The sequence below is a fragment of the Labeo rohita genome, chromosome 12, assembly GCF_022985175.1.
Source record: "Labeo rohita strain BAU-BD-2019 chromosome 12, IGBB_LRoh.1.0, whole genome shotgun sequence".
Taxonomy (NCBI): Eukaryota; Metazoa; Chordata; class Actinopteri; order Cypriniformes; family Cyprinidae; genus Labeo; species Labeo rohita.
The window spans coordinates 11,495,151-11,772,667 of NC_066880.1; the positions used below are offsets into that span (position 1 = coordinate 11,495,151).

Below are 277,517 nucleotides of genomic sequence, written 5' to 3' on the forward strand. Positions count from 1 at the left end.
AAGTTGAAATTTACGGGTTAGGATTTCGGACAGCCACCTCCCAATTGAAAGTACCCACTAAATCACGATTTTCTATATATTAAAGCTTACTGATATCTTAAATATTATTGTGGGTTTCAATAGATAATAGAAGGATCTTACGAAACATATAAGATTTGAATACTTAGATTTTCAAATGTGGTTGTTGGACAGCATTCTGCAGAATGGCCCATATTCACCACTGCTTGCGTGGATTCAGTAGGATTGTATTATTTAGGATTACTTAAGTCGTTTCTTGGAAGACGTTATTCTAAGAAGAGAAAGTCTCTGTTAAAGATCACTGCTGAGAAAACGATACATTAGAGATGTAATTTGGGATTTTTCAAATGAGACGGAACTATATCTGCTATGCTACTACCTCTGATAGCCAGATAAAACATTCCCTAATCTAAGTTAATATTTACTATTGTTGCACATTTTTAACAATTTGCGAGCGAAGCTATTATGCTAAATCAATCATTCACAAACAGAGCAGCCTTTTTCTCTCTAGATAAAGGAAAATTGTAGTTCATTGGCATTCTTAGGATGACCTCTGGTTAGACTCAACGTTGATTCCTGTTTCAGTTGTCTGCATGAAGCCACAATATTACAGCTTTCGGCCTGACATTACAGGGCTAGCTTCAAGCACACATCACTGCACAACAGTTTGTGTTTTGTATCCGAGGCAACTTGCTGAGTTAATGCTGGGTTGCAGAGAGAGCAGTAAATTGTTTTTTGCTTTCATGATGGCTTACTGTGTTATGAGTTATAATGACTTTTATGAGTGTCCATTTCGGAGACTGACAGGGAAAGATTGGGTGAGAAATGTGTTCGAGGGTGTGTGTGTGTATGGTTGTTTAAAGTAGAGAGGTTGTTTTACAACTGACAACTGTTTGGTTAATGGGAGACGGAGCGGAAGGAGTATGTGTGTGTGTGTATATAAGTCTATTTGTGTGCACATGGAGTCTGGCCATTGGTAATGTTCATCTCTGACAGTGACAGGTGCCAGAAAAATCCTCTTCGCTATTTTAGTAAGGACTGCCTGAACTTCTCTGACTCCAAAGAATCTCATTAGGACTTACCACACACATACACACCAAATAAAAATAAATTCTAAATATACATCTTACTCTTCAAAATGAGGATGACCTGACCTCAACAGGTAAACCAAACTTCCTCTTCCTGTTGCTATAACATACTCCGTTGAATCTCTTTAAGCAATAATCCAGATTAAACACATGTAAAGTAGTACACTCCTGAATTAAAATTTCCTGATTTTACTCACTCCCATGTCATCCAAGATGTTCATGTCTTTCTTTCTTCAGTCGAAAAGAAATGAAGGTTTCTGAGGAAAACATCCAGTTTTTTCTCCATATAGCAGACGTCTATGGGGATCAAGACATATGAAAGTCCAAATTGCAGTTTCAAAGGGCTCTACACGATCCCAGCCAAGGAATAAGGGTCTTATCTAGGAAAATGATTGGTCATTTTCTAAAAAACAAATTAATTTGTATACTTTTTAACCAAAAATGCTCATCTTGCACTAGCCCTGCAATGCGCGTCTATGACTTCACGCATTATGTAATCACGTTCACATGGTTAGTTCTTCGTCTGTGAACTTTGGTTCAAAAAGGTAAGATAGGGCGAAAAACTCCATCTCATTTTCTCCTCCAACTTCAAAATCGTCCGACATTGTTGTTTCACCTTTTTTTGTAAGGGGTGTTTGACTTTCTTTGCATGTTTGCTTTGTAAACACTGGGCTGGTACTTCCACCTACGTCATGTGTGACCTCCCCAATGTGACTAAAAGTATATAAATTTGTATTTTTTAGAAAATGATAATTTAATAAAATGATAAATGATAAATGTTCACTTGGCTGGGAACGTGTAGAGCCCTTTGAAGCTGCATTGAAACTACAACTAGGACCTCCAACCTTCTGATCCCCATTGAAGTCCACTATATGGAGAAAAATCCTGGAATGTTTTCCTCAAACGCCTTCATTTTTTCGACTGAAGAAAGAAAGACATGAACATCTTGGATTACAGTCTGTTGCTTTGAGGTCAACCCGTGACATCATCTTCCTGGCTGTGACAATGCTATCCTAAAATGACATGTTCAGACACGTAACCCTTGACCCCAAGGGGCATCTGCCACTCCTCATTAATGCAAACCCACAGCTGCGGAGCGACTGGCACACACACAAGCACACATGTTCACAGACAGACTGGCGGTCTCTGCAGAGGTGTGCGAAGACCCCTCCTCTGCCGTCTTATCCTCCCAATGGGGATCAGCAGAGCTATTTCCAGCATTGCAGCGCTTTAACAGCTCCCGGAGACTATGCCTGAAATAGCACACACAGGCTCTCTGACTGACACAGCATTCACACACAGAGCGAGAGAAGAGGGAGGAAGAATGTGCAGAAAGACAGGGTGAGACATGGACAGGAATATAAAGTGATCACCGTAGAGAAGAAGGGGAGCGGAGCCGGAGATGTTGACTGCACATGCTCACTCTAGCGATCTAAGTGAGCCTGCTTAGAGTGAACAAATGAAACTAATAGAGCAGAGCAAGGCTCATTAGCTTACAACCGAGCTGTAGAGCACTGCGTCTTCTCTTGCCAGAGTTCAGGTATTGGCAGGTCACCCCAGCAAAAGCACTCATGCCAGGTATCCACACAGAAAGTAACATCAGATCTTATGCAACAGTCTGAATCCTGATTTCTAGGAATGGAGCTGACTGACTAAAAACACGGGAGATCCATTAGATTATGGATTCCCTGTAAGTGAACTACAAGTGACCGGTCTGTTTAACCTGAGCCCTCGTGGTGACCTCTTCTGTGTTCAAGAAAAACACTGCTAGTAAAGATTAATAGTCTTACTCGTTCTATATTTGACAATCAAGGAATTGCTGAGGATTAATATACATTAATATCCATGAATGTGTGCAGTTTTTGTAACGGTACTGCTGAATGATTTCAATATTCATACGGTACTCACATGCTACTCAAAGTAAAGTGGGGTCCAAAAGTTAGATACCATACATTCATGAAAAATTACTTAGCATAACAATTTGAATTGAACAATCAACAAGAATTTCAGAATCAACAAGAATATTTTATTTGTGTGTAGATTTGTATTACATGCATGAAAATGCATATATGTATGTTATGAAACAAACATTTAACACTGAGTAAAAAGTTAAATGTAATAAATAATATATTGTGACCCTGGACCACAAAACCAGTCAAAAGGGTAATTTTTTGCTGAATAAATAAGCTTTCCATTGATGTATGGATATGACTTGTTTTGGATGTATTTGTTAGGATAGGATATACAACTATTTTAAAAAATCTGGAATCTGAGGGTGCAAAAAAATCAAAATACTGAGAAAATTGCTTTTAAAGTTGTCCAAATGAAGTCTTTAGCAATGCATATTACTAATCAAAAATTAAGTTTTGAAATATTTATGGTAGGAAATTTACAAAATATCTTCATGTAACATAATCTTTACTTAATATCCTAATAATTTTTGGCATTTAAGAAAAAAATGACAATTTTGACCCATACAATGTATTTTTGGCTATTGCTACAAATATACCCGTGCTGCTTAAGACTGGTTTTGTGGTCCAGGGTTACTAATAATAAAATTTGACCCTTGGGGGGCATAACAATTTGAGTGGAAAGTTAAACTGAACAACCAACCCGAATTTCAGAACTTATTTGGTTTGTCTATCCTGTATTTTAATGGCAGGAGCAAGATGTTCTCCAGCATGATTTCAGATTGATCGAATGAGGATCTTGAGTTTCAAAGCAAGAACATCTGACCGTCTGTACAGAGTCACATTACCAATTTCACTAATTTGATTATTTGATTAGTGACCTAGAAAGAGTGCAGTATCAGAATCTAAAGTATTTCATATTCATTTTACATCAAAGAATTTTTTTATGTACTTATTCAGGTTTTATGCTTTTTTAAACTTTAAACCCCAATGGCTCTGGCCATTTTTCCATTTTTCATTCACTCTGTGCTTGTAAAGTAAATCTTGTGATGTTCCTAGACTTGCATACAAACAGCATACATATCTGATTAAAGCTACCTGATCTCATGATGAAAACATACCTGTGGGAACTTTTTCGCAAGATGCAAAATATGTACCAATAAGTACATACCACTGCAGTTTCCAACTGAAATGAATACTAAAGGCATCAATACTAAAGGCTCAGCCATCACAAAAATTAAATGCGGAATTCTTGAGTACAAATCCTGTGAAAAACATAACTCACAATGAAAGAGCTGAAAGATGAAAGACTGAAAAACGAGCTAAAACGGCATGCTTGCGATTGCATTCAGATCAGGTTGGGTTAAAGAGTTTCAAATTGAGAAATCAAAATGACCATCTTTTGACATGTAAGAGGACACTGTAGAATAAAAACATCCTATTAGTCTACAAACAGCTTATATTGAAGCTTATCTGCCAAAACAACAGGTTTTATAATGTGCCACTTTTTTTAACGTAACAATGTGGCTAAAAACACAGCCTGCAGAAGAAGATCAACACCTGCTTCTACATCACTGCCTGTTTAGCCTCACCCACCGATTCTTGCATGTAGTGTAAATAACAAGAGAGACAATCACAGGTCTACACGGAAACCAAATGATAAATGCCTCCGAAGACAACAAGACGCTGTGCGGTGCCAAGTTGTGGAAAAGCACATATTCTGCATGACCATATTCTACATCCCTAATCCTACCCAATATCTAAACTTAACAACTACCTTACTAACTATTAATAAGCGGCAAATTAAAAGTTTACTGAGGCAAAAGTTGTAGTTAAAGGTTTATTAAAGGAGAAGTCCACATCCAGAACAAAAATTAATAGATAATGTACTCACCCCCTTGTCATCCAAGATGTTCATGTCTTTCTTTCTTCAGCCATAAACAAGTTATGTTTTTTGAGGGAAACATTTCAGGATTTTTCTCCATATAATGGACTGGTATGGTGCCCCTATTTTGAGTTAGGGTATGTCGAAAAACTCCAATCATATTTTCTCCCTCAACTTCAAAAATCATTTTAAAATAATCCTACATCACAGCAGAAGTACCGACCCCGTCTTTGCAAAGCGAACATGCAAAGAAAGTCAAACACCCTTAACAAAAAAGATAAAACAGCGATATAAGATGATTTTGAAGTTGAGGGAGAACATGAGATGGGAATTTTTCAACAAACCCTAACTGTCATGAACCGTAAAAAAACAGTTCAGGCAGAGCAAGACAAGATGAGCGTTTGACATTAAAAAGTATATAAAATGTAGTATTTTTTAAAAATAATCGATCGTTTCGCTAGATAAGACCTTTCTTGGCTGGGATCGTTTACAACTGCATTTGGGATCATTTGAAGCCGTATTTAAACTGCATTTTGGAAGTTCAAACTTGGGGCACCACACCAGTCCATTATATGGAGAAAAATCTTGAAATGTTTCCCTTAAAAAAACATAATTTCTTTACAGATGAAGAAAGAAAGACATGAACATCTTGGATGATAAAATAAAGTGTCACCTGTAACTGTTTTTATAATTTAGTCACTATTCCCTTGTCAGTTGTTAAACAAAGCAACATTCAGTATAGATCGTTTGATATGTACTAAGTATTTAAGCGTTTTTGATGAGGGAGGTCAAAACAAGACGTTTGCTGATATAAGAATCTTGTTAACAATATAAGTGGATCTCAGAGAACAGTACAAAATGATAAAAAGGCAGTTCATGACCTCTTCTTTAGGACTTAGCGTCTGCACTGCCATTTTGTGACTGAGAAAATCTGATCTGTTTGTTCAGACGGTCTCATCAATATCCAGTGTCTCTGCATTGGTTGCTATAGTAATGATGTAAGTCTCTGCTCATATGCCCATCATGACATCTCACTGCGGGGCTGAACTCACAAGGCACTTGAGACAATGTAAGAGACATTATTTTGTTTCCAAATCACAGATTTGTTACAAATATATATAATGAAATTACTGCCCAGATTGCAAATTTTTTTCACACTGATTTAAAACTAAATGTTAATATGTAGTGACTAAAAGAAATTAAAACAATAAAGAAATCTCATGTATAATCATTCATCTCAGTGATGACAGGGCACTGTCATTTATGACCTTGTTTCAGGTGACTAATGTGGCGTCAGCGATTAGTGACTAATGCGGAGCTACAGGTGGAGTGAATTGCTCAGGTGAGATTAAAGAAAACCCGGAGAGACCTCGGATTCTGAGGGCTGTTTAAAGGATTGCTGGGAACAGAAGCTTACGGACACACTGACTTACAGACACAAGACCCCTCATACAATGTTTTTATACAGCCAGACGCAGACACCTGATATTATGGTTGCTATGGCAATGACATTCAAGCGGCTGAAGACACCGTTATCTATCAACAGGTCCTTAATGTTTCACATATTGAAGTGCTGCGCATTAATCAAGAATGCAGAAACTGGCCGTTTTTCTTCTTTGAGTGCTGTCTTACATGTAAACAAAGGCACGCTGAGCGATTGAGCTCTTGCTGAGGCTTCCAGAAGGAAATGAGTTGTCTGCTCTTTGTGACTGGCAAAATGCCACCACATAAACCTTATATTCTCTTATGCAACCTGAGGGTCAATCCATATGGAGCACAAAGAATGAAAATAAGCTTTCAGGGAGACAGCCAAAAACACTTCAACTATATAAAGAAGGTCAGAACTTCATGTACAACCACGGCAGACGTAAATAAAAATGTGTGATATACTTCCTGCCAAAGCTGTCCGCCTATATCATTTCAAGAAGGACTCACCAAGCAAATTCAGTCAGATTTTCCACAATTCCTGCCAGATGATGTCGGTAAAACAGGTATGAACACAGAAGACCACAGAAGACTGGACAAAGAGTGAGTGGACCATTTAATTAAATTACCTTGGGGGCGTGATACAACTTTAGACTAACTTTGGTTTCATTCATGAGGTAATGAAGTTCTGGGTTGCTCACAGGCCATCTGCTTTATCAGAGCCAGCTTTGTTCATCTATCCTTTGGTCACATTTTTGACTTCCTCAACAACAACATAACATAACATGCTAAAGTTGACTTTGGTGCTACTATATTCATCCATCATTGAATGAACATGTCAGAAGTTTTGCAAACAGATCTTAACAGCCACTGTGTAGTAAATAGAGCTTACCTTTGCATGTGAAACATTTTATATGGAAGTGCTTGGATTGCACCCGGAGAACTTCTCCCTTGCATGGCTCTCCACATTTATAGCACTGGATGACCAGTTTTCCTGGTGGATGGTGCGGATCCTGAGGATGGGCCACTGTCAAGAAAATCAGAGACATGGATTAGCAAAGACATCCGTTTTGGAAGTAGCCTACGCTGTTACACAGATAAATAGGATAGGATGATCTCATTAATGAGATTCAAACCCACAACAACACATTTAACAGTTGACATTAGCAAGTGTATAAACAATTGGTCCTTAGCTAACTAAAAGACAATAAACCTACTACAACCTGTAGCTGTACAACATTACCCTTCTTAAAAAAACCTAATAGAAACATCACAGAAATTCTAACTATAAATACCATTACAAACATTACAAACCAAAAAATGGTTTTCTGTAGTGTGTAATGTGGGACATATTCCATTAGGATTTAGTGGTTTTAACAAACCACCAACAGAAGGCGACCAGAAGAAACTGACATGGTACATTATAGTTTCCATTAAAACCAATAGTAGTCATATTATAACCAGTTAAACCATTACAAATTTTGTGGTGGCGGGTGGTCACCCTAGCAATACATGTGTGGCAGTGCTGATCTTTGTTATGTTTCCAACTAATTTTTGACTAAGCAAACGGCACGGTTATATAAATCTGAAACCTTAATTGTTTTTTTAATTGGCTGCACTGTTCCTGCATTTAAGCACTGCTGCTATTTCCATAGTTCATTAAAAAGCAATAAATATGCATGTTGATGCACAAACTAATAAACAAGAGGCTGAACCTTAACTAGCCTTCATTACGTAATGCTTGTAACTGGCTAGAAAGTGTTTCAACGGGCCAATGTCCGCACTTCGGGTGCTATCACACAGTGTGTGGGTGTGAGAGGAGTGTTAGTAGGTGTTTGGAGGCTTTTTTTGGAGTAATCAGCAGGTCATCACAGCCACATGGAGAGGTGCTCACACTCGCTCGCACGAGTCGTGTTGTTTACAAATTTGTACTGCTCATCAGAAGTGTCATTTAGAGTCAGTACAGTTGCATAACGAAGGTCATGAGTCATTTGTGCTTTGCTGTTTACTAACTTTTAACATGTTAGCCTGCAGACACAACCGCATACAGAATATTCATTTTTGGGTGCGCTATTCCTTTAAAACCCAAACATCCCTATAAACAGATATTAAAACTCAAGTACACTCTTCAGTTGTTTATAATCTTGATAATTACATGCCCTGAAGGAGAGCAGACGTTGCACAGACAGAAATAATGAATGAGCCGTGTGCTGAGGCTCTTCAATCAGTTTCTCTCAGTATCGGTGTTTGCATGCTGTGTTTCACTTAAGGCCTCATTGTGCCATATTTGTTCAAGGTCATCAGGCAAAGACGGCGTCCACTCAGAGCTGCTGTCCTAAACCTGGCGGCAGTCAAAAGCTAAAGTTAATTCGAACAAAAAGAGCTTTGAACCTTTCAGAGTGGCGTCTCATTAGCGTGACTATGAATCTTTCCTTTTACTCAAGCTATCCTTCCTCCTTTTGACATTTACTCCCACTCTTAAATCACAGGAACCTGTACTCTTCTTCTCTCTCTCGCTCCAGAATGACACTTCTTCACTTTATATCTCTCGGCCTATTGGAGAGTTAACGCATGCCTCTCTAATCTAATCGTTGGACACTTGAAAGGCTTGCGCAAGATTAACATAAAGAATCTCCCTCCCACCATCCCTCGCTGCTCCTTATCAGGCCATGTGGTTACATAATATTGCCACACAAAAGCGTCTCCACTATGTAAACCACTCTGAGGGGCTGTTCAAATACTACATATCTCCTAATTGTATGCTGAAATGTATTTCTCTTCCTATCATATAGGCCTCATGACTTAAACTCCTATTAAATGAATTAAAAACCTGTTTTTAATAACTATTATTTTATACACATATAAAAAAAAAACACAAATGAATCACAAAACCAGTCTTAAGTAGAAACATTGTATGAGTCAAAATGATTGATTTTTCTTTTATGCCAAAAATCATTAGGATATTCAGTAAAGATCATGTTTCATGAAGATATTTTGTACATTTTCCAACGTAAATATATCAAAATGTAATTTTTGATTAGTAATATGCATTGCTAAGAACTTCGTTTAGACAACTTCAAAGGCGATTTTCTCAATATTTAGATTTTTTTGCACCCTCAGATTCCAAATTTTCAAATGGCTGTATTTTGAATTCGAACAGAAATTATTCACAGTTCACTGAGGTCATCAGTTGTGAACTATGATCTATTCACTGACTGACTGAGTCTGATTACGACTACTAAATTAACCACTAAATTATGAGGAAATCTGCAATAAAGGAATCAAAAAGAATCAACTGATCATGAATTGGACATCAAGGCTTGTGCTATGTTCGTTCGTTCACAAGAAACGCTGCCACTCAATCTAAAGCCATGGTCACGCAAGATTTTCAGTGCACAAAGTGTGAGGTCATGACGAATCAGTCTTCTATTGGTCATACATCTTCATGTAATACAAATTTGCATCAGACCTGAATGCGGCGTAATTCACATGTGCTTGCGTTTACTGTCTTCTGCATTTGCATGTGTATGAATGGGAGTCGGTGGAACTAAAAGTGTAGTTTGACTGCCCCATAAATCACAAAAAGAATCAGTCACAAGCACTGTTGGTTATTGCGCAATAAACTATGGAAGATCAATTCCACTACCACTTCTTACCTCACAATTCTAACTTTTTTCCTTCCAATTCAGATTTTTTTTAAACTTGCAATGTCAGAATTAAATATATCTGAGTTTACATCTCGCTTTTTTTAATAGAATTGTACATTTCCATAGCACAATTCTATTTTTCATTAGTTTTTTTGTTTTTTTTGTCATAAACAAGCAAAACACCACCACACACTTTAACAATCTGCATATGACAATCTGTTGAAAGCATATTTCAAATCTTAACACACACAAAAAAATCCCCTCATTTTAAAGGATTAGTTCACATCCAGAAAAAAAATCCTGATAATTTACTCACCCCCATGTCATCCAACATGTTCATGTCTAAGGTTTTTAGGAAAACATTTCAGGATTTTTCTCAATATAATGTACTTCAATGGGGATCAGTGGGTTGAAGGTTGAAATAGCAGTTTCAGTGCAGCTTTGAGGGGCTCTACATGAAGCCGAAGAATAAGGGTCTTATCTAGCAAAACGAATGGTCATTTTCTAAAAAAAAAAAAATTATTTACTTTTTAACCACAAATGCTCATCTTGCACTAGCTCTGCGATGCACGTCCACAACTTTATGCGTTATGTAATCACGTTGGAAAGGTCATGCGTGGTTAGTTCTTCATCTGTGTACTCCAGTTCAAAAAGGTAGGGTAGGAAAAACAAATTTTCTCATTGCTTTACCATTTTATGCAAAGGGCGCATGACTTTCTTTGCATGTTCACTTTGTAAACACTGGGTTGGTACTTCTGCTCTGTCACGCCTAAACTTTCCAACGTGACTACATAATGCATGAAGTCAAGCTAGTGCAAGATGATCATTTGTGATTAAAATGTATCTAAATATTTACCTTTTTTAGAGAATGACCAATCGTTTCCCTTATTCCTCGGCTGGGATCGTGTAGAGCCATTTGAAGCTGCACGGAAACTGCAATTTGGAACTTCAACCCTCAGATTGCCACTGCAGTCCACTATTTGGAGCAAAATTCTGAAATGTTATCCTCAAAAACTTACAAACATAACCTTTTCGACTGAAGAAAGAAAGACATGAACATCTTTGATGACGGTGGGTAAGAAAATGATCAGGAAATTTTTATTCTGGAAGTAAACAAATCCTTTAATTGCAGTGTGGAAGCTCTCATATGTGCTATGAAGTATAAAAAAGGGACATCATGGTTTATTTTTTCTCTGCTGCAGTTGTCGTGGATGACAGGAATTTCCCCTTTGTCTGGACGAGGTGGTTTGCGAGCCACTAATCAGTACTGATAAGATTCTGGCAGGGTTTTGTGCTCAAGAATGTTCCTACCGGCCCTTGAAACTGAAGCACAGGATTTAGTCTCAAACTAGCCCCCCCCACCTCCTCCTCCACCCGAGACAGCTGTTGCTATAGCAACCAGCTCTACCAGGGGCGGCAACAGTACGACATCGGGAGCTCACACGGTGGAACCCCAGAGTGAAGCTGCAATGTCGACAGACAGCAGAAAGCCAAGAATGAACTGTTTCGTGTTTCAATCATGCAGATGGGCAAAACGAGGAGAGTTTCCTGACATATGCTGAAACTAATACAACAGCTCACACTGTAGCTATATTAGGCAGACTCACAAAAGGCAGATTTGGACACTGCTACAGTATGTGTTCTCCGCATTCAGCCAAAGGCAGAGCATGCTACCTCTACTCTGTCACGCTCGACGCAGATGTGAGGGAATGTGGGCAGGTGGTGAAGAACAGCGCAGCTAAATATTGAAGCTTTCTGAACCACAAACTATGAGCCTTATTCATGCAACATGTGCAAGACATATTTATATGGAAATTGTCTATAAAAGATCCTTGGGATGTTGCAGAGCTTGTTATAGCTCTAATATGAAACAAAATCTCACCGTCAAACCACCCACAAAAACAAATAAAAACTGACCTTTGGTGATTTAATATGCTATCTGTCCATTAACACACATGAACACATTTAAAAAGATTATGATGGTGTTAAGTAGAGTTTAACACTGAATTATTGCTAGCTGTGAAACTGGAAAGGGTTATTCAATCCTAAGGCAAAAGTGTCTTTTGAGTTGAACCGGCGTTCTGACTCAGAATGAGTGTGCGTGTTTGTGTGAACCGAGTGAGTCAATGTTTTACTCCTCACCACTGCCTCCAGCAGCCATTTTTTAGACTACACACACAATTCCTCCTCAACTCAGACCATGACGTTCTGAACATCGTTTTGTCTCAGAGATTGTTTCACCTCTGCTAATTTTAGTAGAGTTTAACCTCACGACAACCGCCGTACTAATCTCAGCATTAGCTCACCTCTCAACTCAATACTTGACCCCTGCTAACCTTTTGCACTCTGGCCAAGTACAAACGACCGGTCAATCCACACGTGTCAGGGTTGGATACTAAAGAGAGCTTGTTTTAGACACAGATGTGGCCACAGGTAATGCGTTCAGGGTATACTCATTACTCATAATCATTTTGTCTTGGTTTGATATTCTATTTGTATTGTGATGAGCATCTGGCTCCCTTCCAGTCGTCGTCACGCCGGCCCTCACATTGTTGGCCCACGTCCAGACTCGCAAATAGGGTCCGTGGCCAAGAGGAGGAGCGAGAAAACGGAACAATGTTGGCAGCACCTGATAAATATTGTCTCTCATGACCAACGCCATAAATTTAGATGACATCAGATACAAAACAAATATCCAAATGCATGTGCATTACATTCTTCAGGGCTTAGAAATACACAATATAGTCGGTTTGTTTGTACAGAAGTGTATGAAATTAAGGTTTCTGAGGAAAACATTCCAGGAATTTTCTCCATATAATGGACTTCAGTGGAGATCAATGGGTTGAAGGTACAAACTGAAGTTTTAATGCAGCTTCAAAGGGCTCTACACGATCCCATTTTGACAGCAAATTTTGATTTAGTTTTAGTCTTAGTCTTTTGACTAAAGTGCCATTTAGTTGTATTCATATTGTAGTCATCTGAATTGTTTTAGTTTTAGTCGACTAAATCTACAGTATATTTAGGCGGCTAAAATCTAATGGGTTTAGTTAGTGTAATGCATTTATTAAGCATTTCTCTAAAATTAACATAGGTTTGATATTAAGTTTTTATCAAGATAGACACAGATTTAACTGTTGTGACATGCAACATGCCTTCATATTAAAATTAAATGAAACTACTTCTCATAAAGAAACAGGAACATGGTCTTCTGTGTTTATATGCATAATTTATAACAACTTGTTTACCACATTCTTCATTCTTCATATTTATTTATATATATCACTTTAGGGCAGTGAGCAATTTTCGGTCTTTCTTTTGTTGCTTGAATGTCACACACAATGGCAACTAAATTAGGCTCCTGTCCCTTTAAAACCAAAGGCACAGATGCAATGTACTGACACACAAGTGATATTCTCCCAAGTATTTACATTCAGCTAAGACGTAACCGAGTGTGTTTACGTGAATACTCCTTAAAAACGGACAATTCGCCATAATTTTGTGTGTATTTCTCCATTCACGCGACGCAAAAGAGTGCTCATGTGCTGTGTGAGAGGCACTGCTTTGGTGTGTGCGCTGAGGAAACCGGACCGAATTGAGTTCTCTTTTGCGTCGTCAAATTTATCTATATGTCTGCTCTTCTCTTACTCCAAAAGACGTGCAGCAAATGTATGCCAGCTTTTGTCCCACCGGATAGATCAATAGGATACAATACAGTTCAAAATGTAACGTTATGCATCCAACATCCTAACCACACAACAGATTCGTTCTGAATCAATCTATTACCAAATCTGGTCCCTCCCTAACATTTTTGTTTCATTTTTATTTGTTGACGAAAATGTCAGTTGATTTTTGTCATTTAAAACAAGTTTTTGTTTCATTATCGACAGCAAGTCAGCTGTCTAGGCTTTCGGATGCAGCACCTGTTTTTAACCACAAATGCTCATCTTGCACTAGTTTTGCGATGCACATGCGCATCTTCACACATTGCCTAATCATGCTGGAAAAGTCTCACGCGGTTAGTTCTTCATCGTGTACTTCAGTTAAAACAGGTAGAGTAGGGCGAAAAACTTAATCTTATTTTCTCCTCCAACTTAAAAATCATCCAAGATCGTTGTTTAACCTTTTTTTGCACATTCGCTTTGTAAACACTGGGTTGGTACTTCGCCTACATCATGCGTGCGTGATTACATAATGCGTGAGGTCGAGCTAGTGAAAGATGAGCATTTGGTTAAAAAAAGTATATAAAAATGATCAATCGTTTCGTTAGATAAGACCCTTATTCCTAATCTGGAATCATGTAGGTCCCTATGAAACTGCAGTTTGGACCTTCAACTCGTTGGCCACCAATCAAGTCCACTATGTGAAGAAATATCCTGGAATGTTTTCCTCAGAAACCCTAATTTCTTTTCGCCTGAAGAAAGAAAGACATGAAGATCTTGGATGACATGGGGGTGAGTAAATTATCAGGAAATTTTCATTCTGGAAGTGAGCTTCTCCTTTAATAAAAGTGAAATAAGCAGTGCTCTCTAGTGCAATATTATCAGTACAATTCATCATATTTCGGCTGTGGAAACCTTTCGCTGATAAAGATCAATATATAGCCTAATATATAATCTCACAGTTTCTGTCAGCAATGTGTCACATACTGGAGCTTTGGGATACTGTAGTGGGAATCAGTCCCTACAGATTGAATTTACACATTTTACCTGAAATAAAATCAGCAAAATAAAATCTACAGCAGACTTATACATTTATATATGTGATTCAACATTGCACAATTGCTGGTGTACAGTGCAGTCTTTTTATTGCTAAATCACAACAACATTATATAACTCTCTGCTGTTTGTCTCATTTTAGAGATAACTATGGGGTCTCAGGTTAAGGCAGGCGTGCCCAACCCTGTTCCTGGAGATCTACCTTCCTGCAGAGTTTAGTTCCAACCCTGATCAAACACATAGATACAGTTGGAGCTGAACTCTGCAGGAAGGTATATCTCCAGGAACAGGGTTGAGCACCCCTGGGTTAAGATATTATTATTAGTATTAAAGCATAAATACATAAAACTCACCAGCTGAGCAAAGGACACGTACCATTGTGCAAATGTGATAGCATATCTACACCACAGCCTATGAGGCCTCTGAGTTCAGCGAGTGATGTAAGGTACCCTCAGGTGTAATAGCCAAAGGATAATGACATATACAGTACGTACGCTTATTAGTCTCTGTATCTGACTTCTTGCTATCTGCTTTAAAAGTGGCTGACAGATTTCTAACATTCCCTTTCAAAGAGTGCTGTCATTCTGATCTTTTCCTGACATTAAAAGGCCATTAAAATACACATCAGACCAGCTAGAGAAGTAATGGATCATACTAAAACAAAAGGAAATGACTGACATTTTGGTCTGATGTTAGCTGTGCTATATCTTCTGTATTGATATCATGAGCTTAAATTAAAATCAGAAACTTTTACGTTGAATATTTCTGTTGCATAACAGAAAATAAAGTCAATTCTTGGTGACTGTTGAGTATTTTCCATTAATAACGGATATAAATGATCCAACTGGTAATTTATGCCACTGGTAATGGCACTCAAACTCCAAACTGTAGCTATACACTGCTTAATCATCCGGATTCAGTTATATTTACTTAATGAAAAGTGTGTGTTTGTCATTGTGGTTAACATACATCAAGCCCTAGGTAGGTCTTTTTTCAATCAATGGTTGTGTTATTTACTCTAGAATTTAATATTTCTTCTTAAAAGCCTGTTTAAAGAGCATTTTTAACATTTCTGCTGAGATCAGTGTTATGTGGGCAAAAAATAGACTCAGGACTGAAATTCTATGTATTTATGCATACCATGTGAATACTAGGCCTATAAGCCTTTCATAGGGGTAGGGATAAATATGTGCAGTCAAAAACAGTCTCTAGAGACAATGTCTTTGGCTAACTATCATTATCCTAAAATATTCTGTCCTAAAATATAGGACTACAAAAATAGTACAGTATATGTATTCTTCTGACACAGAACAATACATTTTTAGATCAACAGTCCTATTTACAATCATGTGGAGCTCTCTGTGACCATTTATGGAAAGGTTATCAGAGTTGCCTTTGACGTGAGTCCAACTGAGCATTCCCATTTAACTGATAGCACAGAGGGTATTCAAGCAAATGTTGAGTGGAGTTTGGATGTGTGTTTGTGTGTATGTTTGAATGTCAGACTTACACACTTTCCAGCTGAATGCATGGAGGAAATGAACAATCTGTAAATCTGGCACAGTGGGGAATGAGATCGCACTTGGCCAATGATACAGTAGAATAATGTTTGAAAAAATGTAATGGGATGTCATAAAATAGTTATTACTATACATTAAATTCAAAGCTCTTCCTTCAGTTTTCTGGTAAACAAAGATTGTTTAACTTGGATGTTCTGCTATTAAAATAATGTATCATTAATATATTAATTATTAATTTAATTAATCAATTAATATTAAACAATATTAGTACAATTTGTATTGTTTTTTAATGAAGTTTCTCATGCTAACCAAGGCTGTTTATTTGATAAAAAATACAGAAAATAAAAACAGTAATATTGTGAAATATTATTACTATTTTAAATGACTGTTTTATATTTTAATGTACTTTAAAATATAATTTATTCCTCTGGTGCAAAGCTAAATTTTCAGCATCAGTACTCCAGTCATCAGTGATCCTTTAGAAATATTTTTTATATGCTGATTTATTATATGTTGGAAGCTGCTTAATTTTTTTTGGAATCTGTAACATATTTTCAGGATTCTTTGATGATTAAAACGTTAATAACAGCATTTATTCAAAAGTTTTTTCTTACAATATACATTTTTGCTGTCACTTTTTATCAATTTAACATATCCTAAAAAATTATTAAAAAAAGAGAGAGAGAAAAAATGTACTGACCCCAAAATTTTAAACAGTACTGTATATTGTTACAAAACATTCCTATTTTGAATAAATGCTATTTTTTTTTTTAACTTTATAATCCCTAAAGAGTTCTGATTAAATTAAAATAAAATTGATAAAATTGATAAAATTGATAAAATTGATCATATTAAAATGATTTCCAAAGGATCATGCGACACTGAAGTCCGGAGTAATGATGCTGAAAATTCAGCTTTCCGTCACAGGAATAAATTATATTTTAAAATATATTAAAATAGAAAACTGTTATTTCAAATTGCAATATTATTTCACAATATTACAGTTTTTTCTGTATTTTTAATCAAATAAATGTAGCCTTGATGAGCATAAAAAGGTCTTTAAAAACATTTGGGTATATTCGGGTATAATGTAAATGCCATGAGAATTGGAAACTGTAGACTATGTCTATTAACAGACAATATCTATAATTTCAATGCGTGCATAATGTAATAAAAAATAAAAATAATACATATAATACAACCTAATACAAAAATACATACAAAAATAATGTATTTGATTTTAAATTAATATAGATAATATTTACAATTATATATAGCTTATATTTACTACTATTGATTTTTATAATTTAAATAATATAAACGTAATATTTAAAATATTGTAGAAATGTCTATATGCTTTGTCTGTGTGTTCGCTTGTGGCAGCAAGCCTGTATGTTAATGCAGAAACTCTATATATGTATTAATGAACATATTATATGAAATCCCTGTATAAAAGCTCTGACTTACACGTGTTTGTGTGTAAATACAGGTGTGTGAGGTGCGTTTGCAGTGTATAGTGTGCTGTGATTCACACGGGGTACGGCCTCAGCAACAGACCAGTCATCGCCCAGTTGCCATGGCTACAGCGATAGGCTAAATGCATTATTGAGTTCATTCTCTCTTAGTCTCTCTCTTCCCATGTCTCTTTTCCTCGCTCCCCCTCCCTCATTCTGCGCAGACCACTATTAGCTTTTACCAAAGCATGATCTACTTTTCAAAACACATGCACATCGCTGCAACGAAACATCCTTCTAGTCGTGACAAGGGCTTTCTTCGGGAAACAACCCTTTTTGCTGAGAAATCCCAAACAGGAACGCACTGTGCACTGCCTGCATTCTGTTAATAATTCAATAGCCCGCTAAATTCCTACATAGTATTACACAACAACTGTGCTGGAAACTGTGCCATCCGAAGCTCCCTTTGTTGAATAACAATCAGTTTTCCGTCCTATTTTGAGTGTTTTTCACTGTATTGTTTTAATCAGGCGGTGTGGTCCTGAGGCCTGAGTAAACATGATAATGAAGCGTTTAAGATTCACCAGATGTTCCTGCTATAATGCGGCTTCCATCATCAGATAACATGAAACTTCTGAAGTTACTGCCACTTAATAAAGCAAAGAAGTCCTAGCACAAACCAGTCAGACAGCTGCATATTCACACACAACAAATGTTTTTTAAATGCTAATATGTGTCAAATATGTACTAGACTGCACAAATGCTGATAAATAAACACAAGTGTCTATAAACTGGTCTTCTGGATGATAATAAACACACGTTATGTTTGCAGCCAACATTCTGAGCAGTGATTTAGAGGCAAAGTAATCGTCGACTAACCCAAGACAAACACACACACAGACTACAATCCATAATTAGCTTTATATTAACTGCAAGCTTGACTTAAAAACACAAAAACTCAAGTACAGCCTATATAGTGGTTAACCAACATGAGCTTTTTAACGCCTGGTGTCAACACAAGTATCTAGAGAGCAGGGTGACTCATATTTGACATAATGTTGATATAATTAACAAAACTTATTGGTAGCAAACATTGCATTATTGCTATTTTTCAGAATAATTAAAATATCTAAAAAGAGAAAATGCACACAATTTATTGCTTTACACTTAAATTATGCAATATATAATCACAATTAATCAAAAAGTGAGTGCTGTCAAGCGATTAATCGTGATTAATCGCATTCAAAATAAAAGTTTTTGTTAATATATGAGTGAATTTTAAATATATCTTGTGTAATTTAAATATAAAACAATAAACTGTGTGCGTTTTCTGTTTTCAGATATTTTAGTTAATTTCTAGTATATATTGTGTAAAATAGCCATAATGCGTTATTTGCTACCAGTAAGTTTTGTTAATTATATCGGCATTATGTCGGATATGAGCCATTTTGCTCTCTAGACACCTGTGTTGGCATCAGGCATTAAAAAGCTATAAAAATGGTTATGTAAAACTCAAGTGTTTTAGTGTTGTTAATCGATTAATCGTGATTAATCGCATCCAAAATAAAACTTTTTGTCAATATATACACATATGTGTGTACTGTGTATATTTATTATGTATATGTAAATACACACACATACAGTATATATTTTGAAAATATTTACGTTTTTCATATTCATATACATTATATATACATATATTACATATATATACACATACATACAACATTTTTATTAAATATATACATGCATGTGTGTGTATTTATATATTTGTAAAAATATACACAGTGCACACACATATATTATGTAAACAAAAACTTTTATTTTGGATGCGATTAATAGCGTTTAATCGTTTGACAGCACTATAAAAAATGGCAACACATGTACCTAGAGAGCAAGTTTTTATAATTAACAAAACTTAATGGTAGCAAACAACACATACTAGAAATTAACTAAAATGTTTAAAAACCGAAAAAGTGTTTTACACTGAAATTACACAATATATACTGAAAATTAATTAGGCTAAATTAGGGCTATAAAACGATGTATATTATTTATACATAAATACACACACATACTTATGTACATATTTATTTTTATATAATTGATAATATATATAATATATATATATATATATATATATATATATATATATATAAAATATTTTAATATATAAACAATATGTATTTCTTAAATGTATACATGTATGTGTGTGTACTTATATATGCATAAAAAATATACACAGTGCACACACATATATTATGTAAACAAAACTTTTATTTTGGATGTGATTAATCACGATTAATCGTTTGACAGCACTAAAATACTTGAGTTTTAAGTAAGCATTTTATAGTTTTTTAATGCCTGATGCCAACACAGATATCTAGAGAACAAGGTGGCTCATATCCAACATAACGGTGATATAATTAACAAAACTTGATGGTAGCAAACAATGCATTATGGCTATTATATACAATAATTAACTAAAATATTTGAAAACAGAAAATGCACTTTTTTTGTGTTTTACAATTAAATTACACAATATATAATCAAAACTAATTGTAAAAAATATGATTTTTAAGTGTTAAAAGGTGCATTATCCATTGTTTTACTATTAGTTTATACAAAATATCCTCAAAAGTATTAGGAGTAAGCATGCACTACCTATTGAATTTTACATTTATTTAGCAAAATTAAAAATAATTGTAAAAAATGACAACAGAAAATGCACACTATCCATTGAGTTTTACTTATTTCACACATTATCAATAGAAATGCACACTATCAATTGACAAGTGTCTGATTTCCAAACTAATATTACGTAGAATATTACTTTCGTTGAGATATCAGTCAAGCAGTTATCCATACTCTCAAAACAGCTTAATGACTACCGATTAATTGCCCTGTCCAATATATCCGTTCATCTCTAGTCCCACTCTGTTCCTTTCTGCAGTATCTCATTCATTTTCACACACCGCAATCCTTCTAAAGCACCGAACTGTCCTCCCTACATCCAACACGCACGCAAATCTCCCACATGCTGGCCTGGTTTTCTCCCTCTGCATGAGCTCTCTCTCCTGGTCCCCACCCAGTGCTGTGCAATGCCATGCTACCTTTCTCCTTCACCATGACCATTGGCTCCTCAGTGTCTGCTGGGGCTCTGATGAGGAGGATCAGAGGGAGAGAGCTGCTTCTTCCTGCCTGCTTTCTTCCTTGGGTTCTCCTGCTTTATTCCCCCACTGAATCCAAACGTGAGGAGACGACGGAAGATAGAGCGAGAGAGAGAGGAAGAGAGAGAGAGGGAGAGAGAGAGCAAGGCAACGGCAAGATGACAGCAGAGGAACGGACAGAAAGAGCTTGCACTCTCAAACTAAGCAGCCGCTCAGCAACTGCTGGCTTGGTCTTCGTTTTTCGAGCAGCCCCCTCCCTCCTCTCCTCATACACGCGCATACCGTGTGTGTGTGTGCTTGTGGACTCTGCCCTGGCTCTTCTGAAATAACCAGGTTGCAGCTGCCGTGTGTGACAAATGCAGATTCCACAAGCGTAATCCCTCCCAGTTCAAGACACCACCTTAAATTCTTCAAACAGAGATGGAGGCGATGGACGACAGGCACATGTGACTCAGTTTAATATACTGCACATTTCTATCCGTTCCTGTTCTCTCTCTCTCACACAAACACACATATATATTGTCTCCCTCCCATTGTTCATCACATGCTCTGATTAGCTGTGTTTACTTCAGTGAAGTGCTGACTGCTGCTTTTACAACTCAAACCTGATGTATTGGCTTGTAAATAACTCACTTTCATTAGGATAAAACAGGAAAACTGTGACGTGGCATGTGAAATCAAACAGAGTGCTGGCCTTTGAGGGATCAGCTAGTCTCTCTCCGGACTATCCACGCGTCATGGCTGTAGATTATAGGATTACTAGGTTGACAATTGAATTGGGGAGTTTATTGAGAGGCGTTATTAATATTCACACTGGTGCAGTGGCGTCACTAGGGGCAATGTATACTGAGAGAATGGGGCTGCTCTGACGAATTACCCAGAAGTCTTCATGCTCGCAGAAATGTATTTAGGTCCATATTTTGTATGAGACTAAGATGCACTGTTCTAAAGTTTGGGGTCAGTAAGTATTTCTTGAAAATCTTATATGCTCATCAAGACTGCATTTATTTGATCAGAAAACACAATATAAACAGTAAAACTGTGAAATATTAGTGTGATTTAATCATGCATGAATTTTTAGCAGCCATTACTTTCACCTTCAGTGCCACATGATTTTTCAGAAATCATTCCAATATACTCTTATATGCTGAAGTTAAAATGGTTGGGGCTGCTATATATTTTTCATTGAAAATGGGATGCATTTTTCAGGATTCTTTGAGAAGTATAAGGTTCAAAAGTACAGCTTCTCTTTTAATCAGTTATAGTACCAGCTGTGGTCTCTCCTTAAAACTTTGCATGCTGGTTTAGAATCATTTGTCACGTGTTCACCAGGTTTTGTGAAGTTTTGAGTTTTCTTTGAGGCTTTATAGGATTTTGGGTAAATTTGGACAGGTCGCTTCTCTAAACGACTACGTTACAGCTTCCCAATGGGTAAATGTCAACATTTTTTTGATAATTATTGACCTAAAGAGTCCAGAGAAATGCACTGCAGTGTTTTTTTCCAGATTGAGCGAAAAACCCAGAACTAGTTGGCAAAAGCAGGTTTTTTACATTTTCTCAGTCTTTTTTTTTTTTTTTTTTTGACGATTTGACAATTTAATTGAGAGCAATGGGCGATTTCTTTCAAATTTAGCAGCAGACCTTTGGGGCTGTGAGTTAAACAGGCCCACCATGTTTTGTTCTGATCGGCCTCCATTAACCTTGTCTAATAGGTACTCAAACCTCAACGGCCAATGACGGCCATGTTTTGTTTTAGATACACAAGTGTCCTTACAGACACTTTGGCACTTTGGAGACCGTGCACAGCGATTTTCATGTTGATAGGACAAATGGTTGCATAGGTATAGCCATTTTTATGTTTTTTTTCCTACTTATAGTGCCACCAAGTAGCCAAGCTCCACAATTTTTCTCCTGTGACCTCAGATTGAGCTCTTACGTAAGTGATCTGAGTTTGGCGGAGATGTCATATTCCATTCAGGAGTTATAGGCATTTTATTAAAAGTGGCCCCGTCCCTTTCAAATGTTTTGCGATGGTAAGTCGAAACCTCTTTTGATAATTATTGATATTCACTCTCCAGAGAATCTTGCTGCACTGGTTTGGTTCCGATCAGACGAAAATCCTAGTACTAGTTTGCAAAAGTAGGATTTCAAAAAATCCAAAATACCCAAAAAAATTTCACAGGCTGAAGATCGAATCTAAAGGAAATGTTTTGTCCAGCGTGAGCCAAGGATTCGAACAACATAAGACAATTGAGCCTACGACTGACGGTTTAGAAGTTTGAGCGATTTCGTACTTTTGATCACTGTTGCGCCCCCCGTCAGGCCAATTGGGGTGAGCCTTGGTGACATTGTCGGCAGTGTGAGTACTACCATCCCTCCAAGTTACAAGTCTCTACGACTTGTGGTTTGGTCTGCACAATCAGTTTTACATGGAAAATGCTGATCCTTGGTCATCCTAACAATTACAATAGGGTTTCAGTGCTACACGCTTGAAGCCCTAAAAAATTAGGTGTTTTTATGTAATTTTATATATTTAGGACATATGATTCTACAAAATCATGTAAAATTAGCCATTATTTTATATAATACATAAATCAAGATGTGGTGGAAATCACATTTGTCGCTTTGGAAAATTATGGTTCAGATAAAAATACAATAACATGGACATTGTTAGAGACAAACTAGTCAACAGAGCCGAAAGTGTCCATAGCCTAAGAAGCAGCCGTATATGGGTTGATATGGTTAAAGGAGATTAGTTGAATTTTAAATAAGGGGAGGATGTGTGAGAGAGAGACAGAGGGTGTCAGCATTAGAAGGCCACAGACAGCAGGTGTTGGAATAAATAGAAGAACTTGAAGTCTGTATCATTAGAAAGAAGAAAACAGCTGAATCTTTTGTCAACAAGCAAGAGCAAGGAGAAGGAACTGAGCCAAAGCAACAAGAACACAACTAGACCACAGTCATTACTCTCCATTTATATGTGCAAAACCACAAAATGCTATAACGACTACTTTGAAAATGTGTTAATGCTTGTTTCAGAATAACCAACAACATTTCTTATATCTCTGACATTTTAAAACACAAGACAGAAACATCAACCACTATAATGTTCTGAGGGGTTTTAGTGTGTTTTTATGTGGGTGCTAGCATGTTCATCTCAAGTGATTTTTCCAAACATTTTGTCCAAAAAACACAAACCCAAACCCTTATAATGTCTGGAGCACAGTATTGCTATGGAAAAGCAGCACATGTGGAACAGTGGAATAACAGTATGATACCTTTGGCTTCAGGGTATCTCTGGCTTCCCCTTCATGGGGGGCTACACAATGGGGATCCAGACTTGCCTTGGCTGAAAATGATTGATTGGTTGAGTGGAGCCATAATTACTGTATGCACTGGTTGCCTTCTATGAGCTGGCATTCTCTGAGCATAAACGGCCAACATTAACAGTCAGGCTTACGCATCCATGAGTTTCTGCAGATTAGAAATCCCTCTTCAATTTTGCATATGTTTTCAGGTCAATTCTCAAAATATACAGAAGATATTCCCTTACATAAAGCAGCGTAACATCCAGTAAGACCACATACATCATCTACTGGAAATCACTCCATTACACAAGCTTACAAAGAACATACAAGAAAGGATTTACATATGTTCTAGAAAACATATATAAATACACAATATGAAAATATGTGTACTAAGACACACATTATGTCCAAAGATGGTATAAATAAATATTTCTGTTTGTTACTCCAGGATGCAATGACAAACCCACTGAAACTACATTATGAAACAATTACCATACCAGTATATGGGATTTTACAGGGTATATGGATGAGTGATTATAAAAAATAGTGACCACAGCAGACTAATGGGAAGATTTGTCAGGAATGTGTCCACCATTTCAGCCATAATCCTGCCAGCGGGACAGTGCTATGATCCAGCTCAGACGTTAGATTAGCCTCACATCCCACTGCCTTATAAACACAAATACCAGCATCTCTGTTTATCTTCTCAATTATTTTGTAATACGTTACATTTTTGGCTCTACGCTATCAGAAAAAGTCCTGGTCCCTACACATATCACTTGGTCACCATGTCTTGGAACTGCTTCTCTGCTAAATTCCAAAATATTCCTTCAATAAAAATATACCACAAAGGCTCCTTTTGGAAATATCTGAACTAATTTGACTGGGAGAATTGTCTTTTAAGATTTCTTCTAAATATCTGCCGTTGAGGTCAAAAGTTTACACCCCCCTTTCAGAATGTGCAAAATGTTAATTATTTTAACAAAATAAGAGGAATCATACAAAATGCATGTTATTGTTTATTTAATACTGACCTGAATAAGATACTTCATATAAAAGATACATATAGTACACAAGAGAAAATAATAATTGAATTTATAAAAATGACCCCGTTCAAAAGTTTACATACACTTGATTCTTAATACTATGTTGTTACCTGAATCATCAACAGCTCTGTTTTTTTGTTTAGTGATAATTGTTGAGTCCCTTGTTTGTCCTGAACAATTAAACTGCCTGCTGTTCTTCAGAAAAACCTTCAGGTCCTACAATTTCTTTTTAGAATTTTTATGTATTTGAACCCTTACCAACAATGACTGTATGATTTTGACATCCATCTTTTCACACTGAGGACAACTGAGGGACTCATACGCAATTATTACAGAAGGTACAGAACGCTCACTGACGCCCCAGAAGGGAAAACGATGCAGAGTAGGGGGGGTGAAAACTTTTGAACAGAATGGATATGTGTACAGTTTTCTTATTTTGACTAAATATCATATTTTTTCATTTAGTACTGCCCTTCAGAGGCTACAGAAGACTTGTTTCCCAGAAGTTTTCACCCCTGGCTCTTGATGCATGGTATTGCAGATTCTGAAAGGGGGATGTAAACTTTTGACCTCAACTGCAAATGTCTTTAAAACAAAATTATTTTACTAAAAATAAAAAGTATTATAAAAATATGACTACTTTTTTAAGCTTTACCATCTTTTTTCTCATTAAAATTATTTTTATACTGTACAGTAACACAGGCAGTCACATAATCAAAATATTTTCTATGATAGCAAGTAAGTGTCAAGCATGAGTCTAGCATCCTACTCTCTATCCTCCCTTACCGGGTCCCATGTCAGGAGGTGCCATTTTCTCCAGGATAACATACTCATTAGGGTTAAGAAAGGGCAGCTGCTCCATCATGGACTGTTTGGGAATGAGATACAGCACCTCAGCCACGTTCCCATCTTCAATAATAGACATTCTCCGAACTGAGTTCTTGCGCTTCACGCGGTCCAGCACCACAGAGTCGTCGCTGCGGCTGGAGCCGCACAGTTTGCCAAAGCTGTTAAGATTGGGTAAGTTGGGCATGGCAAGACCCACTACAACCACTTATCCACTACGGCAGTCTACAGAATGAAACGTAAAAATCACCCGGTCACTCAATAGTGAGTTGTGTTACAGTTGAACCCCAGGTACGAGATTAAACGTCCAGATCGCAGGGGTTTATTTGTGTTGTTGGTGAAGCAGCACTGAGCCCCTGCTGTGAGCTCCTTCCTGGTTTACTTAAGCAGATTACGTCCAATGTATTTTTAGTGATTATCTTTAGTGGAATGGAAAAAGAGCACCTGCATGGGACAGTCCGAGTCATGACTTTATGATCAGATACAATGCGGATGAAAGTCACTGTATTAAAAACAGATGCATCCCGGGCCTAATTCTCTGTGACTGGATGCATGTTCTAGAAGATTATGTTATACATTGAATGGTATTGCAGTTGTATATACCGGTTTAAATCGTATTTACATCAAATCATGTGACTGGCTTTTACTGAGTCTCTTACGTAATACAAGGCAAGACATCAACATCCTTATAGTGGATATACTAGGAAATAAAACATACAGAAAAATTTACCCGCTTGCAAATAGACATTTCTGATTAAAATAAAGATCATCTCTAACCAATTAATCGCTTCTATCCAAGCTTGTAAATCCACGCCGAACAAGCGTCCGCATTTAAACTGGCACATCACCAAAGCTGCTAAAGGGGACATTGTCTGTGGTACTTTTAGAATCATAAACCCTGCTTCCGTGTCTCATACGTACCGAGACGCTAATATCACTTGCCAATTTGCAAGGCCATAAAGAGGTATCTCCACAGTTACTGTCAGAGATATGATAGCTGTTATATAAAAATGTCAATTTTCATTGAGGTCGTTACAATGGTCATTTGTTCAAATGATCACATCAGCAGAAAGTGTGCGATGCTTGTTTGTTCGATAAACTAAGTTTATGACTGCTATCTATCTCTCAAACACAACAAAGAAACACTTAAAACAGTTACACACAATTTAAAGAGATAGCTCACTCAAAAATGAAAATTCTCTTATTTTTTAAAACATAATATAATTTTGGAAGAAATAAGAACAGAATAAGAATTAGAGGGATGTTTGGGGAGTCTGACCCCAAATTTGTGTGTTTTAGTCTCTGTTAGCTTTGAGGTCATTTGTATGTTAGTACATACTTGTTTATGTTCAGCCTTTGTCTTTGAAGGAGAAGTCCTTCAAAAATGTACAGGTAATGTACTCACCCCCTTGTAATCCAAGATGTTCATGTCTTTGTTTCTTCAGTCGTAAAGAAATTATTAAAAGCATTTCAGCATATTTCTTCATATAATGGACTGGTATGGTGCCCTGAGTTTGAACTTCCAAAATGCAGTTTAAATGCGGCTTCAAACGATCCCAAATGTGGTTGTAAACGATCCCAGCCAAGGAAGAAGGGTCTTATCTAGTGAAACGATCGGTTATTTTAATAAAAAAAAAATACAATTTAAATACTTTTTAATCTCAAACGCTCATCTGGTCTTTCTCTCCCTGAACTCTGTGTATTGTGGCTTAAGACAGTTAGGGTATGTTGAAAAACTCCAATCGTATTTTCTCCCTCATCTTTAAAAATCATTTCAAAATCGTCCTACAACACTGCGGAAGTACTGACCCAGTCTTTGCAAAGTGAACATGCAAAGAAGATCAAACACCCTTAACAAAAAAGGGTAAAACAGCGATATAGGACAATTTTGAAGTTGAGGGAGAACATGAGATGGAAGTTTTTCGAAATACCTAACTGTCATGAACCGGAAAAAACAGTCCAGGCACAGTAAGACAAGATGAGTGTTTGACATTAAAAAGTATATAAAAATTGTATTATGTTTATAAAAATAACTGATTGTTTTGCTAGATAAGACCCTTCTTCCTCAGCTGGGATTGTTTACAACCGCATTCGGGATCGTTTGAAACTGCATTTAAACTGCATTTTGGAAGTTCAAACTTGGGGCACCATAGAAGTCCACCATATGGAGAAAAATGCTGAAATGTTTTCCTCAAAAAACATAATTTCTTTACAACTGAAGAAAGAAAGACATGAACATCTTGGATGACAAGGGGGTGAGTACATTATCTGTAAATCTTTGTTCTGGAAGTGGACTTCTCCTTTAAGAGATGCAAGGCAAAAATATTTATATTGCACTATACAGATTTTTTTTAATCAAATACTCTCAATGACAAGCATGTTATACTAGAGAGTATGTTATTAAATATATTAAAAGTACCATTCATACACACACATTAATGTCAACGCATCAATACAACAGCAACACCGTGCCGCTGACTGAGTCATTCATATTAAGAGTCATTCATATTCACATGAACAGCTACTCAAAGTGTTTTTTCAAGCACATGAATATGTTTGTCACAGACACAAAAATTATCATAGATGTACTACACTAAAAGATTAACAGTCATATCCACACAAAAACAATGTCACAGTGTGCTATTCCAGCATCCAAATATGTTTCACACATATTTTGTCTTACATGCTGTAAAAAATCTTGGGGAACATTCAGGATTTTTAAAACATGCATACAAAATATGTATTTAAAAAGGGGATGAGCTTTTTGATGTGTTCCAACTTCCTCAAACTTCCTGTTTGAATAATATATACAAATAATTTTTTGTCACAAGAATATGGTTTAGTATTTAAAAATTCTTTAGAATACTTCTTGAAAAAGAAAAGTTCTTAAAGGAATAGTTCACACAAAAATGAAAATTACTCCATGGTTAACTTCCTAGGTGTACATGACTTTCTTCTTTCAGACAAATACAATTGGAGTTATATTAAAGATGTCCTGGCTCTTCCAAGCTTTATAATGCCAGTAAATGGCTGTTGAGATTTTGAAGTTCGATAAAGTGCATCCATCCATCATAAAAGTACTTCACACAGCTCCATGGGGTTTATAAAGGCTCCTGAAGTGAACTGATGCTTTTGGGTAAAAAAAAAATCTATATTTAAGTTTATAAAGCTTTTTTTCTAGCTTCTGTTAACTGTCGTAAAGATTGGCGTTCCAGCGGATAAAGTAGGGCGTAGGTGTGGGGTAAGAGAAGTGACGAACGCGGAAGTGCAGAGGAGAGAGCAAAACAAAACATTTGTAAAGGATTTGTAAAGAAAAAGATGTTCAAGAATTTTACTAGTACTGGTACTTTAAGAATGCATTTTGATAAGACTGTTATGATCTGGTCGGTGAGCTGCGGACTGCTCACCACCAGACGTCGCTCTCGCCTTTTTGTCACGCACGGACTGTCACACTACACCCCGGACTACACTCCCCATCAGCCATTGCACTTCACCCCCGTCCAATCAGAGACAGTATAAATACCCCGGTCTTCCTGTCACTCCTCGCCGAGTATTGAATTGTTACTATCGTTCATACAAAGCGTTTCCCCTTGCCATTCTGTGTTTTGTTTTCTTGTTGTTTAAACTCTCGCCTGTCTTCACGGATTACTCTCTGCCTAGCCCTTCTCTGATTTCGTTCGCCGCTGTATTGACCCTTGCCTGGATTTAGGATTACTCTTGTCTCGTCGTCCATACACCTGCCTGCCGTTGTCTGACCCTGCCTGCCTGACCATGTCTATGTCCAATCCCGTTAATAAAAGTATGCAAATGGATCCGCTCGTCTCTCGTCTCCCTCTCCACGTTACAGAATACTCGGCCACAAAAGGATCCAGCAACTTTTCATCCGGACATTCATCAGGTATGGACTTAGATAGCATCCTCTTCAGAATCAGACAAGGACCACAGACACTTGAACAATACATATGTGAATTTCTGGCTGTATCAAATCACTCCTCCCTCCCGGACTGTGTCTTATGTGAGATCTTTTGTGATGGCGTAAATGAGCCTTTAAAGGCTAGGCTGAGACGCAAGGGACCGCGCTCATCTCTAGCTGCATTTATGGACTTTGGATTGTTGTGTGTGGGCTCGTCGTTTACTGTGGGGGTCGCGGAGGAGGAACACGACAACACGGTAACGGCGGCCGCTCACCCCGCTCACAGAATGGCGGCCGCGCCGAAGCGCGACGCCACAGACACACTGGCCGCCTGGCTCGTTCGTGAAATGGCGGCCACACTAGAGCACGCTCGTGCTATGACGGCGACTACGGATAGCGCTCCGGAGCGCGTCTATGCTATGACGCCGACAGCAGAACCCGTGCGCAAGATGGCGGCCGCGCGCCGTGCGCGCTCACAAAATGGCGGCGAAAACAGAGCTTCGTCACATCACAGCTGCCGTACCAGAGCAATATGAGGTTACAGCTGCATTTCCTGCGTCAAGTCAAGTCAGAGCTGCTCTTCCTAAGGCAAGTCAAGTTAAAACGGTGTTTTCTGTGTCAAGTCAAGTCAGAACTGTGGTTCCTGTGTTAGATCAAATTACATCTGTCGCTTCTGTCTCAAGTCAAGGTACAGACATCACTCCTGAGCCAAGCACTGTCAAAATGGCTGCCGCGCCAGAGCCAGCACTGCACAAGATGGCTGCCACGCCAGAGCCAGCACTGCACAAGATGGCTGCCACGCCAGAGCCAGCACTGCACAAGATGGCTGCCACACCAGAGCCACTGCACAAGATGGCTGCCACGTCAGAGCCACAGCACAAGATGGCTGCCACGTCAGAGCCTGCTAACGCATCGCCAGCCAAGCCAGTGCCAGCTAACGCCACGTCAGCCAAGCCACAGCCTGCTCAGGCCATCTCAGTCAAGCCACAGCCTCTTCACGTCGTGTTTCCTGCCCCGGAGTCTGCACCTATCATGGCCGCCCTTCCTGAAGTGGTTCCTGAGTTAAGCAAGGTCACAGCCGTGGTTCTTGAGTCAAGTCACGTCCCGCCTGACATCCCAAGATCACTGCCTATCATGATGGCCCACGTGCTGGACTCACCCCTAATGGCTGTATGGGCAGCAAAAGTGGCAGCTACTCCTGATTCCAGTCAAGTCGCAGCTGCGTTTCCTAAGTCAAGTAAAGTCACAGCTGCCACCCCGAGCCAAGCAAGACTACAGCTACTTTTCCTGTGTCAAGTCAGGCTGCAGAACCTAGTCAAGCTGCTGAACCAAGTCGAGCTGCATCTGCAGCTTCGGAGTCCGGCCAAGCTTCAGAGTCCGGCCAAGCATCAGAATCCGGTCAAGCTTCAGAGTCAAGCCAAGTCACAGCTGTGTTCCACGCGCGCCAAGCCAAGATACAGCTGTTGTTCTTCATGAGTCAAACAAGGACACAGCTGTTCCCCACGAGTCAAGCCAAGACACAGATGTTGTTCCCGAATCAAGCCAAGCTACAGCAGACCTTCATGAGCCAGGTCAAGTTGCTACAGTTATTCCCAAGCCAAGTCAATCCTTAGCTGACCTCCATAAGCCAAGTCGAGTCACAGTCGCTCCTTCAGGTCCAAGTCACGTCTGGCCAGAGCCTCCTCACGTCTCCTCTGAACTCCCAGAGCTCACGCTCCCAAGTCACAAGTCCAGTAATGTCACAGCCGTCGTCCCTGCGCCTAGCAAGGTCACAGGTGGTCTCCAAAAGTCCAGCCAAATCACAGTTGGTCACCACCAACCAAGTCAACCCACTACTGAACTTCACGAGCCCAGTCACGACTCGTCTGTCCATCCAGGACCAAGTCACGTCTCGTCTGACCACCCAGAGTCCCGCCATGCATCACCTGACGGTCCAGAGCTAAGTCACGCCCCGTTCGACATCCCTGGGTCGCGGCCTTTCATGATGGCCAGCGTACTGGGTCCACCCCCAGTGCTAGTAAGGGCAGCTAACATCTCGGCGGCTTCAGCGTCTCCTAGACCAACTGTTAGTGAGGTTCTGCCCCCAGCTGCTGCTCTTCCTGTCATGGCGGTCGCCATTTGGTGTGTGTGGGCTGCACACTGCGCTCCTGAGGTCACGCCTGTTCCCAAGCCTGCGCCAGAGCTCCCTTCTGATCACAAGCCTGCGCCAGAGCTCCCGTCTGATCACAAGCCTGCGCCAGACCACAAGCCTGCTCCAGAGGTCCCGTCTAGTTTCAAGTCTGTTCCCGATGCCTCGTCTGACCACGAGACCGACCCAGAGGCCTCACCAGTTGGAGAAGCCGCGCCAATGCCTCCTGAGGTGTCAGCTTCGGCTGTAGGTCCTCCTAGGGAGGCGGCGTTCTGCCTCAAACTCTCTGCTTCTCCTCTCATTCTGTCTGCCTCCTCTGTCACTGTTCTCCCCAGGTCCCAGTCCATGACGCAGCCTCCTGCTCCGCCCGGAGGACTGCGGTGCCTCCTGCTCCGCCCTGGAGGGCGCTGGCGCCGCCTGCTCTGCCTTCGGCTCCGCCCTGGAGGGGTCTAGCGCCGCCTGCTCTGCCTCCGGCTCCGCCCTGGAGGGCTCTAGCCCCGCCTGCTCAGCCTCCGGCTCCGCCCTGGAGGGCTCCACCGGCTCTGTCCTGGAGGGCTCTTGCATTGCCTGCTCTGCCTCCGGCTCCGCCCTGGAGGGCTCCACCGGCTCTGTCCTGGAGGGCTCTTGCATTGCCTGCTCTGCCTCCGGCTCCGCCCTGGAGGGCTCTAGCGTCGCCTGCTCTGCCTCCGGCTCCGCCCTGGAGGGCTCTAGCGTCGCCTGCTCTGCCTCCGGCTCCGCCCTGGAGGGCTCTAGCGTCGCCTGCTCCGCCTCCGGCTCTGTCCTGGAGGGCTCTTGCATTGCCTGCTCCGCCTCCGGCTCCGCCCTGGAGGGCTCCTGCCCTGCCGGTCCTGCCTCAATCACCGGGTCCCCCGCAGGGACCTGGCCTTCCGGCCCTTGCTCTGTCTAACCCCTGCCCCACCGCTCCCCTGGACTATGGTTTGTTTGGAGCGTCTGGAAGCCGCTCTTTGGGGGGCTATGTTATGATCTGGTCGGTGAGCTGCGGACTGCTCACCACCAGACGTCGCTCTCGCCTTTTTGTCACGCACGGACTGTCACACTACACCCCGGACTACACTCCCCATCAGCCATTGCACTTCACCCCCGTCCAATCAGAGACAGTATAAATACCCCGGTCTTCCTGTCACTCCTCGCCGAGTATTGAATTGTTACTATCGTTCATACAAAGCGTTTCCCCTTGCCATTCTGTGTTTTGTTTTCTTGTTGTTTAAACTCTCGCCTGTCTTCACGGATTACTCTCTGCCTAGCCCTTCTCTGATTTCGTTCGCCGCTGTATTGACCCTTGCCTGGATTTAGGATTACTCTTGTCTCGTCGTCCATACACCTGCCTGCCGTTGTCTGACCCTGCCTGCCTGACCATGTCTATGTCCAATCCCGTTAATAAAAGTATGCAAATGGATCCGCTCGTCTCTCGTCTCCCTCTCCACGTTACAAAGACCCATAATTCCTGAGTAAAAACACAGACGCGGGATCCAGTCATAAAAATGGAATTTACTGTATAACTGGTTCAGTAGTAGTATTGAGATATTTTCAGGTAACTTGAAGTCAAAACTGGATTTCTTTTGCTGTAAACAAAACTTGGTTCTTGCGAGACTAGCATATTGTCACTGGAGCTTATGCAACGCCTACGTCATCTGCTGAAAGGTCACTGTCTTCTGAATGTGTGTACAACAGCGTAAGTTCATAAAGTTTTAAATATGGATATTTTACACAAACGTTTTCACTTCAGAAGACCTTTATTATTTATGGATGCATTTTATTGAACTTCAAGATCTTAGCACCCATTCACTGCCATTATAAAGCCTGGATGTGCCAGGACATTTTTTAATATAACTCTGACTGTATTTGTCTGAAAGAAGAAAGTCATATACACTTAAGGGGGGAGTAAATCATTGGGTAATTTTCATTTTGGGGTGAACTGTCCCTTTAACATTGTTTGATTGTTTGGAAAAGGGAATTTCTGGCTTCTGTAGCAAATCTAGACAGGTGGGGCTGGGGGAGGTGGAGGGTTTTAGAAAAACTTTGATGGTGCACTGCAAGACCAGCTTATAGTGAACGCTGAACTAGAATATTTTAATGATGAGCAAGCAATCTCATCGGCTGCAAATCCAGCAGAGGCCAATCAGCTTATGCCATGTAAAAATGATGCGACTGCTAGCAGATTGCAGATTGAACTAGATATATGACTCACACACTAGAATGATTTCACTCAGTTACATTAATCTGCACTCTGGATAAAAAAGTAACATCACTGAGCTTCACAACGTCTTTGGTCTTCATGTTATACGTTACTTCATTTCCATTTCTGAGACAGCTCATTTTTCACTTAGGGCTTTTCATCTAAATCTCCTCACCTGTGTGTGTCCTTGTGCATTAAGATAATGACTTTGACATTACAGATGCATACAGCTCACCAGTGCCTTGTATGATCCACGTGGAGGTTATGTGAGCAAGGAGACAATGTAATATATAATGACTGTTAATGACAGAGTACAACAAAGTGCCAAGGCCACCTATGTCTCCATCCAGAGGGGTTTACGAGGGAGTCGCATATGCATAATCACCACTTTAGCCTCAGGGAGATGACTATAGTCTACCTACTGTGGGCCAAAAAGCATTTGTCAGCTGTGCTACAGCACACTTACAAAGACACATGAGCACAGAAACAATCTGCAAAGTGTGTGTTGGGGCACTTAAAAAGTGCAGTGTGTAATTTCTGCGGGACTAGCAGCAATGATTATCTCAGAAAGTTCTGGAGCAAATGTAGAAATGTCTAGACCCATCCACACACTCCAGTTCTGTCTCATATTCACACTATTAAGCTCCACACGGGCTATTTCAGGATAAGGATACTGTCATGATTTGATTGATGGCTTAAAGCACATAGACAAAACAATTTAAAGCACTTAAAGCTAAAATCCATCGTGAAGCCCATTTAGGAAAGCAAAACCTAAAATATTAGTAGTGCACCAAACAAGCTAAATTAAATTTCCATTATTTGAGTATACGAATCCCTTCGTGTTAGAAGCGCTCAAATGCTTGAAATGCCTTACATGACAGAGCAGAGAGGCAGATTAAGGCCTGCTGACATTTCGCAATGTTGTCATTCAGGCTCTGGCTGTGCTAAAACACCACAGAGTATCCATTACCTCTATCACACCCTTCACAGTCCCCAACATGAAGGTTAAACCAATACACAGCCATTAGACAAATGTGGGCGAGAGGTGAAGAAATGAATGTTAAACTGTATTTGCATATTTCTTTTTCCTTCATTCTTAGGTATTTTTATAGGCTTTTTGCTTTCAGTCTACTCTACATATATTTATATATAAAAGCTTAAAACGTATTGGCCATGTTTCATGACATTTCTAACTATTTACTACAACTTGGAGTTCTATTTTGGATGCCCAGAGGGCAATAGAGAGCATACAGGTAGACGGAGGAAGAAAAAGGCAATGGGATTTTGTCATGCGTCAATATTCAAACCTGCTTCCCCATGAGCACAGTGGCTATCAACCGTACCCACTGTGCCCTAGCTGAGACTAGTTTTGCATTTTAAATGCAGATATATTAATAAGTGCTCTGTTAGAGTGACTGATTTAGTGAACAAATATTCAGAGGGCCAAAGAGCACCATCTACTGTCCAACACCTTTGAATTACACTGATAAACAGCAACGTGAGGTGGGTTAGACGAGAATAAAGCAGCAAAGTAGTCAAGCATACTGTCAACAGCTAGGAACAGCATTCTGGATTCTCCGACAGTTTATAAAAGCACTGCTGCACACATACAGTTGAGGTCAAAAGTTTACATACACCTTGCAGAATCTGTAAAATGTTAATTATTTTACCTGAATATCACTGAAATATCACCAAATATTACTTGTCCTGAATCAGATATTTTACATAAAAAAGGTTTACATATAGTCCACAAGATAAAATAGTTGAATTTATAAAAATGACCCTGTTCAAAAGTTTACATACACTTGATTTTTAATACCGTTTTTTTTTTTTTGGTGATAGTTGTTCATAAGTCCCTTGTTTGTTCTGAACATGGACATTGGTCCCACAAATTCTTAGTTTTTTCAGGGTTTTTTTGTGTGTATTTGAACCTTTTTCAGCAATGACTGTATGATTTCAAGATCCATCTATTCACACTGAGGGACTCATATGCAACTATTACAGAAGGTTCAAATGCTCACTGATGCTTCAGAAAGAGAAACGATGCATTAAGAGCTGGGGGTGAAAACTTTTGACCAGAATGAAGATGTGTACATTTTTTTTATTTTGTCTAAATATCATATTACTGCCCTTCAGAAGCTACAGAAGATACTTACATGTTTCTCAGAAGACAAAAGTTGAATATACACTAATCTTCAAATTCAAAAAGTTTTCACCCCCCGGCTCTTAATGCATTGTGTTTCCTTCTGGAGCATCAGTGAGCGTTTGAACCTTCTGCAATAGCTGCATATGAGTCCCTCAGTTGCCCTCGGTGTGAAAAGACGGATCTCAACATCATACAGTCATTGTCGGAAAGGGTTTAAATACACAAAAATGCGGAAAAAAAAACAAATAATTGATGAAAAGGCTTTTTCTGAACAACAGCAGGCAGTTTAACTGTTCAGGACAAACAAGGGAACAAAAAAAGGTAACAACACAGTATTAAGAATCAAGTGCATGTAAACTTTTGAACAGGGTCATTTTTATAAATTCAGCTATTGTTTTCTCTTGTGGACTTTATGTAAATGTCTTTAATGTGAAATATCTTATTCAGGTCAGTACTAAATAAAAAATAACATGCATTTTGTATGATCCCTCTTTTGGTTAAATAATTAACATTTTGCAGATTCTGCAAGGTGTATGTAAACTTTTGACCTCAACTGTATATCATGTTCAGTCGCTCTTGTGTGATGTAAAAATTTTTTTACACATATGTTCTGATCCAGGCAAGGTCAACACAATCAAGCAGCTAATCTGCACAGAGAAGCGCTCAGGGGCTTGTCCACACACTTGGAAGCTGAACCTCTTTAATAATGCTACCGGGCTTTCCATCCATCTTGACATTCTTACACTTGACCAGTTGAGTTGTTGCAGAAAGGATATGCATGTGCCATCCATGGACTGGCAAAGCTCACGATCGGACATAGTACTGGATCTGCTCCGGCTCCCTTTGGAGGAAGGTTATTAAACCAGCCATGCATGGGTTAATAACCATCCTCCAAAACATCAAACAATACTCCCTTTCATCGCCATTCAGGCCCACGTCTCCTTGCATAACATTTCTCCATGTGGCGTATAGAATTTCTCATGGCAAGAGTGAATCACTTCATAGATGAATGCAGGCAATGTAAAGAGCATCATGATGAGGAATGCTGACATTATATAACATCCGTCCACAATGCGTTAAGATTTCAGTGTCTCTTCATTTTGAGACTCAAGCACTGTCATCAAAATCATTGGGTGCACAAGTGTTTCACTACATGACTATTTCAATGGCTGTATGTAAATACATTGATATGGTAGAGTAAGAAAGAGGAAGATGCCACCCTTAAAGGTTTAGTTCATCCAATTCTGTCAGTAATTACTCACCCTCATTTTGTTACAAACCTGCAAGACTTTTGATCATCTTCAGAACACAAATTAAGATATTTTTGATTAAATCTGAGAGCTTTCTGACCCTGCATAGACGGCCCAGAAATGTAGTAAGAACATCATTAAAATACTCCATGTGACATCAGCGGTTCCCTAATAAAATATATTATTAGGGTACATTTTACAAGAAAGTACTATGTGAGTTTTTATACTTCAAAATGTTGTTTAATTACATGTGTTACTTGCCATTTCTTTCTAATTATTTATCAAATATACTTACAATTTCTGAATGGTAATTGTTTCTGAACTTTGTTCAGTATTTTTATTTCACTTCCAAAAAAAACAATATTTTGTACTCAACAAAAAACATTAATATGTCCACAAATACAAACTTCATTAACAAATAGACACAAAATGTGACCCTGGATCACAAAACCAGTCATGAGGGTAAAATTTTTTGAAATTGAGATTTATACATAATCTGAAAGCTGAGTTAATAAATTCCCATTGATGTATGGTTTAAGATAAGACAATATCTAATATTTAGGACAATATTACAACCATTTGAAAATCTGAAATCAAAACGTTGTCCAAAAAAAGTTCTTAGCAATGCATATTACTAATCAAAAACTAGGTTTTGATATATATATATGGTAGGAAATTTCCAAAATATCTTCATGGAACATGATCTTTACTTAATATCCTAATGATTTTTGCCATAAAAGAAAATAATTTTGACCCATAAACTGCTTTGACTGACTAAATCTTACAAATGTTGATATTCAGATAAAATGACAAATTTAAAAAAAGGTGGGCATCTAACCCCATTTGACCCTACATATGCAAGTTATTGTAGGTTATTGTACAATATGAAACAGGAGATCCCTGCTCTATTTTTTATATCCACCAAAGGATTCTTAGTGTAAAAGAGTCTGCAACCCAGGTCAGCATTAAAAAATGTACAGAAAGTAACGGTCAGTGAAACTAACTGTGTTGCTCCCCCTAGCTGCACGACTGAAAAGTGCAACTAAATAACTTGTTACACATGAAACCCAGGGCCAAAAATACAGCAAATCTAATCCAATCAAACACAGTCCACTGCACACAATGGCAATTACCAGCTCAAGATCCACTTCACAGTATGAAGTATAAGCATGCACACCATAAGTGACATTCACATGCTAACAGTGCAGTTTTCATAAGGTAAACCAAATGTTGGAAGTATCATAAACATTTATAAGCCAATAATAAACAGCTTGTCTTATAATTTGAAACATTCTTGTTTATGTAATGCATAATAAAAAAAAAAAAATCAAATATCACTGTGCTTTGTGTCTCAAAGAAAGTCGAAGGCTCAAAATCCTTTGAGTACAACATCTGTTTTTTTCTGGCTGTGTGACCCTAATTCAACATCCCTGAAGGAATTTCACTCCAAAAGAATTGCGTTAGCTATTAAAACCATGAGTGCAAGACACAGACATATTCATCTTTGTTGAGAAATCTAGAACAAGGTGCTTTTTACGACATGGAACGGGATGTGTTTCTTCCGCATCCCTGCTTTGTTTCTCACACATGGGCTTGCAAACAGATGCATGCTCTCCAGGAGCAATAAAGGTGAAGCGGTATGTTCGGCTCCACCCATTGCCTGTCAAAATACTGAAGTGGCTCATCGTGAACTGCCCACAAAGTAGGCATGCGCCACATCTGTTTCAGTGTTCAAAATGTAAAAATACACACTCCCATAAACCCACAGAGAGAGACTGTGAGAAAGAGGAAGAAAAAGAGAGTCTTATCAGCCTTGCGCTAAATTGTTACACTTGAGAGAATATTGTAACAACAAAACCTCCTTCTTTTAGTCTTCAACAACTTCTCTGTCAGTGCTCACTGGACTCACTTGAAGAGGAAATGTTGGGGAAATTCTTTCACAATGTCGTAATCCTTTCCATAGTTTTTTTATTTTTCCCCTCTGTATTTTACGTGAGACTGGTTCGAGTTATATTCCTGGCGTTTGTGGTCTACCGTGCAAACAGACCGGCCCACGGTATCAGAGGTTGCTCGGAAACATCATGGGGGTGTTTATTTGTTGGGATGACTTTCAAACCTTTAGCCAACATTAGAAACAAACCTTAAGAGCCCTCTCAGCACTTAAGAGAGTCCCATTACAGACCCACAAGCACCAGAGCAAATAGCACCAAAGTCTCTGGAGAGAACAAGGTGCAAGCAAGCAAGACAAAAACAAATCTAACACCACGTCCTAACCAGGTGCCATACCACAAGCAACAAGCACTGCACGTGGAAAGGCTGCACAACACAGCCAATCTGAACATATCTGATGATTAATGTTACAATATATGGAGGAGGATTATGGACTAGTGAGATTTCTCTGGCAAGGCTTACCTGCAGGATCAGAAATAACTTTTCCAGTAAGGGGCAATATATTTTTTTACATTTGTAAGAAAATTTTTATAAATATCTTATTATTCTAAAATCCATACGGCATCTTTATAATGTCAAATACTTAAATTTACTCAAAATTTAAAAAAAAAATTAATTTTACTCACAACAGCCGCAATACATTGTTTATGTGCAGGGGCATTTTTTGCCCCTCTGTCTTAAATGTATGGGGCATTTTTGTCACAAGTCCTTGTTAATTTCCAACTCTGCTTCCCAGCATAACACAGGAATAGAATTAAGTGATTGGTGAATGGAGGGTCAATCCAATAATTTAAAGATTAATTGTAACTGTAAATTGATAAATCACTTATAAATACACTTAAATGTGACCCTGGACCACAAAACCTTAAGTCTTAAATTTGTAGCAATAGCCAAAAATACATTGTATTGGTCAAAATTATAGAGAAATCATTAGGATATCAAGTAAAGATCATGTTCCATGAAGATATTTTGTAAATTTCCTACTGTAAATATATCAAAACTTAATTTTTGATTAGTAATATGCATTGCTAAGAACTTAATTTGGACAATTTTATAGTCGATTTTCTCAATATTTTAATTTTTTAAAAAAACAGATTCCAGATTTTCAAATAGTTGTATTTCAGCCAAATATTGCCCCATACGTCAATGGAAAGCTTATTTATTTAGCTTTCAGCTGATGTATAAATCTCAACTTAAAAAATTGACCCTTATGACTGGTTTTGTGGTCCAGCGTCACAAATGAATAAACAGATATATTAAAACCAATTTAATTAAATTATAATTAAAACAGATTAATAAATCTGTTAAGGCCAATTGCTGTTTTCTTTACAAAAATGCCATTTAAAAAATTAAATTGCATTTTTAAAGATATTAAACTTATTACTTTATTAAATACGTCTATTTATTTGTCAATTTGAAAAGTGATTTATTCATTTATATTTTAATCTTTGATTTAATACATTGATAATTGATTTCTTCTTTTTAGTCCTAAATGGCTGTTAAAACGCCTTCCCTATTTGACTGTTGCAGCTGGTTAGGACAAAATTTATGGAAAAAAAATAGCTTTTATCGCCTGCCACTTTATTGCTTTGTGTCCCGTTAGGAGAACGCTGTATAAAAGCATCTAATTGTATCTGAAATGCATCTTAACACTAAAGCATTAAAAGCTTTGAGTGGGTTCATAACTCAAAAATCTATTTGCTGATGCACCATTTAGTACGTCGCTGAAAAAGCAGTGTTTATAAAATAAGTGACCGCAAAATATTGTGTGCAGTGACTGGATTTACTGTAAGAAGAGTGTGACAGGAGAGAGAAAGCTGTCTCAGGGTCTAATCACACAAAGAGATTGCATGTTAGCAGCAGCTCTAAAATGATGTCAGGTAGCCACTGGCGATGGCCTTGTCGCCTACACAGCACTATTCATTCGCCGTTGTGCATGTAACCGTACTGTATCTCAGCTCTAAAATAGCATATATATATATATATATATATGCAGTTTTTATAAATTATAAAAAATAATCAGGAGGATGAAGGATCAAAAAGAGAGTTAAAATGGTCATGAAAACTAAAATATGATTAAAAAAAAAATCTTATAAATATTAAAATATGACCCCTTTAAAAAGCCCTGACAGTGTCATGTCAGTGTGCATCATTCAGGCAGGCCTGATCACTCACTGAGCTGGAGGGGGGCTTTAAAATAACACATTTAGACACTGCAAGCAAACTAAAATGCCTTGACAAATACACTAAATATCTAAAATTTGGCTTCGAGAGATTCCCCTGAGCATCAGTTGTGGTATCAAAAGGTCAGTTTCTATATCCCGTGGGTTGACACAATGCTTGGTAAACATGAGAGCCCTGTTAGAAACACACAGGGCACTGGCTAGGGAACCAAACGGATGCTACCGTTTCTGCTCCCGAGCCACGGTCTGGAGAGCTGTTATTAATGCAACTGTGCCCTGCTAAGATGTAATTAATGTGATTGCTTCTGGTCCTACTGCAGGTGGTCTTCTTGGATGCAGCAATTAAGCCCTTATACTGCTGTGACCTTGTAGATGACCCACAAACCCACTTGCCACGAAAACTACAAATATTACTTCCACAATATGGCTCAAAGGACTGAAAGACCTTTCCATTCTAATCAGATTCTGACTTTAGTTTATGCTAAGTGGATGTCTGTGCATCAATATTCTTAAGTAGATCAATCAGCACTACAGGATTATTATGGTGATGTACTGAAACATTAAGTCTGAGTATATATAATGGCGGTCTCCCTTAGCCAAATCAATCTTTTTGAAGGAAAGCACAACTGTCATAGTTCCACACCGAAATAAACTGTCACAAGTGTTTCACAGACACATTCTTTTATGGAAAATATTGCTTAAAGGGATAGTTCACCCAAAAATGAAAATTCTGTCATGTTCACTCTCATGCCGTTCCAAACCTGTAAGACCTTTGTTCATCTTTGGAACACAAATTAAGATATTTTTGATAAAATCCTAGAGCTTTGTGATCCTGCACAGACAGCAACACAACTACCATGTTTAAGTCCCAGAATGCCCAAAAAGTACACTGTAGCTTCATAAAACTAAGGTTGAACCACTGATGTCACATGAACTATTTTATCAATGTCCTTACTACCTTTCTAAGCCTTGAACGTGGTAGTTGTGTTGCTGTCTATGGGGTTAGAACGACATTATGGTTAGTAATAAATTACAGAATTTAAATTTTTTGGTGAACTATACTGTTATCAGTTATTACTGTTTCCACCACAATAATCTGTTACAATTGTCCTTACAGATGATTTGTATTATAAGTAGGCCTATGGCTTAAATTATTAGTTATTTCTTGCAAATAAGGCATTTCTTCTTTCAACTCTGAGAAGCATTTGCCTCAATTATGGTTTGCATACTTTGTGTTTTTTAATCATGTTACTGCATAATTTACACTGTTTTTACACTTTACTGCATAATCTAATCCTTGTTTAATATTGACTCAACAAACATTTAATGCAAATATCCACTTAATCTTATTTGGCAATTTCTTTACGATAGAAAAGCTACAGCCAATATAATTTCTTAAATATGTGGACATCAAAACGTGTAAACTCAGAGTGAAGGTTTGAGCTTTTATTTTGAAATCGCGACGGACAGTTAACAGATTGAGAAGATGATGTTACGTTATCCTGTGTTTGTGTAGGTTTATAAATGATTTACCTTACAAATCTGATGAAATAGTGCACGTTGCGTTCCCAGATGAATGTTATAATAAACCCAAACTCACAACAACATGCAGAGATGGGGTTTGAGATGCTCCATACATGTAAATGATAACAGATTGTATAGCAGCTTTTAACTTACTGTGAATGGAGCCGTTCTGACACGGACGTACATACGTACATAATTATTAAACCTACATGCACATGTTTACTTAATTGAATTGCAGCATTTGTGAATTCTTAACAGTATTATGCTTTATTATGATTTTTATTATGAACGCGCCACTTCTGGTATTTTGCCGATTACTGGACAGTGTCGACAGGGACAAAAAGCAATCAAGGATTTTTTTAAATCGAATACTTGAATAGAATCAAGGAATCGTTGTAGCCCTAGGTTGCATTGTCAAAATTCACTTCAACCCATGTAAGAACTATACACAAACTATTTATGACTGTATTACCCACAGCAAAATACCAACAGTGTTCACGCAAATCTCTAGTTAATTTCTAAAGCTGGTCTCAGTTAGCAACAGTAACCAAAAAGAAGGAGTTTTGCAAAGGGACAGTTTTTCCCTGAAGATTAAAAAAAGAGCAAAAACTCTCCTAAGAAAAAAAGAAGGAAAATGAGAGTAAGCTGCTTTCTGATGTAATAAACAATGTAAAAACAGATGGTCTGAAAGTGCAATAAATTGGATGATTGTGCAATTTAAAATGAGGCCAAAGGGGCAGATTCACATGCTCACATTGATTTTCCCTTGACTGCTTTTGCTTTAATACTGAGCTAATAACACTTTCTGTTACTGAAACATATACCTAAATCTAACCATGAAACCTCACAAAACATTTCATGTTTTGTTATTTTATTTAGGTTATTTTAGATTTTAATGTCTTTCTGGGGACTCCACAATGTAAGCAAAATCACACACACACACACACACAAAGTAACAATGTCAGTTTCTTTATATTTTCAGAAGGTCACTGTAAGAGTCAAGTAGACATGGGATCAAATGCACTCTGGATTTTGTGATTAAGGATTTTACTACAGTGTACAGCATAATGATCCTTTGTTTTGAGAGGGATCTCTAGGTTTACTTTTAGCCACATCTTTTACAATAACACAGGAAATAATTGGGACAAAAGTCGGCCAGTAGCCAGTAATATCAGCAGCCCTTTCCCCCACTGGTCTATAACAGACTTCTGTCCACAAAGTGAGATAAACTAAAGAAAAGCAAACGGGCTTTGACATGAACCAGGCATCAGGAGAACATGGCCTAAAACATTTTGGCAAATGCACAGTAAAATAAATTCCCCATTGAAGCTGAGCATTTATTCTGTAGGCTCTCTAGTGAGCGTGGAGCTGAGCGCAGATGAAGCATTCATCAGGATGACGATTTTTTTTAGCGCAGAAGCACAGAATCAGCAGCCCACAGGGAATATGAAGCTCAGGAGTGTGTGGTCAGCTGGAATCAGAATGATGGGCTCCATCTGGAGCTCACACACCTGCAAGGTATATATATATATATATATATATATATATATATATACATACATGTATGTGTGTACACTGTTTTTCATTTCCACTGAAATGTAAGGATGGTTTTGCATAACAATTTGGAATGTAATCTGTATTTTCTGTATTAAACATGTTAAATATTAAAGTATGTTGAAGCATTTTAGATGATGAATCCACTGCTTATAAAAATATGTATCATTTGTATGTATCTGACACAGAATGAAATGGAATGTAAAACATGCAAGTTACCCTGTATGACCTTTTAAATTTCCACGAAATATTTTGTGCTCTTTCCCCATAGAATTATTTATAAAACTGCTGTTTTCTCTGGGTAGAGTACATTGAGATGTCTGTCCCCACTGTTAAATGAGGCCTGGACTCATTCAAACTGAGGTTATCTTACAGTACAGGGTGGAGTAAAACAAAACCCACTGAACAGAACACATGGAAATGTTTCTAACTCTCATTCCTCTGGCTCCTGCCCAGCTCCTGCCCAGCTCCTGCCATTGTTTCGCGGGGAGCCGATCCACTGATGTGACTTCATTCAGGATCTCCATGAAACTTCTAAACAATATGCACCTCACCAACCCTCAGAAGTAGAGCGTGGGACATAGTAAGAAAGAGGAAAAAGTACGAGTCATACATGGGTTCAAAGAGTTTGAGCTGATGACATAACCCAACACTGCAGTTCAAGTCCTGCCACTGGTTCTTCCATCATCCCTTCCCCCTCTCCACTTGACCAGCTCATCCAAAGAGAGGTGACATCCTAGTTATAGGAATGTAATGGGTCCGAGCTCAGCCGGCTGAGGGCGGCTTGTGAACAGAGAGAGGCAGAGGGGCAGCTTCCTGGTGGGATCAAGCTTAATTAAGCTTGGAACAACAACTAAAGCCCTGTGGCTTTCATGAGGCTGAAACCCCAGCAATCAGCAAGCATGCTCTACTTCCCCTGGTCATCCTAACGGTGGCAGGTCTGTAGTGCAGACCACCACCAAGTCCACACAAAGAAACAGAGCAAAGTTAGTGTTTTGCACAGTTTAAAGACTGTGTCCGACATTCTTCAAGGCTTCTTAAAGAACTAGTTTTTAAATGTTTACATTTGGCCTTTTTTGCGCATTTTAGACAGACTGTGAGTCTGTGCCATTAGTGAGCCATTAGTTTCTGCAGATTACATCATTGTGCAGTAGGTGGTGACAAATGACTGTCTTGAATCAAGCGAGTCGTTGAATCATTTACTCAACTGTTTTATTCAAAACCACTAACAGTGTTGCCAAGTTTGCGGTTTTCTGCAAAATCGGGATGCTGCGGGTTGTTTTTCATGGCCGCAGGTTTTTAAGCTGTTTCAACTTAAAAAAGTACATGTTCGTGCTGCTTTAAAATGTTAAGCTTAGTCAACACGAAATGTTAAGTTGTACTACATGAAAACGTGGATTTTGAGTTTAGTAAACTTAAGGAAGCACGAACACCTTTTTTTTTACAGTGCAGTAACGTGATATTTAGCCAACTGAATGCGAATTTTACCAGGGAAACCCTGCCAAAAAACATGTATTTTACCCCTGGAATGCCTAGGGAACAATCTCGAAATGCAACTGACCCTTCGAAAAACCCACCCTCCTTAGTTCCGACAAACAATGCCGCTCTCACACTACACATCATGTTCTAACGCAGTGAAAAATACATCGCGGAGCAAAGAGGAAACTGATAACACGCCGACAGACAAGACAGAGCAGCTTACTTCTGGTATGAAACAAGGTCTCAGGTTTAAATTGTCATTTTTTTAAGAAATTCAAACAATAAATACCATCTTTTCTTCTTTACTTGAAGCAGGAAAAAAGCGTGAACAACAGAACATATTTTATATTTCAACCACGGAAAAATGCCAATACACAATGTTTCAAGTCCACTGAAGTTAATCTACTCTCCTTTCTGATTGGTCAGATCGCCTGTCAATCAAGCTGTTTGCGAAGGGTCAATTGGGCAAAATTTTTGGTTAGTTTTAAGTAGCAACTGAAAACCTGGCAACCTTGACTGCTTTTATGATTCATCTTCGAATTCATTTACACAACCTTGATTGATTCAAGAACAAAACAAGTGTCTGGCTTTGAGGCCAAGCTTGATAAGACTGTCAGTGGCTATACATTTATGATGACACAAAGTTTGTTTATGTACGCATTTATCTTATGAGTTTTGGATGTTTACGTTAACTTACAAAGATGGAGATCTGAGGGTCATTCTTGAGATTTGGTAACAATTCAACTTGGAAAATACTTATTACCACATAACTACAAATGATTCATTTTCTAAATACCCCACATAATTAGGCACAGGTCAAACCTAAAAAAAAAATAATATTCTCCCACCTAATAATAAACCTTTTATTATTTTCAGGTTTTTTTTTTTTCAGATTTAGATACCTTTGTTCTCAACCCCACAATGGAACAAAAATGGGATTGGTTTACACAGAACTTGTTATTAAAAAAAAATCACAATTTTTACATGACTGAAGCTTAAATTACATCTATCGTCTCTTTATTTTTGTTAAAAAAAAGTTTAATTCAAAAGTTTAACTAAAACCACAATTTTAATGTTTAAGTCCTTAAATTATAGAGTCTAAATTATAATGGGCGTAGAAATGTTAATGCGACGGGGTTGAGTTCAGACTGAGGCACATAACGTTAAAGTCTGTTTTTTATAAAATATGTTTTAGGTCTTTTTAAATATATATATTTTACAAGAAAGGAACACAAATAAATGCTTACATTATTGCCAAAAATCACAGACACTATGCACATTTTGTTAATAATTTTCTAATTTTCTCAGTGAAGTGCCTCAGGGACATGACAAAATCCTTGGTTTAGGATAGATATTCGATTTTTATTTTAAAAAATTAAAATGCAATCATTATTTTTATTCATTATAATGGGCATTCCAAAGTATTGTGGAAGACCACCAATTTAGAAACACTTCAGACAAAGACAGGGGACTGAAATATTCCCGAATTTCAGGAACGACCCATGACTTGCCATTATATTAACTTTAGTCAGTGTTGTTGTGTTTACAGGTTCAATATTCAAAGCTCATGTGAAAACAAGCGGACTCACATCAGTAACTAAATTATAAAGGTGTGACTTGAATGCAGCGTTAACACAACAGTTTGAGAGTCACACCTGTTACGACTGTCAATCCCAAACTTTTACTCTATAAATGTAACATGGAGGGAGGAGAAGACTACTAAATCACTCACACAAGAGATTCGTTCCAATATATTGATTAATTCAGGAACGAAACGCACCATACCCGTGTTGCTCATATCAGCATTAATGGTTGATCCTGCTTTTATTCTATTTTAAAATATAAATGATTTAATCATAACCGCTCTTAACAGACTTCGTATAAACAGTGCCATTACTTCATATCCCAAATTCAGTAAATTCAAAGATAGTTATTTGCCAGATCCTGTTATTTCGCTTAATTGACTGTGTTGAAACTATGTGCAGGAGTGATTCATACTATTTAACCAACAAATGCAACTCTGACTAAACCTAATTGACTAAGCAGGATATAAAGAAAGCGTAGCAGTGAGCTGGACAGCAGGAATTATGATGTGTCATTCTGCTGAATTAAAGTGATTGTGCTTCCGTGTCTCTAAAGCAAAGTCAATGTCAAACATTGCAGCAAAACTCCAAGCACTCTGGCCTCCATCCTGCTCACCCCATCAACAGACAAGTCTCAGACTCTGACAGCCACTTAAAGCAATGATAAGAGACATATCTTACAGGGGCTTGGATGACCTGAATTGGGACAGTGATAAGTAGAGCACACCTCGTTTACAACCCTCAGTCTAATCAGTCTTGAAATATCTCACAAGAAGTTAGAATTTAGTCATTTAGAATTATTTTCTTGTGTTTTAACACATTAGATGGCAGAATTTGAATTTTTGGGGGATCTGTACCTCATCAGTTTTCCATCTCTTAAAAACCGCCAATTTCAGAAGGTGGAAGTGACAGAGCTGTCACAAATTCATCTTGCTAGTGGAACATATGTGAGGGCTGTTGGGAAAGAAAACAGTGGTATCATTGCTCTGATTAAAGCACAAACAAAAGCAAATCTTGAGAGGTTTCTGCTCGCTGGATGTTGTTAGAGGCGGTTTACTTTTCCGATTCTCACACTGATTTCAGCTGACAGCTTTAACTGGGCTTCCCTAGGGGCAGACAATGATCTTGGGTCCGAGAAATGGAGATACAGAGAGAAAGAGGGAATGCACCACAAACAGATCAGTGAACAATGGGAGGATATTGGAAATCATATCAAGAGGATGTGCCAGGAAGTGTTTAATCGTTTGTTCTTTTGAATATAGGAGAACGGAGCTAGTTGTCACAATTTTTGCTTTACTCCTATTCATTTTAAAAAATCCATACCTTAAAATGTGGCTACAAAAATGTAATTGTTTATTTCCACCATTACAGGTACAGTCCATTTAACACACATTAACCTTTTTGTGACAACATGCCCCAATAGCAGAGCATGTTTTCACAGTATATACAGTGAAATCAAAAGTTTACATACATCTTGCAGAATCTGCAAAATGTTAAATATTTTACCAAAAATAAGAGGGATCATACAAAATGCATGTTATTTTTTATTTAGCACTGACCTAAACAAGATATTTCACATAAAAGACGTCTACATATAGTCCACAAGACAAAATAGTAGTTGAATTTATAAAAATGATCCCGGTCAAATGTTTACATATACTTAATTCTTAAGACTGTGTTGTTACCTGAATGTTCAATAGCTGTGTTATTTTTTTGTTTAGTTGCTCGTGAGCCCCTTATTTGTATTGAACAGTTAAAGATCTGTCTTTTCACACTGAGAACAACTGAGGGACTCATATGCAACTATTACAGAAGGTACAAAAGCTCACTGATGCTCCAAAAGGAAAAACTACGCATTAAGAGCCAGGGGGTGTAAACTTTTGAACACAATTAAGATGTGTAATTTTTTCTTATTTTGCTTAAATATCATATTTTTTTTTTATTTAGTACTGCCCTTCAGAAGCTACAGAAGATAGTTACATGTTTTCCAGAAGACAAAATAAGTGAAATTTACCCTGATCTTCAAATTCCAAAAATTTTCACCCCCAGCTCTAAATGCATTGTGTTTCCTTCTGGAACATCAGTGAGAGTTTGAACCTTCTGTAATAGTTGCATATGAGTCCCACAGTTGTCCTCAGTGTGAAAAGATGGATCTTATAATAATATAGTCACTGTTGGAAAGGGCTCAAAAACACAAAAATGCTGAAAAACCTGGAGGATTTTTCTGAAGGACAGTGGACAGTTTAACTGTTCAGGACAAACAAGGGACAAGGGGAAAAAACACAGCTGTAGATAATTCATGTAACAACACAGTATTAAGAATCAAGTGTATGTGAACTTTTAAACTTTTTGAACTATTATCTTGTGGTCTATATGTAAATGTCTTTTATGTGAAATATCTGATTCAGGTTAGTACTTAATAAAAAAATAACATGCATTTTGTAAGAACCCTCTTATTTTGGTAAAATAATTCACATTTTGCAGATTCTGTATTGTAAGGTGGAACGATAGAACCTGCCATTAAATAGCTTTTGCATGCTGTTTTGTGAATTGTTTCATCATGCATAGCCTTTTTGACAACCTCCCTGTGTGACAGACTGCCCCATTTACCCCTACTTAGATGCTTTAGATGCATTCTTTCACTCTGTCAAACTTATTCCATAGATTTACAAACGCTTGGTGTTGCAATTGCACTCTAGTGACCTCAAAGATTAAAATAAAATGACTGGACACCTGGGAAAATTCTTGCTGATCTTAAATGCAAAGTTTAAAGTGACCTCTATTACTCCAGGCTACTCAGGGTTGTATAGGGACACGGCAAGAAAAACATAAACTCGAACTTAAAAGTATTAGACAGCGCTGTGTATGGGACTTCACCAAAATGTAACGGTCTGAAAGCAAACTCAAAACCAAAGTTAAACACACTTCCAGCCAAAAAGTCAGAAGCAGGAATTTTATGACCAAAAACCTCCAGGGTATAACTATTCTGCATCTATGTTGGTTTAAGTTGCACTTTTTCTCATTTAGATTTAATTTAAAAAGAAGGCTGCACCATTTGAAGAAAAACACCATTCTTGAGAACTAACTATAAAAAAATGACATAAACCCTGTAATGCTGGCATTCATCCACTCAAGCCTCTCTATAGAAATAGAGATAGAAAAGCAAGTCTCAGACTGAAGTCACAAAAGCTAAATCAATAATGCTGCAACACTTTTCAAGAATAATTTCTTAGATCCACAAGTTTTTGAACACATGCTGTAATTATAGCCTGGTCAGGGCTTATGTCTGTGGCTCATGGTAGCAGTAGCCCGAATCTTTAAATAGACTCAGCCCCACAAATCAACTGCAGCGGTTGCGGTGTGTCTGTAATTGAAGTCCAGAAACCATTTGAACTGTCAAAGCAAGAATAATAAGAAGAAACATTCAGTGGGCGTATACACAGCATCATCTCGCGTGACGCTAATATGAAAGGAAGAGCATCCAACAGTGAAAGGACAAATGCAAATAATACACTAGTTTAGTAATAGGCTTTGTTTCTTCTCCGTGTCCTTTCTTTAAGTCAGAAAAGGAGGTAATTGCTTTATTTAACCCTTCAGTTGCCTTCAGATCATTTTTTTAAGCCTGCAAAGAATATACAACAAATATCACATTGCTTTATAAACTGGAACCAGATCTTGTCAAGAATACCTGAAAAAATTGTGAGATATTATGCAATGTCAAAAAGGGAAATTATCAAAAAGCATTTTCCTTTTACACAAATTGTGTTAATCCACCAATAATTTAAACAATTAACAAATTAAAATTATTTTATAATACACCTCAGAAGCAGAAAAAAATTATTTTCTTTAAGCGGATCTAATCAGGTGTAGTTTAGGACAAAAGGGGGTTAATAATTCATTACTATACATTAAAACTATACATTAAGAGCCAGGGGGTGTAAACTTTCGAACACAATTAAGATGTGTAATTTTTTCTTATTTTGCCTAAATATCTTTTTTTTTTTTTTCATTTAGTACTGCCCTTCAGAAGCTACAGAAGATACTTACATATTTCCCAGAAGACAAAATAAGTGAAATTTACCCTGATCTTTAAATTCCAAAAATTTTCACCCCCAGCTCTAAATGCACTGTGCTTCCTTCTGGAACATCAGTGAGAGTTTGAACCTTCTGTAATAGTTGCATATGAGTCCCTCAGTTGTCCTAAGTGTGAAAAGATGGATCTTATAATAATATAGTCACTGTTGGAAAGGTCTCAAATACACAAAAATGCTGAAAAAAGGGAAATTATCAAAAAGCATTTTTGTTTTACACAAATTGTGTTAATCCACCAATAATTTAAACAATTAACAAATTAAAATTATTTTATAATACACCTCAGAAGCAGAAAAAAAGCTTGGTTTCTTTAAGCGGATCTAATCAGGTGTAGTTTAGGACAAAAGGGGGTTAATAATTCATTACCAAACATTAAATGTTTAATGCTGACGCATGCAATAAATCAATGTGAATATGAATCAAAGTTTGATGATTAATTAAATGTATATCAACACATGATCTTAATCTTTATAATACAGCTTAATAGTGTTTGTAATAATATATTTTTACATTATGTTGCATGCATTATTAGATTAACTCACATGCAGTTGTCAGATTTGATGTATGCAAAAACAAGTTTCAGCACAGGTGTAGAGACATGGGTCTCAAGCCTCTCAAGTTTAAAGGTAGCTTCATTTTTAGCAGGATGAAACACGTGTCACATTCACTGACCTCTTTTGAGTACGTATGAGTAAGACACTTGTCCTCACAAATTAGGAAATGCCTTTTTAAAACTACATAAAGCTGGTTACCTCTTGTTGACATGATGCGGTATGATAAACTGTGGATTCTCCTCCTGAAATGATGATGGTTGTGGTCGGCAATGTGCCTTTCAATCCAAAATACAGTTCCCCGACTTTAGATAAGCAGAAAGTGTGCGAGCTCTATGTCCATGAGCAGCGGAGCAGCTCTGGCGCTCGGCATCAGTGATCACTACTAAGCGCTGGAGAATAACGGGAACCAGAGGCTTACACAATGGGCGTGTCCTGCATGACAGACTGACTGCTACGGTATGTGGCTACAGTTACCACTGAACCGGTTATATTTTGACAAGCCACTCCTGCTTTAATAGTATCCGCTGTTTTTCTGAATAGTAACTTCTGATTTCTAACAGATAGTGAAGTTTTTATATTTTACCTTTTAGATAATTTCTATTCGAAAATTAAAATCACTGTGATCTGCCCAGCGTATAAATGTATAAAAGATCGCACTTAGTTAAAATTTACCATTTTAAAATGTCCCAAATTGCATTAATAAACACAATAATAATAATGTTATAATAACAATAAAAAACATCCCTAGTATACACGATAGTAGTCTAATTGCATTCTTAATGCTACTATAATAATACTTATTCATAATAGCCTACTTATTCTCATTTGTCTAAATTCTATAATATATTCATATGCAAAAATATAACAAAGAAACACCCGACACACTGGTTTTGTTTATCCTACTGTATGTCTAAATACTTTTTCAGTAATAGCGGGTAAATGTCGCCATCGTGTGGATTCATATTTTACTATGAACTTCAAAAATATAATCTTCGACGTATTTGAATAAGTGTATCATTTAATAAGGGCTGCCGACTTTTAAGTTCAGCTTGGAGTGAGATTTTTTATATATTTGTATATACTGTACATATAAGGGGATACAAATCCTTTGTTGAATGCCTTTTTATCAACATTTTAAACGTGGGTTAAATTCAGTATTTGCTTGCATTCATTGTGTGTACCTATATGAGTATAATTTAAAAAAGGATGCAAGTTGTTAACTTGTTTAATTTCACATTTTAAAGTCTAGTGTTTAATCATGTCTAAATATTCATTCAAATAAAAACATAAAAATAAGTAAGCAGGTTTGACCTGCAATATTCTAGATGCATGTATATTTAGTAAATAGCCATACAGGTACCTATTGGGTAAACCATGGCATCACAGAATGACTCATTTTCCTCTTTCAGTTGGAATTTAAAACCGTTTTCTCTATTTTAACCTTAAATACTACACTAATTGTAATATAAATAAAAAAATGTTAAGTCCATATTTGAACGGACCATAATTATCACACAAATAGTATTTAGTACCAACAGATTTCCTCAAAATATTAAACAAATATATAATATAGAATATAGAATATAGAACTATAATATAGAATATTTATTTAACTGAAAAAAAAAAAAAAAAAAAAAAAAAAATAGTTAGGCTGAATGGTCACATTATAAGAAAGGAATACCTAAGGGTTAAATACAAGAAAACCATACTAATGTTGCTTCTCCATCACTCTCCAGAATAAAATTATACTGTAAATGTCATCGACGTAATAATGAATGCATAATATGCTGTAATGTTTACCAAAAAATGCTGCAAATACCTGTATAGTGAAGCTGTCGTCTATACTACTTAAACCCATTCAAATGTGAAGCCATGAACCACGTGACCGCGTGGCGGCGACGCCGGCGAGTTCAAGGCTTGTCGCAACACTTTTTCACTTTTTTAACTGAAACGCTACATTTTAAGATTCATGTCCCATTAAGTGCGCCAAAACGGCATTTATAGTTTGAATTTAATATTAAAATGTACAAAATTTGAAAGCTGAGACTTTCATATCGCAATAATATTTTAATGATACATAATCCTGGTAAGATTTTATTTTATACGACATAGTAAAATACGAAGGAGGAAAATGTTTTTAATAAAGCAGCAAATTATATTATAAACAAGGTCCAGTTTTTCTGTGCAAGCACCGCATGCGATGTAATATAAAATAAAAGTTGTCCGCCACAGCTGATCAAGAGTCAGCTTTCCCATTTCAGTTATAGTTACAATTTGGGAAACTGATCCTAGACCTGCATTTGCGAGTTTTATCCTGGAGCAGTCAATTATAGTCAGACAGTAAATTTAAGTGATATAATTCCCATCTGAAATCATAAATAAATATAGAAATAGAATATTCCCCGCGATTGCAAATTGAAAGACTGCAATATCAAATATTACAATTCCAATTGAGGGTGATCTTATGTCTGTTTCGAAGGCGCTTACTAGAACCATTTTACCCAAACGCGATCGGTCACTCTTAAAAGAACTACAAATACCTATATACGACTGACGTCATCATCTCGCGCCGTGATATCAACAAGCATGGCTGTACAGAACAGTTCACTATCCAAACTGCAGTCTTTGAATGGTATATTTGCCATTTATAAGAAACAGGGTCCCACCTCCGCAGATGTGTTAAACACACTGAAGAAGGCGCTTTTAAAAGGTAGGCGCCTTTTTAGTTTTGTTTTTTAAGGGCGTCTTAATTCATCCTTTGCAGTTGATGTCAGTCCTACATTGGGCGATGTGATAATCACTCATAAAATAATTATCAGAGTATTTTGTATTGTTTAACGAGTTTGCCCTTACACAGAGGCAGGGGTTGCAAATCCCAATCCTCGCAAAAGGAAGAAGCAAGCTTTAAAAATTGGCCATGGCGGCACCCTGGACAGCAATGCTTCTGGTGTACTTGGTAAATATAAATCAATTATCTTCTTCTATTGTGAAACACTGTACAAACTGAAATTTAAACAAAGAGCACTGATGTGGTCTTGCCAGCAATTTTCAATTACATGTTTTCTGACATTTAAAAATGCAAATGAGGCATTATGTAATTAAATGCACAGTATAAATGCACAATGTTTTCATCAGTTTTAGAACAGAAATTCAAACTGAATAATTGGATAAAGACAGATTTTTGTTTAATTTTGTTGACAGAGTTTTTTTTTAAATCACTATTATACAAATGTCACCATATTTAATTATAAACATTCTTTTTAATAATATGAATTTAATAAAAACATTTTGCTTCCATAACAAGGCATTAAAAACAATGGTTTTGCTTGTCTTCTTTGCTTTTTTGTGTTCTTTGCTTGTCTTCTTGCCTTAAGTAGAATATGTGACCTTGGACCATAAAATCAGTCACAGGTCATTTTTTTAAAACCGAAAAGCTGAAATTGAAAAGATTTCCATTGATGTATAGTTTGTTAGGATGGGACAATATTTGGCTGAGATACATCTGTTTGAAAATCTGGAATCTGAGGGTGCAAAAAAAAAATTCAAAATATTGAGAAAATCTTTAAAGTTATTAGCAATGAATATTGCTAATCAAAAATAAAGTTTTTATATATTTATAGTTGGAAATTAACACGATATATTCATGGAACATGATCCTTACTTAATATCCAAATGATTTTTGGCATAAAAGAAAATTTTTTAATTTTGACCCATACTATTGTTGGCTATTGCTACAAATATACCCGTGCTACTTATGACTGGTTTTGTGGTCCAGGGTCACATATAATACAATACATAAATGCAATATATAAAACAGAATGTGAAAGAATATGATATTATATGAAATGTGTAAAAAAAATGTAATGTTTCGCAGTGGTTGGAATTGGTGAAGGAACAAAGATGCTCACTACAATGCTTGCAGGATCAAAGGTAAGTATTTTCTGGATCACATCTTATTTGTGGTCTTTCTACATTTGTCATTTGAATGTTTTATTACTGTAACATTCAATTCTATGGTCTTTTTCATAGAAATACAGAGCTGTTGGAGAGTTAGGCAAAGCAACTGATACTCTTGACGCCACAGGAAATGTTGTTGAAGAGAAGAGCTATGGTGCGAATCATGGTTTTGTGGCTACACTTGTGATGAGGGAGTGGATATCTCACATACGTCAGTATATAAAGATTGCTTGTTTTTCCCAGATCACATCACAAAAGAGGCTTTTGAGGAGAAGCTGAAGCAGTTTACGGGTGAAATTATGCAGGTTCCACCTTTGTAAGTCAATGCGTTCTGCTTGATATACAATACAGTTCTCACAGAAGTCTAAAGGGATTATGTTTCTTGATGTCATAGACATTCTGATGTTTGCGTTTAAAGATATTCAGCACTGAAGAAGGATGGCCAGCGCATGTCTGTCCTGCTCAAGCAAGGCCATGAGGTTGAGGCTAAACCTGCACGTCCAGTCACAGTGTACAGCCTTTCCTTACAAGACTTCAATCCTCCGCATTTCACCCTAGGTTTGTCTTTAATATGGCATATTTGGAAAGACATAAGATACAGTGCCTTGCAAAAGTATTCATACCCCTTCATTTTTGTCACATTTTATGTTGCTGCCTTATGTTAAAGGAGAAGTCCACTTCCAAAATAAAGATTCACATATAATGTACTCACCCCTTGTCATCCAAGATGTTCATGTCTTTCTTTATTCAGTCATAAAGAAATTATGTTTTTTGAGGAAATCATTTCTGCAGTTTTCTCCATATAATGGACTGCTATAGTGCCCCAATTTTGAACTTCCAAAATGCAGTTTAAATGCTGCTTCAGACGATCCCAAATGCGGTTGTAAATGATCCCAGCCGAGGAAGAACGGTCTTATCTAGCGAAATGATTGGTTATTTTAATTAAAAAATACAATTTAAATACTTTTTAATCTTAAACGCTCATCTTACCTTTCTCCACCCTGAACGCTGTGTATTCTGACTCAAGACAGTTAGGGTAAGTCGAAAAACTCCAATCGTATTTTCTCCCTCAACTTCAAAAATTATTTCAAAATCATCCTATATCGCTGCAGAAGTACCGACCCAGTCTTTGCAAAGTGAACATGCAAAGAAGATCAAACACCCTTAACAAAAATGGTAAAACAGTGATATAGGACGATTTCGAAGTTGAGGGCGAACATGAGATGGGAGTTTTTTGACCTACCCTAACTGTCACGAACCAGAACAAAAACGGTCCAAGCAGAGTAAGACAAGACGTGCGTTTGGCATTAAAAAGTATTGTAAATTGTATTCTTTTTATTAAAATAACCGATCTTTACGCTAGATAAGACCCTTCTTTCTCAGCTGGGATAGTTTACAACAGCATTTGGGATCATTTGAAGCCACATTTCAAAATCGGGGCACCATATCAGCCCCATTATATGGAGAAAAATGCTGAAATGTTTTCCTCAAAAAACATAATTTCTTTACGACTGAAGAAAGAAAGACATCTTGAACATCTTGGATGACAAGGGGGTGAGTAAATTATTTGTAAATTGTTGTTCTGGAAGTGGAGTTCTCCTTTAAACTGCTTTAAATAGCTTTTTTCCCACATCATTCTACACTCCATACACCATAATGGCAAAGCAAAAAACAGGTTTTTAACATTTTTGCAATTGTATTAAAAATATAAAACTGAAATGATTCTGTTGCATAAGTATTCATACCTTAATCTGGGACGGTTAAAATTTAGCTCAGGAGCATTCATATTGCTTGTAGATGTTATTACACTTCAAGTGATGTTAACCTGTGGCAAATTCAATTGAACGGGCATGATTGGAAATGCACACGTCTTAATAAAAGGTCTAACAGCTGAAAATGCATATCAGAGCAAAAACCAAGTGCTGAGGTTAAAAGAATTGCCTGTAGAGCTCAGAGACAGGATTGCATCAAGCCACACATCTGGGGAAGAGTTCAGAAAAAATTCTGCTGCATGTAATGCTAAATTTCTTCAAATCTGTTTCAACAAATTTTCTTTTTGGGGTGCACTAGGTTAGAAAACTTTTTTTTTTTTTTTTTTTTCCCAAAAAATCTTAATGTCAGGCTAAACAGCTTTGGTTCATCTTGTTCATTACATTAAATTCATTTTTTTGCATTTACAGATGTTGAGTGTGGAGGTGGGTTTTATGTCAGAAGCTTGGTTGATGATCTTGCAAAAGGTAGCACTCTAAAGACTTTTGTTGTAATACTACCCTCAAACATTACCATTTAATTTACTTGACATAATAATTTGATTTTCACCACTGTACCACCACAGCTCTATCATCCTGTGCTCACATCAAGGAACTTACTAGGACCAAACAGGGTCAGTTCACACTGGAAGAGCACGTATTGAAGGAGGATCGCTGGACATTGACAGACATCTCACAGGCTCTGCAGCCCTGCCCAAAGCCATCACGGCAAGAGAAGAATGACAAGAAAGCAAAATCAAAGCATAACACCCAACCTGAAAGTGAGGGTGACGATGGAGATCAAAATGATTAAAGGTGATGAAAGAACCCAACTCGTACACCAATTACATTCTTAGTGAGAGAACTGTTGGAAATTGCCTGGTCCACTCTGATTTGATTTGGCTTCTGTTACTTATTCATGTGTATTTATCTTCATGGCCAAGTGAGGATAAAACAGGTGGTATTGGTATGTTCAAGCTGATAGAATTTACTACAGTGTGCAAAACAAATTCAGTTATCATGTTGTTTCAGTTTAGTAACCACTTGACTGTAGTTCGTATGGTGCCAAGAGAAATAAAATATCACTGTTTTGATTATAGATTTTGTTAAGTTGAAGCTGCACTGTTATTGAAGTGATTAAACAACATTTGGCACTGTCATTTTTAAGCTATGTAAGCCCAAGTGTGCCATAGGTAGATGGCATTTTCTTTCTTTGTATTTTTTTTTTACACATTGACAAGCTATTAAAGTTTATTATGGATTAATAATGCACCTGAATTCACTTAATGAAAAAAGAAAAATATACTTGAAAATAAAGTTATTTTGGTTTGTTAATGAATGCCTGTGTCTTTAAAATTTCTTTGCTCCATGTCCAGTAAATGAATGAAGCAGAATTTTCAGCAGTCATTACTGCAGTCTTTGGTGTCACATAATCCTTCAGAAATTATTCTAATATGTGACACTGGACCACAAAAATATTCATAAGTAGCACGGGTATATTTGTAGCAATAGCCAACAATACAGTCGAAATTATTGATTTTTCTTTTATGCCAAAAATCATTAGGATATTAAGTAAAGATCATGTTCCATGAAGATATTTTGTACATTTTCCTACCATAAATATAGCAAAACTTAATTTTTGATTAGTAATATGCACTGCTAAGAACTTTAGAGTTCTACTACTTTAAAGGTGATTTTCTCAATATTTTGATTTTTTTTTTTTTATTTGCATCCTCAGATTTCAGATTTTCAAATAGCTATATATATATATCGGCCAAATATTGTCCTTTCCTAACAAACCATACATACATTATTTATTTATTCAGATGATGTATAAATCGCAATTTAAAAAGATTGACTCTTATGACTGGTTTTGTGGTCCAGGGTCACACATGCCAGTTTGGTGCTGAAAAAAAAAACATTTCTTACTATTATTATTGCTGAAATTGTTTGTGCTGATTAATATTTTTGTCCAAACTCTGATACAATTTTTTTCTTCATTTTCATTTTTCAAGATTTTTTGATGAATAGAAAGTTTAAAGGAACAGCATTTTTCAAAAAAGAATCTTTTTGTGATTTTGATTAATTTAATGCATCCTTGCTGAATAAAAGTATTAATTTCTAGTATGAATTAAAATATTTTTTAAGAGAAAATGTGTCTTCCTGACTGCTAACACAAACATTTAAAAAATATACACATAAGCCAAACCTAAACACATTACAAAAATATGTAATTGAAAAGCAGATTTCAAATAACACAGAAAAACACACAATTACACACAAAGATTTATCTAAAGAAGTATGATCATAGTCAAATTGAAATTAGCTTTTTAGACTGTTTTTATTAGTGTACTCAGATACTAATCCCTCTTAGTCAGGAATTTAAGTTCATATTCAACTCCTCTGCTCCCAGATTCTGTGTCCACCCATACTTTAATAGCATTAAGATCAAAGAACAAAATCATGTGAAATATATACCCCACCTCCTTGGTGACTTAGTATTTAGAGAGAAGAGGCAGTGCAGATCTCTGAATTGGCACGGATAAATTGCTAATATCTTTTTTCACTTTCAGCTCACAGTTAAATTTTTTACTACAGTATAGCAAGAGTAGCTGTTATTCACACCACTTCAAGTGCTCTAACTATGCAGTTATACTATATTATTAAATGTTTACCGGCTGGGGGCACTATGGTGCTTTTGCTTCTTGAAGGATTTATGGCATGCCTGAAGTGCAAAGGAATGAATAGTAACTCACCTGTGATTTACACACAACAATATATGCTTATCTTGCAGGTCAATGCTGTTGTATTACTGGACAGTCATGCCACATGTGCTTTCTGACAGGCTGGGACATGCATGTGCAGTAACTGTGGTGCTCAGTGTTGCCTGAGGCTTTGATTCTTTCATTCCTGAAGGTCTGAGGAGAAAGTGTCATGTTCCCTAGTGGGCCATGAAAGAATGTAGCTCCAAGTAAGGCAGGAATGTTCATAGACTGGAATATGTGGAGCACACACTGTATGAATTAACAATAACAATAAGTTTATTGTATAAGTGTTAATTGTCATTCTTTTAACTTCAAGTTTGCTCTTTAGCATGGACACCCATGTATTTTAAACAAACAGCTCTGTTCCTAAAGTCAGCGTTATAATGCAGCGGTGTTATCCATCTGTTTATTGCCTGACTGAATGGGGCTGTTGTGATGGGAATGATCTAAAAAAGGGAAGTCTGTTAGGTGTGCGAATCATAACAAAGCCTTATAATTGTCCATGTGGAATATTAAATTCCCAACTGAATTGAGTGTTTTATTATGTCCTGTTTAACAACTGGCAGATTTACTCTCGTGTATATATATATGTTATACATTTTATGGTCTAAAAGAGACCCACCCTAGCATTTGCTCTGTACTATGAATCAAACTGGGTATTGTACTTTGTCACTTTGTTTTTGTTATTCAGCAAGGATGTATTGAATGAGTCAAATATGACAGCAATACTTTTACATTGTTAAAAAATACACTATATATAAAAAATACTTTTTTTAAAAAAAAAGGTGCTCTTTTGAATTTTCTATCCATTAAAGAAATCTAAAAGTTAGTGCTGTGCAATGATTAATCATGATTAATCGCATCCAAAATAAAAGTTTATATATATGTATATTATATATATATATGTGTGTGTGTGTATTAATATATATACATAATAAATATACACAGTACACACACATATATTATGTAGACAAAAACCTTTATTTTGGATGCGATTAATCGTGGTTAATCATTGCCTAGCACTACTAAAAATGTAAATTTTAACATAATTTCCACAAAAACTGCAGCACAACAGTTTTTAACTTATAGTAATAAATGTAACATGACCACCAAATCAGAATATGATTTCTGAAAGATCACGTGACACTGAAAACTAGAGTAATACTACTGAAAATTCAATTTTGCGATCTCAGGACTAGATTATTTAAAAATATAAAATAATTAGATAAAAATTAAATAAAGAAAAAATAAATTACATAATTATTAAATAAATTAGTTAAATAAAGAAAAAGCTTTTCTTTCGAACACATAAAAAATCTACCAACTCCAAATGATCTTTGCTTTATATTATTTTTGTTAAGAAAACAACTAAATAAGTGTTTAGTGGATGAAAGTTTGTCACTGATAAAGGCACCTACAGAAGAAAACCTCATACAGTTTAGACTTAATGAAGTTGGCAGCACATTGTATTATTTACTGAAATGCACCTCAACACTTAGAAAAAGGACAAAGTGTGATGGGAATCTGGGTCATAAAACCTTGATAGTAAGTGAGAATATATATGTGAACCTGGACCAGAAAACCAGTCTTAAATAGAACGGGTATATTTGTAGCAATAGCCAAAAATACATTGTATGGGTCAAAATTATACATTTTTCTTTTATGCCAAAAATCATTAGGATATGAAGTAAAGATCATGTCCATGAAGATATTTTAGACATTTCTTACCATAAATATATCAAACCTTAATTTTTGATTAGTAATACGCTAAGAACTTCATTTGGACAAATTTAAAGGCGATTTTCTCAATATTTAGATTTTTTTTTTTTTGCACCCTCAGATTCTATATTTTCAAAAATGTTATCCTATCCTAACAAACCATTCATCAATGGAAAGCTTATTTATTCAGCTTTCAGATTATGTATATCTGTATATATGTATATACCCTTATGACTTGTTTTGTGGTCCAGGGTCACATATTTACTCTAGTAAACTCAATATAATGTATGGAGCATGCTGGACTGTGCTTTGAAATAGTTACATTGTAGGTAAAATAAATTTTATAATCTTAAATTTAAAAAATGATAACAGTTTAGAAAAGTTGGAAAAGTACTTAGAAAAGTAATCAAATCAGTTACATTAATAAAGTAGATAAAATAGTTACACTACTTATTACATTTTACATAAGATACATAATCTGTAACCTATTACATTTCCAAAGTAACACTGACTACATGTATATTCTACTAAATAAAATAAATAAAAGATATTAATTAACAGCGGTAGGATTTTAAACACTTTCTAAGGATATGACACAAAATGTTTAACAACGCCTCTCAAGTACTGCAATGGACATTCCAGGGACGCACATACTGGACACTGTCTCTTTAAATATGTCCTCTTCCCATTGCGCAGGCGCGGACATCTCTGTGTTGAGTTTGCTCCAACCTGAGGAGCAGCCAGCGCGAGCTGCTCGTACTATTGGAGCTTAAACGGTGGTCGAGGGGGCCAAAATTCACACGGTGAGAGGGTTTCAGCGCACTGGGACGAAGAGGATACACACCTACACTGAGAGCTGACGCTTTCGTTGAGGAGTTTATCACGTTGAGCCTGAAAAACAGCGAAAAAAATATGCGGATAACGGATAGTTCCTCAGGTTTTCCAAATCCCTCAGCGCAACGGACAACAGCAGAAACAACATCCATGTTACTGACTGCTGCGGTCATAAAGGATGCTTTTCACTCGGAAACCTTCTCCGTTTAGCCTTTTTCCCGTGGCGTATGAACGTTAGCCAGGAAAAGCTGAAGGTTTAAAGGCTTTAAAGCACACCAGCAGTGTATTTGGGCAGCCAGCTGAATGTTTACGCTTTAAAATGGCTGCGGACGGGATCAGAATAAGACCGTTGAATAATATGATGCTCTAAAGCTGGAAATATCTCATCACTTGAGTTATGGTAATGCTCTGGGAGGAAAGATTTTTTTCAATGTTATGGGGAATTATTTTCCAGCCCTGTAACTGCAGGAGGTAACGTAGGAAATTCCTGCCCTTGTTCAGAAACACAATGAGGCGAGATAGATGATTTAATATGCTTGTGTTTATGCTCATTTTATCATATCACACTCGGATCCGGAGGTTTTACTTTAAACGACTGCCTACGTTTTGGGAAACTATCGCTGATATTTAAGGAGTATTCATGATCTATAGGTGAACGGATCCCCCCTGCTGTTATAATTGAAACAATCTGGGCACCAGCAAGCAGGGAAGAAAGGCCCTAAGATATTGATACCCAACAACAGCAGCAGTATCATCCCTAAACCATGAATGCTGAGAAGAGGATGCTCAGACCTGAACTCTTTCTGGTCAGACAGAGACTGCAGGGCATGCAGAGATATTTATGGCTGTGTGTGATGTTCTCCCTGGTGCTGATTTCAGACGGCTCTCCATCTAAACCCTGCGAGAAGAGCTGTCTGTCAGGCAGGTGTGTGAACGGATCTTGCGTCTGTGATCGTGGATGGGTTGGGGACCAGTGTCAGCACTGCCAGGGAAGATTCAAGTGAGTATTTAATAAGGCATTTATGAGTATTATGAGGATGTTACAAGTACTTGTTTGTCAGATTTACTCTCGGAACAGTAAGGTACAAAGCGGTCTCTGGTGCGGTAGATAACAGATAAAGATAACCGCCTCAGTGACAGCTTTGTAAGTGATTTCTTTCAATGTTGTTTTATTCAAATCTGAACTTTTGATATTGTGATTCTTAGGAAGACTGGTCCATTGTATGTTCAGTCATCTGTAAAGCATCCTACTGATTGCTGGATTTTCAGATTTGTTTGGGAAATTTGAATAACTTGAAAGGGACTTTTCACATATGTGCACCATCTGGTTAAAACTGATACGAGGGGCATTTATTCAGGACTGCTTCCTGCTCTCAGACTGTGTGGCTAAAAATCTAGATTTCATTTCCACGTTGAAATCTTTCTTAGTATACTCCTGGCAAATCCCACGAGTCCTGGCACAGTTCGGTTGAATTAAAGTTTTGTACCTTTAGCACACAGAAATGAAATTAATGGTGCTTTAATGGGCTTAATGGTTTTAAATCAGAACAGTCGTTTTTTCCATAGAAATATCTACATATCCTTTAATCAAGTTATTTTCCTTAAGATGAATTTCCTGTGAGTGAGTTTGTTTAAAAATAAGAAAATATGTCAAGTGGGCATGAAAACGTTTAATTTTAAATTAAGTTGATTTTCTAAGCCCACTGGCAGAAATGTGTTCTTTTTAAATCATAAACTCACTTTATTTTGATACATTTCACAGACTTCTCACAAGACTTCTTATCTTCTGTCATCTTTCTTCTGATATGAATGTATCTTGATTTAAAAATCTTTTGATATTTTTACTTGGAAAACAAGTAAAACATCACTTTTTGCAGTGTGACCAGAAGTGATTTCCATATTCTAGTGTTTGTAAGAAGAGACATTTAAGCCTTAGGCTTTTTTTTGTAAAATTAATTAAAAAGTAATGAAGAGATGTGCTAGAGGTTATATTTTCAAAACTTCAAAGTGTTGCCAATACAACTCATTGTCTGCCCCTAGACATTTAATTTAAACAACGTATTGACATTGTGTTAGTGTCAGTTTATTCCTGAAATTTTCTTTATTTGTAACCCTGGACCACAAAACCATTTATAAAAGTCATTTATTTTAAATTAAGACGTATATATAATCTGAAAGCTGAATAAATAAGCCTTCCATTGATGTATGGTTTAGATAGGATAATATCTGGCCGAGATATAACTATATGAAAATCTGGAATGGGTGCTAAAATAAAATAAAATAAAATAAATCTAAATATTGAGAAATCGCCTTTAAAGTTGTCCAAATGAAGTTCTTAGCAATGCATATTACTAATCAAAAATTACATTTTGATATATTTTCAGTAGAAAATTTACAAAATATCTTTATGAACATGATTTAATATCCTAATGAATTTTGGTATAAAAGATAAATCGATAATTTTGACCCATACAATGTATTTTTGGCTATTGCCACAAATATACCCCGTGCTACTTAAGATTGGTTTTGTGATCCAGGGTTACATTTGATCTTAAAGTTTAAAAAGGCTTCAGTTTGCCTTCATAAAACCTGTTTTTAACCTTGTACTTCACACACAGTTTATATTTGTATTATTTAAATAATAGTACAGACATGATCTGATGAGAGTGTTTTCAAACATCTACTATACTGTCAATTATTAATTCTGTGCCTTTGTCTTCACAAAGGATGTCAAAGGTACTGTGGGTAGACATGATTTAGTTTTAAACGATCTTAGTTTGACAGCTGTATGATAAATGAAACTCTTGAACAAAGCTCTTGCACTGTTTCTTAAAATAGCATCCCGCTCTCATCGGGTGCTACAAAGATCTCCCTCATCTCTCCATCTTAGACGCAGCCAAGAGGATGCTATTGGCATTTATAAGTGCTGTCACTCAGAGTAAACTTCAGTTTGACACCCAGACCTGTATAACAAAGGTTGAAATCAACAATAGCTGAATGAAAGGAAATGAACTCTGTTGATGTTTTGATGCTCTTGCCTATTGTTGGGCCTTTCATGCCGGTCCAGGTGACCAGGAAGTACTGAGTTATTATCTGAGCATGTCATCACCCATTAGAAGCGCTATAAGATGCATGATCAAACAACAAAGGCTGTCACCCTGACAAAAAGCAGGTTGTTGTTATAAAGACGAGCTAAGTGGATGCATGGTATAGAAATCGTGTCTGGTGTGGTGCTTCATTGTTTCAGCCGTGGCTTGCTTGTGTAGATGCTGTTTATGAGGATGCGGAATTATTAATGACTTGGGTTAGGTTTCAGACTCATAAGCAACAATCACCTTGCATAATGGTGCTCTGTAGATAGAGACCAGTCTGTGTTTGCTCAAAGTTAAAAATATAAGAAGGAAAGAGGCTGAAGGTAATTTTTAATCTTCTAGTCACAGTTTAAGTGACCAGTCTTGTTGATATGAGTCAGTCTTGTTTAAATTATCTCTCTGAATTAAAGTGAAATATTAGCCATGTTTTTGCAATACCAGTTAGCAACTTATTCTTCAGGTAGCTTTGTTTTGATTAGAGATGGGTAAGCTTTCTGTGGCTTTGCTATCTCATGGTTATGCTATCTCATGATGTAACTTCCTTTGTTTACTGAAGTTAACAGCTAAAGTGATAGTTCACCAGAAATGAAAATTCTGTCATTACCATCGTGTCATTCCAAACCTGTAAGATCTTCGTTTATCTTCAAAACACAGATTAAGATATTTTGATTAAATCAAAAGTATTTACTGACTCTCCATTGACAGCAATGCAACTGACATGTTCAAGGCCCAGAAAGGTAGTAAGGACATTGTTAAAATAGTCCATGTGATCAGTGTTTCAACCTTAATTTTATGAAGCTGCAAGAATACTTGTTGTGAGCAAAGAAAATCAAAATAAAGACTCTCATGAACATGTCAGAGACTGAAGAGAAGAAATTGTTGAATGAAGTCATTATTTTTGTTTTCTTAGGTGCGTTACAGTGCATTAGCTAATGTTAACAGATATGCCTTAGAAAAATTAGGGCTTGGTAAAATCAATTTTCTTGATTTTATTTTAATTCTCTTTTTTACGATACAATATAATTTCCTAAATCACAAAAATTGATTAGTCTTGCCTGTTTTTAGATAATGAATGAAACAATGTAGCATGCCTTCCATCCAATAATTCGCAATAAGATTGGTCAGGGCTCTATGCTTACTTTTCTTTTTTACTTCAAGGAGAACTCCACTTTCAGAACAACAGTTTACGAAAAATGTACTCACCCCCTTATCATCCAGGACGCTCATGTCTTTCTGTCTTCAGTCGTGAAGAAATTGTGGTTTTTGAAGAAAACATTTCAGGATTTTTCTCCATATAATGGACTTCATTAGTGCCCCGTTTTTGAACTTCCAAAATGTAGTTTAAATGCAGCTTCAAAGGGCTCTTATCGATCCCAGCTGAGGAAGAAGGGTCTTATCTAGCGAAACGAATGTCATTTTTTTTTTTCAGAAAATAAAAATTTGTTAACTGGAGCGTCCACGACACTGCGTACTATTGAATCACATCGAAAGGTCACAAGGAACGTAGGCGGAACTACAGACCCAGTGTTTAGACTAAGGAAGTGCAAGTAAGTTGAATGCTGTTTACAAACAAAAAGGTACAACGAAGTCAGACGATTCTGAAGTTGTAGGAGAAATTGAGATGGAGTTTATCGCCATACTCTACTTTTTGAGTACACAGACGATGAACAGAACGCTGAACGTGATTCGTAGTGTCGTGGACGCGCATCCCAGAATCTGTGCTACATGAGCTTTTGTGCTTAAAGTATACAAATTTTCATTAAAAAAAAAAAATGAACGTTCGTTTCACTAGATGAGACACTTCTTCCTCAGCTGGGATTGTTTAGAGCCCTTTGATGCTGCATTTTAACTGCATTTTGGAAGTTCGGGAGGTGGCATAGAAGAACACAAAAGTGGCAAGTGGATTTATTTTTGTAGATGAGGCTCAGAGGTGGCATGAGTGCAATCAAATTAATAAATTCATGTTGAGATTAATGTTTTAAATATAAAATATTGAATACAGAAATATTAAATGATTTAAATAACTAAAAAGATACTTTAAAAATGAAATTAAAACTGCCAGTAGGTGGCGGCAAGTCACTGATTTAATTACTGAATCATATCATTCATTTGATTTGTTCGAACGGCTGATTCATTCAGGAATAAAGCAAGTGACTGTCTTTATGAATGGGAAATTGAATCACTGACTCACTAGATTCGTTTAAAAACGCCTGTTCATTCATAAATGAACAACTACTGTGTTTGAATCGAGATGTGCTGTGGCTCAGTCGTGACTTGTTTTAAACTATTTTTGATAACGAAATAGCAAAATCAGGCAATAGTGTTATAGTCAATGTAAGTCACTTAACATTAACAACTTGTTTATGTAACTGTTGTATTAAATCAATATCTCATTTACAAACTCCCTAAAAGCTGTCACTCATTTCGGTCATCGCAATCTCACAAAGTTCCATTATTATCAACAAAGCTTTCTTCACTGCACAATGAATCTCTTATTTACACTCTCTCTACAGTTTGTTTGTGAAAGGATTCGTGAGATATGTCTGTGATACATTACTCAACGTCGCAAAAACCCATAGAAGCCTTTGAAGCTCCCCTCAGCGCAAACACAGATATGCTGATCGGGTCAGTCACGCTGGTTCTGGTGCTGATTATAATTTTTACTGTTCTTCATGTGTGAATGAATCTGTCAATTTTTTATGACAGCCACCATTTAAATGTTTATATTTAAAAAAAAAAAAACAAGTTGGAGTAGAAATATAAGTATGTAATTGCAAAGTTGGTATTAAAACTTTATTATTCTAAAAACATCATTGAGTGTAATTTAAGTGTTTGTATACAAATCAGTTAATTTTAACCCCCAATATTATAATGTAGTACCGCTGACTCTCATGTATATTTTACAGCATTAGTTGAGTTTTTTTTCTTGAGAAAATTTGCCATGTACTCTACCTGATAAATATCCAAAATAATCAATATTGAATTGAATCTAAACTAATTGAAATCATAATCCAATTGAATTGCAAGCTTGTGAATAAAAATCGAATCGAATTGTGAAATTTGTGTCAATACCCAGCCCTAGCATAAGTATTGTTCACTGTTAATTAACTGATGTAGTTAACTATTGATAACAAATGAGTCCTTCATGTAAAGTCTCACCGGTTACTTTTTAATTTCTGTTTCTTTCTTCTTTTTTTAACCTTTTACCCCTCTAGATCGATTGAAACGGTCCTGCTGTGTGACAAATGCATTTTTAAAACTATAAATACTCTATTTAATATCTCCATTAATATAAAATCATGAAAGATTCATGCATAGTAATTATAAAAGAATTAGCACAATCGTCTCAAATGGTTTTAGAACGAGTGTAACATTTCACACCACAGGACTTGTCAGCTCCCCAATTGTGCGTCAACTGCCCTTGTGCAAACATCTATTTGAAAAATGTTGGAAATGTTGTGTGCTCTAGACTGCTGGATAGTTGTTGGCGAACTGATTTGGTATTTGGGTTGAGCCAAATCAGTCGACATGATCTGTGCGCTATTTTTAGTCTGATCTTTATGGATGACTATCTGAAGTGCAATGTAAGTTACATCATCTTCATCAAAAAAGCCTTACAGATGCCTGGCTTAGACCAACCGCAAGGTACACTTAAGTCTTGCGGTCAGATGCTGTCAGTGTTTGGATTTTTTAAGTCTTTTATAAAAAAATTAAAACTCTGGTGAGATTGTTCTGTTAGTGTGGTTCATATGAATTCATATGAGTGATGCCATCTGAACCTTGGAGTGCACTAAACAAGCTGACTCCAGGGCTTCAGACAAAAGTTAGTTAAAGGGTTATTTCACCTAAAAATAAAAATTCTGTCATTAATTACTTATCCTCACTTCATTGCAAACCTGTAAGAGGTCCGTTTTTCTTCAGAACACAAATTAGGATATTTTTGATGAAATCCGAATGCTTTATGACCCTGCATAGACAGCAACGCAACTACCACGTTCAAGGCCCAGAAAAGTAGTAAGGACATTGTTAAAATAATGTGACAGCAGTGGTTTAATTTTATGAATCATTTTTGTGCATGATGAAAACAAAAATAATGACTTTATACAACATTTCCTTCTCCTTCCTGTCAGTCGACATCGAAAACCACAAACTAACCCTTTAAGCTGCTTTAAGAAAAATAAGAGCAATGCATGCTTTTGACTGTTCCTGTGTTTTCTCACATGCTCTTTTCTGAAATGGTTCATTCCAGTAATGAAATCTGTTTTTTGTTATTTCTCTGCCCTCTTGGAACAAAAGTCAAAAAAACATTTTCTGAGTGTGATGATCATACTTGAACCATGCAAACTCTTGAATCCAAGAAGTTAAAGAAAATTGCCTTTCTGCAATTAAAAAAAAAATCCTTTGATTGACATGGAAAGATGTGTTATCAGTGTTGGTACTTAACAGATATGTATATTTAACAGTTAATTGTTTGAAAAAGTCTGACATTTTTGTTCTGACATGTTTTACTGATGCAAAACGATAATCTTTGCTTTTCCAGTCTGTATTTTGGCGCTCAGTGAAATGTTTTCCACTGAGTGAAAAACATTTCAAACATTTCATTTCACATTTCACACACACAACATCAATCTTAACATGTAAATTCAGATTGTCTCCAGTGGCAATCTCAGCAAAAACGTCACTCACAAATTAATATTTTTGATTGCATATGCATCCACTCTGCAGTCTGGAGCCCTGAACTTTAGTGCAGTTCGACTGATGTATGAACACAACACGAGCCAAAGACATCTAAGTGAGCCAAAAACAGTACTTAATGTCACAAGATTGCCTAAAAAGGGCAAAATGTTTAAGCATACATGGTTCCTCTCATTATAGCAGCTGTGTTGCTCATTACAGTTTGATACAGGTGGAACTACAATCTCCTTACAGCAGTAATTCATGGTACTGTTTTAACTCTTTATACATTTTATTAGCTCTTAGTGAGTTATTAGCTGGTAATAATACCACCATATGTACATGCATAGAATGAACGTATTTAGCCCAGCACACAGCAGTTTCAGATTTTCGATACGTTTGGGATATATGTGACTCTGAGACCACAAAACCAGTCTAAAGTAGCACGAGTATATTGTAGCAATAGCCAAAAAATACATTGTATGGGTCAAAATGATAATTTTTTCTTTTATGCCCAAAATCATGAGGATATTAATTAAAGATCATGTTCCATGAAGATATTTTGTAAATTTACTGCTGTAAATATATCAAAACTTAATTTTTGATTAGTAATATGCGTTCCTAAGAACTTAATTTGGACAACTTTAAAGGTGATTTTCTCAACATTTTGATTTTTTTTTTTTTTTTTTTTTTTTACCTTCAGATTCCAGATATTCAAATAGTTGTATCTCGGCCAAATATTGTCCTATCATAACAAACCATACATCAATGGAAAGCTTATTTTATTATTTTATTCAGTTAATAATTTGAAAAAAATGACCCCTGTGACTGGTTTTGTGGTCCAGGGACGCATATATACATCATAAAAACTGTCCAGTCAGGTTGTTCCTGTATCCTTATGCCTTTTGTTTTGTATCTTTAGTTTCTTTAGTTTAGCGTTAAAAATGTCAGTGTGAATGCTAAGTAACCAAGGACTAAATGTGTAAATTTCTTGTGTGGTTCAGACCAAACAACTAATGGCACTTTTCCACTGCATGGGATGGCATGGTTCGTTTTGGTATGGCTCACTTTTGGGGGGTTTTCCAATGTGTACAATACCTGGTACATGGTTCTTTTTTCTGTACCGTTACCAAAATATGACGTACAAACCCTGCTGATCAATGATTGGCCGGAGAGAATCGAACTTTGAACTTGCAACACGAGACACTAGACCTGCTAGATTTAAATCAGCACAGCCAGTGAACGATCGAATGCAACTGTTTTTTTTTCTTAACCAAAAAATGGCTGTTTCATGGTCTGTTGGGGAAGTACCGACGTTTTTCTTGCTGATAGCCAAGGAGCGGATCCAGCAAGAGCTTGATGCAGCGATCTGTATAATCCCGCCCAATCCCACCCTACTAAACTGCAGTGGAAACGCAAACCGTGTCGAGTCGAGTTGTACCACACAGTGGAAAAGCACCATAAAAGAACCAAACTTCAAGTGTAAACACACCCTTAGATTCTGTATAAGATAGTTTCCCTTCATTTTCCCATATTAGCTTTTAAAACTGGCGTCTAGGTTCCAGTTCATAAAGATTACTATTCAGGATCCAGTAAGTGGCAAAATGTAGGACAAGGTGAGTCCACTGGAGGCAACAAATGAAATCTATTTAAAATCTCTTTTGCTTTGGACCAAGCATAGATCCAGTCCTTTGTAATGCAGAAGGCTGAGTCAATGTGAATGCGTCTCTGTTTTCACACTTTACCCAAACCTCCTGGACAAAAACAAAGCGTGTTTGAATCCTATCAAATGGTGCTTCCACTCTAAAACCCCCTTTGTCAGTAAAAATGCTGCAGTGTATATTTCACAGCTGTTTACAGAGTCACTTTCTCAGCTGCTTGTGAATAGATCTTTCTGTTGTACATTCGATCTTGCTCACTCAGTGTAAGGTAAAATATAGCTCCTCAGTGTAACTTTTTATATTTTTATATTTTATATGTATGCTTTTGATCTTGAGGTGACTCAAGTTGTTCCAGACCTGTATGAGTTTTTTTTTTTCTTCCTTTGAGTACAAAAGATTATTTATTTATTTATTTTAAGTAGTAGCCATTGACTTTCATAGTACGGGGAAAAAATGCTATGGAATTCAATGGCTACTATCAACTATGGTTGCCAACATTCTTCAGAATATCTTCTTTTTTGTTTAACAGAAGAAGGAAAAACTGAAATACCTTTAGGGTGAGCAAATATTGACAGAATTTTCATTTTCGGTTGTACAGTGTATAGATGACACCACAACTTTTGAAATAAATGAACAAACCTGAATTGTTCAGCAGTCTTAACCTAGTGTCCTTGCCTCCACATCATACTGGCAACAAAAACAGCTTTCTTGTTACACAACAGCTTAACGAACAAGTGGTGGGAGGCAACACGCCGACCACAGAAAGACAAGGGATGTGAGGACAGGCACGTTCAGGAAGTGATCAACAGATATCGGTAGACTCCTATTCACGTGGCAGGAAGCAGAACTTGAGATAGCTGACGAAGAGGCCCTCTCTAATTGGACTTTGCAAAGTGTCAACATTTGGGCAGTTGCACCTTTCAGACCCCGTTTACCTTCAGCACACAAGTCTTTGTTATTGTAGTACTGCATTGGCTGTTCTGCAGATCTTTATGTAACTCCCTTCCCGTCACTTTCTCTTTCTGAATGCCTGAGGCCAGGCTTTGAGCGAGGCTGAGTGAACCTTGTCCGGTGACGGCTTCAAAGCCGCTGGGATAGGTATTAGTCCTGGCTGTTGGTGGATATATTTTCTGTGGTACTGGGCTATAAAAGATTCATGAAAACCTGGTGAATATTTTAACTGTTGACTCACCTACAGTTCCCTCTCTTGAGTGTGTGCCCGCACAAAGAAACATCCTTCTCGCCAACAACATTCAGCCTGAGGGATGTCCTCCCCGGCACAGGAAGCGGTGCGCCGTGATTACTGTTTTTAACCGCTCTTAAAATCTCAGTGTCTGATTATAGGCATACAGAACACAGAGTGGAGAAATAGCTTGTTAATAGGCTACGATTTAACCAACAACAAGAATGTTAGTGCCAGAGTTTGCATTTGGTTTGCTTTACGTCAGAAATTTTGTTTAGAAGAGATTCTTCGGTTTGAGTGAGGAATGATTCACAGACTGTCAGAATTAATTAGAAGAGAAATAGAGAAAAGTCACAAAGATGACTTTTGTTTGCAGGCTGTTTTCACTTTGCCGTGTGGTGCACAGATGAATATCATTTATAAATGTAGGTTTTATTTAATTACAGAATTTAGATATGTAATAAAATGTTTGGAAATGTCACAGAAAAATTCAGAAAAATATCAGCCTCTTCATAATTTTGTAATGATAGGTGACCACACAAATGATTAAAAACATTTATTATATAAAGAAAGAAAAGTTATAGATATTATATATTTTGTCTAAAGCTAATTAGCTAAAGTAAGGCGTAAATGTGTTCTGATTAAATTATCTTAAGAAAATGTTGATTGTGATTTATACAGTAATGTCTAAATGTTGTACAGTTTTAACACTTATTCAGCAAGGATGCATTAAATTGATCAAAAATATCAGTACACATTATGATTTCAAATAAAAGCTGTTCTTATTGTGTTCAAAGAATAATGGAAAAATGCATCACAGTTTCCTCAAAAATATTAATTGTCTGCTTTCAACATTGATAATATTAAAAAATGTTTCTTGAGTATCAGATCAGCATATTGGACTGATTTCAGAAGGATCATGTGACACTCAGGATTTAAGCTAAATAAATTACATTTTAAAATATTAAAATAGAAAACAATTCTTTTAAATTGTAGTAATATTTTACTGTGTCTTTAAACAAATTAACGCATCCTTGCTAAGCGCATGAGAAATCTTTTAAAAACGTGAAACTTTTAAATGGTATGTTTCTATTATTAAAGGGATAGTTCACCCAAAAATAATTTAAAAAATACCATGCATCGTGGTACTCTTGAATGCGCACCGAAGATGAAAGAAAAAGTTGCAATTTTCATTTTTTTTGTTTTTAAAAAGTATTTGTGTAACTTCATAACATTATGGTTGCAATACTGATGTCACATGGACTATTTTAACAGTGTCCTTACTACCTTTCTGGCTCTTGAACATGGAAGTTGCGTTGCTGTCTTTGCAAAGCTCTTGGATTTCATCAAAAATATCTTAATTTGTGTTCTAAAGATGAATGAAAGTCTTACGGGTTCAGAACGACAGGAGTGTAAGTAATTAATGACAGAATTTTCATTTTTGGGTGAACTATCCCTTTAAGATTAAGTAAAAAGAAACCGTTTTCTGTTTCAAATTATATGTGCAACAGCCTCAGGTTTTTCCAAACTTTTGGAGGGCACTGTGTTGTCCTGATTTACATAACCAAATGAAGCCAAAAATATGGTTTCTAGAAACCTGCTTGTTTTAATCATAATTTTGATGTCATGTGATTTAACACCTTGTTTGGAATATTCACTGTAATGGAAAATTTGCTTGCAGGGCAAAAATTAGCTTTTTAGACAACCGTCCAAGGTAAATGAGAAAATGTACCAGTCAGCTAGATTGTTGATGTTACATAGGAAGTTGCGAAAAGTCTAGCGAGAAATGCATTTGTAGAGCGAGGAAGAGACAGATTTAATTACGCACATTAAAAGACATGAACAGATAAATAAACAGACAGGCAGAGGCACAGTAAGACTCAAGGACATTCTCTTGTGCGCTGTTGTCAAGGACATGAATGAGAATTAATGAGCTGATTCAATTACTGTGCAGAATAACAAAAAAGCAACATGATAAATGGGAAAAGCAAGCATCTCCCATTTTTCCAGGAGACAATAGCAGTTAATGAATCTTTTTCATTTTATTCTGAATATGCTAATTAGAATGTATACAGGATTATTTCAGTAGTCACCATTTTTGCAGGTTGATTTACTCACCCCCTTGTCATCCAAGATGTTCATGTCTTTCTGTCTTCAGTCGTAAAGAAATTATGGTTTTTGAGGAAAGCATTTCAGGATTTTTCTTCATATAATGGACTTCATTTGTGCCCCAATTTTGAACTTCCGAAATGTAGTTTAAATGCAGCTTCAAAAGGCTCTAAACGAACCCAGCCGAGGAAGAAGGGTCTTATCTAGCGAAACGATCAGTCATTTAAAAAATAAATAAATAAAAATTTGTGTACTTTTTAAGCACAAAATCTCGTGTAGCATAGGCTCTGGGATCCGCCTCCACAATGCTATGAATTAGTAATGGGTCGTTCTTGAACGATTGTTTCATTTTGAATGAATCTTCAATGTGACTCGGGAAGAACATCCTATTAGGTTTTGTGCTGGATTAGTTCACCTGTTTCGAGTCTTCGGGTTTTTCGAGTCATTAGTTCATCTTATGGGGCTGTCAGGTGATAAACGAACGATTCAAACCTGAAAACTTGTCAGATAAGACGTGAGGTGAGCTAATCATAGATTAAAGACCCAGGTAAACAATGTATTAATCTTTTCTTATAGCATTACAGTTTTGTCTTGTTTGTAGTGTGATCAGTGTTTGTGTAAGCAGTAGATGTGTTAGGGATATAACACGTAACATTTGAATTATATTTTGCTAAAATGAGAGAAATGACTCAAAAAGATTCATTCATTTTGCTGAACGAGACTCAAAGGTCCGAGTCGGTAAAATGATCTGAACTTCCCATCACTACTACGAATCAAGTGTAAGTTCATGTACGTCTGTGTACTGAGTATGGAGAAAAAGTCCATCTTATATTCTCCTACAACTTGAGAGGAGGACATCGTTGTACCTTTTTGTTTGTAACCAGCGTTTACAAACTTACTTGCACTTTCTTAGTTTTTGCGCGTTCGCTTTGTAAACACTGGGTCTGTAGTTCCACCTACGTTCCGCGTGACCTTTTGACTCAATTCAATAGTACGTAGCATCGTGAACGTGCATCCCAGAGCCTGTGCTACACAAGCTTTTGTGCTTAAAAAGTATAAAAAAGTTTATTTTCCGAAAAACATGACCGATCGTTTCACTAGATAAGAGCCTTCTTCCTTGGCTGGGATCGTTTAGAGCCCTTTGAAGCTGCATTTAAACTACATTTTGGAAGTTCAAAATCGGGGCACCAATGAAGTCCATTATATGGAGAAAAATCCAGAAATGCTTTCCTCAAAAACCATAATTTCTTCACTACTGAAGACAAAAAGACATGAACATCTTGGATGACGAGGGGGTGAGTAAATATTGGTGAATTGTTGTTCTGGAAGTGGAGTTCTCCTTTAAGACGAGTAGGACAGAAGGTCTTAGCAATGTCACTTAGATTGATTTCCTTGTAGAATTCACCCTGAGGAGCGTTTGGCTATGCAAGCAGCAATAATGTGTTCAATTAAAACTGTGTCTGTGAAATATTGAGGTCATTGTTTGTAAGGATGCATCCCTTCAAGTCGGCATCTACAAACAATAGGGCTTGTCTGGGCAAACAATGCCACCAGCTTGGTGTGGTTAATGTGGCTCGCGACACAGACAGTCTCTGAGTGTTCTGTGATGATGCAATACGGATCCAAGCGCTGTCACTCCATGGGCCCGATGGCTCTGTTGCAGTCCGGAGGGAGAGGAAAGTGATTGGTTAGGCCTGTGTCATGAGCACATTTGCAGCAGTGAATCACTGTGGATCTGCTCCCACACAAGCCTGTGTCCATATGGCCATAAGTAACCACAGAAACCAGCTCAATCGTTGCGCCTACTTGTATTGAAACGGCACCTTTTTTAACCATAGCATTGTTCCGCTTGTCCCTCAGGCTCGGTTTGATGTGGTCCTCTGAATGTCGACTCTGATCTTATTTTTCAGGTTGACTGAGCCGTCTGGGTACCTAACAGATGGTCCCATCAACTACAAGTACAAAACCAAGTGCACCTGGCTGATTGAGGGCTAGTAAGTGTTTTTCCATACTCTATTGTCTTTCTCATCAAAGTTTTGTTGTGCCCACACTTTGCTCTTGCATAACCCCTATTTAAATACTCTTCAACAGCCCTTACAAGGGTGTTTTCCTCTGTGTTGGGTTACCAGAAAAGGCTCGGAGGAGCACATTCCGCCTTGCACCCTTTAGACTTGGCAGAAGTGCATCTCTGCTGTAATATGTTCTCATAATGGATTATGCAGCCAGCAACACATTCTTAACCATTATGTCATCACCTTTGTTTTGCAGCCCAAACGCAGTCCTGAGGTTACGATTTAACCATTTTGCGACCGAATGTAGCTGGGACCACATGTACGTCTATGACGGAGACTCGATTTACGCTCCCTTAGTAGCCGTCTTCAGGTGAGAGTGTGTTTTCTAAAAGATGAACGCGGGTTTTGAACTTTACGATGGCAAGGACCCACACAAGCATGATGATCCCCTTTGAAGACCCCCTTCCTAAAATAAAAAATACAGTTATTTTCATGCATAAAGACCTGTTTATACTGTATAATAGAAATATTTCACGAGTTCATGCTTACATATAATTAGCCGGAGTATAGTAATGCATATTTGGCGTGCTGTCCGGGGAAGGGCTCCGAGCTCGGGAATGGCCCGAACCCAGAGAACCCCCCCTAGGTGTAGTGAGAACTCGTGTGAGGAGTGAGGAGATGGGGTGGTGGTGGGATGCTGATAAACCATCAAATGGATAGAGGCAAGTTCAGCTGTACTTAAATTGTAGCGTTGATTAACTTGAGTGAACTCCTCTTGTGGTAATTAGGCTAGGTATCTGACGCGCTCCTCCCGAACCTTGTTAATAAAACATCATTAAGTGTGATATAAAAACAAAACAAAACAAAAATTCTAAATAATTGGATTTCACATTGTTACTGAATTAATGCAAAAGCCAGTAATTAAAATGTTATGTGGAAAGGAATATGTATGGAAAATGTAATGTAGAGTTGAGGTCAAAAGTTTACACCCGCCTTTCAGAATCATTAAAAATGTTAATTATTTTACCAAAATAAAAGGGATCATACAAAATGCATGTTGTTTATTTAGTACCAACCTGAATAAGATATAGTCCACACAAGAAAATAATAGTTGAATTATAAAAGTGACCCGGTTCAAAAGTTTACATTCCCTTGTTACTTAATACTGTGTTGTTACCTGAATGATCCACAGCTGTGTTTTTGTTTAGTGATAGTTGTTCATGAGTCCCTTGTTTGTCCTGAACAGTTAAACTGCCTGCTGTTCTTCAGATAAATCCTTCAGGTACCACAAATTCTTAGGTTTTCCAGCATTTTAGTGTATTTGAGCTCTTTCCAACAATGACTGTATGATTTTGAGATCCATCTTTACACACTGAGGGACTCATATGCAGCTATTAAAGAAGGTTCAAATGCTCACTGATGCTGTAGAAGGAAACACAATGCATTGAGAGCCAGGGGGTGAAAACTTTTTGAATTGAAGATCAGGGTAAATTTACCTTATTTTGTCATCTGGAAACATGTAACTATCTTCTGTAGCCTCTGAAGGGCAGTACTAAATGAAAAAATATGATATTTAGGCAAAATAAGAAAAATGTACACATCTCCATTCTGTTCAAAAGTTTTCACCCCCGACTCTTAATGCATGGTTTGTCCTTCTGGAGCATCAGTGAGTGTTTGAACCTTCTGTAATACTTGCATATGAGTCCCTCAGTTGTCCTCGGTGTGAACAGATGGATCTTAAAATCATACAGTCATTGTTGGAAAGGGTTCAAATACACAAAAATGCTGGAAAACCAAAGAATTTGTGGAACCACAAAGATTTTTCTGAGGAACGGGCACAACTGTTCAGGACGAACAAGGGACTCATAAACAACTATCACTAAACAAAAACAACACAGTATTAAGTTTCAAGGGGATGTAAACTTTTGAACTGGGTCATTTTTATAAATTCAACTATTATTTTCTCTTGTGGACTATTTTTTATTCAGGTCAGTACTAAATAAATAACATGCGTTTTGTATGATCCCTTTTACTTTGGTAAAATAACAGTTTTAATGATTCTGAAAGGGGGATGTAAACTTATGACCTCAACTGTAAAAGTACAGGAAATATACATTTTAAAATATATTAAAATAGAAAATACTTCAATTGTAATAATATTTAACAAGATTACTGTTTTACTGTATTTTCAGTGCAGTGTAGACTTCTTTTAAAAATAAATAAATCTTTGATCACAAAACATTTGAATGTTAGTATATAAACCTGAGGAAAAACATATTTTCATATTTAATTAAGTATTTTGTGTATAAATTATTGCATTTAACCTATTTAATTAATTAAAATCAACTTGTAAACTTTGTAAACTTTTATAAAATCTATTACTTTTTTCCCTTGTGGCCCTCTGAGTGCAGTTTGGCTTGGAGTCACACAGGAAAATTTTACTTTACTGCATGACAAATGGAATTAGCTACTGCTGTTATGGAAGAACAAGAGATCATTTCCTAGCTTTTTTTTTTTTCTATCCCCACAGTGGTCTCATTGTCCCTGAAGTGAAAGGGAACGAGACCGTCCCTGAAGTAGAGACCAACTCAGGCTACGCACTCCTGCACTTTTTTAGCGACGCTGCCTACAACCTGACTGGATTTGAAATCTTCTACTCGTGAGTTGTTGACAATTAACTTCAGCAGTGTTTTCACTAAAAAAAAAGTCCTAATTTTATCTCCTCTGTGCGTGTTTTATTCTCAACATAATTACAAGCTTAGTCCTGTTCATTAAACCCTCGTCCATTTGAGGCTTCTCTATAGAAAGTCCCCCTTGTTTGCTTTTTACAACCTTTTTCTTCATCTCTCCCTCAACAGAATCAACTCATGTCCAAATAACTGCTCCGGCCACGGGAAGTGCACCTCGGGGAACTCTATAGCGAGCCGTGTATATTGCGAATGCGATAAGTACTGGAAGGGTGAGGCCTGTGACATCCCGTACTGCAGGAACAACTGTGGCAGCCCCGATCACGGCTACTGCGACCTCACTGGGGAAAAGCTCTGCGTGTGCAATGACAGCTGGCAAGGTAGTACTCACTTCCGCTCTCATTTCCTCTCCTTTCCTGTATGTTACAGGATGCTTTTGGTTTTGTGTTTCCAGCAGAGCATTGCGTCTCAGGTAAATTTGTTATCATGTGGGTTGTCTCCCCCTGGCGTTGGTTCTGTAATAGTGCATCTGTCGCCTCTGCATCACTGCAGCATCCTCGTCAGACGCTGCTACAGTGTCATAAAATGTCAAAGCACAATTAAGCCTGATGGAGGATTGCCATCAGGATGTCTTGAGGTTAATTTAACAAGCCTTTCTGGCCAGCTAAGCCTTATGTGAGGAGACACAGGAAATGGCAAATAAGATAAAGTGTGAGTGGTCATAATAACAATCATAAGAAGCTGTCCGAATCACCCTGTTTAAGTGATCTGGTCATAAATAGTCAAATATAATGAGGTGGATGACCTTAGATCAGGTTTTAAAGGGATAGTTCACCCAAAAATGAAAATTTTGTTATTGATTACTCTTCTTTGGTTATCTTCATAACACAAATTAAGATGCGTTTGATGAAATCCGAGAGCTTTCTGATCCTCTGTAGACCGCAACGGAACTGGCATGTTCAAGGCCCAGAAAGGTAGTAAGGACATCAATAAAATAATCCATGTGACGCCAGTGGTTTAACCATAATTTTATAAAGCTACAAGAAACTTTTTTGTGCACAATGAAATCTAAAATAACTTTATTCAACAATTTCTTCTCTTTTGAGACAATTCCTCCTTTTCCAAGATGATTCCATCTTATCCGCTCATGAGAATACCACAATGGAAATTCAGATTTAAAAAATTCAGATGTTTAATATTTTTTTAAAGAAGTCTCTTATGTTCATAGAAGCTGCATTTGTTTGATCAAAAATACAGCAAAAACAATAATATTGTCAACATACTGGTATTATTTCTGAAGGATCATGTGGCACTGATAACTGAAGTAATGACTTTTGAAAATTCAGCAGTGCCATCACAGGAATATTTTACATTTTAAAATATGTCCAGTAGAAAACATTTATTTTAAATTGTAATATTATTTCACAATATAGACTTTTAATGTATTTTGGTACAAACAATTGCAGCCTTGTTGAACATGTTCTTTCAGAAACAATAAAAAAAATCTTAATTGTTCCAGGCGTTTGGCCTCCAGTGTAATTTATTTAAAGATTTGAATAATTTCCAACATGTAGTTTATAGAATTTCACCATTGTTTCCCAAAAAAGTAATGATTTGAAGTGTTAAAAAGGTTGTCAGTTCGAACGTGAATCAATTAAGACATTAATATTAGTGTTGTAGTGTGTAATGTAAAACAAAATTATTAGTATAATCAAATATTAATTTATTTTACAGTACAGTTGTACATTTTTATTATATTTTAATTTGTTTTCATATTATGAGCATTAACATACACCAGTGTAAATCTAAAGCAGAATGACACACTATCACAACTAAAAATAAGTTTGAGTCCACTTTAAAAAACAGCTACAAAGTCAAAATAAAACACATTTTTTCTGCTTGCATGTCATGTGACCATTAACCAATATTAGAGGACCATAAATATAAGAATGTGTTGTTAAATTATCGAAATATATTATCTTAATAGGATAGTTTACCCAAAAATTTATGTCATTAGTTACACATCCTCATGTCATTCCAAAACCTTCATTCAACATCGGAAAACAAATTAATATATTTTTTATGAAATCTGAGAGCTTTCTGACCCTGCATAGACAGCAATGCAACTAACATGTTCAAGGCCCAGAAAGGTGGTAAGGACATCATTAAAAAGCCCTCGGATTTCATCAGAAATATCTTAATTTGTAAAAGGTCATACAGGTTTGGAACAACATGAGGGTGAGTAATCAATGACAGACTTTTCATTTTTGGATGAACTATCCCTTTAAAAATCTCAGGGAGTTCTTTGAAATAAATATTTTATGTCAAACAAAAATGGTTGGGAGCCACTGCCTCAGATTATTGAAGAGATTTACCATTCTCTTTCTCTCTCAGGTCCAGACTGCTCACTAACAGTGCCCTCCACGGAGTCTTACTGGATCATGCCCACAGTGAAGCCTTTTGGAGCATCGCTGGGAAGAGCATCCCATAAGGCAGTGGTGCAAGAAAAGGTCATGTGGGTTGTTGGTGGCTACACCTTTAACTACAGCAACTTTCAGATGGTTCTAAAGTAAGTGATAATTCAGTGAGCTGTGTACAGCATAACTAAAAGGCTTATTTGCATATGCGCATATGTGACAGTAATCCAAAAATAAAAATGTAGAACAGCAGGAATAATGCTAATACTAATAATAAATCAGTGTGAGTTGTGGTAGGAGTAGAATTTGATTAATTTGACAGTTTGAGGGTAGAAACTGTGAGTCTAAACGCTCTCTGAGGGAACTCTTTGTGGAGGGACCAGTTCCGACGTGCATTTGACACTTCTGTCAAAACTCGAAATGTAACTTCTTGGGGAAAGTGCTTATTACTAGAATATTGGATAATTTGTGTAATTCTGAAGCCATCTCAGTCGGTTATGGAAATGAGCTGTGAATTGTGCAGGGATGTCAACCTTTTTTTTTTTTTCTTCGCAGTTATAATCTTGAAAGTGGCATCTGGAACACTGTGCCCATCAGTAGCGGACCCATGCCGAGATACGGACACTCCTTGGCTCTATATCGGGTAACATCACAGTTGAAATGTTAAAAAAAAAATTAGCAAGAATATTTTTTATTTGTCTTTAGACCAAATAGCTGTAATCAGTGTCAGAATGAGTGAACAAGGCTATTTAGCTGATTACATGTTCTAGCTTTTGGTCTGTTTATGCAGATACACAGATCTGCTTTGATTATCCAAGCAAGAGTATCTTGCAACAGCATTTATTCCACTCTCTAATCTGCAATAATTAAACTAAAAATTACTTTATCCACAGTTTAGGGATGTAATGAATAGATTGTGGAGATTTCATATTTGCTGAGCTTCAAAGATAATTAAATTCAGTCTGCAAATTTCTTAATTTGATATATGTATTAGATACACTACCATTCAAAAGCTTGTGGTCACTAAGATTTTTTTAATACTTATTAAATTTATTCTTTTATTTATACCTAAATGTTTTGTTTAGCAAGAATGCATTAAATTACTAAAAAATAACTAAATAATGAACACATTTAAAATAATAAATATAACTGCAAGCAACGATTACCGGGGTTTAAGCGCTTTAAGGGATTTAAGCACATATGAACCAAAAAAACTTTTTTTTGCAAATACAGGTAGTTTACCATAAAAATATGTTTTTTAATGTTATGACTATTATAGCGTCAGCTGTGGTCTGATCTCCTTAACTTTGCATGCTTGTTAAGAATCACCTGTCTCATGTGCTCACTAGGGTTCATGAAGTTTTGAGTTTTCCTTTAGGCTTTATAGTATTTTGGGTAAATTTGGAGAGGACCCTTTTCTAAACCCTCTTATAGCTTCCCAAAGGGTGAATTTCAACATTTCTTTCATAATTATGGGGCTAGAGAGTCCAGGGAATTATATTGTAGTGTTGTTTTTACAGATTAAGCGAAAAACCAAGGACTAGTTCACAAAAGTAGGTTTTTTTTTTTTTTTTTTTTTTTTTTTTTTTTTTTACATCATTTCAATCATTTAACAAACGATTTGATTGACAGCAGTGGTTCTAGAGGGAAGGTTGTCCGGAATGAGTTTTATCATGTGTATATGTGAAAAACTGTGCAACGTACATTCATTTACGCCCTTGAAAAATGCGATATTGGCTCCCAGTGGCCGATTTCTTTCAGATTTCTCTCAGACTTTTGGGGCTGTGAGTCGAACAGGCCCACCGAGTTTTATTCTGATCAGTGTTGCCAAGTCTGTGGTTTCCTTGTGAAATTGGGCTATTTTAACACAGTTTTTGATGTCCGTGGGTTGAAGCGACCCCAATAATGTCATATTTAGCCCCTGAAATATGAATTTACTGGGGTAACCCTGACAAAAAAAATGTATTTTATTCCCTGGAAGGTGATGTTCCAATGGCGGCAATGTTTTTTTGAGATATGCAAATGTCCTTGTAGACACTTGTGGCACTTCGGACCAAGACCGTGCGCACCTGTTTTCATGTTAACAGGTCAAATGGTTGTGCAGTTATAGCTATTTTTATGTCCCTCCCACCCCCCCTTATAGTGCCACCAAGTGGCCAAGCTTTTTTTTTTTTTTTTTCCTTCTTATGACCTCAGATTGAACTCTTACATTGGTGTTCTGAGTTTGGCGAAGATATCTCATAGGCATTTTACTAAAAGTGGCCCAGCCCTCTTTGAACGCTTTGGTGCCCTTTTGCGACAGTGAGTCGAAAGTTCAACCCTTTTTTGATAATTATTGATATTCAGTACCCAGAGAATCTTTCTGCACTGGTTTGGTTCCAATCAGGTGGAAAACCTGGAACTAGTTCGCAAAAGTAGGTTTTTCAAAATGAAAATGTTAAAAATACCAAAAAATGTTAAATCTTGTGAAATCTTATTAACGTTTTCGTACATTTGATCGCTGTAGCGCCCCGTCAGGTGATTTGGGGTGAGTCTTGGTCAGGTTGTAGGTGGTGCAAGTACTACCATTCCTCCAAGTTTTTAACTCTGCATGTTTTTGTTTTTTTCAGAATGACATCTACATGTTTGGAGGCAAGTTGGAGATGGGTGCCAGTAACGTAACAGATGAACTGTGGGTGTTTAACATACCCAAAATGACGTGGTCGCAGAAGTCTCCCAGTGTGCCAGCCCACGGCCAGGTCTATGCTGTGGAAGGCCATTCTGCGCATACAGTAGAGCTGGATAACGGTGATGTGGTGATGGTGGTCATCTTTGGCTACTCCTCCATCTACAGCTACATCAGCAATGTTCAGGAGTACAACATCAGTGAGTGACGGAGTAGTGTATTTCATTGGGTTTAAGAAGGACCCAAAAAATGAAGTTGTAGAATGTGTCATTTTAGTGTTTATGTATGTGACACTGGACCAAAAAAACAGTTCTAAGTTGCTACATTTGTAGCAATAGCCAGCAATGCATTATATGGGGCAAAATTATCGAGTTTTCTTCTGTTATGCCAAAAATCATTAGGATATTAAGTAAAGATTAAGTTCCATGAATGAAATTTGTAAATTTCCTACTGTAAATATGTCAAAACATAATTTTTGATTAGTAATATGCATTGCTAAGAACTTCATTTGGACAACTTTAAAGCTGATTTTTTTTTTTTTTTATATAAATCTCAATCAGTCAGGTCACATACATATTATTTATTCATATTTTGAAATCTCTTTTTGCATTAGTTTTAGATTTTTTTTTTTTTCCAAGGCAAACATTATTTTTTTTATTAACGTTAATTTAAAAAAAAAAAAAAAAAATTAAATAATAAAATAGTTTGTTACCAATAACAACAAAAGACAATATCGACCATTTTTGAGAGCACCTTTAAAATAAGTAGATCTGCAGTAGTTGAAATAGATTTGATTTTTAGTTTTACACCAGTGGTCCAGTAGATGGAGCTGTGGTTCTTTCCAAGTAGCTTTGAACAGATCATTTTTCCAGAAGCTCAGTGTCTCAGGCTGAAGATTTTGGATAATCTGTACCTTTTTTAATCCTGTTAAACTCCTGGATCAGGGCATAATCTTTAAGTTCTCAAGTGATCTTACAAATGTACCACAAACCAGATCCCATCGGGATGAGGTAGCTCATTGTTATTCCACTCATTATACTGAAACATGCTTAATCAAGTTAAATTCTCACAGGTTATGGATAGGTAAAGAAAATATTAAACTTAAATTACTTTGTTTCTGTGCACAGGGACAAACACATGGCTGGTGCCAGAGACAAGAGGAGCGATCGCTCAGGGTGGATACGGACACAGCAGCGTGTACGACAGCAGCAGCAAGAGCGTGTATGTCCACGGGGGCTACAAATCTCTTCCAGCAAACAAATACGGCCTGGTGGATGATCTGTACCGCTATGAGGTTCAGACCCGCACATGGTAAGTGCGCACAGACGTATTCAAGAAAACAAAGTAAACTTCAGTTTTGGTACAACTGATGATATTTGTTGTGTGTTGCAGGACAATTCTTAGGGAAAGCGGTTACCCACGTTACCTGCATTCGTCTGTGCTGCTGGGAGGAACACTGCTCATTTTTGGCGGAAATACCCATAATGACACCTCTCTTAGCAATGGAGCCAAGTGCTTCTCTGCTGACTTCCTCGCTTATGACATTGGTTTGTGGTGCTACTTTACTACACAATTGTGACCCTGGACCACAAAACCAGTCATAAGGGTCAATTGATGTTTGATTTGTTAGGGTAGGACAATATTTGGTTGAGAAAATCTGGAATCTGAGGGTGCAAAAAAATTTAAATTTTGAGAAAATCGCCTTTAAAATAGATCTGCGTGGAACATGATCTTTACTTAATATTGTAATGATTTTTGGCATAAAAGAATCAATAATTTTGACCCATACAATGTATTTTTGGCTATTGCTACAAATATGTCCGTGCCACTTGTGAATGGTTTTGTGGTCCAGGGTCACATTTTATATACATCATTAAAAAAGTTTTAGGTTTTTTTTAAATAAAAAAAAAAAAAAAGTTTTTTTTTTTTTTAAATAAAGTTTTCAGCAGCCATTACTGCATTCTTCAGTTATTAGTATTATTAGTGTTCATTGATCAATATAAAGTTCAGCAGTACAGCATTTATTTTAAATTATTTTTTTTTGTAGCAATGTAAAGTAAAAATTTTCACTTTTTTCATCAACTTAATGCATCCTTGCTGAAAAAAACAAACAAACTTTTGTCAGCATTCCCAAATGGAAAACCTGAAAAAATGTAGGAAAAAGAAATTAATACAATCCAAAAATTATGGAAATTCCCTTAGGGAAAATAGTGTTCTAAAGTTGTTCTATACTGTAAAATATTTATTTTGTTAATTGTGGCATAGTGATGTTTGATTAATGAGCAGATTGTTCTTAAAACTTATTTTCAATGAAATGCAAGAAAAGTCATAAAAATTATTTGGTCAGAATTGTTTTCTTTTACATGTAAATTGTTTTTAAAAAGATTATTTTCAGTGAAATGGTTAAAATAAAAACACAAGAAAAAATTAAAATGATTTGGACTTTTTTTCCTACAGCATGTGATGAGTGGAAGGTCCTTCCCAAACCAAACTTGCACAGAGATGTGAATCGCTTTGGACATACAGCCGTAACTAGTAATGGGTGAGAAATCTGAATGATTGCACACACACACACACACACACACACACACTTTTACAAAATGTTGTTGTGCACTCAAATGTCTTCATTATCTTCTCCTTATAGGTCCATGTATGTCTTTGGGGGTTTCTCCAGCGTCCTTCTGAATGACGTACTAATCTACAGGCCACCCAGCTGTGAGGCCTTCCTGGGGCAGGAGCGCTGCGAGGCCGCAGGCCCAGGTGTGCGTTGTGTTTGGAAAGGGGGCCGGTGCATGTCCTGGGAGCCTGGCTTCACTAACAGTGCTACACCTGCTCCATTCTGCCCTGCCAAAGCTGGTAGGTATCTGGAAGAGGCTTAGAGAGTCCCCTGCCACCCTCAGCTAAAACATTTTCCACGATGCCCTAGCCAAGAAATCAGCCCTTCTTGTGTGTGCTGATCTAAGCCCTCGGGTTTGTCTGCTACATTGTGCACTGGCTGTGTTAATGAGAGAGTAATGGAGGGGGCACAAGCTGTCTGAAGCAGACACAGAGGAGAGTTTCCCACAGCCCTCCTTTTGCTCTGCAGGACCGCCAGTCTGTTTGATCTTTTGCCACCTGTCAGAACACAACCAATCACACAAAACCAGCCAAAATGTAGACTTTGAGAGTGAGTGTGCAGACCTCCAGCCAATGGAATATTTGGCTTCATTTTGTTTGAGTTGAAATTCAGACCTGAGGTCTTGAGAGGTGCATGCTGGGATAATCCCTGGCAGCGCTGGCCTTGTTTATGGTACGTGAGTGTTTCAGTGTTTTCTGCACCGCTGTTTGCCGCTGTTGAATCTTAAGTGCCACAGCAAATTAAAAAAAAAAGAGAAAGAGATCCTGCAGTCTGAATGAAATGGTATGAAATAAAAAGACAATGTACTACAAAGTAATGCCAAGACACTGGCAGTACTCAAACACAAACACAAAAAATGTAGTCGGATTCATAAACAAATTACTCTTATGATCCAGTTAATTAAATTAACCTGCACAAAGACTTGATTTGAATCATTCACTGAATAAAGTCAAAATGAAGTAAGTGCTGTTTTATCATCTTCAGCTTGGTGAAACCTAAATCAGTGTCATTACTGAATTGTGTCGTTTTTTTGTAATAAGTGTTTTATTTATAAATATGTATTTAAATATTAATTCAAAACAAACAAACTGTAAATTAAATATTATAAACATTCAAATTTGGAGATGAGATGTAGGTGTGAACCTGGGGTTCTCTTAGTGCAAAAACAAAATTTGTTGGAATCATTTATTTTTTTTTTTTAATTAATATTGTTTTTTTTTTTCTAACAAGGACAAATTAAGATGATCAAATATGACAGTAAATACTTTTACATGGTTACAAAACCATTCTATTTTATATAAATACTGTTTTTCTGAACTTTCTATTCATCAAATGGAGGAATCCAAAAAAAATTTGGTTTTAACAAAAGCATTAATCAGCGCTGTTTTCATCATTGATAATAATAAGAAATGTTTATGAATCATCAAATCAGAATGTTAGAATGATTTCTAAAGGGTTACATAATGCTGAATGCTGTAATTATGACTGCGAAACAAAAAAAACAGGAATAAATCACATTTTAAATACATTATTAAAATATATGAATATAGAAAAGTTGTTTTAAGTTATAATAGTATTTCAAAATATTGCTGGGCCAACTATATTTGATCAAATAACTGTAAATATATATTTTGACAGCACAAATTTGTATATAAATGTGTGTTTGTGTATATATACATATACTTACACACTCACACACATACTATATATGTATTTGTATTGTTGAGTACTATATATCGATTAGTCAAATTGATTAATCGCGATTAATCACATCCGTAATAAAAGTTTGTGTTACATAATATATGTGCATATATTTAAGAAATATTCACACATATTGTATACATTTAAGAAATGTTCACGTGTATATATGTAATCATATTTATATATGATTTGTATTAAATATAAATATATATTACATTTATTTCTTAAATATATACATGTATGTGTGTGTTTTTGTTTATACATACAAATATACACAGCACACGCACATATGTTATGTATTTTGGATGCGATTAATCGATTTGACATGACTAATTTGTATATAAATGTGTGTATGTATATATATATGTATATGTGTGTGTATATATATATATATATATATATATTTGCATTATTGAGTACTGTATCGATTAGTCAAATTGATTAATCACGATTATTCACATCCAAAACAAAAGTTTGTTACATAATATATGTGCATATATTTAAGAAATATTCACACGTATATATGTATTCATATTTATATATGATTTGTATTAAATATAAATATAGCATTTATTTCTTATACACACACACACTCACACACATATTTTATTACAATAAAATTCTTGTGCATGCACTTATTTAACTACACCTTGTCATAAAACGTTCCTTTTAGTAAGTGAGTCTTCAATAACTGCTCTGTCGAGCTCATTTCTATTGCCGCAGTTCATTAGAATGATTCAAACAGATAGATTTGCTGTAGATTCAGCAGCTGTTGTGTGATCTGTGGTGTGTGTGAAAGAGGGCTTTTTAAAACTAGGGAAGGGGAAACAAATGTCTCTCTACTGAAGTAAGCACATAGAGACACTCGTTATTATTGAATAAAGGATTGTCAGAAGAAAGAGAGGTAGAACAGAGGTTTCTTTGATTCTTTACATAAGTCACACTGTTTGAAGTCTTGCGATTAGAAGTAAATGGGGAATAGGTGGTGTTTGAAGTGCTAAATGTTTCTCTTCTACTTTGGTTAAAGGTCTGATATGAGAGTTGGCTGTGGAAGAGCTTAGATGTCTCGCTAGATTAATGTATGCCTCACAACTGTTGGATATTAATGCTAAGAACTGTCATTTTTCTTTGGACTAGACTTTTTTTTTTTGCATCTCTGCCTTACGTTTTTACTTTGTGTCTTTTTCCATCTGTCTCTGCTCTAGCCACAGTGGATGAGAGATGTTACCGCTTCTCAGACTGCACCAGCTGTACCGCCAACACTAATGGATGTCAGTGGTGCGACAGCAAGAAATGCATCTCGGCTCTCAGTAACTGCACTTCTGTAAGTTGGCCTCCAGAGTGCACCGGTGTTACACGAGACAATTCTATGCACTAGTATTCCTGTGTTTGTTGATATCTCATTTAACTTTTTTTTTTACTAGACTGTGAAGAATTTCACCAAATGTCCAATCAGAAATGAGCAGATTTGCAGCAAGATGGCCAACTGCAAGAGCTGCTCCCTTAACCTCAGCTGCCAATGGGATCCTCAACAACAGGAATGCCACACCCTTCCCGGTAAGAACGCCATAGGGTGATAAAGGAGATTTTGTTTTGTGAAAAGAGACTGGCCATAATTAGGCTCGTCAGACAATATTCACACGTTATTCAACAAAATTAACTTTAAAATGTCAAAATATGAGCCCATAATCCATAATAACACTTACTCCAATTAATCCTGATCGTAGATTAATTTTATTCAGTGAGCTTTCCGCAGTGTATATATATATTGGCCAAAAGATATCTTTTACCTTAAAATGTTGTTCAGACAGGAAGGTCACTATTTTTTTGGAACGAAGCCTGTTTGGCAGATTTAAACCCCTGTCTTCCCTCCACTATCTCTGATTTGTAATTTACCTAAAGAGCTTATAGTTGAAGTTTGCATCCCCCTTTCAGAATTATTAAAAAGGTAAATTATTTTACCAAAATAGGGGGGGGGATCATACAGTATGCATATTATTGTTTATTTAGCTCTGACCTGAATACAATATTTCACATAAAAGACATTTACATATAGTCCAAAATAGAAAATAATAGTTGAATTTATAAATATGACCTGGTTCAAAAATTTACATCCCCTTGGTTCTTCATACTGTGTTGTTACCTGAATGATCCACAGCTGTGTTTTTTTTGTTTAGTGATAGTTGTTCATGAGTCTGTTGTTTGTCCTGAACAGTTAAACTGCTCACTGTTCTTCAGAAAAATCTTTCAGGTTCCACAAATTCTTTGGTTTTCCAGCACTTTTGTGTATTTGAACCCTTTCTAACAACTACTGTATGACTTTGAGATCCATCTTTTCACACTGAGGACAACTGAGAGACTCATATGCAACTATTACAGAAGGTTCAAACACTCACTGATGCTCCAGAAGGAAACACGATGCACTAAGAGTCATGGGGTGAAAACTTTTTGAATTTTAAGATCAGGGTAAATGTAACTATAAAAATGTAAAATGTATGTCTTCTGGGAAACATGTAACTGTCTTCTGTAGTCTCTGAAGGGCAGTACTAAATGAAAAAATTTGATATTTAGGCAAAATAATGAAAATGTACACGTCTGCATTTTGTTCAAAAGTTTTCACCCCCGGCTCTTAATGCATGGCTTTTCCTTCTGGAGCATCAGTGAGCGTTTGAACCTTCTGTAATAGTTGCATATGTGTCACTCAGTTGTCCTCAGTGTGAAAAGATGGATTTCAAAATCATACAGTCATTGTTGGAAAGGATGCAAATACACAAAAATGCTGGAAAGCCAAAGAATTTGTGGGACCTGAAAGACTTTTCTCAAGAACAGCAGGCAGTTTAACTGTTCAGGGCAAACAAGGGACTCATGAACAACAATCTGTAAACAAAAAGCACAGCTGTGGATCATCCAGGTAACAACACACTATTAAGAATCAAGGGGATGTAAACTTGAACCGGGTCATTTTTATAAATTCAACAATTATTTTCTCTTGTGGACTATATGTAAACATCTTTTATGTGAAATATCGTATTCAGGTCAGTGCTACACAAACAATAACATGCATTTTGTATGATCCCTCTTATTTTGGTAAAATAATTAACATTTTTAATGATTCTGAAAGGTGGATGCAAACTTTGACCTTAACTGTATTTCATTTCTGTTGTACATGAATTTGTCGGCATATGTGCTCTTTGTAAATTTTGACCTAAAGAAACCTGAGATTCACAACACCTTTTGTCGTCTTTAAATTGTAAATTTGCTAAACGATTCAGTCTGATTGTGCTTGGCATTTTCCACTGTGGAAATTTCTCTAACCGGCCACTTTGCTTGAATTAGCAATTGGTCCTTTTAGAGCTTCGCTCGTTTCTAAAGAGTAATTTTCATTATGTTAAGAGCTCTCCTGCTGTCTCTGAAGAACAGAGATCAAACGAGAAATGGAAGAAATACGAAGCTTGAGTTAAAAGCCCCTAATTCCTCTACATCTCATGACCTCTCTGTAGCCCAGCTGTGTGGAGATGGCTGGAGCAATGTTGGGGAGGCCTGTCTGCAGATCAACTCCAGCAGAGAGAGCTTTGACAATGCTCAGCACTACTGCAAGAACCTGGAAGGAAACATCGCCTCTTTAACCACAGCCAAGCAGGTGGAATTTGTGCTGGAGGAACTGCAGAAGTACCAGCAGCAGAAGGGGAAGGTTTGTATCTAATAATCATGATTGATGCAGCCTAGTCCCTAATTTTGTTCCTGTGACTCATTGCGTTTGTCCTGCAGAAACTTTCCCCGTGGATTGGCCTGAGGAAGATCAACGTGTCATACTGGGGTTGGGAGGACATGTCTCCATTCACTAACACCTCTCTGCAGTGGCTGCCCGGTGAGCCCAATGACTCAGGCTTCTGCGCTTACCTGGAGAGAGCTCAGGTCTCTGGCCTCAGGGCGAATCCCTGCACAGCCAACACAGACGGCCTCATCTGTGAGAAACCAGTCGGTGAGTTTCTGTTTCACTCTTCTATTCCCTTTTATTTTATAGTGGACGCCTGGAAATAAGCCAATACGATACATAAGCATTCCTTTTTAAGTAACGTCTGTTGTGGCAAAATCAAACCGACTCTCACCAAAGTAAGAGACAAACTCAGTCAAATGTCTTTTATAATTTATTCTTTGCAAAGAAGGTCAGACAGTCATACAGAAACACAGGTTACTGCAGAGTGCGACCCAGAAGGGAGGGCTCACTCCAATTTATATCTCTTCCCTAGCCTTCAAGGTTACATCTCCTAACTGGTAACTTTCCACATGTAATAAGAGTCAGACAAATACATTCTGCTACGTCATACTCCCAGGATTCAAATCTTTATATTTAGGGCCCTAACACCCTTCTCTTATGTCATTCTTATAGCAGGTTTAAATAAAGCAGACCCTTACACAATATTCCATAAGCACATAGATGAGTAAAATGAATTTTTCTTTCACACGTCGTATGTTTTTTTTCTCCCTTGCAGTGAGCCCGAACCAGAACGCCCGCCCGTGTAAGACGCCCTGCTCCCTGCGCACCACTTGTGAGAACTGCACCAGCCAGGCCATGGAGTGCATGTGGTGTGGAAGCACCAAACGCTGCGTGGACTCCAATGCTTACGTCATCTCCTTTCCCTATGGCCAGTGTCTGGAGTGGCAGACAGCAGACTGCGTGTGTGAGTGTCTGCATTTACATATAGTGGCCATCACTGCTTATAAAGCTGCACCAGAGAGAATCTGTGGTCCTTTTTCCTTTTTTAGCACTGATTTTGAGGGGGAAAAGGAAGTGAATGTGTTACACAGTCAAATGTGTTAAACAGAGCTGAGAGTACCTCACTACTGTTGGCAGCTAGGGCCGGGGTGTTTTTTTTTTCGATTTTATCGATTCAAATTTAATGTTTTGCCACGATTTTATTTTTTAGAAATCAAGGAATCATGAAATTTTGAATAGCAATATTACCAAACGTTAGAATTAGACGTGATTATTATTACATGATTATCCACTGACGCGTGACACGCTCATATCGCTAGGCGCTTTTTGTGTTGACAAAAATGCGATGCAGGCAGTAGAATAGGAAAAACATGCAAGATGGGAGTGAACTTCTTTTAACTTGAGCGCCGTGTCATGCCGTTTCATACATGAGATGCTGAAAGAGACACGAGTGCAGCAGTCAGACATGTCCATGTTTACGTTAAAAAAAACAGTGGAAAAGCAGCGCGTTTTGAATAAGAACGTGAAGAACTATACTGTTTGTCTGATATTACTTGTTTGCATCATGAAGGCAGGCTGAAAGCTGCTGTTCATTGTTTTTACAAATTATTTATTGTCAATAATAGTCGACTGGTGTTATACCTTCAGTCATTTTGAATTGAATTATCTTGACTTTTGAGATTTTTTTTTTTTTTTTTTTTTTTTTTAAAGCATTTTTCTCATATTATTTCTGAACTTATGGTATGTATAAGACAAGTCTGTACAAGATGTAGTCATAGTTCATGAATCTTTTCTGCAAAGATATTTAATGAAAGGGTCTTGAAAAAAGAAAAAAGATTTTCAGAAACATATTAGGCAACAGCTGTTTTCAAAAATATGTTTTCTTGAGCACCAAATTGGTCAAATAGAATGGTTTCTGAAGAGTCATGTGAAACTGAAGACTAAAGTAATGGCTGCTGAAAATTCATTTTTCCCCTCATGTATGTCATTTAAAATATGGTAAAATAGTAAACTGTTATTTAATAATATTTCACAGTTTTACTGTTTTTTGAGCAACTTAATGCAGCTTTGGTTACCACAAGAGACTTCTTTCAAAAACTTCACAAAAAAGTCTTACTGACCCCAAATATTTGAATTTTTGAATATTTACTCACCCGTGTGTCTTCCAAGATGTTCATGTCTTTCTTACTTGAGTCGAAAAGAAATTGAGGAAAACATTTCAGGATTTTTCTCCATATAGTGGACTTCAATAGGGATCAACAGGTTGAAGGTCTAAATTGCACTTTAATGAAGCTTCAATGGGCTGTACATGATCCCAGCCGAGGAATACGGGTCTTATCTAACGAAACAATTAGTCATTTCCTAAAAATAAATAAAAATGTATATACTTTTTAACCTCAAACGATCGTCTTGCACTAGCTCTTCATCCAAGACTTAACGCATTACACTGCAATTTGGACCTTCAACCCGTTGATCCCTGTTGAAGTCCACTATATGGAAAAAAAAAAAAAGAAAGACATGGACATCTTGGATGACACAGAGGTGAGTAAATTATCAGGAAATTTTAATTCAGGAGTTAACTAATCCTTGAATAAAGTTTAACTGTTACTTTTCTTTATACTTTAGGACTTCAAAATGATTGTACATATAATGGTGAGACATTTTGTTCATGAAATGAAACCTAAATTGCAAGAGCTGTTTTCTTAAGAAACCCCTGAGCCTTGTTTCTTGGAAGGGTTTCAGCGTGAGTATACCCTTTTCGGTGATGAGAAAGTTGCTCTGCGGAGCCTTTCAGAGAAATATAGAACCAATCAGTGCCTGTCAGCGGCCTGGGTTGTGTGGGTTCTTCATCTCTATCAGATCTGTTGTTTCATCCCATTAGCTGAACTGCTTGGCCTCTGATCCGCCTGTAATGTGCAATTAGTGTTTCAATTTGTCTGCCTAAGCATTCGCTCTTCCCTCTTGGCCGTCCAAGAATGGATTCTTACGGCACGCGTCGGCACACTAAGTGATAAAAACTTTAAGGAAACGACATAATTTGGCATAAACGCTCTTCAGGGAATATTAAAAAAGCGGCCTTGACATTTCTCAAATAGCTTAATGTTCCTGCTTTTTCACTTTCCTTGATGTGTAGTTCACATTTACATTTGTTGTGTTTAAAATGCAACTTGTTTGCTGACAATTTAGCTGTGTGCATATCCTGCGTTATGCCATTTTTGTCCTTCAGAGTGAAGGCTGTAAGTGCTCATAATGTCTTATTTCACCCTATCAGACAGTGAGGTAAGCGTACCGGGGACATACGGACACTCTTCGACTGTAGTCTGTTTTTATGACAGGCCTAGACTTACTGATAGAACTTCCATTATGTTCAGTCTGATGGAAAATGAATTAAAAGCTCTCTGCCAGAAGGAGGTGGTACGATTCCGCAAATCTGTCTGGCTCAGGAAACCTTTTTGTCACCAAAATGTATCTCTCTGTCCGAGTGATGGTTACTTAACGTTTCAACTGCTTCGCCATAAGCCTCGGCCTGTGTCAGAGCCATTTTAAAGATCTATTTCTGCTTCATGTTTTTTTTTTCGCCTATGTTTTTCGTCTTTTTCTCTTCAGGGTGGTTTGTCTCTGTCGGAGCATGCCTGGATGAGTTTGAGTCACACTTGTGAAGGTGTGCGTCCTTTGTTTTTTTGTTTTTAGGCGGCAGTGATTTGCACTGGGATGTGGGGAGCTTGTGTGTGTCGACCCCCATATTGTAACAGTCTGATAAATTCGATCTTAAATCTGGCGGCTGCCGCCACGTCTTGGGTGGGCTGAAGGTCATTTGTTTACATTCGGTTTGTACCATGTCCTTGTCGCATTGCTGAAGATCAACTATTTGACTTGTACCTCATTTTTCTGTGTTTTTCTGTCTCTCTCCACAGTTGCCTATTGGGATGGCCACATTAGGTATTATGTAAATAAGTGTTTTGTGTGCTAATGAACATGAAATGGCATTTTAGTTCAGTAATTTCACATATTTATGAGTAAAAATTATGTATTTAATGAAGAAAAAAGCAGGATGGGAGTTTTATGGTTTAAAGGGATAGTTCACTCAAAAACAAACGAAAATGTAATTTACTCACCCTAATGTTTTTTCAAACTTATGACTTTCTTCTGTGGTACATAAGATATTTTGAGAAATGTTAGTGCTTTTCATAGAGTGTTAGTCAAGTAACCAAAACTGTTTGTGGAAGAATAAAGAAAGTCATACAGGTTTTGATTAACTTGAGGGTGAATAAATGTGACCCTGGACCACAAAACCAGTCATAAGTATTTGTATATAACCGTATATATTATTATTAATTTTTTTTTGCCAAAATCATTGGGATATTAACCCTTTAGCTGTCACTCCCATTTTTGAACACAGACATTAAAATGCACTATCCAGACTTGAATTTTTATAATTCATGAATGAAAACATATTGTTATATGATTTTAATGTACATTTTCCGTGGTAATGCAATGTCTGATTTTAAAATGCCTTTCAAAGGATGAATTTTGAGGTTTTTAGTTTTGAACTGAAATATAATTTCTTATGATTTCTAAAACGTGATAGGGAAAAAGTCAATAAAGAAAGTCTTTTGTGACAAAGGTCAGAACTCATGTTATGATGTAGATTTTTTTTTTTTTTTTTAAGTTGCACTTTTGACATATATTAATCTATTACTTTTCCTTCATAATTTGTAACAAAAATATGGTAAAATATCTATATAGGAGTTTTAGATCTTTCCAACAATGTATAGTTTGTCATGATTAGATTAGGATTTATTTGTACTGTGGTGAAGTATCTCAACTTATTTTATAAACTTCCTACTGTTAATATATCAAAACATAATTTTTTATTAGTAATATGCATTGCTAAGAACTGGGTGGACAACTTTAAGGGTGACTTTCTCAATATTTAGAATTTTTTTTGCCCCCTTAGATTCCAGATTTTCAAATAATTGTGTCTTAGCCAAATATTGTGCTATCCTAACAAACCATACGTCAAAGGAAAGCTTATTTATTCCGTTTTCAGATAGTATGTAAATCTCAATTTCATGAGATTTATATACTTTATGACTGGTTTTGTGGTCCAGGGTCACAAATGATAACAGAATTCTGTCATTAGTTACTCACCCTAATGTTGTTCCAAACCTGTGAGACGTTCGTTCATCTTCTGAACACAAATTAAGATGTTTTGGATGAAATCTGAGAGCTTATTTTTGTCATTTTTGTTTTCTTTGTGCACTGAAAGTCTTGTTGTAGCTTTATAAAAGAAAGGTTGAACCACTGATGTCACGTGGACTTTTTTAACAATGTCCTTACTACCTTTCTGGGCCTTGAATGTGGTAGTACTGTTGCTGTCTTTGCAGGGTCAGAAAGCTCTCGGATTTCATTAAAAATATTATTAATATAGTTAATATAATTTGTGTTCCGAAGATGAATGAAAATCTTACTGGTTTGGGACAAACATGAGGGTGAATAAATAATGACAGAATTTTCTTTTTTGGGCGAACTATTCCTTTGGGAATGGCTTGGATTATTCTTTTTGTGACTAGTGGCTGTGGAGGAGGAGTTAAAATTTAAAAGGGCTTTGTGATGTTACTTGAAAAGCCATTTTTTGTATCAGTATTGATCAGTGAGTCATACACAGCAGAAAGGTGGCTACATGGTTCAGTTTTGATTTCGTGTGATTTTAAAAACCAGTGATATCTGTTAGCTGAAGTCTCAGTGACGTCTCTTAATTTGCAGGGTGCCAATAAATTCATGTCTGTGAACACATGGACGTTCACTATTTAAATCAGCAAGGATGTATTTTTATTCCCAGAGTTGTCTCAACCGTTTTTCACGCCTAACCCGTCTAGACATCTCCTCACTCCTAAACAAATGATTTTTATTGCATGCCGAATCAAATCATATGGTGCTGTTGAGGATCTGTCAGCTCCTGCAGTTGAAAATCCATGAACTCCTGCCAGCATAATGACTAGCATTGTGCTTTTTCACTGTTATTGCTGCCATCATGTTGACCCTGAACACACTTTATGTGTAATGCTTGTTGTTGTGAGGACTGAGATCCTAAGAGATGTGATTTGGCTGCCGGGGAGGTGGATCAAACCGAAAGAGGCTGACGCACATGGCTCTGATGTGCTCTTTAGGGAGAGTGAACTTTCTGGTGGTATTTGAGAGCGTATTACGCAGTCAGTGGAGTGATATGCCTCGTGAGAGCTTGAAAGTATCATTTTAAGCGTTTCTTTGTTGTTTCTCATTGTTATTTTTTTAGAATCTGCTCTTATCTCTTTCTTTTCTCTGTCATTGCAGCTCAGAACTGCTCTGGTTTGCGTACGTGCGGTCTGTGTCTGGAGCAGCCTGACTGCGGCTGGTGTGGGGACCCTAGTAACACCGGTCGAGGGCAGTGCATGGAGGGTTCGTATCGCGGACCAATGAAGAGCCCTTCCAGATACAGCCAAGATATGGTGCTGGAGACCGGGCTCTGCCCAAAAGAGCGGGACTTTGAGTGGGCTTTCATCCAGTGCCCTGGTGAGAACCACCCATGTTGAGACAATCACATGCACACTTGACCTTTAAAGAGCAAATTTGCTACACCAGGGGTTTTCAAACTGTGGTCCAGGGACCCCCTGGGGCACAAAGGAGTGCAAGGTGATCTGAAAAAAAAAATACAGTTAATGGGGAAAAAAAACACTATGTGTATTTTTAGGGCTGTCATAGTTAATGTGTATATTTAAAGGGGTAGTTCACCCCAAAAAAAAAAAAAATCTGTCATTAATTACTCACCCTCATGTCGTGCCAAATCCGTAAGACCTTTCATCTTTAGAATACAAATTAAGATATTTTTGATGAAATCAGAGAGCTTTCTGACTCTGCAAAGACACCAACGGAAACCACTTTCAAGACCCAGAAAGGTAGTAAGGTGATTCTAAACAAGCATGCAAAGTTTTAAGGAGATCGGACCTCAGCTAGCACTATAACAGTCATACATATTAAAAACATAATGTTTCCTTGGTAAATTACCTGGTTTTGCCAAAATGCTTTTTTAAATGTACTTAAATGCCTTAAAGCGCCTGCACCCCAGTAATCGCTGCTTGCAGCTATATTTAGTTTTATTTTCCTTGGGCACAAAAAATAAATTCGTAGATTCATAACAAGATATAAGGGTGAGTAATTAATGTCAGAATTTTCATTTTTGGGTGAACTGTCCCTTTAAGAAATTAATGAACTATGTTTAGTGTGACAATATAAACGATAAGTGATGAATTTACTGTTTTAAGACTCATCAGAAGTAGTGAGATTGTGATAATTTTATTGACAGGTGTAGTTTTTAAAAGTAATGAAAAACAAACACATATATGTTTAGTTTTTTGTATACACTACCATTTAAAAATTTGTAAGAATTTTTAAAGAAATTAATACTTTTATTCAGTAGTGATTCAAATTGATCCAAACTGATATATATATATATATATATATATATATATATATATATATATATATATATATATATATATATAATTTTAAATATATATTTTTAATAAAATGTTTATTTTAAATAAATGGCAATAGCTTTTCAATTCATCAAATAACCCTGACAAAAGTATCCTGTTTTTAATTAGTGCTTTAATACAATGACAATATTAAACGTTATTTTGTCGTCTTTACATTATTATATTTGCACAATATAGAAGGGTTTTTAAACATGAAAATATAGAGCTGCTTTCATGTTTTAGGAAAGGGATCCCTCACTATGGGATCATTATATTTAAGGGTTCTTGGCATAAAAAGTTTAAATATCCTTTAGTTTTCAATTCTTTAGTTTATATAACACTGTGAGTCATCTCTGACATCGAAGTTTGGAAAAAAAATCCTAATTGACAACCAACTTTTATTTTCCAGCATGCCAGTGCAATGGCCACAGCACTTGTGTAAACGGCAGCGTTTGCGAGCAGTGTCGTAACCTCACCACTGGCCTTCACTGCGAAACTTGCTTACCCGGATACCACGGAGACCCAACCAATGGCGGAAAGTGCCAAGGTGAGAATATCTGCACCTGCTGCTAACAAGGCATTTTAAGCTTAGTAATGGAGTAAAGAACACACTGGGAAATGAGTGTTGAGGTCATAGAGGTGGTTGCACTGCCAGAGGTAAGGGGTAAGATCACACATGCACTCACATTTTTTCTCTGTTGCCCTGGAGATGTCGGTTTACAGCATTCTAGCTGAAACAGGATATGCTGTCATAGACTATTATGCTCAAGGATTTGAGACTCCCCCACCATGAGTTTAAACACTAAGAGGTAGCGATCACAAAACATGTGCTAGTTTAAACCTTCTAAAAGTGTGGTCCTAAGAGGTCTAATGTTTTATTTGACAGCATATATTTGTATGTAAATGGGTTTGTTGTGTTCCTCAATGTTTTTGTGAAAATTTGCCCAAGGCTGGCTTTACTTTAATACTTGATGGCACGACAGTTCTGAAAGTGCGCCCTGCAAACATGAGCCACTATCATATTTCCCATGTTCTTGAGGAATATGATATTCATGTTTCTTCTTTAAAAAGCAGACCAGCTTACAAAAGATGTTCATATGCATATCAGCATAGACCTTTGATATACGACCTACAGGATGCTGGGATTTAGAGACGGCATAGAATTGGTCTTATACAAGCTGTCATGTATGTTTAGCACGGCGGACAAAAGCCTGTCAGAGCTCGATGATCTGCAGTGATGTTAGTGCCATGTGAAGAGCGTGTGTAGAATTAAAGCTTATTTTAGAAATAATTATAGTCCACTGCTCAAAAAAGGCGGAAATGGATTTCACTGGAGATAAAAGGCTGTGGCACTTAAAGCTAGTGTTTTTGTCAATGGCAAAACTCTCCTGAATGCAGATGAACCTGTTTTAGAACTGGTGATCTTGAAGGGAGTCATACAATAAGAAATGACATTTTCGTCATGCTTTGAAATAAGAGTTAAAGCGATAGGTCATTCAAAATTAAAATTCTGTCATTAAAGGAAAAGTTCAGTTCCAGAACAAAAATGTACAGATAATTTACTCACCCCATTGTCATCCAAGATGTTCATGCCTTTCTGTCTGCAGTCGTAAAGAAATTGTTTTTTGAGGAAATCTCCATATAGTGATTTTATGGTGCCTGTGAGTTTGAACATCCAAAATGCTGTTTCTGTGCAGCTTCAAATGGCTCTAAATGATCCCAGCCAAGGAATAAAAGTCTTATCTTGCGAAGCGATTGGTCATTTTCAAAAAAATGTATTTAATTGTAATTTATATACTTTTTAACCTCAGATTCTCATCTTGTCTAGCTCTGTGATGCACATGCATGGTCTGTGTAATCCGGGTCAGTACAGTTAGGGTATGTCCAAAAACTCCTATCTCATTTCCAAATTTAAAATGGTCCTACATCACTGTTTTAGCTTTTTTTTTGTAAATGCCATTTGACCCTCTTTGCATGTTCACTTTGTAAACACTGGGTCAGTACTTCAGCAGTGATGTAGGATGAATTTGAGGTTGGAGGAGAAAATTAGATGGGACTTTTTCGACATACCCTAAATGTATTGACCCAGATTACACGGACTGCATATGCGCATAGCAGAGCTAGACAAGACAAGCATTTGAGATCAAAAATAGTATATACAGTTTATACGTTTTTATTGTATTTAGAAAATGACAGATTGTTTCGCTAGATAGGACCCTTATTCTTCGGCTGGGATCATTTAGAGCTCTTTGAAGCTGCATTTAAATTGCATTTTAGACGTTTAAACTCAGGGCACCATATCAGTCCATTATATGGAGAAAAATCCTGAAATGTTTTCCTCAAAAAACATGATTTCTTTACGACTGAAGAAAGAAAGACATGAACTTCTTGGATGACAAAGGGGTGAGTAATCTATCTGTTCATTTTTGTTCTGGAAGTCAACTTGCTTGTATATGCAGCATTATTCACACGTTTTTGTTTTTTTTGGAAGAAATTAATACTTTTATGCAACAAGGATGCATTAAAAGTGATCAAAAGTGACAGTAAAGACATTAAAAACATGTCTTTTAACTGTGTTGTAAGGTGTTTTAATCTTTTAATCTCCTTAAAATATCTTACTGTCCCCAAACTTTTGAACAGTAGTCTATATTATAAAATGTGTACAAAATTGTATTTTATATAGTATATACAAAATATATTTGCAAGTAAATAGTAAGATTTAATTTTAATGTTAATCTAAGTGAATATCTTATAGTTTCTGCTAAGCCGTAATTATGTAATAGTTTTATTTTCTAGTGCATGTAGAATGAAGAGAATTTACCATTATGTTTGTTCATTGACCTCTGTGGTTAAGGTTCATAATTTATTATTTTGATTTTCATCATTGATGTTGCCTGAGGTCAGTAACATGATGTTCTCATTTCATGTAATGCAGCCAAAACTCACTTCTGTGTGAACAAAATCTGAGAACAGAGAGGGACCACCTATGAGCTGATCTCACTGTTTTTGTCAGCTTGTTTGGCCTGAAGTGTAGATCCAACAGATGTACTGAAAACTTATGAGACTGAATTGAATTTGAGTCGATTTGTATTTGTATTTATTTGTTTTCTTCAATATTATATGTTGAAACAGAATTGCTCGGTTGTAGCAGTAGATAAAGAGCTCATTCCTTATTGGAATCTACCTATTTTCTTTAACTTGCAGCGTGTGCAGTTTTTATTAATTAAATAATATTTAAGCCGCTGTGTTCATAAAATCAGTCTTGTACTTCTGTGTTTCTTCTCACACAATGTCTTTCTCTCTTTCCTTCCCCCTTCTGTTAATCTTTATCTCGCTCTATATATTTCTCACCCCCCCCATTTTTGTCCGGTTCCCTTTTTCTTTTACAGCCTGTAAATGTAATGGCCATGCCAACGTGTGCCAGGTCCTGACGGGTAAATGCTTTTGCACCACCAAGGGTATCAAAGGCGACCAATGCCAGCTGTAAGTACAATAAATACTTATTTAAGAAATACAGTAATATACTTATTTTGTTTTGTTTTTTTTGTTTTGTTTTATTTTATTTCGTTTTATTTTTAATTGTATTTAATTTTATTTAGTTAATTCTTTTTCATTTCATTTCATTTTATTTTAATTTAATTTAATTTAATTTCTTTTTGTTTCATTTAATTTAATTTAATTTAATTTGTTTTATTTTTTTGTTTTATTTTATTTTATTTTATTTTTATTCAATTTCCTTTTATTTTTTATTTATTTTTTTTTTTAGTTTAATTTAATCTTTATTTTATTTTATTTTAATTTTATTTAATTTTATTTCATTTTATTTCATTTAATTGTATTTAATTTCTTTTCGTCTCATTTTATTTTATTTCATTTCTTTGCATTTTATTTTATTTGATTTAATTTTCTTTTAATTTAATTTAATTTAATTTTGTTATTTAATTTAATTTAATTTAATTTAATTTATTTATTTTTTAATTTTATTTCATTTCATTTCATTTAATTGTATTTAATTTGATTTGATTTAATTTTCTTTTAATTTAATTTAATTTTGTTATTTGATTTAATTTAATTTAATTTTAGTTTATTTTTATTTAATTTCCTTTTATTTTATTTTTATTTAATTTAATTTAATTTCCTTTTATTTTTAGTTTGTTTCGTTTTATTTTATTTTATTTCATTTTTTTTTATTTCATTTCATGCTATTTCATTTCTTTTTGTTCTGTTTAATTACTTTATTTTATTTTATTTTGGTTGTTCCTGGATCTTTCCAAAGTATAGTTAATACCTTCACACCTCTTTAATCATTAAGTCCCCTGCATTCCATTTAGCTTGACTCTGTGTCCTCACAATTTTGGCTAAAGCTGACCTGCAGACGCAGCATATTTTGTCTGCCTGTGTGCACACACGTTAATAGCACTAATGGAGGTGGAAGTGAGGTGTGGGAGTGTGCTGGTGTGTGTTTGTGATTATTAGAGAGACCGTTCCTCTTTGAGAATAATGACACTCAAGTGTTTCACTCACTGCATTGTTATGCGTGCATGCAGAATTTCTAAAGAGTGGGTTGACCAGTTATGCTTATTTAGGAAACGTGGGTGTGAACTGAATTTCCCACTCAGATGCTTCAGTCATGGAAACAGCTTGAAATCTGGGCTGCTGCATTGCATTCAGAGCTACAGCAGAGGATGGTGGCGCCTTTGTTGTGTTCTTTTAGGAGCAGATGCTTTGTTATAGGGTGACGTGTAACTTTGGGATATGAAGAGGTGTGCAGCTCATGGAAGGTCTTGCTTGATCTTTTAACAATGTTTTATGGCAGGAAACAGGAAACTGTGTCCTTTGTCGCTGCAGGTCTCTTTTTACATTGCATTTTTTGGCACCACAGTGCATTTTAATCATAAACATAGCGACAGCTGTACACCGTAGTAAGGTAATGACTCAGGAGGAGAAGACAGGAAGTATTTTGTGCTTATTTTTTCTTTTGCTTTACTGGTTCCATTGTTAATACTATAACTGGATTCTGTTCGGTTTCATTTGGTTTACATTAATGTTGCATGCAAAAATACAGTTTATTGTGTGCTACAGCATCACAATTCAGTTTGCTACATAAAAACATATGCAATGTGTCCAGTGTAGCTCAATTTTCAAATCACTGATTACTATGAACTGGTTCTTTTTAGTGAATCAAAAGTGTGAGAAGTGTAGCTCAGTTTCTGAACAAGTGACTCTTATGAGATTGTTAATTTTACTGAATCAAAAACATTGTGTGCGACCAGTGTAGTCCAATTACAGAAAAGGGTAGGTGACTTTTATGAGCTAAGTCTTATTAGTGAGTCAGAAATATAGATTATCACCAGTGTAATTTGATTCCTGAACAGTTGGCTCTTATGAGTGAGTAGCTGTTTTAGTGAATCAAAAGTTTGACCAGTGTAGTCCAATTCCTGAACAAGTGACTCTTATGAGTTGGATCTTTTTAGTAAATAAAAAACATAGAAAGTCAACAGTGTAGTTTTGAATCCCGAACAAGTGACTTTTATGAGTGAGTAGTTATTTTTAGTGAATCAAAAGAATTTGACCAGTGTAGTCCAATTCCTGAACAAGTGAATCTTTTTAGTAAATCAAAAACATAGAAAGTGAACAGTGTAGTTTTGAATCCTGAACAAGTGACTCTCATGAGTTGGATCTTTTTAGTAAATCAAAAACGTAGAAAATGACCAGTGTAGTTTTGAATCCTGAGCAAGTGACTCTTATGAGTTGGCTCTTTTTACTAAATCAGAAGAGTTTGACCAGTGTACTCCAATTCCTGAACAAGTGACTCATATGAGTTGGGTTGTTTTAGTAAATAAAGCAATGACTCTTATGAGTTGGATCTTTTTAAATCATAAACATACAACATTGACCAGTATAGTTTTGAATCCTGAACAAGTGACTCTTATGAGTGAGTAGTTATTTTTAGTGAATCAAAAGAATTTGACCAGTGTAGTCCAATTCCTGAAGAAGTGACTCTTATGAGTTGGGTCGTTTTAGTAAATAAAGCAAAGTAAACAGTATAGTTTTGAATCCGGAACAAGTGACTCTTATGAGTTGGCTGTCTTTGTGAGCTAAAAGAGTTTGACCAGTGTAGTCCAATTCCTGAACAAGTGACTCTTATGAGTTGGCTCTTTTTAGTGAATAAAACAATGGCTCTTATGAGTTGGATCTTTTTAAATCAAAAACATAAAATATTGGCCAGTGCAGTTTTGAATCCTGAACAAGTGACTCTTATGAGTTGGCTCTTTTTAGTGAATAAAACAATGGCTCTTATGAGTTGGCTCTCTTTGTGAGCTAAAAGAGTTTGACCAGTGTAGTCCAATTCCTGAACAAGTGACTCTTATGAGTTGGCTCTTTTTAGTGAATAAAACAATGGCTCTTATGAGTTGGATCTTTTTAAATCAAAAACATAAAATATTGGCCAGTGCAGTTTTGAATCCTGAACAAGTGACTCTTATGAGTTGGCTCTTTTTAGTGAATAAAACAAGTGACTCTTATGAGTTAGCTCTTTTTAGTGAATCAAAAGAATTTGACCAGTGTAGTCCAATTCCTGAACAAGTGACTCTCATGAGTTGAATCGTTTTACTAAATCGAAAACCTAGAAAGTGATGTAATTTTGAATCCTGAACAAGTGACTCTTATGTGTTGGCTCTTTTTAGTGAATCAAAAGAGGTTGACCAGTGTAGTCCGATTCCTGAACAAGTGACTCTTATGTGTTGGCTCTTTTTAGTAAATCAGAAGAGTTTGACCAGTGTAGTCCAATTCCTGAACAAGTGACTCATATGAGTTGGCTCTTTTTAGTGAATCAAAAGAATTTGACCAGTGTAGTCAAATTCCTGAACAAGTGAATCTTATGAGTTGGGTCGTTTTAGTAAATTAAAAACATAGAAAGTGAACAGTGTAGCTCTGTATCCTTAACAAGTGACTCTTATGAGTTGGCTTTTTTTGTGAACTAAAAGAGTTTGACCAGTATGGTCCAATTCCTGAACAAGTGATTCTTCGGAGTTGGCTCTTTTTGGTGAATAAAACAGTGGCTCTTATGAGTTGGATCTTTTTAAATCAAAAACATAAAAAATTGGCCAGTATAGTTTTGAATCCTGAACAAGTGATTCTTACGAGTTGGCTTTTTTTAGTGAATCCAAAACATAGTGTGATCAGTGTATTCAGATTCCTGAATGAGTGACTCTTAAGAGTTAATAATTCTTTTTAGTAAATCACAAACATAGTGTGTAATCAGTGTAGTTTAATTCCCGAACAAAGCTACTCTTATGATTTCCCTCTCACACATACACTTTTGGTTGTCATTTCATTGTGTGTGTGTGCATACCGGTAGATGCTTGTTTTTAATTGTGTGTAACCCAATCAGGCCAAGCCAGGTCCATTGGTGATGTATTCAAGCGTGTCTTCATCACAAGGACAAATGAGTGCACAGGCAGCAGTCGAGGCGGCCGTTACCGCTTCCTGTTTATTCCTCTCCTTCTCACTCTGTTCTCTCTCTCCGTCATTACTCAGAGCGGACAGATGCCATTACCCATCCAACATAACGAGGTCCGTAATGAAGCACCAGGACCATTTTTGTCACGCACAAATACTATCACGCTCAAAATGGTTGATTAAAGACCTGATGTGCTGCAGTGATCGCTCGCCGACCCCCTTTTAGCGAGCCGACATTGTGAAAGAGCAATTCAAAAGTTTCCTTTCACAGTCCTGAGCGGGACTTCAGAGCATAGAGAACACGTCGCTCTCCTTTGCGATCAGACGGCAGCTCAACGAGAGATATTTGAAAAGATACACATGATTAAAGAAGGAAAATTGATACAATTTGAAGCAAAAGCATGCTTGATTACTGTAGAGTCCATCATCATCATCATGGAGTGTCATGGAGTGTTGTGTGTGTTGTGGCACTCCAGGTGTGACCCAAATGGGGATCAAATTATGGCACTACAGAGAGAGAGTGCATTAAAGCATGCACAGCGTGTAGGTGCGCTCTCGCTGGAGATTAAATTAAGATACTGAGAGTAAGAGTGCATTATGTTTCACCGCCCTCACCGAGTACATTGTGTGTATGTGGGCATGAACGTTAAAAACCTCTCTTTCTGATTTGCAGTGTATGGGTGAGAGAGAATAGTCATTTCTAAAATGTCATCCAGATTAAAGGCTAGGGGACTGATATGCAGAGGTTTTAAAATGCCTGTGGTGCAGTTTGTCCTGTGTCCTCTGTACCGTGGTAAAAGTGTACTCTACCTTGTCCTGTCATATTTATCACCAACTCAGAGGAAAAAAATATGAATGCTTCAGCTCTGTGTGATAAAGATGGATCCTATCTTTGCTAAGGGCAAAGATAGTTACAGTGTGAAACGGAGGTCTGCGAGAACGGTGTGCTTTAGAAGGTGTACTTAAAAGGTAAACATATACTTTTTTATTTGCATTATTTTATTATCACATGGCTGGGTGTTGATCCAATTTAATTTGATTCACAAATCAAAATTGTTCCCAAATAAATAAACAGCTAAATAAGCGGATGATAAGTATGGAAGCCTATTTCAGCCATGTAAATAAAAGCATGCTTTGATAGATCATAATTATAATATAATTATGGCATAAAATTACTAAGTCATACTAATTGTGATAAACATTGGAATTAATATAAAAACATCTGACAGACAAAAAAAACAAAAAAACAACTGACATAAATTAAAATTGTAAGAGCAAAAGTGAGAACAAAAATAAAAATGATGACCAAAAATTTTTACCATAATTCTGAAATAAATAGTAAGATAAAAAGTCATTAACAAAACATTTTGACTTTGTCTTAATTATGGCTTTTATGTGGTAATTATGACACTTTAATGTGCTTAACTTTGATCATAATTATGATTTACTTAGCAAAAAGGACAAACTCTTACCAAAATGGGCGATGTGATACAGATATGAGATATTTGTGAATCGGATTGTTTGTTTTTGCATGTACAGATGAGGTCAAAAGTTTACACCCCCTTCCAGAATCTGCAAAATTGTTAATTATTTTACCAAAATAAGAGGGATCATACAAAATGCATGTTATTTTTTATTAAGTACTGACCTGAATAAGATATTTCACATAAAAGATGTTTAAAAGTTCAAAAGTTTGCACACCCTTGATTCTTAATACTGTATTCTTACCTAAATTATTTAGTGTATTTTTTTTTTTTTGAAAGATCAGGGTAAATTGAACTTATTTTGTCTTGTGAGTATCTTCTGTAGCCTCTGAAGGGCAGTACTAAATGAAAAAAATATAATATTTAGACACAATAAGAAAAATATACACATCTCCATTCTGTTCAGTTTTTACCCCCCCGGCTCTTAATGCATCGTTTTTCTTTCTGAAGCATCAGTGAGCATTTGAATCTTCTGTAATAGTTGCCTATGAGTCCCTCAGTGTGAAAAGATGGATCTCAAAATCATACAGTCATTGTTGGAAAGGGTTCAAATGCACAAAAATGCTGGAATACCAAATAATTTGTGGGACCTGAAGAATTTTTCTGAACAACAGCAGGCAGTTTAACTGGACAAACAAGGGACTCATGAACAACTATAACTAAACAAAAAGAAAGGTAACAACATAGTATTAAGAATCAAGGGGATGTAAACTTTTGAACAGGGTCATTTTTATAAATTCAACCATTATCTTCCCTTGTGCACGATATGTAAACATCTTTTATGTAAAATATCTTTTTCAGGTCAGTACAAAATAAACAATAACATGCATTTGCATTCATCTATGTATGGGGGATGTAAACTTTTGACCTCAACTGTACCTTTTTTATGATTTTGTGCATATTTTATTACATTACATTCAATACAAACCCTAAAGTCACATTTGGCTGTACTGCACAATTTTAATGCATTTGCATACTTACATAAAGTATTTTTCTGGCCGTGATGCATGCGAACCAGGAGCACTGTGTTAGATTAGCACCAGGCATTCTGCATTAACTATAACGTATCTTAATTTGCTTGTTGAAAGTGGCTTTAATGATTAATCGCATTTGCACTTCAGATACGTTCACAGGACAATGGTTTGAATTGAAAGTGAATTCCCTCTGTAGAAACTAAGTGGCGAGATTGTTGTGAGGAGAGGGAGTGAGCGAGTTGTGTTCTCAAATGAATGCAGACTCTAATTGGACCGTCAGTTCCTGGCTCTGAAGAGCAACAGGATGTGTAATCTGCTTAGGCTGGTGGAGAGCTGGGCCGACAGCGCTGTGTTAATTGTTTAGTGTGTTTGAGATTGAGGTAGAGGAAGCTTTGGGCTGTCTCCTGGCACTCTCTAATGAAGCTGAGGAAATAAAGGACTCCGACAACAGAGTAGAATTACATAATCTGCCTTAGTATGGAAGGGGACAAAGATACTGCAGGCAGCACACAAATTCAAAACACTTACACAACAAGGCTGTTTCTGTTGATTTACTAGCATTTTTCTCTTTAGCGGTCAACAAGAAATTAAAATGATTAAAATTGTTCAAAATGGTTGTAATGTATAATTGGTAGCAATATGCAGATTAGGGCTGCCCCTTAATAGTCAACTAACCGTTAGTTGACAAGAGGCTTGATCGACCAAAATTTTATTAGTCGCTTAGTAGCAGAAGAAAAAAAAAATCCAGTCAGTTGTGAAGTCACAGAGTCTGTGACAGACTGATCTTTAACAGCTGGTCTATGTGGTAATATAATACATCAGGCAGGACATCCAGACGCTTGCCTATTATTCATCAACCTCAAATATAGCGTATCATCTAAAATATGTAAGTAGTAGCAACTTTACATGGCTGCGCATTCTAATGTTAACCTAAAAAATGTGTGCTATTGAAATGTTTATGCGCGCTCCCTGCATGACAGATGGAGGGCGCGGGTGCGGTCCCTTGCTCTTAAAATACGCCGGCATTTTTGGTCGTACAGATAAAAGTAATACATCTTTCGAATCTGTAAAGACTCTTCGTTTATTTGTGTGCATTCAGAATAACAACAAAATGTTGTGCTTTTGTAAAATAATTAAAAGCAAACAGGATGCGCTTTCTGCCATCTCTGTCTCTGTGAACTTGAGCACGAAACTCCATGTAAACTTGCCTTACAGACATAAAACAATATATCTATAGAGAGTAAAATGTCTGCTTTTTAAATGAACGTGTTAAAATGGAAAACAGATATTCTCAGATTATGTAATCCATATGAAACGTGCAAACATGCGCATCACTACTGCGGGGATGACGAGTCAGTGTCGCCGACTTCATCTCTTCAGTTGAAAACTAAGAAAGCACTAGTTTGTCAATAAATTATTTAAACTTTAATGCTGTTAATCCTTGCTGTTTTCTTCTGACACATTCATAATTATTATATCTGCCAGTACACTGTGGCAAGCTTTTTTTTTTTGCCTGCGTTTGAGTGGTTATTAGGCTATGTAGGCAATTGAAGGCACATTATTATGATTTATATGGTTTATTAATAAACATGTGACTAATAGTTGACTAATGCTTAATGCTAAAGAACAACGAACAGATTAGTGAAGAAAAAAAATAGGACAAGGACTTGGTTCTATGCTTTGGTTGTTGATTGTTTGAATGATTGGAGAAGTCCTACATACGTCAGCAGGGAGATATCTAGTTGTGACATTTTGATTAAGGTCAAAAAATGTCTTAAACTTGCATGGATGAATTGTTCACACTAAAGGAATAGTTCACTCAGAAATGAAAATTACCACATGATTTACTCACTCTCAAGCACATGTGTATGACTTTGTTCTTTCAGACAAATACAATCAGAGTTATATTAAAAAATGTCCTGGCTCTTCCAAGCTTTATAATGGTTGTGAATGGCTGTTGGGGTTGGGGTTGAGTAGTCCACATTGCTCCATGGAGTTAAAAAAGGCCTTCTAAAGTGAATTGCTGCATTCGTGAAAGAAAAATATCCATATGTGACCCATGCTGGCAAAATGAGTCGGAATGCGCACATTCTAATTTTGAGCTACTGACAGAAAAAAGTGAAAAATGTACATTTTGGTTGAATTTGAGGTTTTCACAAAAATGAGTTCATTAAGCCCTCTTCTACCGATCCTAATGCTCCAAATAGTAATTAAACATCCAAAACCATTGTTTTCTGAGAGGAGTACCCTTTTTTCTGCTCATTTCTGGATGACTGCTGCTTCTTCTCACAACAAGTTGTAGGTCTGTTGTTGCAAAGTGGAGCAATCTAGCTTTGTGAATATTCATATTGAATTTTCAATGACGAGTCCAAAACACTTGCATAAGACACGCTTCTCCGAGAGAGTGTGATCTCCCTATGAAGTACATTATTGAGAAATGTGTCTTGGCAAGATTCACTCATACGTAATCTGTTGTCTTACATGAATGTTTAGTTAATGATTGGGGAAAAATCTGATGTGAAAACATAAAAAGAAAAGACAGAATCACTCGTTCCTCTTGATTAAACTGCTGTTTATTTGCATCTCTGTTCTTATTTGTAATAATAGATCAAATAAGAAATAGCTATATTGTGATTAATAATGTATATTAGTAATTATTATTAAGAAAAGAATTGGAGGAAATATACAACATTGCTTTTCTCAAAATCAACTCTGCTGACACTATCACCTACAAACGGCTGTAGCTCAGTCATTTTTTGTCCGATTCCAACAAGTCATATATTATTTTAGTGGAGAACATGAAAATAAAAATAACTTTTTTGAAATTTTCTTATTGTGACTCATTTTGCCAAGATGTGTCACATATTTAAAACTTTATAAACTGTAATCTCTAGCCTCCACTAACTGTTGTTTGCGTGTTCGTGGAAAAGTAGCATTTCCAGGAACGTACGCTAGCGCGGTGACATGTGGCAGTGCAAAAAAACAAAACACCAACCATGAATTAGAATTACGAAATGAGAGTTTATAAAGAAAATGTCTGAGGATTTTGATTTAAGCCAAGAGGAGACTGTAAACAAAACTTGGTTCTCACGAGACTAGCATTACATCCCAAGTCATCCACTTGGAACGTCGCTCTCTCGTAAACACGTGTACAACAGTAAGCGGAAAATAGAGATGACATTTTATGAAGTTTAAATATGGATATTTATCTCATAAAAACATATCGATTCACTTTGGAAGACCTTTATTAGCGCCCTAGAGTTGTGTGGAGTACGTTTAATGATGGATGGATGTACTTTCTTGGACTTCAAAATCTCAGCAGCCATTCACTTCCATTATAAATCTTGGAAGAGACAGGATTTTTTTTTTTTTTTTAACAAAACTCTGATTCTAATTGTCTGAAAGAATAAAGTCATATATACCCAGGATGGCTCGCTTCAGGGTGAGTAAATCATGGGATAAAATATTTATTTTTGGGTGAACTATTCCTTTAAGAGCTATAAATATAAATGGATAGGGCATGTATCCAACAAACAGATAAAAACTAAAATACCCCTGTTAAAAAAAACGTGAAAATTTAAAAAAGAACTAAAACTCTTTATAGCAAAACATCTTCATTCTTATTTTCTTTTTTCAGTAACAGCCTTTTTGTTTTCTTGTTTTAATGCCCGTTAATTAATTTTTAATGTTTAATAATTATTACGACAGTTGCATGTTCATATTCATGCATCAGACGTTGCATTGTTTCATTGCTAATGTACTTCATCTAATTTTTTTTTTCCCTCTGCAGTTGTGACTCAGAAAACCGTTACCTTGGCAACCCCCTCCGAGGAACCTGTTACTGTGAGTATGCTCTATTTGAGCTCTGACCTTAAAGTAATCCTGTTGTACCTTGAAAATTCATCTGACTCTGCTGACACTTTCAAAGTCAGAGGCTGCCATTTAATGAAATTAAACTCAGGCAGCTTAAGATGCTGGAAAACCTGGACGAAATTGCCACGGGCTGATGCACAACCACACAACAAGATAAAAGCGGTGGATGAGACATTCTGAATTGGCAGAAATCAAAAAGATCTCATGAACATCTCAGAAGATCTGCAGCAAACCATGTTGAAGTCTGATTGAGTGTGCAGGGCTAAAATTCACAGCACTAGGGGGCAGTCTTGTTGTATATCAAAAAACGGCATATTCTCTGGGTATACATCTGTGTTTCTCTTTCACTTTTTTTTGCAATTACTGTCAGCAGTCATCATGGAGCCTGAAAAGGCTAAATGCAGTCAGTAGCATTTAGGACATCAAATTTCACTCCGTTTGCACATCCCGCCAGCATTATCCCCATTGTCATCAATCAGGATTAAATAAAGCCTTCAATTTATCAATCAATTCCCATCCACTCTGCATCCCTCTGCGTCTGTTAGACGAGGCGCATGTGCTCGCAGGCTTCCGGCCCAATTGCTATTTAGATACAGAAAGCTGTATCACCCGCCCGTATTTTCACAAATAGTGTCCTGTAGGGGGAAGTGTTGGAGAGTGGGCCGCAGGCGACATTATAAGACTGGTGAGAGTGTCAAGCCCCGTCAGAGTGAGTAAGTGAATGATTCGAACTAATTAAAGACACGAGCAGAAGTTTGGTGGATGTTGATCCAGTAGGCAGTGTGAGCTTTCTCACACAAGCAAGGTTTGACTTGTGCATTTCCGGAAGCAGCACTGGCAAGTAGCAAGCACGCTCGGTGTGTTCTGTTAGTGTTACTTGACTCACTGCAGATTGGTCCTGCAAAAACAGACTTCTGACCCAGTAAGACTTCATAGTCATGCTAAATTTTCTCAGTTTGCACTCACACCTTACCCGCAGTCCTCCATGTATTCGCAGTATAATTGCAGTGGGCAGTGTCTTCATTGAATGAAAGGAGTTTATTGCTCTGGTTTCTGGAAATTTAATGTTTCCATTTTATCATTACAATGTTCTGTCTTTGTTGATTCAGTAGCTTTAGATTCATTTGTCTTCTTTAGGAGATTTAATCCAATGCACAAGAGAGAAGTTTGTCATTCTTGCTGTCAGAAGCAACCACAAGTGTTTTCTCAATGTTGTTTGTTATCATTACAAATTTTAAAACAATTTTTAAGAGACCTAAGACTCAAGTTTTAAGAGAAATATAAAAACTAAAAAGCACTTTAATAAAAAAAAAAAGTCTATGTACAGTACCAGTCAAAAGTTTTTGAACAGTAAGATTTGATTTTTTTTTTTTTTATTTATTCTACTCACAATCCAAAGTACAGCAAAATTTTTAAATATTCTTACTATTTAAAATAGCTGCTTTCTATTTAAATTTATTTTTAAAAATGTAATTTATTCAAATTTATTTTAAAGCTGAATTTTTTGCATTATTTTGCAAAAAACATTTATAATTATTATGTTGAAAACAGCTGAGTAGAATTGTTTCAGGTTTCTTTGAATAGAAAGTTCAGAAGAACAGCATTTATCTGAAATAGAAATCTTTTGTAACATTATAAATGTCTTTAGCATCAATTTAAAGCATCCTTGCTAAATAAAATTATTAATTTCTATGATTTCTTTCCCCCCCCAAAAAATCACAGGAATGATCACAGGAATAAATTATATTTTATAATATATTCAAATTGAAGCAGTTATTTTAAATAGTAAAAGGAATAATGCAATAAATTGATCAAAAGTGACAGTTAATAAAAGGAAATGGTTCCCAAGCACCAAAGCAGCATATTAGATTTTAAAATTTAAATTTCAAAATATTACTGTTTTACCGTATTTCTGGCCAAAATACGGAAACAACATAAGGGTTGAAATTTGAAACAACATAAGGGTTAGTAAATTATAACAGAAATTTCATTTTTGCTTGGATTATCCCTCTATTTCAGGGGTCACCACAACTTGATCCTGGAGGGCCGGTGTCTTAAGTTTAGCTCCAACTTGCCTCAACACACCTGCCTAGAAGTTTGAAGTATACCTAGTAAGACCTTGATTAGCTGGTTCAGGTGTGTTTAATTAGGGTTGGAGCTAAGCTCTGCAGGACACTGGCCCTCCAGGACTGAGTCTGGTGAACCCTGCTCTAGATATGTGTTTGAGAGAATGAACTCCAGATTGTAGCAACAGTCAGAAAGGAGAATGATCATGTTATTAGTGCACAGAGTCTATGATTAGTTGTGTAAGGTCTTACACAATAGTTGAGAACATGAAACTTTGATGCATGCGGGATGACAAACCTCTGCCTTAAATGTTATATTCCAAGTTTCATTTAATAACTTAAAACTTTTTGGCTGACATTACTCTCAGAACAGCTGTCTGACTTATGAAACTCACTGACATTCACTTTAGAATCACCATTCTGTTTCATCGTTGGAGAAATCCAGCATATATCACCTTAATGGTTGAAGATCAAGCTGGGGGACGATTCAAGTTTTGTCACCTATAGATAGTCGCATCTAAAAAGTGACAGCGTTCCTTCTAGAAGTTGATTTGCAGATCAGCACTATTCAGCGTCTAGCAAAAATATAGGAAATGAGAAACTATGTTGCTTCCATGTCACATCTGAATTGATTAAAAGCTTATAAAGACATCTTTCGAGTTGATGGGGAGTGAAAGAGATGTTTACAATGCCATATTGTGATTCACACAAACAGCTGTTCTCTGGGAGATGCCTGTGGCAGCATTCCGTCATTTAACAGCCCAGGAGTTAAGAAAACAATCCAGACATTTCTTTGTCTTTGATGCTTTGATGCTTAAAGAGATTCTGAGACCTTGAAAAAGAATAAACCTACCGCACCGTTGGTTGAAATTTGGGAATTTATTGTTTAGTCTAAACTTTTAAACCTTTAGGCCTAGTTGTGGTAAAGGATAACAGGTTCTTTTATGTAACTAAGAAGACTAGATTTCAAATAGACGTCTTAAAAACAATTGAGCTTAATCAGAGGTTATGCTTATTAAAGCAATGACACACTCAGAAAGGAGGTATTAATTTAGTGCAATTAAAGTGACTGATGATTCATGTAGCTCTTCAAAGTAGCCCTCTTGTTGCGAGAGTGAATGTGTACCGCTTTTTCGTGATGTTCTTTAAATGGAAACTTTCAACCGTTAACATGACAGACAATTGCATGGTGTGGTTCGTGATGATGTAAAATGTGATGATTAACAATAGGGTTTTGATCTGAACAGATAACTTGCTGATTGATTACCAGTTCACCTTCAGTCTGCTTCAAGAAGATGACCAGCACTACACTGCCATTAACTTCATGGCCACTCCTGAACAGGTCAGTCATCTACTTATCTGAGAACAGAAGCAGCTGAAGGGTTTGGACAGCTTGTGATGATCATAGAGAAGTCAGTTAGATGACAAAAATTTAATAAATGGCACCCACACCCTTGTCAAGTCTTTCAAAACCTTAAACTGTATAAAAGCCACACTGAAAACTGTTATTTTGCAGACATCAACTTTCTTTTCTCTTTCCATTTTGTAGACCAGCAAGAACTTGGACATGTCCATCAATGCATCAAACAATTTCAATCTGAACATCACTTGGTCGGTCGGGTCAACAGGTACTGACTACTCTTTTTTTTCGTCTCTTGTATATTTACCTTTGTTATTTAATAGTTCTTGCCAGGGGCAATTCTAGGATTTTCATTTTAGGGGGCTCAGCCCCCAATAAGGGCATTATATGTATATATAAGAACACACTGAAAAACGGGGAGGAAATGAACAAAGTCTGTCGCCTTTTCATATGAAATTTAAAGGGGACTGAGGCGAATTCGTGTAATTTTAGGTGGCTGATTAATCATATTGGGGGGGCTATAGCCCCCTAAAAATTGCCTAGCCACACCCATGGTTCTTGCTTTTTTGCAGCTTCTGCTTTTTTTTTGCATTCATGCTTTCAGCGGCAGGTTGACAGAGTACAAAGTATGTAGTGTTTTTAACTTTACAGAACATATTAACAACACACTCCAGAAACAGGAGACACATTTCAATATGCATCTTTTAAAAGATTTTACATTCTAATTGCTGTTAGGTAGGGGTGTGTAATATAAATCATCTGCGATAATATCATAATTGTTGTCATTGCGATTTAAAATTATGGAGTATATCGCAAAAAACAATAAAAAAAAAAACACCCAGAGAGTGCACACATACATTATGAGATGTAAGTTAGACATCATTAAATGCTCATGCTTTCACTGTGTGATTTAGTCTATTAAAATACATTCTGAAATCCCCCAAAATTCAAGATAGGGCCCCAGTATGACTTTTATGTCTTTTATATTTATATAATCCGATATAGTTCATATCACTATAAGAGTACAATTTTTTCTCCAAATATCAGCACAATTGCAAATGTGATATTGATTTTATAAAGCAGTCCAATAAAAAAGAAGAAGGGAAGAGTAATTGACTTACATTTTAGACACAACAGTTCCTGTTTTTTTTTTCGATACCGAAAATAGTTTCAAACAAAGCCACAGCAGAGCTGCTTTGCGTCTCTGAGCAAACATGACAGTGTTTCGTTACTGAATCAATCAGCCGTTTGAACGAATCGATTGAATGAATGACTCAATGATTCACTCATGCAGTGACTTGTTACTACTTACTTTTTTGATTTTAGGTGATTTTAGGTTTATATTTAAAGTAAAATTTTCTTGCATTAAATTGATCAAATAACAGAATTTAATATTCATTAGAAAATCCTGGAAAATTCAGATTTGAAATCACAGAAGAAAATGCATTTTAATGTAACAAAGTAAAACAGTTAAAATTGTAAAAATTTGACAGTGCTACCACTTTTACTGTATTTTGGTGAAATAGATGCAGACTTGGTTAGAATAAAAGACAAAAACTTAAAACAAAACTAGTACTAAAAATTCTAAAGATTTAAATGCTGGTATGCCTAGTTGGCTGTCATGATGCATTCTATGTTAGCATAATATCATAATGGTTCTGATACAGACATGCTAATGCATTCCTTGTTTGACTGCAGTGTATTCCTGGGTGTGTTGGGTATTTTACAATAGACAGACACTCAAGGACGTCACCATTATCCTCTATTGTTTATTTCTGTAATAACCTTTTCGTCCAAATAGCCACCCTGCAATTTTTTAATTTTTTTTTTAATGTGACTTTGACATTCACGCTCCTCTTTAACAGGTTCACTCCTCTCCTTCTCGACCTCCCAGCTCCCCTCAATTAATATTTGGAGTGGTGTCTTTCAGTTTAAAGACACTCTCCCCTGAGAAGGGCTTCTAACAATAGTCTAGCATGCGGCTCTGAATTCTGGGGCTGCGGCGTCTTCAGGAGCACTGAACGATTTCAATTAAGATAAACATTGCCACGTAGTGGCATTTGGGTTGTCATTTTGAGGGCTTTGTTTCATAGTGCTGGTTTGGAATGACGATTGGTGGGACTTAAGTGTTTCAACGGAGGACTTCAGAAAAGTTTATAAAGTCCTGATAAAATAGGACAAAGGCTGCTTTTCTTTTTAGCCCCTCCAAGTCGTTTTTTGTTAAATTATGGTTTTATACCATGTTTCTCAAGTTCTCAAAATAGATAATGAAATTGTCACACTGAGAGGTTGATTTAAAACTCATTTTCTCCATGAATAAAAAACATAAATAAACAGCTAAACCAGTGTATGTGGTCAACCTTGTTGATTACTGGTGCAATTCACTGCATTTGCATTGCTCTCAGTCGCCCTCATTTAATAGCTCAGAAAGCATTAAGTGGCGGTCACACTACATTTTAAGCATGCAACATTTTTTTCAGACCCCACAATAAATATAAGCATAGATTTGTTGTCTTACTCTGGGTTTTGAACAAGTAAGTATATATATGCAGAACCACCAACATGCAGGTCACTCTGTGACCCTTTATGGTTAATGCTTTAATTAAGAGAAGTTATGAGGTGTGTCAAATGCCATTGCTGAGCCTACTTTATATCTGAATTAATCTATCGCATTATTTTCTCTTTACAGCTGGGACCATCTCTGGGGAAGAGATCCCAATTGTGTCCAAGACCAACATTAAAGAGTACAGAGACAGTTTCTCATGCGAGAAGTTCAGTTTTCACAGCAATCCCAACATCACCTTCTATGTATACGTCAGTAACTTCTCATGGCCAATCAAAATACAGGTAAGGACATATTTTGACTGATTTGGCTTGTGCTGAATACACTTTAGGAGCCATTGTTGACAAGTATCAGTATTTGGGTAAAGCAGGAAACTTTAATCTCCATTGTGAAATGGAAACATTTGTGAAAAACAAATGTTTCTAAAAAGATCCAATGCTCTTTGATATGGAAATCAATTATTCAGTTATGCACTGGGATATGTTTGCATCTTATGGTCCATAAAATTGAATCAGCTCTTAAGTGGCAATGTGTTACGTTGCCAGATGCCTAGACGACGGACATAAAATGACATTGCTGGAGTAATGTGCAGACTGATGCTATCTATCATGGAAAAACATTTATGTTGAATCTCCACTGTGGTACATTACTCTTATTATGAATGATGTTTGCAGTCTTTATTGCCTGCAATCAAACAGAAGGAGAGATATACATGGGATTGCACAGGTAGTTTGGTTTTAGAAGGAAGAAAAATCTCTTGTCAAGATAAAACTTCTAGCCTATATTTATCTGCATCCATTTAAAACCAATAGTCATTCACATTGGGTCTTTCACGTGACCCTGGACCACAAAACCAGTCGTATGGGCATATTAGTAGCAATAGCCAAAAATACATTGTATGGGTCAAAATTATTGATTTTTCTTTTATGCCAAAAATCATTAGGATATTAAGTAAAGGTCATGTTCCATGAAGATATTTTGTACATTTCCTGCTGTAAATATATAAAAGCTTAATTTTTGGTTAGTAATATGCATTGCTAAGAACTTTAAAGGCAATTTTCTCAGTATTTTGATTTTTTTGCACCATTAGATTTCGGATTTTCAAATAGGTGTATCTCGGCCAAGTATTGTCCTATCCCAGCCAACCATACATCAATGAAAAGCTTACTTATTCTGCAGAAAATTGACCCTTATGACTGGTTTTGTGGTCCAGGGTCACATATACATTGCCATTCAAAATTGGAGTTGGTAAGTTTATTTAAAAACAAAAAAACAAAAAAACAAAACAATTTCATACTTTGATTTTGAAAGAATTCATTAAATTATTCAAAAGTGACGGGAAATGTATTTAGAATGATTCCTTTTTTAGGCAAATGCTGTTCTTTGCACTTTCTATTCATCAAAGAATGAAAAAAATGTATCATGGATTCTACAGAGATATTAAGCAGCACAAACCTTTTTTCTAATGTGGATAATAAGATCACATGATCCTGAGGAGTGGAGTAATTGCTTCTGAAAATCAGCATTGCCATCACAGGAATTGATTACATTTTAAAATATGTGACCCTGGACCACAAAACCAGTCAGAATTGTCGATTTTTTAAATTGAGATTTTGAGAGAATAGATTTATACATCATCTGAAAGCTGAATAAATATGCTTTCCATTGATATGTGGTTTGTTAGGATAGGACAATCTTTGCCCTTTAAAATTGTCCAAATCTTCATCGAACATGATTTTTACTTGATATCTTAATGATTTTTGGCATGAAAGAAAAATTGATAATTCTGACCCATACAATGTATATTTGGTTATTGCTACAAATATACCTGTGCTACTTAAGACTGGTTTTGTGGTCCAGGGTCACATATATTAAAATTGAAATCTGTTATTTTAAATTATAATAATATTCCACAATATTACAAATTATTAGGTCAAATAAATGCATAAAAGCATGTAAAAAATCTTATCATCCCCAAACTTGAATGGTAGTGTGGCATGAATGGCCAGCATCACTGTAGCGGTTTGTGACCATCGAGACTTGAGGTTTATGTGTGTGCTAGAAGCTTTAGGAAACGTGCTGCAACAGAGTCTTATCCACCCTGACAGACCCCTCCCTTTCTCTGTCCTCTGAACGTTGCTCTGAGCGTGTCGCCTAAGGCCCGATGACATCAGCACTGCATTATATGGTTGTATGGCTGGCTCTAATCAAGACCGTGCGGTGGAACAGTTAGATCCACTGCCCTGTGGATCAGACATAGATGTGATTTGGCACTGTGAACTCGCACCTCAGCTGTGACTCTGGTTTTAACAACTTAATACTCCAGTGTGAAATGTCTTCACTTAGACTTGTTATACTTGGATACTTTCACAGAACATATGTAACCTAAGCATTGCCTTTCATTGAACTGTTCTTAGTGATTCTGAATTCTGAGGCAATATGTATGATGTAGATATACTCTTTGGAATAAGTTTTTTTATTTTATTTAATTTTAGATTTTTTATTATTTTCTATTTTTAGGGCTGAACTGAAATTTTGGCTTGAAAAATATCTGCAATTTTTGGCCCGAAAGAGAAAATGTATATGGGGCGTCTAAATATTTAAAAAAAAAAAAAAAAAAAAATTTCGAGAATAAAGTCTAAATGTTTAGAGAATAAAGTCGAAGTATCTTGAGAATAAAGTTGAAATATTCCGAGAATATAGTCGAAGTTCCGAGAATAAAGTCGAAATTCCGAGAATAAAGTCGAAATACTATGAGAATAAAGTTGAAATATTTCGAGAATAAAGTTGAAATATTATGAGAATAAAGTCAAAATATTTTGAGAATAAAGATGAAATGTTTTGAGAAAAAGTAAATGTTTCGAGAAAGTCTAAATGTTTCGAGAATAAAGTCGAAGTATCTTGAGAATAAAGTTGAAATATTTCAAGAAAAAAAGTCAAAATTACGAGAATAGACAAAATATTACGAGAATAAAGTTGAAATATTTCGAGAATGAAGCTGAAATATTATGAGAATAAAGTCAAAATATTTTAGGAATAAAGACGGAATGTTTCGAGAAAAAGTCTAAATGTTTCGAGAATAAAGTCAAAGTATCTTGAGAATAAAGTTGAAATATTTCGAGAAAAAAGTCGAAATTACGAGAATAAAGTCAAAATACTACGAGAATAAAGTCAAAATACTACGAGAATAAAGTCGAAATACTACGAGAATAAAGTCGAAATATTTCAAGAATGAAGGCGAAATGTTTTGAGGATAAAGTCGAAATGTTTCAAGAATGAAGTTTTACAAGAATAAAGTTGAAATGTTTCAAGAATAAAGTTGAAATGTTTCAAGAATAAAGTTGAAATGTTTCGAGAATAAAAACTACAAAAATAAATTTGTAAAAAATAAGAGAGCTGGCGCCCCCTAAAGGAATGTCTGTTGGGTGTGTGAGCTAACTAAAAAAAAGTGTTCCTGTTCAGTCTGTTAATAAATATCATATTCTAAATATTAAGCTGTTTCCACGAGTCCTTAAAATTTACTCTTCCTCCTCCCAGTGATGCAGCTGCTTGGATGCACAATATTAAAAAAAAATTCAGGTGGCCTGGCAACTTTTCCTGGTGCTCTCCATCCGGGCCTTTGCATGTGCAATATAGGCTATACTCTCAAAATATTATAACTTTAAACAAAACACAAGTCAAAACATTTTGACTTTAATTTCAAAATATTTTGACTTTATTCTTGTAGTATTTCGACTTTATTTTCATAGTATTTCAACTTTATTCTTAAAATATTACGACTTTAATCTTGTAATCTTTGAATTTTTTTTTTTTTGTTAACGTGGCACTAAAACACTGTCGTATTATTTGGATAATTAAACCAAAAATATATTATTATTAATATATAATATATAACATTAATATGTTTTCTGTCCAATTTTATTGTTTTACTTTCAATAAAAGTGTGGTTATTTTAATGGATTTGGATTTAATGGATTGTTTTATAAATTCATTATCATTAAAATTTAGTTAAATTAAAAATTCTTTTATATTAAAGTGTTTTATATTATTTGTTAAAATAATAAATAATTATTAAAAAGATGGTGAATTTTAATAATTTTCGATTTCAGTTTCAGACAAGAATTTTCTTTTCAGTTTTGGCCCAGAATTTTCATTAATATTTTGAATTAGCTTTTGTTTTTGTATTTTTGTTTTTTATTTCATTTTTTGTATGTGATTTTCAGTTTTATTGTTTTGATTTAGCTTTTAATTTGATTAATTAAGTTAAAATCTTTATAATTTTAGCACATCAACTTAAACTTGTTTTATTTTAGTTAGATGTCATGGTAAATTTTTAAAATATTCTTTACTTTTTTTTTTAATTATGTTTTTTTTTTTTTTTTTTTTTCAGCTCATTTTTAAATTTTATTTCAGTTTTATTTCAATTAACAAAATCTTTTTAGTTTTAGCTAACAATAACATCACTCTTTGGGACTGAACAGATAGACCGTTCAAGGCAACCAACATTTATACAAATCTGTACATTTATATATTTAATACCAATGAACAGTCATCTAATAATAATATTAAATCTATTCTGACTAAATAGTCATTCGGATCCTGACACAAATTATCTTTTATCACCCTGTTGGGCATTATTTTACAAAATGGCCAGCTGATTGGATATTGTCTCACTTTGTAAACTTTCATGAAAAAAAAAAAAATGAATACACTTACATTCATTTGTAAATAAATAAATCCAAGTCAATTTGTATGAATTGTATAGATTTACGAACTACAAAGGTAGTTTAGCTGACTGTGCTGGTGGTGGCACATTACAGTTTTCATTCTGAAAAAGAATATTACTTGTACATTAAATAAAAAGAAAATTATGTAATTTGCCAATAGATAGAAAGTGCAGGCATATTAGTCTGTATGCTTATGTCATTGGTAGTTGGTGCACACTGGGTAATGTCTGCTCTCCGTGTCCCCGATGTCTTTCCTTAAATGACCAGTCTCTGAAGGAAAAAGTAATAACCTTCTATATTGGTAATAAAATATATTACACAAAATATGATAAACTCTTATAGCAGCCCTTTAGAGGGTTCAGTGTTGAACAGGTTTTCTCTGCCTAGTGAAGCTATTTATTAAAAAATGCGCCACAATAAAGGAAGATTTCATCTGGTCGATATCCATATGGTTTATAAAGATAACCACCACAAATCCTCTCAACCTTTCTGTCGTTCATTACCGTTCGCCAGCTGTGCACCGAGAAGCTCAGATACTGCACGTCATTTGTTGTTGGGACTATCTGCAACGCCGAGAATACACCTAATATTGATCTGCATTCATTCCTCTGTTCCTCTATCACATATGAGATGAGTTCCTCTGATAAGGTTCATTTATTTACGTTGCTCGCGCAGAGCTTCATCTCAGTTGAGCCGTGTTCAAGCAGTAATAGTTTTCTATTAGATTTCCCAAAAGCAGAGTCACTTATTTACCATGGCGATGCATCATTAATTCAAATGGACCCCCGTGACACGGTGAGCTCGCTCTCCTCTGATGTTTATGATCAGAAAGTGTGATCAGCATTTATTAGCTTACTGAGGAAATTGGGACTGTGGAACTATGCACATACGAGGACCCCGACCCCTCTGAAAGCATCAGATATTAGATATGGAGAACTAAAGTGCTCTTGCTGTGCAGGAAACCCAATATGACTAAACATTACTGCTGTTTCACTGTCTCATGGGTCGGTGTGAGGTCAGCCAGTATGAACAAGATAAATAATCCATTTCAAGCATTTATGTGGAAACTTTTTACTTTACAATCCAAAAAATTAAAACTGTTCAGTGAGCATAGTTAAATTCATCATAAATTAAGCCTTTTGAACCAAAAATAATTTATTTGAATGGATTTGTTGTAGTGCTGTTGTGTAAATTTAAATTAACTTTGTTGTGGTTAATAGATGCAAATGCAAAGGTCTGAGCAAAATTTGAATTTGCTTACACCACCATTCAGTTTAAGCTCTTCTGATTCACACTGCTTGTCAATTTTTCTATCCAAAAAATAATAGTAATAATTATTGTGATTAATGGTGGTGATGATTATTATTCTTATTGCTTGTATATTAAAATTAATATATTTTATATAACAGTATAAAACCATGTATTTACAATTTGTATACTATGCAAATTATAAACACTGTGCATTTATTATTATTATTATTATTATTGTTTGATATACATTAAGTAATCTAATCATCAATTTTGGAATATAACTTAAATTCATGTTATTGACTTTTTTTTTCTTTTGTACATAAAACTACATACAAAATTGTACGTAAAACAGATAATGCATATGTTATATTAAAGCTCAAAGTTGACTCTGAAAGCTGATGTAGGGTGGAATCGAAAATTAGAAATGGCTTCAGGGCTCCATGCTTATTTTTCTTTTTAGGAGCACTTGTGCTCCTAACTTAAAAAAATGTAGGAGCACAGTTTAAAATTTCAGGAACACCTTCTAATCAAGTGTCAAAAAATCTGATCAAAAATTAGCCTTGCTATTATGAGGTGATATTAAAGATTCCTTAAAATGATTTATAGGGGAATTTTGTTTTTACCTTTGTAGTGGCATTTTTCTAACTTTATTAAAAGTATATTATCTTTTATGTCAAATTAAAAATATATGTTTTATACCCTTTAGACATTTCTAATTAAAACAACAGAATAATTTGGCGGCGATAGCCTTGTGGGCAGTGTGCCGACATGCAGCGCCGTTACGCTACGGGCATCCCGAGTTCGAATCCCAGCTCGAGGACGTTTCCCGATCTCGCCCCCTTCTCTCTCACTTCGCTTCCTGTCCGGTATGATCTGTCCTATCGCAATAAAGGCAAAAAGGCCAAAAATAAATCTTAAAAAAAAACAAACAACAGAATAAGAACAAGTAGAATAGGAATAAGTTGCCAATCAAATGTAATCAGTATTAACAAAATTAATTAAATTAATTAATTAATTAATGTTTTAAAAATAAAATTTTGAGTTTGGATATATTAAATGATTTAAATAACTGAAAAGGTACTTTGAAAAAGAAAATAAAACTCAGTAGGTGGTGGCAAGTCAGTGATTTAATTACTGAATCATTCATTCATTTGATTCGTTCAAATGCCTGATTCATTCAGGAATAAAGCAAGTGACTGTCTTTATGAATGGGAAATTGAATCATTGACTCACTAGATTTGTTTAAAAACACACAATCATTCATAAATGAAACACTGCTCTGTTTGAATGGAGATGCGCAGCGGCTCAGTTGTGACTTGTTTCAAACTATTTTTGACGACGAAATAGAGCAAAATCAGGCATGTTATAGTCAGACAGTGTAAGTCACTTAATATTAACTGTTTAACTGTTGTATTTACAAACTCCCTTAATAATCATTAAAAGCTATCACTGATCTTAGTTCATCGCAGTCTTACAAAGTTCCATTGTAATCAACGAAGCTCTCTACACTGCACAATTAATCTCTTATTTACAGTTTCTACACTTTGTTTGTGAAAGTTGTCTGTGATACATTACTGAACGTCGCAAAAACACGTAGAAACCTTTGAAGCTCCCCTCAGTGCAAACACAAATATGCTGATCAGGTCAGTCGCACTGGTGCTCCTAAATATTTTTTCATAGTCGCACATGGTAGTTTTCAGTGGCAGATGTATCCCATCAATATGGTCGCACTGTAGAGCCCTGGGCTTGAGTAGCAGCATAATGAATGTGCTGGAGGGTCAGGAAGATAATAGTGGTAGACCAACAAAGGCAGAATTTCTTCTAGTCTTCTTCTAGTCACTGTACGAACTTGTTTGTCAAGTTTTTCAGTCTGGCTCTCATGAGAGCAGCTAGAGATTTGTTTTGGTTAGTATAACCCATGAAATATAACTATTTTTTTAAATAAAATAATAAACAAATAAAACAAATTAAACAAATAATAAACACAAATAAAAATTATGTGTTTTAACTGTAATATAAAAATAAAGCCATTTTATAATACACATAACAATAGAAATGCATTTAATAAATTAAATTATATATTATGTAGAGCATGTAGAACCCTTTGAAGCTTCACTGAAACTGCAATTTGGACCTTCAACCTATTGATCCCCATTGAAGTCCACCATATGAAGAAAAATCCTGGAATGTGTTCCTCAAAAAAAAACATTTTTTTTCGACAAAAGAAAGAAAGACATGAACATCTTGAATGACATGGGGGAGCATAAATGATCAATTATTAATTATCATATTATTTTATATGTATACTATGTGTTCACATTTGATTTGCAGTGTCTGTATGACCTTATTTAGTAACGCTTTGTCCTCGTGGTGTTTCCAAAGCATTATTTATGGCACAACAAGCTATAGTCTCACTGGGAACAATGACTTAACCGGGCACATGTGGGGGCTGCGTAACTGCTCTTTTCAATCCCAGCATCTTGCTTGCTTGTCTTTGGGGACAAAATGGTTCAGCCCTAATGGAGTGTTAAAGCTTTCTCCAGCTCTGTCTTTAGCCCTAGCTGTGTTCCTGTGACAACGGCTTAATGAAATGAATGGGCTCTCCAAAGGGCCTGCCCCGCTCTGCCATTGTTGCATTATTCATCTTGTGAGTCAGGGTGACTTACAAATTCGTACATTTAGAACATTAATCCATTTATTTTTGCTGGGTATTTATCCAAGTAGTTATTTTCCTTCCCTTACGGGATGCTGGGGGAACACACTTTCTTGAAACCGTGAACAACTTTTCAAAAGTGTGTTGATGTTTACCTAATGGCCCTGCAGTATTCACTGCCAAATCCGTGATGTCTCATTCAAACAAAGTGTCTTCTGAAGCTAGGCCAAAAACATAGCTTGTCGTGGAGCATATCGATATAAAATCTCTGAATAAAACATCATTGTTTGAACCGATTTGAGTGGCCAGAATAATATCTCAGGAGAGGCGTAAGCAGCACAAGACATATTTTGGTCCAACTTTATATTAGTTGTTATGGTAATATCCTTTTAATCCCTGTGTGCAAAAATGCAACCAATTTGGATGCAATTACAGACTTTTATCCCACAGTGCCATTATGTCCCTTCCTAGCCAGGTTGAGCTACACCTGTGCATTTAAGTCTAATGTAAACCACAGTCCCAGAAGGCAGACATTTGGCATGTGCGTAATGCCTGAGGGATGTCAGCTCAGGTAACCATGAACAGCCATTATTGCCTCCATTTAACAATTAGAGGGGATGAGGAAAAAGAAAAAAATGACGTACGTGATGGCCCCTCAAGCAAAAAAATCTGTTATGACATTATCTCTTGTGAAGGACCCTAGCCGCAAGCTAAGGTCTTCATCATCTTTTCATGTAAAGAGCTGTTTTTTGGTATCCTGTCACCCCATCATTTATCTCACTTTTGCTTTTGTCCCCTTACAGATCGCCTTCTCTCAGCACAACAGCATTATGGACCTGGTGCAGTTCTTTGTGACGTTTTTCAGGTGAGTGCTTGTGCCTTCTTTGTTCTCTCCGCCATTTCAAAGCAGTGATGTAACACAGAAGTTGATCGCGACAGCATCTTTCAGCTGTTACACCAGTGTATTTATCGACAGCCTGTCTGGGTTGGATTCCTCAGCACATGATGTGTCTCATGCCTTTTCCCTTTGGATTCATGAGTCATTGCTGAAAAAGCTCTTTAGGCCAAGAGGAAGTGAGACCTAATTGCTTTTAATGTCCTTCAGCTCTACCTTCTTGCTTACGCTACCAAATATAACTAAACTCCTAATTGATCTGATGGAATAAACTTAGAATTGCAGTCAGATTGGCGAAATGTCGTAAGAAAAAGGTCCATTGTAAAATTGTAGCAGTTCATTAAAGAGATAGTTCACCCAAAAATTAAAATTCTGTCATTAATTAATTAATTAATTAATTAATTAATTAATGTCGTTCCAAACCCGAAATATCTTTGTTCATTTTCGGAACATAAATTAAGATATTTTTTTATGAATTCCGAGAGCATAGATAGCAATGCAGCAGAAACATTTTATGGCCCATATGTTATGACGTCACAACACGGCTCATTAGAATATCATTAAAATAAATCCCGTCCACGGAAATTCGAATGGTTGGGGGGTGGGTAGGGACTAGCTTAACTTTAACGGTGCAGTGTGGAAAGCAGCTTCTTAGAGGCTCAACGAGTCGCAGTGCGGTGGGTATACACACAATCATTGACTAGAGTGCCATCGTCAGAGCCGCAATGCGCCGCAGAGGTGCCACTGGTATAAACACAAGCATTGACTAGAGTGGCCACAGTCGACTCCGGTGGCCTCGATAAGCGCGATAATATCATGTATGGACGATCTGGCAGGCTGACAATAGGACTCAACACTACTGTAGCTTATTATTTGCTTACCCTCCGTGCATCCTAGGTGTATATGACTTCTTTCAGACGAATGCAATTGGAGTTATATTAAAAATTATCCTGGCACTCCCAAGGTTTAGAACAGCATAGATAAGTGTTTCTCTTCATCAGTCCAAAACAAGTCCAATAATAAGTGCATCCATCCATAATAAAAAAGCACCTCACACAGCTCCAGGGGGTCAATAAAGGCCTGCTGTAGCGAATTGATGTGTTTTTATAAGAAAAATATCCATATTTAAAATGTAAGAATCACTTTAATCTAGCTTGCGCTAACAGTTGTACATGGAACTTGCTACTTTGGTATGGGGAGTGGCAGTACTGAAACACCGTCTAAGCTAGTGGTTCTCAATCCTGGTCCTGGAGGTCCACTGCTCTGCACATTTTGCGTGTCTCCCTTATTTAACGCACCTGATTGAGATCATCAGCTCATTAGGGAGAGATCCATGAACTGAACTAATGAGCTGATGATCTCAGTCAGGTGTGTTAAATAAGGGAGACATGCAAAATGTGCAGAGCAGTGGACCCCCAGGACCAGGATTGAGAACCACTGGTCTTAGCTGTTCGACAATTGCAACGCAGTGGGACAGCTAACCAATCACAGCACATTTCGTTTTTCGGCCGGGCCTTCAACAAACTTGGAACTATTTGAGCCATTTGTGCCAGACTGGGAGAAATGTATTGTAATAATGTAGATTATGTGAAAAATAATGTTTTTCAAACCACCAAGCCTGAAAGCGTGTTTGTTTACACTCCCCAAAAAATCAAGATTTTGTAAAAGAGCAAAATAGGACCCTTTAAAAATAATCCATGTGACATCAGTGGTTCAACCGCAATGTTATGAAGCTACAAAAATACTTGAAAGTGGAGAAATCTCTTGGATTGTATTAAGCATCACTTGCGTAGAAGTCACTTTGTTGATCAACGCTGTAAATTTGCATCACCAACTTTGCCCTCACACAAAATTCCAGATTGTGGGGATTTCTACTGAAATGACTGGATTTCGCCTGACAATTTTCTCAGAGCGATGGTAAGTGTGACTGTTTACCTGTTTATATTCCAAGTCTTTTAAAGAAATGTAATACCCAAGTAGAGTGAAATTAAAATTCACTGAAAATCTTGAGATCCAGCCTAGCTCGTTTTGGGACTACATTACGTAACGGTGTCTGATTTGGGAACAAATTCTTGTTGAGATTCAAATATTTTCAATACATTTTTTGATTCTGTTCACAAAACTTAAATAAGAAGTAATGACTTCAGTCTAAGTTTGATACTCAAACTTAAACTTTAGATACATAAAGCCAACATATGACTTCAGAATAAAGTCCTGTGGACCACATTAATGATGCTTTTAGGTCTTTTTTGGAACTTTTTTTTGGAACTTTCAGCACCTTTTAATTGTAAGTGCATACAACCAGTGCTTTTCTTGGAAAAAAAAAAATACAACCAGCACTTCCTTCAGAATTTCTTTTGAGAAGCACAGCAGAAATGAATTCATATGGGAGTGGGGCAAATTAAGGGTGAGGAAACAATGACAGCATTTTTGGTTTTGGCTGCACAAGATGAGACAAAACACAACTGAAAATGAACTGTCGGTGTTGTAAACAACTCGGTGTCAACCACACAGTGCTTCATGCAAAACTGCTCTACCCCCTCATCTGTATGAGGTGTCATTGCCACAAGGTAGATCTGTCATCCAGATTTGTTCATTCCTGTGCAATTTCTTGATTTGTCATTAAATGCACACCTGTTCCCATTATGTCTTATTAGATTTGGTTGTAAAGGGCGTCTTTTTCTTTCCGAATGGTCAGTCTTTTGGTGCTGCCGCACCCTCTGGTGCTTGTCCTGAATTCAGATCATTGTCCTGGATTAGACAGCCCCTCTGGAAGCTGGTGTCAAATGCTGATGCACTCCGACATGGGGTCAACTTGTGCTCTAAAGAGTCATGTTATACAGCTCGCTTGTTTCTGACTGTCTGGGCAATCAGTTTAACTAGTTAACTTCAAGCTTGCCTTAGTGTGTGGAGTCATCAACATTTGCAGCACAAGCAGACTTCCATTTATCCGTTACTTTATGGAAATGTTTGGAATAGAAGCTTGGCATTTCATTCTAGCAATCTGCTAAATTCAAACCTACCCTCAGAAGCACCTTCAAAAGCCTCTGTTCACCAGCATTGTTTATTCAAATATAAGTGAAGACAGAACAGTTTTTTGAGGTGAATGAGAAACTGTCAGGCGTTAAAAAACGTTCTGTCATCTGGGAGGTTCACATGCTGTTGTGTGTATGATGCACATCATACAGGAAATTGCACCGGCTTCAGCACGCATTCCCTTGACATCTAAAAGCAATAGGTGAGAAGAAGCATACAGTTGATTTTAAATGCTTCAGTGGTTGTGTAGTTGCCAGATTACTTCTTGTAACCTGGTGAATTGCTGTGGAAAATGTGCCATGACAAGGTGTGGTACAGCTGTCAAATAGGATAAACTGTCAAACAATGATTTTTATTTATTTATTTTTTTTTTTTTTTTTTTAGCGTTCATCCGTAGTAGTAATCACCCCCAAGTACACTACCTTCCAAAAGTTTGATGATGAAAGTTAAATAACAACCTATCATTTCCTAAATCATTTCCAAGGTCACTGCTTAGTCCTATATGAAGTTATCCTAACAGGAGTAGAAGGGTTTTTTAAGCATATTTCATAAATTAATTGTATGCTAAGGCACAGTATAAAAAACTTAAATGAGAAATTTAAATTTTAAATAAACACTTAAATTTTGAAAAAGAACTAATCAAAATTATAGAACACTTTCAGATACCTCCATGTTATTGGTGTTAATCTGGCACCTAGTACTAATTTCTTTAATTATATGACAAATCCTATTTAACTGGCAGCATTCCTCCAATTTTTATTGAGATTGCAAGATGGCGGACTGTTGTCCAGAGCAAGTTGTCCAGATAAAGGCCAGATGACCCTTTCAGCCATTGCAAGAGAAGTTGGTCATCCCAAATCTGTGATTTCTCGAATATTGTAGGTTTATAATGACACTAATTCATTCAAGTCCCCCCAAAAAGGCTGGTCATCCACATAAGACAAATGCACGACAAGACAGGATAATGCAGAGACTCTCAGTGGGAAATCGGTTCAGCACTGCAGCTGGAATTGCTAGCCTGTTCAGTGCTGAACAGGGTAAGAAACGGATTGAAAATGTACTCTGGAGTATCCAAGCCTCTCATCAGCAGAAAGAATCAAGGCTAAACTCACTTTTGTGTGGAGAGAGAAAAACTGGTCCAAAGTTCACTTTAGTGATAAGAGCAAGTTTAATTTATTTGGGTCTGATGCGAAACATTTTGTTTGGCATCAGACTGAGGAAAAACTGAAGGCCAAGTGCATAAAGAAGTCAGTGAAAGGCGGAGGAGTAAATGTCATGGTTTGAGGGTTTTTTTCTGCAGCAGGAGTTGGGCAGCTTATACAGATACATGGCAGGGTGAATGGAAATATTTATCAGAACTTCCTTCAGCAACATGCGGTACCTTCCCTGCAAGCATCTCCCAATCAGCCTGCAATTTTCATGCAAATTACTAACCCCAAACTTGCCACTCTTTTAAAAACAAACAAATATATAGGCATTGTTGCATGGGAGGGTAGCGCTAGGCAGGATTTAGTTCTGTCAGTCAAGTGTTTTCCTCAAATGAGCGTTTTCCTGATTTCATCAATGTGATTTGTGCTTTTTTTCCCACTAAGTCAGATAGCCAAACTCATGACAGCTGGAATCAAGACTAGCCTGGGGCAGATTCTGTTCCATTACCAGTACAGCTAGAGAGATGGTCGCTGACAGGATATATCTACCCTCACATCTGCCCCTGAATTATGAACCGCATCGCTGAAATACAACAAATTAAAAGTGGAAATAGACGCAGACTGCCACAGATACCACCTAACATACAAACCCGATGTATGCCGTTTCTTTTAATATAATTCTAGTTATTATAATCTAAAAAATGACCGTTCCTATAAAAAGGACTCTGCAGGGGTGTGTCAGAACTATATGGCTGGTTAAGAACCTGTCAGTGTGCAACCTGAAATTAGAGCGGTTAACATGAGGAACAGCGAAATGCATTTCCACCCCGTGAATGGCTTTTTAACAGTCTCTTTGTTAAATGCAAGATAATGCATTTGGTTCAATTCCTGCAATCCATTTGCTTTTATTTAATATCTAGCACATGCTGTTCAGTCTTCAGGTTTTGGCACAAGTACTTCCCCTCCAAGGTTTGCTGTAACTGTCTCTTTTTATCCATTCTGCACTTATATTGCTTCATTCAAATGAGATGGGGACGTTCTTCTTGAAGTCCATGTCTGCGAAATCACCAAAAACGTCCTTCAAATGATTTCATTTCCCAGACATTTGCTCATTTACATGGAGCTCAGTGAGTCAGCAAACTGTAACGCGGAGTGATTTGACTACGAGTTTGTCTAACATCGATTCTGAAAGGAGTGATACGATGCCATACGATCGTCCTTTAGGTTCTACTCTCGCTGTAATGAGACGGTCAGGGATGCCAGGAAGGCTAAAAATGCTCGCCCAATTGGCGGGAAATGAAATCATCAGGGGGATGACAGTGACATTTTTGTCTTGTATGGTCTTGTTGATGTCACAGGCCTAAGGGGAATGTTTGTCACCTTCATCGCATCGTTTGTATCTCCTAGTTCCTTTTCTTAGTTGTCCATTGTCCATTTTTGTATTCTGTTATTTAAAGTCTAATGTCAATGTTTCAGAACATTTGGATTGCACTAGATGAAGAAGAAATGCAGATCTTTGGAATAACACCTACAACTTCTAAAGTGACTTCAGAAACGGGTCAATACAAGGCTGCTTATCTACCTAATTGCTGCTAATTATCTAAATAAGACTTTAGTCCAGAGTTTAATCATCAGTTTGTTGCTCTGGATCTTTTCTTTCCTGCAAATGGGGAAAAAAGCCTTCTCCAAGTCGATGGAGTGGTTTGTTTGTTCAGTGCAAGTGTTTATTTAACTAAGAATACACCTTTTATCATTGTTTAGCAGTTGGATTTCAGTTCTTTCTCCCACAGCTCATTCCAGACCTTTCATACTGTCTTCTGCTTTGAATGTTCCCTGGATGCCTTCTCACGTATTTGCTCAAGCCGCCACATGTACCGCCACACGAGGGGCGAGAACCTTTAATTGCTTTATTTTTCGTATTAATTCGGATTCCAGGTGGAACCGCGGAGGGGATTAAGTCCTGTTTACTGCCTGCAATGCACCGGATGAAAGGCTTCGATCTGAAGGGGGATTTCTCCCGCGCTGCTACTTAATCGAGCCATTCAAGTTTCTCTCTTTCCCATTCGTCTCCAATTTGCCATTATCTTCAAACGAAGCGAAGATGGCGTGCGTTTGAAAGCATTAAAAGGATTTCATCATTCTTTATTTTTTTTTTCTCCACGTCTTTTTTTCATCTGTGTGAACCATGAATTAATTTCACACGCAGATGTTTACGAATGCTCGTATATCTCCGTAAATACAGTCAGCAAAAGCAATTTCCCTACAATTCAGGACTTCGCTGTCTACGCAGTTTTAAGATCTGCCTTTTGAAACACATTGGCGGACCATAACACTTGACTGAAAAGATCAGATTTCTCAGCTTGACCACTGGAAGGCCTTCTGCGGGTTTTTAGGAATGTGTTGACATTTATGTTTTATCCATTTACTTTACTCTTTTGAAGTGGGATCATTTTGTACTGAGTGTGGATGCACTATAAAAACTTTAACAAGATGCGACAAAGCAATGGTTTAAAACCAAGTTTTTTAATATTAGTCAAAACAGTCTTCCCTGCTGGGGAAACCATCACAAAATTTGTAATTGTTTTACTGGTTATAATAGGACTTATTTTGGTTTTAATGGAAACTGTAATGGACCCTGTGGGTTTCCACTGGTTCTATTGATGGCTTGTTAAAACAACCAAATCCTAATGGAATATGTCTTAAAACACATTACAGAAAACCATTTTTGGATGGTTTGTAATGATATTTGTAGTGGAAACCATTAGAATTTCTGTGGTGGTTTCTATTGTTTTTTGTTTTTGTTTTACAGGAGGGATTTGTCAACTCAAACAACTGATCTAGATATACATTAGTGGTGGCTATTAACTAGCAATATAGAGTATTAAACTGCTTTAATCATATACAGTGCTTTGCAAAAGTATTCCTACCCCTTCATTTCTTTCATGTTTTATGTTGCAGCCTTATGTTAAACTGCTTTAAATTACTTTTTCCCCACATCAGTTTACATTCCATACACCATAATGAGAAAGCAAAAAAAAAAAAAAAAAAAAAGATATTTGACAACTTTGCAAATTTATATATAAAAAAAATAAAACACTGAAATTAGTACATTGCATAAGCATTCATACCCCTAACTCCAGTTGAAGCACCTTTACAGCCTCAAGTGTTTTTGGGTATGATGCAACAAGTTTTGTACATCTGCAGTTGGCATGTATCTGCCATTCTTCACCTCACCTCTTCACCTCTCAAGCTCTGTCAGCTTAGATGGGGGGCTGGCAGACATTTTCAGGTTTCTCCAGAAATATTTGATTGCATTTGATTGGCTGCTTCCAGCACACTTTATTTTTGGGATGGTACTTTGCAGGTGATGAGCAGTGCTTGGTTTTCTTCAAATATGATACTTGGAATTGCTGGAATTGATCATTTGCTCAGTTTGGCCAGGAAGCCAGTTCTGGGAAGAGTCCTAGTTGTTCCAAGCATCTTCCATTATAGATAATGGAGGGTACATGCTTCTGTGAACCTTCAGTGCAGCATAATTTTTTTCTGAACTCTTCCCCAGAACTGTACCTTTACTCAAGCCTGTTTCTGAGCTCTGCAGGCAGTTATTTTGACATCAGGGCTTGGTTTTTGCTCTGATTTTCATTTTCAGCTGTTAAGACCTTTTCTGAGTGGTATGTGCCTTTCCAAATCATACACATTCAAATGAATTTGCCATTTCTGTACTCAAAATGAAACTCTGCTTGAAGTGTAGTAACATCTACAAGCAATATGAGTGCTACTGAGCTAAATTTCAAGTGTCCCAGAAAAGGGTATGAATACTTATGCAAAGTTGTTACAAACCTGTTTTGTGCTTTGTCTTTATGGTATATGGAATGGAAATGGTATGAATACTTTTGCAAGTCACTGTAGACATCATTGATGTATCCCAACATGCTAGCAAATTAAAATCTTTGTTTCCCAGCAACCAAAACTCCAAATGAACCATGGCAATTGCATTGTTGGAATAAACTTGATAAGCTTGCTGAAAATGCAAATTAAGAAATGTTCTTACTAAATCATATATTTTTTTTAATTACTAAACAATAGTTTCACAAGCTGTTGTTTTTGAAAATGTTTTTTTTTTCAGTGGTATTGTTTATATTTGCCATCTGCTGAATGGCATGAACATAAATCTGTCACTGGGCCATTCTTGCTCATAGTGCAAAGCTTCTTTTTAGCACTTGCAAGTGAAGACATATGAGCTGAGAGACAAGAGGCATTAAAGAAACATGAAGTTGTGTTTTATTAATGGCAATTGTATGTTAGTAGTCAAGTCACCTTTATTTATATAGCGCTTTATACAATTCAGATTGTGTCAAAGCAGCTTTGAAGTGTCAAACAGGAAAATAGACGGTCAATAATGCAAAAGTATAATAACAAACAGTAATTTTTTCAGCCATGTCATCATCCATTTCAGCTGTCTTCCAGTTGTGTCTATGACAGTGTTGCCAGAAATTATACACAGGATAGTAATTAGGAGGAATAGGCGATTTGACCATCCCTAGTGATTTATTGATATATCTGAAATTTCTACATCACGTTTAATGTTTCGATCCCATGTTTTCTTTATCCTACAGCTGTTTTCTGTCGCTGTTGCTGGTAGCTGCAGTGGTGTGGAAGATCAAACAGACCTGTTGGGCCTCCAGACGACGAGAGGTATGTCACAAAACATGCAAAATATAAAGCGCTTCTCATAACAAGAATAACCAAATATCTGCTGATTAATTCACTTGTTTGATATATCGTTTGACTTTACACTGTGGGAAATCTGTTCTGCTTTTTCGTTTTGTGATTGTTTTTTTTTTTTTTTTTCCCTTCCCATGGAATTTGATTAGATACTCTGAGAAGTACATGTAAACTTGTCAGCCACATGAAACAGCTCTGCAGAGTCCAGTGCTTACAAACATGCCCATCTTCCTAATTAGGGGCCCTTATGAGCCAATTACAACTGACAAGAGTTATCTAATGCAGTTTATAGCAGACTGAACGATAAGCACAGCAGATGTCTGCACATCGAGGAGAGAGATGCCATACTTTGACTATTTCTTCTGTCTTCCTTCATTTTATGGTGGCAAAATTGCAGACGATTGGTTTCAGGGTCTGGCTTTTGGATAATGAGTCCATTTATAGTCCCAAAAGTTATTATAAGAAATTCCCGAGAATGATTAGCCAGTGTAGTAGTGTCCGCGTTTATTGCATTTTAGTGGACAGAATTGACATTGATAATCAGGGAGGTTGATCTCTTTTGCTTCTCTCCTAATTGATGTATGGAAATAAACAAGAGTTATGATCGCCACGATCCAAAGCTGTATTCATCTAAAGAATTAAATCCAATAATGCGTGATGGGGGCAGATGGGCTTCCACCATTAGCATTCAGCTCACTGCAGAGCTGCACTCCACAGGTTCAGATTATCTGTTTGTTTCTGCCCTCAAGTACTCTCAAAAAAGCTTTTATCTTTTAATTTAAAATGATTGAAAAGTTTGAGGAGGCGCTCCAGAAATATAATTGCTTCTGAAAATGTATTTTCTCCTTCCGTTTTGTCTTGATCAAGAAAGAGCCCGAATGACGTGCGGTTCATTTTGGCACCAATCATTTGACAAGGTCACGTTTTTGATTTTCGCCTTGGCAGCGCGAGGCGGAGACAGAAATGGAACTAACAGGGATTTTTCAGAGCACTTCCTTTGCATTCAGAGGCATGCGAATAGCGGTCATTTATTGCCATTTTGAACTGCAGCTTCGTAAAGGAAGAAGCTGTCCTGCCCCGCGACCTCTGCTTTGAACGCCTTTTGTCCTGACTGACTTATTGAAAGACATGAGTTGAAAGCAGAGGACATGTTTATAACTTCCATTATGCAAATGTTCTCCACTGCACTGATTTTAGCTGAGAGATCAAACAAGGGAATATCTAAAAAGCAGCAGTGCTCAACACAAATCAGAGTGCTTGCCTTTGATTTCCTTCAGTGCGTCGTTTCCCGGAAAATTCTAGAGAACGTCTCATTGTCATCTGCCTGGATATTTGCACAGTCGCATTTGCCTTATTTGGGTTTTAGCTTTAGCTCCAAAGTCTTTTGTGTTGAAGCACAGTGCTTGTAAATCTGGTTAAAACCATCCAATTAGTGCTTAACCTCATGCATCATGTGATTATTTGATCTCTCAAACTAAATTTATTGTATTTAAGAGATTACAGTATGTAATTCTCTCTCTCCCTCTCTTGCTCTCTCTCTCTCTCTCTCTCTCTCTCTCACACACACACACGCACACACACATATGCGCGTGTGTGCAGAGAAACAGATAATAAAGTATTTTTCTTATGTTTTTAAAAGAAGTCACTTATGCCCACCAAGGCAAAATATATTAGAGTTTAAAAATATTTTCATACAATTTAAAAGGTAATTTATTCTTGTGATAGCAATAGTGTATTTTCAGCAGCCATTACTGCAGTCTTCAAAATCACATGGCCAGAAATTATTCAAATATATACTGATTTATTGCTCAGGTGCTGTTTAATATGTTTGTGAAAACTGTGATATTTTATTTTTTATTTTTATTTTTTTTCAAGCCATTTGATACTAGAAAGCTCAAAACAGCATTTATTTGTTTTTTTTTTATTATATATAAATGATAATTTTAATAATTTTAAAAATAACATTAAAAATAGAATATATACAATCATTAAAAATCTTTTTATTATATATAAATCTGTAATGCGTAAATTTGTGGCATTTTTCTTATGTATCTTTCTATTTCTCAATAACATTTTTTCTGTTTATGTCATGGTTGGTCATTTAGTCTGCATGACATTTAGAACACAGAATTCCAGCTGTGTCTTCCTCTGCCTATATTTTCAGTTATTTATATTAAGGCGCATACTGTGGTGGTCACTTGGGTCAGATAATACTTTGAAATGAATGTAAATAATTGCATAGCTTAATATTTTACCCATGTTTCTTTGCAGGAGAATTTTCAGCATTTCTATTGCTGTTCTGTATTGATGACCTGTCTGGTCCCTTAGCGGCAGGGTTGCCAGGTTCTCACAACCAAACACGCCCATTTGCTACTCAAAACTAACCCAAAAGTAGCCCAATCACATTTTGAGGGAGGTCCCCCGGTAAACTTAGCATTCCAGGGGCTAAATATTACATTTTTGGGGTCGCTTCAACCCGCAGACATGGAAAAACAGCCCACAGCAACAGTGTTAAAGTAGCTCAATTCCGTGAGCATTTCATTTTGTATAGATATATTTTTTATGTCTGTAAAGGCAAGTATACACAGATTTCTGAAGTTTCGCACTCAGGTTCACAGAGACCCAGACAGCAGAAAGCAGATCCTGTTTGCTTTATTTTACAAAAGCGCAACATTTCGTTGTTGTTGTTAGCGCACACAAATAAATGTAGAGTCTTTACAGATTTGAAAGATGTATTACTTTTATATGTATGACCAAAAATGACTGAGTATTTTAAGCGTGCTGCTGTTCAGCTTCCATACTCTGCACAGACACTTCAACAGCGCACATTTTTCAAGATTAACATTAGATTGAGCGACCATGTAAAGTTACTACTACGTACATCATTCAGATGAAAAGCCATATTTGAGGTCGGTGAATGATAGGTGAGTGTTTGGATGTCCTACCTGATGTAGTACCACATAAACCAGCCATTAACACTCACACTTTCTTTTTTTTTCTGCGACTAAGTGAGTAATAAACTTTTGGTCGATCAAGCCTTTTCTTTTCGACTAACATTTAGTCGACTATAAGGGGGCAGCCCTACTTCATATAGTACAGACTTCATATTCGTTCCAGACCCATAAGACCTTCGTTCATCTTTGAAACACAAATTAAAATATTTTTGACCTTTATTTTTGACATTTTTGTTTTCTTTGCACACAAAAAGTGTACTTGTAGCTTCATAAAATTAAAGGCGAAATCCACTTCCAGAACAAAAATTTACAGATAATGTACTCACCCCCTTGTCATCCTTTTTCAGTCATAAAGAAATTGTTTTTTGAGGAAAACATTTAAGGATTTTTCTCTGTATAATGGACTGCTATGGTGCCCTGAGTTTGAACTTTGAATGCAGTTTAAGTGCGGCTTCAAATGATCCCAAATGTGTATTCTGGCTCAAGACAGTTAGGGTATGTCGAAAAACTCCAATCGTATTTTCTCTCTTATCTTCAAAAATTATTTCAAAATCATCCTACATCACTGCATTAAAAAGTATATAAATTGTATTATTTTTATAATAATAACCGATCGTTTCGTTATTGTTTACATCCGCATTTGGGATCGTTTGAAGCCGGATTTAAGCTGCATTTTGGCAGTTCAAACTTGGGGCACCATAGAAGTCCACTATATGGAGAAAAATGCTGAAATGTTTTCTTCAAAAAACATAATTTCTTTCGACTGAAGAAAGAAAGACATGAACACCTTGGATGACAAAGGGGTGAGTACATTATCTGTACATTTTTGTTCTGGAAGTGGACTTCTACTTCAGGTCACATTAAATATTTTAACAATGTCCTTACTGCCTTTCTGGGCTTTCAGCATGCGAGTTGCATTGCTGTCTATGCAGGGCCAGAAAGCTTTTGGATTTCATCAAAAATATCTTAATTTGTGTTCTGAAGATGAATGAAGGTCTTACAGGTTTGGAACAACATAAGGGTGAGTAATTAATGACAGAATTTTCATTTTTGGGTGAACAATCCTTTTAAGATGCTCAAAGCTACTACCTTCCAGCAGAGTGTGGTTTGGCCATTGTCTTCCAAGACAAATTGGCCTTGTGAAACCACATAGTGTGAGATAGCGGTATGACAATTTCAAATCAAGCCTTAGTTTGACAGATCTGAAAAATGTATCCTAGCTTATGTTTAGTGGAGGAAGAAGTGTGTTCCATGTCTCTGATTTGATTCATCACAGTGATGGTATGGCATTAGTCTGTGTGTGTGTGTTTAGCCCTGATGTTAAGTGATTATGCTGAGCAGGTGCATTAGAGAACCGTCGTCTGATGCCAGAGGGCTTGATAATGGTGTTTTGCATTTACCGCACTGGAACATTACATAGGTAGAGTCACTTATGCCGTTGTCTTATGCACCTGTGGGTAGGTTTGCATTTGTGTAGATAATTATCATTTCTGTCAGTGTGTGAAATATCCCTTAACTTTTGATTTTTCATTGAGGTTGCAACATTCATAGCTCTTTGCCTCAGATTATCGCTGTGCTGTTTGATACAACAGATCGATCTTTTGAAAACAAGGCATCTGTTGTCTTTGCGGATGAAATATTTATCTTGCCTTTTTGGAGAATAATATATCAACAGCCTGGTTTTCTTAAAGCTAGAAATTAGACAGTGGGAGGGAAGATTACAAAAAGTGCAATTAAACAGTCTTATCTCTGCTCTCCAATGAGCAACACAAACAGGTTCAGCTATGGGCATCGCCCTCGTCCGCCCTCATGTTTTATGATTCGTCTTATTGAAAAAAAAAAAAACTCTCCCACTGTTCGGACCAATGACTGCAAACCCCATGCCGAAATGAAAAATTAAATGAACAAGACGGAACAGGGGTGATTAAGAATAATGAAACCGTGTCGTCCCGAGTTATTGAATTTCGTCTAACATGCAGTCTCATCCAATTCAGTTCTGAGTGCCTGAAGAGAAGCAAATATACTTATAATGAAGGTTACATGCATCTGCTGTGCTCTATCACATAATCATTTTTGGCAATTGGATGTTTTAATCGATTCAGACGAAACTGCGAATGGTTAGGAAGATGATGTTTGTTGACTCTTGTCTTGGTTAAACGAGGCTGATTTGTGAACGTGCAGATTTGATGATTGTTTCAAATGCCGGACATTGGGACAAACTATGCTTTTTGCACTGTGCATAGGTGCTGGAGTGGCTCTGTACCATTTCAGGAGGACAGATGACAGACATCAGCACTAAATGTCAGTGTAGAGCAGGAGGAATGACTTCTGTAAAACAGACAGCGGGGGCATTGACATTTCACAGTGCAATGTCATACAGCATGCGCAAAAACGCGATTCAGTTGAACAGCATTGCTTGAAATGCACATTCTTGTTGCAATACAGTTGTTTTTAATGCAGTTGTGTAATGCTGGGTGGAGAAGCCTGTGGAGTAAAACTTACTTAAAGGGGTCATCGGATGCTAAGTTCACTTTTACATGTTGTTTGAACATTAATGTGTGTTGGTAGTGTATGTACAAATCTACCCTATAATGATAAAAATCCATGCAGTGGTTTTTAATTCATCTGTAAAAATAATGTTCCCTTTTTCAAATCGAGCCATTCTCAGATACCTGTCGGTGTGGCGTCACACCTGCAGAGGCCGCTCCCACGATAGTTGATTGACATGAGTGTTTTACAGATCAGCTGTAACAGTCAGACCTCTTTTGTTTGGATGCCGGAGCAGGGATGTAAGTTAGACAAGAATATCTCTGATTGAGCGATTGAGGTGTTGTGTTGCTGGATGTAATAATGAACATAGTGGTCGTCATTTACTCCCGACATCTGAGCCACTGAAGATGCAGTGGATTACGTTTGTTTGTGAAGGGAATGCGCCTCCCAATCTACATATATCTGTCTATGTTCACGCAAATCATTCATGATCCAGCTTCACTTACAGCAGAAGTGAGTATAAGTATGTTTTTATGAATCTTTGCCATCGCCTTTCCTAATAAAGTACTAGTTAGCAAGTTTAGTGGCTAAACGTGGCTAAATGCGGCTAAAGTAAACAGGCTCGTCTTTCCACAGAGAGAAGAGAGGGGCGGGGCGATCAGAGCTCATTAACATTTAAGGCAGCCTCAACCAGAATGAGATGATTTTTGTAGAGTTGATTTTGACAAGGTAAAAAGGGTGTTGTTTTACACAACCATTGAGAATTTTTAACCAAAGTATATTATAGACTTTTCATTAAGACCCTAAAGAATCATATCAACTTGTGGAAAATGGGCATCCGATGACCCCTTTAAAATACCATTAAACACTAAAACATATTACCTTTTGTCTAACATAGTGATTGCATGTCTTATTTTGTTAGTAATAATAAGAAATGTAGGTACTTTTTTTCAACTGTTTTTTTTTTAGGAGATGAGTGAATGTTTTTGGATGGGATTCAGGGTAGTACGATTTAGGCACATTTTCTGTTAGAAGCAAGTCACAAATGCAGCCTGACCATCATGAGGAACATCAAACATCAACATCAAACAACAATGTTTGTGTGCAACATTTGGTGAAATATTGAAGGAGCCGCCTGGGGCTTTGCTTATCAATGTCACCTTCGTTTGAGAAAAAAGGCAGTATCAAGTACTGATGTTATATCCCTCCATCTTTTTTTCTTTTTTTTTTCCTGTTTTCCCCACTGTGTTTTTTCCACCTTTTATTATTTCCCTTTGTCCCCTCCCCTTACCGTTTTTCCCTTCTTTTTGACTTTTTTTCTGTTTTTTAACTCCATTTATAACAATATAAAATATACACATTATATATTCATATCTATATATAAATATGAGCCTGGACCACAAAACCAGTCATGGATATATTTGTAACAATAGCCGACAATTGTATGGGTCAAAATTTTTTATTTTTTTTTTTTCTGGAAAAAATCATTAAGATATTAAAAAAGAACATGTTCCATTAGTATTTAGTAAAGTTCCTACCATAAATATATATCAAAACTTATGATTTTTTTTTTTGATTAGTTATTTGCGTTGCTAACTTCATTTGGACAACTTTGAAGGTTTTATTATTATTATTATTATTATTTATTTTATTTTATTTTATTTTTTTTTTGCACCCTCAGATTCCAGATTTTAAAATTGTTGTATCTTGCCCAAATATTGTCCTATCCTAACAAACCATACATCAATAAAAAGCTTAAAATGGACAGCTGTATAAATCTCAATTTCAAAAAATTTACCCTTATGACTGGTTTTGTGGTCCAGGACCATTTATTTGATACAAAGTACAGCAAAATCAGTAAAATGGTTGGGTTAGGGGATAGACAATATTGTTTTGTCAGTATAAAAACTATAGAAGTGTGTGTGTGTGTATACATATATATATTTATATTAATCTTTGTTAATGCTAGTTAATAAAAATACAGGTATTCATTGTTTGTTCCTCTTAGTTCACAGTGTGTTAACTAATGTTAACAAACACATTCTTAGTTCATGTTAACTAATGTAGGTTACTAATGTTAACTAATGAACCTTATTGTAGACTGTTATGTGTTAAATATATAATGATGTATTTAATATTATAATAACTATTAAAATGTCAAAATATGAAATATTTCTAATAATAACAAATATTTTATTTTATATTTTATATAAAAGTCATCAAATCAGACTAATTATGTGGCTTGGTAGAGACTGTTGATAACCACATCTATTTTAGCCTGCTATAGACAGGAAAATTTATATAGTCAGTATTATATTCCAGGCCTGCTGAGTACATGCTTTGGTTTTTCTGGGAGTATCCATTATTATGAAAAATGGAGAAGTTATGATAAAACTTTTTATCTCTGCGATAGGGCCATGTGTTATAAAGAATGTTTCTCTTTCAAGGGCATCAGCAAACTTCAGGCAAAGGGAACCGAGAGTTTTATCCTCTTTAATATTAATTAAAGGTCATAGTATCAGCCCCAATATAAAACCAGTCTGGCTGGCTTACAGCCCAAGATGTGGGTTTAAGTAACAGAGAAACTGAGGATGACAGCTGTATTCTATCTAATGTTGACTTTCCAATGGCTTTTAGTGATGATCATTCATTAATGATTGTTGGGTGGGATATAGATATTAAGCATGTCAATGATATAACAATTGGCTTTAAATTATTGATATTTTAAAAGCTAGACATCCTCAACTACGCTATAATTAAACACAGCCTTATTACTTAGCTTAATGAATGAAGTAAAATCCTGCTTGACACAAATTGGTCAGGAAAGGACACATTATGCAGAGAGAGGGAGAGGGGGAGAGAGAGAGAGGGAGAGGGGGAGAGAGAGCGAGAGAGAGAGAGAGAGAGAGAGAGAGGATCAGGATGGCACGGATGCATCAGCTCCTTCTCCAGCCTTGCAGAAAAGCAGCTCTGATCGGTCTGAAAAAAAAAAAAAAAAAAAATGTTTCTGCCCATAATGAGAGCCTTGCAAACGGCCGCAACCATTTGTGACTCTGAACACAGAGGCTCTGCTTCCACTTCATTCATCACACGCTCACAAGGGAACCTTTAGTCTATGACAAATACTCGCCCTCACTTTTCAAGTTCAGCCGTGGGACTCACAGAGAGTTCGTTAAATCACATGTTCACACAAACCGATGTGTGCAAATGATACATGCATTGCTCAGAGAGATGCAGTAGTGCGCTCTGAAGTAATGGATCAATGCAGTGCAGAGTCTGGCGATTTCAAAGCAAACACTTGCGTATCAGTGATCTGGAAATGAATCCCAAATATTTGCTCAATGCTTCGGCAAATGTGGTTCACTTGGTCCAGTCAAAGAAGGTCATGCTACCTTTCTTCCAGCCTTTTGTTTGCTTCTTTGAGGTAAACTGAATGTTTCCCAATGCAAAAAAGTCAAATTTAGGTCAGAATGAAAAACAAAAACAGTATTAAATTTTAATTATTGTTGCTTTTACGGTGAGAATGAGGCTTTTGTGACCTATAATATGATGCAACTGATTGTAATTCTGTTGTGTTATTATTCAATTTGTGCATCACGGTGTTCTGTGTTGGTATTTATGCTTATAATTGCAGTTTGATTGATTTACTTTGTTCCAACTGATGCAATCTAGTGACATAGTTAATAATTGTAATGATTATAATGACTGATAAAAAAAGATATCATGGCAGATCTGGGCTTGAAGATGAATAAGAAGGCTGTCTGAGAGCTTTTAAAGTAACCAGTGCAGCAATGAAAATATATTGGACTGGTATGATCATATTTTCTGGACCTGGTTATAGAACTCCAGCTGCAGTGTTTTAAACAAACTGCAGTTTATTTATGGAGACAATCGGGCATCCAGCCAGAAGTGCATTACAATAATCAGGTCTCAAAGTTATGAATGCATGAACTAACATTCCTGCGTCTAGAGAGGATATTCTGTAGCCCGGGTGTTTCCGAGGTGGAAAGATGCATTGAGGTGCTCAATGAGTAAAAGCCAAAATTCTGTGGGAAGTACAAACTGCCCATTTGAAGGGTCATGTCCTAGAGAGAGGGAGAAGTTAATAATATTTAACAAGGGGTCATCATGATATCTGATATACAGCAACAGTTGGTTGCACATTTCCTGAAGTTCTCTCTATCTTTTCAGAGAGGAAAGTAATTGCTGCTGTATTCTAGTAGGTTATCAGATTGCAGAACTGCTTCCTAGTTAATCGGACCACTGTGCTAAACAGATATTATTCTGTTTTTTTTTCTATGAGTCTAAAAGCGTATTCTAATCTAGCTTCTTTTAGGGATCACCTGCAGCTGAAAACACTGTCATTTACAGCAATTTCGAAAACATTCAGGTTGTTTTTCTCCCATCTGCACCCCATTTTCTGTTTTTCTTAAGAGAGGCTGTTATACTACAATACCCACTTTTTTATTCAAACTTCTCTATGTGCTTGCTCACTTTTAGGGATAGTTTACCCAAAAATGAAAATTCTGTCATTAATTATTCACCCTCATGTCTTTCCAAACCCTTAAAGGAGAAGTCTACTTCCAAAACAAAGATTCCCATATAATGTACTCACCCCCTTGTCATCCAAGATGTTCATGTCTTTCTTTCTTCAGTTGTAAAGAAATTGTTTTTTCAGGAAAACATTTCAGCATAATCTCCAAAATGCAGTTTAAATACAGCTTCAAATGATCCCAAATGCGGGCGTAAATGATCCCAGCCAAGAAAGAAGGGTTTTATCTAGTGTAACAATTTAATAATAATTTTTAAATTATTTCTTTCCATCTTTCCACCTCGGTTAATTTAATAAAAATAATACAATTTATATACTTTTTAATGCCAGATGCTCATCTTGTCTTACTTTCCCTGCACTGTTTTTTTTTTCCGGTTCATGACAGTTCGAAAAACTCCCATCTCATGTTCTCCCTCAACTTCAAAATCATCTTATATCGCTGTTTTACCTTTTTTGTTAAGGGTGTTTGATCTTCTTTGCATGTTCACTTTGCAAAGACTGTGTCGGTACTTCTGCAGCGATGTAGGATGATTTTGAAATGATTTTTGAAGTTGAGGGAGAAAATATGATTGGAGTTTTTCGACATACCATAACTGTCTTGAGTCAGAATACACAGAGTTCAGGGAGAGAAAGGCACGACGGGCGTTTGAGATTAAAAAGTATTTAAATTGTTTTTTTTATTTTAATGAAAATAACCGATCGTTTCACTAGATAAGACCCTTCTTCCTCAGCTGGGATCATTTACAACCGCATTTGGGATCATTTGAAGCCGCATTTAAACTGCATTTTGGAAGCTCAAAATTGGGGCACCATAGCAGTCCATTATATGGAGAAAAATGCTGAAATGAAAAGAAGACATGAACATCTTGGATGACAAGGGGGTGAGTACATTATATGTGAATCTTTGGTTTGTAAGTAGACTTCTTGTTTAAGGCCGTTCATTTTTGGAGCACAAACATCATTTTTGATGAAATCCATGCGTTGTTGTACTCTCGTGAGCACGTGTCAAAGACTGACACTGAAGAAAAGAAATTGTTAAATAAAGTGGTTATTTTTGTCTTTGTGCATAAACAGTATTCTCACAGCTTTAGAAAATTAAAGTTGAACTACTGATATCACATGGACTATTTTAACAACATCCTTACTACCTTTCTGGGCCTTAAATGTGGCAGTTGCTTTTCTGTCTATGCAGGGTCAGAAAGGTTTTTAACAACATGAGGGTGAGTATTTAATGACAGGGTTTTAATTACTGGGTTAACTGTCCCTTTAAACAGTGAAGAATATTTTGGTGCTGACTAACATGTTGTTATTTATTTATTATAATAAAGTATGTTTGGGTATGTGTAGTTATATATTTTGCACAATAAATAATTGCACTAATTTAAATTTTAGCAACAATGTAACATAAAATGCAGTTTTGAGTTCCCTCCAAACCTGTTTCAGAATGAACAACCAGTCACCAGCTGACCATAATTGAACGCCCCTGATCTACATACTGGGTAACACTAACAGATCAATGTCAAATTCAATTTCAAGCCAGTCAGAGTGACATGTCCTTTGAGTAGTCAATCAGAAGTCTTTGTGTGGAATAACCAATGAAACCAATTTCATAATCCTTGTTCTAAAGAGCTAATCGGGTCATTGATTTTCCTCAGGAAGAAATGGACCAGATGGGTCAATGCAGAAGTGATTCTGAGTGGATTACCTTAATTGTACTCTTAAACAGGGTAAAAAATGACCGGCTGTGAGACTTTCCAGGATTGAGTGTTTTTTGTTTTTTTTTCCCCATAAGATCAGTGGGTGCATTCATGTTTTGCAGAATGCTGTGACAAGTCATTTTTACTGGGTATTTTTGTTCTCAGTGAGAAAACTTTTCTTTCTGTGTCATTTGTCAGGGCAAATTTGCCCTGCTTGGTTCAAGACCTCATTTCCAGTTATGATCAGCTGTAATTAATTTGCTGGTTTGTGAGTTGCTTAATTTACATAATTTCTCCAGTGAATAATTTGTTAACATTTTTAGATAGTGTTTGCAAGTTAAGCACCAACATGCCTTTGGTAGTCAAAATCTCTGAAAGTTGATTGAGTACATAATTGCAATTAATTGCAATTTATAGTTAACATGTTTTTAACTAATATTAAATAATATTTCTATGATAAATTGCCTGGATTTGCCAAAAATTCTTTTTTAAATAATTGATTTAGGTGGTTACAGGCTTGCTATATAATGTGTTTTTTCATATGTGCTTAAATGCGTTTGAACCCCGGTAATCTCTGCTTACAGCTATATATATATATATATATATATCTGTCTTTTTGGTTTAATCAGACATTATACACAGGTGGATGAATATTTACAATATTTATTCCTTAGTTCAGTTGTTAGTTTTAAAAGGAAATTAATTTTAACTAGATGTTTTAAACCCCTTACCCTTAACTGTGAATGGTGGTCATTTTATATTTCTGAAGTGTTTCATCAAGCCTGTATTGGTTTTTCATTTTCGGGAACGGAAAATCATTCCATTAAATTTTTGTATTTTTGTCCAAAATGGCTTTGAGAGTTTTAGCCTTTGTTTAATGTCTAACAGGAAAGTCCTAATGCTATAAAGCAGGGATTTCAGCAGGGTTTAACATGAAGCCTACAGTAAAATCAATGAACAATCAATCTCAATTTCACATCAGTGAGGTTTTCGCAGTACTGCCCTGGGGCAAGGTTTTAAGAGCATTTCAAAGAATAATAAAATAAGTTTGACCTTAACTCTAGTCTAAGACCCTACAAGTTGGTGTGTGTGCGTGCTTTTCAACTTTGAGCTTGTTTTCTAGGGCAGAGTAAACCATTGCAATTCTAAGGGGTTATAGGTCTCGATTAAAATCTGTTTTTTTTTTTTTTTTTGTCACACAACAGCACTGCAGATGTACCGTAGTTTGAGGATGCGGGACATGGATGCATCTATGTATGTCTCTCTGATGGACTGGCTTTGTCTTGCATAATTGTTATGGAGATGCCGCTGATGTAGTAAAGGCAGTGGGCCTGATGAGTAATAGCAGGTGATGGAGAGAGATGGATAAATTGCAGATGGTGCTTTTTGGCTGTCAACAAAGCCAGGCTGTTTTCCGAGAGAAGATCTATTAGCACAAATGAGAGCATGCCACAGCTCTCTCCCTTTCTGCCATGCTCGCTAACGCCGTCTCACTTTTGCTCTCTCTCTATCATGCTTCGTCATTTTATTTTCTCAGTTCCTTTCCTAGCATTTGCTTGCTTTCTCTCTCACGCATACATGCACAAAAGGGGGGGATGAAGGATAGCAAATACTTTAAAGTCAGTATTTAAATGAAGATATAATTAATGGACTCGTAAATATGTGGAAGTTTCACCCGCAAAATGAGGCCGTTCTTGTGGAAATGTCATCTGTGTTTGATGAGAGCGCAGCTTCACAGTGATATCAACCAGCTTGACAGGCAGAATTAACGCCTTTGAGTATTTTATTTCCCCCTTGTTTTCATTTTTTAACTTACTTTTTTATTTTATACTAAACTTACTTTGGTAGCACTTTACAATTAAATCTTGTTTTATAACATTAATGCATTAGCTAATATTTTTTAATCATTTATTAATCATCGCTAATGTTTGTTAATAAAAATACAATTGTTACAAATGTTAGTTTAGAGCATTAATTATTGTTAACAGATTAACTTACTTAATGTAGTGGTGTTTATTGTAATTCGTGTTGACTAATGTAGTTAACAAATGAGACCTTATGTGTTACCAATATGTAGTACCCTTTTTTTTTGTTTGCTAATAATTCATGATAATTTACAATATTAGAGAAATTTAAACCGCGTCAGCATTAATAAACACACATGAGCTATTTATTTTTTATTACTGTTCATTTTAACATTTTTGCCTTGTGTACAATATTCTGAGTTATAAATTGTTACCTCTTTAAGTCATTAATCTAAGAAAGATAAACATTCTGCATTTTCCTGGCACTTAGCTTGCTATAGCTTGCTATATTTAATGTTTTGTTTTTTATGACCTATGAATGAGTTAAAGGGTTAGTTTACCCAAAAATGAAAATTATTTCATTAATTACTCACCCTCATGTTGTTCCAAACCCGTAAGACCTTCATTTCATTCCTTCGTTTCATGACCTTCGTTCATTTTTGGAACACGTATTAAGATACTTTTGATGAAATCCAAGAGCTTTCTGATCCTGCATAGACAGAAGTGCAACTGACACATTCAAGGCCTAGAAAGGTAGTAAGGACATTGTTAAAATAGTCCATGCTACATCAGTGGTTCATTCTTAATTTTATGAAGCTGCGAGAATAATTTTTGTATACAAAGAAAGCTAAAATAACAACTTTATTCAACACTTCTTCTACGCACACTCATGAGAGTACCAGGATATTTACTCAAAATTTGCTCATCACTACAAAATGGCTTCACTTCATACAGTGCCTTGCGAAAGTATTCATACCCCTTCATTTTTTTTTTACATTTTTTATGTTGCTGCTTTATGTTTAACTACTTTTTACCAAAACCAAAGCATGGAGGTCAAAAAACTGCCTGTAGAGCCTCAGAAACAGGATTGCATCAAGCCACATATCTAGAGAAGAGTTGAATTGAAGGTTTACAGAAGCATGTAGTCTCCGTTATTCATAATGGAAGAAGTTTGAAACAACTAGGACTCTTCCTAAAGCTGAGCTTCTGGCCAAACTGACCATTTGATTGAGAAGAGCTTTGGTTAGAGTGGTGACCAAGAAGCTGATGGTCACTTTAGTTGAGCTCCATGATCATATATGGAGATAGGAGAAACTTAGAGAAGGACAAACATCTCTGCAGCACTCCACCAATTTTGGCTTTATGGTGGTTTTGGCAGAACTCCGTTCTTTCCTCAGTGAAGAGAATGAAAACACACTTGGAATTTGAAAAAGCACCTAAAGATTCTGTGGTCTGATGAACCTCATTCCAAGCATCATGTATGGAGGAAACCAGGCACTGTTCATCACCTGCACAGTACCATCCCAAAAGTCAAGTGGGGTGGTAGCAGCCTCATGCAGTGTAAAAGCTCAGTGCACCAAAATATTGAGATAAACCTTGTCCAGAGCATTCAGAACCTCAGACTGGGCAGAAGGTTCACTTTCCAACAGGACAGTGACCCCAAGCACACAACAAGAGTGGCTTATAGACAACTCTGAATGTCATTGAGTGTCCCAGCCAGAACCTGGATTTAAACCCAATCAAATATTTCTGGAGAAACCTGAAAATGTCCATCTAGCCCATCCAAGCTGACAGAGCTTGAGAGTTGAGGAGGTGAGCAGAAGAATGGCAGATGATTGCCAAATGCAGATGTGCAAAGCTTGTCGCATCATACACGAAAAGCCTTAAGGCTGTAAAGGCGCTTCATATAACTAATGAGTTAAGGGTATGAATACTTATGCAATGTACTTATTTCATTTTTTTTATATATATTTTTTTTTAATAATTTCAGTTATGACAATTCTGTTTTTGCTTTGTTATTATGGTGTATGGAGCGTAGACTGATGTGGAAAACACAGTTTAACATAAGGCAGCAACATAAAATGTGAAAAAAAATGAAGGGGTATGAATACTTTTGCAAGGCAGTGTATATAGTGCACTATATAAACTGATTTGAATACTGAAATTTCTCTCCTGGATGGAATTGGAAACTATTCTGAATATGTTTAGTTTGTTGTGCCATAGACAGTTCACTTTACTTTTCAACTAGCTTACTTCACCAGTATCTCTTTTTTTAATCCACACGCACATTTAGTTACATGGGTTGGTGTCACTCACGTTTTGCGGAGATGATCAGATTGTATTGTCAAGAGAAGCCCTGACGTGAGCAGTGTGCTCAGCTTTGATAATTTCATTATAAATGTGGTCGCGGTGGGATCAGCCATAACAGTCCTCAAGTGGTGATTAATAGAAAAGATAATGAGTGATTAATTACCGTGGTGCCATCAGGGCCCATTTGAGCGGAAGTCATTGAAGAGACCTCTTTGTGTCAGTGCCGAATAGACACCCCCACAGAGACAGCGCTGTCGGCCTGATATGTACACCGTCAAGGACGTCGCCACCTTCTTGTATTTTATGTTTGTCATGGACACAGGAATAAGTTTGTTCTGTTTTCTGAGGTTGAACTGACTTTCAGAGATTCGTAATAAAGCCCTGATGTATGTGTTTGGTGACATGATGTTACTGGCCCAATTATTAATCTGAATGCCTTTCTGAGAGACTGTTGATATTTCAATATCACATTCGCCAGATGCTTTTATCCAAAGCAGCTTACATTGAATTTAAGTTATCAGTTTGTGCTTTTCCTGGAAAGCAGACCCATGACCTTGTTGTTGTTAGTGCAGTTTCCACTATTTGTGCTACAGGAAGCCTTATCCATATAATCTGTTTTTGTTGCATATGTCAGATGATGTATTTTAATTGGCAAATTACATATTGTTCAGTATAGATGCTTGATTTTCATACTCATTTATCTGAATGAGTTTTAAGGATCTGTTGCAGTCGTTGAAGATTCATGATCTTGAATGCATTGATCCATGGAACTCTGTGATGATACGTGTTGCCATTGTTTGAAGATTAGCTAGCATGTGGAAAGCTTGCAGATAGTTGAGTAGTACACAGCGTGTACATAATAACTGAATGTTCACTTCAGTTCATTGGGTGCAAAGCAGCTTAGTTTGCCTCCTTTTATCCATCAGTCACTTTTGAGTGCTATAATCAAGGCATTTAAAGGCATGCACTAGTGTTCCCATTTTACATTTTCTTTTTGTAGTGAAGTACTGCTATTTATTAAGTTACATAAACAGTTTTTTTCTCTTTAAGATGACCATTTACAGCATTCATGCTGGTTTGCATTTTTTAAATTATAAAGAAATTTATTCTTTTTGAAAGTTCATGCAATTGCTTTGGAAAAAAAAAACTCAATTTAAACTCATATTTTATTAGTCTTTTGTGCCTTTAGAGTCTGTAAAAGTTTTTGACGTCTTATGTATGGAAGTCAGTTTCCGCAACTGAATAAAAAATGTAAAGGTATTGCCTGATATAAACTCTCAGTTGTGAGTTATAAAGTCAGAATTGCGAGATAGATAGATATATATATATATATATATATATGTGTGTGTGTGTGTGTGTGTGTGTGTGTGTGTGTGTGTGTGTGTGTGTGTGTGTGTGTATATATATATATATATATATATATATATACAGTACTGTGCAAAAGTCTTAGGCCACTAGTATTTTCATCAGCTAAAAAATGGTTTAAAGTCAGTCTGTTGTTACATTTCTAAACATTCATTTTGCCATTAATTATAATAATCCAGTGAGATTTTTGTATGGAGCACAGGCTGTTGTCAGACTCCTTGTGCAAACAGAGATCTGATCTCTCCATCATTCAATCCAGTCTTTCTTAAGAAACAGCAAAAACGGAGACAGACTAAATCCAGAAGAACTGTGGCAATATCTCCAAGATGCTTTAAGAGACCTATACCTACAAAGCTACAGTACTGTTAAAATTTTTAGGCAGTTAGGCACATAAAATGAGGATGCTGTCAAAAACAATGTCATAAATAGATTTTCTTTATCAATGAACTTCTATTAACTAAAATAAATAAGCATTTGATGTGACCATCCTTTGCGTTTAAAGCAGCTTTTGCCCTGTGTGCACTTGTGCATAGTATTTCAGGTAGCTTTGCAGGTAGGTTACTTGAAAAATCTTGGAGATGTTGCCACAGTTCTTCTGGATTTAGTCTGTTTCAGTTATTCTGTTTCTTCATGTCATTCCAGAGACAGACTGAATGATGGTGAGATCAGATCTCTGTGTGGAGCACTGGCTATTGTCAGACTGCCCGTGTAAACAAAAATCTCACTAGATTATTACAATTAATGGCAAACAGAATGTTTGGAAATGTAAACTGATGTTTCCTACTGACACACTACAGCAAAAGATAGAAATAACTTACTTTAAACCATTTTTAGCTGGTGAAAATGTTAGTGGCCTAAGACTTTTGCACAGTACTGTATATATATGTATAGTCTGATTCCGAGGGGGGGAAAAAGTGTAAATCTGACTCTTTTTTGCGAATGTGAGTTTATATCTCACAATTCTGACTTTTTCCCACACGTTGTACTTTTTTTCTCGTAATTGTGAGATATAAACTCGCCATTGTGAGTTGTAAAGTCCAATTCTGAGTGGAAAAAAACTTGTAAATCTTTTTTTCCATTTTTTTTCTTCTCCTTTTTTCTTGCATTTCTGACTTTTCTCTCAGAATTATGTGATACAAACTCAGTATTACGAGTTATGAAGTCCAGTTTCGAGGGGAAAAACTTGTAATTCAGACTCTTTATATATTTATTTATTTTATTTCGTTTTTTTCACAATAGCGAGTTTTTGTCTTGCAATTTTTACTTTTTTTTTCTCCCAATTCTAACTTGTTTTCCTCAGAATTGTAAGATATTAACTTGCCTTTGCAAGTTATAAAGTCCAGTTCTGAGGGGGAAAAGCTTGTAAATCTTACTCTCTTTTTTCCCCCATTTCTATTATTATTATTTATTTATTTATTTTTTTCAGAATTTTTTTCCTTGCATATCTGACTTTTTTTTTCTGCAATAATGAGTTTATATCTCAAAATTCTCAAAAACTCGGTACAAACTCGGCATTGCGATATATAAAGTCCAATTCTGATGGGGAAAAAAACTTGTAATTCTGACCTTTTTTTTTTTTTTTTTTCCCACAGTTGTGATTTTTATATCTCACAATTTTTACTTTATTTTTTAATACATTTTGTTAAATTCGGCATTGTGAGTTCTAAAGTCAAATTCCAAGGCGAAAAAAAAAATGTCATTCTGACTTTTTTTTTCTTGATCTCAACTCAGAATTTTGAGAAAAAAACTCAGAATTGCAAGTTTTCAGAGATTTTATTTCTCAGAATTGCAAAATTTTCTTCAGAATTCTGATGCGTTTTTTTGTCTGAATTTTAGGCTTGTCATGCAGTTCTGAGAAAAAAATAATTACTGAAAGTTTATATCTTGCAGTTCTGATTTTACATCTCTCAATTTTGAGTTTATATCACGCAATACTAAGAAAAAAAAAGTTAGAAGTGCGAGTCTGTTAAAAAATTGCATCAGTGGCAGAAACCATACCTTTTTTTGAAGTGAATTGAAGTGAAGTTTTTTCTGTTCAATTTGCTTACATGAAATCATGCATATATGTGTGTGGACCCCAGCGTGTTTGTCAGGACGTGAACATGGTACAGAATTGCTGTAAAACCAGGCAAACGACAGTACCTTGTCTTTCGTTACGTGAAACAATTAGAGTTTAACTCAGCACTCTTTTCTTCGTCACAAATCCAATAGCAATCAGCCTCGTCCTTGGTACCCAAATCAGCCCGCATTTAGATATTGATCGACCGTCGGTGAGCACCACTTCATGTTTTGTGTGTGTTTTTTCACTATTGATTATCCAGAGATGATAGAGGCATCACCTGCGACTTCTCCATCTCTCTAAAGTGAGAGAAGCTGATTTGGAGTGTTCTTTCAAGTACAATGTCTTTCAAAGTTTGTCTCCAGGGCAGAAGCTTTCGTTTTCTACGTACCTGCTGAAGTGTTGTTCATTATTGTTTGATGTTATTGTTGGTAATGAAATGAAATGAGACATTTAAGTAGGGCTTGAGCTCTTATTAAAATGCCTATTGAATGTTTCACTGAAAAAGTATTTTAATTGTTCCTTGTGGAATTCTCTAATATGGAAGAAACTGGTGTGATCGAACGCTCTGTATTGTACTGTATTGATCGTTTGTACCCATGTCACACCTGCGAATGCTCATGAATGCTCATTCTCTTTTATTCACCGACATCTACACATTCTGATTACAGATGAGAAGTTAGTATTGATAAATATATTGATGTCACCTTCAGAAGTACTCTCGACCTGGGCCGTGTCATGCGCAAGCAAGGAAAATTGTGCACCGCGTGCACATGATAGATAAACTGCGTCTATCATAGAAGCAAAATAAGCAGTGTGCCATCGGTTATGGATGGGATTTTGTATGAAGGTTGTGAATTCTGCTTTTAGGGCAACCAGCCAGTCAGTCGAATGGAGAAATTACAGGGAATGCATCATTAATTAAACTCCACCACTGGAATACTGATGCTCACGCAATCAATGGCAAAATAATTGCTTGTCATGCATGTTGTGGCAAGAGAAATTTCCTTCCAATCTTCGCAGACATTTGATTAGCCAGGTCCTCCAAACTTTTTTATATGGAACAAATGAATTATTCAACCACCTGTTTCTGTCTGTGCTGGAAAACAGCCAAAGTGCTGTCAATGGCCTCTCTCTCACTTTCTGTCTCTCTCTATCTTTTTGCGCTTTTTTCACATTCTCCTCTTTTCTCTTCACAGCCCCATTTCTTCCTCTTTATCTCAAACACATCAGCATCCCTGCATACCGCCTCACAGTGTGCTTTTTGGTTTTTCGGTTCAATAAATATCAGTCACTCAACTCTCTGTGAGTCATGTCACTTATGCTGTCAGTCACCACTTTTAATCTCACATCTGAGATTTTGACAAACAACACTGGCATCTTAGAGTTGTTTGAAATTGTAAAGTTTATGTACAGATTTACTAATGTATCATACTTTTTTCTCCACTTTTTTTTTATCTCTTTCTGCCACAGCAACTGATGAGGGAAAGGCAGCAGATGGCCAGTCGCCCTTTTGCCTCGGTCGCGGTGACACTGGATGTGGGCGGCACTCAGATAGAACTGCTCCAGGGCGGAATCGAGGTTAGTTTGGCCTTTCAACTTTGAACCAGTTAGATTTTGACTAACATTACTCAGTGAAAGGTTTGCCAATATACAATATCAAATATCATTTTTTTTAATGTAAATTCATGTCCCAGTCACATTTTCTTTCTAAAACATTATCAGAAAGAGAGGGAGAGAAAAAAAAATATTTTAGATTTTTACATTAACAGTGTTATTAATATTCTGTTTATTAAAGCAGTGTATAAATCTCATCAGTTTAGTGTTTTAAGCATTTTACATTTATTCCAAAATTAATTAATAGTTAACTTTTAACTTTTTATTTTTATTTTTGTGGATCATCAGTCATCATAGCTGGGTGAATATTGGTCACAGACAATGGAGATTTCACCAAGCTGATTACACACTAAAAACTCCAACAGATCATTTTTTCATGCTATTTCAAGTCTTATTTTGACATAACAAAGTGGTTATATCTACAGTTGAGGTCAAAGGTTTACATACACCTTGCAAAATCTGCAAAATGGTAATTATTTTACCAAAATAAAAAGAATCATGCAAAATGCATGTTATTTTTTTATTTAGTACTGACCTGAATAAGGTATTTCACATAAAAGATGTTTACATATAGTCTGCAAGAAAAAATAATAGTTGAATTTTTAAAAATAACCCCGTTCACTTGATTCTTAACACTGTGTTGTTACCTGAAAACCAGCTGTTTTTTTGTTTTTGTTTTTAAGTGATAGTTGTTTGTGAGTGCCTTGTGTGTCCTGAACAGTTAAACTGCTCGCTGTTGTTTATAAAAATACTTCAGGTTCCACAAATTCTTTGGTTTTTCAGCATTTTTGTGTATTTGAACCCTTTCCAGCAATGCTTGTATGATTTTGAGATCCATCTTTTCACACTGAGGATACCTGAGAGACTCGTATGCAACTATTACAGAAGGTTCAAACACTCACTGATGCTCCAGAAGGAAAAATTATGCATTAAGAGCTAGGGGTGTAAACTTTTGAACAGAATGAAGATGTGTACATTTTTATTATTGCCTAAATATCATATTTTTTTATTTAGTAGTGGCCTTTAGAAGCTACAGAAGATGCTTACATGTTTCCCCAAACACAAAATAAGTTAAATTTACCCTGATCTTCAAGTTCAAAAAGTTTTCACCCCCGGCATTTAATACATTGTTTATCCTTCTGAAGCATCAGTGAGCGTTTGAACCTTTTGTAATAGTTGCATATGAGTCCCTTAGTTGTCCTAAGTGTGAAAAGATGGATCTCAAAATCATACAGTCATTGTTGGAAAGGGTTCAAATACACAAAAGTTCTTGAAAAGAAACCAGAACATTTATGGGACCTGAAACAACAGCAGGCAGTTTAGCTGTTCAGAATAACTATCACTGATAGCTGTGGATCATTCAGGTAAAAACGCAGTATTACGAATCAAGTGTGTGTAAACTTTTGAACTGTGTCATTTTTATAAATTCAACTGTTGTTTTCTCTTGTGGACTATATGTAAATGTCTTTTATGTGAAATATCTTATTCAGTTCAGTACTAAAAAATAACATGCATTTTGTATGATCCCTCTTATTTTGGTAAAATTCTTAACATTTGCAGATTTGCAGAACTGTATATAAGATATGTACCCGTGTTTATGGCTTTGAAATGACTTTTTTTCCCCCCTCATGAGGAACTAGAGTTTTTCTAATCAGCTTCTACTTCCATGTAGACTTAAAAAAAAAAAAAAAAAAATCCTCGAAATAATCTAAGACTGTTTTAATCACTGTGTGTGTACATATATAATATACCCAACCTTTAAAACGAGCTTAATGAGGTTTCCGGTCTAAATAATCAGCAATACCAGGCAAAAACTGCTTGTAGTTTGACAGCTCTAATTTAAGTGCATCGCGATTCATGGCTGTTACACAACAGACACGCACACAGACCTGTGAGAGCAGATGTACCTGCCGCTCAGAGACGTTCAAAACACACATCCAGCAGCACTTGATGTGCCTCTCCAGAATCCATTAGTGTAGAGTGGAGTGGTGCTCAGTGAGCATTATGGGCTGTTGGAGGACACGCCACAAATGAAGAGAGCAGAAAACAACATACTCGTCAATCCTCCAGCTGAACGCTGTTCAACATGGATCTTTTTAAACAAACTTTAGCTTTACTCTTATCAGCGCATGGCTCTCATTTATGGGGACATCAACCTTGTGAGAAGAGCCACTTGAGCCAGCTGTTGAGAATTAAAGTTTTTGCTAACAGAAGTTGTTTAGATAATCAACATTGTGACTTTAGAAAAAGTAAAATACCCGCCTATCTTGTTTTTCTTATTTTTGACTTTGTATGGTGAGAAAGTCTGTCAGCTCAAAAGCTCCCAGAGCATGTCGTTCCTTTTCTAAAATACTGTGTTTTATCTCTTTTTAAGTTCTGTCACCTTTGTAGTGGAAACAGAGAGACCTTTTGAGACCGAATTCCTGCTGTTCACTTCTCAGCCTCAGAGGTTTAATTTCGACCAGCGCGAATCTCCCAAGAAGTTGCTACTAACGCACAGGCTCACCTCAGGAGACCCATTATGAGCCGCCACCTTTCTGCTTCAACTCAGAGCTTGTTTCCTCAAAGCTTTGATTGCAATAGGATTTCAAGTTTGCATTCAAAATTAGTAGTGCTCAGTAGTGGATTTAACTTTAATTTGGTCCACAGTGGCTTTCTGAGCTTTTCTGAGCAATTTTATTATTTTTAGCTTTAGGATACATCTCAGTATGAAACCCTTAAGCACGACTAAGTTTTAGTCTTATAGCATATGTGTCCCCTCATATTGTTCTTCCCCAGCCTTCATCATGTGCTTGGTGATCAACAGTGACACTTCTTGGAGTCTGTTGAGGCAGATCCAGATGTTGGCCCCACTTTGCTGGGATCTGGCAGCAGCTGAAGGTGAAAGGAGGGAAATGAGAGCAATTCTGTTCTATAAAGGTTAATGAGACAGCATCTGGTGCCGTTGAATTGTTTAGCGTAACCTGCTAATAAAAAAAGAGGACAATCCAGACGGTTCTGCACGGTAATATGTGCTTGCATCTCAGCTTCTGTCTGTAGTTATCGCAGATTAGCTCACCCAAGACGGATGTTAATATAAGGTTTAACTAAGGCTTGTTTAAGCCATTACTGTGCACTAGCTGTGAAGTTTTTATGTCCAATGCAGTGTTATTGATTGTAAAAGAGAGGTATGATAGAAATTTCTTAGTGGAAAAAAGTGGGAATGGGATTAGGACATGACATGGATTTGAACCTATGTCTCCAGCTTCAGTACCACAACTCTGGATGTCTGAAGCACATGTGCTAACCACTAAGTATCAGCTCAGATATCAAAAAGCCATGAAGGGATAGTTTACCTCAAAATAAATGTAATTGTTTACTAGGCATGTAACTGTATTTTTAATATCATGGTATTGATATTATCGTGATTGCATGATATATGAAACAGTAGGTGTTCCAGGCAAAAAGTGTAGTTTTTAAAATATATTTAAACTTTATTCTAACATAAAAGGTCTTTAAAGTTGTGTTTTGGGCCATTATGCCTTGGCACAGTATGTGTCAAATGAACTAAAAGCTAAAGCAATATGGCTTGATCTCTTCATCAAGCCTGTTTTCACTGTGCATTTCAAAGCGGAGCGCAGTTCAATTAGGCGATCAGCTTGTGATCCAGTGAACTCGATTATTGCATGTGCTGTTAGCATGTGTTTGGGATTTTGCAGCATTCCGCTAGATTTGTAGTGATATGCGTTTTTGTAAGCCTGTTTTCACTGAAGCTGGAGTTTTCCGTCAAAGTAAAAGCTCTACTGCCATTTCCATTAGTGGGTTGGGTTGGAGCTCTTAATTTTGAACTCTCAAAGTGCATTAGATAGATAATTGACAAAATTTTCATGTTTTCCAAGTCTTCATTCATCTCTTTTTTTTAAGTTTCACAATAATATCTTATCGCGGACTTCATATCGCGATATTATTGTACCGTGAGATTTTGATATTGTTACATTCCTATCGTTTACCCGCCCTCTAGTTGTTTCAAACTTGTATGAACAAAAGAAATTGAATCTCATCATTTTACATTCATTCCAAAATAATGACTCAAGGCAGTAACAATTTAAGCAATATATTTTATTTGTGATCTGGTTCAGCTATTCTTTCTAATAGTTAACTTTTAACTATTTTTGATTGTTTTCGGATGATAAATCCGTCATCAAAGCTCGGTAAACACTGGTCACAGACAGAGATTTACTTTACATTTCACCAAGTCACCTACTCACTAGAAACTCACACAGATCATGTTTACAGGCCATTTCAAGTCATATTTTGACATAACAAAGTGGTTACATTTAAGTGTGTGAGTTGTTTACCTACTTGTTTTAATTAGTCTTCCCATTAACACCATTATATAGTTAATTCAGACAGATTCGCAAATGCAAAACACACAGAAACATAAGAGGCAGGATTTTTCACATGAACCAATCACAGCCGAACGTAACCAGCCATATTCAATCATATCGTGATGGAGGCATTGCCTCCTCTCAGATGACTTTCCCCCATTCATTCTCAATTACCCCCCACCAAACTCACCGCATGTTTTAGAGGGGTTTTACGATCTCAGGGGAGGTGAGAAACACGTGGACTCTGGCTGTAAAACAAGCGATTTATACATTTTTAATGTTATTTTTGGTGATACTGGTGTTGTTTTATTATTGTACTGTGAATTTTTTTTATAATCCAATATTTTGAGGAGGCACTGCCTCCCTTACCTCCTCGGCGGAAATGCGGAAATGCCATACGCCATATATACACAGTGAAAGCCAGTAGAGTCAAGTCTTGTTTTTGACCCCACTGACTTTCATTGTACCCAAAAAAAACAGTTAAATTATTCTTCATTTTGTTTTCTACAGAAAGTCATATAGGTTTGTAATGGCAATATTAACAGAACTAATTTTTTCGTGAAGGGGATTATTTATAGCAAAAGTGCAGAGATGATGGGGTAGACAAGAAGGGAATGGGATTGGGACATAACTAGGGGTGTAATAGTACACAAAATTGACCGTCTGAAATTACTGCTGCATCTGGCTGCTGTTTGCACTAGTTTATTGTGCTGCTGTAAATGGGGAAAATGTTTTAGCTAAAGTATCTTTTAGTCAGAATTATTGCACTCTGTGAACTCAGCAAATTTTAACAGAAACTCAGGACAAGCTTTTTTTTGTAGAATTTTTTTTTAACACAACTGTAAAATTTAGGTTATGCACTGAGAAAAACGTCACTAATGCATTAAACAGCATATGCATCTGACAGGAGGACAAGCCACTTTAAACTGTATTCTGTATGAATTAGTTTGAAATGGACATCTTATGTTTAGGACAACTCAGACTGTGCCATTTTCCAACATCAACGCTGTATCCTCTGTTCATTTTTAAATGCGTTTGAAGCATCAGAGTATAATAAATATAAAGAGTATTGTCGTATTATACCTGACAAAAAAGTTTTCACACACAAAACACCTGTATCAAATTTTTTTGATACAAATATGTCTACCGTTACACCAGTAGACATAATAGACAAGGTCTGAACTGTCCCGCATGACTTTTGCAATATAATGTCAGGAAATTCTGCTTCTGTAATCTCCACATGCTCAGTTTTTTTCTCTGCCACAGGTCATGTTAAGGCCACTCTGGCTGTGCGTTAGGCCAGACTGGTCTGGTTTGTGTTGGGCTCGACTGGACTGAAGAAAAAATTGTTGTGCATCGAGGTCAGCAGAAGTGCATTATGAAGCCAATGTGAGGCCGGCCCATTTAAAATGGTGCAGATGACACAGATGCTGCTCTGCCACCACGGCCAGCGCACAACATATGGGCCCGTTAACAGTTTCAGAGTATGATGGATGGAAGCTGTCACCAGGCAACAAAGAGAGGGCCGTTTAAATTATACTGTGTACGTAGCCATTCTTGTGTTTGAGAGTGCTCAATAGTGAGCTCTTATCTACAGACCAGCGCTCATGCTCCCTGTCACTGCGAATGCTGCTATTAGCCATGCAAATGAGATGCTCCGCCGGCCGTTAAAAGCTGGAGGAACGTATAGATGAAGAGGATTGTCCTGTTGCTTTATGACTTTGTTTGCATTTCCATTTTCATTCTCTGCTGCTTAGCACTCGCAGCAGCAGCTTATCGGCTGCATCTTTGACAGCAGATATTGCGATACATATTTTTAAATGTCTAAAGAGAAGAGCAGAACAGAGGAAATTAGAGTTGGGTGCAATAATGAAACAAGAAATAGAATGCGGTCATAAGAATACTAGACATTCACAAGTCAGCCATACTGAGAGATACAACGTGGAAAACATAGTGAATGACAAATTTACAGGAGAAATTAGGTAAACAGAAAGCGTCGGACATGTTGGTGAGACATGAAGACATGGCCCATAAAGTGTCTCTCATCAGTCTGTTTGTCTCGGTGTGTAATTAGCAAGTGGCTCAGTGGCGCTGAGCTGTTTTCATCAGGTTAGTCAATGCAGGAGAGTGGGATGGAGTTGCCCCTCAATTAGTTGTAAATCAGCAGGGCTGTATGAGAGACATCTGTTTTCTGGCTAGTTCATGTCTTTTTATAGCCTTTCTTGTTCTCTCCCGAGACAAAATGCGCAAGTCTTTTATGAACGTTCAGTTTTCTGGATTTGCCCTTCATTTTCATGTTCAAGGGTGAGTCTCTTTGCAAAATGAAGATTTAGGGTTTGCTTTTGAGGTTTGAGGTTTATTCATTCGATGATCTTGGCTGAAAGCTGAAAGATATATGCTTTTTCTGATGAAAATGTGATATTTGCCTGTGCAAAACACTATTTATGAGTTGGTCTGACAATATAAACGATTGTTCAAAAACCAAAGCCTTACCAAGGCTGCATTTATTTAATCAAAAGTACACTACAATCTATGGAAGCCTGTTTCTGCCACTGAATAAATAATAAAAAAGGTCATTGTGACTTTTTATCTCACATTTTTCTTGCAATTGCAAGCTTACTTATAGCAATACTTATTTTTTTCTCAGAATTGCGTGATACAAACTTTTCCTTAAAATTGTGAGATATACAGATGTATAAAGTCATAATTGTAAGACAAAACCTTGCAATTCTGAGAAGTTTACTGTATGTCTCGCAATTCTGACTTTATAACTTGCAATTGCGAGTTTAGTTTTGAGAAAAAAGTCATATATAAAAATATAAACTCGCAATTCTAACTCACAGTTTTGAGTTATAAAGTCAGAATTGCGTGATATGCACTCAGAATTCTGACTTTTTTCTCAGAATTGCAAGTTTGTATCTCGCAATTCTATACGTTATAGACGTTATAACACACGATTGCGAGTTAAGCCAGAATTGTGTGATGTAGATTTGAAATTCTAAGAAAATATCAGGCTTTTTTCCCCCTCAAAATTGGACTTTATAACTTGTAATTGCAATTTTATATTTTACAATTCTGAGAAATAATGTCAGAATTGCAAGATATAAACTCACAATTCTGACTATTTTCTCAGAATTGTGATATAAACTTATAATTGTGAGTTTTAAAGTCAGAATTGCGAGATGTAACCTCACAATTCTGACTTTAGAACTTGGAATTGCAAATTTAGAGAAAAAAGTCTGAATTGCAAGTTTATATCACGCAATTCTGACTTTATAAATCGCAGCAACACAATTCTAAGAAGCAGTCAGAATTGTGAGTTTGTGAGAGTATATATCTCACAATTCTGACTTTATATCACGCAACTGCAAGTTCAAAATGGGACTTTATAGCTTGCTATTATGAGTTTATATCTCACAATTCTGAGGAAAAAAAAAAAAATTGCGAGTTATATACCCACATTTGTGAGAAAAAAGTCAGAATTGTGAGTTTTCTTGCAATTCTGACTTTATTTCTTGCAGTTGTAAGTTTGTATTATGCAATTCTGAGAAGTCAGAATTGTGAGTTTATATATTGCATTTCTGACTTTATAACTCACAATTGCGAGTTTATATCACGCAATTCTGAGAAGAAAGAATTGTATTTATCTCGCAGTTATGAGTTTATATCACAGAAGTCTGAGAAAAAAAGTCAGAATTGTGAGTTTATATCTCCCAATTCTGACTTTATTTCTCGCAATTTGGAGTTTATATCTCACAATTTAAAAAAAAAAAGCCAAAATTGTGGGATAAAAAGTCGCAATAAAACCATTCTAAAAACCTTTTTACTTTTTTTTTTTTTGTATTTCTTTTTTTTTTTTTTTATTCAGTGGTAGAAACAGACTATAAGAAATACTATAACAATTTTAAAAAAGCACAGCTCTTCTCAGGACACCACATGGTTTGTTTGAGGTAGCATTCATGTCTGTAGTGCAAACTGCACGAGTTATGAATTTATGAAAACCTCTTAAATTACCTTCTCCGTTGCATTTTTGTAGCACGTGTGCTGTAATGTAATCCGCCGTAATCTCGTTTTTCAAACAAACCTTAGCTTAGCTTGCTAGTAAGACTCTAAACTGTATTGTTATTCATTAACTGTGTCATAGCAATGCTCTCTAAATGGCCTGCAATTGGATTACTGTAATCTGTATGGTGCAAGGCTAATGTGAATGAGACGAATATCACTGAATCCGAAACCATAAGGGATGAGAGTAAGTGCATGAAAATGGATTTGTCTGATCGTTTGGAGTTGTTGGGAGGAATGAAGATCTTGTTAGGTGGTTGATACGGTTTACACATGAATACATGGTCCCCATAAACTCATAACAGACTAATGAGAACCTCTTAGGGCCATTTTGTGACAGGTATTATATGATGGATGTTTTATAGGTGTTCTATAAAAAGGATTTTTATATCCTTTGTTGTATAAAGGAATAGTTATGATTTATTCATTTATTTATTTATTTTATACATTTCCATTTTATAATCTAATCATTTTAATTGTTTTTTTTCCTGTGAGGAAGACAATAGAAAACATTAAAAGACATGCACCGTACACGCACAGAACATTAAAATGACTCGATTGTTACAAAGCTTTGAACATGATGTTTTCCTCTGTCATTTAAGTTAAAAAATACTTTCAAGCGTAAGGAAGTGGTCTCTACTCGGAGCAAGAATCTATTGTAATGCATGTTTGGGTGTGAAATTGAAATGAAACTTTATAATATACATAACTACCAAGCTCAGACAATAGCACTGGCCAGAAATGGATATGTAAGTGTAGGGTTGCAAATGGAGGTATGTAATTAAGTGTGATATTTAGCATGAATCACTTAATTGGTGTGTTTTGCCAGAAATAATGAGGTTTGCTGTATCATTCAAAAGCAAGAGGATGCATTTGTGTATAACAGGCAGAGTGAAGAGTCTTGAGGCCGCTGCGGTTTGTTCTGTCTGTCGCTTATGACAGGATGCTTTGTGGCTGATTAGATACTAGACCTTCTTGCTAGCAGTGCAAATGATCATATTGCTACTCATCCGTATGGTTACTCCGTGTTGTAAACATAACCTTGTCCTTAAGATCTAAGTAGCGCCTTAGCAAAGGAAGGATATATCTCTACAGACTACAAACTGATTTTGATAAAGAAATAGCATAGCAGTTTGAGGAAGAGAGAAAATCAAGAGGAAAAAAACAACGATATTCTGCGCACGGAGGAATGAGGGAGCTAGAAGGGAAGCTAGACGCCCCCTGCCACCCCCTGTCACTCAGAAACAATGGCTTTGAACTTTTTAAGTGCAGCACAAGTGGCCTCTTTTCCTCTCAAAGAGACAGATATTGCTCTGATAACAGCCTCTGTCCGCCGGGCTTGATGGACATCACTGTCAGCGCAAGCTTAATTTGACCTTTCACAAGCCCCTCCATGCCTGTGCCATCACGTTCCATGAGTTCTCTCACAAAATGAGAGAAAGCGATGGGTTTGGGCAGTATTTTATTTTTGAACTGAACACATTCCCTATGATTTTATTAGGCAAGAAAAATCTTGCCTTGCCAAAAAGGTTATGCATTTTGTAGTCATTGCATTTTTTAATTTATTTAATTGAGATTTATACATCATATGAAAGCTGAATAAAATAAGCTTTCCATTGATGTTTGTTTGTTTGTTTGTTTGTTTGTTTTGTTTTGTTTTTTTTGTTTTTTTTTGGATAGGACAATGTTTGGCCGAGATACAACTATTTGAAAATCTGGAATCTGAGGATGCAAAAAAATCAAAATATTGAGAAAATCGCCTTTAAAGTTGTCCAAATTAAGTTCTTAGCAAGTTAGGAAATATACAAAATATCTTCATAGAACATGATCTTTACTTAATATCCTAATGATTTTGGTACAAAAGAAAAATCGAAAATTTTGACCCATACAATGTATTGTAGGCTATTGCTACGAATATACCCATGCTACTTACGACTGGTTTTGTGGTCCAGGGCCTTTAGCAAGAAAATAATTTATTTATTATTATTTTTTTGTCGTTGTTAATTTAATAAATATTTTTTATTTATTTATAAATAAGTTATAATTATTTTTATTGTTATATTTAATGTTATTTTTAAAATTTTATGTATAATTTATATGGCAACAGCTTTTCCACGTTTTCTTCAAAAACTAGGATCAGTACGATTTTTTATGTTTTTTTAAAGAATTCTCTTATGCTGATCAAGGCTGCATTTACTTGATCAAAAATGCAGAAAAAACAGAAATATTGTGAAATATTTTTACAGTTTAAAACAATGGTTTTCTATTGTAATATATTTTGAAATATAATTTATTCCTGTGATGCAAAGCTGAATTTCACCAGCTATTACTTCAGTCTTTGCTGTCACATGATCCTTCAGAAATCATTCTAATATGCTGATTTATTATTTTTATTATCAATGTTGGAATATATCAATATTTTTTTGGAACCTGTGATTCTTTACGTTTTCTTTGATGAATAAAGGTACAGCATTTATTAAAAATATACATCTTTTCTAACAATATATGTCTTTGCTGTCACTTTTTATCAATTTAACACATCCTTGGTGAATAAAGGTATTAATTTCTTTCAAAAACGAAAGAATAAAAATTTTCTGAGCACTAACTTTTAAATGTTATTTTATATTGTTACAAAAGATGATTTATTTTTTTATCCCCCAAAAAGTATCACAGTTTTCAACAAAATATTAAGCAGCACAAATGTTTTTAACATTGATAATAAATCAGCATATTAGAATGATTTCTGAAAGATCATGTGACAGTAAAGACTGAAGTAATAGCTGGTGAAAATTCATCTTTGCATTACAGGAATAAATTATATTTCAAAATATATTACAATAGAAAACCATTGTTTTAAACTGTAATAATATTTCACAATATAAGGATGAAAAATCAGCTTTGCATCACACTATATTTTAAAACACATTCACACAGAAAACTGGTATTTTACATTGAAATAATATTTCACAATATTATTTAATGGATTTTTGATCAAATACATGAAGTCTTGATGAGCAGAAGAAACGTCTTTAAAAACATTAAACACAAATCTTACTGATAGCAAACTTCTAAATGGCAGTGTATGAAGTTAATAAAAACTTAAAAGCATTGTTTATTTACACTATTATAGTTACTTACACTAAAAATAGTTATAGGCAGAGTTTGATGGTCTGTTTGGTTGTGTGATATGACACAATAAGACACAGAGATACACACAAAAATAATAAACATTTTAATGATCTGCATATCAGTCCAAAGCATTAGAGAGCTCATTTAAATGTCTGCTGTGTGCTTCAATAATTGCCATAATTATACTGAGGTTGGAAAGGGCCAGATTTGTATTAAAACATTCCTGCTTTAGAGAAATGTACCTTGGGGTAACTTTGTTGGTTTGATGGCTGGCGCTTAATTCATATTATAGGCTCAAAGCGGACCATTCTTGGCAGAAAATATGAATTGGCATCTATTCTCTTTTTTTGTGCCTTTCATTTTTTGCCGTATTTTGGCAACTGAGCTAAGATATTAAAGCTTCATTTAGTGGAGAGCCATTGGCTGCCAAAGTCTGTGATCTTGCAGCACGCTCTTGGAAGAGCTCTTGAAGAGGCACTCTCTTTAAATGGTGAATAAAGCCACTTTATAGCTGAGTCAGTGTGTGTGTGTGGAGGGCCAAAGATGAGAGTGTATTAATGAGCTGAGGGAATCTTAAAAGACAATACCCCTCACACACACAACGTCACACATGTGCTTTATTCATTGACAGGACTCCCTTTGTGATTAAAACACACAAAACAATTGACGAATCCTTTTAGAAAAGCATTTATATGATTGCGAGACCAGAATGGAGTAATCTGTTATATGTGAGATAAAAGATGACATTTTAAGGTCGCAAATGCCTGTGGCTTGCTTCCTCCTCATTCCACTGTGTTGCATCAGAGACCCGCTGATACATCCAGAGCAGCATTTATAGGACTGAGAGCTGGTGCTACAACACGACCCGAGTTGGTAGTCAGCAACCTCAAATGTCACAGATTTTCTCCGCCTGTGCGTGCATGATGTGAACTTTGAAAGTGGCTCGAGTCTTTGAGTTTCAGGGAGATGGTTTGTTATTGAGATTATCACGTTGTGAATTTTCCTTTTCTGTCGATGTGTGAGAGACGTCCTACAATGTCAGCTCACGCTGAGTACTGTGACATTTGTGACTGATGGTGATGTGTTCAGGAGGAGGCTTGTTATGGATGACACATTTCCTCTCCTCTGATCTCTCCACAGGGACCGCCCAAGCCAGTTGCCGTGGAACCCTGTTCAGGGGGTAAAGCAGCAGTGCTCACAGTGCTACTGTGCCTCCCGAGAGGGGCATCTGGTGTTCCTCCACCCGGCCAGTCAGGTCAGTAAATTCGAAAGGTGTCCTAAAATGTGTCCCCACTTTATATGTACCTTCTTTCACATTCATGCGATTGTCAGGCGCATTTAGTCAGTAAAGTCCTCGCCCGTCAGCCGTCTAACGGGTGCGGTTGTTGTCCGGACTGCGGGTCCAGCAGCTCGTTGCTTTTGACGGCACTCGACCCCCTCAACGTTTCCTTCCTGGACCCACAAGGACACCAGCGTGCATGCACAGGGAAGAGACCGGTCTGCCGAGGAGAGGCGCGCTCCGCATTTTAACCGTGCCGGTGATGAGGCTTCATTGAAGTCAGGTGTGCCTCATCACACGCCGCCAGACCTGGCTGTTTCAGCGCCCCTCCTCCCCGTCGGGAGCCTGGTGAAGGGCACCGATTAAGGGACGGGGAGATGCTGATAAATAGGGGGAGGCAGTCAACTCATCACATGGCTTTACTGACTAAACACGCCTGACAATCGCATGCGATTTATCGTGCAGCCCTAGACTGGTACCAAAGTCTGTACTTTTAACAACACTGCACAACACATGCATATGGTACTGCTGACGCAGAAGCCATTATTCTGGGGTGGAACATCCTTCTTTCTCAGTTCCTCGTCTCTATGTTCTGGTTCAAATAAGTAAGGCTGGGTAAAAAATTCATCAAAGTCATCCTTTCTGTTGAAATTTTCAGACATGTTCATGAAGACAGTACAGTGTGTGTCTTCCACTGTTTGTAAACAAGGCACAGCGCATCCGGGTTCTGTGTCAGATCGCCGGCTCCCGGCTCCGGTCTCATAAACGTGGGGCGAAGACTGACACGGAAGAAAAGAAATGGTTGAATAAAGTCATTATTTTTGTTTTCTTTACACACAAAAAGTATTTGTGTAGCTTCATAACATTACAGTTGAACCACTGATATCACATTGGCTATTTTATCGATGTCTTTACTACCTTTCTGGGCCTTGAACGTGGTAGTTGCATTGTTGTTTATGCAGGGTCAGAAAGCTCTCGGATTTCATCAAAAATGTCTTAATTTGTTCCAAAGATGACCAAAGGTCATACAGGTTTGTAACGACATGAGGGTGAGTAATTAATGACAGATTTTTTTAATTTTTGGGAACTATCCCTTTAAGGTAAAACACAAACTGCTTAAATAATCTGATTGTTTTCGTCACCAGAAGTGGCTGTGGCAATTGAATGGCTCATTGTTCTGCAAATTTTTAAGGATAAACCAATCTCAAAAATCTGGCCAACACCGATAAGACAATTATTTAATGCTGTGGCTAATATCAAAAAGCATTTTTGCTTAAAAAAAAAAAAAATCTAAATAAAACACTAATACTATAAGTGAATGCTACAAATGAATTTAGGGATTACAATATTACAATGTACAGTTTAAAAATGGATATTAATTTTGAGATTTGCTAAATTTCATTTAACAGTGGCTATAAATTGTTAACTTTGACTATAAAATATTAACTTTTGAGCATTACAACAAAGCAGGACTGAAATTTATGAGGGCTTAGGGCAAAAATGCCACTAATATGAACAAAAATGCCCCATAAATTCAAGACAAAGGGGCAAAAAATGCCCCTGCACAATTAAACAATGTATTATGGTTGTCACGATTAAAATAAAGTGTGAAAATTAATTGAAAAGTTTTAATTCGCCGAATTACATTTAGATTTGCTTACACTGCATCAGATTGTTTTACATGCTGTTTTGTGCAGCGTTGAGCCTTATAACCAATCAAGCGCATTTCTGTTGAACTTATGTATGCATTGGACAATCAGGCACGTAGATTAGTCCAAGTCTGTTGTTGAGTGCACTCGCAAATTCCCTCATCATAAACAACACAGTGCAGATGCGATGTAAATAAAAGATTTCTTCCTAGCTTTCGTAGATATTATAATGGGAGTTTTTACATAACTTGCGCTAGATTAGATTAACGTCATGGACTTACATGTTTGTTTGTGAGTCCAGAATGTGACGTGCACAAAACGAAACTAAAATATTTTAAATTGTTTTCTATATTGATATTAATAATCATTATTACAATTTAAAGAGCAATAATCTACATTAATGATTTTTGTCATAACATTGCAGCCCTATAAGCTTCTGTTTTTTACATGTGTAATTTAGATACAATTCGACAGTCTATTGTTATTGACAACAGTTTAAAATATTGATTAAAGTAATACATGTAAGTCTTTGACATAAGGTGATTATTAAAACTACCTTCACAAACGTAAAAAATCACTTCCAAGGGGGAAAATATTGCTTCTTAATGGAAAACAAATTCTGACCGTGCAGCAAAGGTAATCTGAATATTAAAATCAAGGAAATGATAATGCTTACATAAATATCAAATATCGGCCAGTACCGATATAGTAAAAGAATCTCTAATATCCACAGAAAAGTGATATTGTACAGATGTATTGTGCATCCCAATTGTTTCTGCATGTTCTATCCTTACCAAGTGTGCTTGGTAAGTTTATCCCTAGCATAAAATTTGACTGAAATTTAAAACTCTGACATGGTATAGCCAGCTTCTCAATTAATGTTTTACACCGAATTAACATGCCCGCTGCTCACTTATTACATTGCAGTCTGGTACATTCCCCATGTGGGAATTAATTTCATGCAGGAAGTCAGAGAAGTTCTCCAGCGTTCCCCTGGTGGTCTGATGTAAGTTTGTCTTGAGACTGCAGGTCATATCCTCTTACACCACTACGGCGTATCCCAGTCTGAATGTCTCCTGTCTATTTGGACCAAGAAAATCTGAGGAGACATTGTACCTCTCAAGTATCCTTGACATTGAGAAGAAGAATTGTCTTGTTCCAGTGAGCACCAAACAACCTCTACAAACGTACAAACAAAAATAATCGATTCAATAATGGTGTCCAGTTTCTGTCTTTTTTCCCCCCATCTTTGTCATTCACCTTCAACTGACAGCACCTTTTCGGAGAGCTCGTACTGACATGTCACAAGCGCATATATTTAGACGGCAGTGCTTTAAAAGCCATGTCAGCTCGAGGTCTGTCTCATAGACCTCTGTCTGGCTTTTAGAGCTACAGAGTGATAAGACTGGGCTAAGAAAAAACCTTTTACCCCCTCCTCTTCTCAGCACGCCTGTCAGTCAACATGCTGCTTTATGGGACCTTGTCCCTTTAAGCTTGACTTCCTCCCCAGGAACTTGACTGATCTGGAGAAGAAGAAAAAAACAACAACAACAACAACAACAACTTTTGTTTCAGTAAAGCATCTCTAATAGCTTCTCTTTAGTTTGACAAGCACAAAATAGAGGTAACAACAACTCATATGCAGAAAAAGAGTATTTTGGTGGTATCTAAGGACTGTTGGATCTGTCGAGACGGAGCTTTGTAATTTCATGGCACTGAAAACTTTAGAGTGGTTGCTTGCTGGGCTGTTGAAGTTTGTCATGAAGACTTTTGGAGAGAGGTACATCAGATATAGAGAGAGAAATAAAAGGAGAGACTCAACAAAGAATATTTTTGGAGAGAAGCACAGGAGCTCCGTGCGCAGATGTCGCTTTGTCGTCAAAGAGCTTTGTTTTAGTTCGTGTTTTTGGAAGTTTCGCAGCAGGATGGATGTGTAGGTGTTTGGCTGCTAGGATAAAGCGGTGCATCACCTTCACAAAGCAGACCAATCTGTGTTTGACTGATGTAGGAGCTTGGAGCAGAGCAGGCCGCTTTTGTCAGCTGTCACCCTGCTCTGTCTGCACGTCTACCTGGTGTGATATGAGTATGTTCCTAAAATCGTGGTACCTTTTTTTTTTTTTTTTTTTTTTTACTAAAACTGAAACTCGACCTAGCACTTGGATACGATAATGAACTCAGCCAGCAGACAGCCACCAATCGGTTCTAACCATATTGGTTATATTCACAGTTCCTACAAGATTTTCATGGTTCTGAAGGTCTCTCTTGTCTGTGGACAACAAAATCAACTGGATGTTTGTTCATTATATGCATGTGTGATCAAATAAGTGACCGCTTTCCTTCTTATTAAGATTTCTGTGGTAAAACATGCACGTCTGGCCTTATATAACATGGATTCATTTTGGCTAAATGCCAAAAAAAAAAAAAAAAAAAGAGGGAGATTTGTGCTTGTAATATTTTCTTTTATTTTCTTTTATTATTTTATTTTATTTTGAGTTAATAAAATGATGATGAGTATACATAGGTGATCATTTCTTTTGGGCTATTTTTGCAGCTCACTTAATATTCTATATATTCTATAAATTCTAGATATTTTTGAGTTCTGAAACTTCCCATTTTTCAAAATCTCTTTATTAATAAATTATTTTTTTTAAATTTTATTTCATTTTAAATAAAATAAAACATTGATGTGTGCTTGTAGTATTTAAAAATAAATAAAATAAAATAAAATAAAATAAAACAAAACATTGATGATGCATATACATAGGTGATCATTTCTTCTGGGTTTTTGACATGTGAAATCCAAGAATTTCTGAAGCTATTTTTTCAGCTCAGCTTCAGTACTTAAATTCTAAATATATTCTATATTCTATGTATTCTAGATATTTTTGAGCGTTCTGAAAACTTCTGAAAAATATTTGATTCCAAAATCCTCATGATCTGGTCCACAAAAATGTAATCTCCCTTTATTTTAATTATTTTATTTATTTTATTTTAAATTAAATAAAACATTAGTGTGGATATGTGCTTATATTATTTATAAAATAAAACAAAAGTATAAAACATTGATGAGTATATGTGTTCTGGGTTTTTAACATTTAATTCTATATATATTCTAGAAATTTTTGAGTTCTGAAAGTTCTGACAACTCTTATTTTTCCAAAATTCCCACAATCTGACCCGTTTATAAAAATCTAATCTCTTTATTTTATTTTAAATAAAACATTGATGTGGAGATATGTGCTTGTATATTTATAAAATAAAATAAAACCCAAGTGAAATCCAAGAATTTTTGCTATTTAAAGCTATTTTTTCAGCACTTAAATTCTACGTATTTTTCTATTCTAGATATTCTAGATATTTTTGAGATTTGAAAGTTCTAAAAACTCTTTTATTCCAAAATCCTCATGATCTGATCCATTTTTAAAAATCTAATCTTTATTTTATTTTATTATTTATTTTTAATTGATGTGGAGATTTGTGCTTGTAGTATTTATAAAATAAAATAAAAATAAATGTAGGTGATAATTTCTTTGGGTTTTTTGACATGTGAAATCCAAACATTTCTGAAGCTATTTTTGAGTTCTGAAACCTCTGAAAACATTCCAAAATCCTCACGATCTGACCCATTTTTAAAAATGGAGCAGAGTGTTTTAGTGTTAAACACTGCTGACCTACTGTTACCTGCTCACGTTCAATCCTTCTTGACCTGAATGGTGAGTATTATAAGTTTATGTGAAACCAGCTCTAAAAGCACTCCGGCAGTAGGCTTACACCATGCGTTTCAACCCAGAGTACTGTTCTGTTGACAGCCGTGTAGTTTTCACATCCCTCCCTGCAGCCCAGATGTGACGGGTAATAAATCGATGTAGGGCAGTGTGTAACTGTCTGAGGCTCAGGTTGTTCTTGGATGTAAATCCTCTTTGCCTGAACACTTGAAGCTCCGGCTTCACACTGATGTGCTGAATTCAATTCCTTTTGCCCTGGCCTGTCTGAAGTAATGAATTGTTCCCCTCCGATAATTGTATTGCCTCAATAGCAGGGAGGGAGCAGCGCCAGACTAGCACAGAAGTGGCCGTTGTGTATGTAGCATGATTTGTGAGATGCAGCTTTGAAAAATGACTTCGGGGTTACAGCCATGGTTTCGACCACAGCAGCCCGTGACAGAATCCTGGCGCTACAAGTCCAGTTTGTTTCAAACCCCCATTGTAGAATGAGAGAAAACTAGTTACAGAATGGAATAAAGAAACGACCTTGACGTTGAGTCTTTATGCATGAAGAGTCAAAAATCCGTTTTTAAAAACGAACGAGCTGAGCTTTTGAAAGAGATAGCTTTAAGTTACCATTGTCCCTTTTTTAAATAACTTTGCTTTGACATGTAAATGAACCAAGTCTGCACTGCTCTGACCCTCGGCTTGCTTTGTTGTGTGTTGTCTGCAGGTATAGCCATCGCCAGCGCTCTTATCGACACGTCCCAGCAGAAGCCCATGGACTTCAAAGAGAAAAGCCAAGGCTTGAAGAACCGCAAAGCTCTGCCTCCCGCTCACCAGGGCACCTGTGTTTGAATCGTCTGCGGCCTCGGTGGGCTGTCCTTTACCAGAGCGACCTCCTCTCTTGTGCTGCTTCGGGCAGACGGCGGCCTAGAGCGGCTCCGTGTGAGGGGATTATTTAGGTGACAGAGTGCCCTCTATTTCCACTCCACATACACTATCTCTCCACGTCAAATAGATATTGTCCGTTTCAAACGACCTTGCCATCGCCACCTGGCTTCTTCTCGATTCATCCAACTCTCCAGTCTTCTCAAGGCCTTCTGAACATTGAGGGTCTCTAATGGTCTCCCATCAGCTTTACACCAAGCACAGATGTGCCTCTAGCATGGTTTGTACATTATGGACCAGAGTGTCTTGCTAAGCCAGAAGTAGAGTTCTGGTAGTCTCGGGGCGGTCGCCGGTTTTACGTACGGGTTGCTCACCTATTTGTATGCTCGCCAACTAGATTTATGTTTTTGCTCAATTTTATTTAAGAGACGGACTATAGAAACGTTTGCCATGGTGCGGAAGCTATCTGTCGTGTAAGCTAATGCCGTTCTGCTGCTGGTAGCTTCATGCATAGGAATGGATCACATCCGTTTTTAGCTAGATAGATTTCACATTTCATATTTACGCTCTTCTTGTGAAGACTTTGCATGGACCACTCACATTATGCTTGAAAATTTGTTTGTGGGTTACACGAAGAACGTCTTCACGTCTTGAAATATCGCTCGCCATGTAGAAGAGCCAGCTGGTGAGGGTGAAACTGAGCGCAGAGATCAGTCGGACTTTAGTTGCTGAACTGACAAAGCTGGAGTATTTACGCCATTGCGCATGTCGACGGGTGTAAAGTATTGTTAAGGAAATGCTAGGGAACTCTAGAACGGCCGTTGATCTTCTTTATTTTTATTGTCGTTTTGCAATGGTACAGATTTGAGCAGCGGCTCATGACTTTGCAGTAACGCTTCATCTCTTTATAATGAACTTTTGTATTTTTAAGTTTCACATATTGTGAATGTCAACAGAGGAAGGTTTTGAGTTTATGCTCTCAAGGACTGAGTCTTCTCAGAGCCGGTTTACCAGGATTCGCCGTACGACCGGATCTTCTAAAGTCTGATTACCACCAGGACTGAGCCTGAGCTCTGCGTGGGACGGACGGGACGTCCAGGTGACTGTATTTTCCTCTCTGTTGCAACAGCAAAAAGTGTACAGCATCTTAATCATCACTCGTTTGCTTTAGATGGACTTGAACATGTGAATCTAATGTGAATCGCTCTTTTCTCTCCATGTAGCTACTTCAATGTTTCGTTTGTATTTTTTGCTGGTTTTAATAAAGGATATTAAAAGGTCAATAGGTATTTTAGGGCCTGTACATGACGGTGATGAGAAATAATCATGTCTTTTACAATGTTTGTGGAAAAAAAAAAAGAAATGTTGAATTGTTTTTGTAACTAAATAATTGATTCCTGTGTAATACCTCTGTGATTTGATTCTTAGGTCACTCATGTAACTAACTCATGTTAGTGTCTGTTTTTTAGGACTAGATGTAAACTGAAGCTGCTCATCTAGATTATTCTGGGCATTTTTGAACTTACTTTTCAGGTCATGTGTTGGGAATTTCGTTTTGGGAGCTATTTTTTATCTTGAAGTGAGGAGATTGTCATGCAGGAATACTACAGACTGATTACACAGGAATCATCTCACTGTACCTGAGAAAAAAAAACAGATTCATTCATCCCTCAGTGCATATCATTAATCTTCATTGTATTTTAAAGATGAATGGAAAAATAAAACACTTGAATATTCAGAAGTTCATGGATCATTCCAGCGCCTATGAATACGAGGAGCTCGTCTCACGGATTTCACAAAATCAATCTTTTGGTGGTTGTCACAAGGTCTCTTTGCTTGTTAGCAAATGGTTCAATGTTAAAATGCCTGTCGGTTGCAGAAGATACACCAAAAATGTACAAATGGATGGATTTTTAATCTAATTACTGTGTGCCATTTAGGTGTAAAACCAGTTCGTTTTTCTACTGGCTAAATCAGTCAAATAAATATGAAAAATAAAATATGTAGATACTCTACCAGATTTTTAATGTTTTTTTTTTTTTTTTGTTTGTTTGTTTGTTTTTTTTTATAAAGAAGTCTCTTCTGCTCACCAAGCCTGCATTTATTTGATCTAAAGCACAGCAAAAACAGTAAAATTTTGAAATATTATTACTATTTAAAATAAATGTTTTCTATTTTAATGTATTTTGAAAATGTAATTTATCCCTGTGGTTTCAAAGCTGATTTTTTAGCATCATTACTTCAGAGTATTTTTTTTTTTCAGGTTGTTTTGATGAATACAAAGTTAAGAAGAGTAGCATTTATCTGAAATACAAATCTTTTGTAACTTTATAAATGTCTTTATTGTCACTTTTAAAGCATCCTTGCTAAATAAAAGTATTTCTATAATTTCTTTCCCAAAATAAAGTACACTGACTCCAAACTTTTGAATGGTGTAGTGTATAATGTTACAAAAGCTTTTTATTTCAGATAAATGCTAATCTTTGGATTGTTCTATTTATCAAAGAAGCCTGAAAAAAATTCTACTAAGCTGTTTTCAACATATTACATTCAGAATATAATGATTTCTGAAGCATCACGTGACTGGAGTAATGATGATAAAAATTCAGCTTTGAAATCACAGGAATAAATTACATTTTAAAATATTTTCAAATAGAAAAGTTATTCTAAAAAGTAAAAATACTTCAAAATTTGACTGTTTTTGCTGTACTTTGAATCAAATAAATGCAGGCTTGGTGACGTCTTTAAAAAACATTAAAAATGTCACTGTTTAAAAATTTCTGACTGGTAGTGTATTTGAAGAATCATGCTATTTCCATTTTATTCGAGGGCATGAATGCTTATGAATGGTTTACCTATTTAGCCAACAGTTTTTTGGAGGCTGATCTAATCTGAGCCTGTTAGCCCTGAAATAAGCAAATATCTGTGTTCTATAATACGGTTTTAGTGGCTCATTATTTTAGCACAGTCAAGGGGTGTTAGGCAGCGATGTGAAGTGGTTTGCCTAAAACCCAACAGCTTTGAGTACCATTGGTTTCATAAAATGGCAACAACAGCAATATGATAAAAATGCCAGTGTTCATTTGATACAATTCATCCATCAAGTAGTTCATCAGCCTAACTGTAGGTTTTTTGCCATTGCCAAACAACATAACAATCAGAGAGAGAGCAGCTTGGCACAATAAATCAAAATTCAACTAATGTGGAGTCACACAGTGTCTGTGTATTGCATAGTTCTGATCTTGGATTCTGGTTGGTCAACACATTACAGATTTGATAAAATCCTCAATATTTTAATGCAAAACACTGATTTATGAAAATAACAAAATGTTGGTTAAGTTACATTGTTGGGTTTATGTTACGACTGTTATGCTATTTACAAGCTGTTTTATTGCTGATTTTCAAACAATGATTGATTCATTACGAGACATTCGTTTGATTAAGTTCTCATCGTTTTCTCTTAAAGGAGAAGTCCACTTCCAGAACAGCAATTTACAAATAATGTACTCACCCCCTTGTCATCCGAGATATTCATGTCTTTCTTTCTTCAGTCGGAAAGAAATTATTTTAAGAGGAAAACATTTCAGCATTTTTCTTCATATAATGGACTATGTTGGCCCGTTTTTAAACTTCCAAAATGTAGTTTAAATGCGGTTGTAAACAATCCCAGCCAAGAAAGCTAGCATAACGATTGGTTATTTTAATAAAAATAATACAATTTATATACTTTTTAATGCCAAATGCTCATCTTCTTACTCTGCCTGGACTGTTTTTGTTCTGGTTCATGGTATGTCGAAAAACTCCCATCTCATGTTCTCCCTCAACTTCGAAATCGCCCTATATTGCTGTTTTACCTTTTTTGTTAAGGGTGTTTGATCTTTGCATGTTCACTTTGCAAAGACTGGGTCAGTACTGAGAAAATATGATTGGAGTTTTTCGACATACCTGTCTTGAGTAAGAATGAACAGAGTTCAGGGAGAGAAAGACAAGCTGAGCGTTTGAGATTAAAAAGTATTTAAATTGTATTATTTTAATGAAAATAACTGATTGTTTCGCTAGATAAGACCCTTCTTCCTCGGCTGGGATCGTTTACAACCACATTTTGGATCATTTGAAGCTGCATTTAAACTGCATTTTGGAAGTTCAAAATCAGGGCACCATATCAGCCCATTATATGGAGAAAAATGCAATTAAAATAATTTCTTTATGACTTAAGAAAGAAAGACATGAACATCTTGGATGAGTACATTATATGTGAATATTTGTTTTGGAAGTGGACTTCTCCTTTAAGTATTTAGATGCTGCATTACATCTTGCTGGATTTTAATCATGAGTTTAAAGTGTTTATATCAAGACAACAACAACAACACAATAATCATGTAGTTTCATGGAGTTTATTGCATTTTAATGAATATTATTTTGAACTCTGGTCATTTTTTTTCCTCATAACTTTAAATATGTATTTGACTTCTATCTACTCATAAATATGGTTTATAGCAGGTGTTAACAGTGATCAGCAACCATTTTAAATGAAGAGCGGGGTTGGGTGGGGTTGCTATAAACCATTAAAGCACATTTGGTTAGACAAAAATAACCACCCCGTCCTCTTGTTGTCAATCACCGTGTAACACCCCCCACCACACACAACGCACGCCACCACACCGGTCATTTACGACTCTACTCGACCCCCCCTGCCCACCTACAACTCACCACAGCCCGGCAGGGGGGGGCAACCATACAGACTTAACATGCTTTTACATATTTACAAACTCGCGCCGGTCAACAGGTACAGTACCACGGAGTTACAACAGAGAAACGTGTCGGTAATCCTGCGAGGAGAACAGGTAAGTTACATCAACCGCAGAACTTCAACTCATTTAGAACGCTTCTTTCCACATCACTTTAAAGACTCTTTATGACGTCATATTAAGTTGTTTCTGAAGGCGGTTATTTGAAAGTAAATATGTAATGTCTTCAATTTAAAGGACCCACCGCAACTGCTGACACATTAGTTTAGAAACACCAACATAAATACCAGAGAACACTATAAGAATCGATTATTGTAGCCTGTTTTCAGTTAATGAAGCGAACATTGTAGCGCCGCCTCCCGTCCTATAAAGCAAGCAAGCTTTGTGCTTTGTTACTTTTGATATAAAGCAAAGCGTAAGATTTAAAAATCTGTCCATTTTATTACAGCATTTAAACTGTAAATGCCGTTTTGGCGCTGTTTAATGTGGCGTGACATGGCTGTAGCAGCCTCAGTTCAAGAGAGAGGTTCCGTTTTGATACAGTTTCAGCAGGAAATAAACATGAAGGAATGTCTAAAGGTGTGTTAAATGAAAGAGTTCAATTTACCAAAATCCGTATCTTGTCTTATGTAATGCTCAATCAGTTTTTCAGCCGCGGAAAGATGTCAGTATAACAGCTTGTAAACCCAATGTCACATTTACCTCAGAAAAAAAAAAAATCGGTGACGATAAAGTCCTTAGCTAGAGAATGAACTCTAGCTTTAATGAAAATCAACCATGATTTTATGTAAAACCAAAAAACCATGGTCTTGCCACACTAACCATAGTTTAACCATGGTATTTGTAGTAAAACTATGGTTATACAAATGGTTTTCAATGTGCCAAAAACATGGTTACTACACTTTTACTATACTAAAACCATGGTTAATTTTTGTAATCATGTTTCATGGTTAGTTTCGTTAGTTCAAATGAACCATTTAACATAGTCATTCGAATTTTACTGTTCTTCAGTGTTTCATTTGTATAAATAAATATGTCAAGATATTTATAGTTCAAAAAACGAATTGGAGTAGAAATATAATTATGTAATTGTAGCTTTATTATTATAAAGACTGAATAGAGTGTAATTTAAGCATTTGTATACAAATCAGTTCATTTTAACCTTCAGTTTTTTCCATGTACTTTATTTGATATGATCTAAACTAATCAATATAGAAACGAATCAAATATCAAATCACTAGCTTGTGAATCAGAATCAAATCGAATCGTGAAATTTGTGGTATAACCCAGCCCAAAATTAATAAAACTGTTTTTGGTATTTAAAATAAAAATATAAAAATATAAATATTAGATGGAAAACAGAAAATTAATTACTAAGAAATTAGAACTACAATTACAACCAATATAAATAAAGTACTAAAATTACTAAAACTAAAACTAAAAAAAAAAAAAAATAAATAAATAAATAAAATTAAAAAAAGGAAAACTGGAAATATTAAAAAATAAATTCTATAACAGTAAATAATTACACTGTATAACAGCCACTCTTGCCTTATAGCTTAATTATTAACAGAATACCTCCAAATCTATAATTTAATACGACCATAAACTGCATTAATAAATTTAACTACTAAACATTGGTGTTTTATCGTACAATTTTTTCCACCACTAAAATAGGCCCCAATTTTTGTAATTAAATCAATCTAAAAATCAACCTGTAAAAGTAAAAAACAACCCCTTCTGACTTTGTGTTTTCTGTTTCTGTTTTAAATTGCTGCCACCTAAACTCTGGCTCATACAATCAGATTTTAAAGCCATAATTGTTTGATATTACATTCTCTATTACATTTCTAACCCAAATTAGGGTTGATGATGTGCAATGAATATTCTAGATCCCTGAAGGTTGTGCTGTTTTATATACACCTTGAGTCCATCTGCATCACTGTGACAGTCACCAGACCTGGCTAGTCAGTCAGTCTGCTCAGGTAGGTGCGCGGCACAGGCTGACATAGACGGAATGAGCTGTCAGAGCTGACTAATGCCTATAAAGACACTCAGGGGAGACGTATGGATAACTCTTTGCCGATCTGCGTGTGTATGTGTGTTTTCCAGCCTGCTGACGGGAGACAGTCGTAACATCATGCCATGTATCAAAGGCAGTGATGGATAAGCCTGGCTTGTTTTTGCATTTCCCATGTCAAAGTGTTCCTCACTGTCTTCTGGAAACCATTCAGTGCCAAGCCTACTCATTAGTCTCTGGTCATCACTGGTTGAACTCACGATAACATTTGAATTTGTGATCGGCTGCAATCAGTGTTGGAGTGATGACAGCATGGGGACTGTTAAAAGAAATCCCCCAACGATCCATTTTTCTCCTCCTTGTGCTCCCTTCGCCTATTTTTCACCTGATCCCATCCTCTGATGAGCGCTTGAGATGTGCCATTTCCGTATGGATGAATCTGTCAATATCAGTCGTATAAGTCAATGGGTGGGGGAGTCGTGGAGCGTGTATCCGGTGCGGCCGTATATCTCTGGGTGTGTCAGTGGATGAGTGCTTTGAGAGATGCCTCGTGCCTTTATTGCTTTTAGTTGGCAGGAAATGCCCAGCGTAAATCAAGGTGTCTGGCACTAACATTAAGAGATATTAATGAGAGTGCGGCCTGTTGGTAATACAGGAGGTGAGAGAGAGAATGAGTGATGGTTATGGATAAATCATTCATCCTTATGATGCCTGTAACACCGCGACCTGCAAGGAGGAAGATGAGTTTTACCAACACTGGCGTGTGCTTCTCTTGGACACTTTATGTCGGAATAATTTTACGTTTCTTTATGTGTGCATACATAAGCATAGTGCTAAAAAGAAATGTTCCAGATTAAATATGGGACCATTCCGTTTTTTGTTTTTTTTTTTAAATAAAAAATAAGAGTTGCCATACGCAGTGGTAGTGATGTTGAGGCTTTGCATCAGTGCTGTAAGCCTAGTTCGCTTATAGCCTGCTTTTACTGCTGAAGTTGCATTTAGGATTCAAAATTCTAGTCGTGATTCGGTTGCTTTAGCACTGCTGCCTAGCTGAAGCAACACCAATAATGTGATATTTAGCACTGGTTGCGAATTTTACCAGGGGAATCACAAAAAAAGGTTTATTTTACCCCATGATTGGGCTAGTTTTGGGTTAGTTGTGAATAGCAATTGGGTGGGTTTGTCGTGAAAACTTGGCAACCCTGCATGGCTCTTTTATTCTACACATAATTTCTCACGCTGTAAAAAATACATTACGGAGCAAAGAGACACTACAGCATGAAACAGCATGAAACAAAGGCCATGTACACACTGCAGCTAATTTATTCCTTAATCCCTTTCTATACACACATAATTCACTGAAATATGAGAGTGACGACTGTATTCGACAACTGCTTTAACTCTTGAAAAATACAGGTACAGGTAGTGACAATGACATTTACAGAAATTCTATGCAGTGTGTACAGAACTGAACTAAACAACTAGTTGTTAATGACATTTAAATGCACATCAGTAATATGTCTTCGTCTGTATGTGAGATGCAAGAAGCTCATGAGCCGTGTCAGTGTTGCCAGATCTTAAGTGAAAAAAACCCCAACAACAAACAAGGTCATGCACAAAAAACATTGAAATGCTTTGTTTTATAATGCCAAAAAAAATATTTCTCATATCCGTAACAGGCAACTTTATTAACTCTATAAAGTGCCTAGCTTTATGAGCTTAAAACACTTGTAAATATGACAACATGGCAACACTGCAAGACAGCGTTCTCTAAAGCAGCCTCCTGAGCATAAACAAAACACAGCATGTCTGTTGGTGGTTAGTTAAAATTGACAGACAAAACGAGTCTTTAGCTGAAAAATGGCAGATAGCAAATGGCAAAATTCTTATTTACTCCTGCAAGACGGCAGGAATAAATAAGAATGCTGTTGTTACAAATACGGGAGAGACTGCTGTTCCATACACGCATGGAATGATAATTTACAGGACTCACTCCCGCATTTAAATGCGGCTGTCACTCCTGAAACTTGCAGTGTGTACGTGGCCTATGTCTCAGCTTTCAAATTGTTGTAGTTTTTTTAAGAAATTCAAACAGTAAATACCATTTTGTGGCTCTTTAATGTGTCGTGGCAGAGTTTAAGCGGCACGTGAACCGATCATCTGTCTCTCTCCTAGTTTTAGCACAAAATAAATATATATGAACATTAGAAGGTATCTTGTTTTAACCGCGGAATCATCAATACACAACATATTTTTTAAGTTCATGTCCACCGATGGTAATCTACTCTCCTATCTATAGACGTTTCTCACCTTTCCGGGTTTCTCATTGTAACGGTACTCTTGGGAAGCGTGATAGATCCAGGTGCGAGCTTTATTAACACAACGTAGTCAAGACAGGCCGGGTCGATATGCAAACAAACAGTGTAAACCAGGGCAAAAACAATAGCGTAATCCAGAAAACAGGCTGAACGTCAAAATACCAGAGAGCAGTCCAAAAGTGGCAAATAAACAAAGCAATGGAACAAGGCAAAAACTATGACAATGGAACTAAACCGTGGAATTAACAAAACAAGGCAAGGCAAGGCAAGGCAAGGCAATGAAAATAGAGAAAACACTTAGTCGAGTCTGCACAGGCAAAACAATACTTTGCAAAGCCTGTTTGGTCTAGGCCTCCTTAAATGGCCACCAAACAGGAAGTAACCAGAGAAGCAGCAGAGGGAGCGGTAACAGTCAGTCAATGTGTGAGGGCTCCCTCTGCTGGCATGGCGTTACACTCATAGCAGAAGTCGTCATAGTTAGGTAAAATCCAAGAGCAGTACTGGGAGAGTACCACTATATTTTTTGCATTCCCATTTGCTCAAATAGCAAAAGAAAAAACACACGATAGTGTTTTCACGACTTTCAATCAAAGGAAAAAATTGGGGCTAGACCGAAGGGAAACATGTCAAATTTAACTAGTTTTTTGTAACTTGATGAAAAGGTGATATAATACAAATTATAGTATTATAAATGTACATACATACTTTTAAAAATCAAAATATAAAAAACTTTAAAGGATTTATGATGATGATGACCGTTGAAATGCGTCATCACAGGCCATAATGATTGGTCAGATCACCTGCCAATTAAACTCCTGGCCAACGGTCAATTAGTGGGTCCCTCTGAGTGACAACACTCTCAGTTGGGCTGTTGCTTAATATGTAATACAATATGTAAAAGCAACAAAAATGGATCTGTGAGGAGGCCATAAGGTACCTATGTTTGTACAATACGAGTATGAAAAAAGTATAGCGATGACGTAAGTGTCGCCTTAAAGTCAGCGGAAGTATCACACGAGGTCACACGGTTGTTGCTGCAGGTTGTTTTTTAAGTCTGTGGGTTGAAGCGACCCCAATAATGCAATATGTAGCCCATAGAATGTGACTTTTACTAGAGGAACCCCGGCCATGTACAAGTTTCAGGAGTGACAACCGCATTTAAATGCGGTGCAGTAAATGAGTCCCGTAAATTATCGTTCCATGTGCGTACGGAACAGCAGTTACTGCCGCATTTGTAACCATAGCAACATTTTGGCGTCTTGTGGGAGTGAATAAGAATTTAGCCATTTGGGATCTGTCATTTTTTGGCTAAAAACTCTTTTTATCCTTCGATTTGAACTAAACTACCGCTGATAGATGTACTGTGTTTTGTTTATGCTCGGGAGGCCGCTTTAGAGAGCGCTGCCTTGCAGTGTTGCCATGTTCTCATATTTACATGAGCTTTAGGCATGTTGTTTGGTCTTAGCTCATAAAGCTAGGCACTTTATGGAGTTAATAAAGTGGTCTGTTGCGGAGTGCAATATATTATTTGTTTGGTGTTATAAAACAAAGAGTGTAGGTGTTTTGGAGTATTTTTTTGTGCTTGTCCTTGTTTTTTTTTCTATGAAGACCTGGCAACACGGGCACTTTACCACAGGGCTTCTGAGCACAACCAGCCCTGTGTCAAAATGTGCTGAGGTTAGGACCTCTCTCACTGTTATTTTCTTGGATCTCACATACAGGTTAAGACACGTTTCTGATGCACGTTTAAATACGTCATTAACAACTAGTTGTTCAGTTCAGTTTCGTACACACTGTGTGGACTTTTTGTAAATGCGATTGTCACTACCTGTATTTTTTGGTAGTTAATGTGGTTGACGAATGCAGAATTATGTGTGTACAGAACACGATTAAGGAGTAAAATGTGAATTGACAACCGCTTCAGTGTGCACGAAGCCAGCATGTATTTTATCCCGCAAGACGCAGTTTTTACAATTTACTGTACAATGTTTGGGTTTCTTACAGTTCCCTCAGAAGTAAAATATGCTTGTGGTCAAATATAAAGGTAGATAATCATTTTCCTTGGATTTCTTTGGTTTCTCTCAGGAAAACTATTGAAAATTATTTCCAAAGAGCAGGATAGCATGTGTGCGTGACTCTTTTGTTCCACTTTGTTTTCTTGTGGCTAGTTTCAAGGCCTTTTTATTTGAACTTTCGAAATAATAAGCCGATACAAACCCTTTCTGAAATTGTACGTCTCAAATCCTGCTGACCCCGCAGAAGATATGAATACTCCCTCTGAATTGTCACCCTCACAACATTATTTCCCTTCTGATGTCGGGTAATTTTTTTCTGCTTGATTGCAAATTACACAGACAGAGCTCATCTGGTCACAAAGCTGATGCTTGTCTTTTTGTATTCAAGACCCCTATAAAAGAACACAGGGCACATGGCACTGAAAACTATACAGAAACCAGACATTATGCCTAATTGCCTTTGGTAATAACAAAGAGCCTCCTATCTTCGGCTCCCCTCAGCTGTCCTATGAGTCACGTCCCTGTCCCATCTCAGTGTCCCTCTGCCCATTTCCGTCTTTACTTTGCTTTCAAGCTATGAAATGGCCCATGACTAATCGTCATGTACAGCATGTTGAGCGCTAGGCATAGGTCTACCCTTTCACCTTTCCACCCTCACATATGAAATATTTGACAAGTAGACCGGAGTAAACATGGACTTTAGACTATAATTCTAATTTTAGAGGTCAGAGTTCAGAGATCACAAGTGACAAGCACATATGTCTTAGGAAACGACATGAAATCCATTACAAAAAAGTTGGATATGGCCACACTTGGGGTTCTCGCCTGACCCCTTTCTCCCCGTCCATCCATACTTTTCTGGCCCTTGAACGTGTCAGTTGTGCTGCTGTATATGCAAGGTCAGAAACCTCATCAAAAATTTCTTAATTTGTGTTCTTAAGACACGAAAAATGCACGAAAATGAATAAGAAGTTTTTGTGTTGAATCTTTTTAAAGTATACACTCCTCAAACTCTCGCTTTCTAAATGTTCTAGTAGTTTCTAGTAATGTGAAAGTCTTTAGGAGGTCTCACATCTTCTTGGTGTTATCCATGAATCAAATTACTAATCTATGGTATTACCTGTGCCCTTCTGTAGCTTTGAAGGAAATCAATAACAAACAGCCTCCAAAACCCTGACATTTACCACAAATAAGATAAAAAGTACAGTCGTAAGTCGTAAGAAGTGTCTCTTTTGTGGAATTGTAAAGAATTTTGAAATAATGTTCTCCACCAAAAAAAAAAAAAAAAAAAAGAGAGAGAGAGAGAGAGCAACGTTGCCATGCCCCAAGGTCAAGGGTGAGGTAATTAGATAGGAGTTCCTGTCTGAGAGCAGACAGTACACACTGATTACATTGTTCTGTATCTTCTGTGCCTTTCTTTTATTTGAGGAGCACAATTATTTTAGTCTTTCACTGAGGTTCGCGTGTGGCTGTGCTTGTTGTGTACAAAGGACGTATTCGAAGGTATTTTTTAATCAGTCTGGCTTTCTTATTCCAAATTTATCTGAAACAGACCAGACACCCAGCTCATAAAATCGTTCATTTATTTGATACCGTGTCATTTGCTTTTCATTCACAGCTCATATTGTGCTTGATGCAAATCTGCGATGCTCCGCAATTACAATGGCACGCTGTGATCCCTTTCTTTCGAACAGACTCCACAGCCATTGATGCTTCACTTGAGCGATTATTAAATCTCGCCTCTCTGCGTTCCTTGTTTCCTACCGTGCAAAATTTCTCATAAATTCACTTTTTTCCCGATGTGACACGGCTAATAAATCCTCTACCGATATTGTGGACACATGTTCAATCATCATGTCTGAAGTGGTGGCTGGTGTCAAGAAACACCACATCCTAGTACAGCATGTTGAGTGTGTTCTAGGTGAGCTGGGTTGCGTCCTTGTGTGTTATTGTCTTGGGGAAAGCGGACTGATGTGATCCGACTGACAATCATGTCCCTATTATCGCTTAATCCTAGCTGCTAGGATTGAAAGTTAATCCAGCCTGATAAGACAGCCAAGAACAGTCAAACTGAGGAAACAGTCGAAGCTAAATCATGTATGATGACAGCCAGGTAACCGGTGATTCAAACACAGGACTGGCTTCTACGCTATTTCTGTAAGTTAAAGGGATAGTTCAGCCAAAAATGAAAATAATGTTGTTCCAAACCCATAAGACCATTCATCTTTGGAACACAAATTAAGATATTTTTGCTGAAATCTGAGCGTTTTCTCACCCTGCATAGATAGCAACACAACTGACACGTTCAAGGCCCAAAACTACCATATGGTTAAACCACTGATGTCACATGGACTATATTAATAATGTCCCTACTACCTTTCTGGGCCTTGAACAAGTCTGTTGCATTGCTGTCTATGCAGGGTCAGAAAGCTTTCGGATTTCATCAAAAATATTTTAATTCATGTTTTAAAGATGAACAAAGGCCTTGCAGTTTTGAAACGACATGCTAGTGAATAATTAATGACAGAATTTTAATTTTAGGGTGAACTATCCTTCTAATGCATTAGGTATCATGAACTAACATTTTAAATATATTTTTAGTATATTTTCATCAATATAAAGCCCTGATGCTTAATTTTCTAGTACACAATTATAATTTTCCCAATCACACTACTATATGCTGAAAAAAGCCATATCTTTTGTTCAGAAATGACGTTCATATCACATACACCGCTGTATTTAGCTGTCTGAAAAAGTTGCTCATTCTACTCTGCATTTAAGCATGAAAATGACCTTAAATATAAATTAATTTTATAGTTTTGCCTTCAGTTAGATTAGGTTATCAAGACATTTGAGTGTGCGTTTAAAAAATGTTTATTGTAATAAAACTTGTTTTATTTGTGTCAACTAAGTTACCCACTAGAACCCCTCCCACCACCCACCAAAGGAATGGTTTGTCCCATTCTTGCATGATTTGCACAGTATGATGATATTTCCTCTAGAAGCACATGGATGAAACACTAGAAGTTATGTTAATTGACCGTCAACAGTGTTACATAAGTATTATAGCTGCATATTTTAACAAGACAATTTAACTAAAACTTGTTTTGCTTATGAAAATGTATTTCTAAACATACCACATGCTCAGTAGTTCTAGGCTTCCATGTTGAGTATAGGCTTAAAGCACTAAAAATGTCAACTAAGTTACCTGTCAACTGTGTTATCCAGTAAAGGTAACATGGTGGACAGTAGCAAACATAGATGGTATTTTATGCACATATACCTACAGGTCACCTGCATTTATATAGCACTTTATACTATATAAATTGTTTCAAAGCAGGTATGTAAGGTCATGTTTGGGTTTTTGGGAAAAAGCCCTGGTGGAAAACCAGCATATGCTGGTAGGTAGGTTTTGATGCTGGTTTAAGCTGGTCCTTTGCTGGTTTATGCTGGTCCTTTGCTGGTTCATGCTGGTCCTTGACCAGCAACATGACCAGCAAAAACCAGCAAAGGACCAGCTTAAACCAGCATCAAAACATACCTACCAGCATATGCTGTTTTTTTTACCAGGGAGGAACATTGTCAAATTCTAAATGTACCCCTAATTATAGAATGATCCAATTTTTATTTTTGGATGAACTATTTATTTAACAATAGATAAGATTAATAAATGCTGTAAAAGCATTGTTCATGTAAAAGTCTTGCATTAGCTAATGTTAACATATATCCACCTTTTCCCTGAGTAATCGATGAGCGATGGATTGGGTGCTCTCCATAGAAATCCATGTTAAAACGAGGTAATAAAAGATATTTAATTAATTGAAATAAAACTTTTTAATATCAATAAATATAAAAATCTGAGCAGAGTTAGGATGTGCTGTTAGCTGCCACAACAACAGCAATACGTTTAAGGAATTACTGTAAAGTACTTGTTTTGTGTAACGTTAAATCTGTTCGTGTCCGGAGCTGTATGCCTTGCATAAACGGTGATAGAAGAAAACAAGCATGGTTTGCAGCGCTTAATGTGTGCAAAATAATTAAATTATGTGTTAAAGTAATGTGTGCTCTGAACATTTTGTTAACAAAACCCCGCGAACTTCGTCCCCATCAGGAGATGTATATATGCCCTCATCTGTTTTCAATCTGTTTTCCCTTGCGTCAAGTCATCTTTCCACTCATTAAACTGACAGGTGAGTTACTGCAGAACGACGGTCATTGCGACACTGTAATGTGATTAAACTATAGCGCCATGTGCTTTTTAAAACTATGAACGGATAAAAGACGCTAATTTGACTAGAAATTACACCAGAGACCGGAAATGTAACGTTAAAGCATCATTCTAGTCGGGAGAGACATCCGCGTTCAGGAAAAAGGTGGATAAAATACACACTAACACATAACTTATTCTGTTTTCCAGCTTCTTTCTGTCTCAAAAAGATTTGAGTGTACAATTTTTTTAGGACTGCTAAGCTGGTTAGTGACTTTTGAGTCATCAGTCAAACTGACAGGACCTCATCTAAACCACAAGAGCTTTTTATGGCTTCCTGTTCATGTGTCAAGTTTAATGTTGTAAAGTGTAAAGCGTATAACTATTTTTGCCCGTGAAAGACATAGTGGCGTAGTGAAACGAATGGGGCTAATCCATAGGAGAAGTAGACATTCAGTTTATCTCCTATTTTGGTAATGAGAATCCAAGAGTGCTTCAATTATAGTCTTTACACATTTACTGACAGTGGCAGCATGTCTTGTTTAGGACTAAATGGCACAGTCTGCCAGAGAACTGTCTGATGTGCACTTCAATGTCGAATACTTTTGAGCTCAGGGGTTTTAACACTTTTTGATGTCATAAACCTCCAAATATGATGATCCTTTTGATTTCTCTTCTTAAAAATATTACAGACATTAGTGTAAATATTTACTTTGACACTGTACCTTCTCCTGTGCTCACAAAGACTTTTACCTGAAGTAAATCAATAAATGAAAAAAGACAAAAGTTAAAAGGCCTTCTTTAGTTTGTTTAATGTAAGTTTCTCTTTGCTCTTGCATGTCTTACAGCCCTGTTCTATATACGTATATATTTATATTTCTTTTTACAGCTAACCAGTACAACAACAATGCAGAAATGATACTTGGAGAGCACTTCTTTCAGATGACGGAAGAAACCGTTTTTAGTAAATGTACATACAGCACATTTGACAAATACTGAACTGTGGTCTCAACCCTCGTAGTTACTTATGAATTGCATCACTAAAACATAAGTCATATTTCACACAACAGAGGTAATACATAGCCGAAAAGTTTGCTAGATTAGAAATAAACTTTGTGAAGCATAACATGGTAATTGTAAACAAAGATGGTATTTACAAGTAAATATCCAGAATGAATGTCATGTCCCAAAAGTTCCCAAAATAAGCAAATCGGTGCTAAGGACTCATTCTCCATGGTGTGTTTCACTGGAGAGGAAGAGAACGAAAATAGATGTGACATTTACAAATTTAAAGGAGTCTAGAAACTCAAAAAAAAAAAAAAAACCTGGCTGTGTTTTGACGTGATAAAATGTCGTGTCTATCCTGATGTTCGTTTCCCATAGCGTATCATCCAAGCTGGAGCACTGCAAAAAAGTCACTGCCACTTTGAGGGAGAATGGAGTTTGTAGGTCCTAATAAGGGACAGGAGCAGCAGGTTTTGCTGATAAGCCTTCAGAAAATTCTGTGCACTGCTTGACACTGTTTGAGTACAAGCTGAAGTTTGCAGGCTTTCCTGTGGCATCAGCTCAGAGAAAATAAATTATCTTCTGCAGCACCGTAGTATGCAGAAGCTGCATCAATCTTTCACTGTCAGAAGTGGTTCTTGCATCTCCACGCATCTCTGTATTCTCAACCAGATCTCGCTGTGATGGTAGAAAAAATTGCCACATATAAGAGTTCAGGCGACACCTGTTTGCAGAAAGTTTTTCGTAACACAAGTAATCCTAGATGACCTTCCACTGACGTTCAAATGTGTCCATGTTTGTCCGTTATCTCCAATAGGTGAGAAAGAAAAGCAGGTGGACCAAGAATAGTTTCATCACACCGAAACACCACAGCGCGCACAGAACCACTTGCGGAAAAAACTCATAATACAACATTTTTGTATGGTACAAAGGCGGCAGCAGCAGTCCAGCAGCAGGTCTGATCGGTGAGTGGCTATAATGTCTGTAGGGCTGTGAGATGGCCGAAATGAAGAACAGGGACCAGAGACAACAGCAGCGCAGTCCAGTCGACCAGGCAGACAGCACTAGTTGAACTCCGAGCTATTGCATTAAAGCTACTGGGGTCATTCAGATGTGGATCCTGTAGAAAAAGGTAATGTTTTCATATTGTTAGTCATTGTGATTTTGCAGTTTTCTGCTTGTTTGTTCTTATAGTTGTGTAGATTTAAAAATTTAGAAGCTTCACAGTTTAGGCAAGTATGTACTTTGAAAAAAAAAAAAACTTTTTTGTTTCCATAAATGGTATGAAAGCTATGAAAGCCCGTTTCTGCCAATGAACAAAAAATAAATGTGCTTTACTTTTTTCCTCAGAATTGTGAGATATAAACTCAGTTGTGAGTTATAAAGTCCTATTTTGAAGGGAAAGAAAATACTTCGTTAAGACGTAGTAACTCACAGTTGCGTCTTATAAAACTTGCAATTTTAAGAAAAGAAGTCAAACCTGTGAGATATAAACTTGCAATTCTGAGAAAAAAAGGTCTGGATTTTGAATTTACAGTGCCTTGCGAAAGTATTCATACCCGTTAATTTTTTTCACGTTTTGTTATGTTGCAGCCTTATGTGCTATAAATTACTTTTTTTTCCCCATCAGTTTACACTCCAGACTAGACACCATAATGACTTGTGATAACTTTGTTTATTATACATAAAACACTGAAATAAGTATATTGCATAAGTATTCATATTCTTAACTTAGTACTTAGTTGAAGCAGTTGACTCAGTACTTACTTTACAGCCTCAAGTCTTTTTGGGTATAATGCGACAAGCTTTGCACATCTTCATTTGGCAATTATCTGCCATACTTTGCCTCACCTCTTCACCTCTTAAGCTCTGTCAGCTTGGATGGGGGCTGGCAGACATTTTCAGGTTTCTCCAGAAATATTTGACTGCGTTAAAGACATTCACAGAGTTGTCTATACGCCACTCTTGCTGTGTGTTTAGGGTAATTGTCCTTCAGCCCAGTCTGAGGTTCTGAATGCTCTGGAGTGGGTTTTCATTAAGGCAGTATTTTGGTGCATTGCGCTTCCCTTCTACTTTGACGAGTCCCTCAGTCCCTGCCGCTGAAAACAGCCCCACAACATGAGGATGCTACGAGCACACTTTACTTTTGGGATGGTACTCTGCAGGTGATGAGCAGTGCTTGGTTTCCTTCAAACATGATGCTTGGAATTGAGGTTCATCAGACCAGAGAATCTTGTTTCTCACATTCTAAAGGTTATTTAGATGCTTTTCCAAGTGGGTTGCAGTGATGTTTGTCATTTTGTAAGTTTCTTCCATCTGCATATATGATCATGGAGCTCATCAGCTGCTTGGTCACCAGTCTAACCAAACCCCTTCTCCATCAATTGTTTAGTTTGGGCGGGAGGCCAGCTCTAGGAAGAGTCCTAGTTGTTCCAAACTTCCTCCATTATAGACAGTTGAGGGTACATGCTACTGTGAACCTTCATAGCAGCATAATTTTTTTTTGAACTCTTCCCCTAGATCTGGGCCTTGATGCAAGATTGTTTCTGAGCTTTACTGGCAGTTATTTTGACCTCAGGGCTTGGTTTTTGCTCTGATATGCATTTTCAGCTGTTAGGCTTTTTTTGAGAGGTGTGTGCCTTTCCAAATCATACTCATTCAAATGAATTTGCCACAGTTTACCTCCACTCGAAGTCTAGTAACATCTAAAAGCTATATGAGTGCTCCTGAGCTAAATTGCAAGTGTCCCAGAAAATATGAATACTTATGCAATGGAATAATTTCAGTTTTTTATTTTGAATAAATTTACAAACCTGTTTTGTGCTTGTCATTATGGCGTATGAAGTGTAGATAGATGTGGAAAAAAAGTAATTTAAAGCAGTTTGACATAAGGCTGCAACATAAAATGTGAAAAAAAGAAAGGGTTATGAATACTTTCGCAAAGTACTAAATTTTTATTCAGTGGCGGAAATCCACTTTAAAGTAAAAAAAAAAAAAGCTATTTGATTCTTTTTTTTCTTGTAATTGTCTTTATATCTAACAAATGCAACTTTACAGCTCACAATTGCAAGTTTGTCTCAAAATTCAGATTTTATATCACAAAATTTGGCTATTTCTCTTCTGTGACAGTCGCAGTTGTCAAATAGACACAAGAATTAAAATAAAATGGGTAATTATGAGGAAGGTGGGAATTTATTTTTCGTAACTGCAATTTATGTGACATAAACATGCAGTTGTATAACAGTCACAATTACAAGATATAAAATCTTTGTCTTTGACAAAATTGTCTCATGATTGTGACTTCATGTCTTATTATTGTAATTGTGTTTCTCCCAATTGTGCCAAATCTTACAACTGTGACCTTATGTCACATAAAATATGAGAAATAAATTATATATAATTATGAGATACAAAAAAATGTCTCAATTGTAAAATACTTTACGTAATAATTACCCGTTTTATTTTTATTCTGAGGTGGGGCTTTCATATCGTAGCATACCTTTATGGAATAAAATCACAAGGGCTGTTCAGACAATGCATGTCTTGCCTTTAAAAATACTATAAACAAAAAATCCACCTACTTAAACTTAAAAAACATAAGTTCAGATGCTGCCTTAAATTTTTAACTATAATCAAATTGGCTGTACAAGTCGAATTTTGAGTATTACTTAAATTGAAACTGGTTAAATTATTTTGAAAAAACTTATGTTACCATGACTTACTAATACATAATTTTTACAGTGGGATGCAGCAACAACAAGACACGTCATGTTGTCTTTTTTGTGCATAATTACATAGACAAAGATGTACAGAATGCATCTTGTGTGAACAGCCCCTTATTCACTGAAAATCTTAGGTGAGTAGAAATGTACGGTTCTTACCACACAAAGAACATCCAGAGTAACATTACTTTTCAGTTTCTGAGCCTATAAAGAAAGCGAGAAAGAGGCCAGCTGAAATATGGGCTGAAAAGTCAATTACTTGCAAGAAGCTCTTCAAGGTTTTGTGTTATAAACCATTTCTCACACTGAAGCATTTCCATCCAGCAACCCTTTTAAACTGAGTCCAGTGTGATCTAAGTCAAGCACAGCTTCAATAAAGCACAGTAATTCACCACGGCAAATAGAGGTCATGTAGTATTGGCCTCAACGGGAGGTCTTCTGAGTGAGATGTAATGTTATGATAATGAGCCCCACAGCCCACACACAAACACCACACGTACACTCTGGTCGGGAGCTCTCTCTAAGGTCCTGCTTCTTCTCAAATCAATGTGCTGTGTGTGTGTGTTTCACTGTGTGCAGGAGGCATTAATATGTGACACACCAATACATTTTAATACCCAGTTACATGAGACCCTGCTCTGTTATCCAGTTTCCCACATGCGCACACACACACGAGTTGGTTTGCTGGAACGATAAAGTGATTCCTCCGAGAATCTGGAATATAATAAAGGTGCCGCACAATGGAGAGAGAATGGAGCTAATTCTTGCGAAAAGCATTGTGGGATAGAATGATTAATAACCTTCCTGGAAGTCTATCTGACAAAAGAAACTGTCTACTAATAAATCATAATATTGTTATTACTACAATATGATGAATTGTTGTGCTATATCTGCAGGAGTGTATCCTGGTATTCTGTATTTGAACTGTATTATGTGCTGCAGATTTAGGGAAAAAAGGTTTTTTTTAAGTTAAATACAAGTTAAGCTTTATCAACAGCATCTGTAGAAAGTTCGTATAAACATTTACATGAACTACTTTTATATTTACATTAACTTTTCCATTTAATAAGATGAAAAATTGTTTCGATCATCCTTCTTAGGGAAAAAAAAATAGGTGGATTTTTATAAGGTCGTAAAACCCTGTGGAAAAACACAACCATGCTTAACCACTGTAATAAATGCTTAACGTTAACAACTTCAAGCACTCTACAATTGTGTGAAACATTTATTAAGCCAAAAACATGAAAAAAGCCCAGATGAATGCAGTTTTTATATTGACGCACGATGGCTATTTTTGGTCTAATAAATGCTTCACACAATTGGAGACTTAAGTGCCTTAAGTGTGTTTTTCTCCCCTATCATCACAGTATTTTTTTATTATTATGTATTTTTGACAGAGACCATTTGTGTTTTTTCTCTCTCTGAATTTTTTTCTTATAATATTGGTGTTGATTACAGAGATTTTGCCTTTTTTAAAGAATTAGTTCACTCCTGAATTAAAATTTCCTGATGATTTACTCACCCCGATGTCATCCACGACGTTCATGCTTTCTTTCTTCAGTCAAAAAGAAATTAAGGTTTTTGAGGAAAACATTCCAGGATTTTTCTCCATATAGTGGACTTCAATGGAAATCAGTGGGTTGAAGGTCCAAATTGCAGTTTCAATGGACTCTACATGATCCCAGGCATGGAGTAAGGGTCTGATCTAGTAAAACAATTCTCATTTTCTAAAAATAAAAATAAAAATGTATAAAGAAACTAAACTGAATGCATTGAAACTGCAGTTTGGGCCTTCAACCCATTGGCTCCCATTGAAGTTCACTATATGGAGAAAAATCCTGGAATGTTTTCCTCAAAAACCTTAATTTCTTTTTGATTGAAGAAAGACAGACATGAACATCCTGAATGAGTAAACTATCAGGAAATTTTAACTCAGGAGTGAACTAATCCTTTAAGCTAATGTAGCAATTCTCTATTTATTTATTGAAAATAAACGTTTTTTAATTCAATAAAAGAAAACAGCAAAAATACCTAAGAATTAAGGTGGTTTATAGGTTATACTTACTTTATACATAGACTTACAAGTTTTCCTTTTTTTCTACAAATGATGAGTCACAAATTACGTTTTAATCGGCAGCTTATGCTCCACAGACCATATTTAACCTGCAATATTCCTCTGAAGATCTGTATCTATGTGTATGCCAGTCGATTTAGAGGCCGTGTGTGTGCCAGTCTTGAAGTAAGATTTGCAGATGATTGGTGAAGATATGTTTCCCTCAGAAAGATTGTAATAGGTGGGTATATCCTGCTTAAGGGTGTTCCTCATGTTAATGTGCCAGCCAATTAGCTCTGACATGACAGCTCTGGCAGTTTGATGTATCTCATTTCTACCCAGAGGCCCAACGTGTGTGTTATCACTGCAACAGCCCACACCCATCAATCAAAAGTAAACCCTCATCTCACTCTGAGGCTCAAAAAATGAAAGTCATCGTATGCCATGCAAAGCCTGAAAGCATCCAAACAAGCTGCCGGCTGTTTGTAAAGTCGACGTAGGCTGTGCATCTTTAACCATCTGTGTGGGCCAACAGCAACATGTGTTGTCTGACTGACAGCTGTCGCTCACCATCAGAGATAGTCAATATGGTGGTTTAAAAGACGATTAGAAAAAAAAAGATTGGGTGTCCGGGTGACATTTTATACTGTTTTTTTATTTCTGGTGAGTAGGATGTAAATTTCAGTTAATTTCTGTAAATATGCTGCTTGCTTTCAGTACCTGCAGACTTCCACAGAAGCTGTAAAGATGGTCGGCATTACTATCTAGGTCATTGTTGAGTGGGTCATCCAGTGCATTAGACGTCCTGTCTCGTCCTCTCTGTGGAGTGTAAGGGTCAGGTGGAGTGGACACGATGGGTGGCTGGGGTTGCCACACACCAACATCTGTGCCATTACCAAACGCCTGGATGGCATTGCCTACAAAATGCATAAATGAAGAGAAAACTGTTCAAATTAAGGTAAAGCAAAAATCTCTATCTCATTTTCTCCAACTTCATAATCATCGTTGTTTTACCTATTTTTGTAAAGGATGTTTGACTTTCTGTGCACGTTCACTTTGTAAACACTGGGCAAACACAGTTTTATGCGAAAGTTTAGGAACCCCTTGCAGAATCTGTGAAAATGTTTATAATTTTAACAAAATAAGAGAGATCACAATGCATTAAGAGCTTGGAGGGGGGGGGGGGGGAACTTTTGGAATTTGAAGATCAAGGTAAATTGTACTTGATTTGTTTTCCGGGAAACATGCAAGTATCTTTTGTTACTAAATGGACTAAATGGAAAAAAATGATATTTCAACAAAATAAGAAAAAGTTGGACATCTTCATCCTGTTCAAAAGTTTTCACCCCCCAGCTCTTAATGCGTCGTGTTTCCTTTAAGAGCTTCAGTGAATGTTTGAACCTTTTTTTAATGGTTGTGTTTGAGTCCCTCAATTGTGCTCAGTGTGAAAAGATGGATCTCAAAATCATACAGTCAATGTTGGAAAGGGTTAAAATATGCAAAAGATGCCAGAAAACCAAAGAATCTGCAGGACCAGGAGGATTTTTCTGAAGAAAAGTGCTCAGTTTAACTGTTCCGAACAAACAAGGGACTCATGAACAACCGTCACAAAACAAAAAAATAGCCATAGATCATCCAGGTAACCACCGACAGTATTAAGAACCAAGGGTTCCCAAACTTTTTTTTTTTGTTGTTTCTTGTTCACTATATGTAAACATGTTTCATGTAAAATATCTTACTCAGGAAAGTACTAAATAAAAATAACATGCTGTTATTTTGTTAAAATTATTAACATTTTTCACAGATTCTGCAAGAAGTTCCCAAACTTTCGTATAAAACTGCGTGTGCGTGATTACATAACGCTTGAGGTCACGCTAGTGCATGACGAGCATTTGTAGTTAAAAAGTATATAAATTTGTATTTTTCTTAGAAAATGGCTGATCGTTTTACTAGATAAGACCCTTATTTCTCAGCTGTGATTGTGTAGAGCCCTTTGAAGCTGCACTGAAACTGCAATTTGGACCTTCGATTCATTGGCCACCATTTAAGTTCGCTATATAGAGAAAAAATCCTGGAATGTTTTCCTCAAAAACCTTAATTTCTTTTCGACTGAAGAAAGAAAGACATGAACATCTTGGATAACATGAGGGTGAGTAAATCATCAGGAAATTTTCATTCTGGAAGTGAAGTTCTTTAATTAAAAAAATATATATTAATAGATTCAGTTAACGATAACAACACTGTTGTGGAAGTGAAAATGCATTCTTAACCCTTAAATACAGTTGACACTGACATGTAGCTATCAAATTTGTTATCTACATCTATTTGATATTAAGAGCTTCTCTCTTCATCTCTTAATACTAAGACAGATAAACAGGCACTTAGCCTCTATGTATAAGTGCAGTAAGACCTTCACTCACTTGCTAAGTTTCTGGGACCTTTCTGCTGATAAAATGGGGGCGGCCATTATGACTCAACTGTCTTTTTAAAATTACTTTATTCTCGAGAGCACTTTTGACTTCAGAGTCTGTTATTTACCTCTTGCCACGGAAAGCTAAAGGGCAAGTGGGAGATTATTGATGGGTACTCAGGTAAAGAATAAGCTGCATGTGTATTAAGTACCATCTGTTGACAAAGAAGAGGGAAGGCTGACCTTATTATTGAGTGAGGGCTGAATTTCCCTTAAGGCCGTGTAAGCTCATTCTGTTTCTTAAGGGTTAAAAACTCATAAAGCCTCATCCTGCGTTTTCCACTTCATAAAAACAGATGTGCATTACAAACATAATTCTAAATAGTTATAGATATAGATTAAAAAACTCAAAGGACAGATTTTTGGTGGGGTTGGTACTTCAGTACCAATCAAATACCTGCACCAACTACTAAACATAAACAGAAACTGATTTATATCAACATAAATGATGTGTACGCATTAGGTCTGACAGTGTAAATGCATCCTAATAGACCTGCCGCTGTCTATAATGTTAGTAATGGGCCCTCTGTCATATACAAATATTGGCATATGTTCATTACAAACTAGACAGAGCTACAAAAACATTTTGCTGATGCTGTCTTGTGCTGTTTGAACTCCTTGACACCTTGTCGGACAGTCTATTCTCTTTCCCTTCACCTCTCTCTCTATAGGTAAACACAAAAGATGAAAACGTGTCAGATGTGAGGTGTGGATGTGGTGTGACTTGTGTCGGTACTGCTGTATCATCCGGGCTGTCATCCTAAAGGCCATTGTCTCATGTAGACAAATCCTCCCTCTCATCTGCTCCCTGTCTATCTCCCTGCATCCAGTTCATCTAAATGGATGTTTTTGAATAACTCCCTGACAAAATAATGCATGCTTTCCCTACTCTTCCGGGCCCATGGACACCTGAGTAATGCTTTATTGCCTTTTTATGTCAATCCCCCCTCTCAGCCGTGCCATTTAAGAGGGATTTCTCTCTCTCTCGGGCCGTCAGACTGCCCTGAACCGCACGGCAAACACAAATCGCAGAGATCAGATTTACTGGTGCAGACTGTGAATGATCAACGAAGACGCAACAGAGCAGAATTCAGCTTTAGAGTCAATCATGATGGGCAAATTCTGTCAGTCAGCGTAGAACGCATGTGACCAATGATATAGAGCAGCATTAGCTGTGAATGAAGTCTACTCACGGAGACAACGGTTGTTGGTGAAGAACTCTGTGAACTTGTCACACTCCGCTTTTCCGTTTCCACTGTTGCTGCAGTCACACCAAGGTGACACGCTGATGCCAGGGGCACGGAGGTAGTTTGGAGTCATCACAGTACCTGTGTCGCACATAGCAAGGAGTAAAGTTCAAAGGTCATTTATGTTGAAAACAAGGACATTTATAAAATGAGATTCTAACAAGACAGTGGCTTTGTCTCAACCTAGCAATCAGCCATTAAAGACAGCATCAGGGATCATTAAGGTCTAAAACATTCCTGATCAAACAAGCGTACTGGATAGGCAGTCTGTCATTAATTACTCATCCTCCTGTTGTTCCAAACCTGTAAGTCCTTCATTCATCATTGAAACACTGAGAGCTTTCAAGAACCCGGGTGTGCTGCGCCTTGTTTCCAAGCATAAGACGACGCCCACTGTACATAAAACCGTCTTCGTAAACATGTCTGAAGATTTTCGACAGAGAGGATGACTTGCAGTTTTTTTGGCCAGCTTTAGTAATTTGAACCAGAATATACAGACGATGAACTAATGGTGTGTTCACACCAAACATGACACAAACATTTGCAATGCGTTACTCGCTCTATTTTACGGGATGTGTTTCGTGTCACTTCGTGTCAAATAAGAATAAAAACATAATATATGTTTTTTTTTTTGATACAACCAGACATGTCAATAAGCTCTTCGCTGATTAGCTGCATGACAACGCATCATGCTCGAGTTTCAGCTCGAGTTGAAATTTTTGCACTTTGAGGGATATATTCATATCTGTTTGAGTCTTTGCATTGACTTTGTGTGTAATCTACTTGCGCAAATAATGAATTCACATAAGGAAGACGGTTGTTCTACATCAGAACTCTGGCTCCTGCATCAATAGCACGATACACATCAAGAACACGCGTCAAAGACGGACACACAAGAGAAGAAATTGTTGAATACAGTCAATGTTTTGGTTTTCTTTGTTCACAAAGTATTGTCGTAGCTTCATAACATTACAGCTGAATCTCTGATGTCACATGGACTATTTTAACGATGTTCTTACTACCTTTCTGGGTCTTGAACATGCCAGTTACATTGCTGTCTATACAGGGTCAGAAAGCTCTTGGATTTCTTCAAAAATATCTCAATTTGTGTTCCGAAGATGAACGAAGGTCTTATGGGTTTGGAACAGCATGAGGATGAGCAATTGACAGAAGTTTCCTTTTTGAGTGAACTATCCCTTTAACGTTACGTAACACAGTTTAGTAGTCCAAGTACATTCAAATGTGAAATATACTGTGGTCCTAAACATTTGGACACTTAAAAGTATATGAAAGTCATTTCATTAGATATAAAATATTAAGTAGCATCAAGGTCATTTTAATCAATGTATGAGGCCACTTACAAATGCTACATGTAGCTTATCACATTACCTATGGACATGATCCATCTGAAAACCAGAAAATGTCCATATACTGTTTTACCAGTTTTTAAATGTTATTGATTGATTGTTTATAATTTTTCAAAATAATACAATACTATTTAAAAGCAACGTCATCTCATGACGTACTTGTGGGAACTGTTTCGCAAGACGCGAAATACATACCCATATGTACATATCACTGAAATGAACACTAGAGGAGGTAAAACAGCGAGCACTTGTAATTGTTTTCATACACGGTTATGATAACAGCTACATATTTTTTTCCCTTTCTGGACGTAACAAGCTTGCTCCGTAGCTCAGCCAGCATGGAATTGGACTTAGGATGCGGAATCCTTGGGTATGAATCCTGTGAAAAACATGTCCCACGATGAAAGAGCTGAATAACGTGAGATCAGAAAACAACTAAAACGGCGTGCTTGCGATTGCGTTTTTACGTCACATTTGCTTTTGATCATACTATCGGGAAGGTTTAGGTGTAGTAAAACGTTGTGGAGCATTAGAGTTATAGCACCACTTAACGGATATTTCAAGTCAGAACTGCGGTGACACGTACAAAAACAACGTCACATAAAACGTACCATATGTTTGTTCATCCGTTCTGGGGAAAAAGCCGATCACACATTTAGCGTCACTCAGTGGACATTTCACATTGAATATGTCACGAAACGTACATGGCAGTACATATTTCGTGTCTTGCGAATAAGTTCCCACAAGTATGTTTTTATCATGAGATCGAGTTGTTCAAAAGGCTGGGGTCAGTGTTTTTTTTTTTGTTTTTTTTTTTAACAAAAGAAGATTTCTGTCAAATAAATGCTGTTCATTTGAACTTTAATATGTATCAAATAAGCTTTTTTTGGACATTTATCTTGGTACAAACATGTTTTTCTGTACATTTACATAGTAGTACCATTTTTTAAATTAGTTTTGATTCCTAGCTCTCTAAGGTACTATGGTAATAACCTGGTACACATCCAAAAACCATGACACACTAGTTTCAGTACCATGGTAGAAAGTACCCTACTATTGCCATAAGGTACCACTACTGTACTGCCACAGTACTTTTTTGGACAAGTATGGCACACCAAATTTATTGGCTTGAGTTCTCACCAATAAGTCCTGAATATGCCAGCAGACAGTCGGCATAGTTTTCCTTCAGACACCCAGAAATCGAGCGCACCTCAGGTTGACAGTTGGTAAGGAAGTCAGCTAAACGAGATCTAAAAAAAATTAAGCAGGAATGAACATAAGTCCACATGCCACATCTCCTCATTAAACAGACTCAGCACACAAGTGACAGTCGCGCAGTCTTATTACTACTGTCATCTCTTTTCAGAAACCATCCACCCCACAGGATAAATAATTAACTTGCTGAAAAGTGTAGCGAACATTCTAGGACTTTCCTCTTTACTCCTTGACACGTAACACAGGCTGTCTTTTATCGTACCTGCAGATGTAGTTGGTCTTGCAGGAGGCTTGTAAGGAGAGACAGTTGGGTTTTTCCTTATCCTCGTAGGAGCAGGCTGGCACGATGGTCTGGCGTCTGCGCTCGGAGCAAGCCGTGTGATCCCCGGAGGGGCAGGAGCAGAAAAGCATGCCGTAGCTGTGTTTCGGTGGCACCTTGTCGAAGAACTGCCGCAGGGCCTTGTGGCACTTGCGCTTGTTACACACCTCAGTAGTTGAGACTCTACTGGTGCAGGGACTGATGTAGAAGGAGCGGTACTTCTTACACGTGTCATTCAGGTTGCAGGCCTTGGCGGCGTTCAGGCAGTTGTTGTCCTTCGTAAAGGCCGCCTCACCTATGCAGACAGAGATTTAGAGGGAGAGTTACGAACACTACTGGCTGGTTTTACTGATGCCAGTGCTGTAAATGTCAAAGAACACTTGCTTAGAGTGGGGCAACTGTTGACCTTTAGGACTCTGTGAACGTCCTCTGGCTGAGGTCGTCCCATATGGCATTCACAGAACTAGAGGCCATATGTCAGGCAGTATGTGGTCTGTGTGAGACTAACTATACTACTAATTGATATTCAGGAAAATAACTGAATTTATTGGAAGTATATTTAGAGATGTAAACTCTCAATTCAGAAATATAAAATTCTGACCAATTGTGAATTAGCCAGAACTGAGATATAAACTTGCAATTCTGTGAATATGAAGTTCTGCATCCTCAGAGTTTGACTTCCAATTGCGTGTTTATATCTCACAGTTCTAAAAAAAAAAAAATGTTAGAATTGTGAGTTTATAATCCAACAATTCTGATTTAATATCTTGCAATTCTGACCTTTGCAAATGTGAGTTTATTAAAAAAAGTCAGAATTGCGCGTTTATATCTTGACATTCTGATTTATATTTCACAATACTGACTTTAAAACACATTTCTGAGAAAACAGTCAGAATTGCGAGCTTTTTATCCCACAATTTTGACTTTATATCTCACAATGCTGACTTTAAAACACATTTCTGAGAAAACAGTCAGAATTGAGTTTATATCCCACAATTTTGACTTTATATCTCACAATTCTGACTTTTTACCTCACAATTTTGACTTTATATCTTGCAATTCTAACTTTATAACTCACATTTCTGAGAAATGTAACGGAGGCCAGGAGTAGGTGCTGTGCAGGTAAACCTCACTCTAATCTCAAGAGGCGCACTAGCGACAGACGCTAGTGGCTGCAGTCTTTAGCCTCCTTGTTTGTGCGTCCGGCTCAAATGCCGGAGACCCAGGTTTACGACTCGTTCGGAGCGGTGTGCGAGTAGGACCCGGGGGAGTGGGGTTGCATTGGTGCCGTGACCCGGATGAGAGTGAGGTTTAGGGGGTGAGTGTAACAGAGGCCAGCGGTAGGTGCTGTGCAGGTGAACCTCACTCCCCTGATCTGAAGAGGCACACTAGTGACAGACGCTAGTGGCTACAGTCTTTAGCCTCCTTGTTAGTGCGCCCCCCTCCCATGCCGGAGACCCGAGTTTGAGACCCGCTCAGAGCGGTGTGCGAGTAGGACCCATGGAGAGGGGTTACTCAATTATCTCAATTATGACTTTATATCTCGCAATTCTGACTTTAAAACTCACATTTATGAGAAAAACGTCAGAATTTCTAGTTTTGTATCCTGCAATTGGCAGAAAAGTCAGAATTATGAGTTTATCTCACAATTATTACTTTAGAAAGTCGCATTTCTCAGAAAAAAGATGGAATTGTGAGTTTATATCTCACAATTCTGACTTTATACAATTCTGACTTTAAAAGAAACTTTTAAGACTTTAAAGAAAAAAGTCAAAATTGTGAAATAACAGAATAGACCTGCAATTGCCAGAAAAACACGTAACTGCAAGTTTATATCTCAGTTTTGAAAAAAAAAAAAACTCAGAATTGCGAGATGTCAACACGCAACTGTGAGAAAAAAAGTCAGAATTGTGAGATAAAACGTTACAATTAAATTTTTATTTTTTATTCAGTGGCCGAAACGGGCTTCCATAATGGAGAAACAACTCCAAGTAAGCCATCTGTAGGCTGATTACAATAGAAATGTTCTGGAAAAAGTTAAAATCTTCGCTGTCACTTTTGGGCAACTGAATGTATCCTTGATTAATTAAATTAAAAAAAAAAAAATTGTATTAAAAACTAATAATAATCTGTTTACATAGTTCATTCTCATCACCAGTTCAGTCTATTGTGTCTGAAAATAAAATCACACAAACGCTATTTTTTTCTCATTTATATTTGTTTCTCAATTTCTTCAACAGATCCCACACAAGATGCCTGAAGCATACCGAAACTCAATTTCCGTCCTTTTTCATGTATTTCCCACCAAGGACTGACATCCTGCAGAGTGTTGCAATTAGGTAAGCATCTAAACTGGGTTTAAAATAGGTTTTGTTTGTGTAACATTTGAATCTTTTGCCTGAAGAACTTCCCTCAGCAGCTTGTACTGTCACACTTTTTCTTTTGTTTTCCTCCTCTCAATCTACACAGCATTTGCGTCTCTTGAACAAACAACCTCAGGTGAATGCTTCACTTTGACTCGCATGGATGAGTTCACAACCCTGAAATCTCTGTTTGCCTTTCCTCTGTTTCTAAACAGTCTTTTTGCTTCAATACACATTAGAACTACGAGCTACCATAGACATTAAACTAGTATAGCTTTATAGGAGATTTGATTGCCAGGGTCAATTTAATACGTATGTGTATAATATAAAATATATGATAAAAGACTGACCAATCAGAATCAAGAATCAAGTGAGCCATGTAATAAGTGAGGATATTCATTTTTACCTAATGGTGACTCAGTGTTCTTTCATCTTCTCTGGTTCCCGCTTCAGTAACTCAACTTTTTTTCCAATGCGCTGCAGCTCTTGCATGTGCATGGAACGCTGCATTTTGCAATTATGTGTTTTGATGAGGAATTTGTGCTTATTGTGGGCTTTCGAGAGATGACTAGATGTGATTAAATTTGAAAGCAGCCTAGATCCTTGAGGTTAATCACCTATTACAAAAACCATTACTTACGTTTGACAAGCACATTGACGTGAGGCTCAAGGTTACTGGAGAGATGTTTAATTGTTGATTAGAAGTTGCAGTCATGTGCACAGGTTCTGCAACATGTCAGAGTCTATAAAACTATCCTGTATCATCTTGTGATACACTGATCCTGAGCCACATTCATAAACATAATGAGATATTAATTTATTAAGGTACATCATTAAAACAAATCCTTAGTGCATTTTCATTTTTAGGTGAACTATTTTTTTAATTATTCAGTAATGCCATGGTGTTTTTTTTTTTGTCAGTGCTGTGATTGTGTGTATAATGACCTCGGCTTACATTCCCCAGTGTCTATTGCGCCAAAGGCTACTGGGCTGAGAGCCTGGCCATGTGCACCACAGAGAACTCCAGTGTGATGTGAAATAACAAGCAACAGTGTGTCTGTGTGTGTGTTGATGTGGATGTGGCCTCTTGCTCAGGCAGCAGAGCGCTCTGTTGTTTATTGCTCTTTGGGCGCAGGAATAATAAGTGAGCTCTTCAGTCGCTTCCTTAAGTGGCCTGAGAGATTGGGAGTGCTGCAGACACAGAAAGTGCTGATGGCAGAGACCTGGAGCTTTTCTGGCGGATGCTTAATAATCTCCTAGCTTTCCTCCAACTGTTCCAATCCAATAAAAACACATGCCACTGCAGCAAATCAAATCATACGAGGACTCAACCTCCATAATTGATCTCCCACTCTCTCTTCCTCCGTGTCTGCGGCTGTCTCTTCCTGCCCATCTTTACCATCTCCGCATTCTCGCTTTCGTCTCACCTTTTTGATTTGTCTTTCTTTTTATTCCGCAAACTTAACTTTTTTTTATTCGTCCTTCCCCTTTCTTTCTTTCTTTCTTTTTCTTTCTTTATTTCTTCATTCCCTCGTTCCTTCCCTCCTTCTTTCTTTTCTTCCTTCTACTTTTCTTCCTTTCTTTCTTTCTTTATGTCTTCTTCATTCCCTCTGTTCTTCCCTTCTTTATTCTCTTCTTTGTTCTTTTAATCTTACTTTTCTTCTTTTTCTTCATTTCTTTTTTCTTCTTCATTCCCTTGTTTCTTCTCTCCTTTATTCTTTTCTTCCTTCTACTTATCTTCTTTTTCTTCATTTCTTTCTTTCTTTCTTCATTCCCTCGTTCCTTCCCTCCTTCATTTTCTTCCTTCTACTTTTCTTCCTTTTCTTTCTTGTTCTTTCTTTCTTTCTTTCTTTCTCTGTTACTTTCTTTCTTTTTTGTTCCATCTTTTCTTCCCTACTTGATTATCTTCTTTATTCTTTTAAACCTACTTTTCTTCTTGTTTTTAATTTATTTTTTCTCTTTCTTTTTCTTTCTTTCTTTCTTTCTTGCTTTCTTTCTTTCCTCTTCATTCCCTCTTTTCTTTTCCCCTTCCCTTTTCTTCCCTTTCTATTCTCTTCTTCATACTTATAATCCTTTTACTTTTCTTTTTTTTCCTTTTTTCATTTATTTCATCCATCACTCCTTTATCCTTTTCTTAATTCTGCCTTTATTTTTCTTTTATTCTCTTTTTCCTTTCATTCACTCTTTTATTCTTTTTCATTTCCTCCCTTTTTTGTTTTTCTACTTGTACTTTTTTCCCACCTTCCCTCCTTTCGTTTTTCTTCTCGCTTACTTTCATCCTCCTTCCTCTCTTGCTTTTTTCACTTCTTCATTTTTTTCCTTTCTTCCATCCTTTCTTTCTGGCCTTATTTCTTTCAGACTCCATCCTTCCTTCCTTCCTTGCTTCCTTTACTCATTCGTTCTTTCAGTCCTTCAATTCCTTCCTTTCTGCATTAGTTCCTGCCTTTATTTTGCTTTTCTCTGTTTAGAACTGTTCAAATTTTTCAAAACACTAAAATCTGCAATCAGAGATTTCACCACAACATTTCTCATCAAGACTCATTCCAAGGCTAAATTATCAGATCTATTCATTTTATAGCGCTATATTCTTTATGCACGTCAACTGTCTCAGTTGTTTCTTTATTTCAGAAGAAACATCTAAAACACTTAAGTTGATACTTAAATGAAACATGAACTGAGAGCCCCATTAAGTCTTCTGAGCTGTAAAAGAGCAGTAACATTTATCTTTGGGTAGTTCAGTGTATATGGTGATTTTTTTTTTTTTTTTTTTAGAAGAGAAGCTAATTAGTCGATTGGACCGGAACCTTCTATTAATTAATGAAAGTGCCGTTGCAGCAGAATGAGGGTTTGTTACAAGATGAACCCTGTCTGGCCATCTCTGGGCTCTTTAATAAAGAGAGAACTGCTAGTTAAACAACACTCTGAGCTCTGTGTAAAAGACCATCCGCTTAAACTGCTGTCCAGGGACGTTTAATGGCCCTCTGAAGCGATGCCTGCCAATGTCTGACCTCAGGAGCACGCTTTAAGGGAATTAGCCAGTCCAATTGATATTTGAAAATATCCAGTGAATGTGGAGTCTATTGATTTATTGACGAGTGTCTTTTACCCAAAAGAAATTAATGAACGCACTGATCCGTGTATGTTTACAGAGCAGATCCATCTGGAGCTGATGCAGCGCTGCTCAAAAAGACCAGCAGTTTCAGGCATCGATCAAACCACTGACGAGGTGAAAAGCAGGACAACTTTATAATGAAATTTACATTAGCTTCTCTAGAGATCATGCCCTGAAATCTCTTCAAGAAGAAGTTGAAAAGACGGCAGTCTTCTTCAACACGCTTTCATTTATCCATAGCCATACAAGTAAGGTATTTTACTTCATGCCCATTTTTTTTTACAGTAAAAAAAAAGTTAAATGTCAGATGTTTTTATGTTGTTGATGTTATTAAATGATTGCCCTATATCGACTAATTAAATAATTAAAATTTGATAACTATATATAGTGACCTGGAAATCTCTAGTTTACACTAGAGATTTTGAACTGCTGTAATGGACACTTTAGCCAGTTCCCGACAGCGATGGCATATTAATATGACCTTAAATAATTACCAGAGCCAGAGGGATTTGGGGGTCCAGTGGTATATTTGATACTCCAGTGGTGCAGTAAAATTCCAGCAACGTCTTGGAGATTCACCCTACCGGGAAGCTGCTATTGTAACAGTGACAATAGAGGGAGTCACGTGAAAGCTGGATGTTTGACTATGTGTGTTTTGGAAGCGAGAGACGGAAAGCTTTTAGGAGCTCGAGACTGTGTGCTAACTCTTGTAAATGATGACTAGGGGCTATATGTGTGTGTGTGTGGCTGTGCACGTCCAACCGGCAAGCAATTAAACCGCATAAAATCTCATGAGTGTAATTAATAAAGAGTACAGTGTTGATGGCTTTCAATCCAGAAGAAAAATCAATGTCTAATAAGACATAAAACTGGTATTTGATGTTTTACCATCAACAACTGCCAAGTAATTTCCCTCTGGGGCTCTGCCTTCAATTTACATACATTAGCAGTAAAACATACAAGCCACTATTTATTAATCTGTGAGAAACTGAGCCAAGACTGAGCCATTAATAAATTGAGAATGAAAGAACGATGCATGGCGGGTGTAAAATGAACACTCACTGAGTGCCAAATGCATGTCAGATTGCTTTTGGCAGCTAAATAATATAGTGATACTAGTCGGTTTGCTGGTAACTTTAATAGAAACTGTGACATAAGACAGGATTTAACATGAATTCAAAGAATCAATGTCTGACCTTCATAGATGTGAGAGATTTGAGCTGTTGCAACTAATGTCATGTAACAAATTTTTGTATTTGCAGGAGCATCTAGGATGCTTAAAGTGTTTCTTTATATGCAGAATTGCATCTGATACAGCATGAAATGCTGTGAATTATACCATGAAGTGTTGTTATAAACATGCAAGTGTAAAAATAGCCAAATAACATCACTATGATTTCCGTGATGTGGAATCCAGTCATAAAAATGGAATTTACTGTATGACACCGGATGCTTGTAGTGTTTTCTGCCTCTGACGCCTCAATATATGAGTACATGAACACATAAACATAATTTCCAGAACTGCTCTGAGAGTCACTTTATGAGTATTTTCCCTTTTCTTGTGAGAAAAACTATGGTCATATCTAGAGCTGCATTATTAATCGTTTAAAGATCGCAATCTTGAATCAAACACTCACACGATTGCATTTCTAAATGACAACGATTCCCTGTGTCTATTAAACATTTGAAATAGTCTTACCGGAACATTCAAATCTGTGTTCGCACTGCCACAGAGAGCAGACAGTTACCATGTTTAGGTAAGAAACAACACAAACTGTCTTTTCAACGACGAGTATTATTGCTGTCTTATAGTCATTCCTAGAAATACTGGGATTAAAGATCATAGTTCGAACATTAACATTTATGGTAGTGATCGAATTCATCTTTTGAAAGTAACGTTTGTATCGCATTGTTTCGACACTAGGTGGCAACAAGTAACTGTTAAAAAATGTATTTGTCATTGAATCATTCGTTCAAGAGATTCATTCAAAAACGCTGATTCATCCAGTAATAAAACAAGTGAAGTATTTATGATTGAGTCATTGAATCATTCATTCAAACCACTGTATCATAATTTTAATATTAAAAATTGGTGTATTAAATATATTATAATTTAAAAAACATATATTTTTAAATGTTTAATAATTCATTCTAATTAATAAAACACTTTTAAATAGACTGCAGCAATTATTTTGTCACACATTATTATGTTTACTTCAGAATCATGAGAGAATCATGATCTCTATTTGAGAAAAAAATATTGCGATTCTCATTTTATCCAGAATCGTGCAGATAGTCATATCATATACAAACAGAAAAAAATTAAAGAAACTGTGACAGAAATATGTTACTTAATATAATGATATTACTACTACTACTAATTATATTATTATATAAACAATATTTTTTAAGGAATATTTACCAGGAATTTCTTTTATTTACCAAAAAAATGTAAACACAAAACACAGTATTTCTGAAATAATAATATAATAATAATAATAATTATAATAATAATAATATACATATATTTTAAATAAAATCAATTAATTAGAGATGCTTTCGGACAACAAAAAAAAAGGACAACACAGAATTTGATAAAATAAATAAATAAATAAAATAAAATAAAATGAGAAAATAAAATAAAATCGTATTTTTTGTTAAACTTTTAATACATTTCCGTTAAATTGTTTCATGATTCAATTAATATTTCTTAATTTAATCATTAAAACAAAGTCTAGAAAAAAAAAAAAAAACAGAAAATGAATTTGGGAAAAAATAATAGGGTCCTAAGGGACAAAAGTATTTATAAAGATAAAATAATATTTTAATTCATATTAATATTAGTAGTAGTAGTAATAGTAGTAGTAGAAGTAATAATGCAAACTAATTTTTATGATTTTGTTATTATTATAAAATATTCTGCCAGTGTTATTATTTGGCTATTTTGCTTTCTTTTCCTTATTTGTAAGAAAATGAAATGGTATAATTTCAAGGCAACGTAAGAGAGAATTAATATTGAATTAAAATAATGATTGTCTGACCTCCACTGATGTGAGAGAGTCAAATCAATGAAAAAAAAAAATTTTTACAACAACAACAATAATAAATATTATTATTGTTGTTATCATTATATATTATTATTATTATTATTACTAAATAATTCTGGTCCTTAATATATAATATTACAATATAATATAATATAATATTACAAAATATTTCTGGTGCTTATAAATGGCTTTTTTTAAAAAATATTTTTCCCTTATTTGTAATAAAACATATCATTTTCACTGTATAATTTCAAGGCTTGCAAAAAAAAAACAAAAACAAACAAACAAAAAAAAAAACAAGTTGTTGGGAGGTAAGTTAATTTTAGACCCTGCATTCATTCTTTTGTGCCACACCTCACTTTGTCCACTGATAAACATTATAGTCAAAAGCAGCATTATAGTCTAAATCAGACTTGTTTGGACATGAACGTAAATGTTTTTCCATAAAAAGAACTTGAATGGCTAAGCAGACAGAGAAAAGGAGCTAAAGTGAGCTACAGATACATAATATGTGATAAATCCACAGATGAATGCAGGCACGGGCTTTAAAGGAGAGGGAGGGGGGTGGTTGCGTTCCCCATTCACATTCCCACAATATTGGACTCAGGAAATGATAACTATAGGCTTCATACATCACAAACACTGAAGCACACATCCACAGCGGGGGATCAGTCCTTAGGGACTGACAGCATAGAGCTGTCAACCCAGCCCATTAGAATAAAGGATTTCCTCTTCCTCTCGCTAGGCTTCTCTCCAAAATCCACTCCGAAGGATTTGTATTATATATGTTTGACAGCCTATACACTCTCACGGTCTATTCAGTCGGTACTCTTCTGCTGTGTGTGGGTGTGTGTGGGTCATTGTATGTCCTTAATCTCAGCCGTGACAAATGACGTGACTTTGGGTGACCTGAAATGCTATGGTCACGCAAGCTCACACAGTACTGCGGTGCCAGCACTTTATGATCGGTTAAAAAAACATAGGCAGCGGTGTCGTTTACACATACCGCATCAGATATCAACAGCGTTGGATGTGAAAATATAAACAGTTATGCTGTATCATCCAGCGCTCTGCTTTTGACCTGTTTAATGATGTGTAGTTAATAACGCTAATCTTTTGTTATGACAAGGTCAATGACATACAGATACAGCTTTTTGAATTATGACCTTCTCAGCCTGTCACGTTTCAAAAATTATGATGCAGAACATATCATGTCCTTTCATACATGAAGTCAATAGAGGAGTGATATTTATTCAACTGTTTCCGCTCAATAGAAAACAACATTGTTTTTTAAAGGGAAAAATAGTGGGTGTGGATTTGATTCTTTCATTCATTGGGAATCGGAAGGCATTGCATTGCATTCATTACTTCGGTCAAACTGCTGCATATTACAAAAGAGCTTTAACAGTGATTTTGAATTCTATTCTTTTAATTCTGTTCACCAAAAAAGAGTTATTCAGGTTCACTCACCAATTAATTGGTTGACTCTTATACTGTTGGCAGCTTTATTTTATGCATGATTACTTCAGTTGAGTAGTCTATCGATTATTCTGATTAATCGAGTAATTGGATAATTATAATGAATTATTTCTGCTTCTGAGGCCTCATTATAATGACATAACCCTCTGGTTGTGTTTGGGTCAAATTGACCCAGTAAAGATTTTCTTTTTCCCAAAAATACTAGTTAATGTTATCGCACTGGACTCAAACTTACTGACACACAGGGTATAAGTACTTCCCTGAAATTTTTTTTGGAATTTTCGTAATTTTTTGTGGGTTGTATTTCACCTAGTCACACTTGTGGTGTTCCAAACAACTGCTTATAAATCTCTTATTATGCTATATTATCATTAAGGACTGGATTCATTATTTTTATCAACTTGTTTTCTTTCATTTAGGATTGGTTTTGTGTTTCTAGTTGCATCTGATTAATCGTAGGCCTCATTTTTCTAAGAGAAGGTAGCTTGTTTTTTGAGTGAAAAAAAATCATTTTTTATGAACAATTTTCACAATATGAGATAAAAAATTATGAAAATTTGCAAATTTGTGTATCACACTAGTGTGCTTTAATGTTTAATAAGGAAGTTTGCTTTTAAATGTTTTTATTTTGCACAAGGTTGAAGGTTTAAATTTTTATTTATATATCACAATGAATGGTTAGCATATTAAGAAAGATAATGGTGTATTCTGCTGTGTCTGCATAGGTTTATAAATTATTATTTTAACAATGTTCTCATTACTTTTCTAGGCCTTGAAGGTGTCACTTACGTTGCTGCCTATGCAGCAAGGTTCGTACACATACTGTAAAATGAAATTCCAGAACTTTCAAGGACTTTTCAAGCACTACTTTTTGGATTTTCAAGGACTTCAATCACAGATCTCACTTATCAAACGATGTCTTCTCTTTCAAATTCTAAAAATTAGTAGATAAATAAAAAAATATACTAATAAAACAAAATGGCAAACTTAAAGTGAAGTATAGAGAAGTTAGAAAATATTACTTCTAAAGTATTACAAAGTATACTACACTTTTACTATAGTAAAACCACAGCTAATTTTTTTTTTTTTGCGCACCAACCAAAGTCCTGATCTGAATCAAATGATTCACGATACATATCCCAATCTAAAGGCCTGTTGACAGCAAGAATGATAATCATAAAGGTAACTATATTAACTAGTGGACGATTTCGTCTGTTTATTCTAAACGCATGTTTGTCATGCCGGTTTAAATTCTCAAGCTCGTGATAGCAGAATTGATTCTGATTGCTTGTCAATGTTTTTATCGTTCATCAGCTGGAAAAAATCGTTCTGATAGTGATTCTTACGAAATCGTTTCTCTGTGCTTTTATCATTATAGCTGTGGTGACTCTGTTATTCTTTGATATTGAGAATGATTTTAGAACTATATCTTTATCGTTATCGTTATCTTTATTGTTATTGTTATTGTTCTTGGTGTGAATGTGTCGTTAGTTAAATGATTCGCTAACCTGCTCCAAAGTCCGATGTGAAATGAATGGAGTGCTTTGAAACATTGAATCATTTTGCGATGCATTGGTTTAACTGAGTTGGAGTTACGAAAAGCTCTGTTTTACCCATCACTACGTATTTTTTAAAATCATTACAAGCTATGTTGGAATTGCTTCAAATGAACGATAAAAGTCACAAGTTTGCATCAACTGGAGCGGATCTAGTGTACATGACTCAATTGATTTTGAGTCATGATTTTGAGTCTAGTTTTATGACATTAACTGACATAAACAAAAAAAAGTATGATGTTTTTGAATTACGTGGATTTTGCATGAAAAGATCAAAAGATAAGATGTGCTTATTGAAAAAATTAAACACTTCTTTCATAGATACATTGTCATTCAATAATTCAGGCACTTTTCAAGTACCTCTTTAGGAATATTGCTATTTTTAAGGGTTTTCCAGGCCTTCATTTTCAAAAAGTCAAATTCAAGTACTTCAAGCACTTTAACCACCTTGTACGAACCCTGATGCAGGGTCAGAAAGCTCTCGGATTTAATCAAAAATATCTTCATTTGTGTTTTGAATATGAACGTAGGTCTTACGGGTTTGCAACAACATGAGGGTGAGTAATTAATGACAGAAGGTCATAATTTGTCTCCTTTCCTTTCTTAAGAATCAAGAAAATTAGCCAGGAATAGGCTCTTTGTATCAATTCTGAGAACCTGGAATTAAAATCAGTATTAAAATTTCTTGAATCAAAGCATTTATTTTATGTCGCACCAGAGTGTTTTGAATTCTAGGCTTCTTCTATGAATTTTCACTCTTTTTGCCACACTTGACAGAGTTATTGATGCTGAATGATTTGTAATCAACCATCCAGACATTTGTAATTACCAACGCTTATGAGCTGTACACAACACAGCATGCACAAGCTTTAAATGTCATTTTTGCCTCCAGCAATCATCAAGCTGTTTACGTGACAAGGCCAACATATTTCTCATAGCGTGAGATGAAGGGGATTTAGGACATTTGTTTTGTGTGTTTCTCAGTGTTTACATGCTCATCTCATAGCAGTGTTTTATTATCTAATATGGAAAACAGTCTATTTCTAAACAAACATGAAACGCTCTTTCTGCTTGTCTCTCGATGTCTTTTCTTTCTTCAGGCTGTGTGGCAGCTGGTTGGGATTCATGAACCGTACAGCCCTGGCATCCATGTCAATGATGTGAAATGAGATTGGAAATCAAATTGCACTTCCAAACAATAACTGCTGACAGGGCCATTTTTTCATATTTAATAACCTCTACCTCTCTTATAGGCTTTTTGCGATTCGTGCCAATACCGAAGGTTTGAATTGATTTTCTTAAAACAGACTATGGCAATTCAAATGAACATTACGCATATGAATTTCATCCTGCTGAATGTTTAAAACAATGACAGGATTCACTATCATTATGGAGACAATGAAATTATGAATCGCTAAGTAAAATACGTCCAGAAATAAATTAACCGGGCGTTTTTAAAAATACATGTAATAACACTGAAAAGGATTTTAATTTAGTATACATCAGATTCCTTCATAATTACCCCATTACTTCTTTCAATAGACTCTCTGTCTGTTTCACATTCAATCACGATATTTCTCTGGATGAGTGGCGTGACTCAATACAACCAAATTTATGCAACTCGTGAAAGGAAGCAGACCATCTTGCATGAGAAGAGGACGTGGTCTCTCTGTTCTCAATGCATCTCAGTTCTCTTAGAAGACAGGGCCACATGGGACTTGTTACTAAATTCTTGACCAGCCTGAGGGTGTGAATAATTCAGATGGACAGGGCAACCTCAGTTCTGCATGTGAGAGAAAATGGATGCTTTTTTTTTTTTTTTGAGGTGAACTGCTATTGTAACGGTATCAGAAACAGGGATGACCTAAACCTATGCAAAGTAGTTTTTTAATCAAATGTATATTTTATATTTCTACATTAACAATGTAATTAATATTCTTTTTATGAAAGTCTTGTATGAATCTCATCAAGTTGTTTTTTTTTTTAATGCATTTTACATTTATTTAAAAAAATACACAAGGCAGTAACAATTTAGACAATTTATTTGTGAACTTATGTTCAGCTATTCACTGTAAAAAACAGTTGAGTCAACTTAAAATAATTTGTAACCTGGCTGCCTTAAAATTTTAAGTTCAGTCAACTCAAAAAAAGTTTATTCAACTTGAAATGTTAAATTATACTAAGTGACAACTTAGATATTTGAGTTGATTCAACTTAAAATTTTAAGGCAGCTGGGTTACTTATCCATCTGTTTAGCAAACACAAATATCTAAGTTGTTACTTAGTCCAATTAAACATTTCAAGTTGACTAAACTTATTTTAGTTGACTTAAAATTTTACGGCAGCAGGGTAACAAATTATTTTAAGCTGACTCAACAAATTGTGTTTTTTATTTTTTACAGTGTTCTTTCTTAATATATATTTAATATTCTTTAGCTATTTTTGAATTTTTCAGATCATCAGTCATCAAAGCTTGGTAAATATTAATCACAGACACAGAATTTACTTTAAATTTAACCAAGCTGATTACTAACTAAACACTCTTACAGATCTTGTTATCAGGCCATTTTAAGTCTTATTTTGATGTAATTTGATGTTTTTTAAATTAATCTTCACATTAACACCACCATATTGTTCATTCAGACTGATTTGCGAACACAGAACGTGCATGAACACAATCGCATGAACCAATCACAGCCGAACATAACCAGTCACATCCAATCATATCTCGATGGATTCATTGCTTCCTCTTACGTGACTTTCCCCCATTTATTCTCAGTTACCCCCCACCAAACTCACTGCACGCTTTAGGGGGTCTGTTAAAACTCACTGGGCTTAAGGGGAGGCGAGAGAGATGCTGAATCCCGCTGTAACTTTACCTGCTTGTGTCGCTGTTGGACAGTTTCTTTAGAAAAACAAATGATTTATACACTTTCTAATGTTATATTTGTAATACTGGTGTTGTTTTAGTTTTGTATGGCTGGTCCCTAATAGTCGACTAAACGTTAGTCGACGAGAAGAGGCTTGGTCAACCAAAAAACACAGTCCGTGACAGATCATTAACAGCTGCTCTCAATGTGGTAGTACATCAGGGTTGCCAGGTTTTCACAACAAAACCTGCCCAACTGCTACTCAAAACTAGTCCAATTACGTTTTGAAGGGGGTCCCCCAGTAAAATCGAATTACTGGGGGTAAAATACACATTTTTGGTGGGGTTCCCCTGGTAAAATTCACATTCCATGGGCTAAATATTACATTATTGGGGTCACTTCAACCCACGGACATGGAAAACAACCTGCAGCAACAGTGTTAACGTGGGAAAAATCACGTGGGAAAAAATGCGGACTTGGCAGCATCCAAACACTCACCTATTCATCGACCTCAAATATGGCTTTTCATCTCATTTCACTTTACATGGCCGCTCAATCTAATGTTAACCTAGGAAAATGTGCGCTATTTATGTGTGTATGTGGAGTGTGGAAGCTGAACAGTAGCGCACTCACTGCATGACAGATGGAGGTGCCGATGCGGCCACTTGCTCTTACAATACTATGTCATTTCTGGTCATACAGATTAAAAGTAATACTGTAGGGTACGTTTATTTGTGTGCACTCACAATAACAACGAAACATTGTGCTTTTGTAAAATACTTAAAAGAAAAACAGGATGTGCTTTCTGCCTTCTTGGCCTCTGTGAACTTGAGCGCAAAACTTCAAAACTCGTAAAAATGAAACTTGTGAAATGTCTTTTAATTGAACCAGTTTAAATAGAAAACAGCTATTCTCAGATTATGTAATCCTTATGAAACATGCATAAAGGTACATCCCCTACTGCGGAGATGACGAGTCAGTGTCGCCGACTTCATCTCTTATGCCGAAAAGCACTAGTTTGTCAATAAATTATTAAAATGTTAATGCAGTTGCTGTTTTTCTCTGACACATTCATAATTATTATATCTGCTGGTGCGCTGTGGCAGGCTTTTTTTTGCATGCATTTGAGCACATGTTAGACTATGTAGGCAATTAATTATCATCATTATCATTATCAATTATCATTACTATGATTGATATGGTTTATTAATAAACATGCGACTAATAGTCGACTAATGCTTAAAATAAACAACTACTAGTCGACCAGAAAAATCTTTAGTTGAGGGCAGCCCTATAGTTTTGTACTACAAATGTTTTTCTCTTCCAATATTTTGCCTTCCTTGCTTCGGAGGAAACGCCTCTGATATATCTATCAAATGCTATATATGCAAAACAAAATGGCTCATTTTGACACATGATTGTGAGTAGCTTGTGTTGTATAGCGTGACAAATGAATAGCTATTTGTGATCACTCCATTACTGACAAGCCTGCAGACCAAAGCTGCAACATAAGAAAATCAATTAACAAGGCATGGAACAAGATTCATCTGTCTAAGCTTGTAAGAATGCTTGAAAGCAAAACATTATCTTCTTTTCCAGTCTTCAGTATGATCTTTGGTTCCACATTAATCTGATCCTCATGTTCACACAAAGAGACAGAAAATTGCATTTACCCTCATGTCATTTTGAACGATGACTTTCTTTTTTCTGTGTAACACAAAAGATATTTTGAATAATGTTTTGACTTTAGTTTTTCATTCAAGTAGGGTTCAAACAAAAGTAGGTATTTCAAAATACACAAAATGTTCCATAGAAGTAAAAGTCATACAGGTCCGGAAACGACATGAGGGTGAGTAAATGAATTTTCATTTTTGCGTGAACTATCCCTTTTATTTTTTCCTGCAGTTCAACTATTTATTAATCCAGAAATGGCTGCTGTTCTCTTTGTCTTCATTGCTTCAGCTCCTCGCTGATCAGGTGGCACAACTCTCGCTCTACAGTGACAGTATGATCACTCTTTGTCTCTCATGACCGCTTCTTTATTGATTTATGGAAAAGACCGTTTCAATTCAAACACTGCCAGACGAATATATTCCAGTCTGAATATCTCATGATTAATGGCAAAATAAACGTGTTTCTTTTGTGCCATATGACCTACAGTATGGGCATTAATGTATTAGACATTTAAAACCCTTGTGTAGGGATAGCTCACCCAAAAATGACAATTCCGTCATCATTTACTCATGTTGTTCCAAATGTTGTTTCGTTGAATGCACAAAAACAATGTCCCTCAGAAGAAAGAAAGTCATCTAGGTTTGGAACGACATAAAGATGACAGAGTGCTCATTTCTGAGTAAACAATCCCTTTAACCTAATAAGCTTTATAACCATCACTAAGTTCCCTGCCTACTGGCAACCACTGTACAATTCGGTGCAATTCAATTCTGCCCAACCCTTTCGGCTACTTTTTCACTAAACATGGCATGTCTTTTCTCCTTCACATGGTTTATTTTTCCCCCTCCCTTTTTCTTGTGATCCCATGGCTCAAGGGGATCTGTTACTAAAGCCCCAAACCCACAAAAGCTATGTAAAGCTGGAGGGTTTGCCATCAAGTAATGAGGACAGAAAGTGCCTGTACAGCAGATTGCATACAGACGCATCCTGAACAAAGATTCTGCAGTTCCAACAATAGCCATTTAACTCATCTAAGAGGCATCAAGTCTGTAGCGCAGCTTCTCATGACGTAAAACGTGTGATTATTCGATCTGTTTTGACTGCTGTTACCACAATGATGCATCTTTATGGAGAATAGTAAGTTTGTTAAAGTTTAAAACGATAAGTTGGAGGGTGAACCGTCCTGCTCAGCAATTATTAACTGCTTAATGTGGCCATTCGTATTGATCTCAGTTATGTTTCTGACAGGAAGTGTAACCTGAACACATTTACTGAAACACTGGCGTTTTGCATTAGAGCCCAGGACAGTTACAATTAGATGAGCAGGCATTTCTGCCTATGAAAAGATTTCGAGAAAGCTGATACCTTGTTGTCTATGTTTTGTCTCTTTGGTTTCTTTCAAGGATATTCAGTAATGACGTGTTTCAATGCTGTGCACCATGCTAGTTTGCATATCTCTGCCATAGAGTCTCAAGTCGTTTGTCAGGAGTTAAAGTTACAACTCAAACCCATTACAGTTTGTCCACCTTATTTTTCCCGTAAGAGCGGGCGTGGCCATTTGTAATTATGTTTTGAGTCTGGATTCTGGTCTTATTCACATCTGGCTATTTTTGGCAGTACAAAACAGCTTGTTTTGCTACTTGATATTGTAAATTGGTGTGTCTTACCATATTGTTTTTTAAATGTTATCTTAATTACAAACACGCTGGTTTGTAGTGCAAACAGTTTTACCGTTTACTGCATGCTGTTATTCTTCTCGTTATTTCCCTATAGCAGCTATATGAGCCGCAAGCCTTGCTTGTCATAAGATTGCTTCCACATTGAAAAATAAGGTAGATAGAGTTTAATATTAAAAACTATTGTTGTTACTAGAAATTGCTTTTGATATTCCTTATTTGTTTAGATAAAAGTATCTCTTAAAGCAGGGGTTTTCAAACGGGGAAGTTCATGAAAAAAGCCACTAAAAAGTCACTAAAACAAATTTGGTGTAGAAATGAATTTTCACTCAGAAATTGCTATTAAATTTCAGCAACAATTACACAGATACTACAAGTAACGCATTGAATTCAACTTTATTTTTTTCATCTGAAAGAGTATTTTTTTTGTAGAACATACTCCAATTATCTCTGTTTTTATTAAGAACTTATGTTGTTAAGAAAGAAATTAATAATTCTGCTTTCTAAAGAATATTCACAAATTAATCAGCTATTTTACTCTATATTGACAGCCAGTTTTATGTTTCTCTTCAGGTTTATACGCAGAATTCTATATGTTACAGTATAAATGTCTACTGGTCTAAGTTAATTTTCTCTAAGTTAAGTTTTCAATAGCCTATAGTTTATAGTTTTTAGTTTAATTTAGAAAAAAAAAACCCTACACTCTAAAAAAATGCTGGTTTAAAAAACAACCCAGCGCTGGTTGAAATATATGGACAAACCTAGCGATTGGGTTGCGTTGACCAATCGGTTGGGTTAAATGCTTAACCCAACTTTCTGGGTAGTTTTATTTAATTCAGCTATTGCTTAAAAATTGCCATATTGCTTAAAATGACCCAAAAAATACAAATATGACCCAGTGCTGTGTATAATATGGACAGACCCAATGGCTGGATTGTTTTGACCCAGCGAATGGGTTAAATGCTTATCCCAGCCTTCTGGGTAGTTTTATGTAATTCAGCAATTGCTTAAAATTACCAAATTTCTTGCTTAAAATTAACCAAAAAATACAAATACAACCCAGCACTGGGTAAAATTGGGACAAACTCAGCGATTAGGTTGTTTTGACCCAGCAATTGGGTTAAATGTTTAACCCAACCTTCTGGGTAGTTTTATTTACCTCAGCTATTGGATAGTTTTAACTCAGTTGTTGCTTAAAATAAACCAAAAATACAAATACAACCCAGCGCTAGGTGAAATATGGACAAACCCAGCCCAATGGGTTGTTTTGATCCAGTGGTTTGTCGAATGTTTATATTTTTGGGTTTTTTTAAGCTATGCATAATAATTTTTAAACATTTAACCCGACCACTGAGTCACAACAACCCAGACATTGGGTTTGTCCATATTTTACCCAATGCTGGGTGGTATTTAACCCAGCATTTTTGACAGTGTATAAACTATACTTATCACTTTGCTTGTGATGTTTCTAATTTTTAACTCAATTTTAATTAAAAACATCTGCTGCATAACTAAATGTAAATAATCACTTTCTGAGTTTTTTATGAATCCAAGTCAAGTCTGAGGACAGTTTATTTGTAACTAGGCTGGCTCACACTGCCACAACATTTCAAACACTCTGAAGTTGACTGATGTATTTATAGTCTATAAATACAACTGTCTTGCCCCACAACCACCAACAGGGTTAATACACTAATACCAACAATACCTAACAACTATTGGAATTGGGTGCTTCTTGGCACTGTGTGAACGAGCCTCAGACTTGAGTATCCATTTCTGCTGTGAAAAACCTGAAAACACCCACACAGGGTGCTGTATAGAGATGTCCCACTGAGAATAAGAGATTAGGGTCAGTTATTATTGGGGTCCTGTGTGTGGGCTGATTCAGCGGGTTAATGACAGTAAATATAAAAGCACTATATGGACAGGACACACAATGAACACAAACCAGCCAAAGGTTTTTTGGCATATTAGGCACTGCTCGAGTTACTTCCTATCTCTCTCTCTCCAAACTATTGTGTTAAACAATGGGATCGGTTGATGCAGTTCATCATTTTGATATAGAGGATTTTCTACAGTTTCTTCTAGCCTGTATAACCCTGACACTGCACCACCTCAAGATCGGGAATGTCTTTCCATCTGGACCATGTAGAGATCTGGCACAGCGGCTCTGGGTCTCTCAACCAAATCAGTTTTTATTGAAGCTGCACTGGCAGCGGCCATAAACATCCTGCTCACTCCTCTATAGCCCAGCTGTGAATTATTACTAGTGGTCGCTGGAACATGCCAAAACCGTTGCACTTTTTTTCCATTATTTTTTTTGCTCTAGATATGCGTGGAATAAGTAAAGAGGCTTGCTTCGAAATTAATATTCAATTACGTTGCATCCAAATATGAAAATAATTAGAATAAATGTCTCTCTCTTCCTGGTAATGTACAACACCTGTAGCCTGCTGTTAGATACACACATGCACAGAAGCACAGCAAAACAAAAGCAAGCTCTAATAGTACCAGACTGATGATTAAAAAATGAACAGCTGTTTGAACTGGTAAATTTGAGCTTATTTTGTACATTCTGCATCTTTAACGATATTGATTAACGCTTCAGGAAAGTACAAGGCTGCAATCTCAGAAGCTGTGTCTCTTCTACAGCTTTATTGATTTGAAGTGGATCGAGAGGGAACGTAAAAGGAGGGCGTCTCGCATGTAATTTTCATGTAATGCCCACATGTTCCCTACGAACCTATAATACATTCATAATTAATTCAAACCTGATGCAAATAAACCCAAACCCAGCCAAAACCTAGTGAGCTGCATCACAGACTACCAAAAAGGTAGGCTAGTAAATTATGATGCCTGCTAAGATGCCATGTTTTGGGCAGATTTTCCATAATGCACTGCAATTAGCTCAGTGATGTATTTTCAGGCATTTCTTCTGAGGAGGCAAGTGACAGTGACTCCTCAAAGTATTGGGTGAAAAAATATTAAAAAAGCAAATATTACAAAATACAATGTTAAAAAGTGTATAAATCACTTGTTTTTCTAAAAAAAAAAAAAAAAAACTGTCCAACAGCAACAACAGCAGGTAAAGTTACAGTGGGAGTCAGCATCTCTCTCGCCTCACCTGAGCCCATTAAGTTTTAACAGATCCCCTAAAGCGTGGGGTGAGTTTGGTTGGGGGTAATTGAGAATGAAAGGGGGAAAGTCACGTGAGAGGATGCAATGCCTCCATCACGATTTGATTGGATATGACTGGTTATGATTGACTGTGATTGGTTCATGCAATAAATCCCACCTCTCGTGTGTACACGCACTCTGCGTTCACTATTCAGTCTGAATGAATAACATAATGCCATCAATGAAAAGACTAATTAAAAAAACTAAGTAAACATCATTTAGATATAACCACTTTGTTACATCAAAATAAGACTTAAAATGGCCTGAAAACATGATGTGTGGGAGTGAACTTAAAGGTAAAAGTGAAATTTAGGGTAAATCTCTGTGTCTGTAATCATTATTTACCAAGTATTGATGACTGATGATCTGAAAAATTCAAAAACAGTTAAAAGTTAACTATTAAAAAGAATAGCTGAACGTAAGTTCACAAATAAAATATATTGTTTAAAATTGTTACTGCCTTGTACGATGGCTTTTTATTGCTACATTAAATATATATATATATATATATATATATATATTTATTCTCATAATTTAAACTTTATTCTTAAAATATTTCGACTTTAAATTTTGTAATCTTAGTTTTTTTTTAACATGGCACTAAGCCATGAGTTATTATTTTAGAATAAATGTAAAATAACTGTATAAATGTACAAAGCTTAAAAACTTGATGTGATGTTAAACGCTACTGAAATCAATTACTAGCTGAGTCTCATATTGGGTGTGGAGTGGTATTTGCATACTGCACGGAGTTGCCATCTACATGGTGTTCCAAATTGGTCGCTTGAGTTTCCATGAGGGTTAGAATGCTGTCCATGTATGCAATTGGCAGCAAGGCAGCTCACTAGATTTTGGACCAAAGCTACTGTCTGTCACCATGGAGATTTGCTGCAAAACTTCAACAGTCAATCACATCTCAGATTGAGAGATTCAGTCAGTGTTAACTTCAACACCAGCAGACCTCACTGTAGCTGAACAGGGAAGGAACAGCGCCATCTACAGGGCAAGACTAAACCGTCTCCATCATGCAGCACTTTTGTTAGTCCTCTATAGGAATGCATTAGGCATTGACTCTTTTCCAAGGACATCACTGAAACCTGTTCACTCAAATCTCTAACATCCATTACAAAGCACGCTTTTATAAATGACTAAAGCAGGAGGGCCATTCATAAGTCAGCAGACATTTAAACATAAATTAATTCATTCTGCAGATACTTTTATCCATAGCCAAATAAGCATATCTCAAGAACAAGGTAGGGTAGAGGACACACACATATACCTGAGACATATTAGGCACATTAAGCATACAGACAAAACAAAGCAGGCAAATGATTTGTACTCAATGTGAACTGACAGATAAGTGTGAGGTGGAGATAAATGATCATCAGGCTTACCTGATATTATTGGCGCCAGACGGAAAATGTCAGACAAACGGCTGTTTACTGCCTCATATGGTGAGTCCTCTAGCAAGTCGTTGGCTGGAAGACAAACACCAGAGAAGTAGCAAGTAGAGAGTAAAGAACCCAAACTGTTTACATGCACCATTCTCATAACCAGCACTTTTGAACCTGTCTGTATTAAAAGTATGGTTATAAAAGTAATTATTTTACTGCATTTCCAAGACTTTAAGTGGTCTACAAAGCATGATTATTTTCTCATATTCAATTCTGCTGACCCTGTATCTGCTCACCTTGTAAACTTTGGTATATACTCCAGAAGATGCGCAGACAGTTCTTCTCTTTTTTCATTCCTCTCCTACACTTACAGTCATACAGAGGACTTTGCTTCATAGACTCTATGGCGTTCCGGCACTCGTCCTGCGCCTCCGGTTCAGCCAGCATGCTGAAGTTACCGGCTCTACCGGCCACACACTGTCTCATGGTTCGGTACTTAGTGCTGCAGCCGTACTTCGCCAAACACTGTTCGTGCGCCCTAACGCAGTCCAGCCGAACCGACCGAGACTGTGAGATCGCATCTGCCTTTGAGAAGTACATTAAATCTGTGAAAAGCAAAGTTACAGATGTGAATAAGACAATGAGAAGACTGGAACATTGTTACCACGATTTTCAAACGTTTTTAATTAAGGTGATAGCACTTACCTAGTTACTTTAGTGGACCCAATTCAAACAAATAGAGACAACTTATATGATAAAAGACAAAAACACCGTTTTGATTTTTTTTTCTAATAATTCCTGATTTATATTTATATATATATAACTCAGTAATGATTAAGATTCATAAATAATAATACTAATATTATCATCATATTCTTAAAAAAACTAGCCTATATATATAAGCCTGTGAATTACAATATTTGTCAATTGTAGGCTAGTTATTACAGATGTAACGCGCGCACACTGGAAAACACTGGCAAAGACGCATCTGAACTTACCAAGGACAGGCAATATTATCCAAAAAGTTGCGAATATCATCGTCGCTTTATTCAGATCCATTCAGAGAGCAGAGAAACTGGTTAAATACGACATAGAACAATTTCCACAATAAATCCATTGCGCGCCAGCTGCGCACTGGTGAGGAACAAGTGATCAGACATCATATACACATCCGGACAGACTCCAACAAGCGTTCAGTGCTGCTCTGATGGACACACCCCACGAGAACAGAATAAAAACCACTACTGGGAGTTCCGAAATTACGATAAAAACACCAATATCACGACATTGCGTTATATTTAACCTTTTGATATCTTCTTTATCATATCTTCAGCAATCGTTCAACACATCGGTTTGTGTTTAAAATGTGTATGAACGTAAATGAACACTCCAAAATTATTTAAAGTTCATGTCAGTCCATATTAACTGTCAACGTGTGCTGTTGCGCGCTCAGTTGACCGACTCTAGCTGTGCATGTAAGGTCGAAGTACGCGCACTAAGTGTGAAGATACTGCGCATGTGCTCGGATCTCTGGAGAAGGTCGGTCTTTTTGGCTCAGACGGACAGTGAATATTCGCTGATTAGGCACCATTAAGCACTTTACTTAATAAGAATTTCCCAAAGACTGTCCGAGCATAAATGGAATCTACTTTGCGATCCATATCTGACACACTGTGTGCGAATTATTCACTATCGACGTTTTTTTTTTTTTTACACCACTTTTGGTTGAGGTTTGTTTGGCGGACACATTGCTTTTTCACTTTCTTATTATGCGTTTCTAGACGTTGTAAAGGAAATACTAAACATTTTGTGAGTTCATTTGTAAATCTGCAATGTGATAACATTACCCTCCGATACAAAGTCGCTGATTACCTCAGGTGAACGCGGCTCTTTAGTCTGTTATGTTGAGGCTCTCAACTTGTAAGCTAAGTTTTGCAGCTACTGAAATGTCTGAAAATGCTGTTTAGACATATGCATACTTACGTGTAAAAGAATATACACTTTCAAGAACGCCAGCCTTTTTAACCTCCTCAGTTTTTGCCCACTACATACAAGAGCAAGTATGTCGTCAGTACACTTTGCTTACTGATTATAATTAATCAGTCACATTTAGGCTACATGTAACTCCAATTTTCTTCATTTAAGCTCCTGGTATGATCAAAAAACCTTTTATGAAGTTTATTTCTTGATTGTATGAAGGAATTCAGAGCATGAGCGCCACCTGTTTATTGAAGACTAGCATGACAGTTGCCCTTTCAAATCAGTGCAGTAGGCTATATGCATGAATACACTTTCACGGTTATCAGTTGTATATATAATAAATAAAAAAAATAGTTTAAATGCATACCTATGTTAAAAATGTCTCAGAATAGACTAAACAACGAAATTATGTAACATATTGTAATGTATGAATCATACAGACATCTGCCTTGTCTTTATACAGCATCTTGTGCCCCCGTGTGACTTTAATATTTTTTATTTCTCTAATTGATCCGTAAATGTTCACCCAATCATGTTTCTGCTGTGTATATCGTAAACTGATTGCTCTTGACTTGTTAACAAGCTTCATTCCACTGAAGTCAAACCAAGATCAATTTCCTCTCTTACCTGAAATTTATAAAAACATGAAGAATTAATTACACAAAACCAAAATCATTAGCTAGCAATTGCTTGACATGATAAACCAGTCAGACTAATGAGATTGCGTAGACATACTGAACTTGATTAGAAACTCAATACAGGATCAATACTCACCTTTAGGTTGTGTACGAAAGACTAACCATCTAGGAAATGAGATATGTTGGATTTATTGTCAGTTAATCAAAGCCATTGCCGGATACCGACGGATAATGCGAATAACAGCATCACACAAATGACGCACTATTGATCCAGCCGTGCTTTTGCAGACAATTACCTTTGTTTGAGAGCTGACGATAAATCCATCCAAGAGACAGAAAACATGTAGCTATTTCCTGAATAGATTTTGCTGACTCTAATTGATGATTCTTTTACACTGTGTTATCTTAATCTATTGCATTGACAAACAATTAAGAACTGTTGAGAATTATGAATTATGTATTTTTTAATGCTACACCCCTTCTGGGAACAAAAAAGTCAGCTGGGTTAATATGAGGGTTGGATTACTGTAATACAAGAATCATTTTGTAATGTAAGCATAGCGTAAGGTCTCAGTGTCAAGGTGCTTATTAAGTATGTGTTCATGTGAAGAGCACAGGTTACATATACTTAGAAATCACATCGTTTTAATGGCAAGTGAAAACACTTGATCTGTAGATTGATCACTGATTGTAGTAATTCAGACATATAGATGGCAGAATGCATGTTTGTTTGTGTATATGCATTGCGAGTTTGCTTTTATCCGTATGTGTATTCACATAAAAGCAGTCTCATCAAACAGAGTGCTGTAGCGCATCTCCATTTAGCTAGTGTTAAAAGGAAAATCAATGAGAGATTTGTGGCAGGAAGCCTGTATATTCTCTGTGGCCTTTTCAGTCATTCAGAAGCGGAGAGGTTTGTTCTGTTTCTACCCCACAAATCTTAACCCTCATTGGTTTGAGAGGGCAAGAATAGGGATAGCTGTAAAACTCAACCCCTAGAATAATTCTTAAGAATGGCCCTCATTCATCACACTTAGAAACACACACACGGTATGAGGATAAGCAATATTCTAGGGCAATCGATTGAGAGTAATTTGATCCATGTCATCTGTACAGCTAATTGATTGCTCGTTTCAAAAGCTATATTGGTGTGTAAGCGCATCCGGTCTGTGTAGATGCCATTACATGGCTGATCCCCGTTATAATATATTAATTAGTAGAGAAAAGAAACGGCATTCATTTTCTCCTTCGGATAGCAAATGTGTTCTGTAGGAACATTTGTCTTTGAACAGCTATAGGATGTAATTAAGTCACGTTTGAGGAACAGTAATTGCCAACTTTGATGGTTCCTTTTGATTACTTGATCAAAGGAAAGAAAATTGCCTCAGTTTCAGCCTGCCAGCTAATAGACTTCTACTGAAGGCCTTTGGAAATGCAGAGGGTTTGATTCAGAGCGCACGGTTGATCAAAACTGACTGTAAATGACTAAGGAAGGAGCTGCAGTGCTGTACAGAAAATATCAGAAAGTATTTTTTCCTGTTCCTATTAAAAAACGAAAAAGTAACATCCACTCATTGAAATTACAGCACAATGTTTTAACCAGTCAGGTCTTCATCTAGCAAAGTTCCTATTCAGAAACCCATTCAAATAATTGTATTCAAGAGTATTCCTCTACAAATTGAACACTGACCAAATTGAAAGAATTAGACGGCTCATTTACAAACTCCTGGCGCTACTGACATTTCTCACAAGTGGCTTTCTTCAATTCACTCTCTTAAGTGGTTGAATAAGTGAAGTGTTGATGAGGTTGTTGATGTCTGGACAGATTCTCTTACTCATTTTGACCTGCTGGTCATTTAGTTGACAATTGCCCCTCTTGTCTGCTTGCTCATTTTGATAGGATGTCCTAAATGTAGTAGCATCTGGATTTCTTCCCAGTATGTTCTAAAACATTTCACAGTGCTTAAGTTTTAGCAAACTTCATTACTCAGGAAGAAAAAGGCACAAAGCTGTCACTGGGGTGGTACCCCAACGTATAAAAACTAAAAGGCACACCTTTATACCTTAATTACTCACAAAATGGCACTTATCACCTTTTACGTACAGTATTAGTACCTTTTGATAGTGTTTTATACCTTTTTTTTTCAGAGCGTGCCACTTTTTGTCTCCTAATTTAATCTCAAATCACATTAGGGGGATTCCCGACGGTAGAACAGATCTGATATGATTAATGAATATGTAAATATAAACTTTTAATGTGTTTTGGATTTTTCTGCAGGCACTGTATGTAGCTATTACAAATGAACAGGCTTAATATGATTGCTGTCTCGTTTCCATTAAAGAAACAGCTGAAACAAAACTAATAGAAGATGGCATATAATAGTGCCAGAAACAGTAATTGTGGAGAAATATATTTGTATTTCTGCTTATTTATCAGAACTAATTAACTGCTGTATTACCCACAATCTCAGTTTGATTAGGCCAAATTCCAACGTTTCCCACAGGAAATAGGAGCCGCGCTCCCTCTAGTGGTTTAACGTTACAACAACACAACATTGTGTGGACAAAAAAAATAATGGTAAAACTGAACTAATTAAAACTGGCAAACATGTGTACGTCTATAAAACGATCTTACTGCTGTAGAATGTATACAACCCAGTTTATTTAAATAAATATGTATGTATGTAAAATAAATATATCTTTAGCATAGTGTTGGGATGTTTAAACAGCTTGCCGGTAGATGGCAATGTTGTACAGTATGTCATATATTACGCATGACGTAGCAAACAATACTCTGCAAGACGTTTGCTGTCTGTGCACCATTCTGAAGATGCCCAAATTTATTGAACGCTTGGAGCACACTTTCAGCAGTCATTAGTCAGTGTTCAGTAGGTTCGCCATTTGTATTTCGATGGAATTCGTGCAACATCTAGGCTATTAATCGTTTCCACAATTAAATCAATTTCTTAAGTGGTTTTGATATTGTTACATGCTATATTGATAATACTGGTGGTACCATAGTACAGTAATATTAACAAATAGTACAAATAGTATTATACCCATACTGTATAACATGTTATTTACACTGTATTCTGTAGTACATGATAAAGAATGTTATGGGACATGGGATTATTATTGTACAACGTTTAAAAACACAGTAATACCATGATTCTTCCTCTCTTTTTAGGGCAGTTTGTGAACAGGTCTGAGGCGTCTGTGAAAATGCGATTTCTCTGTCGTTTCATTGCTTGTGCTTTCGTTCAGGACAAAATCCAGGATTAAGTTACAGCTCGAGTGGCACAAGCCATGAGTTTGGAAACCAGCTTTAAGAGGAGTTAAAGGCACCGCAAAGGTCAGTAAACATCCATCCTGACATAAGTGTTTTGCTCATTGAGCCATTGAAAAAAGTGCTGTTTGCAATCTAGACCGGGTCTAGCTAAACTGGGATAGTGCACCGTTGAGAGACATCCCCAGGCTTCACAAGCTCTACATAGCCAAGAGTGCCACTGGACGACGTTGCCCTTGTTTTCTTGGAAAGTGACACAATTGCATGTAATGCAGACTGCTAGTGACAGAGTCTGTGAAGATTTTTTTTGGCAAAATTCTAATTATTTATCACTGCCATTTCTGCCCCACTTTCTAGTACAACTGTTGATTGACACTGCGTGTTTTAATTGCCTCCTTATCCTCTACAAGTTATTCTGCTCCAGGCTGCATGAACAAGAAAGGGGAAATCTGAAATCCCTCGGAGGAACGGCACCATTAATAACAACTTGATTCAAGACCGACTGGTAGTCGTTTTCTATTAATAAGTTTGTGTTACTCTAACAATGTTGTTGCTTATGTTCCTGCGGTAATTAAGTTGAAAGTTGGAAGTGACAGCGCTCACTGAGGAACAGTGTTTATTCAAGTTTGTATTAAACTGAAGTTCGAATACCACACTCGACTGATTGTTGTGCCCACCGCAGGTACCCTTAATACTCTGATCTTTATTCTTCCCACATGGCTAATTACCTCTGACATAATTGCACATATAATGTGACATGCAAGGGTAAGTGAAGGCGGATTTTTCTTTGCCTTCCACAGCGTTGAGGGGTGGCTTCGTATTGCGGCTTGTTACCTAACACGACAACCGCGACCGTCGATTTGATGAGGCTGTAAACGCGACCAAATGGAGAAAGAGAAGGCTTTCAGAAGAGTAGCTGCTGATGCACTCATTTCTGGCGCGGGTCTTTTATGCGTCCATCTTGCGAGTGCAAATATAGGGATTTCACAGCAGGCCCTGGTCATTTCTGTTGACATGCTGTGGACTTGAATCTTCAGAGCGTGAGAAATTTTTAAAGTTATATCACATTTGTGTCCTCGACTGACTTCAGAAGGGAATATTTCAGCAGCTCAAGGAATAAAAAAAAATAAAATTCACAACAATTTCTTGACATCGCTCGGCCTGTGTTGCTTACAAAGCAGGCAATGGTGTGACTGACTATGGATTCTGCATCAGCTTTTGATGATATACACTTTAATTAATTTTTTTAAAATTGAAATTTTGAATTCGAAAATATTTTTACTATTTAAAATAACTGCATTGAATATATTTTAAAATGTAATTTATTCCTTTGATTAAAGCTAAATTTTCAGCATCATTTCTCCAGTCTTCAGTGTCACATGATGATGATGATGATTATTATTATTATCAATATTTAAAACAGTACATTTCTAAGTACATTTCTTTTCAGGATTCTTCGATGAATAGAAAGACCCGAAGATCAGCATTTATCTGAAATAAAAATCTTTTGCAACATAATACACTATACCATTCAAAAGCTTGGAGTCAGTATACATTTTTTTTTTTTGGTAAAAAATTATATAAAGTAATACTTTTATTATGCTGTCCTTCTGAACTTTCTGTTCATCAAAAAAAAAAAAAAAAAAAAAAAGAAAAAGAAAGAAAGAAAGAAACAATTCTACTTAGCTGTTTTCAACATAATAATAACAATACTAAATGTTTGAGCAGCAAATCAGAATATTAGAATGTTTTCTGAAGGATCATGACTTTTAAATTGTAATAATATTTAACAATATTACAGTTTTTCAACTGCATTTTCGATCAAATACATGCAGCCTTAGTGAGCATAAGAGACTTCTTTCAAAAATGTAGAAAAAACAAATGTCAAAGAAAAACAAAAATGTCAAATTTTGGTGGAAATTATGTTACATTGTCATTCAACGTAACACTATATTTATGTAAAATATATCTAAAAGAATAAGAGAACATATTACATTTTATTGTGTTGTAAATGTGTAAGAAATTCTTACTGACAAATGGGCAAAACCTAGGACCTAGGATAGTGGCAAATTTTAAAAATGTGTAATAACTAATTAGTATTTCGGGGTGAAAGTAATTTGTTTTTTAATGTCATAATTTGATTTTTGTTGTAAATATGCCTGACAAGATTGTTAGTCTTTGCTATATATATATATATATATATACATATCTACACTGCCCTCCAAAAGTTTGGAAACACCCCTGGCAAAGTGTGGCTTTGGACAATATCAGCATAAATCCTTATAATTTTTTGGTGCAAATACATGAAAGTAACTTGACATTATCATTGAAGATAAGCAATAATAATTTCCATTTTAATTACATAATAATAGCAATATATATATATATGTCAAAGTCAGACATGCCTCTCTGCCAGCTGTGATGCCTGGTTACTGGTTTAAACTTGGCCCAGGTTTTTAAAAGATTTTTGGGTCAGCACATCTTAATAGCTTCAACAATTGATTGCCAATTATACAATGAATTTAGGCGCAGATTATGCAGAGCTGTAATAGCTGCTAATGGTCAATATTTTGATGAATCGAAAATTTCAGTTTTTTCAATGTATAAAGTGTTTATGTACTAAAATATGTTTTTGTAGTTTGTGTTGTCCCTTATCAGTGCAAAATTATCACAAATTAAAAAGGATTCATGCCAATATTGTCCAAAACCCCACTTTTCTAGGACATTTTCAAACTTTTAGAGGGCAGTGTATATATTTATAAAAATCTATTACATCAGTGGGAACCAGAAACTGTGTGGTTACCAACTACCTTCAGAATATCTTCTTTTGTGTTCAGCAGATAATAAGAAATTCATACAGGCTTGGAACAACTGATAAACTGAATTTGTTAAATATTTCAAAGACTTTTCAAAGTCTTTGCTAAGTCCTTATGTAATTAGTGAAACAACAACTTTATCATCATTAAATTGTGCAAATATTAATTGAAATGTGTACCTGAGGCAAATTTTTCACAATTTATTGTTCCCACTGAAGCATTCGCCCAAATGTGTAATTGTCCCTTTTCACCCCTCTTGAGTTTCCATCCCTGTGTGATGCATCCAGCATCCATGCACCTCACAGAGCTTCCCAGCCTCCCCCTGCTGACTCCTGCCACCTGCCAATACACCAGTGCCTGATTGGCACTTGAAATGAAATAAATAATGAAAAGGAAAAGCGGGTGTCGACTTTGTCTGCAAACACTCGTCTGTACCTGCCAACTGCTGTAAGACAACAGCGGACCACAGGGGTTCAGCGTGCATGTCAATAGGTTTTACTTGGAGCTTCTTCACTCGCAAATGTCAGAGTCGCAGACGTTTCTGTCAGTAGATGTTGCGGCCAAAGTCAGCTCTTTCATGCGGGGACCCTCTCCTGTGCAGCTCGATGCCGCTCAGCTCAGTCTCTCTGTCTGAGGGGCCCTTCGCTTAGGGAATAATGTTGCCTCTTCGTAGGGAGCCAATAGTTAGTGCTACGTGGGAGTTGCCACGACCCAAGTGTGATTTTACAGTAAACTCGGTATGTTTTTTTCACGCGGTATGCAAACTCCAATGGACTCCATCTCACTCCTACAGTCACGATTCAGGAACAGAGGTAGCTGGTGTCCAACAGAGCGATGAATCCTCCTAAACACACCCCTTCTTTGTGTGCGATCAGAGGAGAGAGAACCAAAAGTTCAGGGAGTGGGAGTTGAAGCATGATGTCTGAGGTTAAATTAGTCTTGAGCTGAAACCGTTCGGTTTGTGCCCTCTCTGCTCATCCGTTTCTATTTAGCTGGATACTGGCGGGCTTGTGTTCCTGCGAGCTGTAACTATGCAAAACATGTCAATGACTTCTGTTTCTGCAGCCTTACTGTGACAGCGGGAGAGAGGTGAGAGCATCACCATGGAAACCCACTACGGGCCTGAGTGCAAGTCAAAAACATTTATTGTCAGAGTAGCTTTCAGTGTTTTCATTGGTCTTGCCATTCTCAGTCCAAGAAAGGACCGAACCTATAGCGCACGTACGGATAGAGAAATACGATACTCTGGGCAATGCGAGTTTAATTACATACACAGTGGTAATACAAAGAACTTTACGCAGGCGTAATAAAAAATAGAAGACATTTAAAATCAATTAAGGTCATAAGTTAATTTAACTACTGTGAAAAAATAGCATCGTCAAGAAGCTGGATTCTAAAAGCTTTTAGAACATCTAAATGGGTCATGGATTCAGAAAAAAAAAACAGTTAACATCTGTAATTTCAGTTCAGACCTACATCCTGGTCTTTAAACCCAGAAGAACCACTGGAACTTGTTTTTTTGCTAGGTCATGTTTTATGGCTGTATGTTTAAGATGATTTCTTATAATTTCAGCTGATGGGATAAATGATGTGCTAGATAATGATGTATATTAGTATTACATCTGTCCAATTTATCCATGCATAAAGAGTAATTGATGTGCTAACTGGCTCATCTTAGCAGATTGTCCCCTAGATGGAAAACATAGTTTTGCAAGTTTGTTTTTGAAGTCAGTGTTTTTGAATAGGCTTGGTAAAATCATTTGTTTGTTTTTTTGGTCCCCCATGCATAGTGCAATGGTGACACCACCAGCATAGCAATATTTATAATGCTGTATCTGAAAACAGAGAATTATGTTAAATGAGTTTTAAGCAATAGTACTTACTTGTTTAGTAAATAATGTACATTTAGTGAAGAATATTTTGGCATCATCAGGGTAAAAATATATTTCCAAAGATTATGCATTATTTATTAGTTGTTTAATAGTTCTATATAAGTCTAAATGTCCAAATTAGCATACTACTTTTTAAATTCTGTCATATGGTTAAATAAAAAGATGACGGTATGCTGTTCCTAATTCAACCACTGCCTTGCACTTGCTGATCTCTCACGCGAACTAGCTAGCTAGTTTTGCGTGTTTCCAAAGCAAACAGTCCCAAGATTGTGGACGCTGACTGTTTATTGCGCAAATACACCAGAACTTCTTTTTGTATGCTATTTACTTAAATTTAATATTGTAAACTTGGCCATCTAAAAATATGACCTGCTACAATCAGTGTGTGCTATCAACAACCAGTACACACAACTTATTTTTGGCTTTTGAAAAGCCAAAACTGTTCACCTGAAGACCCACCCATGAACTTGAATTACCTTGCCTTCAAATCCAGGAAGACAGGAGAAAAGTGCAAGTAACCTGTTTTACTAATTTAAATATGATGATAATTTTCATGCTGCATAAGATTATCGCATGTATTATGCAGTGTTACGATACATAGTCTATGCATTCATGTGTTGTAATAGGCAATATTTCAAACTTACGATTGTGTTGTGATTCTTATTTGGCTTATTTTCAATTGTCAGTATGTATTTACTGCATCAATGTAATTGTCAGTACAAAAAGTAGGGTATTGTGTTCTGCTGAAAATGGTCAATTATTGTAATGTTTTGGGCTGTATAAATCATTTAGACCAGGAAAAACATTTTGAGTACTATAGACTGCCAAATCGAGGAGAAAAGTACAAAAAGGAACAAAAGGCGTTTGTGGTTGGCCAAACTGAACCAGGATTTCCAGGGCAAGAATCTTGACAACATTCTTGTTTGTTTTAATCACTTCTGGTCAGGAAGGTGAAATATGAGGCTAAAATCTTAATTAATACTGCTCGTGCATATATTTACCAACTGTGACCTTAAGTTGATCAAAATATTGGACCCTTTCTTGCTTAGTCCTTTCCTAAGTCCTTCTCTGTACGATTTAGCTGTATGGCTTCCATACGTTTTTTTTCCCATGGTTTAGACAGCATAAATTTGTAGAACAACGTATGCAGTAGTATGCAATCAATCTCCAATATCTCCAATATGGCCACGCATCCGGGTAAGTGACCAAACCATGTCGTAAACCCTCTACAGGCCTATATATATAATTTGATCTTTTCACATAAAAACAATATATATTTTATGTCACAATCCTAAAATTATTGTGTACAAAAAAACCCCATTAACAAATACCCACAAAAAGCCTTAATTTAATACAATGTCACAGATCACTATATTCCAGAGATGCAAAATGAGATCAGAACTTCAAAATATTTGACTGACTAAATCATGCAAATGTTGATATTCTGATGAAATGACAGAAAAAGATAAACACAGCCATTCGGCGTAAGGGGGTGGGCGAGCCATTTTTGAAGGGGACACAAAAATGTTTTGCCCTAATTAAGGCCAAATTGCTTTAATATGGGGACTGTTTGTACTTACTTGTCATTTTGGTGCACTGAAAAACAATCTTTTCTCTGTAATTTTATCTGGCGAACAACACAAAGTGCTGAGTTAGGTTTATACACTGCCCTCCAAAAGTCTGGAAACACCCCTGGCAAAGTGTGGTTTTGGATGATATCAGCATAAATCCTAATCATTTACATTAAAGTAACTTGACATTATCATTGAAGACCAGCAATAATAATTTTCATTTTGATTACATAATAATGGCAATATATACATGTCAAAGTCAGACATGCCCCTTTGCCAGCTGTGATGCCTGGTTACTGGTTTAAACTTGGCCCAGGTTTTTAAAAAGATTTTTGGGTCAGCACACCTTAATAGCTTCAACAATTGATTGCCAGTTAAGTTTAGAATACAATGAATTTAGACCCAGATTATGCAGATTATTATTATAGCTGCTAATGGTGAATATTTTGATGAATCGAAAATTTAGGTTTTTTCTATGTATAAACTGTTATGTAATATGTTTTCGTAGTTTGTGTTGTCCCTCAGTACAAAATTATCACAAATTAAAAAGGATTCATGCTAATATTGTCCAAAACCCCACTTTTCTAGGGTGTTTCCAAACTTTTGGAGGGCAGTGTAGGTTCTCAATGTGGTCATATTATAGTTATTAAATTGTCTTGTGTAGGTTTCGTCTGGGACAGAGGACGTCTCTTAAATACTCAACTGCAGTAAGCTCACTGATCTGCCACTTAACATATTGAGCAAAACCCAATGCAACGGTAGATCCACAATATTAGCCTTATATCAGTTCACACATAGGCTTACCGCCATGTTACTGTAGCTGTAGTAAGTGACTTACTAATCCTATGGTAGTAAACAAGCTAGCTAATGTTATAATTGCTAACATAACAGACTCATGGAAAAAAGACATTGTTATCAGAATTTTTTTGTCATGACGACTTAGCATCATCTGTATTAGAAAGAAGAAAATCATCTGATGTTTACAGCGAGTAAAATAGCCTTGACAGCCTGTTACTGGCTTTCCACAACTACTGAAGAGCTTTGTTCTCTCCCACTGGACTTGTGTGTGTAGGTGAGGTAAAAGGGGAAGGCTGGCAGTGGACCAAAGCGCTGTGAGGCAAGGTAGGGGGTCTCAAACACATTTTTTTTTGCCCTGGTTGCACTTGTAGTGTTTTGTACGCAGCGTGGATTTTAATAATACATTTAGGGGGGGACAACCCTCAGATGGGGTAGTTCCTGAGTTATGCTAGTCTGACGCAATCAGTGTATGAATCTTGGTTACATTCAAAGCATCTCCTCAGCACTACTTCATTACACTGGATTAATGCAATTTCAGCATTTAATGCAATTGATCCCAGAGCAAGCGACCGATTAGCAAAGTGGACGAATGGCATGCAACTGATTAGACAGCAAATGGGAAAGAAGAATGAGACTGTACTAAAAGTAAGAAGTCACGGGGAACCGAGAGGGAAACATTAGAACATGACTGTTGGCGATGCAGGAGCGTGTGGGCTTCAAAGATGAGTTATCAGTTCTCTCTACAATGAAGTAAGAACCTGAGGCAGGTATTTAAGTAGTTTGAGAGATGTGCTCAGGATCTAAGGGGGCCAGGGGTAACCCTTTTTTTGTCATCTACAATCAGAAAGAGCACCTCTGAGTCCCCGTCATCTCTCAATAAGTGGGTTATGTAGGGTACTGGGTATTTTGAGCCTCCTTGGCGTATCCTCCAAAGAGATGAATAATGTAAAATGGGCTGACTGCACTGCATACTAAGTTGTCAAAACCAGCCTCTCGCAGCTCTTTGGATGCTGTGATGTGACATGTTTGGTAAATGCTGTAAACCCCTCTTGAATTCTTTAAAATCTGAAAATACATGCCGAGTCGTCTTTATTTTAGTGTGACTTTCAGCTTTGTTTGATCTTTACGTTAGACTGCCGCGTGACCTAGTCGCTCCAGCGTGCGTTTTGCAGGGGCCAGCTTAGTATTCGTGGCAATACCTCTGCTTCTTGATTCGAAACCGAGCAACGCTTTTTATTTGAAGCATTAACCATGGACTGAGCTGGCCTTCATCACTTGCTGTAACACCATCCAGGGCTGAAATAACAAGGCTAGGGGGTGCATTTGACAACAGATGCATGCTTAAATGTGTCTCGGAAAGAGTGAGAGGGCCAGACGGAAGGCTGGATAGCACAAGGTGACAGAACAAAGATGGCTCGCTGCACATTTTTTTGCCAAGATGATTTACCCTGAAGAAATGATGAGATCATATTTAACCCATGTGCATCCTATACCTAAATGTTGTGTAGTGACGGAAACTGCAGTAGCGACTAGGAACGTGATGATGCACACCAAAGCGGTTGAAAATCAGTAAAAATATGTGACGATTCAAATCGTTCGATATGTTAAATGAAATCGTGATACAATTGGGGTTGGGGTCTTCTGAGGGAAACAAATAAACCATTTGTGAACAGACGTCAAAGTTACATCACTTGTGGTGGCAGAAAAACAGTGGTAACAAGTGGAGGGAAATGGACAAAAGATTTTTATAGAATACCATCGTCAGAGATGCCCTATGGAGCTAAACGCAGATGTTTATGGTTGCTAGCCACAGACCAGACTGATGAAACCTGAATTAAGTTCATTTTACTCTTATATTTCTCCACTGTGCTCTTTCTGCCAAGAGGAAGAAAAATCTGTTTCATATTTATTCTACTTTTGTTCTTATTCTAAACAATCCTGGCTTCAAATATCAGCTTCCCTGCTTGCTGTGTTCCACCAACGATGTAATATTTCCATAAATAAAGTTCTTTTCCATTCTGATGTTTCTGACAATAAGGAGTTAGATGATATCTTAAATTACCTTAAAATTTAAACCCAGCTGCAAAGTAGTTGCATCTTATCTACATTTATTATTGTCTTCATTTCAAAAAGTCTTCTCCAATAAAAAGTTCTAAGTAGACAAAAAAAAAAAAAAAAAAACACACAAAAGGTGAAATAATGTATTAGCCCTACAGTAACAGCATGAAATCCTATTTAAACTTAAAATATTTTACATAGATCATTTAAACATATATAATCTCCCAATGCTGACCTTTTATCGCAATTTTAAGTTTATATAGCCAAATTCAATTTTGAGTTTGTTTCAGATTTTTCTTCACAGAATTGTGAGATATGAACTGGAAATTATTTTTTTAATCTTTAAGGAGTTATCGGATGCCCATTTTCCACAAGTTGATATGATTCTTTAGGGTCTTGATGCAAAGTTTATAACAACACCCTTTTTACAATGGCAGTCGGACTGTTCACAGCTCACTCAGGGTGGGACTAAGGTAAAATGCCAATGTCAATCAACTATCATGGGAGGGGTCTGTGCAGAACTACATAATTCTACCAAGAGTCTTACAGATATGATATGATATCAGAAAGTGATTGTTATTATTGGGGATTTTAATAAAAGCACTGGGTGGGTTTTTATTTTTATAGGGTGGATGTGTACACACACTGCCAACACACATTTACGTTCAAACAACATGTAAAAGTGAATTTTGCATCTGATAATCCCTCAAATTCCATGGCTTCCATAGACTGCTACTGCAGAAAGGTCATTTTCTGCCACCAGGTTGGCTCCGCTCACTAAAAAGTCATCACTGTTTGCAAACAGTTGTGGCTAGAAGGGATACAACTAACATTGAAATAAAATTTTCATTACCAATTAGATTGTGTTTTATTAATGTCTACACCTACCCCAACCTTAAACCTAGCCCTTACTATAATACAAAAACAATATTATCGTTGTACAGTGTGACAAAAATTACGCTAGATTGATGTGCACATGCCCAGTAGCCACATCTGTATACCATCTAGCCTTAACCCTTGCGAACATCCAAATGGTCTATTAAAGGAGAAGTCCACTTCCAAAACCAAAATTTACAGATTATCCCTTGTCATCCAAGATGTTGATATCTTTCTGTCTTCAGCCATAAAGAAATTATGTTTTTTTGAGGGAAACATTTCAGGATTTTTCTCCATATAATGGATTGGTATGGTGCCTGATTTTGAACTTCCAAAATCCAGTTTAAATACGGCTTCAAACAATCCCAAATGTGGTTGTAAATGATCTCAGATCATAAAAATAATACAATTTATTTACTTTTTAATGTCAAACGCTCGTCTTGTCTCACTCTGCCTGAACAGTTTTTTCCGGTTCATGACAGTTAGGGTATGTCGAAAAATTCCCATCTCATGTTCTTCCTCAACTTCAAAATCGTCTTATATCGCTGTTTTACCTTTTTTGTTGAGGGTGTTTGATCTTCTTTGCATGTTCACTTTGCAAAGACTGGGTCGGAACTTCTGCAGCAATGTAGGATGATTTTGAAATGATTTTTGAAGTTGAGGGAGAAAATACGATTGGAGTTTTTTGACATACCCTAACTGTCTTGAGTCAGAATACACAGAGTTCAGGGAGAGCAAGACAAGACAAGTATTTGAGATTAAAAAGTAATTTTTAAATGAAAATAACAGATCGTTTTGCTAGATAAGACCCTTCTTCCTCAGCTGGGATCATTTGAACCCACAAATCAGAGCACCATATCAGTCCATTATATGGAGAAAAATCCTGAAATGTTTAACTCAAAAAACATAATTTCTTTACGGCTGAACAAAAAAAAGACATGAACATCTTGGATGATAAGGGGGTGTGTACATTATCTGTAAATTTTTGTTCTGGAAGTGGACTTCTCCTTTAAAGTAGTATTTATAAGCACAGTGCTGCTTTGTTTATAGGAGCAACCAAGGAAATGCTATATTGTGGCTTTTTCATAAGCACCACCTGTTGTCATTTGTTGTCAATTTGTTTAGCTAAAGCCAGACCTTTCTGTTGTTAGATGTTGTTGTATTTGGCTGAGCAGTGGTTTGGGTGTCTCACCAATGTATTAGATTTCTCAAATACATAAAATAAGAAAGCTTGACCAGAGCTCTTGTGGGGAGAAAAATTTATTGAAGGTAGCAGTGTAGCCAGTCTTTAACAGCAATGTTAGCTTGTCGGACAAAATATCTTAACCCTTGTTAGAGTCCTGACTTCTCCCTAGCTTCTCCCAAAGTTCTGTCTGTGAGAAAGAACTTTATACCTGAAGACAAAAGGTCTACAAACATTACATGCTGTTAGAACCTCCCCCTGGAGATCTCGCAAACTACAAGAAGTTCCTGAGACATGCTGTTTCTTTGTTGTTCTGACTGTATGGACCATTTGACTCACACCTTTGTAGACAGTTTCTGTTGATTGCATCTGGGGCATAGTCACAAGGTAAATGTACCTGATTAAATATACACATAATCTTTCAATGTTTTTGCTTCCAATTTCAAAATTATACAATCTAATTTAAAACTGCTCATGCATGGATTGTCATTAAATTCCAGTGGTTGCCTCTCATTTTAAATAGACAGAGCCTTAGTTTGTTTATATGAAGGGATTTCTTTTATTTGTATTATTTATTAGTTTGATTTAGGATTTGTTTTAAAATTTTAATTTAGTTTTATTATTTGACATATTTTATGATAAAAGAACACCTTTTCATTTTTCGTCTTTAATCTCATTTTATTAAAAAATTGAGAAAATCAGTATCGTGAATCCTATTGCATCTTCAGTTAAATGAATCGTTACATCCCTGTAGTGTTGAAAATGACACGCGGTCACATCCTTTATTTTCCCTCTGACCATCAAGTCTTGTATTGTCCAAAAATGTCTTTGATGGATCAATAATGGCATCATGGGTAGAATGTCATGCAAGTTCAAGTGAAGGGTTCCCTTCGAGTGACTGCCCGCAGCTTCGCTATTGACTCAGAGCGTGACAACTTCCTGACCTCCCCACACATGTCACATTAGTGTCATCTCGCTGTCTCAGTTAGGATGCCAAAAGCGTTCCCTTTGACTGTGATTGGATGACACAGGGTTTAATGAGCCAATTGGAAGGGTTATTGTCACCCTCTGACTTTTTAATCTGGAGATGGGAAATTAGCATAATTTTAGAACGTGCTGTTTAACCTCTTTCACCTTTAATAGCCGTAGCTTTCTCCTTTTATTTGGTGTTATAATGAGAGTGCATTGCTCACAGCTCATTAGCCTTTGCTGACATTATCTCACACAGGAGGGCCTTGAGCAAACAGGGTGCAATCAGGCGACATTCCCAAATACACAAAGCCCCTGTAAATCCGACTGGCAGCCTTGCGCTGCGATATGAAAGAGCAGCCTCTAGAGCATACAGTCAGACTATTGTGCGGTAATTCAATAGCAAAGTTCGTATAGGTATGGTGATTTTCATGCCGGATGCATAAAAGCGAAGACTGGTTTGCAAAAGTTGATGTGCCGTGCAAACAAGAGGAAGATATTAAACCATATATGTATGTATAAAATCTAGCTTGCATATAAAAACAACAGTACCAAGTGTGCAAAATAGGATTTTTTGTTGCTTTATGAATTGTTTTTTTGGATCAGATGTCAGCTGAAAAACAAAATTTTGAGCAGTAAAGTGTATATTGATGGCTTAATGAGAGGGATGCGGAAAATATGGCTTCCAAATATGGGTCGATTTATCTGTTACACTCAATACTGGATATATAGGCTAACACTGGATACTTAATTTTTACATTTATTTTCTGTAATACCCAATGCTCAAATTTGTCTTTAAAGCACTAATAATTTAATAACCCTGTAACTAAATGTGATTTTTAGCAAGGCTAAAAATGAATTTTCAGTTTTCTTACAGTTATATTAAGTTTGGGATGTCTGAATTCACTTAGTGTATTTAAAATCATTGATTTTTGTTTTAAGTTTTATTTTTCATTCTTCTAATTAGGATAGTATAGATTTTTTATACGAAACGTCACAAAATGATCAGCTTATCAGTATTGGCTGTAATTTTAATATTAGTGCATCTCTACTAAACTTTAGAGCTGCAAAACGATTAGTCGCGATTAATCGATTCAAAGTAAACGTTTATGTTTACATACTACGTGTATGTACTGTATATATTTATTATGTTTAAATACACACACATATGTATATATGTAAAAAATATTAGTATGTATTTGTTTGTAAACACTTGTATATAATATAAATATTTTACATATAAATCTAACATTTTCACTTAATATATCCTTGTATGTGTGTGTATTTATATATACATAATAAATACACATACTACATACACATATAGTATGTAAACATAAACATTTATTTTGAATTGATTAATTGTGACTAATCGTTTTGCAGCTCTAATAAATAACACTGGTATAATAATAGCGCTATAAATGATGTGGATATATATTGGCTGCTGGACTAGAAATTTCAACAGTTTTCATTTCTGATCAACATGTACAGAGATTAGCTTGGCACAAATAGTTATTACAGTGTCTGCAGCCTTCCAAGCTTGTCTTTACAGTACCGTCAAATGTCAATCATCAGGTTTAGATCTACTCAACACACTGATGGTGCAACATACGGTGCATCTGCACATTTCCCTCACTTACATTCATAGCTAATTTGCCTTTAGCACACTTAAGATTGATGGGTCTGCTTATCTTGGAGTGGTGCCTAGTATGAAAATGGTTTGGGTGCGAGTCGAGAAGAGTGTGAATGGCGTGATGGAGAGAAAAAAATGAGGGATGATGATCGCTTTGGAAAAGTTTTTTTTTTTTTTTTTTTTCTCCCATCAGAACTGTTGGAACATTAATTAGAGCCCTTGTAAGTGGTGTGTTGAACACTAGGGGAAAACATGTTATAAATCAGCCATCTTCCATAATTTGGTTAGAAATGCTAGCAATTATAGCACAGATGTGCACAATATGGAAATTTAGCATCAATTAACTATTCAGTTGATGTGATTCACTCACCAAATTGAGTGAGAGAGTGTGTAATGTCAATGGCAATCTGGACGTCCTTTTAATAGTGTTAATAGCTGGGAGCAGCTTGTTGTCTCCAGTACAAGCTGGATAGACTGTAGTGTACTTTATCACTCAATCCCGCTCAAGTCTGGAGCCAGGGATGCATGAATAAGAAACGAGAGCTGGCTGCTGCTGTCTTTCAGAGCCGTTGTGCATGGTAGGCGTGTGTATAATGTGCCTATAGTTTTTGGAGAGGGAAATCTGGACTCCTGAATTCTCATTTGCGCTAAAATATTGAGATGGCGCCAAGATCTGTTCTATGCTTGACATATCCTATTCACTTTGGATTTGATCAGATGTTGGGGAGACATATTCAAAATGTTCAGAGACAATCTGGCTTTTTCATGAGACTTCTAACATCTGTTTGAATGTGTCTTTACATAATGCATCTGCGTGTCCACAGGGATTCCCCCCTCGCTCCCGTATTCCGGCTCTCATTCAAGCTGTCAGACTTCTCTGAACAATTCAATGCAAGTACATTTAAGGACACCGCAAGTATGTGGGAGCAACTGTTTGTGGATCAGAAATGGGCTTGTTTGTTTGACTGCCAGCCTTTCTGCTTCTTTCCGTCTTGTTGAAGATTATCTTCAATTAAGTTGACGGTGCCTGTCCCTCTAGTCCAGGGTTTCTCAGGGGATTGTGAGTTAATGAGAAGCTAATAATTAATTATGTCATCAAAATTTAAATGGAAAATAAATGTACAATTAATTGGAATAAAGTTGAAATTGGGATATGGCTTAGTGTGATTATTAAACTGCAAAAGGCTGCAATTTAGCGTGACGCACTGCCTCTTTCTGTGAACTGCCGCATGGTGTTCGTTTACTCGTGTTCAACTCATGATCTGGTGTTTTCAGTTTCTCTGTTCACTTAACGGGGACACTGGATGCAAATATCACTTTTATATAGTGTTTATATATAAATGTGTTTTAGCAGTGTGGACACAACCACTCTACAATGATATATATATTTAAAAAATATATTTTAATATCTTATTATTTTAAAAAACCTAAAGTCAATTATCAAGCCATCTTGATTTTCTGAGCAGTATGACATGATATCGCTCAGGCCCCGCCTACGACTGCTGACACACTGTCCCATATTAGCATATTTCTGCCCTCAGCCAGTTGTACAGTTAATTTTAACAATAATTTGTAACTAAACACTTAAATGTGAAGAATTTTAGATATATTAGTACTGTAACTTGTAGTGTAAAATGAAATTATTATTATGACTTTTTTGTACAGTTGTATTAAAGTAGTAAAGCATTTGTGTCTTTACTTTTTATAATTTTACAATACTTAATACTTAATAATTCATTTGATTAATATTAATATTAAAATCTCAGGGGTACTTAAAGGGAACTTGTATGGCTTAATATAACATAAATAATTTGTCTTACTAAAATATATAGTAGAAACCCCATGAAAGATTTACGTTATTTTAAAAATCCACATTGTTTTATACATATTTTGGACTATGGGGGTTGCCATTATTTTGATGATGTGAAATGGTTGCACTCAGTGAGCTACTGGTGCTACCTGTTGCTATTTTTACTGCAACGCAACTCGCGACTTTTGGTTGTAATTTTCAGTCAAAGAGCAACAAGAGAAGCAATTCAAGTCTTCACTGCTTTCCTAATGATAAGAATAGAAGAAAAGAATGGGAAGATGCCTGTGGATGAATACAACTTCCTAAAGAGCCACGTCTTTGTTCTTTCCGCTATACCCCTGATGCCTTTGAAGCTTTTAGTAGACCACAGCTACTGAAAGAGCTTACAAATGGCAGAGACAAGAAATGCTAGATGCCACCCTGGCAGGATGTAAACATGCCAACGCTTGTCATGACACCGCAACCACTGAAGGAGTTGGATATCACTCGATATCCGAAGCGTTTAGACTCCTTGTAGGAAAAAATTGACGGTATGGCATTTGGTTTAAGCCTACGCTTACCGTATAAGGTCTTTCAGTAGCCGTGGTCATCGTATCAGTATTTTATTTTCCGAATTGTGTTGCAGTAAAAATAGCAACAGTCTAGCTCACGGAATGCAACCACGTCATTGAAATAATGGCGCTCCTCATAGTCTAAAATAGTATGGGTTTTTCAAATAACGTAAATCTTTCATGGGTTTTCTAGTATATATTTTAATAAGATGCATCATTTACATTACATTAAGCCATACAAATCTTAATACCCAGGGTTCCCTTTAAAGAATATATTTTTTTGCCAGAGGGGTTCGGCTGACAAAAAAGTTTAGGAATCCCTGCTGTAATCCATGTCAGTGTGAAGCCGGTGTGGGAGCACGAATGTTAAACATAAACAGCCACCGAGTGTCTTTGTCGCTATTGTAAACAGCATTTACTGTAATTAGAGCTTACAATTAGAACACAAAGGCTTCAGCCCCTTTACTGTTGAGCTACTAACAATTAAAAAAAACACAACCTTTGCATCCACCTTCTGCTGATGAGGCAGCTAATGATGAAAGGCTAAATGTGCGCATGAATCACCAGCGGCAGGTGCACATTATAGCATTACCCCGCTCTATCTTTCTGACTCTAGGGTGTAATTATGTCAATCACCACGCGGCTAACGAACACGGGTCTCATCTTAGAATGTCTCATCCCTGTGCTGATGATGCTTGTTTTGAGTGAAGATCCGTTTGACTGTTTGCTGTACCGGTGGGAGCGAGGATACAGATTCATTAGCATGTTTGTGATGAGAATGGTTGCGGGAGGGGGGGGAAGGGATCTAAGGTGCTGTAACAGATGGCGTAGAAATGTAATGAGTGATGGGAAATGCGAGTGCTGGAATGCCTTAGCAACAGCACTACCATTTTTTTGTGCTTTTGTGTGGCTTTGTGCAAAGCGATGCTTTGCGTTGTGTGAAACGGGTATGTGTGGGTGGGTGGCTGTGAGTGAGATATGGGGTCTGGCATTGGGATCTGTACAAATGAGCTCCAGACACTCACAATCGACACTGTTATGTTTTGGTTGTAACCTAGCAACAACATATTTGGGGTTAAATGGCAAGTATAACATAAACGCACCTATCTTCCAACTCTAAATCAGTCACTCTCCCGACTAAAGTGGACTTCATTTGTCCCCCCTCTCTTTCCATTAGATCCGAAGTACATCTCTCATCTCGTCCTCCCCATGACGGCACGTCACCTCCTCGGCACCCGGCGTGCCTCGTCTCAGCACCCTCGCTAGTCTTTTTCCTGCTCGTATATCACCATAAATCTCACTCTTGGCACAGGGAGGAGGCACGGGTCAGAAATCAGACTGAGAGAATCATGCCCGGAGGAGAGATGAAATGGAAAAATCTTTCTATCCTTTCACGCTTCTCACGCACTTAGTGCTAGACTACTTTTCCTTCCAGGCTGTATCCCAGAGTAAGCGTCCTCAGACTTAATTTATGCCTGAAGACAGCATATTCTTCTGATAGAAAATTTTCTGATAGAAACATAAAGGCTTCACCCTCCGTCACCAAAAGCTTTTTGAGCCGGTACAATTATTAGGCCGGCTTTGCTGAGGCTATCGCAGCAGCTTTGGGGATAAGCTGTTTGCTTGTTTATAAAATATGGAGATCTAACAAAGAATTATGGAGTGGCGACGTTGCTGTGTCTTTTAGTGTGTGATTTTTGTGGAAAGGTAAGCAAATTGATTTAGCGAAAGTCGAAAATGCATTTTTCGTCCAGTCAGTAGATAAAAATGTGTTCAGAGGCGGTTCGGAAGTGTCACGGTTCACAGTGCGGTTATTAATCACTGTCAACTTCAGGATTTTCCTTGTGCCAAATGTCAGGTGGTGCCTTTTTCAACATAAAATATTTCTGTTGCCAGAAGTCTTATGTTACGCCAGCCCGATGGAACTATTTGCCGAAAGTCAGTTGATAACGGAAAGGTAGAATTAATTCCACACTGAAATATATGCAAAGTACATGCATAGTCAGTGTCACAATTCATTTATCACACAGTTATGCTGAAAGACTGCAGTCCTACTATTTATATTGAAGAAACCTAGATGTTAAGTTGCTGGTTTATGGGCATGTCAAACTGTGCTGCATGGATGCAGAGTTTTGCCAAGCTTAGGTTGTGGGTCACAAGCTGGGAGGCAATGGAGCCAGACGCAGTCTGAAAGCACTCCGCTCAAGTAACGCAGCCACGGTGTTCTGTCCCAGCTCACATTAGGAGCTCGGGGTTCAGAGGAGGCCAGTCGTTACAGATCCTGAGCTCGCTCCCTGGAGGAAAACAATGAGCGATACTGCCCTGAGGAGTGCCTCAAGCCCCAGCCAACAGAGAGAAAGAGAAGAGAGAGAATAGACACGGTGCCCAGAGGAAAATAATATAGCTCACAGGATGTGCTTTCATAGCTCAAGAGACATCTCTGGTATGTTTGTTACGTATCATCTCTGAAGATTCTGCTAAAATTGCTTTCATTAAATACAAACTAGACAGCTGACATGTTTACTACTTTTAAAGTAAAATGACACAAGTTTTGGCACGTAGTTAGAGTGCAGCTCTGTAAGGTGAATGTAGCATAGTTAATATAATTTAGAAGAATTTGATGAGAAATGATCTTTGACTTCTAATTTTAGACTTTGGTATCTTGACAAAACCGAGTTGAGATCTCTTTGAAGCTCTAGAAGGGATATGAGATACTAGCCCCTTTTACACATACAGTCTTTACTGGTAAATTACCAGCAGATTACAGGACCTTTTCAAAAATACCGGTAAATTCATTTAGGCAATTTACCGGTATGAGAAGTTGTAACATTACCAGTAAATTACCGGTAATTTCCTCTGTGTGAACTCAGAATAAGATTACCAGTATCGCACATACAAGTTCAGAACATGCTTACGCAAGACGTCTACTCTGGACCAATCATCCACGCTGTCTAGATCAGTTTGAAGACGTCAAATACAATGTCTCTGGGCCAAAAGCAGCTGCATGAACGTGAACATTTGACACAAAAAAGAAAACATCAACAAAAACACAGACTGCGTATATTCCTCCATGTTTACAAACACAACACCAGGAGGCACAGGCATTTAGAGGTAGTTTCTGGTTAAAGGCACAATATGTAATTTTCGACGCTAGAGAGCGCATATTCAAAACAAAGAATGAAACAAAGGCGTAGTTTGACAACTCATTGAGTGTGGAATCACTGTGGTTGTCATCTTCATCCCCACAACTGGTGCAATCCGTCGGAACTCGGCAAGAAATCATGTTCATGGATATACTAAAGTTTTATCAACTTCACTTCACTATAAAAAATAGTTGAGAAAACTTAAAAAAATAAGGCAACTTGATGCAGTAAGACTTTTGAGCTCTCCCAACAATAGTTTTTTTTATTTTTTCTCAGTAGATACTTTGTTTAGCCAACATAAATTTGTTTGTTCATGCAGTGCTGATTGTCTTATTTTACTAATAGAAAAAGTCACAGCAACTGAAACAACAATTACTGTTGTTGAGGTAATTAATTTTTTTATGCATCATTTTTTTTTGTTTATTTACAAATGACAAACAGTGAATTGTTATAGAGGCCTTAATTGATAACTTGTCTTTGTTTGTAAAACATTTTACAAGACTAAGATACCCAGCAAACAGATATAAGTAGCTGAACATACTCTAGGCCTCAAAACTAGACACACAAACCTCAAGGACGGTGGCAATCAACAAATGTTAAAAAGATGAGCTCTTTACATCACAGTGCAACAAATATCTAACAGTAATGACAAAACAGCAGCAAAAAGTTTAAATTAAATCAGCAGACAGCAAAACAATAATCCTGTAATAGTAACTGCATAATTTATTCATGCTGCAATAAATTCTGGAAACTCACAAAGCCTTAACATATTTGAGACTCAAAATGTTTCATAAACTGGAAAATATGTACTCACTGGGGTGGTACCCTAAGGTGCAAAGTGAAAATGTACAAATATGTACTTTGAAAGCACTAAAATGTACTTTTAAGGTACTAATATGTACTGTTTAGGGGTAGGAAATGTACAAAGATATACCTTTTCACTTTTGTAACTTGATCACACCTGGCTTAACCCTTTCACGCGTACGATCACACCAGTGTGATCATTCTTGGCTGGTCCCTGGAGCGTACGATCACACCGGTGTGATTCGAACGTTCAGCGCGTCACGTGATAAACCGCTGAATTCAGATCTGCTTTGGCGCTTTGGCTGGCGCTGAGCCAGATCGGACGCGCTGAGCACTTGTCATATTATCGCAACTATTCCGTGTTTTCAACCATATAATACTTATTTTAGGTTCCAGACATTTACATACAGATAAGTCCTAGTAAAACGATGCATTTATAGTTTGCAAAATACACGCCGATGTCTATGGAAGCGGCAATAATGATCCTTACAAATGTTATCTGACGACATGTTTTATTGATATCATATACACATTGTGTAGGTAACTATAAAGTTTACTCTGCTCTTCTCCAAGCTCACCAGAGACTTACTTTAATGTTTTTTCGGGAGGAGAGGATGAATTTGCGTTTTGTAAATCCCACAGTTTGGATTCAACGCGAACATGGCGGCGCCCATCACTCGGCATAGATCAACTAACACGCTCATTATAACAGTGTTTAAACCTCCAAATACATTTACTTGCACATATTTCAGAATCGGAATATCAGATATTTCATAATACAGTGAGTACGTTTGTGAATATTAATAAAAGGGGAAAACGATATAAAAGTGATACATGTGTACTACAGCGCTATTGTGGCTGCATTGTATCACGTGACAAACACGACGCGTCGCCATGGAAACAGTAAGGCTATACGTTCTAAATAACGGTCGCCTAAAAAAACTCACTCTGGGGGCTCAGCTAGAATATTTTAAACTCACGTGTGAAAGGGTTAAAAGACATGCGTATGTGGGGTAAAACAGCACTGTTTTATTATACTAGAAACATTTGGGTGAGTTGAAAGTTCTGTTATAATTGGATGAGTTTAAAGTGAGTTGAAAGTTCTGTTCTACTCTGTGCATTTGTCACCTGCCTAAAACAGCACATAACAAAATAAAGCGTCTTTAGTGTTTCCAGGTTTTCTACGAAACAAAACCGGAAATCGAAGGTGTTTGACGTCATTGGCAGGCGACGCAATGACATGGTCCGTTACACTACTTCAGTTCTTATTTCTCTGAATTTAAACATTCTTGGAAACATTTGGGAGTAATGTAAGTAATGTTGGGAGTTACACAAGTCAGTGAAATATATAACACTATTCTGGCGGTTTTTTAATGTTTTAATCAAAAAATCTTACATATTGTGCCTTTAATGATTTACCGGTATTTTGAAACAGATGTGTGAATGGTGCTTTACCGGTAAAAAGATGGAAAACGTTGCCTGTGTGAACAGCGCATTTTTGTATTTATCATTTTTGTATTTGTATTTATTTCAGGATTTTTCTCCATATAATGGACTGATATGGTGCCTGAGTTTGAACTTCCAAAATGCAGTTTAAATACGGCTTCAAACGATCCCAAATGCGGTTGTAAACAATTCCAGGCAAGGAAGAAGGGTCTTTTAGTGAAATGATCAGTTATTTTCATAAAAATAATACAGTTTATATACTTTTTAATGTCAGACGCTCATCTTGTCTTGCTCTTCTCGACCTCCGTTTTTTTTCGTGTTCATGACAGTTAGGGTATGTTGAAAAACTCCCATCTCATGTTCTCTCTCAACTTCAAAATCACCCTATATCGCTGTTTTACCTTTTTTGTTAAGGGTGTTTGATCTTCTTTGCATGTTCACTTGCAGCGGTGTAGGATGATTTTATAAATTATGTTTGAAGTTAAGGGAGAAAAAAGGGAGAGGTGGGTAAGTACGTTATCTGTAAATTGTTGATCTGGAAGTGGACATCTCCTTTAAACTGTATTTTGGACATTCAAACTTGCGGGCACCATTGAAGTCCACTATATGGAGATAATTCCTGTACTGGTTTCCTCAAAAAAACATAATTTCTTAATGACTGAAAAAAGAACAGCATGAACATCTTGGTTGACAATGGGGTGAGTACATTATCTGTACATTTTTGTTCTGGAAGTGAACTACTCATTTAAGTGTACTGACGTATTTTTGATTTACCCATTCAAAATGTATCAAATTCCGTGGCATTCCACATTATAAGGTAAATTCCGTATTTATGACTGGATTCCGCAATTCCGTCCACATTTTCTAAAATAGAGCCCTAAAATAAAATGAAATTTTAATATTAGCCATTTATCGATTTTCAGCCATGACATGAAAATAATTACCAACTTATAGATATTGTCCAGAATTAGTATTGTTGCAACCCTAATATAAATAACTCAAATCCAGTGCATCGCCATCAATAATTAGTATACACTGAATACACTCAGTCAGACTATACTATTTATAGGAGTCCTCTCCTGTGCATATTCATCACCCTCTGTGTAGAGATGGCAGGCGAACACTGTCACACCAAACGTTCTCTCATTTAACAGCCCCACATCATTGCAGACTCTGTCAGTCAGTGAGATGGACATCATGGCCTCTCATTAAAGAAGGGATCTCTCCCACTCATCTCCAAGGCACAGTGCTTTCACACTGATTTAGTTGGCTTGTCACATGTGTTATCACCATGGGGCCGAAGCTCAGCGATTACCGAGCCGTTTATGGTAACGCATGCATTTCAAGCAGCATTTAAAGAGCTAAAAGAGTGGGTTGAAGACATTTTTAAGCTCAAGTACTTCAGGATTCATATTATCTTGGTGTCAGTTAATTCTTCTTTTTTTTTGTCTGTGTAAACCCAGTGGGCATTGGACAGTGAATTCCTAATAAAGTTCTCACTTTAATGGTGAGACGTGAATATCGGCTGTGAAAATTAATTCTACAGCTGCTTCTCATGCCGCACGTCAAAATAAGCAAGTGGGAGATAAAGCGTAAAACAAACATGAGGCAGTGTCCACTGATCTAGTCGTTTATCACCGTGAGGGATCATTTCATTTCATAGCTGGAGGAGGAGAGCAAGAAACATGGCGTCATCCCAAATGCTTCCTTTTTCACATGGAAGCCTTTGCTGCTGATAAATGAAAAGTATTACTGAGCTTTTATTATGTTTGCAAAGCATTTGCCAACCTGGGGGATGGTTTTTTGCCAACTTTTAAGAGTTTTATAATCAATTGATGGCTCGTAGATCAGTAAATACCTGGAAACTAGGGGTGTGACGAGACACTTATCCCACGAGACGAGACGAGGCGCGAGACTGGGTTCATGATAATAAGATGAGATTTTTAAACTTTTTTAAAAAATCCTAAATTATGAAATATATAGGGAAGAGTAGTATTTTATTCAACTGAAAAACAAAATGCATGTGCATTTTGATATGAACTTGTACTTTACGAAATTAAACTTCTATTTTAATGAATTATATGCAGTAATAAACATGTAAACTAAAGCTGCATGATTCTGGATAAATTGAAAATCACAGTGTACTGAAAGTAGTTCACCTGTGTTACGAATCTGGTCGGTGACCTGCGGTCCGCTCACCGCCAGATGTCGCCCTTGCTCTATCAGTACACACAGACTGTTGCTCTACACCCCGGACTACATCTCCCAGTTTCCATCGCGCTGATTGCGTCAGCACCTGTGACCAATCAGCAGCGCTATAAAAGCCCCAGTCTTTACCCTTGCAAGTCACGGAGTATTGTTGTTGTGATTTATCGTTGTTTCCTAGTTTCCAGTTTCCCGTGTTTAGTTCTCTCGCCTGGTCTTCTCGTTTTCGTCTGTCTCGCCGCCTGCCTACTGGACTCTCGCTCGTGTTAACGGATTATTCCCCTTGCTCAGCCCCTTTATGGACTATGTTCGCCGCTCACTGACCCACGCCTGCTTCACGGACTCTCTCTGCGTCTTGCCTGTGTAATACCTGTTCGCTACTGTTCTGACCCTGCCTGTTCGACTATGTCACTGTCTCGTCCCATTAATAAAAGCTCGCAAATGGATCCGCTCGCCTCTCGCCTCTCACTCAACATTACAACCTGTTTCGAGTCTTCAAGTTTTTCGAGTCATTCGTTCATCTTATGGGGCTGTCACGTGACACTGATTTTGCTAAAATGAATGAAATGACTCGAAAAAAGATTCGTTCATTTTGCTGAACGAGACTGATCCAAACTTCCCATCACTACATCGTCTGTGTACTCCGGCTAAAAAGTATGGCGAAAAACTCCATCTTATTTTCTCCTACAACTTCAGTGAGACACGTTGTACCTTTTTGTTTGTAAACAGCGTTTGACTTGCTTGCTCTTTCTTAGTTTTTGCGCATTCGCTTTGTAAACACTGGGTCTGTAGATCCGCCTACGTTCGGTGTGACCTTTCAATATGATTCAATAGTACGTTGTGAGCGCGCATGCCAGAACCTGTGCTGCACGAGCTTTTGTGCTTAAAAAGTATACACATTTTTATTTTCCGAAAAAAAAATTTTCCGATCATTTCGCTAGATAAGACCCTTCTTCCTCGGCTGGGATCGTTTAGAGCCCTTTGAAGCTGCATTTAAACTACATTTTGGAAGTTCAAAATAGGGGGCACAATTGAAGTCCATTATATGAAGAAAAAGCTGCTTTCCTCAGAAACCATAATTTCTTTACGACTGAAGACAGAAAGACATGAACGTCTTGGATGACAAGGGGGTGAGTAAATTATTTGTGAATTGTTGTTCTGGAAGTGGACTTTTTTTTTTTGATCGCTACTGTAGACAATACGCGTTTATACCCAAACTAAAAACATTTTGGCCAGTACTTCTGTTCTTTAAATGTATGCAACACAGAAATAATGATCATTATGTGGTTGAAAAGAGTGTTTGTGTTGCTCTTTTTTGATCAGCAGCAGCATTAATGCAAATTTTAATGTCTTTTAAAGGGGTCATCGGATGCCCATTTTCCACAAGTTGATATGACTCTTCAGGGTCTTAATGAAAAGTCTATAATATACTTTGGTTAAAAATTCTCAATGGTTGTATAAAACAACACCCTTTTTACGTTGCCAAAATAAGCTCTGCAAAAATCATCTCATTCTGGTCGAGACTGCTTTAAATGTTAATGAGCTCTGCTCGCCCCGCCCCTCTCTACTCTCTGTGGAGTGACGAGTCTGTTTACTTTAGCTGCATTTAGCCACTAAACTTGCTAACTAGCACATTAATAGAAAGGGTGATCACAAAGATTAATAAAAAAACCCTTATATTCACTTCTGCTGTAAGTGAAGCTGGATCATGAATGATTCGCGCGAACATAGATGGATATATGCAGATCGGGAGGTGCATTCCCTTCACAAACAAACGTAATCCACTGCATCTTCAGCAGCTCAGATGTCGGGAGTAAATGACGACCATTACGTTCATTATTACATCCAGCAACACAACACCTCAATCGCTCAGTTGGAGATATTCTTGTCTAACTTACATCCCTGCTCCAGCATCGAAACAAAGAGGGAGGACTGTTGCAGCCGATCTGAGGTAAAACGCTCATGTCAATCAACTATCGTGGAAGCGGCCTCTGTCAATGTGACGCCACAACGACAGACATCTCAAAATGGCTCGATTTAAAAAAGGGAATATTATTTTTACAGATTAATTAAAAACCACTGAATGGATTTCTATCATTATAGGGTAGATTTGTACATACACTGCCAACACACATTATCATGTATCATGTTCAAACAACATGTAAAAGTGAACTTAGCATCAGATGACCCCTTTAACGCCTGTTTTACATTGTGAAGCGTCAGCAGCCAGTCAGATCTCATCACATCCTTACTGGAAACATATCTCTTGAGTGTCTGTCTGCAGGTGTGTGTATGTGTTTACATATGACGGTGTGACCAATCTGTCCTTATTTGACTAAGCAAATATTGCAATGTGTTGCAGTGATAAAGATAAATAAAGACTGTGAATCAGAATGCTGTCTGGCTGGTCATTTGTATCCTTGCTCCCTTGACCTGAATTTAATCCTGACAGAGAGAGGAGAGAGAGAAAGGTCATTACAGAGGCTTCTCATTCAGCACTGTTCATATGGCTTAGCTTATCTCCTGCAGGCCTGCCTCTGAGCCGCTGTGTACTGTATTTCTAAGAGAGAAATAAAGTGCAAACACATCAAATGGCTTCCTCTCTTGTGTCCTCACCTAAAGGATACAGGGCAAGTGTGGAGTATTAACCCAATTGTGAATGCAAATGGTGGGAATTATTCAGAAGTACTACTGGAAAAAAGCTTTTTAGCCTTTTTGCTACTTTTATTGATACAAGAGAACAAGAGGGAGCCAGGATCAGGAAACAGCACAAGCTGGTTTCAGACTTGCATCGAATGACAAGCACTACTCAGGGGGTCAGGGTTTGGCTGCTTGGCTTTGGCAGCACTTAGTGCACATTTACCATAATGCAGGGAAAAAAACATAGCAGTCCATTCAAAAGTAGTATATCCTAAAAATCAATATTTTAGTTCATAAAAATCACATATTTTATTATGTTACAGTAGACGCTGCACCAGTGCCCAGTTTTTGGACCGTTCTTAAAAGCATGAAATGGATTTATGTAAGCACATTTATAAAACCTAGGGAAAGCTATCTGTTGGCATTTCCATTCATCTCAAAAGCAGTTGCTTGGCTGCTGTAGGATCCCATGAAAGTACTAGCCAAACTGCTGCAAGGAGTTTTGGTGCAATCAAATCATGTTGGAAAGAACGTATTTACAAAATGATCGTACATGAAGGAGATCATAAATTCATAATTTCAGAATTTCTGAGATGGTTGTAAGGATGGGCGATATACCAGTAGCTAGACACCCATAACCCAGGACAAATTTGACAGTTATTATACATTTTGGATTATCATCTCTGTTTCAGTGATGTTGCAGTATTGTGTCGTCATGAAAGTTGATCCTTTTTATGTATTTTTAGGCCTTGCCAGTTTGAAGCGCAATAAGACGTTTAAGTGTAATAAGGCACAAAAAAAAAGAGAATTAAATTTAGTTCTTGCAAACAAAATCACTCTTGGCTGAATAACCTTCAATAAGAATCAATGTGTATTTACTTTTGCTATTTGTGTCATATTAGATTAGATTCAATTTCTGAGGTATTTATTACTGCTGTTAAACAGATCTAATTTTTTATTTTTTATTTCTATCTTTGTTAAATTGTATTTATTTTATTTTTGTATTTTATTATCGACCCTTTACTTGAGTAAACCCTTTACGTAAGTACTTAAGTAAGCTTTCACTTAGTTTACATTTTACTTCTATTAGTTAAGACAGTATTGTGTAGAACATGCACTGCCATTCAAAATCAGTTAGATTTTTAATGTTTTTAAAAGAGTCACTTATGCTCATCAAAGTTCAATTTTTTCAAAAATACATAAAGTAATATTATGAAATATTATTGCAATTTAAAATAACAGTTTTCTATTTTAATATACTATAAGAATTCATTTCTGTGATGCAAAGCTGAATTTTCATCCTGTCACGGGTATGTCGTCGTGTGCGAGAATGAACAGGAGGAGAGCGGAATCCAATAATTGCAAGTTTATTAAACAATCCAAAAAGAACAGGAACCGAGGGAGAACAGCAGAGACCAGCAACCACAACGAAACACTCTGTGAAACAATACAATCACCGACAAAGACCAGGGGCACCACCAAACTTAAATACACAGAAACAGGGGAGTGGTCACAAACGAGGAAACGAGGGGAAGTACAAATAAGGGCAAGACTGAACCAAAAGAACAAACCTAAGGGGGGGAAACCTGGACTAAACCAAAACTAAACAAACCAAGGGGGGAGACAAAGACTAAACCAAACACTAGAAACACAAGGGAAAAACACTAGGAAAAACGAGACAAAACAGAACATAACCCTGACATTACCCCCCCCTCCTACAAGGCGCGACTCGCGCCGTAACACACACTGGGGTGGGGGGGGTGGGTGCTCTGGAGGCCGGTAGGCAGGGACACAGGAGGCACCGGATGTGGAGACGGCCTCCAGGGCGGATCAGGGAGCTCAGGGGCCCATGGCGGGTCTGAGGATTCGGGGAGCCATGGCCAAGCACACAGTCCTTGTGGCCATGGCGGGTCCAGGGGTTCGGGAAGCCATGGCCGGGTAAACAGTTCAGGAGGCCATGGCTGAACAGGGAAGTAGCCCCCCCCCAAAATTTTCTTGGGGGATTTTATGGTTCTGACAGCCCTAGGGAGCGCTGGATAAGGTGCTGGCTCAGGAGGGCGCACTGGAGGAAGAGCGCGCGCAGACTCTGGAGGGCGCGCTGGAGGAGGAGCGCGCGCAGACTCTGGAGGGCGCGCTGAAGGGCGTGCTGGAGGAGGGGGGCGCGCAGGAGGGCGCGCTAACGGAGGAGCCGACTCAGGAGGGCGCGCAGGAGGGCGCGCTGACTCAGGAGGGCGCGCTGACTCAGGAGGGCGCGCTGGAGGGGGAGCCGACTCTGGAGGGCGCGCAGGAGGACGCGCTGGAGGAGGAGCCGTCTCTGGAAGGCGCGCTGAAGAAGGAGCCGACTCTGGAGGACGCGCTGGAGGAGGAGCCGACTCTGGAGGGCGTGCAGGAGGGCGCGCTGGAGGAGGAGCCGACTCTGGAGGGCGCGCTGGAGGGTGCGCAGGAGGGCGCGCTGGAGGAGGAGCCGACTCTGGAGGGCGCGCAGGAGGGCGCGCTGGAGGAGGAGCCGACTCTGGAGGGCGCGCAGGAGGGCGCGCTAGGGCCTCCCTGGGCAGCGCGAGCAACTGCGTCACGGCCTGGGACCTGGGGAGAGCAGGGATAGAGGAGGTGAACAGAGGAAGGGGAGAAGCAGAGAGTTTATGGGTTGACGCCGCCCCCATAGGAGGCTCTACAGCCGGGGCTGACACCTCTGGGGGCATGGGCGCGGCTTCTCTGGTGGAAGAGAGTACAGTCATGGCTTGACTCGGCTCAGGAACTACAGCCATGGCTTGACTCGATTCAGCAGCTACAGCCGTGGCTTGACTTGACGCTGGGACTACAGCTGTGGCTTGACTCGACTCAGGAACTGCAACAGTGGCTTGACTTGACTCGGCCGCTTGACTTGACTCGGCCGCTTGACTTGACTCGGCCGCTTGACTTGACTCGGCCGCTTGACTTGACTCGGCCGCTTGACTTGACTCGGCCGCTTGACTTGACTCGGCCGCTTGACTTGACTCGGCCGCTTGACTTGACTCGGCCGCTTGACTTGACTCCGCCGCTTGACTTGACTCCGCCGCTTGACTTGACTCCGCCGCTTGACTTGACTCCGCCGCTTGACTTGACTCCGCCGCTTGACTTGACTCCGCCGCTGACTTGACTCCGCCGACTCCGCCGCTTGACTCCGCCGCTTGACTTGACTCCGCCGCTTGACTTGACTCCGCCGCTTGACTTGACTCCGCCGCTTGACTTGACTCCGCCGCTTGACTTGACTCCGCCGCTTGACTTGACTCCGCCGCTTGACTTGACTCCGGAAGTGGAGCTGTGTCTTGACTGGACTCGGCCGTTACGTGACTTGACTCAGCCGTGACGTGACTTGACTCGGGTAACACAGTTGCAACTTGGCTGGACTCCGAAATTTGACTGAACTCAGGAAATGCAGCTGTAACTTGACTTAAGACAGGAGCAACAGTGTTAACTTGACTTGATACTGGAACAGCAGCCGTAGCTTGACTTGGTTCAGGGAACGCACCTGGAACTTGACTTGACTCAGAAGATACAGCTTTGATTAGACTTGACTCAGGGGTCGCAGCTGCCACTTGACTTGCTTCGGGGAACGTAACCGTTCCTTGACTTGACTCGGGAAGCGTCGCCGTAACTTGACTTGACTCAGTAAACACAGCTGCGACATGACTTGCCTCAGAAGACACAGCTGCAGCTTGACTTGATTCTGGAACAACAGCGGTCACTTTATTTGACACTGGAACAACAGTAGCAGCTTGACTTGACACTGGGACTATAGCTGCAACTTGACTTAACTCTGGAAGCGAAGCTGTGTCCTGCCTTGGCTCAGGAAATGGAGCTGAGTCTTGACTAAGCTCAGGAAGTGACAAAGGAGACGTGGGCTCTGGCGGCGCGGTCACTTGAGGGCGCTCTAGCAAGAACGCCATCTTGGCCGGGGATTCAGGCTTGGCGGCCATCTTGGCCGGGGGCTCAGGAACGGAGGCCATCTTGGCCGGGGGCTCAGGGGAGGCCATCTTGGCCGGGGGCTCAGGAACGGAGGCCATCTTGGCCGGGGGCTCAGGAACGGAGGCCATCTTGCATGCAGACTCTGGCGTGGCGGCCATCTTGCGAACAGACTCTGGCGTGGCGGCGGCCATCTTGCGTGCAGACTCGGGCTTGGCGGTGCGTACAGACATTAGTGGTGAGTCTAGCACACTGGCCATCAAGGTTGGCCATGACCTCGGAGGGCTGGCCGCGATCTCCGGACTGACGATGCGAGAGGAGGAATAACGAACAGGAGAAAGCGCAGGAAGACCAGAGGGAGCGGACCGGTCGGGACGGCATGTGGAGGAAGCTGGCTGATGGTGGGCTGGAGCGGCAACGTGTTCTCTAATGGGGGAAAGATCGGAATCTTTCACATCAACGTAAAAACCGGAATGACTGAGGGTGAGGACCTGGTTGATAAATTCAGCAACCGGTTTATAGCGATCCTCATAGGGTATGGAACTGAGCAACTGGGAATTATTTAGCCCCATTAGAAAACATGTATTAATCATCGCATCGCTCCAACTCACCAGATGACAAACCTCCAAAAATTCCTCCACATATCGTTCCACCGGCCTCAATCCCCGACGAATGCCCATGATCCTCCTCTCGGCATCCATGTTGTTGTCCTTGAGGTCGGTGATTCTGTCACGGGTATGTCGTCGTGTGCGAGAATGAACAGGAGGAGAGCGGAATCCAATAATTGCAAGTTTATTAAACAATCCAAAAAGAACAGGAACCGAGGGAGAACAGCAGAGACCAGCAACCACAACGAAACACTCTGTGAAACAATACAATCACCGACAAAGACCAGGGGCACCACCAAACTTAAATACACAGAAACAGGGGAGTGGTCACAAACGAGGAAACGAGGGGAAGTACAAATAAGGGCAAGACTGAACCAAAAGAACAAACCTAAGGGGGGGAAACCTGGACTAAACCAAAACTAAACAAACCAAGGGGGGAGACAAAGACTAAACCAAACACTAGAAACACAAGGGAAAAACACTAGGAAAAAACGAGACAAAACAGAACATAACCCTGACACATCCGCCATCACGCTTCAGTGTCACACGATCCTTCAAAAATTATTCTAATATGCAAATTTATTATCAATGTTGGAAACAGTTGTGCTGCTTAATATTTTGTTGGAACCTGTCATGCTTTTTTCAGGATTCTTTGATGAATAAAAAGTTAGAAACAACAGTATTTATTATTAGTATTAAATATAAATCTTTCCTAACAATATAAGTCTTTACTATCGCTTGTTTTAAAATATAAATTTAACACATCCTTGTGGAGTAAAAGTATTAGTTTAAAGAAAGAAAGAAAAAATGTACTGACCCCAAACTTTGTGTATTGTTACAAAAGATTTCTATTTTAAAGGGGTCTTTGGATGCCCATTTTCCACAAGTTGATATGATTCTTTAGGGTCTTAATGAAAAGTCTCTAATATACTTTGATTAAAAATTCTCAATGGTTTTGTAAAACAACACCCTTTTTACCTTGTCAAAGTGAGCTCTGCAAAAATCATCTTATTCTAAGGGGTTGTTCCCTTAAATGCAAATGAGCTCTGCTCACCCCGCCCCTCTCTTCTCTCTGTGGAATGACGATCTTGTTTACTTTAGCCGCATTTAGCCGCGTTTATCCGCTAAACTTCCTAACTACCATGTTATAAGGTAAGGCGATCGCAAAGATTCATAAAAAAACGCTTGTACTCACTTCTACTAAAAGTGAAGCTGGATCATGAATGATTTGCGCGAACATAGACAGATACAATTATGTAGATCAGGAGGCGCATTCCATTCACAAACAAATGTAATCCACTGCATCTTCAGCGGCTCAGATGTTGGGAGTAAATGACGATTCATTATTACATCCAGCAACACAACACCTTAATCGCTCAATCAGAGATATTCTTGTCTAACTTACATCCCTGCTTCGGCATCGACACAAGGAAAGTTACTGGACTGTGACAGCTGGTCTGAGGTAAAACGCTCATGTCAATCAACTATCGTGAGAGCGGCTTCTGTTGGTGTGACGCCACACCGACAGGCATCTGAGAACGGCTCGATTTGAAAAAGGGGATATTATTTTTACAGATTAATTAAAAACCACTGCATGGATTTTTATCATTATAGGGTAGATTTGTACATACAGTGCCAACACACATTAATGTTCAAACAACATGTAAAAGTGAACATAGCATCTGATGACCCCTTTAAATAAATACTGTTCTTTTTGACGTTTTATTCATCAAAGAATCCTGAAAAAAGTATCAGAGGTTGCAAAAAATATTAAGCAGCACAACTGTTTCCACACTGATAATAAATCAGCATATTAGAATGATTTCTGAAGGATCATGTGACACTGAAGACTGAAGTAATGATGCTGAAAATTCAGCTTTGCATCACAGAAATAAATTCTATTTTAGAGTATATTAAAATAGAAAACCACTATTTTAAACTGCTATAATATTTAACAATATTATGTTTTTTTTCAAATAAATCAAATAAACAAAGCCACGATCAGCAGAAAAGACTTATAAAAACATTAAAAATCTTACTGATCCCAAACTTTTGAATGGCAGTGTGTAATTCTGAAATTTCCTTATCATCTAAAGATTTTAGCCCTATTTCCAGCATAACTATATTGTGATATATTGTGAATAAAATGATTCATATTGTGATGATTTTGGTCAAATGGCCCTTCTCCAATTAGTGAATCATGGGATGGAAGCAAACTGTTAATGATCATAATATTTTGCAATTATGAAAGTTAACCATATTTATCAGTTTAGTTTGTTTGCATTTTATGTAGCGTTGATGACAAATGGTGATGAAGCTTGCTAGCAAACATTGCTCATTTAGCTGATTTATGAGGAGATGGACTTGTGACGCAAAAATTCATCTCCTATCATTCTCTTTAGAAGCATGAAAATAAGAAAATGCACATAATTTCTCTTCATTATGTTGCTTTAAAAATCTTGCATTAAAAAGCTAATGGAGTGATCAGGCGCATTGCATTTTGTGCTCGTGATGTTTAAGGGACTGATGTTATGTCTCATTCAACTCAAAATATTAGAATAAACAGCAGTGCAGCAAGGCCGTTTGGAGTTTGACTTTAAGCTTGGAGAAAATTCTTTGAGAAAATGTACCTTTGTTATTTCAAGTCCACTGAGATGAATGGGAATGTTGTGTGCTCATGCTTAAGCCACAGCCTTGACATGACTGGATGTTTAACTCTTCATTATTGAGTCATTTTTCTTTCTAATGCTAACTGGATATAAAACATGTACAGTTGATGCTGCTAAGCGGATAAAAATCAAATGATTTGGTGCAGTGCTATGTTGCCTGCAGTGTGATCTACTCACGCTTCACAATCTAGCACATTTCAGTTAGCGTGTACAAACAATGCATTCTATTGATTCTGCAGTGCAATAATACATCCGCCAACCACTATAAATCTCTTTTGTAATGGTCAAACCTAAGTGCTTTTTGGTGAAGGATTCTAACATCTGAATATCCTTGATACCTCCTTCCTGTAAAAGATGGCCTATAGATTTCTTTTAAGTTGAAATTTTCAACAGTCACTAATAAATCAATCCATTCTCCTTGAAAGATCGAAGCAGTCAAAAAGCTGATCAATCCGTATGCATTTATGTTAGCGTCTCAATGAATAATGAGGCGGTTATGAATATTCTCCACTGAATGATGTGAAATCAGATGAATCATAATTCGAGTCCTTGGGAACAAGGTCCCTCTTCTAGGGCCAGGAATTGTTGACATGAATGTGTACAATTACGTTAAGTCAATCTTGTACAAAGAGGACCAGTGCTTTGCTTTTTTTTTTTGTGTGTGTGTGTTTTGTTTTATTTATTTATTTATTTCAGAGTAAGGCCAAGCAAATATTGTCCTCAAGGCTCTTATTCCACATAAACGCTGCCCTTCAACTAGAAAGCCCTCATAACACAAATGTCTTTCATATCAGCCGGTTGTTGGGCGCCTGCATCAAATCGATGAGGCCATCGGAGGTGAAGCCTGCAGGAGGCCTCTGTTTAAAGGCCAGAATCGTGCGCGCAGGCCTAGCATTTTTCATATCCCCCTCTTCCCCACAGTGCCACTTTTTAGTAGTGGTCCATCATCTTCAATATAGTACGTGCGTTGAAAAAATGTCTTCTCCTGTGGTTCGGTGAAGTATGATTTCAGTAATGGTTATGTTTTGTTGTTATGCTTGTTAGCAACATTTCCTTGACAGTTTGCAAAAACATGTGAATGTTCTCAATAATGTTTTGATGTTAATATTATGTTAACAGATAGCTGACACAAAAATAAAAATTCTGTTATTAATTATACCTGGTCCTATATGTAGGACGTCATTCATCTTTGGAACACAAATTACGATATTTTTGATGAAATCCGAGAGCTTTCTTGACCCTGCATAGACAGTGATGCAACTGACATGTTCATTGTTAAAAAATGTATGCAGAAATTAAAGTGGTAGTAATAGGCTCCTAAACCCCTATTTATAGTGAAAACATTAGCTCAAATGCTTCATATTTTAACAATTGTCTAATGCATATATTTATCTACTGAGGATGACAGATATATAAGAACAACGTTATCAAATTAAATACAGTATTTAGTATTTAGTAGTATTTAGTTCAGTTGAGCCCACAAGGTCAGGAAAAAATAAATGGTTGTTGAAATGGTTTTTGAACATTTTTGTAATCTTAACATTATTATTGATATTTCATTTTTTATTTGGAAACTTGAAATACTGATAACTGACGTCTCACAGGCTATTTATTTCTAAAATAGTTTAAATTCGGCACAAAGTGATGCCCAATAGAGTTTGAGTCTGCATGCTCGTCTGCAATATAATGTGAAACGCCTCATAGTCACGAAATTCTCTTCTCTGTTGAGCTGTTCCAGTGATTGCTTTTTAGCAGGCAATTGTAACGCTAAATTTCTTCAATCACAAACAAGCTGGAGTGATGACACCTATTTAGCATATACTCAGTAGAGCTTTCTTTCTGCCCGAGGAAGAGTAGAGCGATTGTGTCATTTTGTGTGAAATTGTCAAAAGGAAAAAACACTTGTGGTTTAAAGGTGTAAAATTTTGATGCCTTTGAATTCAAACTTATATTTATTTTATTTCAAGGTTGTTCATTTTAAAAGTAATGTGAATGACAAATGCATTTTCAACACTTTTACCGGGTACAAAATATTTTATATTGACATTTGAATAATGAGCATTATTGATTTAAAGAACCTGGCTGAAGGTGGTTCTTGACAGCATAATAATAATCATTTTTATTGATATTTATTATTTTAAAAAACATCATTTTAATTTATATTTCTGCATTTTTATTTAAATTGAGTTTAAAAATTAATTTCATTTATTACATGGTCTGTCTGAATACTGGATTCTGGTTGGCTATGCAGTAAAACCGTTTAATGCACAGTCTTGGTTCCAAGTCAGTTTAATCATCCTTTTATATTAATGCGCTGCTAATTGATGCTCACTAACCAACACACATCACTCACACACAAACACAAACACACACACACGTTTGTTTTTATGAACTGTGGGAACATTCCATAGGAGTAATGGTTTTTATACTGTACAAACCAAGATTTAAAAAAAAAAAATTGTCAGTTGTGTTTGATCTTTTTGCATACAGTTTGCAAAGTGACAAAAAATGAAGCAGAGCACAACTAGTCCACACTTTTATTTTATCCATTTATGAATTCGATGTTTTAGAGGCAAAATGCAAACAGTTGCATTATTATTATTGTTTACTTTTGAACAAAGTCTTATTTCATGCAAAGTGATAATATAATTGCACTTTTATTTTCTCTATTTGAAAGCTTTTAATGCTGTTATGTGATGTTATTTTTTTTAAATGCGATGTTAATAAAATACATTTTAATAAATTTTAACAGTTAAACTTAAAGCCTAGTGTATTACCATTTTGTTGGGGCGATTGGGGACAGGTGGGGCTCAAAACCCTTCTTTACCTTCAAAGTGGGGAATGGCAGAAAAAGTTTGAGAAACACTGGTGTAGGGCGATAGAAAATATGATTTTCTCTGCTGTTGCCAAATCTCCAGTTTTCTTTTCATTCCTTGTCACAAACTTATCTATTGCTAACTTTTATACCCAATGCAATCGTCCATCGCAGATGGCTGGTAGACATCACAATGTTTAGACGGCATTGTGATCCCATCGCCCCTGCAACCCGGAACCCCTAAACAGAATAAATACGAGATGGGAGGAAAATATATATTTCAATACTTTCTCTTGCAGTTATATCGTTGGGTAATTATACGGTATATAAATTGTGGGAATCACAGCTATTAATATGCGGGGCATTGAAACTGCTTCTGAATGTAGGATCGCTTTTTACTTTCACTTTCGAGATTCGCGATCACACATGCTCTGTGTTTGCTACAGAGCGGCAGTTCTTATCACACATTCATCTCTCCTTACTCTGTTTATGTGGTAAGTGAAATGTAATGTAATGTAGAGTAACAGGCAACCGTTAGCGGCTAACCATGTCCCTTTAGTAGTTAGTTGTCACGCCCCACTTGTCATGTCTCTATTCCCCACCAGTGAGGCACGCCCCACTCTTTGAGAAACACTGCATTAATAATAGTAGTAGTAGAAGCAGTATATTGCTTTGAGGTGTGCATTTGTTTGAGATACAGTGGGTTAACATTATTTTTTTTCAACTGTTACAATTGGCTTCAACCAGTCTCTCCTACTGCATATTTTAAGATGCCTGTAAATTAAAAACGTGGTCCAATCAACATTTCCTCGGTTGTGCCTGTAGATTTTCTGCACGTAGCATCTGGCTTGTTATTTTTAACCAAAATACAAACACCCCCCATGATCTAAATAGCCTGGACGCAGCGTATTGGAAACAGATTTGTTCAGCTGATAAGTCTCGCGTAGATGAGCTGCCTCCACTCCCCTCAGCCATGAAAATGTTAGTAAATGTTTCATTAGCTTAGAATGCAGTTTTAGGGCTCCTGTCTCAGCAGTTTCCCGAGCAGATTTCAGGTGAAAGCCCAGTGCATGGAATAAAACAATGTTTGATTAATCTCTTTAAAGTTCACGGAGTGCAGTCGTATGAAATTGCTACACCTTTTTAATGAGCGACAATATTTTAACATTTCGAAGAGAGGGATTTTTCATACAGACCTAGCCTACTGGTTTTTAAGCATATAGAATTGTGCGAGAGGGATTTAGCTGCACTTTATGCTTGTTGGACCCTACTGGGAAGCTCCATCCTGGTTCCTAGGCTGGTAGGAGCCCAGTGCACATCATTGATTTTCAGGTTTTTAAGTGAGAATTCTTCTGATGAATTATAATTGCATAATTGAGGGAGTTGGACTCCTCCCTAGGTCGCATAAGTCTGGTGCTCAGCACATTTGCATTCACAATTGATTTAGTCATGCATAAATCTTCCTCTCTTTCTCTTCTCACGGCCCTCTCTCTCCAACCCTCCCGCTGACACCTTGCCAACAGCCCAATAGCTTTTCCATTTTAATGATTTGTGGATGTAGAACAAACTGTGACCTTATTTGATCCTTCGGAAACGTACGGCATCGCTGGGGTTGGGTGTTTACTCTATTTATGAGACTGAAGCTGCATTTGTCACATAGTAATCTATAATCCCATTAAACGTATCACGCCAATCATTCCCCTCTCCATGTATCTGACTGACTCACAGGGAGCCCCTGGCAAAAGTCAAGCAGCCTGCGGATTGGAGCAGGGTGGTGTTTTGAAGAGCCCTGCTGTTGCTGTGCAACTGTGTGGTCTTGACCTGAAAAGAGGGCAAAAGGCTTATCATTCCACCCTTGTGATCTTAGTGCTGCCCCTATCTGTCTCAGAGTGGCTGCATTACTTCTCTCTTCACTGCGACCCCATCTAAGCCGCCATCGATCAGCTCTCTACGGTAGCACTCTGAATTTTTTCCGAATCTCAGCTGCACTGAAACGTTTTCTTGCCGACCTCCTATCTCCTCACTTCATCTTAAACACGTGTCATAAATTCCCTGACGGCGATAATGCGATTTAGAGTCCGAGATGGGTTTTTTTTCATCTTCACCCTGGATGGAAAATAAAATAAAGTGTGTAATTGCATAGTCATGCCCACTCTCTTATCTCCAGCCCCACGATCTCTGAGCAGAGGTGAAAGCTCCCTAGATTGATGGCCGCAGAATAGAGCTCATTCATAGGTAATCCGCTGATAAGGAAGAGCCACGTTTCTGCCAAATGAAAACACAGTGTCGATTTAATGAAATTCCGTACGTGTGTGCTTCCGCTATCTCCTCTTCATCACAGTGCTCTCAAAGTTGAATTCCCCACGTAGCCAAAGAGTGGGCAAATCAAAGCCTGCAAATTGCGGCAAGTTCAACAACAGCTCTTTACAGGAGGTATGTAGACAAGTAATTCAGCTTCTCACTGGGCGCACTGCGTTGAAAAAAATGAAAGAAAAAAGGACTATTGATCTTGGAGGAAAGTGCTAAATAGAACCCCAATGTCTAACGTATGATATTTCTTTATCCACAAGCTAACAGCAATAGTTGCATTCATGAATAGGCCTACCTGGTCCAGTTGTGAAGATAAAGAAAAGGAAAGTCTGGTGTAAAATTCATAGAAATTTACTTGTTTGTACTCATTTTGGTTTTTTACCATTTTTAACAAAAGTCTTAATGTGGTGGAACCATCCACAACATATTTACACACACAGATACATATATGTTTTACACCAGTGGGTAAAGTTACAGTGGGAGTTGGCATCTCTCTCGCCTCCCCTGAGCCCATTGAGTTTTAACAGACCCTCTAAAGCGTGCAGTGAGATTGATGGGGGGTAATTGAGAATGAATGGGGAAAGTCACATGAGAGGAGGCAATGACTCTAGAGTCCTGCATTTCAGGCCGGGCTTCGGGCCAGTTTTCACGTTATAGCTCAGACGTGGACCAGGCTTCGGGCTTGTTTTAGGCTTCTTCTCAATTTAATATTTTAGACATCCATTAATTATGGTGATGAAATGATATCTCTATATTTTCTGGGATTTTATCGATATCGATCATTAGACTGTTATTTTGTGGAGTGTTATTGTGCTGGTATCTTAAGGACTACCATGGACAGCTGACTCCTTAACTTGCAATGATAGCAGTGATAGAAATGAATCTTTTCCGGTAAGTTTAAATTGTTTTTTACCTTTTATGGGCATTTTTACCTTTAGAAAGCCATTTTTCTAAAAGTGTGCATCATCTTTTAAGTCAAATTCTCATGTTTAACCAGTCAGTTAGAATAATAAGACATTTATGCTGTTACCAAACTCAGTATCAGCAAAATTAATCTTTGCAATGCAGTTTAAAATGCATAAATAATGTTCAGATATTTTTATTTTCACATATTTGAAATTATTTAAATATGAAAAGAAAGGCCACTTTAAATGTGAAATTAAAACCACCAGTAGGTGGCAGCAAGTCACTGTTAAGTATGGACATGTTCTATAGGAAAGGTAACCTTAAATGACATCTGTTGGGATCTGATCATAAAATAAAATTAAATAAAATTAACTTGTCCTTCAAAATGGGGGCGGGGCCAATATAATGGTAGGGAAAACACTGTAGATTCCCCATTCGAACCGCTTCAAGCACGTAGAAGCCTCCGCCATCTAAATAATAGGGCTTCTACCTATACATATCTATGGTTGCGTTTTCAGTTGTGTAGTGTAGACAGAGATCGTTTCTGAAACTCAATGACTATAGAATACCCTTAAAGCCTTAAAGGGACTTTAAGGGAATATAATGCCGTTAATAGGAAGACTAATTTAAAGAAGTAAACAACTCACATGCTTAGATATAACCACTTTTTTTTTTTTTTTACATCAAAATAAAACATGAAATGTCCTGAAAGCATGGTGAAAATTACAGCTTGGTGAAATTTAAAGTAAATGTGTCTGTGATCAATATTTACTGAGCTTTAACTTTGACTGATGATCCGAAAAATCAAAAATAGTTAAAAACTTAAAAAAAAAAAGAATAGCTGAACATAAGTTGACAAGTAAAATATACAGTTTGAATCACTACATGGCTTGAGTTTGTCAGACTATTCCTGTTATTTGTCTCATTTTAAGTGAAGTACTTTATTGCATGATTTTTCTTAAGAAATAATAAAAGACTGTTAAACTACTGAAGGTTTTCTTTTTTATGCTAATTCAGCTTTTAAGGTTTTTCTTCATTACCATTAAGATGAGTCTCATTACAGTGAGATGACTGTATGCCCCCGAAATATATCTAAAATTAAAAACGTGC

The 277,517-nt window shown here is 36.8% G+C and overlaps 4 protein-coding genes and 1 long non-coding RNA gene across 5 annotated transcripts in view; 3 read left to right on the forward strand and 2 right to left on the reverse strand.

Annotated features, from left to right (window-relative positions):
• Positions 1-21,070, reverse strand: part of ablim1b (actin binding LIM protein 1b) — a 72,583-nt gene extending 51,513 nt beyond the window's left edge. Inside the window, 2 exon segments of the mRNA XM_051124436.1 lie at positions 7,219-7,353; positions 20,776-21,070. Coding sequence (XP_050980393.1) covers positions 7,219-7,353; positions 20,776-20,797 — 157 coding nt within the window. The 5' untranslated portion in view covers positions 20,798-21,070.
• Positions 21,071-55,154: 34,084 nt separating this feature from the next.
• Positions 55,155-59,629, forward strand: trub1 (TruB pseudouridine (psi) synthase family member 1). Its single transcript, XM_051124435.1, has 8 exons — positions 55,155-55,295; positions 55,443-55,541; positions 56,460-56,515; positions 56,615-56,696; positions 56,786-56,858; positions 56,961-57,100; positions 58,723-58,779; positions 58,878-59,629. The coding sequence occupies exons 1-8, from the start codon at positions 55,172-55,174 to the stop codon at positions 59,102-59,104; spliced, it is 858 nt and encodes a 285-aa protein (XP_050980392.1). The 5' UTR covers positions 55,155-55,171; the 3' UTR covers positions 59,105-59,629.
• A 3,852-nt stretch (positions 59,630-63,481) lies between these two features.
• On the forward strand, positions 63,482-181,545 carry atrnl1b (attractin-like 1b). Its single transcript, XM_051124431.1, has 29 exons — positions 63,482-64,608; positions 78,238-78,321; positions 78,596-78,709; positions 80,870-80,998; positions 81,198-81,406; positions 83,421-83,595; positions 83,999-84,086; positions 86,053-86,308; positions 87,236-87,419; positions 87,501-87,655; positions 88,566-88,650; positions 88,753-88,964; positions 91,632-91,750; positions 91,851-91,983; positions 93,927-94,117; positions 94,195-94,408; positions 94,920-95,108; positions 100,478-100,696; positions 102,068-102,205; positions 105,048-105,141; positions 115,368-115,420; positions 118,764-118,858; positions 119,066-119,144; positions 121,566-121,723; positions 130,874-130,935; positions 139,766-139,844; positions 160,580-160,687; positions 173,422-173,536; positions 179,647-181,545. The coding sequence occupies exons 1-29, from the start codon at positions 64,373-64,375 to the stop codon at positions 179,769-179,771; spliced, it is 4,098 nt and encodes a 1,365-aa protein (XP_050980388.1). The 5' UTR covers positions 63,482-64,372; the 3' UTR covers positions 179,772-181,545.
• Positions 181,546-195,911: 14,366 nt separating this feature from the next.
• Positions 195,912-232,339, reverse strand: gfra1b (gdnf family receptor alpha 1b). The gene is made up of 9 exons (XM_051124434.1): positions 231,857-232,339; positions 231,155-231,463; positions 230,859-230,942; positions 208,454-208,805; positions 208,117-208,226; positions 205,556-205,690; positions 202,613-202,809; positions 199,999-200,043; positions 195,912-197,237 (listed from the first exon to the last, which is right to left on the reverse strand). Exons 1-9 carry the CDS (start codon positions 231,915-231,917, stop codon positions 197,091-197,093), a joined length of 1,440 nt encoding a protein of 479 aa, XP_050980391.1. The 5' UTR covers positions 231,918-232,339; the 3' UTR covers positions 195,912-197,090.
• Positions 232,340-236,279: 3,940 nt separating this feature from the next.
• Positions 236,280-237,438, forward strand: LOC127174146 (uncharacterized). The gene is made up of 3 exons (XR_007828843.1): positions 236,280-236,364; positions 236,664-236,828; positions 237,173-237,438. It is a non-coding gene; the product is annotated as an uncharacterized LOC127174146 (long non-coding RNA).
• The last annotated feature ends 40,079 nt before the right edge of the window (positions 237,439-277,517 follow it).

Bases quoted from the DNA above. Each gene is read 5' to 3' on its own strand.
- atrnl1b (XM_051124431.1), top strand. From the start codon at position 64,373: ATGAATGCTGAGAAGAGGATGCTCAGACCTGAACTCTTTCTGGTCAGA. The intron at 78,322-78,595 runs GTAAGTGTTTTT...TTTGTTTTGCAG, and splicing joins ACCTGGCTGATTGAGGGCTA to CCCAAACGCAGTCCTGAGGT. The intron at 87,656-88,565 runs GTTTGTGGTGCT...TTTTTCCTACAG, and splicing joins CTTCCTCGCTTATGACATTG to CATGTGATGAGTGGAAGGTC.
- trub1 (XM_051124435.1), top strand. From the start codon at position 55,172: ATGGCTGTACAGAACAGTTCACTATCCAAACTGCAGTCTTTGAATGGT. The intron at 55,542-56,459 runs GTAAATATAAAT...AATGTTTCGCAG, and splicing joins CAATGCTTCTGGTGTACTTG to TGGTTGGAATTGGTGAAGGA. The intron at 56,697-56,785 runs GTGCGAATCATG...TGTTTTTCCCAG, and splicing joins TGTTGAAGAGAAGAGCTATG to ATCACATCACAAAAGAGGCT.
- gfra1b (XM_051124434.1), bottom strand. From the start codon at position 231,917: ATGGATCTGAATAAAGCGACGATGATATTCGCAACTTTTTGGATAATA. The intron at 231,464-231,856 runs GTAAGTTCAGAT...TGCTTTTCACAG, and splicing joins GATAATATTGCCTGTCCTTG to ATTTAATGTACTTCTCAAAG. The intron at 202,810-205,555 runs GTGAGTAGACTT...TGCATTTTGTAG, and splicing joins CACCAACAACCGTTGTCTCC to GCAATGCCATCCAGGCGTTT.